The sequence below is a fragment of the Polyodon spathula genome, chromosome 15 (assembly GCF_017654505.1).
Source record: "Polyodon spathula isolate WHYD16114869_AA chromosome 15, ASM1765450v1, whole genome shotgun sequence".
NCBI classification, from domain to species: Eukaryota; Metazoa; Chordata; class Actinopteri; order Acipenseriformes; family Polyodontidae; genus Polyodon; species Polyodon spathula.
Window position 1 is genome coordinate 31,171,350 of NC_054548.1, and position 271,424 is coordinate 31,442,773.

General features: G+C 39.8%; 3 protein-coding genes across 4 annotated transcripts; 2 read left to right on the plus strand and 1 right to left on the minus strand.

The window, feature by feature from the left end:
* Positions 1-39,731: 39,731 nt before the first annotated feature.
* On the minus strand, positions 39,732-95,616 carry LOC121327704 (cholecystokinin receptor-like). Its single transcript, XM_041271852.1, has 5 exons — positions 95,126-95,616; positions 65,554-65,805; positions 58,881-59,142; positions 45,691-45,818; positions 39,732-41,814 (listed from the first exon to the last, which is right to left on the minus strand). The coding sequence occupies exons 1-5, from the start codon at positions 95,289-95,291 to the stop codon at positions 41,285-41,287; spliced, it is 1,338 nt and encodes a 445-aa protein (XP_041127786.1). The 5' UTR covers positions 95,292-95,616; the 3' UTR covers positions 39,732-41,284.
* Positions 95,617-129,421: 33,805 nt separating this feature from the next.
* On the plus strand, positions 129,422-198,335 carry LOC121327762 (1-acyl-sn-glycerol-3-phosphate acyltransferase gamma-like). 2 transcript variants are annotated; one of them, XM_041271949.1, is made up of 10 exons: positions 129,422-129,697; positions 146,084-146,213; positions 157,991-158,214; positions 163,358-163,527; positions 168,337-168,498; positions 169,007-169,160; positions 179,985-180,087; positions 188,691-188,766; positions 190,844-191,042; positions 191,531-198,335. In XM_041271949.1, exons 3-10 carry the CDS (start codon positions 158,037-158,039, stop codon positions 191,617-191,619), a joined length of 1,131 nt encoding a protein of 376 aa, XP_041127883.1. In that variant the 5' UTR covers positions 129,422-129,697; positions 146,084-146,213; positions 157,991-158,036; the 3' UTR covers positions 191,620-198,335. The 2 variants fall into 2 exon arrangements, with proteins under 2 accessions (XP_041127883.1, XP_041127882.1); XM_041271948.1 differs by lacking the exon at positions 146,084-146,213.
* A 6,820-nt stretch (positions 198,336-205,155) lies between these two features.
* LOC121327703 (radial spoke head 1 homolog) lies at positions 205,156-242,051 on the plus strand. The gene is made up of 8 exons (XM_041271850.1): positions 205,156-205,453; positions 206,116-206,229; positions 208,542-208,647; positions 223,527-223,617; positions 234,243-234,378; positions 238,797-238,868; positions 240,626-240,758; positions 241,624-242,051. The coding sequence occupies exons 1-8, from the start codon at positions 205,400-205,402 to the stop codon at positions 241,761-241,763; spliced, it is 846 nt and encodes a 281-aa protein (XP_041127784.1). The 5' UTR covers positions 205,156-205,399; the 3' UTR covers positions 241,764-242,051.
* The last annotated feature ends 29,373 nt before the right edge of the window (positions 242,052-271,424 follow it).

Consider the following 271,424-nt stretch of genomic DNA (forward strand, 5'->3'; position numbering starts at 1 on the left):
GCGGCAGGTAGTCTCGCTCTAGTAGTGGAGGCGGGAGCGGCATGTAGTCTCGCTAGCAGTGGAGGCGGGAACATCAGGTAGTTTCCCTCTAGCAGTGGAGGCGGGAACAGCAGGTAGTCTAGCTCTAGCAGTGGAGGTGGGAGTGGCAGGTAGTCTCGCTCTAGCAGTGGAGGTGGGAGCAGCAGGTAGTTTCCCTCTAGCAGTGGAGGCGGGAGCAGCAGGCAGTGTCGCTAGCAGTGGAGGCGGGAGTGGCAGGTAGTCTCACTAGCAGTGGAGGCAGGAGTGGCAGGTAGTCTCACTCTAGCAGTGGAGACGGAAGCGGCAGGTAGTCTCCCTTTAGCACTGGAGGCGGGAACGGCAGGTAGTTTCCCTCTAGCAGTGGAGGCAGGAGCGGCAGGTAGTCTCCCTTTAGCACTGGAGGCGGGAACGGCAGGTAGTTTCCCTCTAGCTGTGGAGGCGGGAGAGGCAGGTATACTCCCTCTAGGAGTGGAGACTGGTGTGGCTCTCCTTCAGTCACTGGAGACTGGTGCAGCTCTCCCTCGGTCACTGGAGACGCTGGCTTACCTCTTTTAGGCTGAGGACTCTCGGCCTCCCCCCTCTTGGGGGTTCCATTGATCCCCCTCCCAGTGATTGCAACCGCTTTTGATTGTATTGGAGTGGATATTGTGGGTCCTCTAGAGGTGATTGTGGATTATGGCACTATATATCCCAAGACAGTGCCTTTGTGTAACATTAACACAAGCACAGTGACCACAGAGTCGTTAAAGGCATTCTCCTGGGCAGGGTTACCCTGGGAAATCCTTACTGACCAGGAGACCAAATTTAAGTCCAAGCTGCTGAAAATTCACTCCATCAGTTTAACATCCACAGACTGAAGGGCTAATGGAGTGCTTTAACTAGACTCTCGAAAACATGCTGCATCATTTTGTAGAGAACGATTCTCATGACTGAGATAGCTGCTCCCCATCTCCCCTTTGCCATTCGAAAGGGTGCTTTAGTCTTCGACTGGGAAAAGCAGACATCAGGGTCCCAAAACTTTGTGCTGCATGTCATTCAGCTTCAAGAGTGACTGGAGCTGCTAGCCCGACTCACCCAGGAAAACCTGCAAACAGTACAACATCTTCAGGAGCAGTCCTATAATGTGAATGCTCGCCTTAGAGTATTCCAACCTGGAGACAGGAAGCAAATTGTTTACTAAGTGGCCAGGGCCTTTGAGGTGGTAAGAAGTGTTAAACCACTCAATTATGAGGTCTGACAACCTAGGCGCCGCAAAACTTTGCAAATGTATCATGTCAACTTCCTGAAGCCGTGGAAAGAATGAGAAGTCCATGTTTAAAGCCCTTGAGTTTTTTGGAGGTATTGATGGCGGAACAATTGACCCCAGTACAACAGAAACAGGTCTGGTTTTGTTAGAACAGTTGGAATGTGTATTCACGTGTGCCAGGTCTAACACACCTGATTGAGCATGACATCACTCCACAAGGTTGTGAGGTTAGAGAGTACCAGATCCCTGAAAGCAGAAGGAAATCGGTCCGAGTGGAAGTTAGAAGTATATACGAGCTGGGAGACATTGAAGGCAAGTCGGACTGCACCATGTGTTTTCTATAGATTTCAGAAAGGTCAATTCTGCATCCAAGTTCAATGCTTATAATATGCCTGGGTTGAATAATTCTTAGATCGGCTGGGAGAAGCATTTCTACCCTGGACCTGATGAAGAGATATTGGTAAATTCTCCTAACTTGCACCATCCAGGAGAAGACTGCCTTTGTCACTCCCAATGGTCTCTTCCTGTTCCACAACATACCGTTTGGGCTGCATATGGCCCTTGACACCTTTGAGCAACTGATAGAGAAGTTGTTCCACCCCCACAGAGAGTACGCAGAAGCCTATATCTATGATGTGGTCATCCACAGCACCAACAAGGCAAGACAGAGGGCAAAACTGCAAAGTGCATGATTGAAAAGGCAAAAATTAAGTACTTGGAGTTTGTCTTGTGGAATGGTTAAGTACACACCTTAGTTAGCAAAGTGCAAGCCTTGCTAAACTCGACAATTCTCAGAACAAAAAAGCAGGTAAGGTGGTTTTTGGGACATCACACCGTGTAATAATTTTTTTTTTTTTTTTTTTTTTTTTGGTTCCTGGGTAGTAAGTGTTATTTCCTAATTGCTTATGCCTCAAAAGTATAGAAAATGGCTATTATTCCCCACAGACTTTGCTTTTGTGACCAGGACAGTGATATTGAATATATTGAAATTTACCTATTTTCCAGAACATTCCAGATAGATTCAATGCTGAGTAAACTTGGAGTAACTTCTAGAACTTTCAAGAACTTTCCAGTAATATAAATAGTAGTATAAATACAGGGTCCTTAAGCCCACCAGTTCAGTTTAGTTCCATCTGCCTAAGTGGATACATATCTACATTTTTCTGAGATGGCATCAAGAGGCTGCAAGCATCCAGCAGACGCATTTTGCTGTGTCTGTGGCCAATTTATCAAGACAAGAGTGAAAAAGTACTCAGTGGAAGTATCTGCTAAGATGTGTGAGGCCTACAAGGCATATTTCGGCATGCCTGTTGGGGATCAAGACAAACCCTGAGCACCTAATTTCACCTGCGAGCACTGCAAAAAAACTCTGGAAGGTAAGATGGACAATTGTTGCTCGGAATTTTATGTTATAAAATTTGTAAAAAATTTTAAAATTGTAAAAGTTTTTAATTTTAAAATGTTTTACAATTTTCAATGTTATTGCAAAAATATATCATATCTGAAAAACGTTGCGAGAATAAGTATATTTTTGAAGGATGGTACAGAGGGGAAAAGAGAGCCATGAAGTTTGCTATCCCAAGAATTTGGCAGGAACCCACTGACCACTCAAGCAACTGCTACTTCTGCATGGTGGACCCTTCCAAATGTCGGACTGGAAAGAATGCACCTGCTATCATGTATCCAGACCTTCCTTCATCCATTGCCCTGGTGCCACACTGCCATGAGCTCCCCGTACCCACTCCTCCAGAGAGAGAGCAGCCGTCTTTAGAAGAGAGCAGCAAGTCAGAGAGCGAGGAAGACGTTGTAGATCCAGATGACAATTTCAGAGGTGGAGCTGAGGAGAGAAATCCATACTACCAAAAGTTAATGCTAGAACCACTGAGATTCTGGACCACATTCAACCGCCGCACCTGCAAAATGTGCAGCTCCATTTTAACCCTTTACGGACCTATGTCGGTCCAGGTCTGACATTCCGATTTTCCCTTTCCTGTCCTACATCATCAAAAAGATGTAAAGCACAGGTCTCTAGTCATTTTTTTTTCTCTGGAAAAAACAGATATTCAATTGCCGAGTGAGATTGATAGGAGCCAAATAAAGCTGATAAAGGGCCATGTGAGTGTTGGAAAACATGGATTGAGAATTGATTAGCAGTTTGCTACGCATGTGGACTGGCAGAGCTATACTGGTGTTCTTTTCTGAAAAGAGACTAATATTGCAGATAGCAGACTGTTTGGTTCAAATTGCATGTACTGCTTACAATTGATAGAGACCTTGTGTCTACAAGTTTCTTGCCCAACAATGACTGCAAGCTAAAGAGATCAATGCTGTGGACTAGCAGGGAACAGGCTGTAAAGACTTCAGAGAGATCAAAAGAGATAATCCCACTGGCATCAACGGGGGTCGCAAGGAGATAACAAAAGGCAGATGTATGGACCTTTTGTCTCCAGGAGTGTGAAGAATGCACTGAGTTCAGAGGTTGTCACACTAGACTACAAACACAGACACACACACATTAACACTCACACAATAAATTAAATTACCTTTGCAATTGGTTAAGTGTCAGAGAAAGGGGAGGTGGACCATCTATACAGAAGGGTATTTAATGTCATGCAAACATTGTAATGTTGAGTATTGTTTGTCCTGTACCTGGGACCAGACTCCCTGCATATTTCAATAAACCTGGCAACTGATTGAAGAAAAGGACTCTGTGCATTTTCTTGAATCTACTTACTCACCATCTATTTTTTTTAAGTTACTTCAGTGAGCAATAGAGCTAGCAGCTGCACCACAGAGATAATGATGGAAACAAACAAAGAGACAGCTGCTTCCGCATCCAGTGCTCAAAGAATATTACAGACATTTGCAGAGCTTTTTGAGATGTCATAGTAGTAAAATAATGACTTGGATCGCATTAATGAGGAGTTTGGTGATGGAAAACGAGTGACCAGGAGAGGATTTATTAGTATGCACGTCTACAAAGAGGTATGTGAAAAATACAGCAAACAAGGGGTGGGGCTTGGCTGGAGATGCAGTACTGATGTCGTTTTGCCACGCAATGCATTTTAAACCTGTTTTACTCTGGATTTTTTTTTTATACAGGTCATGTAAAATAAAAAGTGCATGTGAAAATAAATTGGACCTGACGTGCATGACAAGCTCTGAATGGACCGCTAAGGGTTAAAATGGCCTCGATATTAAAAAAAAAGAAATCAGATGCCATTTGATCCAGTATATCCACACCATGGATATGTGTTGTAAATGCAACAGTCTCTGGCTTTCGTTTAGCATCAGTCCCGCTGGTCACCGATCCGTGCAGAGCTTAGAATAAGCACATTTTTTTGTGCTTACACCTGTACAGACTCAGGGTGGCACAGTCATTCTGCCTGAGGAGTAATGGAGTGCAGGAGGGCTCGCACAGCTTGAGCTATTGGTGGTAACTCTATTCAGAGGACAGGCAGACAAGAAAATAATAACATAGCTATATCACACTGTATTGTGATTCAATATGTATATATTGTGACAACTGCTAATAAAATTAATATAATAATAGTGTAGAATGACTTTCTACGCATCATAGAAAGTTCTGAAACATGAAATGTGTTTCAGCACTCGAGTATATAATACTGTGGCAGGCTGGTGAGTGGAGAGAGGCCCAGAGACAGTCTGCAGTTCAAAAAAATAACAATTTTATTATAAATAAACACAAAAATAAAGTGCACAAGGGCAAAATAAGATACTCAAACACAAATAAAGCAAAAACAAAACTTCACTGGATTTATCAAAATTCAAAAATCACAAAACAACCACAAACACCAACCTGCTTCCTCAGCTCCCTCCTCCCAAATGAGAAGCAGAGGCCTCCTTTTGTCAGGTGACTGGGCGCTAATTGATAGTTAATTAACCTAATCAACCCCAGCAACCTGAACATAAACCCAGGCAGGTAGGGGAAATTAACCCCATCCCTGCCAATTTAAAAAGGGCAGAGCTTTGCTCTGCCACACACCTCCCCCCATGTACAACATACACCGGCCACAGTCAGCCAACTCCCCCCTTCCCCTTTGAGTCCAATTATGTCCCTTGAGTGGGCTGTTATGGTGGACGGGGTTGATGTCGGAGCCCCCAAGCCTTCTTTAGTTGAGGGGGTCCCGGATCTCCAAGGTAGTATGGCGACAGCGGACCGGCTTCCTCTGGTGACGGAGGCGGGGACGGAGGCCCGGCTTCCTCGGCAACCCTAGAAAACAAAAAGGAGACACCAGCAGTCCCAAGTGATGTGGAGCAGCAGGCAAACCCAGGAGATGCAGAGCAGCAGGCAGCAACCCCAGGTGATCCAAATGAGTCATCCCTGAGCGGAGCAGGCGTGGCATCCCTGGGCGGTGCAAGGCAGGCATACTTGGGCCATAGCTCCTCCCCTCTGGGCTCAGAGCAGCGGCTCCTCCCTCTCGGGCTTTCGGGATGGCGGCTCACCCCTCTCTGGCTCTGGGAGCGGCGGCCCACCCCTCTCTGGCTCTCAGGAAGGCAGCTCACCCCTCTTTATTGGAGTGACTGGGGCATCTCCCATGTCTACCACCAGGTAATTAACCACCATGAGGGCAACCTCTGGGAAGAACGCTGGGTGGTGTTGTTCCTCCCACTGTTCCCACCTCTCCCCATCTCGTCGCCACAGCATGTTGACAACTATGGGGAGATGTATGGGGAGGGTGCATCAACCAGTCCCGGATCTCCTGGGATGGTGGTGAAGCTGGTGGTGCTGGAGGTAGTGGGAGATGCCCCGGTCACTCCAATAAAGAGGGGTGAGCCGCCTTCCCCGAGAGCCAGAGAGGGGGGAGCCGCCTTCCCGAGAGCCAGAGAGGGGGGAGCCGCCTTCCCCGAGAGCCAGAGAGGGGGGAGCCGCCTTCCCCGAGAGCCAGAGAGGGGGGAGCCGCCTTCCCCGAGAGCCAGAGAGGGGGGAGCCGCCTTCCCCGAGAGCCAGAGGGTGAACACTGCACCTCTTCCTAGGCCTGGTTGTAGGGGCATCCTGCCCAGTTGTGGCCGTCCTCCTCACACCGGCCACACCAGTTTGCCGGTGGCACGTCTGGGCAGGACCGCCAACGATGGTCCTCCTTCCCGCACCAGGAACACCAGGGGAAGAGGCTGGCCGGGTCCTCCAGCAGTGGCTGCAGCAGCTTACATTTCTTCAGCTGCTGCTTTTCCTGCCTTTGCCGCTGTCTGCTCTTCTTTCCCATAATCCCCCCCATAAAATAATAATAGTTCTCCCAAAAATTCCAAAAAAATAAATAAAATACTGCTCTGAGCCTCTAGGCGGCACTATCCCAACCATGACACCAAATGTGGCAGGCTGGTGAGTGGATAGAGGCCCAGAGACAGTCTGCAGTTCAAAAAAATAACAATTTTACTATAAATAAACACAAAAATACAGTGCACAAGGGCAAAATAACAGATACTCAAACACAAATAAAGCAAAAACAAAACTCACAAAAATAAAGTTTCCAGGCTGGGCAATGTCTTCACTGGATTTATCAAAATTCAAAAATCACAAAACAACCATAAACACCAACCTGCTTCCTCAGCTCCCTCCTCCCAAATGAGAAGCAGAGGCCTCCTTTTATGTCAGGTGGCTGGGCGCTGATTGATCGTTAATTAACCTAATCAACTAATCAACCCCAGCCACCTGAACATAATAAACCCAGGCAGGTAGGGGAAATTAACCCCATCCCTGCCAATTTAAAAAGGGCAGAGCTTTGCTCTGCCACAAATACTTTATATATAATATAATTACTTTAATTTTATTGTTTGTTAAATTTTTATTTAGGAAATCCATACTGATCTGCACTCAACTCGTTTGCAAATGAGTCCTATTACAAAGCCCAGACAAAATTGTCAGCTATATTGTATTGATTTCAATATGCCGCATAAACTGTTTGTGTGGCGGTTGGAGAAGCAAGTGCTTATAACTTATTCATCTATAAGATTCTGCAGCTGAAACACCGTATGGGTATTTAATTCACATACGCAGAGATATTTAAAATTGAATTGCAAAAGCCATTCAAAAAGCATCTATGGTGGTGCTAGTGTTAAGTGGACCATTCAGTTCCAGAGGAGGTTCTATGCATAGGTCCAGACTTTATTAAGGAGTTTATATTGCAAACTGATGCCTCAGAGGTTGGTTTGGGTCCCAGGAGTAAGACAGTGAAGAAAATAAAATCATATATGTCACCAAAAAAATTGTTTCCAAGGGGCACCAGGTACTCTGTAATAGAAAAGAGTGCCTGGCACCAAAAGGACCATCAAATCCCTGAGGTACTGTTTCCTGGGGAGACCATTCACTCTTGTCATGGATCATCCCCCTCTGAAGAGGCTTCATTCCATGAAGGATGTTAATGCTAGGGTCACCCGCTGGTATCTTGCTCTCCAACCCTTTTCATTTAAGATGCAACATCCGGTGGGGAAACTGCACTTAAACACAGATTTTTTTTTTTTGCAAGGGGGAGCGGGCTCCACTCAGAGAAAAGGGATATGTGAGGGAAAAAGGTCAGCCACCTGGCATAGGAGTCACTGGATTTTGCTGCCTTTGGCCAGCAGCAGGAGTGCAGCTGTTTGGGATGACTTGATGTTTGTCTGTTTATGAATTGAAGAATCTGCATTATTTTGTTTAAAGGCTCTCTTGGGCAACCTTATTTTTTTGTTCTTGAGGTTTTTTTTCTCTTCCTGTTGTGCCGACCCTTAGTGGCCAGTTGATAAACTGCACTTTTGCCTGGGCTAAATGTATTTCTTGCTAATGGTATTTCCGGCTGCCTGGTCATCCACAGAGACCAATAGATCGTACAAGGGTGAAAAAGCTAAGTTTTTAACCAAGGTAGGGAGGAAGCATTTATGGTTCATCAAAATACTCAGTCCTTCTGCTCTATTTTTAAAATTTTTTAAATGGAGCCAAAAATGCACAGGAAAGATAATGTGGAAAGTGGGCACATTTCCCAGTGTGAACTTATTGTGTTCTTAGATTGTCACTCTCCTTTTAAGGAAAAACACACCAATCTCTGTGCAAGCTATTTTAACATACACATGACATTGTAATTGCTTGCCTAAGTGAAAATATTTAACTGTCATTTTAATTTCATAATCTTCACAACATGTTTTATATTGGTGGAATTATGGGAAGAAAATTAGTCCAGGGCTCCATTAAGTGAAACAATGATACAACTCTACAGAAACAGAACACAGGGAGACACTTAGTGAGCTTGTGAGTCATTTTCTTTATCATCAGCCTTTGTTTAAGTGCCTAATGCTTTCTCAATAAATATAAATCCATCTTTAATGGTTAAAAAATGTACCTTACTAATTTGCCTAGTGTTATCTTTTGAATACTGTTTGAAATCTGTTTTACAATCATTTTACATTTAATACTTGGTTTATGTTTCTCCCATTATATCTTTCTGTGCATTATACTTCACCTGAGACTGTCCGGCCTGACAGAAGGTATAGGTTTGAGGTAGTCTTAAGAGAAGTGGAGCTGAAGTCGACACGATTTATCCATGCTCTACCCCTCATTTGTACTTATTGTATTTCCTTGTCACGTTTCGAAGCATGCCCTATTCCAACTAAAAAGACAGACTGTCTTATTTGCCAGACTGGTCTAATCTCTGATGTATATTGAACATCCATTGTATACTTTATAATAATACTATTTGTTAATGCAGTCTCGGAGGGTTGTGGCCATTGACTTATAGGTCCAACGTCATATTTTTTATTGTGTTCAGTGGGCTAAAGCTTATAATTTACTTCTCCATAAAAATCTTTAGCCAAACAAACTACTTTCATTTGTTTATGAGCAGGCCTCTATGAGCTCTCTCTATCCCATTCATTGTAAACTGCATCAATAAAAGTTTTCTTTGTGAATAAATTGCCACTTTCATATAAAGTACAGTGTTCAGCTAAATTGTTACAGGATAATTTAATGCCAATAAGTAAAGTATGTTGAGTGCAATGCCCAAACAAAAGTTTTTTACTGACATATTGGGAATAATTTTGGAATCACTATGGATCCAGAACTATGTTTTGACACCCACATTAACTCAGTTATAAAGGTCTAATTTTATCATTTGAGGAACATTTGCCAAATTGAGATCCATTCTATCTGCTAAAGATGTTGATGTTGGTTCATGTCTATTTCTCGGCTAGATTATTGTAATGCTTTCCTTGTTGGCCTTCCTGATTCTAAACTGCTGCAGCTAGAGTGCTTGGTCGCCCTGGTTGTTCACAATATATTACCCCAGTTCTAAAATCACTGCATTGACTCTCTGTTAAGTTCAGGATTGTTTTTAAAATTCTCCTTATTACTTATAAGGCCCTTCATGCCTTCATATTTGTAGGAACTGTTTGTACCTTATGCCCTAAATCGTACCCTGAGATCAGCAAATGCTGGCCTTCTGGTTGCTCCTAGAAGTCAGCTGAAATTATGAGGGGCAAGGGCCTTTAGTAGCTATGGTCCCTGCCTTTGGAACTCTATTCCAAATTATATTAGGAATGCTGGCACAGTAGAAACATATACATTCATTTAAGAGACATCTGAGTGAGTTATAAAGACTGAGTAGGTGGGACTGGCAGAGTTGAAAGATAAAATGACATTTAAAACTACTAATGATTTAACTTAAAATGTGACCTAATATTATATTTTGGGTGGATAAAGCACTTTCTTGAGGTTTTATGTTATTGCAATGAATTGTCAAAAGTAAATGAATACTCAAATGAAGAGTATAGTGTAAAAAAAAGTAAAGCTGGTATATCCTTTCCATTAGTGAGCGTGTTACACCCAAATCAAGTTAAAGAGCAAGTAGCATAAAATTTACTTTTAACAGTTTTTTTTTTTATCAATATGTAGGTTATCTGACTAATACTTTATATGCATCAATTTAAATTAAATAATGTTATCAAATCACTGTTTATATCATCTGGTTTATTGTCCTGTCTCTGGAATTGCTGATATAATCTGATTTTTTGGGATTTTAAGAGCAACATCACTGAGACGTCGAGGGATGCTACTGGAAGTCATGGAATATTACCAGAGTGAGGAAGTGCATAAAAAATTACAAGTTCCTGTATCTATAAGGAGCTAGAATTTTTAAAACAGTTCAAAGTACATTCCAAGGTCATGTGAAAAAATACCAGTAAAACTTACCTGTAACAAACTACTGCATTTAAACAGATTACAAAATAAAAATTAAGGGAATCTAAAAAAAAGTGTTTATAAAATGTTACTTAAAGCTGCTTGCTCTTTTAAAATAAAGTTCCTGGTTTTCAGTGCAATTTTTTTTGTGTGATTAACAAACAAAAATTTGTTGTGTATTTTGTGAGCTATATTAATTGTTACAAAAAAGCACTGCTGTCCTAAATTAAGTAATGGTACATTAACCCATTGAGTAGTACGAACGTACCGGTACGTTCTGCAACTTTAAACTTGAATTACTGAGACTAAAAAAAAACCTGATCACATGATATTGTAACACTAGGTTTCTGTAACCCCTTTTATTGGTCCCTTGCACCCTCTGCCAGATATTGACTGAATTACATATAATAAACCCAGTCACAAAAATGTCAACAGTGTTTGTAAACCGGCGACAATCGCTCATGAGAAAGAAGAACTAGTAATAATACTGAATTCAGATTTAAATTCAAATACATAAAATTTTTCCACTGAATCAGGTGTCAAAGAGTATTTACCATCAACATCAAGTGACAGCGAAGAGGCAGCGCCAAGCTCTGTGTGTTGCTCCATGCTTCAGGGCGTATAATACAATAAATACACTATAATAATACAATATAATACACTCTCACTCCCTCCGCCCCCACAACCTGGTTACCTGGGTGTGATTTATTCATGTCTCTCTCTGTCTAGCTCTTTTTTATTAGGATGTGTTGTTGTGGTTGTTCCACCCTGTTGTTTGTTTATTGCCTACATGTTATTTTTTAGTCAAAACCTTATGACCCAAATAAAAAAATAAAAAAATATTGGTTTTATTTATTTACGGTAAATTTGTCTGTATTTTGTCAATATTCATTGCATACATACAAACATATATCTTTCAGCTGGTTGTACGCTGTACTCATAATAATCAAGCGCATGCAGTAGACAGAAAAAACAAAACTCACTCCCGTAGGACCGGCAGTGCATTTTAGAACTCAATACTCAAAGGGTTAAAAACAATTAACAATTGCTACATTTTACATTTAACAAAATGTAAATATTAACTGACTTAAAATACACATACTAATGTTAGGTTATTGTCATAACCCTGGTTCCCTGAAATAGAAATATAACCATTACCGAAAGGGATATATCTCTTATAGCCTGAATTACCTGAGCACTTATATCAAAGTTACTCCTTTAGGAGTATCGCCTGTATCAGGCATCGTCTCTGCCACCAGGAGGTATCAGCGACTGTCGCACAGGGATCAGTGCCATTTTCTCTTCAGGCCTGCTGCTTTGGAGTGAACACAGTGACCTTGAAGGGTAATGGTTATATTTCTATATCAGGGAAACAGGGTTATGATAGTAACCTAACTCTCCCTTTGAAGCACGAAATGTAACCATTACCGAATGGGATACAATACCCAAGCCTTTGTAAGTGATGGAATTGCAGCACCAGCAGATGTGCTAAAAGGAAGATAAACTGCCTTCAGCATTCCATGCTCCATGGTATATGGTCCACAGTACAGTCAGGGAGGGCCCTCATGTAGTTTAGACGCTACAAGGTTACACTGAGCAATAAATTGAAACACCAGAAGTCCATTTAATGTGTGTGGCTAACTACCACCAGGACTTAATGTGGAACACAATGAAAAGTGTGTTAAAGGGCAGAATGAGTGGCTGTCTGAACACTCAGGTCCCAAAACAAGGGTTCTGCTTATCTATGGCATTCAGTCAGTAGAATCTGGTAAAAGTATGAGGTCTGGCTCTGTGGCAAAGTGGTTGATTGTGTACAGGTGCAGGAGTGATGCAGTGCACAATAAACAAACAAGGAGAGTTATAATCCAGTTGGAAAGGTACTTTATTGTATCCAGGTCTGGCAACCAAATAGTAAGACCCTGGCAATACAGAACAATGTGTACTGCACGGCATAAATAATGGGTTGCAGTCCAAAATAATAAACACCAAGACACAAATATCTGCCTCACAATAAAACTAACACAGTCACCAGTCCTGGGTGCGTGCAGTAGTGCACGTGGCGGCCTGGTGGCCTTTGTTATAGCTTCCCCACATTGTCTAGATGAAGAAATTTCTGAGCCAACATAAACTCCTAGGTCTTTTTCATAGATTCCTTCAATTTCAATATCTCCCATATGATATTTATAATGCACATTTTTATTTCCTGCGTGCAGTATCTTACACTTTCTGCTATTAAATGTCATTTGCTATGTGTCTGCCCAGTTCTGAATTTGGCTAGTTCATTTTGAATGACCTTTGCTGCTGCAACAGTGTTTGACACTTCTCCTATTTTTGTGTCGTCTGCAAATTTAACAAGTTTGCTTACCATACCAGAATCTAAGTCATTAAATCAATGTAGATTAGGAATAGCAGATGACCTAATACTGCTCCCTGTGGTACACCACTAGTAACTTCGCTCCATTTTGAAGTTTCTCCTCTAATCAGTACTTTCTTTTTTCTACATGTTAACCACTCCCTAATCCATGTGCATGCATTTGCTTGAATCCCTACAGCATTCAGTTTATGTGGGACTTTGTCAAAAGCTTTCTAAATAAACCATGAAATATGCTATGCAATTATCCACTGTCGATGTTGCATCCTCAAAAAAATCAAGCAGGTTAGTTAGACACGATCTCCCTTTCTTAAAACCATGCTGACTGTCTCCCCAGGATAAGGTTACCATATAGGTAATTTTCCATTTTGGATCTTATTATAGTTTCCATAAGTTTGCATATAATAGAAGTCAGGCTTACTAGTCTGTAGTTACCTGGTTCAGTTTTGTTTCCCTTTTTGTGGATCAGTATTACGTTTGCAATTCTCCAGTCTGTCGGTAAAACCCCTGTGTCAAGAAACTGTTGCATGATCTTGGTTAGTGGTTTGTAAATAACTTCTTTCATTTCTTTGAGTACTATTGGGAGGATCTCATCCGGCCCAGGGGATTTGGTTATTTTAAGAGCTCCTAGTCCCTTTAACACTTCTGCCTCGGTTATGCTAAAGTTATTTAAAATTGGATAGGAACATCCAACATAGTTGACATGTGGGGCATGTTGTCTGTATCCTCCTGAAGCAGGAGGAGATCTGTGCTGACTCTGCTAGCGTGTTCACAGTACTGCAGGAAGAGGGCCGCAGTCGTCCAACAATCACCTGTGAGTCATGGCAGTGACACGGGGAGGTGGGAAAGTGGGAAAGTGGACTTTCCCCCTCTCTGAATGGCTGGTAGGCGAGTCCTGGGGAGATTGTTAGCCCTATAAGTTAACGCTCTGCTGCTTCCTCAGGGTTGCCCTTATAGACGAGCCGAGAGTGCGGAAGCGCTGGTCCAGGACCAGTCGGGAGAGAAAAAGAAACGAAACGTTTCACAGCGAGACAGTGAGGGCGGGGAATGCTTGGGCAGACCCCGGGAAAAAAATAACTAAGCAGGCTAGTTAGCCGGCCATGTAGGTCGGTGATCCGGGTCGCACGGATAAAGGCGGCCGGGATATAGCTGTCAAGTGCAGCACCTTTTCTTTGTAGTTTTGTTACTGTTTTATTTTCCCTGTTTCTCTGTGCCTTCTGTTTTGAATTATTGTTTCGAAGCACCTGCAAGTGCGCCGGTATTGTGTACCATCGTTTGGTATTCCCGTGGTTCTGTTTACCATCGTTGGTAAGCAGACCACGGATCAACAGCGCCCTCTGCGGGCTAAAAGAAAAAGAGCACCCCAAAATAAAACTGGGCACCTGTGCGGTGTTGCCAAATCCACCTGTCTGTCTCCTGTGTCAGTGAATTACCCATCATCCTTTCACACCTCCTTTGTAAAAACTTGTGAAATGTAATCATTTAATATATTTGCCATTTTTTTGTCTATGATTTTGCCTTTTGTATCTCTTAGACATTTAAAACCTTTGCAGTCCATTTATTCAGCACTTGTCAGGCGCATCGTGTCCAATTTGTTTTCACACGCGCTGTTTAAAATATATTTCTTTCAGAGTAAAACAGGTTTAAAAGGCATTGAATCGTAAAAGGACACTCAGTACTGTATCTACAGCCAAGCCCCACCCCTTGTTCGCTGTATTTTTCACATACCTCTTTATAGACATGCATACTGATAAATCACCCGTTTATCTCCAAACTCCTCAATAATGCGATCCAAGTCATTAATGTATTACTATAACATCTCCAAAAAGCTCTGCAAATGTCAGTGAGCTCTGAATGCAGAAGCAGCTAACTCCTTTGTTATGTCTGGGTTTTTTGGTTTTTTTTCGGTTCCATTCGGTCATTGAAGGGTTTTCTCTGCTTTTTCTGGAGAAAAAAAGACGAGACCTGTGCTTTACGTCTTTTTGATGTCGGACAGGGTCCGACATTGGATTGGAAAGGTTTAACCTCCTCTTTGAATGTTCTCTCGCTGTTATAGCATTGGAAAAACATTTTGAAATTGGTTTTAGCCCCCTTAGCAATGTTAATTTCTGTGTCTCTACTGGCCTTTCTAACTTCCTTTTTGACTTGCGTTTGCAGTTCCGAGTACTCTTTCTGTGTACTTTTTTTTGGTCCCTCTGTAAAGTGCCTTTTTTCGCTGGATATGTTTTTTAATTGATCTATTAAACCATTTTGGTAATTTTATTTTAGATTTAGATTTGTCTTGTAGTGAATTAGGTATACAATTTATTTATATATAAATTAGTCTCTAGGCACACTGTTTTAGAACGTCCAGATGTTAGTAACTGAGACATACCATAATAGTTTGGTGAGATCATGTAGAACTCGGATTCCCTTGAAAATAACCGGCATTCACACAACGTGTCAAATATAAAACAATCATTTGTTTAAGAATAAAAAGGGGTGCACAATTAATCTAATATTACAGAAAGGAAAAGTTATTGGTTAGAGATATGCGTGAATAGGATACAGTTCATTGATTCCATAGTCCAGGGGTGTCAGACTCAAGGTCCGCAGGTCGAATATGGCCCTTGGAGGTACTTTATGTGGCCCCAAGCAAAGTTCATTCATTACAGTGTTATTTAAGTCTATTGGGTTATTAGACGTAAAAACTCCAAATCCCATCAACCATCAGAAAAGTAACGGGAAGCTCAGAGCTAAAGAAACAGAAGACAGAGAGAGACAGCCAATCATATCTCGTGCTTGGTGCTTAAGGCATGTTTTCCGTTAGACACTGTAGCCTACTGGCAGTCAAAAACGATAATATAACTCTCAAAATGTCCAAGAAAAGAAAGATCAATAAGGAAGGCAGATTGTTTCAGGAAAGGTGGGAGTTTGAATATTTATTCGTAGAGCAGCAAGAAAACCCCATTTGCTTGGTATGTAAGGGAAGTACTGCAGTGATGAAATAATTCAATTTAAGGGGCACTGTGGAAGGGGTGTGGGTAATTCACTGACAAGGAGACAGACAGGTGTATTTGGAAAACACCACACAGGTGCCCAGTTTTATTTTAGGCCGGCTCTTTTTCTTTCCTTGTATTTTTTTTTTCTCTCCGGTAGAGGGCACTGTTGACCGTGGGCTGCCTATCAACGATGATAGACAGCACCACGGAAATACCACAGCTGGTACACGACCTGCAAATGCACTCGCAGGTGCTCAAAGAAATAATAATGAAAACAGAAGGCGAAAAGAACAAGGGAAAATAAAACAGTAATAAAACTACAAATAAAAGGTGCTGCACTCGGCAGCGTTATCCCGGTCGCCGCTACCCGCACGACCCGGATCACCGTCCTACTCTCTCGGCTATCTCGCCTGCTCTTTCACAATACGCCGGGGTCTGCCCAAGGGTTCCCCGCTCTCTCTCTCTGTCTCGCTGATTCCCGGTCCTGAATCAAAGGGTCCGCACCCTTAGCGCGTCTAAGTGGGCAGACCTGAGGAAACAACAGAGCGTTATTTTATAGGACCGACAATCACCCAAGACCCGCCTCTCGGCCATTCAGAGAGGGGGAAAGTCCACACTCACACTTTCCCACCTCCCCGTGTCACTGCCATGACTCACAGGCGGTTGTTGGGCGACTGCCGCCCTCTTCCTGCATCCCGTGAACACGCCAGCAGAGTCAGCACAGATCTCTCCCTGTTACATATCCTTCCCCTCAGAATGACACCACCGGTTCATTCGAAAATCTTACACCCCCATGCCTTCCCGAGAGAAAAAGTCTGCGTTTTGATGCAGCTTTCCTGCTCGGTGGACTACCCTGAAGGCATAGGGCTGCAAGGCCAAGTACCACCGTGTGATTCTGGCATTGCTATCTTTCATCCGGTGAAGCCATGCTAAGGGGGCATGATCTGTAACCAGGGTGAAGTGTCGCCCCAGGAGGTAGTACCGGAGTGACTCGACTGCCCATTTTACCGCGAGACACTCCTTCTCGATGGTGCTATAATTTTTCTCGCGGGGAAGGAGCTTCCTGCTGATATACAGGACTGGGTGCTCGCTTCCCCGAACCTCCTGCGACAACACTGCCCCGAGACCTGTCTCTGACGCATCCGTCTGCAGGGTGAACCTCTTACCAAAATCCGGGCTGCATAGTACTGGCTTACTACACAGCCTCCGCTTCAAGGCGAGAAAGGCCCTCTGGCACGACTCCGTCCACTGAACCGTATTTGGGGCAGCCTTCCGGGTGAGGTCTGTCAAGGGAGCAGCGAGCGTAGCGAAACTCGGGATGAACTTTCTATAATAGCCCGCTAGTCCCAAGAAAGAGCGCACCTGGGTTTTGGTTGTAGGAACCGGCCAGTCAGCCAAGGCTTTCACCTTAGCAACTAGCGGTCTGATCTGGCCGCCCCCTACTCGATACCCCAAATACTCCGACTCACTCTTCCCAATGGCACACTTCTTTGGGTTAGCAGTGAGCCCCGCCTCCCGCAAGGATTGCAGCACCGCCGCTACCTTACACAGATGACTCGGCCAATCCTCACTGTGGATAACCACGTCATCTATGTAAGCAGCGGCGTACTGCTGATGGGGCCGCAAGATGCGATCCATCATCCGCTGGAAAGTGGCGGGGGCTCCGTGCAACCCAAAGGGCATGGTCCTGAATTGGTACAACCCGAAGGGAGTCGAAAACGCCGTCCTCTCTCTAGATTCCGGAGTCAGGGGTATCTGCCAGTACCCCTTCGTTAAATCCAGTGTCGTCATAAAATGAGCCGTGCCTAGACGCTCCAGCAACTCATCTACTCGGGGCATCGGATAAGCGTCAAATTTCGATTTCTCATTGATTCGTCTGAAATCAATGCAAAATCGAGTTGACCCGTCTGGCTTATCGACTAAAACGATCGGACTGTTCCAGTCACTTTGGGACTCTTCTATTACCCCCAGTCTCAGCATTTCGTCAATTTCCGCTTTTATTACCTGTCTTTTACGCTCAGGTATACGGTACGGCCTCTGGCGAACTAGCGCCCCCGGCTCAATATCAATGTGATGATGGGCTACTCGAGTCTGCCCCGGGACTGAAGAGAACACGTCAGGAAACTCCGCCACCAGACCGTGAGCCTGACATTTCTGCGTTGGTGTCAGATTCTCAGCAATCTGTACCGATCCTTTTCTTGCCAACACAGAAAGATCAGGTCCCAGGTCCGTGACGTCATCTGCATGCGCCACTAACAACGCCTCTGGCTGTAACCAAGGCTTTAAAAGATTGATATGGTAAATGTGTTTCTCTGTCCGTCGCTCCGGCTGGCAGATCTCATAGTCCACCTTCCCAACCTGGCGTGTAACCTCAAAGGGTCCTTGCCACTTAGCCAAGAGTTTCGACTCAGAACTGGGTAATAAAAGAAGTACCTTATCCCCCGGCTGAAATGTGCGCAACCGGGCTCCTCGGTTATATTGTGTCTCCTGTCTGTGCTGCGCCTGCTGCAAATTGTCATGCGCCCATTTCCCCACAGACTCAAGACGTTTGCGCAGGTCCAACACATACCGGACTGTATTGGTCGAATTGTCCTGCTGCTCCTCCCACATCTCTCTGACCAGATCGAGCACGCCCCGGGGTCTCCGCCCATACAGCAGCTCGAATGGTGAAAACCCCGTAGAAGCCTGGGGAACCTCTCTGATCGCAAAGAGAAGGGGAGGAATCAGCTGGTCCCAGTAACGCACATCACTACGAATAAATCTGCGCAACATGTTCTTAAGGGTCTTATTAAAGCGTTCCACCAAACCGTCTGTCTGAGGATGAAACACAGAGGTCCTAATGGTCTTAATTCCCAAAAGCTTACATGTTCCGCGGATTAGCCGGGACATAAAATTGGTGCCTTGATCGGTTAGTATCTCTTTGGGAATCCCCACCCGGGAGAAAACCTTCACAAGCTCGTTGGCAACAGACTTAGCGGACATAGATCGGAGGGGAATTGCCTCTGGATAACGCGTAGCGTAATCCAGAATGACAAGTAGGTGGGTGTATCCTGCCGCACTCCTTTCTAGTGGCCCAACTATGTCCATCCCAATACGCTCAAACGGAGCTTCCACTAGGGGCAAAGGCACCAGAGGGGCTCGTGGAACGGCTCTAGGGCTGGCCTTCTGACATTCCCCACAACGCTCACAAAACCGCTTAACATCGCCATCCAGCCCCAGCCAGAAGAACCGTGACACAAGCCTTGCTTTAGTTTTATCCCTTCCCAAATGACCAGACAGGGGAATAGCGTGAGCCAGCTGCAACAAATCCTCCTTAAAGGGCTGAGGAATGAGCAACTGATGACGCACTTCACCGGTCTGGGGTAATTTATCAACACGGTACAGTAGGTCTCGATCAATTTCAAAGTGGGGGTACGTGGCGGCGCGTCTGGGCTCGACCACCCGACCATTAACCACCGCTGCTTGGTCAAAGAGCCTGCCCAGCACGTCGTCACGCCCTTGCTCGAGTCGGAAGTCACGGGAGCGAGCTAAGAAATCAGCTCCCATGGCTTCCAACTCGGGGTCAGGTCGGTCCCGAGCAGAGGCAGCCGAGCCAGACGCCTGCGCTGGCTCCGCGACCTCCCCCCCGGACTCTTCACCAACCGCCCCCACCTGGAACTTCTCCGACTCCCTCCATTGCCAGCCCTCATTCTTAGCGATCCGACGCTCCCGTTTAGTTTTACGGGGTTTAAATCTATGGCAAAACCATTCTGGATCGCGAAAGGGAAAAATCTCTCCAATTACTTCCTCTTTCTTAGCCAATAAAGAAGACGGGGCTGTCAGAGCAGCCAACCAATCTTTAAACTGCTCACAGTCCCGCCCCAGAACTACTGGTACCGGCAATCGAGGACATAATCCTACCTGCACCTGCGTCACCTGCTGGCCAATAGTCATACACACACTTATCTTGGGATAGGAGCGGACATCCCCATGAATACATTTAATATGCACCCGTCCCAATATACGTTTATGCCCCGGTGAGATTAGGCTCTCCTGTACCAGAGACTGACTACACCCTGAGTCCAGGAGAGCCTGGGTTTTTGTACCATCCACTGTCACAGGAATAACAAAACCCGTGTGCTGAAGTGACTGAGGTAATTGAACGTGCTTACCTGGTCGGCTGAGGTCACACTCCATCACGGGGCAGTCCCGGGAGAGGTGGCCCACCTCCCTGCACGTCCAACACCTCGGTGGGCTGGTTTCTCTCCCCGAAGTTTTGAAAAGAGGGGGAAACACAGGAGCCATAAAAGGGGCTCGCCGATAAGGCGTCCGCGCGAGACCCCGGTCCGACACTGCAGCAGCCCGTGGGTATCCCCACCCTGCCCCAGTACCCGGGCCGGGAGCTCCCGCCGACACCCCCCGACCAAATCCTAGACTACCCCTTCCCCCCAGTCCCTTCGCCCTTTCCGGGGCCAGTTGAGGGGACGATCCAGTAGCCGCACTCCTCCCGGGCAGTTTCGCGGGCGTTGGCTCCGCTGCCTGGTACTGCTCGGCAAGTTCGACCGCCCGGTCCAGCGTGTCTGGTGCCTGCCGCTGGACCCACAGCCGAGGTTCCGGGGCTAGACATTCCAGGAAGCGCTCCACCACGATCATCTCCACCACCCTGGCTTTGGTGTTCAGCTCCGGGTTCAACCAACCCAGTGCGTAATCCTTCAGACGGTGGGCGATGGCTCGTGGGTGCTCCCCTACCGCAAACTGCTCCTCTCGGAATTTCTTCCGATACCCCTCCGGTGTGGCCCCCACGCGATTAAGGATGACGGTTTTCAGCGTGGGGTAATCCATCATCCGATCCGGGGACAGCGTTCTCGCTGCTGCTTGCGCCTCCCCCGTGAGCTGAGGAAGCAGGTAACTAGCCCACTGGGCTGGATCCCACCCGGCCGAGGTCGCCATAGCTTCAAACACCTCCAAATAGGCGTCAGGTCGATCCTCGGCCGTCATTTTTGTGGGGCGTTGCAACTGGGGGTCTGGAGCTGCGGGTCTTGCCGCCCCCTGCACTGCTGCGGTGAGCGTCTGGCGCAGGAGGTCCATCATCGCCGCAAACTGCGTAGCATCCATGGCTCGTCTGCTCCTTCTATAGCTGCACTGCTTGGGGCAGTGCCAGTGAATCCCACTTCTGACACCACGTGTGGAAGGGGTGTGGGTAATTCACTGACACAGGAGACAGACAGGTGTATTTGAAAACACCACACAGGTGCCCAGTTTTATTTTAGGCCGGCTCTTTTTCTTTCCTTGTAATTTTTTTTTCTCTCCGGTAGAGGGCACTGTTGACCGTGGGCTGCCTATCAACGATGATAGACAGCACCACGGAAATACCACAGCTGGTACACGACCTGCAAATGCACTCGCAGGTGCTCAAAGAAATAATAATGAAAACAGAAGGCGAAAAGAACAAGGGAAAATAAAACAGTAATAAAACTACAAATAAAAGGTGCTGCACTCGGCAGCGTTATCCCGGTCGCCGCTACCCGCACGACCCGGATCACCGTCCTACTCTCTCGGCTATCTCGCCTGCTCTTTCACAATACGCCGGGGTCTGCCCAAGGGTTCCCCGCTCTCTCTCTCTGTCTGGCTGATTCCCGGTCCTGAATCAAAGGGTCCGCACCCTTAGCGCGTCTAAGTGGGCAGACCTGAGGAAACAACGGAGCGTTATTTTATAGGACCGACAATCACCCAAGACCCGCCTCTCGGCCATTCAGAGAGGGGGAAAGTCCACACTCACACTTTCCCACCTCCCCGTGTCACTGCCATGACTCACAGGCGGTTGTTGGGCGACTGCCGCCCTCTTCCTGCATCCCGTGAACACGCCAGCAGAGTCAGCACAGATCTCTCCCTGTTACAGGCACCTATGAACAAAACAAAGAATATGGTGAGTTTGAAGGAAAGCAAAGGCAAGAAAAGCTGGCCTAATTAAAAAGAACCCTTGATTTATAGCAGAACATGTTTAAAAAGACAAAACGTGAAAATGATATGTGTAAAGGCAAGTTACCTTGTGTCAGAGCTAATCGCAAAGTTGTCAAAGCACTTTTCTGAGGGTGCTTTTGTAAAAGACTGCATGCTTTAAAAAAAATGTGTTTTCCAATGTCAGTCTTTCAAGAAATACCATGGCTGAAAGAGTAGATGACCTGGCTACCAATCTTCAAGAGAGCTCACTGAAAAAGCAAGAGATTTCGTAGCTTTTTCTCTTGCTGTTAACGAGCTCACAGATATTACTGATACTGATAAGTGTGCGCGCAACATGAAATTACAGTGGGAGAAATTAGTTGGATTGACAACAGCAGATGGAGCGCCTCTCATGTGTGAAGGCTAAGTTTGACTTGGCTGAGCAGTTTTACCCGTTCCTTCCAGCCACATTCCCACCACTCCGCATTCAGGCTGCACGCGTCATGTCAATATTTGGCAGTACGTACTTCTGCGAACAGCTATTTTCACTGATGAAGATTAATAAATCTGTTCAAAGATCTCGCCTGAATGACAAGCATCTACTCTCCGTGCTAAAGATCATTTCAGCACAAAACATGAATCCCGATAATGACAAGCTTGTCTCACGAAAAAGGTGCCCGATTTCTTCAGTAAATGAGAACGCATAGGACAGCAACTAGGTAAGATAGATAACATGTGTTTTAAATGAACAAATCATATATAAAATACATGTGTATGTATTAAAAATTGTGAATATAAACATGCATTTTCTATATTAAAATGCATGTGTAAATGTAAAAGGTGTGCATTTTGTGGCCCGCAAATCAAATGTTAAATTAAGATATGGCCCTTGGTAAAATTAAGTTTGACACCCCTGATCTAGAAGCTTGTCGACCCGAGGCATGGGATAGGCATCAAACTTGGCAATAGCGTTTACCTTGCAGAAATCAATGCACAAGCGGTTGGTGCCATCCTTTTTGGCCACTATCACAATTTAACTGTACCACTCACTCCTGGAAGACTCAATCACCCCAAGTTCGAGCATATCCCATACCTCTTTGCGAACACCACCTCATAGACTTTCTGGGATCAGATAAGGTCTCTCTGTTGTACTGTGACACCTGGGGGAGAGACAATGCCATATTCAACAAGGTTAGTTCTACCAGGCACGTCAGAAAAAACATTGTTGAATTTCTCAATTAACATGCGTGGCTTATGTTACTGATCAGGAAGTAATTGTTCCCCCATCAAAATGTTCTTTGTGCTAGAGGTCTCTAGCTCTGGGTTATAAATAAGGCCTCCGTTGCCTGCCAGGGCTTTAATAAATTTACATGATAAATGTATTTTTCATTACGGCAATCGGGCTGTCTAATTTCATAATTCAACTTTATATATAGCCCAAATCACTTCATATGGCCCCTGCCATTTAGCACATTGTTTTGATTCTGCTAGGGAAGCAGCAGCATTACCTTGTCCCCAGGTCGAAAGATTCGAATTAATGCATTTTTATTGTAATGCTGCTGTTGCCGGTGCTGAGCCGATTTGAGATTGTAGGAATACATGCTGCAATACATTTTTGAATGAGCCTTTGTGCTCCTCCCACCTCTCACTCAACAGATCGAGGACGCCATGAGGCTGTCGGTCACACAATAGCTTGAAGGAGGAGAACCCTGTCAAACTCTGCGGCACCTCTCTCACTGCAAAAAGGCGGAAGGAAGATGCAATGCCCAATGTTTCTGATCTTGATTTACAAACTGTCTCAGCATCGCCTTCAAGGTCTGATTTAAAGTGTTCCACCAAACCGTCCATCTGTGGATGAGAAACAGATGTCCTGATGGGACGTATTTTTAGTATTTTGTTTATTTGCTGTAATGATCAGTCAAGTTATCCACTTGGGGATAATCTGCACTAGCTCTTTGGCTATAGCAGCGGCACTAGTGGACCTCAATGGAACTGCCTTCCGGTATTACGTTGCGTAATCTAGCACCACAAACATATGAATATACCCGGAGTCAGAAGGTAGCAAAGAGCCGACTATGTTCATTGCAATGTGTTCATAGGGAGTGGAAATAATCGCCAGTGGCACCAAATTGGCAGGGCACACTCGGCCCGGCGCTACTCGCTGGCAGTCTGGGCATGTAGCTACATATTTTGACACATCTTTATGAAGTCCTACCCAATAAAATCAAGCCAATATCCACTCCCTTGTCTTGTCAGCTCCTAGGTGTCCCACAAAAGAGATATCATGCACCAGCCTCATGACCTCCAGCCGACAAGACGGGGGAACCAATAATTGTGTTACAGGCTGTCCTGTGCCCGTGGCAAGGTTTACCGTATACAGTAATTGCTCCTTGATAATGAAATGTGGAAATACTAGCGCGCCAGCGCCTTCAACATCCTTACCTTCAATAGACCGGACCTGTCCCCAAGTGTGCACTAGTGATGGGTCGTTATTTTGGCCCCACACTACGTCCGGTATATTGAGAGGGGTGAGAGTAACCTCGCCCTCTCAGTCACACTGCATTCCGACCCCCTTTGACTGACGTTTGTCACCATTCTAGCAGGCTCCCACCAGCCCCCAGCCTTGTCTCATTAATGCTCCCTCCCATTTCCGCATCCTTCTTTCCCTTTGTTTTTCTTGGGAGGAACAGAGGAGAAAACATTTAAGTTTGAAAGGGAAAAATATTACCAAATCATTTCCCTTTCGGCTTTTTCTGCCACGTTTATGTGTGTGGTCGGGATTGCCATTAATTTCATCAATTCTTTATAGAATGGCCACTCTCAACTCAGAATAACTGGATGTGGTTGCCTTTCCACCACCCCAACTACCAGGTGACGTTTTATCGGACCGACCGATTTAAATATGCTTTGACTGTGGGGTATGTTGCCGTGTCTCCACGGATACAGGAAATAGCCATTCGACCTTGTGGCTGCCACAACAAAAGATGGCTTGCCCAAGAGAGAAGCTATAAGGTCTGTGTCCACTAATCCCTGGGTTCTAGAGAATTTTAGAGAAATTCTGAGTGGTCCAGTGGTTAAAGAAAAGGGCTTATAGCCAGGAGGTTCCCGGTTCAAATCCCAGCTGAGTCACTGACTGTGTGATACTGAGCAAGTCACTTGTGCTCCGACTTGTGCTCCGTCTTTCGGGTGAGATTTTGCTGTGAGTGACTCTGCAGCTGATGCATAGTTCACACACACCATAGTCTCTGTAAGTCGCTTTGGATAAAGGCATCTGCTATATAAACAAACAGTAATGAGCACAACAGCTACTGTCTTTAATTGCTCCTACTGCATGCTCCTTTCCCAGATAATAGATGCACCTGTTGTTGTTTATCATCTGCTGGAATGTTCCTCTTTCAAGCAGAACAAGGGTGAAACCCAGAAAGGATGCAAACCCATAAACAGTTCAGCCATGCACTATATGCATACAAAAAACAGACAGTAACGCTAACTGGAGTGCTGAGAACTTCTGTGCACACAGAGTGCGCAAGAATGGAGCACTGGTAATAATGGTCTTGGTGCTGAACCGAGCTGTTGATACCGTTGAACTGGGTCACTGGTACGATTATGGCATCAACCAGATGATTGGTACTGAACAAGGTGACTGTACCTACTCTGGTACTGATCAGCTCACATATGTTACACCCGAGTGGTGTTTAGTAATACAAATATATATATATATATATATATATATATATATATATACAGCTCTGGAAAAAATTAAGAGACCACTGCAAAATTATTAGTTTCTCTGGTTTTACTATTTATAGGTATGTGTTTGGGTAAAATGAACATTTTTGTTTTATTCTATAAACTACTGACAACATTTCTCCCAAATTCCAAATAAAAATATTGTCATTTAGAGCATTTATTTGCAGAAAATGACAACTGGTCAAAATAACAAAAAAGATGCAGTGTTGTCAGACCTCGAATAATGCAAAGAAAATAAGTTCATATTCATTTTTAAACAACACAATACTAATGTTTTAACTTAGGAAGAGTTCAGAAATCAATATTTGGTGGAATAACCCTGATTTTCAAGCACAGCTTTCATGCGTCTTGGCATGCTCTCCACCAGTCTTTCACATTGATGTTGGGTGACTTTATGCCACTCTTGGCGCAAAAATTCAAGCAGCTCGGCTTTGTTTGATGGCTTGTGACCATCCATCTTCCTCTTGATCACATTCCAGAGGTTTTCAATGGGGTTCAGGTCTGGAGATTGGGCTGGCCATGACAGGGTCTTGATCTGGTGGTCCTCCATCCACACCTTGATTGACCTGGCTGTGTGGCATGGAGCATTGTCCTGCTGGAAAAACCAATCCTCAGAGTTGGGGAACATTGTCAGAGCAGAAGGAAGCAAGTTTTCTTCCAGGACAACCTTGTACTTGGCTTGATTCATGCGTCCTTCACAAAGACAAATCTGCCCGATTCCAGCCTTGCTGAAGCACCCCCAGATGAGTCCAATTTTCAGCTTTGCCCAAAACCTGGTTGTCTAATGGTTAGACGGAGACCCGGAGAGGCCTACAAGCCACAGTGTCTCGCACCCACTGTGAAATGTGGTGGAGGATCTGTGATCTGGGGGTGCTTCAGCAAGGCTGGAATCGGGCAGATTTGTCTTTGTGAAGGACGCATGAATCAAGCCAAGTGAATAGATTCAATTCTTTTAGCCTGTCTGCATATGACATGCTTTTTAAAAGGGACTGTGAACGAATGAGGGGGAACCCGCATGGCTTGACCAGGGCGACTGGAGCTCAGGCTGGCGACCGGGAGCAAGCAGTGACAGGCAGAGAACTGCGGAACCGCACAGCGACGTTTGGAGCTTCCGGGGGAACAAAGTGAGGGAAAGGGGGAGCGCACGCAACATCTGACCCTCACATCATGACATCTGCAAGTCCAGGCGGAGCGGAGTAGGGGACCCCACATGCTGCCACCATATGTAACAGAGCAGCCACTCACTTTGGTTCATTTGCCCCTTTCAAGGCAGACCCAGACACTGAAATAAAGTTAAGAGCGCTTACGCACTATTTTTAATCAACAAACAAAACAAACACCTAGCTCTATTTTCGAGCACTAACTAACACACAAACAGGAACCTAAACTATTTTGCAGCACGGCTAAGCTGTTTACCTGAGAAATAAATAAGCACAACAAACCACACAGGTTGAACACAAATCGAAAAGGTTTTACACTACCTTTTTTTTTCTTTGTATACGCTTGAGCACACTATCAAGCGGGCTTCTATACACTCCAGCAGCCCTAAATAAACTAGCTGCTTTTCTTAAATACTCTGCACCTAATTTACAATGATAGCCAGGTGCAGGGGGATAATTAATACAACAATTAAAATAATTAAACAAACATAATGTGCATTTGCACGTTTTTTTTTTCTTCAGCAGGGAGGAATTAACCCTCTCCCTGCTCAGAAAATATATATATATATATATATATGAGCCAAGCAGCAAGGGCGAGAGCGTGAAACTTTTCCACAGAAAACAACACAGCACACAAGGCTGCGATGGGACTTAATCAGAACCTAGGCTAAGACAGAATGATATGCTTAATATTAAAGCGAAACTATTTCAGAATTGAAATGAGAGAAAAAGTGAAATATAAACTTATCTCCATAGTTTGACTGAAAAGTCAGAACTCACTCCTTCCTCAGGCAGGCTGAAAGAAAAATGGTGCTGATCCCTATCCCTGGGGGCAGAGATGACATCTGACACAGATGGAAGTCTAAAGGAGCAGCTTTTATATAAGTGCTCAGGTAATTAGGGCTATAAGATTCGGTAATGGTTACATTTTGTGCTTCAAAAGGGAACAAATGAACAATGCACCCTTGACCAATGTGAGACAAAGTTGTGATCCATGAAAAGTGGCTATCGATATACCAAAATAAAATGTTGACTTTAGTGAATAAGTGATAGAGTGGTGCCCCACCAAAAAACAAAGTACCAGAGCGATGTTCTGGTGCACTCATTCCCCACTGCATGTCTGCGGAGGTTAAAAGGCCCAGGGAATGTTATGCACTGCAGGCTAAAAGATAGTAAAGTTCAGACAATGTAGTTAATATCGCACACTGACTCTTTTATTATATCCATTACCAGGTGCTACCTTCGGGATCAGTTTCCCAAATATCCCAACATTGATCACAATTGATAGTGTGCTGCACCTCTAGTTTCATTAATAAATCTTAAAGTGCATTCTAAAACTAAAAAAAGGAAATTACTCAAAAGTTTCAAAAGATTGGCCTGAACAAAATCAATTAGTAACTCTCAATTTACAAAATGTCTTTAAAATGTGCGCATTTACATTTTCTGTACAATCAGACGGTAAATTGATTCACAAAAATAAAAAGTTAAGTATACATTGCCTAGTTTTGAAAATTGTAAAAACATTTTCTGAAATTAGTGAACCCCTTTCCAACTAGAATACCGGTAAATTATTTTGGGAATCCAATCGAGACAGCAGACCCCTTTCTTCAGTTTGTTTTTTGTTGATCTTCACACACATCCCAATGAAGCCAGAAAATGAAAGACATACATTAATTTTCCAATGAAGCCACAGAATGAGAGAGATACATTTATTTTGCATCAGTCTTACAACATTATACATATATGACTAAACATCTTGTCAAACATAATAAGTATTTCTAAAAGCAGTAACACGTTGTAAACAAACTGATATTACAAAGATTTAAAAAAGGAAAGGTACTGTACATAAACCAAGGCAAAAGTTTATCCACAGATCATTCCATGAGAAACATGCTGCAAATGCCCCACCTACATCCTAATAAAATAGCCCTGATTCAGATTGGATATAGATCTCAAGAGTCGTAAGCAAAGGCTGTACTGATTGATAGCGATATTTCAGAATCTCTTATCTCAGTGGACTGGGTTCAGCCATATATGTATTTGTATCCTAAAATTATTAACTGAAGCTGTAGCTAACCTTCTGCAGGCTAGGTATGTGGATGGGGAATTTACTCAAGTGTCTCAAACAATATACAGGGTGATTAGAAAGTAGGTTTACCACATCAACACATCATATCATAGAAAATATGAATATTTTCCTTATTCAGGTACCAGATACAGCTACACAAATCAAGGTTAAAAGTGCTTAAAAAGGCTGCTTACATTATTTGCAAGGCTTAAATACAATTAAAATGCACTAATGTGAAAACTGAACCATGCCACAACATTGTACAAACTTATAATAAATACCTTAATACAGTTATTATACAAATCTACACAGATAGCAATTGGCATAAAAAGTCAGCAGTGCACCATACATAAACTTCACTGAGTACAAATAAAACCACACAGAAAAAACAGCTATACATAAGAATGCAACACATTGACTTTGACTGTAACAGAGATACTGTCATGCAGGGCGGCTCGTTGAGACCAGCAAATTAAAAAGTCTTCATTAAGTCGAGATCACAAGATAGTTTCACTCAGATCTCGATATTGCCATTCCGTTATCTCGTGATTACGAGATCATTTATCCCAGGATCTTGAGAAAACAGAAATCACTTTGATGGCCTTAAAGAGCCGTCGTAGTCATATTCACGTATCGCTAACCACAAGTACTGTAATAAACAGCTGCTAGATGCTAGACTTCCCTCTGGGGATTAACCAACAGCCTACAGTGTGCACATAACCCTCCACAATGTGTCCATATAATTAATTAGAGTATGCAAACTCAAACTCACTTCATTTAAAGTCACTGAATTCCTTTAGCATTTTCATACAGAAACATCTTCTGACAAAAACATCACTTTTAATTTATATTACTTTTTATTGGGAATCATGTATTCTTTTTTTTTTTTTTTTTTTTTTTAACTACTAGCCTCTTGACTCATAACTGCTGAACTTCACATTTTCAACAAAGAATGCATGTCAAGTTCTTTGCATTCATTTTGTATTAACATTATCTGTACAATTTACCCTGTTACTTACAGAAATAGGCTTGGGCAGGGAATTGGCAGCTGTTCCTAGTCATTGCCATAACAACCAAACTGTTTATCTACTCAATGCTAAAATTCTAGGAGATGCAAAACCTTTGGCCATAGCTGTATATTGAAATACATACTTTGGCTCTCAAAAGTATTCACCCCCCCCTTGGACTTTTCCACATTTTATTGTGTTACAACATGGAATCAAAATGGATTTAATTAGGAGTTCTTGCCACTGATCAACACAAAAAAAGCCCACAATGTCAAAGTGAAAAATAAAATCTATAAATTGTTCTAAATCAATTACAAATACAAAACAGAAAATAATTGATTGCATAAGAATTCACCCCCTTGAGTCAATATTTGGTAGAGGCACCTTTGGCAGCATTACAACCATGAGTCTATTTAGATACGTCTCTACCAGCTTTGCACATCTGGACACTGCAATTTTTGCCCATTCTTCTTTGCAAAATTGCTCAAGCTCCATCAAGTTAGATGGGAACCTTTTGTGAACAGCAATTTTCAACTCTTTCCACATATTCTCAATTGGATTGAGGTCCGGGCTTTGACTGGGTCACTCCAGGACATTGACCTTTTTGTTTTTAAGTCACTCCAGTGTGGCTTTGGCTGTATGTTTGGGGTCATTTTCCTGCTGGAAGATACATTTTCTCCCAAGTCCCAGGTCTCTTGCAGACTTCAGCAGGTTTTCCTCCAGGATTTCTCTGTACTTTGCTGCATCCATTTTGCCCTCTATCTTCATGAGCTTTCCAGGCCCTGACGCAGAGAAGCATCCGCATAGCATGATGCTGCCACCACCATGCTTCATGGTAGACATGGTGTTCTCAGGATGATGTGCAGTGTTAGGCTTGTGCCAAACACTGTGTTTTGCGCTGAGGCCAAAAAGTGAACCTTCTTGCACTTGGTCTGAGTCTCCCACATGCCTTCTGGCAAACTAGTCGAGATTTGATGTGAGTTTTTTTCAACAATGGCTTTCTTTTTGCCACTCTCCCATAAAGGTCAGTTTTATGAAGCACCTGGGCTATTGTTGCTATATGCACAGTGTCTCCCAGCTCAGCTGTGGAAGACTATAACTCCTTTCGAGTTGCCATAGGCCTCTTGGTGGCATCCCTGACTAGCGTCCTTCTCGCCCGGATACTTTTTGAGGACGGCCTTTTCTAGACAGATTCACAATTGTGCCATATTCTGTCCATTTCTTAATAATAGACTTTACTGGGGATGTTGAATGCCTTGGAAATGTTCTTATATCCTACCCCTGATTGATGCTTTTGAAGAACCTTATTCCGGATTTGCTTTGAATGTTCCTTTGTCTTCATGATGTAGTTTTTGTTACGAAATGTAGTAACCAACTGTGAGACCTGCCAGAGAACAGTGTATTTAACCTGAAATCATGTGAAACACCTTAATTGCACACAGATGGACTCCATTCAACTAATTATGTGACTTCTAAAGACAATTGGTTGCACCAGACCTATTTAGGTGTGTCGTAGCAAGGGGTGAATACTTATGTTTTATATTTGTAATTAATTTAGAACAATTTGTAGATTTTATTTTTCACTTTGACATTATGGACTTTTTTTGTGTTGATCAGTGGCAAACACTCTTAACTAAATCCATTTTGATTCCATGTAGTAACACAATAAAATGTGGAAAAGTCCAAGGGGGGGGGGTGAATACTTTTGAGAGCCACTGTATTCGTCGTCAAACAGGATTGTTAGTTAGTTCAAGAAGTTGAAACTACAAATAAATTGCAAAAAATATATAGTATTTTCTAATCCAATTTTGCTATGAAACTGACTTGTATTGTATGACTGCTTTATATATTCATTTTAGTTTAAAAGAAGCTCGTTATATGGTAAGGTGTACTGTGTGAGAAACAGATTTCAGATGTTATTGTATGTATTGTATTTGAATGAATTGTGCAGGTATGTGCAAACTGAGGGAATACAGAAACAAATAAAATCATAAGTGATTTTTCTGTCATTTAACAATTAGTCCTATTTTAATATAACCATGCAGTACTGTCTCTCTGTGCAATTTGTCATTCAGACGAAAGTTTTAAACATAATATTATGAGAAAATTAACCGAGCTTGCTGACGGTCTTGTGCCTTCTATACTTTCTTGTGCGCTGCAAAGGAAACATGTGCTTACATGAAATGATCCTTTTTTAAACAACCAAAAGTAAAATATTGTGATGACCTGAGCTTTCAGCAGGATGGATGACACTGGAGGCAAGGTTTTCAGGGCTAAATGAAAAAAAAAGTAATGTATTCTGGAACAGAACTCAATACCTCCCACAGTCCATGTTTGGGCCAGGACCACGCCACCAAAACAACAAACTCCCCTGTAGCTAGATAATTTTCCCATTTCCCATTCTCTGCATGTTCCCCGACCATAACACAGGTTCCAAGCCTCTCTCATCTCAGTCACACCGCAGGTTAGGTAACTTCTGTTTCTCACTGTGGCAGAGCAGAGCTCTGCCCTTTATAAATTGGCAGTTATAGGGTTAAATTCCCCTACTTGCCTGGGATTATTGTGTTCAGGTGGCTGGGGTTGATTAAAGTAATTAATGATCAATCAGCACCCAGCCACCTGACAAAAAAGGAAGCCTCAGCTTCCCATTAGGGAGAGGAGGGAGCTTAGAAAGCAAGCTGGTGTTTGTGCTTGCTGTTTTTTTGGTTTACTGTTTTGTGGGTTTTTTTGTATCGCCCAGCCTGGAAACCTTTATTTTTGTAAGTCTTGTTTTGTGTCTTTCTATTTTGTGTCTAAATCCCTTTGTTTTGGCCCTTGTGCCCTTTTATTTTTGTGCTTATTTATAATAAAAGTATTATTTTTTTGAACTGCAGTCTGTCTCTGTGCCTCTATCCACTCGCCAGCCGGTCACACTCGTGCTATTGCTTTATGAGTCAATCTTACTATCTGTCTCTCGCACTGTCTCGCCCTCTCACTCCCGCAATCCCCAGATCTCTGGTACTTACACTGCCCTGCTGCTTCCGCCCCTTGTCCAGACACCGCTCATTTGTATACCTCTGACAATTGGTTACATAAACTATACATGATGGAAAATCACATCTAATGCCATTACCAGCCAGTAAAATAACCAGCCCGTAGTTTTATAAATCATGTTTTAAATACAAGTAATTTTCTTTACTGACTGGAAATTACCGCTATCTTTTATGAATATGGGCCATAGTATTTTATCACTAATTCAAACTATTTAAAATATGGTTCTACTTACTGTAGCCTAGAAACTCAAGAAGAAATTAGAAGCTTAATACACTTTATTAATGTGTCAGTGAGTCCCTAGCCAATGGTGCCATGCTATCCTCAATGAAAAAGGACTATTGTAAAAGTGTTGTCTCTCATTTCCCTGATTGTCATTCGACTCCCTTTATCTGCCATTCTTTCATTTCAGAACTAATCGATACATCTAGCTGCTGTAGTTTTCTTTCGGGAATTAGACTTATTACTGTAGACTTTAATAAGCATGCAGCAACAAAGATGGTTGATGTTAAGGAAAAAACTTTACAGCATCACTACAAAGCAGGAGGAATGCCTCAAACAGCATAGCAGCTAGACATTTACCATCAATGAAGATGCAAACATCATGGTAACTTCATAAATTAAGTTTAGACCAAGACATAACAAACAGGTCTCATTTTCACAAAATCATATCAATGTATCAACATATTAATGAACTCTATCTAGCATATGTTATACATAAATATTATAAAGTGATTTCTATAATTTTGAATTGTTCTATTGAAAAATACAAATTAGAGATTCAGCTTCATAATAAAACAACAAATTATTACATAACATGCATAAAATGAAAAATAACATGCAAAAAATATGTTCATACTTTGATAAAACTATTTGGGCACCCTTACATTAGAATTTTTTGTGCCCACCCTTTGCTTCCTTTACAGCTTGCAGTCTTTTTTTGTATTTTGAAACCTGTTCCTGGCATCTTCCAAAGTGATTTTTGCCCTTTCCTTTTGTAACAGCAGTCTTCAAGTCAATCCACAACACCTCGAAGGGATTCAAGGCTGGGGACTGAGATGGCCAATCTGTAACTGTAATCATCCTTCTTATCAGAATTTCCTACATAGACTTCGCAGCAGGCTTAGGGTTATTATCCTGCTGGAATACAAACTTTCATTCAATAAATCTTCTACACTGGGTAATAAATGAGAGTGCAAAATTTCTTGATATTTTGCAGCATTCATTGATTCTTTTACAAAGGTCACCAGTGCTCAAGAAAGAAAAACAAGCCCATACCATCACACAACCTTCACCAAGTTTAACACTGGGCATGATGAACTTTTCTGTAAATTCTTCTCTTTCAAACATATTGTTGCTTTCTTGGTGGAAAAATGTATATTTTGGATTTGTCTAACCATAAAATTTGGTTGAAGAAATCATCAGGCTTCTTCAAGTATTCAGTGGAAAAAAACAATAGCTTTCTTTTGTGTACTGCTTTTCGCAAAAGTTTGCACCTTGGTTTTCGCCCATGGACATTCATTTTTTTAAGGTATTGTTGAATTGTTTGACCATCTTCCCTCAGTTCTTTTGTCAAATATTTTGCAGTAATCTGAGGATTTTGCCGGGCTGCTCGAATGATTCTTCTTCCAGATTTTGCAGGTCTTCCACACAAGGAGCTAGTTGTAGTACTTCCTGTTCTCAATAATAGCCACACAGTGCTTTTTGGTAAACTGAGTCTTTCTGCTATTGTTCTGTAAGTTTCTCCTTTTTCATTTAGTTGTATCCCTGCCATTTTGAGTTTTCAATCATGATAATTGTCAATAATTAGCAACAAATGGGTTTGATACAAAATATGTTGATTGACCAAATACATTTGTCAGTATGAAATACATTTTTGCATGTTTTTTTTATTGTAAGCATGTTATGTAATACTTTCTTGTTTTATTATAAAGCTGAATCTCTACTTTATATCTTTCAATACAACAATTTGAAATTATAGAAATCACTTTATGGTTTTTCTAATTTTTTTAACTGTTGTCAAAGTGGTGAGTGGATACAGGTGAGTGCAGTGCAGATATAAATCACACAGACAATTACTTTCAGGTGCAAGGGGGTTTATTGATGGTAACTACAATGTCCAGAGCCTTATGGCAAACACCTGTAAATAACAAATGATGGAAGTGATACAGCAGCATGTATCACTTTGTTTTGTAAATCCCTCGGGTTTCACTGAAACCAAAATGTCCAGTCTTGCTTTCACCCACACAAAACACAGACACAGTTCCTACGGTGAGTGAATTAAGTGCTCGTGGTGAAAAGACAGTTCTCAGTGAAAAGTGAAGTCCTGGTGTCCGGGTTGATGCTGTCTTGCGCTATAGTTCCGGATCGTGTAACTGGCAATCTAGTTAAGACAGACAGTAAAACAAACACTAACAAACACAAAACGAACACTCATGGTTTTCAGCAATAACACTCTGTCCTTTTAGGTTTTATCTAACCATTTACAAAGGAACAGATTACTTTGCTACGACTCTATTTTATACCCTCGCTCATGACCCCTTGGTTAACGAGTGTATCCGCTTTTCCAATCCACGGATGCCTTGCCGTTTCCCGTCCGGGTCACTGAGTTTGGGTACCGTAGCTCCACCCCTTTTCTAGCCGGCCAACTTCCACCAACCCACGGGAATAAAGTGTCATGCCTTTTAGTCCAGGGTACTCTGTTCCCTTCACCTAGCATCCTCTCAGGTCGGGAGGGAGATCTATCTCTTGAGTCAATATTCGCTCCCTTGTCTTGTCAGCTCCGAGGAGCCCCGCAAAAGAGATATCATGCGCAAGCCTCATGACCTCCAGCCAACAAGATGAGGGAACCAAAAATTGTGTTACAGGCTATCCTGTGCCCGTGGCAAGGTTTACCCAATACAGTAATTGCCCCTTGATAATGAAATGTGGAAATACTAGTGCCCCAGCGCCTTCAACTTCCTTACCTTCAATAGACCAGACCTGCCCCCAAGCGTGTACTAATGAGGAGTCATTACTTTGGCCCCACACTATGTCCATGCTTGAGTGCCACAGGTCCGGTATACTGAGAGGGGCGGAAGTAACATCTGCCTTTGATGGCCCAGTAACCTCGCCCTCTCAGTCACACTGCATTCCACCCCTCTTTGACTGGTGTTTGCTACCATTCTAGCAGGCTCCCACCAGCCCCCAGCCTTGTCTTATTAATGCTCCCTCCCATTTCTGCATCCTTCTCTCTCTTTGTTTTTCTTGGGTGGAACAGAGGAGAAAACATTTAAGTTTGAAAGGAAATATACTATCAATCATTTCCATTTTGGCTTTTTCGTGACTGCCATTAATTTCACGAATTCTTTATAGTTTGGCCAGTCTCGATCGAGAATGACTCTGTGTGGTAGCATTCTGTCACCCCAACTATGGGGTACTTTGCCATGTCTCCATGGATACAGGAGATATCCATCTGACCTTTTGGCTGCCACAACACACCACCCACCAGAGACATTCTAATTAAGGTCTGACCAAACCCTGTGTCCACTAATGCATGGGTTTTCACATTTCCCAAAATCACATTAACAATACAAGGCCCTTCCCGACTATTTTTCCCTCGCTTACCCGCTTCTGATGCTAGATTGCATGCAGCCACGTCACACTCCATCGCAGACAGGCATGACTTGGCCTGATGACCTGGCTGGTGGCACCTAAAACAGGTATGGGGAAAGGAGGGTACACAGGTTAGATATTTGTCCAGCTGGGGGACAACCTTGATCTCCATGGAGGGGAGGCCAGGTTGCCCATCGGGGCATGCGGTCTAGGAGGTCATTGACCCGGTCCCGGTGGCGGGGGTGGCGGAGTAGAGAGAGGATGTGGTGCTCGGATGCTCTGCTGTGCTGGAGCGGTGAGTAGGCTGGTCTGGGCTGATACCAGGGAGTCCTCTAAGTCCTCAGCGAGTTTCACTGCCTGGTCCAGGGTGTCGGGGTTGTGGCGCTGTATACACACTTTGGTCTCAGCATCGACCACATGGCAAAACTGCTCGATCACTATGGCCTCGCCCATCTGGGTGCTCGTTTTCTGAACACGGTTGAGCCAGTGTACCATGTGATCAGAGTTTTTGCAAGACCACCCTGTGGGCATGTATTCAGGGACCTCCTGTACTCCCTGAGCCTCATCTAGGGAGTTTCCTCCATAATGTTGACACGGTGGAGAATGGCCAGCTATACCAGGTCGTATTGAGTGGCGTCATCATCAGCCATAGCCTTGTACGCTGTCTGTGCTTCACCAATCAGGCAGGGTCCCAATTGGCTTGCCCAGAACTCTCGGGGCCAGGACGCGGTGGTAAAAACGCCACCAATTATGCCTCTGGGTCATCCGCCACCGTCATTTTATGCGTCCTCGCCTTCGGGGCTGCCATGATGGGTACCGCTAATCCTGTGGACGGCATTGCCAGCCAGACCTTCTCGATCAGCGCCAAATACCTCCTCTCTCTGTTGTTCCTCAGCCTCCTGTCTGCTGTGCAGCTACTCCAGCAGCGCAGACAGTGCTGCGTAGTCCATCCCACAACTAACACCACGTGTGGCAAAGTAGTGTGTGGATACAGGTGAGTGCATTGAAGAGTGGATATAAATCACTGACAATTACTTTCAGGTGCAAGGGTGTTTACTGATAGTAATTATAATGTCCAGAGCCTTATGGCAAACACCTGTAAATAATAAATGATGGTAGTTATACAGCGGCGTGTATTACTTTGTTTTGTAAATCCCTTGGGTTTGACCCGAAACCAAAAAGCCCAGTCTTTCTTTTACCCACACAAAACACAAACACAGTTCCTAAGTGAGTGAATTAAGTGCTTGTGGTTAAAAGACAGTTCTCCGTGAAAAGTGAAGTGCTGGTGTCCGGGTTGAAGCTCATTTGCGCTACAGCTCCGGATTGTTGTCCAACTATTCTGTCTTTTGTCTGTCCATTGTTGTTTTGCTTTTTGACCAGCCAAAATCCTCCATTGTGTCGAGAAAATCTAACATATGATGTGGTAAATGTTTCCTTGTCTAATGAACGAGCGGGATAAAATATCTGAATCCTGGGGAACCAAATGTCACTCTCAAGGTGAAGAGGTTGATGCCTACGGTACCGGGGCAAAGACAGGCGACCAGTAACTCAAACCCATCCCATCGATACTTTTGTCCAGATCGGTCGTTGACATGGTATAGTCAAAGTCCACAATCAGGTCCCATTGATAATATATATATGGGAAGATGCAGCCCTCCCGCTAGTTTGGTGATTCGCAGTAAACTATAGACTGCCTGTTTCGGAAAACAGGACCAGACAAATAAGGCCCCCCGGAACATATATATATATAGTATATATATTATAATATATATATATATAATATAATATTGGACCCGCCCGCTATATAATTACATATACATGTAGTCAGTTTTCGGTAACCTATATATCGTGTACATTTACACTATGTAATATGTGATGGACTTTTAAAATAACATGGGTCAGTCCCTATATAGCAGTTAGCAGTTGGGCCCTGTATCTCCCAACATTTACTAAATAGTCATATTAATAATAAATCTGCTCTGGAATGACAAGGAAGGGGTGGAAGCAAGCTGTACCCAGTAGCAGCTAATCCCCCACACAGCAGGTTTTGATATAATTAAAATACAAATACGCAAACTTCTTGGTCATTCGGGCACCACTGTAAATGCAAACTCATTTTGGCACTTGTGCTAACACACCAGTTTTAGGGTAAACTGTTTGTTGGTAGCTAGGCACCTGACAGGCAAGGTCATTCAAGAAATGGGAGAACACACTGGGAGCACTAAAATGATTAAAATGAACAAATATATATATATATATATATATATATATATATATATATATATATATATATATATATATATATATATATAGACACACACACACACACACACACACACACACACTAGTGATGAACGATTATCACTTTTACAAGTCGATTCGATTATCAACTCGATATCTGAAAATAATCCTGATTACGATTATTGATCCCTCTTAGGGGCAAAAAGTCACAAAAAGATTCCTGATTAAATGTTTTTTTTTTTTTAATTTCTAATTAAAAACCACAATAAAACTTAAATAACTTTTTTTCAACAGCACTTACAAACCTACAAAATATACAGTATGCAGTATATTGAAGTCACTACTAAAGTGGCATAACCAATATAGAAACACCACCACTACAGAAACCCTTTTTAATTAAAGAAGAGAAGCACACACAATCTGACACTGCACACTCTTGCTCTCAACTGTCTGAAATTTTCCCTTATGCTCTTCTGAATCCCTTACACCCCAGGGAAAGAAAAACATTAACATTCAGTCTTTCTAAATTCCAACATTGAAATAAAGGAACACCAGCTCTTCCAGTTTGTCTTCCGAAAGAGAACGCCTCCGATCGGACAGGACAAGATTATACAGCGAGTTCCTGTACTCAGCATCAGCTGTATTTGTTACTGCATTTATGTATCTGAAAACCAGTGTTTTCAAATTAGGAAGACGGTCGATGACCAAAACAAGTCTATGTCAATTTCCCCTGGCGGTAGAGCACTCTGGATCGCATCGGCTGCCACCTTCACAGTGCACAAAGCAAAACAATGAAAACCTTTTACTCTCTCTTTTTCTGATACCAGGATATTTGCAATGTGGGACCTTTGTCGTGGCATTTTCTGGTTAAATCGACCAAGGTTCTCTTGATCCTCAGTGTAATCCAACACTTTTCCCTGTCCTTCTCTGTTATGACAATATTATTTCATATTACTATGCGTGGTGATACTTTTTATCTGTAAAATTACTCAGGTGCGTAATTGTAGTTCCCCGGGGTGTAAAACTCTCTGGCGTTCCTCTGGAGTTGATAATGCTGCATAACAAATAATAATAATAAAAATAATAATAATAATAATAATAAACAAAATATTTTAAAAATAATTGTTAGTAATTAATTATTACAATTATTTTAGAATCTTTTGTTAATGAAGTTAATGGGCTGTATACACTTGTTCCTTAACAAGATGATTTCTGCTTTAGATTGCTTCTCTCTATGTCGGGGTATCATGTGAGTACTGTACCAAACGTACTGCATTTTAAAAATGAATTTGTTGATTAACAATAAAACTACATTAAAAAAACCTTTGCTATTTAAATTCAAATGTTGCTCATCAATAAATGTCGGTATACGTTACATATATGAAAAACAACATTTTAATTCGGTCAGTAATTAGTGCAACATGATAACACATCTAAATGTAACCCTACTTTATCAAATAAATAGATGAAACTGTTTTGACCAAATTTTATACTAACGAGTAGTATGGCATTAATATGGATGGTTCAGTGGGTTAAAGTGGTGTGTATTCATGCAAGCCCAAGCAAGCGATCCATGAATAATGAAAAATATTTACTCCCAGTTAAGTTCTACAACACCACATGGTTTATAAAAACTGTTTTAAATGCATATTTCAGTTATACAGTAACTGTAAAATGTATCCCGCTCTTACAAGTTTGTAATAACTTTTTTATTATTACTTACATTTTTGGGAAATGCACTTTTACAATATTAGATGTTTCATTAATCTGTAGTTTAAAATTGTTATTTTTCTTATTTTAGATTGCAGGGTGGTGTAATTCTGAACAGTAATCTTTCATGTTATTGCTGTGCAGTTCAGGTAAAATGATCGCCGATCAGACCTCAGGGGAACAATCAATCTCGATTGCATCGTCTGTAAGTAATCTCAATACGATTCTATGTGGATAACTGGTATTAGAAAATTACAAAGCAGTGGCAATTTTTGAAAGTAGTCTTTTGTAAAATTTACAATTTCCTTTAGTTGTACCTTTTTCTTTTTTTTCTTAATCTTAATTTGTGGTGAGGATTAATGAGACAAAATAGATTTAAAGTGTCTGGTCCGTTTGGCGCACTTCCTAATGCTTTACATCAAAGCATTGATCCTTTAATTATCTGGGACTGACTTGCACCAAAGTGCAATGTCATAAAGGAATGAATAATTCTATCAACAACAATGCTTTAATAAATACTGTATACTACTCTTAGATGCTCCATTAAATAATACTCAAACAACATTTTAAAACAACTTTTGTTTGAAAATGATACTAGTACTATATAGGTTAGGCTGTATTGTTTAAAATTGTTATAGTGTTCTCATTAAGTGGAATAAGCCAGACTTATGTCTAAATAACAAGCTTAACGATATACTGGACAATACTGTACTGCTTGTAACCTAAAGTAAGAAGTTAAATAAATCAGATAATACAGTACTGGTGAAAGCAGAAGCAGCAGGTTTGTGGCTCCTGAAAACATTGCAGCAAGTATTCTCAACAAAGGAAACTTGCTATCTGACTTTTCAAATGCACCTGGCCTGGCTTCCATGATGAGCTACTTAAAGAAAACAATTCAAACAAAAAAAAATGAATATGATGATCATGAGATATGGAATAGAAAGGATGTCATACAGCCAACGCTGTCTTGTCCAGTGTCATACCATTGTCTATGTTTTTTCCTGTCTCTCAGCTCACAGGGGCTGGTCATGAGGGACCCAGTGTGCTGACAGTGGCGTAGCTGAATTTAGACAGTGAGGCCCCGGTACCGGCGACGTCATCTTTTGTCGCTTGAAACCGGCAGCAAGGCCTCCAGCAGCAGGCGAACGTAGCTAGAAATGTTTTGCGGAAACGCTTGTTCATGAAGCAGTAGATTATGGGGTTGACACAGGCAGATGTATAAGACATCAGGTGGATGAAAGAAATAGGAGCCCCAGAGAGGACCTTGTGTGCAGTGTGGTGGTCGAAGGCCCGCCAGGTGTTGACAGAATAGATGGGCATCCAGCAGACGAAAAACATGGCAACAATGACAATGAGCATGCGGATCACGCGCTTCTTGGCCAAGAGCTTGGCCTCGGAGGTGTTGCTACGAGCTCTGTCCATCTTGGTTCCACCACTAGGATTCAGAGTGGACATTTCCACCGTGTTCTGACACTTTGTCACTTGAATGTAGCAGCCATCTCCCTCGTCACTGCTGTTTGCCGGATTGCCCATTACATTGAGTCCATTTTTATGGGCTAAAAAAGACAGACATTTTTGTTAAAAAATAAACATAAATATACAGAATAATCTGAGCTATCAGTAATATAAAACTCTAGATCACCATCCACCTACAGCTATTGCCAAAAGTATAGCATAGCCTGGAATTTTAGGCTCTTCCCCATGGCTTGCTCTAAAATTACAAAATCTATGTTAAAATCATGCTTATATAGCTTAAATCTACATGTACCACTAACATTTGTGACCTTTTGATTACTTCTAATTGAGTCTTTTGTTAAGTATATGGTAAACTACAAAGTGGTGTGTAATTTCATATGTTAACGTAACATTATTCAGCATGTTTCATTTAACTTTGAAGCAAAATTAGATAATTCTAGGGTGATGCAAAACTTTTGGCAATATCTGTACATCCACTGCATGCACCTGTAAAAATGTAATGCCTTAAAAATAAATAAATAAGAGATGCCTTCATGTTCCCCATATTCATATACAGTTGTAGTCAACAGTTTACATACCTCAAATTTATAATTTCTGGAAATTTCTCAAAAACAATGAATTATAGGAAAAATCTTTTGTAGCAAAAGTTTTGCTTTTGTGGATGTGGAAAAAAGGTTACAAGAAATAGATGTCAGTGAACTTTTGGCATGATTCTTTAGTGATTTTTGACCATTTTTCAACGCAAAATTGTTCCAGTTCATTCAAATTCCAAGGACATGTCTTGTGCACAGCCTTCTTCAAGTCATACCAAAGATTCTCAATTGGATTTAGCTCGGGACTTTGACTAGGCCATTCCAGAACCTTAATTTTATTGTTCTTTAATGATTCTGAAGTAGATTTTGATGTGTGCTTTTGATCGTTGTCGTGTTTGAGCGTCCAGTTTTGCTTTAAAAAGTTTTGTAACAGAGAGTTTCAGATGATTGGCCAATATCTTTTGGTATGCTATGGAATCCATTTTACCATGTATTGGAACTAAATTTCCTGTGTCATTAAAAGGAAAAACAGCCCCATAGGGAAGGCTATTACCAACTCCATGCTCCAGACTTTCTCCAAACGTAACGACTATCAGCCTGACCAAATACCTCGATTTTTGTTTCATCACTCCAAAAACCTTTGACCAGAACTCATATCCATTATTCAAATGCCGTTTTGCAAACTTTAAGCGATTGTCCTTGTGATGTTTTCCTTGGCCTGAGGCCATTGAGACCGTCACCATGCAATACTCGACCGATGGTTGAAATGGAAACCCCAGTCCCACTTGCAGCCAGTTCACTTTGAATATCTTTCGCAGTCAATCCTGGATTGTTATTAATCTTCCTCACAATTCTTCTACTTGTTCTTGGTGAGAGAACCTTCTTCCAGACAGAGGGAGCATCGTGACAGTACCATGAGTCTTGTACTTCTTGATAATAGACACAATAGTTGAAATTGGGATACTCAAATGCTTGGAATAAACTTTCTTGAATGGGATTGGGATTGAGATTGGGGATTGGATTGGGCAACCCTAATCCTTCTACAGCTTTATGACAATAAATCATTTTCTTCAGATAGCACTTTACTTTTTCTCATATTGACTTATCGGTAATGACAGCAATAACCCTATGCCTAACTCTTTTATACGCTCTAAGAATGATCACCTACAATCTAGACTTTTCTTGTCGTTTTTGAGCTTACTTGATTTGAAAAACTTCATGAACAATACAAGCAACTTCTTACACTACTTGGTTTGATTATATGAGCAGTACACAACAAAATATGAAAGCTAATTAATTTTTAATGATAAAAAATATTGTAGCCTACTTCAAACGGAACATTAGCCTGTTATATTAAAAAAAAAAACAATAATAATAATAATAATAATAATAATAATAATAATAATAATAATAATAATCTGTTTCTCTCTTGCTTTTTCAATGAATATCATTTAATTAATAGAGAATATTAACATACTAAGATAACAACTACCTGGTCTAATAGTTTAAGTAATCATTTTTGTAATCTACCAGCGGCTTCTGTTGCATACACATCGCTGATATAACAGTGCAGACCGTGGGTCAAACCATAAGTCCTATGAATGCCTTTTAATTTTATTTTTATTTTTTTAAACCATTTAAATTCAAAACCATAACAAAACATGTACACAGGCTTTATAAAAAAAAATTATTACTTGTCCTGCGTTTGCCTTTAATTTATTTATTTATTTTTTTGCATGTACGACTACTTTGTATATGATTACTATTACTAATTACAATTGCTCAATTTCAATTTGCAATTTCAAATAAACGTGTTAGGATTTTGAATGTGTGGTTCTTTGGGACAGTATTATTGCCATTGCTTGTGCCTCGGCACCTCTTTCTTTACAAATTAAGCACTGACGAATGGAAATATATACCTGAATAAGATTACCGTTTGAAGCTTACACAGTTTACCGCTAGCCCTCTCCCCTCACAACAGAAACATCAAAATACAAAACCATTTACATTACCTTTACAAGAAAGGAGAGCTGCATCTTTGCCAACATAACCCACTATTTTCATTAATGACGTTTCAACCTGTGTCACCTGATCTAAGAGCTATGAGGAAAAATTACTGTGTTGAGTGACCTGAATCTCCCTGCAAAATAAAACCCACATTGATTTACACAGAAGTTCCCATATGGTTCAGCTTGTATTGACACATTACAATAACATAATTTAATTTACTAAAGCATGTTGTTCAACAATGTCTTGCACATCTGACAGTTGAAAATTTACAAAAAATATATATTTATGTGCACCGAATTTTTGTTTTTATTTTTTATAACACGTCTCAGACAAAGCAACAAAGCACAAACGTCTACAACAGTTTGCCGTTACTGCATATTACAGGTTTACTGCATAACTTCACTCCATGAAAAGTGTGCTGTGAATTGTTGTTGCATACGGGGGTATGTTTGCATTCATTAGCTGCGTGGTGTGTTTAGTGCATGCGCCACCAGCAATTGAGAGAGTAAAGAGCTGCAACACAGTTCATCAAACATGTTCTTGCTATTAAACACAAAAGTTGCGTTCAATACCGGATTTGTGTCTTTTATTTAAAGAGGAACTGCACACATTGGAGGCATGTATTAAAATGGATGTGCGCCTGGGCAGATAGGGTTCGGATCACCCAATCCTAAGTATTCAGCCGAATCCGAACCCTGCTCAAAAAGTAGGTATTTGGGCCAAATCCAAAACCGAATCCTGGTTTTGGTGCATCCCTAGTTGAGACCAAGATTTATCACCACTGAATAAGATCTTTTGTAGATATATTTACAAACTTAAGTCTGGCATTCAGACAGCCTCAATCCTCAGCAAGTTGCATCACAGGTTCTTGGCAACTTTCACCATAATTTGACATCCGGTATAATATAAATACTATATTTTACTGTAAGAGGGTCCTTCTCATTTTTTTTTTATGTATAAGTCAAATATCGAAATAAAGGGAGCATTGTAAAATTGGTATGTGTGAAAAATGTGAAAAAAATAGTAGCAAGTTTCATCAGTGGGTATCTCCACTAAATTCCTGTTGCCTAGGATGTGATAATAAAATGTTTAATTATGACAAGTCACAAATAGAACAATTGGATGCACTGGCTGCTATAGAGGATGGTGAAACTGGGATGCTTCTTTAAAAACTCTTTCCTCTCTTTATAGATCATTCTGTATATCACAGGATTCTGTTTTCAGACTTAAGTATTGAGTATTGAGTTCTCTCAACAGACTATACTTAATCATAATCAAAAGACAAACTCAAAATAACTTCCGGCTTAGTTATTTTAATTGTACAGCGTCTTCATGCATTTCTAACTATGCACCATGGTAACAAACGAATGAAACACATGAATGGGTTACACTTCGAGGTGGAGTCAAACTTACCAGAGATTTCTTTTTTCTGGTCCAGTTCAAACTGGATTCCTCTATACAGTTCCCGGGAAATTAGTCCATAGGCAATTATCATCACAATACCAGGGATAAAGAACAGAGTAATCAGCAGCATCAGGTACCTGCAAGAAACAAGACATTCTGCAGAATATATTGCAAGAAAAGAAAAATTCCTGAGAATACTGCTTGAACTTTCTCCAAAACAGCATTCTGGGCTGTCCCATGGTTTGTTTTTTCAAACTTTAAACAAGGGTGTTTCAAGATTTCTTATAGTTAAAACCGATCACGTGGTGTCATTCACCCTTTTAGTGAAATCAAATGGAGGAAAACCCAAACTATTACAACAAACAGATGGACAGAAGTACACACTGTTACTTTTTTTCTTATAATTATGCGAATAGTGCCCTAGAGATGTTGGCCCTGTGTGTAATTCTGCTCTATAAACTGACACATTAGCAATGCACTAGTGGCTATATTTCCATTGAAATGTTGAAGAAAATAAAAAGATAATGCTCATTATGGTTAGAAAGAAATAATAAAAAAAATTCACTAGGCCATTTCCATTGAATTTCTAAACTTTAAAACAAAAAAAATATTATTTGCATTTTTTGTGAATATCTAGCTAAACAGATTGACTGGTTTAACCCTTTGCGGTCCTATGTCAGACCAGGTCCAACATTACAATTTTCCTTTGCCAATCTGATGTCAAAAAGAATTAAAACACAGGTCTCCAGTCGTTTTTTTTCTCCAGAAAGCTGAGAAAACCTTTCAATGGCTGAGTGAGACCAATAGGAGCTGAATGAACACAAAAAAGGGTGTATCTGAGCAATACAAGTATCCCCATGCACCACAGAGATAACAGGGACACAAACAAAGGAGATAGCTGCTTCTGCATCCAGTGCTCAAAGAATATCACAGCTATTTGAGATGTTATAGTAATAAAATAATGACTTGGATCGCATTATTGAGGAGTTTGGTGATAAAACGAGTGATCAGGAAAGGATATATCAATATGCACGTCTATAAAGAGGTATGTGAAAAATACAGTGAACAAAAGGTGGGGCTTGGCTGGAGATGCAGTACTGATGTCCTTTTGTGATTCGGTGCCTTTTAAACCTATTTTACTCTGAAAAAAATATTTTAAACAGCACATGTAAAATAAAAAGCACATGTGAAAATAAATTGGACCTGACGTACCTGACAAGCGCTGAATAAATTGACTGCAAAGGGTTAATAAAGCTTTAGGTAGGTAAACACATTGGAGCCTTTGATAAAGAGAGAAAGAATCGATGCTGTAAATCTCCCTCCCGACCAGAAAGGGTTGGTAGTACACTTCCCTATCTGGAGGAAGTAAGCAATTGAGCATATTCGAAACGATTCCAATGCGATCAGCTGCGAACCAGGCAGCAATTGGTTACACTGGGGTGCTGAGCTGATCACAGGGAGGAGTTGGGCAGTACAAAGGGGACGCAGATGCGCGAGTATAGCCCTTTGCGCTGAAAACATAACAGATGGTCTGTATTGTTTGTTGTTTTGTTACGTGTGTTCTTTTGTGTTTTATAGAAGAGGAGTGAGCACCCAGGAGCTGTCGCTTCAGAGCCAGCAGTCAACCCTGAGCACTTCCTTTCATGGCACAACACACAAGGATTGTTTTGGGAGAAATTACTGTCTGGACTTTCACTTTGTTCCCCACACCACTTGCACCTGACGACACTTGGTGTTCAGAAGTTGGACGGAGGTGGACCCGACTGCATTGGCAGCGCTGTTGGAGGCGCAGGAACAGAGGCACCAGGAATCACTGGCGACAGTGATGGAGAGGATGCACAGCCTGTTCCTGGAGGCCAATCAGGTGAGGCAACCAGCGACTGAACTAGCAGTGCCCCTACTGAGGACGAGGGAAGTGAAGATGTCACTGTAGAACGATCTCAAGGCCTACCTGGTCGCATTTGAAAGACAGGCAACAGCAGCACAGTGACCTCTGCAGTGGTGGGCTACCCAGCTGGGCCCCGATTTGAACGGGGAGGCCCAGACAGCCTACCAAGCCCTAACACATGACCAAGCTCTGGTTTTTGATCAGGTGAAGCAGGCCATTCTCCAGCAGCTCGATATCACAGAGGAGACGCACTGTCACCAGTTCTGGGAATACCAGCGACCCTCAGGACTGTGACCCAACGTGGAGGTACAGCAGCTAGTAGATCATGTGACCCGGTGGCTCGCCCCGGCACTAACAACCCAGAAAAAGTGATTAATTGAGCAATTTGTGAAGGTGCTGGGGCCGAACACCCAGAACACCCCCCTCCTCCCTCCAACTGACTCTGAACGATGGGCCCAAGGACGGTACCCCCATAGCACTTCCCCCCATGGATCCACTTCTCATCAGCACTCCAACGGGCGGCCTACCTCCACAACAATGAAGAGCAAGGTTGACTCCCTGCAGGGTAAAAGCAGAGAACCCCTCCCCATTGCCAAACTGGCAATGGGACATACAAGCTCTGTGGGCACCTTTTCACGCCACCTGTTACTGGTGCCATGAGGTCGGCCACCTCTCCAGGAATTGTCCGCCGGCGATGGAATGTGGCACGGCCTTCCATTACCTAGTTAACACTACCCATTAAGTCCAGGAATAATGACTGGGAGGGGCCTTGCATTGTTGATGTATAGGTTGGTGATGTGAGCACCCATGCGTTAGTGGACTTAGGATGTGGGCAAACTTTCATTGAAGAATTTCTATTGGTGGGGGTACCTTAGTGGTCATGTGGGCTTGTGGTCATTTCCTGTATTCATGGGGATAACAAGGAATACCCCCTCACTAAATCAGATTTGACTATTGGATGTCATACTCGCCGAGTAATCGTGACAGTGGCTGCAAAGTTGCCATATCCAGTTATTTTAGGTTGAGACTGGATGTATTTTGAAACAATGATTAATAAAACAGTAAAGCCAGTCCATGGGAGCAGCGGGGGAAACTTTCCCACTGCATGCTGATTTGTTCCATTCCCAATTTTGCCCCAAAAAAACAAAGAGAGTGAAGGGTTGAAAAATGGGAAGGAATGTCAATGAAACAAGGCTGGGGTTTGTTGGGGAAAACTTTAAAGTCTGTCAAATGCAAGGGAAAGGGGATAGAGACTCACTGTGACCTGCGGAGACAGGTTAATGAGGCCCCAGTGCTGAAGCTACTTTAGCTCCACTTGATAACCCGAAGTTCTGGGACCGAGATGTGGACCTAGCATTGGAACAAAAAAATGATCCTTCGCTGGCTCATTTGGGGTCAGGTTCGGTCTACCGAGGGGAAGGATGTAGAGGATAACCAGCCGCTTACATATCCTCATCACATTATTGTCGGGCACTTACTTTATAGAGTCCCAAGCCACGAGCACAAGTCAGATTGTAACACAATTACTTGTTCCCCAGTCTTTTCAATGTGAGATCATGTGGTTGGCTCACAATGTCCCATGTTCGGGCCATTTAGGTAGCGACAAGACTTAGGAATGAATATTGGCTTGTTTTTATTGGATGGGAGTTTTTAGTGAGGTGACGAGATATGTAGCGGAGTGTCCGGAATGCCAGCAAGTAGCGCCGGGGCGGGTTCGCCCCACTGACCCTGATCTCAATTCCCTTTGAACGCATTGCTATGAATATAGTGGGTCCACTGAGCCAGTCTGACCGGACTACACACATTTTGGTAGTGGTGGACTATGCGACCAGATATCCAGAGGCAGTGCCATTGAGATCCACTAGTGCTGCAGCAATTGCTTGAGTACAGATTATAGCAAGAGTATGGATTCCAAAATAAATTCTAATGGAACACACTTTGTCACAATGTTTAAAGAAATTGTATAAATTGTTGCAAATTCGGTCCATTCGAACCTCCGTTTATCATCCGCAGACGGACAGTTTGGTGGAATGGTTTAATTAGACTTTGAAACAGATGCTAAAGCAGTTTGTCAACCAAGAACAGAAACATTGTGCTAAGCTCCTCCACCACCTGATGTTTGCAGTGAGAGAGGTGCCTCAGAGCTCGACTGGGTTCTCTCCCTTTGAGCTGCTGTATAGGAGGCAACCCTAAGGTATCCTTCAACTTGTGAAGGTAGGGTGGAAGGAGCAAACGAAAACTTCCAAAAACATAGTCAAGTACAAAATCATGTTAAGAGACCATCTGGAATTGGTCAGCCGTTTGGCTCACGAGAATCTAAAGCTAGCTCAGCATCGCCAGGAGCAGCAGTACAACAAACAAGCACGGATTCTGACTTTTCGGCCAGGTGATAAGGTACTGTTGCTACTTCCTACTTCTAAGTTGTATGCTACATGGCAAGGGCCATACTAGGCGATACAGAGAATTGGTAACGTGAACTATGAAATTAGACAACCCGATCGACGAAATAAGCAGAAATGTATAATATTATCTTGTTAAAACCCTAGAATGAAAGGGGGGCCCTATTCATAGCTTGTGACAGTTTATAAAATAATTTTGGTCCCACTGTCAGTCCACCAGCTACAACTAACATTCTGATGGGGGAACAGTTACTTCCAGATCAGAAACACAAGCTCTACCAGTTAGTGAAAGGTTTAATGATGTTTTTCTGACTTGCCCGGTAGAACTAATTCAACATGTCATTCAACATACTATTATTACTCCAGCAGGTGTCAAGGTTCGAGAGAGACTGTACCGGATCCCACAAAGCCGCAGGGGTCCCATTTGCAAGGAGGTGGAGGATATGCTCAGGCTTGGAGTCACTGAACCTTCCCAGAATGAGTGGGGCAGTCCTATCGTGATGGTGGGCAAGAAGGATGGCTCCACTCACTCCAGGAAGGATCAATGACTCCAAGGCTGAGTATATCCTCCACCTCCTTGCAAACCGGACCCCTCTGTGGATTATACAAAGGCTAATGTCATCTCCAAGTTCGATACATATTCAATGCCCTGAGTGGATGAGCTCCTCGACCGACTGGGTAAGGCGCAGTTAATCCCGATCTTGGATTTGAGGAAGATTCACTGGCAGATTCCACTCACTCAGAGCTTGAGAGAGAAAACCGTTTTCTCTACCCCAGATGGCTTGTTTCATTTCCGGACCATGCCCTTCAGGTTGCATAGAGCTCCTGCCATCTTTTAGAGACTGATGGACCAGATCTTCGCTCCCCACCATCAGTATGCAGCTGCATATATTAATAATGTGGTGATTTTTAGCTCCACCTGGAAGTAGTAAATTATTAGACTTTCAGCTGTACTACAGTGCCCTACAGTTTCTACGAGAGGCAGGTCTAACAGCCAAGCTGGGCATTTGGCAAGCAAGAGACCCATTATCTTGGCTACATTATGGGTAATGGTCAGATAAAGCCGATCGCCTCCAAAGTCCAGGTGCTGGTGGAGATGGCGATCACAAGAACCAAGTCACAGGTGAGATCACTACTGGGGTTAGCTGGCTATTATTACCGTTTTATCCCCGAGTATGCCACCAGTCAATCCAAAAATAGTTAAGTGGATAGTGCAATGTCAGGAGACATTTGATTTGATTAAGAAGCAACTCTGTCAAGCTCCCGCACTGATTTCACGAGATTTCAGCAAAGAGTTCATCCTTCAGACTGATGCCTCCCAGATTGGTCTGGTGGCAGTCCTGTTCCAACAAGTTGACAGGGTAGAACACTGTGAAAGCAATCGAACGATTATTGGTGTTAGATCTCCTTTCTGGCCTGCGAGGGCACTGTGTGAAGGGAACAGAGTACCCTGGACTGGATGGCACGACAGTTCATTCCCAGGGTTAGGTGGAAGTCGGCCATCTAGAAAGGGGGTGGAGCTACGGTACACGAAACCAATGACCCAGAGGGGAAACTGTGTTTCATCCGCAGATTGGAACGGATGCGCTCCTTAACCAAGGGGCCATGGGTGATGGTATAAAAAGGGGACTGTGGCAATTTGACCGGTGATTGTGAACAGGTGTAGAGGTGATGCGGTGCAAAAAGAATCGCAAACAATTGTAATCCGGTAGGAAAGTGGTTTTAATTACAATCCAGGTCTGGTGACCAACAAAAGAAAAATGCTCCGGCAAAACGCAACAATGTGTAATGCGTGGAGCCAAAACAAACAAGTTTACAGTCCCAAACAATAAACCTTATCCGCCCCACAATACTAAGACACGTTCACCAGTCCCGGGTGCGTGTAGCAGTGCTCATGGTGGGTGACAACAGGTTATTTGGTGACAGTTCGTGCAGTGCAGTTCTGGCTTGTGCTGGCCCAAAAGTGAGAGCTCCGGAATGTGTTTAGCCATCTAGTGATACAATAAACAAGACAATTACTAACACTCAAAACAAACAAACACTCACGAATATTCCTTGGCAATTTCTACTGTAGCTCTCAGTCCTTCCAGGTTTAAAGCGCAAACCCCAAGCGAAGGAAGAGATTAGCATTTCTCTGGCCCCTTTTATGCTACCCCACATGATCCCTTGGTAAATAATTTCAGATGCGTCTATACCTTGCAGCTGCTACCTTGTTTACCTTCCGGGTCAATACGTTCCTGCAACAGAGTCTCGCTTCCATCCAGGCTGACCGACTTCCCGACCTTGGAAACGAACTGTCAGGCCAGCCCGTCCAGATACTTTTCCTTTCTCTATTGAAAACCCTCACAGGTCGAGAAGGAGAATTATAACCAGAACTCATTGTATTTCTGTCACAGGGACGTAGTGATGTGATCTTTTCCTTTGTGAATGGTAAACGTGAGAACCAAAAGAAAACTGGCAAAATAAATCATGAGTGTTTTTGTTTTGTCTAAAAATACTGTTTGCTACTGTTTAGACAGCTAACACGATTTGGGGCTGTCAAGGAAGGACAGCACTAAACATCTCTACACATTGTTTTCACAAGAATGGTATTCATCATGAGCACTACAGTACGCACTGTGGACTGCTGTTTGTGTATGTGTTACGTGTGCGTAAAATATAACAGGACTATTATTATCATTTCGGGTTCCACACGCTGATTACAAATAAATGCAATACACTCCGCTGTATCATTGTTTCCGCTTGCATCATTGTTTATTATTGTTTACTGTCTTTTTGTCACCAGACCCCTTGGTTTGCAAAATAAACCTCCATTGCACCTGGATTAATTTTGTCAGTCTTGTTGTTGATCATCTGCACCTGCACACTGCTTACCACTTTGCCACAAACACCGTATCATTTATTTGAGCAAAAAAATGGCTCCTAGGGAGATTAACTATTCCGTCATTGAGAAGGAGTGTTTAGCCATCAAATGGGCTACTCATTCTCTTGGCTATTACTTGTTGGGGAGTTCTTTCTCTCTTGTCAATGATCATGCTCCTTTAAGGTGGCTACATACGATGAAGGACAATAACACCGGGATAACTCTGCTGTTTCTGGCGTTACAACCCTTCCACTATACTGTGAAACATAGTGCGGGTAAGAAGCATCAAAACGCTGATTTTTTCTCAAGGGAGGGGGGACCTTTGGCATCACTTCGAGGTGAGATAAGTGATAAAGAGAGAATCAATGCTATAAATCGCCCTGCCAACCAGAAAGGGCAATGTGTAAGGTTGGTAGTACACTTACCCATATGGAGGAAGCACGAAGTTGAGCATACTCAAAACAATTCCCATGCAATCAGCTGCGGGCCAGGCAGTGATTGGTTACACCAGGGTGCAGGGCTGACTGCAGGAACGAGTTGGGCAGTACAAAGGGGACGTAGCTACATGAGTATAGCCCCTTGAGCTGAAAACGTAACAGACGGCCAGAGTCTGTGTTGTTTAACGTTTTGTTACCTGTGTTCTTTTTGTGTTTTAGGGAAGAGGAGTGAGGACCCAAGATCTGTCACTTCAGAGCGAGCAGTCAACCCTGAACACTTCCTTTCATGGCACAACACACACGAGGATGCAGGATGGACAAAGTCCTTTTGTTATTACTATTTAGGGTTTGCAAGCCCGCTGCGTACCCCCCAATACCGTTGCTGGTAGTGGGGCAGATTCTTCTGCTTATTAAATAAAAACACGGATCATTTTGGGAGAAATTACTGTCTGGGCATTCACTTTATTCCCCACACCACTTGCGCCTGACAACAGAGCCCCGTACAGAATCCAACCTAATGTGTATTCAATTATACCTAGCATGTCCTTATACTACAGTAAATAAATGAATCAAACAAGTGGACATCCCTTTTCAGCATCTTGCTGTAATATGATTATTTTCTCTTGTTATCTATCAATGAAAAAATGCAAAACGTTTGACCATAGCTGTACACACACAACATTGAAATGTTTATATTTGGTGTGGCAACATGGCAGGCGGTCAAGGCTGGTCAACTGCAGAAATAGCAAACCCAGACACAGAACATGCAGTTTAAAAGCTTTCACACACTTTTAATACTTCAACAATACAAGATTTATACAAAACTCTTACCCAACACAAACTCGAACACAAATGAACAAAATGGCACCCAAGCTACTGCTATCCCAGTGCAGGGTAGGAATCACACCCTGCTGCTCTCAGCCCTTCTCTCTCCATGTGTTCCTAGGCCTTAGTCTCACTCTTTTTGTCCACAGGGTTTTTCCTTCCCTTTACTCAGGGGCCAAGTGTGCACAGGTGTCTCAATTAACTAATAATTACCCCCCAGGGTCCTAAAGCCCCAAATTAGAGTCAAGAACACTTACTATACCACATTGGTTTTAGTATTGTAATGTACATAGTTAGTTTTATCTTTCCATTTGTTTTAAATAAGCTCCTTTAAACTGCATGTTAATTAATTTTTTAACCTAATTTAACATAGCCTTTTAGTTTTATATATCCTGTTTTAGCAAGGCTTATCAACAGTGAGAGACAGCGTGGCTAGTGGGTTATAGTATGCAGGGCTCATTTAGTTAAGTATATTTATAGCTATACACATGTATTGCTTTCTTTTTTATATTAATGCACTTGGTTTAGTTTCCTTTTTTCTACTGAATATGTAGTCATCACGTGTGCTTGTGGCAAAGTGGTTAACAGTGTGCAGGTGCAGGTGATTAAAGAACAGACATACAATTGTAATCCAGGTGAAATGGTTTGTTTTAATTTATTTTCATGTTCAGTGCCGGAAGGCAAAACAAACACTAAATAATAATGCTGGTAAGTAATACAGGTGGTCCCGAAAAAAGTCCCAGTATTGTATCCCCACATTAAACACAAAACACATACACTAAGTCTGTTCGTGTGTGAATTAGTGATTGTGGTACAATAAAGTTTACAGTGACACAAGTGAATTGCTGTCCCAGGTTTGGCAACAGCTCCGGAACGTGTTAGCTATCTAGTGATATACAAACACAGACGATTACTAACAGACACAAACAAACAAAACACTCACGAATATTCTTAAAACAAAAAAATTCTTATTTCAGCAGTGGTTACTGTGTCTCTCATGGTCCTTCAGGTTCAAGTCCACAAACCAAGTGAAGGAACAGATTATGATTGTCCGCCCCCTTGTACGCTCTCACGCATGACCCTTGGTAAACGAATGCAGCTGCCTTTAGAATCTGCGGCTGCTTCATTGTTTCCTTTCCAGGTCAATACGTTCTTCTTCCAGACTGACCAACTTCCCAACCTGGGGAAAGAACTGTCAAGTCAGCCCATCCAAAGAACTCTGCCCTTGCTTAGCGCTCTCACAGGTCGGGAGGGAGATTTATTATGCGATTAATATTTTATGCTTATTTAGTGTGTATTTTTAAAAATCCTATTGACTTCTCCAACTAGGAACCCTGTATCAATTAGTCTGATATGCATCAATTGTCTATTTTTTATATACAGTCTACTTTGCAGTTGCCACATGAAATTCCTTTCGAATGCACCATGTTTTCTTTTTATGCTCGTTTCCATTACATTTATTCTCAGTTCAACTGAATTTATACTCATTTCCACTGAATTTATACTTGGTTTCCATTATATTTCTGCTCGATTTCATTGAAATTATACTTGTTTCCATTGAATTTATGCATTGAATTAATTTGCATGAACCACAAATATAATTTCTAAAATGTATTTTTTTTTTAAAAAAACAGCAAAGATGAGTACAATAGAACCCCAGAGTTATGAACACCAAACTTACAACAGGACCGAACCCCCACTTTCAACCGGAAGTATGCAATCGCTCAATCATATGTGCAATGCAACCTATATGGCGCTCCTAGATAAGCGGCGTGCTGGTCATGGAGAAGACAAAATTACTGTACCAACAAATTTATTAAAAAAGATGAGGCAGATTTCAAAGCAAGTATGTTCAATTTTACTGAGCATAGGTTTTTTTTCAAGCCAAAGGAGGCTAAATGACCGAGCAAGCTGCACAAATGCATTTTGTTTAAAAACAAGCACAATGTTATCCCAGGTTTTCCTGGACATGTAAATCTGTGATTTTGCTACAGTTGCAATTCCAATGGTAACGTCAATTGAGCCTTTTTTCCCATTTACAGTACTGTTTTAAAGACTTTAGAACCATAACAATATGAGTATTGCATTACTGTGCTATATCCTTGTATTATTCTTCAGATTGAGGGTGTAGATAGCAGGTGTACACATTTTAAAACCGCTGAAAACTCATTTTCAGAGTTACGGGCATTTCAGACTTCCGAACAACCTTCATTCCCAAGGGGTTCGTAACTCTGAGGTTGTACTGTACTTTACCTTAGACATCATTTGCAGATTGGTCAGATCTTCACTTCAAAGTGTAGATGTCCAGTTGTGCTGATCTCCACTTCAAAGTATAAATGTTAGTAGCGTTGATCCCCACTTAAAGTATAGATGTCCAGTGGCCAAAATTAAAAAAATAATAAAAATGGCTTGTTGATTGTGGCAAAGTGGTTGGAATGTGCAGTTGTAGGGGTGATGCAGTGCTCAAGACAATGACAGACAACAAAGTACTAGTGCAATAGAGGTTTATTTTTGTAATCCAACGTCTGATGACAAAACAGTAAACAATAATGATAACAAACAATACGTCTTGGGTTGTGTATAGCTCTGTTTAATTAATCCACGGGAAGGCCCCGAAATAGTAGTCCAGATACACACCCACACGATCACAAGTCCACAGTTAGTGCTACAGTGCTTGTGGTGCAAATGCAGTTAATTGTGACAAGTGTGCAATGTTGTCCAGGTTTGATTGCCTTTAGCGACAGCTCTGGATCACGTTAGCCGTCTAATAACAACAACAACAAGCAAACAGTTTTAGACATGTCAAAACACTCACGATTACAATACAGGTCTCCTTCCTGTTTAGTGTTAACCATAACAAAGGAACAAATCACCTTGCTAAATCCCCTTATATACTGTCAATCATGACGCCTTGGTTAACAATTACAACCACTCCTCCAATATGTAGCTGCCACATAGTTTCCCTTCCGGGTCTAAGATTTAGTGTACCGTAGCTCTGCCCCCTTTCTAGATGACCAACTTCCGCCTAACCCTGGGAATGAATTGTCTGACCCTCATAGGTCGGGAGGGAGATTTATCACCAAGAATCATTCTGTCTGTCACATTTGCTTCGCTCAGCATCCACAGAATTAGGGACAACATACAAATATCGCTTGGACAGTTTTGCAATGTTAGGAAAGCGTGGTTCTGCCGACCTCCAAAACGTCATCAGTGGAAGATAACGACTGCATTCCTTTGCATGAAACCGGAAGCCTTCTAATTCAACATTGCAGCTCCTGTTGAAACCAGGTATGGAATCCAAGGGACAGCATCCAAGTTCAAGGTAAGTGCTTGCAGGGGATCAAACACCCTTACTGCTTTAAGGAACTGGTGTGCTGGCTGGATGAAGCAGGGTTTTCTTTCACTGCAATCAGGGTCATAGGAGCTTGTAAGCTTATTAACAATTTCAGTAAATGTTTTAATACATTGGCTTTGAAACCCTGCGTCACCGCTGTGTTGCTCAACCTTAAGTGCTTGGTATGTATTAAGTAAGTTATAAACTTTATTGTAGGCTTAATGAACACGAATCTCATGGCTTTCAAACTATTTTCAAGTTTTTTTTGCCATACCTTGTGATTAAGTCGAGTTGCATCTGCAACATTTCCGAATGGTCCAGCAAACGTTTCAGCTGTTTTAACACTTCAGTGTTTACTGTCATTTCCATTTCATACTCCACAAAGCTTAAGTAAAATGGAAGGTACAGTGAATGATGAACCAAGTCAGGCAGTAGTCCCTTATACTCTTGATTGTAAACTTTTGACATGTAGGATGCATTGTCCTAGATAAATGCACCGACATCATCAAAATCAGCGTTAAAGTTATTCAAGCACTTTATAATAGCTTGTGAAGTGGTGTAATTAACAGCCTGTAGGTAAAGTGTAACTGCGAGCACAGCTTTCAGTTCTATGTCAGATACATGTTCACCATTTAGGCCTTGCAAGACAAACACAATGTGTAACACATACTGATCTTGGGCATCAGTTGACTCGTCAGTGACCACTGACAAGCAACCACACTGTTTTACCAATTCCATAATCTCCTGCTTGTGATACTTGGCAGCTAAGTATTCAAGTCACAGATGGGTTGATAAAAGAATCACTCCACCATTGGATACATTCAGTCTGATGAACTTACGTAACTTTTGGTTGTCCAATTTTTCAAGAGGGATATTTGTGTTTCATGCTTCACTGCTTTCACACTCACGGTACTGCTCTGGACTCGTCTTTATGTGATACTTGAACCAAAATGCCTGTCAACAGATGATTTTCAGTAGTGATCTACAGTAATGTTCCAGGAAGTACAGAAGAGCTTACCTCCATCACTGTATAAAACTCCTCCTGGATACTGCTTTATGTGATCTTCTTCAGACACATTTTTTGCTTTTTTAGAGACATCCATTTTCTTGTTTACAGTGCGTAGTATTTTAATTTCCTACCTAGATTGCATATAGTCACATGCCGAACATGACATAATCCCTGCACAGCACTACGTGCATGTCGAATAGTACACGCAGGCACATAACAACAGAGCTGTAGAGTTTAGTTTATGTGATTTTTTTTGTATGAAATACAAATTTGAACATTTATTTTTATTTAAGAATATTGAAGAAATCACAATTTACACAGGGCCTTAATCATGAGGAATATGAAAGCAATGTTATGACTGCGATAGCAATTTTCTTTCTTTTACTTAAGGTATATGTTACAATCCCTAAACTTTGAGGAGCAGTGTAATACTGCTGATCTTACCAGGCCTGCTGCACCTGATCATTGGGCCACATGAGACGGCAGTTGTGCCCAGTGGAGTTGTTGGCCTTCGGGAATGCCATCAGGGTGCTGAACACAGGGTATGGGATCATGACGATCAGAGACAGGATCCAGGTGGAGGCAATGACACGGTAGGCATGACAACGGGTCTGCCATGCCCGAGACTTGAGGGGGTTACAGATAGCACTGTAGCGCTCAATGGCTATAGCTACCAGGCTGAAGGTAGACACACTTACTGAGATTCCTGAAAAGACCAAAACAATAGATAACAGTAAACATATGAAAACATATGCATGGGCACTGTAGATAAAGACAAAATATAGAGATAGCACAGACAGATTCCACCTGAGGAACTACATGTAATTATACAATGTTCTCATATTAACACATCTACCATTAAATTGCACTTACTGTAATATAACTGTGGTTATAATGTAAATGGTAAAAATCCAGATAACTCTAAAAATGTACCATATATACAATTATTATTATTATTATTATTATTATTATTATTATTATTAATGAAGATTATTGTTGAGGTTCAGAAGGCAGAGCAACTTTGGAGCAATGCCCCACTCTGGAGATGATGTCACATCTCCCCAAACTTGGAGGCTCCATCGGGACTGGGGGGGTTCCCTAAGCCATTCTGCCTCCCATTATTCAGATATTATTAAGTACTTATTGAAAATATGAGTATTGTAAGTATGTCAGACCACAGAAAATAAAAGCTGGATCCACCTTTTTAATGTTGTATTTTAGTGTTCATAAATACAATGCTAATGAAAGATCAGGGGAAATGGTTCCAGTAGGTAAATGGAGAGCCCTGCTTCAAAAAAACTCAATCCTGATCTTAACACCTCTACTATAGAGTTCTGGGCCTTTATTAAAACAAAACCACTTTGTAAGTGAATGTCAGTCTTTTAAAAACCAACCCTCTGTCTGAAAGAAAATTAGAAGAGCCTGGCTATCGCAGGGTAATTACCAGTGCCAATCTGGGCACACAATGACTGAGCAAACAGTGCTTGTGCTAGGTACCATAGCACAAGAAACTTTAACCAGTTAAGAAGATTAATCGTAGGTTGATGTTTCCAAACAATTACATAGTTACAATGTAAAACAGTGATGGAATTACTATGCTGTATAGGTCTGAGGTAAGGGAACATTCAGGCAAAGTATTGGAATTGATTCTATAGGATGCATTTACAATGAAGTGACAAAACAACCCTGTGACAGGGCAGCAAAATGTCAGGCAGTCAAGGCAAGAACTACATAAACATATTTCATATAACAGCTATGCCCTTTTTGACAATTTAATTTCTAAACAGAAAATAAATAAAACAAAACTAGTTTTAATTAGTAATTACAATAAAATGATGTTGATGCTTCCAACAACTAGAAACCTGTTTGAGGGACTATTTTTATCCAAAAGTAAATATATTTTTTTCCGTTATAATACAGTAACTTTTATAATTGTCTCCATCACACACTCCAAGGCTTGCACGTTGTTGTATCATGTTATTGTACAGGCCTTTTTTCTGTTTTCATTTTATTATGACTCTCTCAGGTGGGGGTACAGGGTGGACTACATTTTTTGGAAAGGCATGCAGCTTAAAAAGATTGAAAACTCCTCTTCTAAAGTGCTTTGGTACAATGAATATCCTTTACTCAGTGATACACCAGCATCACTGTGACACATTTCTCAATATTTTCCCCAAAAGACAGCGAGTATTGTAGAGACACCAAGGTTGTATTTACAGCTTTACAGTTTTATTTTTTGTTCTTCAGAAACAAAACATCAGGTCAGTATATTAAAAAAAAACAAAAATAAGAAATGGTGGATGGTTCTGAATCAAATATATTGACCCCCTCACTGAAGAAAATATCCCCCTAAAATGCTGTGGGGGGGGTCCACATTGACCCTCAGTCTGTAAGTCGTGGAGCAAACAATGGATGGAAGGTGCAGGCCCCAGAGATATACCCTACTTGGCTTAATCCAGACGGTCGTCATGCTGATGCGCTGGGGAGACTGCACTATGGTTGATCCACTGAGCCAACATCGCAGCCATTGTGTGTGCTGATGCACTGGGGAGTCAAAATAAGCTGATCCCTGGAGACAGCATTACACTTCAGCCATCAACACCAGGCAGAAGGATATCTACATCATCAGATGGAAGAAAACTCAAAAAGCTCTACAAATGTCTGTGATATTCTTTGAGCGCTGGATGCGGAAGCAGCTATCTCCTTTGTTTGTGTCCATGTTATCTTTGTGGTGCATGAGAATATCTGTATTGCTCAGAAACTCCCTTTTTTCGGCTTCATTCGGCTCAGTCGGTCTAACTCGGCCATTGAATGGTTTTCTCAGCTTTTTCCAGAGAAAAAAATGACTAGAGACCTGTGCTTTATGTCCAAATCCAACTGGTGGGTGCCACTTTAGGAGCAAATTTGTTGCTACAACTTATGACACTAAAGAGATACTAAAACAGTAACTTTGTGGTACTCACATATTTACTCGCTTATTCGGCTGAATGGTTAATCTATGCAACTGATGAGTACAATGAAAACAGCATGTTTATATTTGATATGTTATGCAAGCACATTGTCATATATAAATATCTCCAGTCTGTGTGAATTGGACACCACCCTTCCACATACCCAAACACCAACTTAACAACGGTCCTATTTCTCTCTTCTCTTTTCACCCATTAATAAGTTAAACATTTGCATTACTTTAACCACAGATAGAATATAGAAACTTCTCTTAATAAAGTGCATTTATCACAGTTGTGTCTTCACATACATAAGAGCAAGAAAGTAGATAAAACAATTAACAGGGAGAAATCCATAACATTAAACACCAAGCTTACATGTAATATAAACATAGCAGCAATTTCCATTAAACATATAAAGATAATTTTTTATTACGCTAATAACTCTGTAGAAATGAAGACCAGTGTTTATAAAACACAGCAGTCTTGGACGATCCAGTAATTTAACAGTTAATCCCTGCATGTAATTCATTCAATGATCGCTTTTTTTGGCTTGAAACAAACAGATCAAAATTCCTCATTGAACCTCGTCAAAGGCAGAAATAGTATAATCCCAAGTGCGATTAGAAAGTTCAGCACAACCAACCTGTTAATTCCAAACAATATGTCGAATAATAAATGAGCAGTGTTCTTTCCAAACCCGTTTGCAGCTTTCTATAGTCTCTGTTTCCAGTTAACATTCTTCATTTCAGCTACAGCTTGCAACTCATCCACAGCAACCTCCAACGCGGCAAGGAAATCCATATACTCCCAAAAAAACCACTTGTGCAGTGCTTGCTTCAGGACTTACAGACAGAGGGTCTGTATGCTTCAAGTTCAAGTGTCTGCATATGACATGCCTTTAAACCAGGAATAATTCCGGTTGCTCTTCTTTGAACACTTTCTACAGCAGCAATATCCTTTTTGTAGCGAGGTGACCAGAACTGAACACAATATGCTAGATTAGGTCTTAATAATGCATTGTACAGTTTTAACATTAGTTCCCTTGATTTAAATTCAACACTTTTCACAATGTATCCAAACATCTTGTTGGCCTTTTTTTATAGCTTCCCCACATTGTCTAGATGAAGACATTTCTGAGTCACCATAAACTCCTAGGTCTTTTTCATAGATTCCTTCTTCAATTTCAGTATCTCCCATATGATATTTATAATGCAGTTTTATTTCCTGCATGCAGTACCTTACACTTTTTTCTATTAAATGTAATTTGCCATGTGTCTGCCCAGTTCTGAATCTTGTCTAGATCATTTTGAATGACCTTTGCTGCTGCAACAGTGTTTGCCACTCCTCCTACTTTTGTGTCGTCTGCAAATTTAACAAGTTTGCTTACTATACCAGAATCTAAATCAATAATGTAGATTAGGAATAGCAGAGGACCTAATACTGATCCCTGTGGTACTCCACTGGTTACCACACTCCATTCTGAGGTTTTTCCTCTATTCAGTACTTTCTGTTTTCTACATGTTAACCACTCCCTAAACCATGTGCATGCATTTGCTTGAATCCCTACTGCGTTCAATTTGAGAATGAATCTTTTATGTGGGACTTTTTTTGTCAAAAGCTTTCTGGAAATCTAAATAAACAATGTCATATGCTTTGCAATTATCCATTGTCGATGTTGCATCCTCAAAAAAATCAAGCAAGTTAGTTAGACACGAGCTCCTTTTCCTAAAACTATGCTGACTGTCTCCCAGGATACTGTTACCATATAGGGAATTTTCCATTTTGGATCTTATTATAATTTCTATAAGTTTACATATAATAGAATTCAGGCTTATTGGTCTGTAGTTACCTGGTTCAGTTTTGTTTCCCTTTTTGTGGATCAGTATTACGTTTGCAATTCTCCAGTCTGTCAGTACAACCCCTGTGTCAAGAGGCTGTTGCATGATCTTGGTTAGCGGTTTGTAAATAACTTCTTTAATTTCTTTGAGTACTATTGGGAGGATCTCACCCGGCCAAGGGGATTTGGTTATTTTAAGAGCTCGTAGTCCCTTTAACACTTCTGCCTTGGTTATGCTAAAGTTATTTAAAACTGGATAGGAACAGGTTGACATGTGGGGCATGTTGTCCACATCCTCCTTTGTAAAAACTTGTGAATATCTGCTTGTGGGTCTGGGGCTTCGTGCCTAATAATTGTTGACAGCTGCATTCAAACCTTTGACTAGCCATGTTATGTAATCTTCAATTTTGAACAATATCAGTTTTTTTTTTTTTTTTTAATTAAGTAAAAACTTTTTACTTTGTGTAAAGAGATAAGACAGTCGAAACAGTAAATGTATTGATAAGAAAAGTGGAACCTTAGTTAATTTTATTTGGAATTTAAACTTTCACAGACAAACTGTTACGAAAGACGTGATACTGTATTATCGCTGATTTAATTTCAAAAGTCATAAACTATGTTTCTTTGTTTTGGGGAAAACAGCCACACAAATGTAAAACTGTAGGACCAACAGCACTATGGAATACAGCCTGCTGTTTTGAGAATAGTGTTGAATCTTGTTTTCAGTACTTTATTCAGTTTATATTTTTTCCTTTTTTAACATTAAAAAAAACATGAATGCAATGAACAGATATGTATGTGCATACAAATAAAAAACACACAATGCTTCACTTTGAATTAGTTTACATTTAATGTACTTAAACAACATAGAACACCAGTACCACTGTCAGGTGTGCTTTCCAGAGTGACGTTATCTACAGTGAAAACTCAGGTTTGGGGCTGTCAAAAAAATACTCATTTTTAAATAAACCTTTAGAGTGCAATCTATATGTATGTGCATTGCTGTTTTAGTAAACATTTGAACGCTCATTAATACGTTAACTTCTAACTGTTAAATGATAGTGTGTTCCGGCACTTTTTGGGGGGGGGACTCGAGCACTGGATTAACCGATACCTTCAGCAACACCCCTGGAATAAAAATACTAAAGATTCTGAATTCCGTCACGCAAACAAACAACTAAATCTACAAGCTAAACATGCAGCTTGTCGTGACTGAAATTATGTAAATCATAAAAATCAGATTTCAAGAACAGCTCTGAAGAAACTGTATACGTCTAGAATCGAGCGAAAAAACACCTACTAACTTGCTCTTAAAGTGTGGTTCGAGTACAGTTTTTCTTTCATAGACAAGGAAATGAAAACACAGCTAATCTCTGTAAAAATAACTTTGTTGTACTTAGCACTGTCACTGGCCGTGAATATGTCACTCAAACATCAGCATTACAGACCAAAAATCAAGATGAAAATCGAAAGGTGCATGTCCAGGTCTTTTTCAGGTAGCTGGTGAAATTGTCTCATTTGAGGTTTGTCAGTAAATGTTTTTTTTTTCTTGTATTTTCATTTTCTTTCTCTTATAAAAACATTTGTTTAAATTCTTCTGTTACTGGTGTGAAGTTTGTTCTTTTTTTGAATTGAACTGATCTTTGTTTTGAATGTATCCTATTATTGTCTGCTTTACAGTGCTTGTACAGAAGGTGATGAAACAGGAAGCAGTGTAATATAAAAAATATTAATCATATTCATACATAAGAACGTAACTATACCAGAATTTATTTTTCCTGTTTAGGGATCTGTTGCCATGGTAAGATAGAATATATATTTTTCATTTACAGTATGTCTGAGACCCTAGCAGGAGCTTTGTGGTGGAGCATTATAACAGGGTTCCATTCCATTTGTAACCTTTTTGACTGCCATTCCCAGATTATATTTCTAATCTCTCATCTTTATTGATTTTTTGTATATTATGAAAATCACAGTGTACCATAAGTCAGACAGTATCAACAGTTAAACTGAGAGTCTGTAGTTTTATTTATTCAAACGATAACTCAGAAAATAATATACCATTTTTACACTTTTTAATTAGTTGTACTTAAGTTATTTTTTCAAACATCCTGTCAGGAGCACTTATTATTACTATTATTAATTATTATTATTATTATTATTATTTCAACATTATTTGCTTTTAAACCCTTTAAACACAGCTAAACCTAAACAGATCTTTTAGAAGAGTAGAGCATTTTCTCCAAGTTTCTTCATTCTAAAATCCATGCACATATCCCTATTTACATGGCATATAAAAAAGCAGGTCCCAGCTGCCAACAGCACTTACCCATAAAGTAGGCCACAATTTTGCACATGGCTTCCCCAAAGATGAAGTCCCCGAGCAGGTTGGGGATGAGGGTGAATGGCATGCAAAAAAGGGCCACCATCAGGTCACTTAGGGCCAGCGAGAGCAGGAAGGAGTTGGTGACAGTTTGCAATCGTTTGTTCAAGATCAGAACGATGATAATCAATGTGTTTCCAAAGACACTGAGCAGGAAAATCAGTGAGTACAGCAGAATTCTCACAGAATAATCAAAATCTGAAAGACAGTAATAAGAGGACAGCATTAGTGTTTCTTCATCTACAAGTATGACGTACCTACGGTAACCGTGTGTACCAAAACTGGTGACATGCAAGCTAGAAAATATTTGGTAATATACCATAACCCTTGTTCCTTGAAATAGAAATATTATCCATTACCAATTGGGATATACCTCTATGTAGCCCAATTTACTCGAGTCAAAGCTGCCATGTTATAAAACCTAACATTCCCTTTCAAGTATGAAATGTTATTCCATTACCGATTGGGATAGTATACCCAGCATTGTCCCAAGTGCAGGACTTGCACCAGCAGATGTGCTAAAAGGGGTCCACAGAACCTAAAAAAGTGTGGGGTGAACCTGCACCTCAGTGTGTATGCTGTAAAAGGTAGACTGAACAGCTACCCTTAGCAGCCTGGTATAAGAACCCAGGGTTTTGGAGGGAATCTATGACATCTAGTGTATATACACTAGAGATACAAGTGTAGGGTAAACCCACACAGTGGTGTATGTCTGTCAAAGAGTAGACTGAGTGGCTGCCCTTAGCACTCTGGTCCCAACATCATGGTTTTGGGGATCTAAGACATTCAGTCTAGAGAACCTTGTGAAAGTATGGGGCATCGCCCACAATGAAGCATTACGTATATCACAGATGCACCCTGGTTGCAAGCCTCTTGTGGAATGACCAGTGGCCTTCTATGATGAGGGCAGGTTGGATAGATCATACATAATCCAGACAGTGTTCACAATCCACTTTGACAGCTGTTGTATGGACAAAAGTTGCTCTGTTTGACGCCAACTCTGATACCAGTCAATTTTCATTTTTTTTAAATAGTGCTTTATATGTGGTAAGTTATGTTTAATTGTTCTTAAATACAGCGTTTCGGCTGTGCAGATGTTTGATATGATGTGCTTGAATAAAACTTTCGAGTTGTATCCGATAGTTTGTCTTTCATTTTAATACTGATGTTGTTTAAAATATAACTGTCATAATGACTGCTGGTGGCGGTTTTAGGTATGAGTAGAACTGCGGCGGTTCTAGTGTTAAACAAGCATTCTCTAGTGTAGAGCCAACACTCCAATTTTATACAAATATTTATTCATCTGAATAAAGGATGTAACTTAACTGAGACTGTGATTCTGTTTAATTTGAGGATGTAAAAAAAAAAGGCAGCTCCTTATTTTTTATTCAAACCGCCGCAAACAGCAAGTGAAGTTAAACCGATTTAATGAAATCAGGAGTCATTAAGATTTGAAATCTGGTTTGTGTTCGGTTTTAATTAAAAATAAGGAGCTGTCTTTTTTTTTTTTTTTTTTACATTATCAGTGAATCAGAATCATATTCACATTGACGTTGCAGGAGAAAAAACTAAAGAGATTTTGTTTTACAAAGCAACTCTTTTTCAAGAGTTTAATTAACAAACAGAGTTGGCTCAATAACTTTAAAGGGACATCAAGTTACCAAAATAAAAACTGAAAACAAAAGAGCCCTATCCATGCCAAACTCACTTGAATTGTTACATCAGCTTCTCTACTGAACGCCAAAAGAGCATCTGCTGACTGCTGAGGCGTGCTTTAAAGAGGCCAGTTTGTTTCTCCTCAAGTCTGATCCAGGAGGATATTCAGATGAAACTGTGTTGTGATTTGTTTCATAATGACGTTTGAGGTTGCTCAGTGTGTAAGCAGTTTGTTGCAGATGAGACCGAGGTTTGCCACTGTTTTCAGTGAAAACAAACCCTTCCTCCCACTCTGTCTTACACTTTCGTTTACGACTCGTGGAGGGTTTGCTCAAGCAAGCACTTAATTCAAAATTAGGAGATTCACTTTGAACTACACATCTGGCTTTCACTCGAGGTGATCGAAATATACATGCGCCAGCGCCAAGTGATGAAATGCCCTTGAACATGCAGAGAACATGCAGGCTCAAAGAAAAGAGACAAGGGGAGAGAAAAAAATAATAATAAACGCAAATGAATACAGAGAACATAAATAATAAACATGCTGTGTTTAGTTTTACTTTTTTTATTTTCATGTTTGTCTGTTATTCATTCGTGTGCATCACCCAGCATTATTACAGTGTTGCAGAGCTGTCCAGGTGCTGAAATGAAGTATGCAGAAATATAATGGAATAAAGAGCAATCTGTCTTTTATATTCGGGTGCTGGCTGAGAACCAGATGCAAATCGCCAAATGTCTGTGGAGGACAGGTTCGGAGGCTGATCACTACAGAACAGGGTTTCTCAGAACTAACTGGCTCAGAGATGCTCTGTACGGCCTCAGTACCGAGCTGTGGAGGCAGTTGGTGCAGAAAGGTGAATGTTCTGTAGATGCCTGGATCTGCCAGATAACTAGTTCCTTACTAGTAGCCTTCGCTAAAGTGACTGTGGTAGGGTGTGTGGGTGACTCACTGAGTGACTAGGGAGTCAGAAGATTTAGTTGAAATGCCACTCAGGTGCACTGATTTGTTTAGTCCACAAGGTGGCACTCTTGTGCCATGCTCCAATACCGGCAATGGTAAGACTTTATTTTAGAGTTTCTAGGGGTTTACCAACAATGGTAGTCGGGTGCACAAAGATGCAGGGACATACGGGTGCTTGAAAATAATAGTCAAAAACAAAAAAGTGAAAGCAAAAGAGAAAATAAAAACTTAATAAAACTACAAACAAAAGGTGCTGCTTCGCGCAGCATCGTGCAGCCTCCTTTGATCAGCGAGACCCGAGTTCCAAAAATGCTCTCCTACTCCCTCACTATCACTAATGGGGTTGCCCTAGCTAAAGTAAATAACGTCCCAGTTTGGGCAAGTAAAACAAAATGTAACAGCTGTCTTCCGTCGTTTCTGTGGTCTTTCTTTTTCCTTCTACGTGCTACATAAAGGAATAGAAGAGCGTATTTTTTATACGATCAACCATTCCCCCAGGACCCGCCCCTCAACCAATCAAAGGGTCCCCCGCCACACCCTTGCTCAACCTCTCTGTGTCATCACTATGATTGACGAGAGGGTCAAAACAGGGATTCCGATCTCCACCTGCAGGATCACGCATGCGCCAGATAGCCAGCTCAGATGTCAACTATCACATTGATGCCGACCAGCTGCTCACTAAAGCAGCACCACACTGGGGCTGGTCAACTCCAGTCAGCACAGCCACGCACTGTACCTATAAATATCCTTTAAAAGTCATGAAGCTGGTGCTCTGGAGCAATCTCCCTAGAATGAAAGAAAGGAAAATAAACATGTATTTATTTTTCCTAATGTTAATAATACAATATTACGCTCTCTCGCTTGCAGAAAACATGCAGAAGTATGATCTACACTAGAAGTGTGAATATTTTTCCACAAGTAAGTGGGACAGTAGTGCAGGCTCCTTCCCAGGCAAGGCTGAAGAAAAAATTGGTGCTGACCCCTTCTGCTTATGGCACTTTGTTCCCTCGGGGGCAGGGTCTTAGTGCCTGTTGCAGAGGGGTTTCTATCAAGCAGCTTTGACATGTAAATCAGGATATACAAAGGTATATTCCAGTCGACAATGGATAACATTTCATACTTGAAAGGGAACATGTAAGCAGGACTCCCTTATCACATTTATTTGAAAATAAAAATACCTGCTGTGACAAGTCCTCTATAAGCTGTGATAAATATGCAACTATGTTTAACCACAGAAAGTTGCCTCACCCACCCTTGTACCATGGTGAATACTGTAGGCCCTACATTTTGTTGTAAAGCTACCAATACCAGTGGCACTGGAACAGTTTTTATAGTATACAGTTTAAAAGTCGTTGAATAAAAACTGTTAATAAAACAAAGCCAGCATCAACAACTGTTTATCTATTTAAGTACAAAAATATTTAACCCCAGTCTTTACTACAATTTTTACAACATGCTTACCAAAAAACATGTAGTGTAAAGAAATCAGGACATTTGCAATAACCGTTCTACTGTATATAAGCTTCCTGCGTTCCAACATCTAACCAACCTCGCGATTAAAATATCCCTTCCTGTTGTGACAGTCAGCATAGATTGGCTGACTGATGCATCCCCAGCACACCTAGTTTCTGTGTAGGTTACATATGATTGTATGATATATGAATTAATGTTGTTAGTAACATTTTTATTTAAAATATTAAATGTGTAGTTTTTCATGTAAATAATTGTATATGTTTGTTTAATTATTTGCAAACTTTTATTATTATTATTATTATTATTATTATTATTATTATTATTATTATTAGGACATTTTATCTTTATAATAATGGTGAATTGCATTTTGCTTGAGTAGATTTTTAACCACAGTAGTACAGGGAAAAATAATTGCCATGATAATCCAAATCTTTACTGAATGCTAAATGAATAAACAAATAAAATAACAAATAATTTGTTAAATTTCCAGAATACCGTATTACTTCAATTTGGCGTCGCCCTTGAATTAAAGACACCCTCGTATTGACGCCCCAGTCATATATCAGCCTTATAATAGAGGCCATCCTCAAATAAAACGCAGCTATCAATAAAGAAATATTAAGGTATTTTTTTCTCCCCCTACTAAAAAAAACACACATACACAGTAAACAAATAAACACTCAACACTGACTATGTACATGCAACGCCTCCAAAGAGACGGGAGCCTCAGTCTAGCACGTAAATTACAAACTAATGTACACACACATAGTAAGCACATTTTATTTTATGGTAGGACAGTTCTGAAAGAAAATGCAAGATAAACTACATACAGAACAGAAGTCCTTCTGAAGTTCTTATAGGTGGTTTTGTTTTTGGTTCAATTGTAGTTCAATTGTCCAATCTTGTAGTCAAAGTAGGTTAGCCACACACGCTGCTACATACAGGTAGGCTACTGTATTACAGAAAATAAGCAACTGCGATACTTCTAAAATGTCATAAATCACGTAATAAAATATTGCAGCGTTTGAAAATCATAGTATTATTAATAAAGGTCGCCCTTGTATAAAGGCCGCCCTCTTTTCAGTGCCACAGTCATTTTTATCAATTTGAAATAAATGCTGCGGCTCCAATTTGAAGTAATACGGTACTTCATTTTCACAGCCCATTATTTACCTGGGACTGCTTTGAATGGAACATTTCTTGTTGTACGGTACAAACATATATTCATTTGTCATTGTCCAGCCCATGCAGTACCACAGAATATATTTTTAGAATATGAAGTTCCCTTTTTTCTGGCCTTGTGCTAAGTTTGAAATAGTGACTGGTCACTTTGTTTATCCCTTTAAAAATTTTGAAATCTTTGATCAACTCTCCCCTAACCCTTCAATTGTCCAATCTAAATAGGCTTAGTTCCCTCAAGCCATTATCATATATTGTAATGATCCTGTTTCGTATCAATTTTCTGTTTAGTTGGTAGGTGATAAATTAACTCTGAATTCTGAGCTTCAGGTGCGCTAGTTTTATAAACCCCCATGCATTCAAGCTTGGTAGAACCTGCATTAGGTAATGCAGGTCACTTTTTAAAGCTTTTAAGTTCCTCTTATACAGCACGCTTGGAGTGCAAAAAACAATAACACAACATTCTGGATAGATAATCCGCAATGTGAATGAACTGAATTTAGTTGAACAGACAAATTAATAACGACTGTTAAGATAAGAAATAAAAGAAGAAAGGAAAGAGAAGTCGCAGTCTTCTTCTTTTCGAGTCCAGATACTGCACTGCAAGTAAAGTTTATTGAAGATAATGTTTGAGTTGCAAAGTTACAACCAGACATCTTAAAGGTTACATGGTGACAAGAGTTTGCAGGTATCATCTTTCCAAGCACGGATCAGAGCAATACAAACAACATTTCAGTATTCTCAGTTTACATGCAGTCTCTCAATGACATCTTGATTTTTCCTTAAACCAATCAGGGGGAAAGACACAAATCTCTTATCACTTGCTTAATTGTCCATTTGTCTTAACCCTAGCTTCAAAGTATCTGGTTCAATCCAGTTTCTCTTTAAAGAAGCTAGTAAAAAAACATGTTTTATTTCTAGTTTGTAAAGATGTTTAACAATATGTTGGTACCTCTAACACAAAAACCATGATCCACCCTAAATGGCAAATGCCTTTCATGTTAGAACTGGACATCAAAGGAGAGGCCAACGCCTATTTAAAAATGTCTTGGAGGTCAGCCTTGTCCTAGCAAGGACAAAGTGACCAGAAAGATCTTCATCAACTTACTGTCTAAGTAGGAATTTAACCAGAATCTGACGTAATCTTCAACCCATTCTGTGAGTTGTAGTCTAAAAGACCAAAAATGAATTTACATCTAAATAAAATGTGCAAACAATGATAATTAACTTGGCCAGAGACCTTGTCCCTAGGCGCTCGACAGCTACCCACAATGCTAGCCAGCTAGCGCATACACGAACGATTTCATGTTAGCTAGTGCCGCAGATAGGAAGTGGTGTGTGGGCCATCACCCCCCAAAAGAAAGCCCTCAAACAATGACTGAATAATGAATATGATGAATGGTTACGCAAAACCCACAGTGGCACACTGCCACCTACCCCCAAAAGATAGGAAAGGATGAACGACTGGATAAAATGAAAATTATTAATCGTTAATGCAACAGTCTTACCCCTCTACACAACAGCCTTCTAGTTTTACTGTTAACATGAAGGTAATAAAACAGGCCTGGGATACAAAAATCAGATGTTCGTATTCGCTAGAAATGACAAAAAAATACCTTGCACTTATTTACTGCCTCACCAAAAGTTGCGTGACAGTTAAAAAAATGGCAAATGAGCAAGAAAAAAACTTGTCCCAAGGGACAAAATGCTAGAAAAAACTACTTGTCTTTCGCAAAAAAAAAAAAAGGGCTCATTAACCCTTACAAAAGTGTATAGTTTGTGGCAAGCTTGTAGCTAATGTCCCGCAAGTTTGCAGGAAACTAAAAACAGTTAACCACAAAATGTCACCAGAGGTATGCAGTCATTTGCCAGTAGTACTAACATTAAAGCAAACCTCTGGCAACCAACAGATTGTTTGCTGCAAATGGCAAACACTTTGTCTGAAGTTTGCCAGAAAAATTGATTGCCATTAGTGGCAAACACTTTGCCAAACAAAAGGTGGAGTAAAGCAAATTGTAACAATTAGAGCATGCCCATACTATTTATTACAAAAATTATAGGTATATTAAACCAATCATGCTGTAATCTTTTTGTTTGTTTGTTTTGTTTTTAACTGTATCATGTATTTAGAGATTCAACAGAGCAGTACAAAACCCACTAGAATCCATTACAATGCACAATTCTCAGATTAAACTGGATTACAAATTGAAAAGGCATAGGTGGTTTATTTTTGATTTATTTATTTATTTATGTGACCCCCTATAGGCTATTTGTCTCAGTAATATCATTTGCAACACTTGCTACTGCTGTAATTATTTGTATAATCACAACTGCTATTACTACTACTAATAAACACAACACTAAAAGATGCATTTCATGGAACAAAAATACATTTGACGCGACAGCTCTGAGTAACAGAAGGTTGCATGAATTAATGTGATTTATGGCACTCGGGAAGAGTGCCATTTACTTTATATATATGTAGCGATGATAGTGGATAGAAAAGCAAGTTTTGGACTCGTGATGACGAAGCCGTGATGACAGAAAGCTGGTCTGGGTGACCCCCGATTCCTGGAAAACATAAATAGTAGCCCATACTCAGAGTGAGAGTCGAGCGAGCGACTTGAATGCAGATAAATTTGAGCATCAATTCGAACAGATACTGCGACCTACGAGGTCTCGAGCAGAATGCACGAGCTGCAGGATTCAAGAAGAGCTTCTCAAGCTTGTGCATATTCCATTGGAAAGACACGAACCACACCAGTTTACAGGCGAATTTACACAGCTTTACATTTATAAAATATACAACAGTCAGCAACACACACCCTGGAGTATAATAAAATAGTTTCTATGTTTGCTGTTACTCTAGGATTAAAATGTGTAGTGAGAATGTTTAACATCTATTATAAGAATATTTAAGTAAAGCCATTAGGCAGTGAATATATTGTAAACATGTTATTGTTAGTTGATAGTTTTTTTTTCCAGTTGCAAATAACACTTGGAGCAAGTATATGCAACGTCTACCCTCCACAATCTCAGGCATTACTCCCAGTATTGCTATCTGGGGGCTCCTAGGGAGGACTGCTCCAAAAACCTTATTGATGGTCTGGAAAATAGATTCCCAAAACCTATCCAATTTGTGGCAGGTTGTCACAAATATGGCTGTAGTTGGTGACATCAGACCAGAAACAGGAACCAACACAGAACGCAGGTTTCTGAAATGGTGCTGCTTTCCGCTATATTCCACTTTCTGGATTTTAATAAAGTATTGCTCAATAAGTGAATGAGTTTTCATTACTTTCCCCTGTAGTGTCGGGGTGGGGGGGGGGGGGTCATCATAACATTCTGTGCATGAAAGTAACAGAATTGGAATATAGGGGGAGTCTTAAACCATTCTGTGTCTTCTTGGTTTCTAGTCTCCAACTCCCCCACTAACAAAGAATGCTTTTAAAAAGCGTCGTAAACTAAATACTGGACACATGGCTTATCTTCACCATCTATGAATGACTCATTCGGCGCCACAAACCAAACAATTTTAGGTGTCTTCACACTTAAGACAAGAACCAGTCTGTGTCATAAATCTACCCGACAGGGTAGAATAGCGGACCAATGGAGAACAAGGCGCAGCGTTGGTATGAGAACAACCAATGAAAAACACTTCACGTGGGCTCAGGCACTGCCCAAATTAACCCAACTATCCAGGGGGAGAAGGAGACCTACAAAAGTATGAGCGCGACATTGAAACAACGCTCCTGACACAAAATCCAAGCTCCAATACACAAACCAATCTTTGAACAGTGATAACCTGGAGATCCAGCTTGCGACCAGCTGGGACAGAGATACAGTTTTTGGACACTCTAATACGAGATAACTAGTGTTTGCCTTGGTGTGGGAGTCCACTGCGTGAGACGTCTAAAATCATAAAGTACTTGTCTAACTTAGCCCCGACTGATCACCGGAGAAAGAGTTGGATAAACAATTGAAGTCGACATAAATTGAATTATATTCAATTTATTGAGCTAGCAGTGCCGGAGTTTACGGTGGAATATCCCAGACATAACCGGACGAAGAGTGCACATCTTGTGGAGGAATTGCTGTTTCAGTGGAATATCTAAACAGTTAATGGCTCTTAGTTCTTTGCAAAGACATTTATTTCGTACCCTGAAGTGGAGACGAAATGCGAGGAAGGCAGACCCCGGAACCTAGCTGACCTTGACGGCGGGCAAGCTTAGAGCGCCTATATTGTTGAAGACACAGAACAGCTGAAGGAGGCAGCGCAAATCCGAGAATAAGCAGAACTTAAAGTAAAATTAATGTTTTGTTTTGAGTGGAATGTAAGAAAAGTATTATTGCTTTCAATTCATGCTTTGAGTTATGAATACTATAGTATTTGTTTGTATGTGATTTACACAAATTGATGTGAGTTTCATAAGGCAATTATCATTCTGCGTTTAGAAGCTAGAATCCAAATTTAGCTGTCTTGATAACAGATAATTCTTGATAGTCTGTCTGGACGCAAAGAGCGTCTTTACCTCGCAAGAGTGAGAATTGCCTTCTTAACTGGAACTATATATATATGAGACTGATTTATCGATGCTTTGATTATCAAATATTAACGAAAGTGAATATGTGTTACTAATGATACCTCTGTTAAGACTAACCTTCGTCTTAAATAGCTGTCAGGAATGCAGCTGTAACCTTAGTCTGCATCACCCCTAACAGACTGAAAGCCACTAGGGAGATAGAAGGTCAGAACAGCTGGGTTCAGGTAGGCAGAAGCAGGGAAAAAAAGAAACTTCGTCAAGCACATACAACCACCAGAAATCAAAACAACCAACAAATTTGAGTCACTTCAGAATTTTGATGAGTAGAAATAATAACAAGAGAACGAAAGGAACAACATCCAGGACCCCACTGACAGTGATAACCAGACAGCAAAAAGAAGAGAGGTCATGATTGTTGGGGACTCCATATTGAGAAACACAGCAAGTTCAATTCGCAGTTTGGACCTGTGATGAGTCAAAGGGGTTTCCTGTGATTAGCCTCCCGACAGTAGGTGGCATCAAACCAACTCGGGACTTCCCTTACCAAGATCTCGTGACCATGGCAAAAGTCATCTTTTGAGGGGCGGCACCTTGGTGAGGGGCGGAAGTACGAGTATGTAAATTCCAGCCACTGGAGTCAAGTGAAGGATAAGGACACGTGTCAGCATTGGTGTTCCACTGACTACAGAGGCGGGACATTACATACTAAAGGGAACGTACTACTGTGTTCGGGGTTGGTCCGAAAAGTGCAGCGGGTTTTTTTTGAAATACTAACATTTCTTTTGTCTTTTTTTTGTTTATGGTCACCACGAAGACAAATTAAAGACGAGTCATCATCAGTTTGTTTTGGATTTCACCCCTGCACTCCTTCCCTCACACCATTTTGTTTTTCCTTTTTGTGGTGTATAGAAAATAAAAATAAATCATTTTATTTCTGTACACATAAATTACTGTCTGGACATTCCATTTAATACACTCTCGCCTCACACCCCCCTCACACCCCCTTACTACAACAGTGTGCTGCCTTCCGGGAGCCTCGGTCAAGCACATCACTGAGAACGTGGACAGGCTCCTAGAATGAACAGGAGACGACCCGGTAGTAGTCGTCCACATCGGTACAAACAACATTGGAAGAGACAGACCAAAATCCCTGCAAAACAAATTCAGAGAGCTAGGAAGGAAATTAAAAGAGAAAAACAAAACTGTGGTATTTTCTGGTATACTACCGGCACCTTGCAAAGGACCATATGGACAGCTGGAAATAATTAATCAAAACGCATGGCTGAAGATGTGGTGCACACGGGAAGGCTTCACCTATCTTGATCATTGGACCACATTCTACAACGAGGATTATCTGTATAGATGGGATGGACTGCACTTAAATAACAAGGGAACCAGTCTACTTGGAGAAAAGATCCTCGAGCAGGTTCAGAAGCATTTAAACTAGAAAGGAAGGGGGGAGAAATCAACAAAAAAACAGAAGGGAGACCGCATCAAAACAAGAACAACAACTCAGGTAGGACAACCATTAAATGTATTTATCTAAATGCTAGAAGTATCAGAAACAAAATTCTAGAACTTGAAGCTACTGCACTAACAGGTAACTATGATGTGATAGGTGTTACAGAAATGTGGTTGTCTGAGAGTGATGGGGATAAATATAATATTTGTGGGTATACACTGTATAGGAAAGACAGGCAGGACAGAAGAGGAGGAGGGGTAGCGCTATACATAAGAAACAGTCTTGAAGCCCAGGTGTTAAACCTGGACAAAGAAAATAAAACCGAATCAATATGGGTCAGAATAACGGACAAAATTTCAAAGGGCATAATAATAGGAGCATGCTATAGACCGTCAGATTCAGACGGTGAGCAAAATAATCTGTTATACAATGACATTAGAAATGCATGTAGCAAAGGAGAAGCCATACTAATGGGGGATTTCAACTTCCCACAAATAAAATGGGAAAACCCGGTGGGTAGCACCAAGGATGAAATAGAAATGGTGGAAATGACAAATGACTGCTTCCTAACACAATTTGTCAAGGCACCGACTAGAGGGGAGGCATGCCTTGATTTAGTCTTTTCAAATAACGAAGATAGAATAACTAAAACAGAGGTCAGAGAACCACTGGCAAACTCAGACCACAACATGGTCTCATTTGAAGTGTTTTTTAAAACCCAAAAAGTAATGACTAAAGCTAAGGTTTACAATTTTAGAAAAGCAAACTATGAAGGTATGAAACAGAGACTAACAGAAGTAGATTGGAGTAAAATAGAGAAAACATCCATAGAAAAAGGATGGTTGTTCTTCAAAAATGTAGTACTAGAGGCGCAAAACAATTACATCCCTAAAGTACACAAATCTAAATGTAAAACTAAATTGCCAAAATGGTTTAATAGATCAATTTAAAAAAATATTCAGCGAAAAAAGGCACTTTACAGAGCATTAAAAAAGGACCAAAAAGAAAGTACGCAGAAAGAGTGCACAGAACTGCAAACGCAAGTCAAAAAGGAAGTTAGAAAGGCCAAGAGAGAAATAGAAATGAACATTGCTAAGGGAGCTAAAACCAATTCCAAAATGTTTTCCAATATTACAACAGCAAGCGAACATTCAAAGAGGAGATTAAATGTTTAAGAGATACAAATGGCAGAATAGTAGATGAAGAAAAAAAAAAATAGCAAATATATTAAATGATTACTTTTCACAAGTTTTTACAAAGGAAGATACTGACAACATGCCCCACATGTCATCCAGTTCCTATCCAGTTTTAAATAACTTTAGCATAACTGAGGCAGAAGTGTTAAAGGGACTAGGAGCTCTTAAAATAAACAAATCCCCTGGGCCGGATGAGATCCTCCCAGTAGTACTCAAAGAAATTAAAGAAGTAATTTACAAACCGCTAACCAAGATCATGCAGCAGTCTCTTGACACAGGGGTGGTAACAACAGACTGGAAAATTGCAAACGTAATACCGATCCACAAAAAGGGAAACAAAACTGAACCAGGTAACTACAGACCAGTAAGCCTGACTTCTATTATATGCAAACTTATGGAAACTATAATAAGATCCAAAATGGAAAATTACCTATATAGTAACAGGGTCCTGGGAGACAGTCAACATGATTTTAGGAAAGGGAGATTGCGTCTAACTAACTTGTTTGATTTTTTTGAGGATGCAACATCGATAATGGATAATTGCAAAGAATATGACACGGTTTATTTAGATTTCCAGAAAGCTTTTGACAAAGTCAAAATTCAAAGATTCAAAGAAACGCATGTACATGGATTAGGGAGTGGTTAACATGTAGAAAACAGAAAGTACTGATTAGAGAAAAAACCTCAGAATGAAGTGTGGTAACTAGTGGTGTACCACAGGGATCAGTATTAGATCCTCTGCTATTCCTAATCTACATTAATGATTTAGATTCTGGTATAGTAAGCAAACTTGTTAAATTTGCAGACGACACAAAAGTAGGAGGAGTGGCAAACACTGTTGCAGCAGCAAAGGGCATTCAAAATGATCTAGACAAGATTCAGAACTGGGCAGACACATGGCAAATGACATTTAATAGAGAAAAGTGTAAGGTACTGCACGCAGGAAATAAAAATGTACATTATAAATATCATATGGGAGATACTGAAATTGGAGAAGGAATCTATGAAAAAGACCTAGGAGTTTTTGTTGACTCCGAACTGTCTTCATCTAGACAATGTGGGGAAGCTATAAAAAAGGCTAACAAGATGCTCAGATACATTGTGAAAAGTGTTGAATTTAAATCAAGGGAAGTAATGTTAAAACTGTACAATGCACTAGTAAGACCTCATCTTGAATATTGTGTGCAGTTCTGGTCACCTCGCTATAAAAAAGATATTGCTGCTCTAGAAAGAGTGCAAAGAAGAGCGACCAGAATTATTCCGGGCTTAAAAGGCATGTCATATGCAGACAGGCTAAAAGAATTGAATCTGTTCAGTCTTGAACAAAGAAGACTGCGTGGCGACCTAATTCAAGCATTCAAAATTCTAAAAGGTATTGACAGTGTCGACCCAAGGGACTTTTTCAGCCTGAAAAAAGAAACAAGGACCAGGGGTCACAAATGGAGGTCTGGAATCAACTCCCCAGTAATGTTGTTGAAGCTGACACCCTGGGATCCTTCAAGAAGCTACTTGATGAGATTCTGGGATCAATACGCTACTAACAACCAAACAAGCAAGATGGGCCGAATGGCCTCCTCTCGTTTGTAAACTTTCTTATGTTCTTATGTTCTTAAGGGAATCTCCCATAGATTGCTTTGAATCGCTAATCGCTAATCAACCAGCTGTAGTGGGGGTGTTGTTGTTTGAACTTTATTTTCTGTACTGTTTAGTTTAGTTAATTATTCCTTTCTGTATTATCTTAGTTTAGTTGTTGCACCTTTAATTTTTCCTCTTTTTAGTTTTATTTCTAATAAAACTGTTACTTTGTATTCACTAGAAATGTGGTCTAGTCTGATCATTTCAATAAGGGTCAGGTTCTACACGATTTGAATTCAAAACAAGGTATTCAATTAATACAATTTAAACTAGTCAAAATACAAATATGCCTTGCACACTACACCCCAATCTTTATGTTTAAATAGATAGTGTCTATGTTGTATGTATCTAAAAAAATTAAAAAATCAGTCTGAGGAAGTTGAAAGTCTGTTCTTAATTGTTCAAAAGATTTTAACATTTTGCGGTCCTATGTTGGACCATGTCCGACATTACAATTTTCCCTTTCCAGTTCAATGTCAGACCCTATCAGACATCATCAAAAAGATGTCAAGCACAGGTCTCTAGTCTTCTTCTTTGGAAAAAGCAGAAAAAACCTTTCAATGACCGAGTGAGACTGATAGGAGCTGGAAAAGCAGGGCGCGTCTCTGAGCAATATACATAGCCCCTGCACCACAGTGATAACACGGACATAAACAAAGAAGATAGCTGCTTCGGCATCCAGTGTTCAACGAATATTTGAGATGTTATAGTAATAAAATAATGACTTGGATCTCATTACTGAGGAGTTTGGTGATAAATAGAGTGATCAGGAGAGGACTAGAGCAAACAAGGGGTGGGGCATGGCTGGAGATGCTGTACTGAGTGTTCTTTTGCTATTCAGTGTGCCTTTTAAACCTATTTTACTCTGAAAAAAAATGTATATATATAAACCCTCCTAGGTTTCGGGTCTATTTGACCCGACTCTAGTTTCCAATTAGCTTAAATGCTATTTTTCTTTTCATTTGCTGTATAGTATTTTATGACTTTTCCTAACTTGGGGTCATGAATTTATACACAGAAAACAGAACCTTTGAGATGTTTATTTTTTTTAGAACAGGTCATGTATACAAATAAGATGTTTCGGGTCACTGTGACCCGTGGCATTTATCTATGTAGATTTGTGTGCAGGAATAAAACAAACTTCTTAATAATATATTATTAATATTATTATTATTATTATTATTATTATTATTATTATTATTATCATCATCATCATCATCATCTCTGGAAATGGCTGCATCTGCCTGGAGATGTTTATAAACAAAAAAACAAACAATACATATCTACAAGGCACAGCCTAATTTTCTCTGTCAGTATTGCAACAGCAACTCACTGGTAAAGACATTCCAAAATGAGGAGCTCCCAGGTTGGCAGTCAAAGAAGTTTTATCACAGCTCCTGAGCTAAAAGAGCATACAACCTTTGCAAATAAAAACAGTTAATCAGTTTAAGGCTGGTTAAATTAGTTTGAAATTGCACCAGGTCAATATGACCCAAAACATAACAGATGTACCTAAATTCAGAACATAATAGGAGGGTTAAACACCGCGTGTAAAATAAACAGCACGTGTGAAAATAAATTAGACCCGACGCACCTGACAAGCGCTGAATAAATGGACTAACTGTGGGACATTAGAGACAGGTGTATTTAATCTGAAATCATGTGAACCACTCTTATTGCACACAGATGGACTCCATTTAACTTATTGTGTGAATTCTGAAGGCAATTGGTTGCACCTGAGCTTATTTAGGAGTGTCAGAGCAAAGGGGGTGAATACTTATCTAACGAAGACTTTTCAGGTTTTTATTTTTAATTGATTTGTTTTTTCACCCCCCATTTTTTCACACATTGAAAGTGTTGAGTAGGTTGTGTAAATCAAAGACAAAAAAAACCCCATTTAAATGCATCAAGATTTCAGGTTTTAACAACTGAAAACGTCCAAGGGGGGGGTGAATACTTCCTATAGGCACTGTATATAACAAGGCTATTTAAAAATTCTGCTTGTGTTGGAGAAACCATCGACCAACCTTAAACCGACATTCAAACACCTCACGAGCCCTCTTCCTCACGAGACTTTCTCAAGAGTAACCTCTTTCTCAGAGACTTTCTCAAGAGTAACCTCTTTCTAAAAGACTATCAAGTCTGACAGTGAGGTAAACGATTTTCTTCCCGAAAAAAAAAATTATAAAGGTTAACATTTTCTAAAACATATTTCAGTTTCAAGTCTTAATAATGAGCTCTTTTCTTGTGTACAATCCAGTTTGGCATTTGAAATAACTTTTTAAACCCTGTAAGTTATTTTCCTCACAATAATTGTAAACTATTTTAATGTCATGAAAATGTATTAAATTACGGTTTTAATAATCTGCATCCTTTTCTCCATACAGGAACCATCCATTTTTTTTGCTGTGGTAAGTTGTTATTCACTAAATGAAGAAGACTACAATAAGAATAAAACACGTAAACGCTATCATGCAGCAAAGTGTTATGTGTTTATTCTAATTTAAAAAACATAAAAGTCATATTCCAATATACCACCTTTTTGTATTACTCTCAGTTATTTATTCGCCAGTGCGAAATCGGAAGTAATAATAACGTAAGTAAAATAATTAATATCTGACAAAACAACAATAACACTATGTAACACAATTTTTGTTCCTGGGTAGTAAGCGTTATTTCCTAATTGCTTATGCCTCAAAAGTACAGAAAATGGCTATTATTCCCCAAAACTTTGCTTTTGTGACCAGGACAGTGATATTTTGAAATTTACCTATTTCCAATGAGAAAACGGGCGAATTTGTGTCTTTTCGTTCACATAAAGTCAGAAAAAAACAACATATGAATCCAAATTAACATGTATTTATACTAAAGTAATACAAAAATGACTACAAAAGATTTAGAAGTGAGTAGTTTTTCGAGATATACGATTATAATGTAAATCACTTTCATGAATCAGCCCCCAAATGTAGTCTCCCATCATATTTCTCGTTATACTGTCCTTGGTAGCGGCGTTCAAAGTCGAGTATATCCTGGTGGAAGCGCTCGCCTTGCTCCTCCGAGTATGCTCCCATGTTCTCCTTGAATTTATCAAGATGAGCATCAAGGATATGGACTTTGAGGGACATCCTACAGCCCATTGTGCGATAGTTCTTCACCAGAGTCTCAACCGGCTTGTCAGAGTGGGATAGCGCCACCTAGAGGCTCAGAGCAGTATTTTTGTTTTGTTTTGTGGAATTTTTGGGATAATTTTTGATTGGGAAAAGACAGGGAAAGAAGAGCATACAGTGGCAAAGGCAGGAAAAGCAGCAGCAGCTGAAGAAATGTAAGCTGCTGCAGCCACCGCTGGAGGACCCAGCCAGCCTCTTCCCCTGGTGTTCCTGGTGCGGGAAGGAGGACCATCGTTGGCGGTCCTGCCCAGACGTGCCACCGGCAAACTGGTGTGGCCGGTGTGAGGAGGACGGCCACAACTGGGCAGGATGCCCCTACAACCAGGCCCAGGAAGAGGTGCCGTGTTCACCCCGGGCATCAGGGGCCACCCCACTACCTCCAGCACCATCACCTTCACCACCGTCCCAGGAGATCTGGGACTGGTTGATGCACCCTGAGGCAGACCTCGTCCACGATCTCCCCATAGTTATCAACACACTGTTGCGTCGAGATGGGGAGAGGTGGGAACAGTGGGAGGAACAACACCACCCAGTGTCCTTCCCAGAGGTTGCCCTCATGGTGGTTAATTACCTGGCGGTAGACATGGGAGATGCCCCGGTCACTCCAATAAAGAGGGGTGAGCCGCCTTCCCGAGAGCCAGAGAGGGGTGAGCCGCCTTCCCGAGAGCCAGAGAGGGGTGAGGAGCTGCCGTCGCTCCCAGAGCCAGAGAGGGAGGAGGAGCTGCCGTCGCTCCCAGAGCCAGAGAGGGAGGAGGATCTGCCGCCACTCCCAGAGCCCGAGAGGGAGGAGCCGCCGCTCCCAGAGCCCGAGAGTGGAGGAGCTATGGCCCAAGGATGCCTGCCTTGCACCGCCCAGGGATGCCACACCCGCTCCGCTCAGGGATGACACATTTGGATCGCCTGGGGTTGCCTGCTGCTCCGCATCGCTTGGGACTGCTGGTGTCTCCTTTTTGTTTTCTAGGGTTGCCGAGGGTCCGTCGCCGCCACTGCCACTAGAGGGAGCCGGGTCGCCGTCGCCGTCTCCGCCACCAGAGGGAGCCGGGCCGCCGTCGCCGCCTCCGCCACCAGAGGGAGCCGGGCCGCCGTCGCCGCCTCCGCCACCAGAGGGAGCCGGGCCGCCGCCGCCTCCGCCACCAGAGGGAGCCGGGCCGCCGTCGCCGCCTCCGCCACCAGAGGGAGCCGGGCCGCCGTCGCCGCCTCCGCCACCAGAGGGAGCCGGGCCGCCGTCGCCGCCTCCGCCACCAGAGGGAGCCGGGCCGCTGTCGCCGCCTCCCCAACCAGAGGGAGCCGGGCCGCCTCCGCCACCAGAGGGAGCCGGGCCGCCTCCGCCACCAGAGGGAGCCGCCAGCCGCCTCCGCCACCAGAGGGAGCCAGGTCGCCGTACTACCTTGGAGATAAGGGGCCCCCTCAACCAAAGAAGACTTGGGGGCTCCGACATCAACCCCGCCCACCACCACCCACCATAACAGCCCACCCAAGGGACATAACTGGACTTTTGGGGGGTGGGGAGGGTGGGGGTAAGGGGGGAGTTGGCCGATTGCGGCCGGTGTACGTTGTACATGGGGGGAGGTGTGTGGCAGAGCAAAGCTCTGCCCCTTTTAAATTGGCAGGGATGGGGTTAACTTCCCCTACCTGCCTGGGTTTATTATGTTCAGGTGGCTGGGGTTGATTAGTTGATTAGGTTAATTAACGATAAATCAGCACCCGGCCACCTGACATAAAAGGAGGCCTCTGCTTCTCATTTGGGAGAAGGAGCCGAGGAAGCAGGTTGGTGGTTTTTTTGGTGTGTGATTTTTTTGAACTTTGATAAATCCAGTGAAGGCATTGCCCAGCCTGGACATTTATTATTTTTGTTAGTTTTGCTTTTAGTCTTTCTTTTTGTGTTTAAATTGCTTTGTTTTGGCCCTTGTGCCCTTTTTTTTGTGTATTTATAATAAAATAATAATTATTTTTTTGAACTACAGACTGTCTCTACACAGCTCCACATAGTTTTCGGCCTTGTGATTGCCCAGGAAGCCCCGAACTACTGCAACAAAGCTGTTCCAAGCCGCTTTCTCCTTACTAGTGAGCTTCTTGGGGAATTCATTGCACTCCAGGATCTTCTTTAGCTGTGGTCCGACGAAGACACCGGCTTTGACCTTTGCCTCAGACAGCTTAGGGAAGAAGTCTTGAAGGTACTTGAAGGCTGCCGACTCCTTATCTAGAGCTCTGACAAATTGTTTCATAAGGCCCAATTTGATGTGCAGTGGTGGCATCAGCACCTTCCGGGGGTCCACCAGTGGCTCCCACTTGACGTTGTTCCTCCCCACAGAGAACTCGGTCCGCTGTGGCCAGTCCCACCTGTGGTAGTGCGCCTTGGTGTCCCTGCTGTCCCAAAGGCAAAGATAGCAGGGAAACTTGGTAAAACCGCCTTGGAGACCCATCAGGAATGCCAACATTGCAGCCTCTTGATGCCATCTCAGAAAAATGCAGATATGTATCCACTTAGGCAGCTGGAACTAAACTGAACTGGTGGCCTTAAGGCCCCTGTATTTATACTACTATTTATATTACTGGAAAGTTCTAGAAGTTACTCCAAGTTTATTCAGCACTGAATCTATCTGGAATGATAGGTAAATTTCAAAATATCACTGTCCTGGTCACAAAAGCAAAGTTTGTGGGGAATAATTGCCATTTTCTATACTTCTGAGACATAAGCAATTAGGAAATAACACTTACTACCCAGGAACCAAAAAAAAAAAAAAAAAAAATTGTTACACGGTGTAATAAATGTCAATATAATTTAATACTTTTTCATTATGTGTTAAATTTTATGTCGGATCATGATTTCCAATTTGTGATTCCAAAGTCGCTGCCTGCATCGTATTAACAGTATAATAAATCTCTGGGGTGCCCATATAGCCGTAACAGAATCACATAAAACTAGAGTACGTGTTATGGCATGTAGCTGTTATGGTTTGTAGCTGTTATTACAGTATGTACTGTTGCAAATACAGTTAATGCTACGGTTTAAAGTGTACATACCCTATCACAAAAACACTGATTATACTTTATATCTAAAGGTATTTGTAAGTAACAAATATGTAGACAAAGAAAAAACAAATAACTCAATACACACTTTACAGCAATACTAACCTTCTCAGTTGAGTATCCTCCCGTTCAATTTGTGGTCTGAGGCAGTTGAAGTCAAAAGGTCAGTTTTGACATTCTGAAGTTATCCAGCCACTCCTCAGTAAAAACACTGTGTGTGATATTCTCCCATCACTCTGATGAACGCTCAAAAGCTAGGGAATTGTCAGAACAACTTTCCAATTTTTAATGTGAACAGTAACAATGCCGGCGCTTACATGCACAAGTGATGACAGTTTTCCTCACGACCTGTTTGCCGTACTTTTCAGAAAATGAGTTGCTATGCAGTTCTGATTTAGGAAAATGCAGATTACTCAATTTATAGTCATTTAGGGGAGGGGATATTTAAATGTCTGTCTGCTTACTAAGTAGGAAAAGAACAACTCTGAATATCATGAGGAGAGCTTAACAAGAGAAATGAATTAACGTGTTGCGCACATTCTGACTTTTGTCTGGTTACCTCTCCAACACACACAATAATTGATTTTGAGTTTAAGCGTTTTAAAAAAAAAAAATCAAACAGAACGAAATTTCAATGTACCATTTGTAATTCAGTAATGTGAGAGAATTGGTCAGGGGTCTGAATACTTTTGCAAGGCACTGACACACACACACACCCACACACACCCACACACACACGACCTGGCAGTCATCAATTCCTTCGTTTTGTACAAGGTAGGAGATTTCATCTTGAAGCTAGCCACAGCGCTTCAGCAGAAACAATTCAATCAGAAAACTGCAAAGCTACAGCTCAACCTGGATTCTGTGCTGCGAGTGTACACACAAGATAGATTGTGTTACTTTTGTTTTAGATTAAAAACTATTTTTGTTTTTACAGTTTTGTACGTGCACATACCTGTTAACAAACTAGTTTCTTTTGAAATGTTTCTTTTATTATAGTTACATTTTTTAAAGAAGTGCTTTATATGTGGTAAGTTAGAAAATATACCCTTTTATGTTTAATTGTTCATTTAAATACAGCGTTTCCGCTGTGCTGATGTTTGATATGATGTGCTTGAATAAGACTTTTGAGTTGTATCCGATAGTTTGTCTTTCATTTTAATACTGATGGTGTTTAAAATGTACCGGTGGTTGTAGGTACGAGCATAACTGCGGTGGTTCTAGTGTTGAAGTAGTTCAGAAATGTACATTGTGTGTGTGTGTGTCTCTCTGCTGGGGAGTGTATGTTTTTCTGCTGGAGATTACATGATATTAAGTCAGAAAAACTGAACCTTGACTACTGAATCCTCGTGAGCCACAAACACGATTCCTGCTCCGGTTTACATGGGTTTTTACAGACATTTTTAGACAGAAAATCGACAGAAAATCGACAGAAAATCGATTGACCCTGCCCTTAAAGTTGCACTGCCAAAAGGACATCCTTTTGCTGTTTCACAATGTAGTCTCATGACAACGTTACACAGTTATGACTGTAGAGTCAATTTTCAAGTGCATGTAAACCAAGACAATGAGAAATGCATATAACATATTGCTATTCACGCTGGTGAAGGTTTGTTTGTTTGGCCATAGGGCCATTTGTTTCTGCTTTAACAGTTTGTTATTATTTTTGTTTAATGAATAAACGTGAGCAAAACAGTTCATTACACTCCACAATCAGTTCTCCTGTGTGTTTAGTTCCTGGTCTGACGTCACCCACGTCAGCCATCTGTTCTAAAACCAACAAATTGAATCTATTTGTTACAAATCTTCTATATTACATTGGGAGAGGGAGAAGGAGAAGGAGAGGGAGGGGAGGAAATTAATGAAGTAGGCTAATGATGGGATTCATGTTGGCCCATGGTTGGTATACGGTCGGCCCAACGTCGTTCTGCCTTCTGGGACAGCACTTACATATCAGTCACTGTAACAGGGAGAGATCTGTGTTGACTCTGCTGGCGTGTTCACGGGCTGCAGGAAGAGGGCGGCAGTCGTCCAACAACCGCCTGTGAGTCATGGCAGTGACACGGGGAGGTGGGAAAGTGGGTGTGTGGACTTTCCCCCTCTCTGAATGGCTGAGAGGCACGTCTTGGGAGATTGTTAGCCCTATAAATTAACGCTCTGTTGTTTCCTCAGCTCTGCCCTGTTAAACGCGCCGAGAGTACGGAAGCGCTGGTCAACGACCGAGAACCAGTGGGAGAGAAAGAAACGGAGGTTCAGAGCGAGACATTGAGGGCGGGGAACCATTGGGCAGACCCCTGATTAGTATATCAGAGCAGGATAGTGAGCCGGTAGTGAGGACGGTGATCCGGGTCGCACGGGCAGCGGCGACCAGGATATCGCTGCAAAGTGCAGCACCTTTTCTTTGTAGTTTTTGTTACTGTTTTATTTTCCCTGTTTCTTTGTGCCTTCTGTTTTGAATTATTGTTTCAAAGCACCTGCAAGGGCGCCGGTATTGTGTACCATCGCTTGGTATGCCCGTGGTTCTGTTTACCATCGTTAGTAAATCAGACCACGGACCCACAGCGCCATCTACGGGACTAAAGAAAAAACAGCACCCTGAAATAAAACTGGGCACCTGTGCGGTGTTGCCAAATTCACCTGTCTGTCTCCTGTGTCAGTGAATTACCCACCACCCTTCCACAGTCACGTTTCACCGTCCTTGTATTGATAATAAAATCAATCCCCATTATCAGTGCCTATAGTAAGTACTCACACACACACACCCACCCCTTGGACGTTTTCACAGTTTGTTGTGTTACAACCTGAAATTTTGATGCATTTAAATGGGATTTTTTTTCCCTTTGATTTACATAACCTACTCAACACTTTCAATGTGTGAAAAAATGGGGAGTGAAAAAACAAGTCAATTAAAAATAAAAACCTGGTCTTCATTAGATAAGTATTCATCCCTTTGCTATGACACTCCTAAATAAGCTCAGGTGCAACCAATTGCCTTCAGAATTCACACAATAAGTTAAATGGAGTCCATCTGTGTGCAATAAAAGTGGTTCACATGATTTCAGATTAAATACACCTGTCTCTAAGGTCCCACAGTTGGGTAGTGCATTCAGAGCAAAGATATTCTGAAAGAACTACAGCATTCCATGACTGAAATGGGAGAAACTGTCCGTGTGTCAACAATCGCTGAGGCACTCCACAGATCTGACCCGTATGGAAGCGTGTCAAGAAGGGAGCCATTTCTGAAAAAAACCTGTGTAAAATCATGCTTGAAATTTGCAAAAAGGCATGTGGGAGACTGAAAAGATGTAGCAAAAGATTCTGTGGTCCGACAAAACAAAAATTGAACTATTTGGCATAAATGCAAAGCATTATGTCTGGCGCAAACCCAACACAGCACATCACCCAGGTAACACCATCCCTACTGTGAAGCATGGTGGTGGCAGCATCATGCTATAGGGATGCTTTTCATAGGCAGTGAAGCTTGTCAGGGTAGAGGGCAAAATGGATGGAGCTAAATACAGGCAAATCTTTGAAGAAAACCTGCTCCAGTTTGCAAAAAAGACTGAAAACTGGAACAGACATTCATCTTTCAGCAGGACAATGACCCCAAGCACACAGCCAAAGCGACACTGGAGTAGCTTAAAAACAAGAAAGTGAATGTCCTAGAGTGGCCCAGTCAAAGCACGGACTTGAATCCGACTGGAAAATCTGTGGCAAGACTTGAAGATTGCTGTCCACCAACGATCCCCTTCCAACTTGACAGAGCTTGAACAATTTTGATGTGCAAAGTTGGTAGAGACTTAACCTAACTGCTGCCAAAGGTGGTTCTACCAAGTATTCACTAAAGGGGGCGAATACTAATCTAACCAAGACATTTCAGTTTTTTTGTTTTTTTTTCCCATTAACTGTTGTTTCACAATAAAAAAGTGTTGAGTAGGTATATATAAACACACATACAGTATATATATATATATATATATATATATATATATATATATATAATATATATATATATATATATATATATACATACACAATATAATGCATTTTATATATATAACAAATAACCTTGTCCTTACCATGTGTATTTCTCTATACTCTGTCAACTAGTTTCTGTAAAGTGATAAAGGCCATCTCTTTCCAGAACAAATTAATGCACTTTCCTGTTACATGTGATTTCTGACTCTGTCACTAGTTTTCTGATAGAAAGGCCATCTCTTCAATGTTACAATTGACTTGTTTAACTGTTGCAGCCCACGCTTTTTTTCTGGCATGGCAAATCAGTCTGTATTTATTGGGCACTGCAGTTACATAGCGCTTCCTCCAGAAACAGCGAACAAGACAAGGCACAGCACTGTACAAGTTAATCATTAAACAGTTTTAGATACTGTGCTGCATTTTTATTTATTTTTTTATTTGTGAGCTCTAGTTGCTTTTGTGCTTTTTCTTTTGCAAGTGAACTGTGGCATTAGGGCCTTATCGAGCACTACAGTCTGCAATTTTAAAGTCGTCTTTTGACGTGATATTTTCAGAATCATATCGTTCTGAATTAAAGTACTACTTCTGTTGAAAATATAGTACTGTACCAACAAAACCAACTACAGTACATCTAAATGAAAGACTACTTTCAACTATGTATTTGACATTGTATCTTTTTGTGTTACCCAAAAAAACAGACAAGTTTTTGTCTTTTACTCCCCCAACTCGTGCACTAACAAGATTTTTGCACATGGCTGACAGCTAGGCCACTGACCTAGACTTAAGGGCTATTCACAACGGGAGCAAAGCAAACGACACAAATAGCATGAGTACATTAAAAGAAAACACAGCTGTAGCTAGTCATGAAAAGAAAATACTGTCTGCTTTTGCTCCTTTTGTGAAAACGAAAAATAAAATAAATAAAACAAAGAAATAGTCTGGGTACACCAAACAATGAAAAAAATGACATTAAACAGTTAATGTTTATATGTGATCTGGTTTGACATGTAAAATATTTAAAAAATATATACATCTATAATTCTTTGTAAATACTGAACAAATTAGTTTAACATACTTTTTGTATTGATTTTCAGTTTTAATAGAATCTTCAGTTAGTCTGGGAATGTGATTATTATTATTATTATTATTATTATTATTATTATTATTATTATTATTATTATGAAAAACATAATTACTATTATGATGAAACCGAATTTTCTGCAGCTCAACAGCGACAAGACTGAAGTGATGTTATTAGGAACCCCACATCAACTGCGGAAATCCAGTTGTCAAAACATGACCATTGAAGGGGTGCTAACAGAGTTTTGTTCTAAAATGAGAAACTTGGGGGTCATTTTTTACCCTAGCTTAACCTTTGAGCCGCATGTTAGGAATATTACCATCTAAACAACATTGCTAGGCTGCGCCCTGTCTTGTCGCTGTCTGCTGCAGAAAAGCTTGTTCATGCTTTTGTATCCTCCAGGCCTTACTTACTGGGGTGTTAAAGAATACCCTTCAAAAGCTCCAGTATGTTCAGAATTCTGCAGCTAGGGTGCTGACGAGGTCTCGCTCTGATGGTTAAATAACCCCCATACTGAAATCATTACACTGGTTACCAGTCAAATACTGCATTGATTACAAAGTACTGCAGCTGACTTTTAAAGCCAATAGAGGAACCTCTCCCTCTTACATTTCTGAGTTAGTTACCACCTACATTCCTAGTTGTCGTTTGCGGTCCTCCAATGCCGGCCTTATGGTTGTTCCCCTGACTAAACTGCGTACAGTGGGTGCCAGGGCTTTTTCCTCCTATACTCCCAAGCTGTGAAAGACACTTCCTTCTGAGATCCGTGATTCTGAGTTTCAAAACTAATTTATTTAAACTGGCATTCTTATGACTTTTACTGTCATTGCATTTGTAAATCCAACTGTTTTAATATATTTTGTATGTTTTATTTATTTATTTTTTCTCTGTTTTCACTTTTGTTAAGCGCTTTGCAATATTTATTTATGAAAGGTGCTATATAAAATATCTTTATGTTCTTAAGATTTAAGATATTATTATTTATTATTATTTATTTTATTATTATTATTATTATTATTATTATTATTAAGACAAAGTAGCCTCATTTTACAGAAATAAGAAAACAGTGTGTGGTGCTCCCCATCACTGACTAAAATTAAGGTGAAATAAAGAGATAGACATACCATAAATTTGCGTAGCAGCTACAGGAATGTAGAATGGTAATGTACACCTTTTCAGGGTACCCCCGCCCCTCCCCAAATAATCCACTTGGACAGTTGTATTGGATTTACAGCTGAATCAAGTATAAAGGGTTTTGCAGCCTCACAAACAATAACAGACTTATGCACAAACGTGAGAATCCACTGCACAGCCACAGGACTGTAAAAATTGTGAGAAACCACGAGTTTCACAGGTAGACCTTGAGACTTGACATGCATGTTAGGGGGAACAATGTACAATGAAGGGGTTTGTAAAATCTTTTTGTTCAGAGTATTTAATTCTTACATTATGAACTACCTAACTGGGAATTCCATAGAAAGTAGTTTTGAGCATTCTCTGTATGATAACAGGACAGAAAAGCATTTCATTCAACATGACAGGTTACCAGAAGGCAGCTAGGATAACAAAGGTCTCTGTAAAAGCTAAAACAAACCATCTAGATGTACTGGACTGTTTATTGTCACAAAGCAAAGAACAAGAGTAAATTGCCTTCGAATAGTGATTGTGACTATAAACTTCTGAATAAAACTAACCATTACAGTTGTATTTTATTAAGGCAGTAAATCATGAAAATATTATGAGAAACTGTTTAAACTTTTAGGTAGCTAAATGCAACACAACCTTTGGTATTGATGACTTTTGCTGTTTTTGTACACTTTTATACAGCTCATGTTGAGTATCAAATACTAAAGGAACATCCACACATCCAATAGACTACACAAAAACCTTATCTCCAGTAAACTATATTACAATAGTTTAAATGAATGTTCTTGGTAAATATTTTAAATAAATAAGTATACTTTAAATAGTCAGTTTAAAAAAATAAATAAATAAAACATAGTATTTATTAAAATATAAAGGTGAGCTTCACAGTCAGTGCCTATAAACAGCAGTGCACTCATTTGCAGTAAGTATATATCTATTTATTGATATCTCTCTCATATATGTGTGTGTGTACTTGTTGAATATACAGTTGTGTATCTGTGCATGTGTACTTGTGTAGACAGCACATATGTACTATATGGTGTATGCTATCTGTGTGTTCTGTTTACTATACGCTACAGTGTATGAGTATGTTACTGTGTTTGTTCATTTTTATGTATTTTTTTTTTAAACTACGCACTGCATGCCTATGAAAGCAACTGAACAAGAATAATCTCCACTAAATCCTATTTAAAAAAAAAAAACATCAGTTTTCATGTACAGACAGTTGGTGGTTTCCATGGCTGTGTTCAGATTTACAAACGTACTTATTTATTATGTTTTTTTGTATTTTGATATTTGGTTAATATCTATAGAAACCTTTACCTTATAAATAAAGGATAAAGTGCCTAGCTAATGCCATGTCCAGTGGCTATTTGGTATACTTTGCTTCCAGTTGCCAAACCACAATTATGCTTAAAAGGGGGATTAAAAGTGAAGAAAGGATTATGCACAGGGGTGTGTCTAGCGAATACAGCACAGTGAGATACCAATTTCAGCTTGCTAATAAAATTAAGATGTTGTCATTTTTTTGTTATTCTTGCACAGGTTACAGTTTATGAATTTGCTTTACTAACAATGTTCTACAATTCTTGTTTTCTAAAAATGTTCTACAATTCTTTTTAAAACGAATAAGAATATTTCTTTTGTAAACAGATATTTTAGCTGACCTGATGTTAAAGCCTTTTACTAAAAAGCAGTTTCCAGTTTTGATGTTAGATCACTTGCTAGTTTTCTATACCATACTTAAGTTTTATTTTATGCAGGAAGCAGTTGGTAAATATTCCAGATTTCAATGTCAGGATTGCATGCTTTGTTGTTGCTGGAGAAAATCTTATCTTGCCTCTTTGTTACATAACTGCCTTTCTATTAAAAAAAGCAGTTTAGCTTGCCAGCTCATTTTGAAATAACTGAGCTAGTTACAGCATATTCATCTTCAGTTACTTCTGTCAACAATGTGGCTCAGGTTAGTTATTTAAATGATAGCTTTTAGGGTCTTGACTCTTAAGAAATATTGGTGAAATCATATACATTTGTTATTGGATCTGTTAAATACAGCACAGAATATGAAAGCATTGTCGACTCCACTGAAACAACGTGACATGTTAAGATACTTGCATTACTCGATCAATCAAAAAAAAAAAAAAAACTGAGAACCTGCAGATTTTGATTAAATTGCATTCAACACCGTGTTATAACTGATAATGAAAACACTGCTTACATAAGCGGTGACAAAAATCCATTTTAAATGCTGTTGCCACTTACTATTCTGTATGACCACAGACTCATGCAGTATGTTAAAATTCATAGTTATTGCGTCAAAATGACCCGATGTATATGTAAACAGTTACAAATATAAAAAAGATCTGCATTCGCATAATACATTTGTTCAACTATTTTAGCGAGATCTATTGATTGATTTATATTTCGAACTACTTTTATTTGTTGTACATAATATCTAAAATAAGCAATTAAATACAGTAGGTACAATGAGCTACTAAAACATAATTTAACTGTTAGTTTAACTCCACAATTATTTTTTACAAATTATTAAGTCAAACAACCCTAGTGATGTGATTTTATATATTCCGAGATGACAGGAATGTTTTGGCAAAAATAAGAACCATGCACACATTTACATTTTATTTAGCAAACATTTATAATAGAACTATAAGTTCTTGTTTTTTTTTTTTTTTACGCCAGCAAAAAAAAAAAAGCAGCTGGTTGCAATTTTCCATCTGTACTGCAGTGTTCTGGAAGTCTGTTTTAGTAATACTCTGGTATAACTTTATATGTTTTAAAACGTTTGACTTCGAAAGACATATTAATAAAAACATTATATATTGAGCTGTATGCATCATGTTTTTAAACGTGTTGTTTGATATAGTATCAAGAGTGAACGAACGTACCAAACAAAACCGGGACAAAATACATTTGTCGATTTTATCATCAGTAGTATATAAACTAATCTAATGTATACATGTAACTGCGCTGAATCTGCTTTCGTTCTTACCTTTGGGACGTTGAGGTGGTATCGCCCTTGTCATAGAGCCGTTTCCACAGGTGCTGGTGTTGTAATACAAAGTCAAATTCGTTGTGTAATTAGAAGAAAAGTTGCTTTGTATCAACATGCACTCTATGACCGCTGTGGATATCCTGTCCAACGTCGGTAATTCCATTTCGCTTTTACTCTCCTTAAACCTGACAAGCTCAGCACTACAAACTGATCCAGTATTTTCTATAACTATTTACTTCTTGTTGTCTATTTTATAAGTTTTTTTGTTTGTTTTTGTTAAATAAAGTTTCTTAAAGTTCCATTCGTCTCTTTGACAAGCAACTTCAAACACTTAATTTGTGAGAAATGCACTATAAAAAGTAAGCATCGTCTGGCATGTGTATTCTTTCCTCTTGGCTCTAGCAGACTGCTTCCTGTCTTAGTGGTTCTGAGAGATGCGGCGTTCTCTTGATCTGGTGAGAATGATAACTCTAAAGGACTTCAACTGTTGATATCTGCTCTAAACCCAGACTCTTTTGAAGCCACTCACAGAGAAAGGCACTCAATCTATGATTTCATGTGGAATGGAATCGGCATGATGGTAGTCAAGACAACAGTACTCTCTGGTGGCGGTGATCGTAAATGCACTTACCTTTTGCTACGTAATTCATTAGCTCTGTTATATAAATGTGTTTCATTTCCGGTACATTCTGCGGTATTGCATATAGTACTGTTTTTGAAATTTCGAGTTTAATTTCAGTTTCTGAATGCTACTTTTACTTTTAAATTGCGTGCGACTTGAGTGGTCACCTGATTGTGCTGCTTTGGTAACTTGTGAAGAATGAATAACTATGTAAGTGTAAACAGTACATTTTACAGTAATTGAATGTAATTAGTGTACAGTTATGTGTTTACTATGTGTAAATACTGTATAGAAAAAAGAAAAAAAATGCTTTCCAATTAATGTTAACTGACTGCAGAATAGGTCCTGCTAGGTCCTCCAGCAGCCCAGTGACTCAGCAGAAACATCCCTGAACCTTGAATTCCCACTGTTTCAAGCTGAAGGATTTGCAGTGATTTATACATTTCTTAAAACCTGTCTGAAGCTTTATAAGTAACTTTATAATAACCCTGTACTGTATTGTATAAAAATTAAAATAAAAAAGTATATTATAGTATATATGGTCTCATTTGAAGTGCTTTTTAAAACCCCAAAAGTAATGACTAAAGCTAAGGTTTACAATTTTAGAAAAACAAACTATGAAGGTATGAAACAGAGACTAACAGAAGTAAATTGGAGTAAAATAGAGAAAACATCCACAGAAAAAGGATGGCTGTTCTTCAAAAATGTAGTACTAGAGGCGCAAAACAATTACATCCCTAAAGTAGACAAATCTAAATGTAAAACTAAATTGCCAAAATGTGTTTAATAGATCAATTAAAAAAAATATTCAGCGAAAAAAGGCACTTTACAGAGCGTTAAAAAGGGACCAAAAAGAAAGTACACAGAAAGAGTACACAGAACTGCAAACGCAAGTCAAAAAGGAAGTTAGAAAGGCCAAGAGAAATAGAAATGAACATTGCTAAGGGTGCTAAACCAATTCCAAAATGTTTTTCCAATATTACAACAGCAAGAGAACATTCAAAGAGGAGGTTAAATGTCTAAGAGATACAAATGGCAAAATCATAGATGAAGAAAAAAAAAAGCAAGTATATTAAATGATTACTTTTCACACGTTTTTACAAAGGAGGATACAGACAACATGCCCCACATGTCATCCAGTTCCTATCCAGTTTTAAATAACTTTAGCATAACTGAGGCAGAAGTGTTAAAGGGACTAGGAGCTCTTAAAATAAACAAATCCCCTGGGCCAGATGAGATCCTCCCAATAGTACTCAAAGAAATGAAAGAAGTTATTGACAAACCGCTAACCAAGATCATGCAACAGTCTCTTGACACAGGGGTGGAACCGACAGACTGGAAAATTGCAAACGTAATACCGATCCACAAAAAGGGAAACAAAACTGAATCAGATAACTACAGACCAGTAAGCCTGACTTCTATTATATGCAAACTTATGGAAACTATAATAAGATCCAAAATGGAAAATTACCTATATGGTAACAGTATCCTGGGAGACAGTCAACATGGTTTTAGAAAAGGGAGCTCGTGTCTGACTAACTTGCTTGATTTTTTTGAGGATGCAACATCGATAATGGATAATTGCAAAGCATATGACATGGTTTATTTAGATTTCCAGAAAGCTTTTGACAAAGTCCCGCACAAAATATTAATTCTCAAACTGAACACAGTAGGGATTCAAGGAAACACATGTACATGGATTAGGGAGTGGTTAACATGTAGAAAACAGAAAGTACTGATTAGAGGAAAAACCTCAGAATGGAGTGTGGTAACCAGCGGTGTACCACAGGGATCAATATTAGGTCCTCTGCTATTCCTAATCTACATTAATGATTTAGATTCTGGTATAGTAAGCAAACTTGTTAAATTTGCAGACGACACAAAAGTAGGAGGAGTGGCAAACACTGTTGCAGCAGCAAAGGTCATTCAAAATGATCTGGACAAGATTCAGAACTGGGCAGACACATGGCAAATGACATTTAATAGAGAAAAGTGTAAGGTACTGCATGCAAGAAATAAAAATGTGCATTATAAATATCATATGGGAGCTACTGAAATTGGAGAAGGAATCTATGAAAAAGACCTAGGAGTTTTTGTTGACTCATTACTGTCTTCATCTAGACAATGTGGGGAAGCTATACAAGATACATTGTGAAAAGTGTTGAATTTAAATCAAGGGAAGTAATGTTAAAACTGTACAATGCACTAGTAAGACCTCATCTTGAATATTGTGTGCAGTTCTGGTCACCTCGCTATAAAAAATATATTGCTGCTCTAGAAAGAGTGCAAAGAAGAGCGACCAGAATTATTCCAGGTTTAAAAGGCATGTCATATGCAGACAGGCTAAAAGAATTGAATCTGTTCAGTCTTGAACAAAGAAGACTACGCGGCGACCTAATTCAAGCATTCAAAATTCTAAAAGATATTGACAATGTCGACCCAAGGGACTTTTTCGACCTGAAAAAAGAAACAAGGACCAGGGGTCACAAATGGAGATTAGACAAAGGGGCATTCAGAACAGAAAATAGGAGGCACTTTTTTACACAGAGAATCATGAGGGTCTTGAATCAACTCCATAGTAATGTTGTTGAAGCTGACACCCTGGGATAATTCAAGGAGCTACTAACAACCAAACGAGCAAGATGGGCTGAATGGCCTCCTCTTGTTTGTAAACTTTCTTATGTTCTTATGTTCTTATATTATAAATATTTATAATGCACATTTGTATTGCCTTCATGCAGTACCTTACACTTTTCTCTATTAAATGTCATTTGCCATGTGTCTGCCCAATTCTAAATCTTGTCTAGATCATTTTGAATGACCTTTGCTGCTGCTGCTACAGTGTTTGCCACTCCCTATTTTTGTGTCATCTGCAAATTTAGCAAGTTTGCTTACTATACCATAATCTAAGTCATTAATGTAGATTTGGAATAGCAGAGGACCTAATACTGATCCATGTGGTACACCACTGGATACCTCGCTCCATTTTGAGGTTTTTCCTCTAATCAGTACTTTCTGTTTTCTACATGTTATCCACTCACTAATCCATGTACGTGGATTTCCTTGAACCCCTAATGGGTTCAGTTTGAGAATTAATCTTTTATGCAGGACTGTCAAAAGCTTTCTGGAAATCTAAATAAATTATCCATTGTCGATGTTGCATCCTCAAGAAAATCAGGCAGGTTAGTTAGACACGATCTCCCTTTCCTAAAACCATACTGATTGTCTCCCAGGATACTGTTACCATATAAATAATTTTCCATTTTGGATCTTATTATAGTTTCCATAAGTCTATAAGTTTTGTCTCCCTTTTTGTGGATCGGTATTATGTTTGCAATTCTCCAGTCTGTTGGTACAACCCCTGTATCAAGAGACTGTTGCATGATCTTGGTTAGTGGTTTGTAAATAACTTCTTTCATTTCTTTGAGTACTACTGGGAGGATCTCACCCAGCCTAGGGGAATGATTTTCTTTTTCTTTTTTTGAGAGTTCCCGGTCCCTTTGCCTCAGTTATGCTAAAGTTATTTAAAACTGGATAGGAACAGGTTGACATGTGGGGCATGTTATCCATATCCTCCTTTATAAAGACTTGTGAAAAGTAATCATTTAATATATTTGCTTTTTTTTTTTTATTTTGGGTGAGCACAGGGAATTGCATTTTAGTAATTCACGTGCAGTTGTACCGCGACTCCAATTGAGTGATTGATTATCATTCAGAGACCATGTTGACCATGTTGTGGTCTGAGTTTGCCAATGGTTCTCTGACCTCTGTTTTAGTTATTCTGTCTTTGTTATTTTAAAAGACTAAACCAAGGCATGCCTCAACTTTAGTTGGTGCCTTAAATGAAGTGAAAGTATGGTTTCCATGCAAATGAAGTGAAAGTACGGTTTCCAATGCAAATGAAATGAAAGTATGGTTTCCATGCAGATGAAGTGAAAGTATGGTTTCCATGCAAATGAAGTGAAAGTATGGTTTCCATGCAGATGAAGTGAAAGTATGGTTTCCATGCATAGAAAATTGTACATAAGGGAATCTGACATTTTTGCCAGGAAACCATGTCACATAATGCAGAACATTCAAACTAAATTTACATTTCAAACAAAAAATGTACTTCAACATTTTGCAATTCCTGTCAACTGAATAAAACAGAACATACTTTTCTGTTGAAATATAAAATTAAATAACATTTACTGTAACTTCTGAAAACTAGAAAAGTGAGTACAAACAAATGAACAAATGATGAGACTTAACTGGTGGAATTGTAATAGAATACAATGTGTAAGAAATGCCAGGTAGGCTTATTATTCATTGAGTTTAAGCCAAGTAATGCAAAAAATTTGACCACAGAGGTACAGAATGTAAGACTGCAAGTATGCTTTAAAAAAACAAAAACTAGGACACTTATAGGTCGCTTGCAGACTGCAAAATGTCTGCTTGACAGACCAAGTTAAGGTAGGATGTGACAGAAATGATTACAAAACCATCATGCAAATAACGCCTTTAGGTATATTCAGGACAAAAACCAACGATACAGAATAGAATTTTAAAGCTTTCATTTATAATAATGCAAATGTAAAGAATGTGAGGTATGTGAAGATTGACTGGAAAAACAATTTAGCATCAAACCTCCTTGGTTTGAGGGAGCGCTACCTGGCCATTTGGATGAGGAAGGAGACCCTCCATAGTGATTGTAATTAGGATAAATTCCTGATGGAGATGGGGTGGTGGAGGGATGTGAATAAATCAAACGCGAGAGATGGTGAGTTACATGGTTATTTATATATTTCAATACGTTACAATTAGATGACGTAATGCACAGGGTCCATCTCTCCTCCTGAACTTCAGTTTTATTAAACTTCATTTGTCTATATGCCCCACTTCCAATAATTAAAAACTGACAAAAAAAGGAAATCATTTAAGACTTGTCCCGTTGATTCTATCATTCTAACATTACAGATGGGGCATGCCATTTTGTAAAAACATTTCTTTCAAGAGGTCAAAGCATTCAACTTGTGCAGATCAATTACGGTAGCAGTACAATTCTGTCCTCTAGGTACCTTTGATCTATGGAAGAACACAAAAGGAAAGAGACCTCATGTGGATTATAGAATAAGCCCCCCCACACACACACACACTACCTCTCAATTCTGTGTGAGGCTCTGGAACAGCATTGTGTTTAAACAGATAAGAAGAAAAGTGTTTTGCGGTATTGTATGTCTCACAGATATGATATCTCAAGCCTTTAGAAATTGAAATTGCTCTTTGGGATGTGTGTTTGATTTGTAAGAGTTTCACTCCTACTGTAGGGGGGGTAATGAATCCTGTTGCCCTCCAGTACAAAGACATGCAGTACAGAAATAGTTCTGTTTAATGCCATTTAAGAAAGTAAATGCTAATATTAATTGTCTGTAAGCAGCAAATATTGGTAGAAACTTGTTTGCCATTTCCAATACCACATTTGGGATTTTGAACCCTTTTCCTTTGTATGGTACCAGTGCATTATTTTAAAGGTCTTTATAGATGGCATAGCAGATAAATGAGAAGGTTTTTCAGGTCTAGCTTTTAATCACATGTGAACTGAGGAGTGTGCATGCCACTGGCTCTGTTATATGATCTATGAAGTTAGTTTGGGAACAAAGAAAAAACTCACTGCCCGCCTTGCTCTCGACACAATGGGTTGTACTCTCCTTCTAAAGGCATAACCACATGGTGAGCCGGATGATTTTATTTTAATTAACAGTAGACATTTTATTTAAGCAGGGACTAATAAGTGCAAATTCACATATTTCTGTAACTCAACAGAAATACATGTGAATCCCCTTTAAAATAGCATGTAAATAATTATATTAAATTATATGTACTGTAGACCAGTTTAAATGTATAAAAAAGTCTGGTTTTGACAAAAGTTTTATGCCCTTATGTCTCTGTACATGTATTATTTAGACTCTACCTTTCATGAATCATCCTATTTAAAATGTTTCTATGCTGGTACTTCTCCACTGATAAACCTCAAGTGACTTGAGTAGAGATAAAAGAACAAGATAGAGGTACCCTTTATACAGGCTAATAACACTTTCTGTAGTCATCACAGGTAATTTCTGGGGCAAAGTCATGAGATTAGAGGGCATGTTTTAACAACATAGATGAAAGTATTCTTGTTCTTCAGTGGTGTTTGTATTGTAGACAGAGGTGAGAGCCACAGCTTTGATCTCCAAATTAAAAGTAACATTTGTACAGAGAGTTATATTTCCAGAAAACCCAAAAAGCATTATTTCTCCACATGGGCTTTTCAGTCTTCAGTATGTAATTATTATAGATTTTATATTCTATGTTGCCATGGAAATATAATGTTATATCAAACAAAATTATTATATTCTTGCAATCTCCATATTCTGCCTTAGAAAGTGCTGATAATAACTGTTTGTACATAAACCACTGCCATTTTGTAACCCTTCAAACAAAGAAAAGGGGACACATTTTAAGCTTCTTATGAAATAGGAGCGGCTCGAGAGTTGTGGTTTCCACTTCGTATCTATGTTAAACTCAGATTTTCAATCATTAATATCTCGACAAAAGTAGGGGGTAGAGTGACGTCCTTTGGAACATAAACCCTTTGTGATGTTGTCTCAATTTTTTAACAGTATTTCAATAGTATTAGTATTTTAAAAGATAAATAGGGGGGTGAAAAATGTACAATTTCCCAGGTGTACAATGCAAATTATAATTAGGGCTTCTAGTTTTTGGGTTTTATTTTTGATCACATGATGTCCCTTTAAACACATTTTAAGCCAATTCGCTTTCTTAATCAAGCACTAATTACTAAAGGAAGTTGTTTCTTTTTACCCTCATATCTTGATTGATTTAACAAACGACGTGCATTGATCGCACCTGATTCTATTTGAACCTGCTTTTCGTTCTGGCTCTAATTGTCAAATTCAGCTTATTCATTTCCACTGCGTTAGTTTCTAGTAGTGCATTTAAACAACCTGGTATTCAGTTAAGGCTTAACAACTATTAATTAAGGTTTAAAGGAAGGGAGAGAGATGGAAAATAAAAACCGAAACTAGAAGTACAAATTACAATGTCATTTTCCAGCAGTGGTATCTGTCGCTGCAGACTGCGGTTCGAATTTGATTGGATTTTTAGTTTTAAAGTTATTTTATGTTAATGTTGGTTTTCATCACTTGTACATTCATGTGTTTGATAAGTGGTGGTTTTCCATTAGGTCTGCTTAGAAAGACACATGCCCATAACTCAAGATGCTGTGTGAGAATGCTGCTCTCTCAGCAGGTAATATCAGCTTTCTGAGGCCTACCTCCCAGACTTCCATCCCAATACAGTGACTCAATCAATCAGTCTCTCTCTCTGCCATTCCCAGTAAGTTGTCAGTTCACTGCCACACAGAAACAAAGACGAGCCGTATACATCATTTAATTTACATTTAAACATTATCTTCACTTGTTCCACTGTTGCCTTTACCTATGAAGAGAAAAAAATAGCAAATATATTAAATGATTACTTTTCACAAGTTTTTACAAAGGAGGATACATATGGACAGCATGCCCCACATGTCATCCAGTTCCTATCACGTTTTAAATAACTTTAGCATAACAGAGTGTCACAGAGACGGCCAAGTGGGCGGTGTCAGAACCAGGAAGGAATGAAATATACAAAGACAGATGATGTGAAATGATGATGGCGGTTGCTTGCGCCGGTTTATTGTAAATAAAAGGTTTTAAACAAATAGAAAACAACAGGACACAACACACTATGCCAAAATAAAAAGACAAACAAAAACGGACTAATACTAAACAAAAATACGGTGAGCAGATACTTTACGTTGTTATTATTATTATTATTATACTACTTATTTCCTCCGTCTCCAATCCCGTTCTCCACTCACCGAACACCCAACCGGGAGTATGTGAAAACGTGCCTCTATATATACTGTTGTGCTGGGATTCAATTACCAATTAATTATTCACTTGAATCCCAGCACGTTAATTAATAAAGTGCAATTCCCTGTGCTCACATATTACTACATTTTACTTGCACGTGAAGTGCTGTGCAATCCTCGTGCCTAAATACACATACACATTTTTAAACACTCGTTACACAGACCCGTTTATATCCCGTGTACCAATGTCTATACACCAACATTTAAATACACCACACGCAACACAACAGATAATATACACAGGAGAGGGCACTTTGTCACACTGAGGCAGAAGTGTTACAGGGACTAGGAACTCTTAAAATAAACAAATCCCCTTGGCCGGGTGAGATCCTCCCAATAGTACTCAAAGAAATGAAAGAAGTTATTTACAAACCGCTAACCAAGATCATGCAGCAGTCTCTTGACACAGGGGTGGTACCGACAGACTGAAAAATTGCAAACATAATACCGATCAACAAAAATGGAGACAACCAAACCAGGAAACTATAGACCAATAAGACTATTATATGTAAACTTATGGAAACTATAATAAGATCCAAAATTGAAAATTACCTATATGGTAACAGTATCCTGGGTGACAGTCAGCATGGTTTTAGGAAAGGGAGATCGTGTCTAATCAACCTGCTTGATTTTTTTGAGGATGCAACATCGACAATCATTGCAAACCATATGACATGGTTTATTTAGATTTTCCAGAAAGCTTTTGACAAAGTCTCACATAACCGATTAATTCTGAAACTGAGCGCAGTAGGGATTCAAGGAAATGCATGCACATAGATAAGGGAGATAGATAAGGGAGTGGTTAACAAGTAGAAAACAGAAGAGGAGATTAGAGGAGAAACCTCAAAATGGAGTTAGGTAAGCAGTGGAGTACCACATGGATCAGTATTAGGTCCTCTGCTATTCGTAATCTACATTAATGACTTAGACTCTAGTATAGCAAGCAAACTTGTTAAATTTGCAAACAACACAAAAACAGGTGGAGTGATAAACACAATTGCAGCAGCAAAGGTCATTCAAAATGATCTAGACAGCATTCAGAACTGAGCAGACACATGGCGAATGACATTTAATAGAGAAGTATAAGGTACTGGACACAGGCAATACAAATGTGGATTATAAATACCATATGGGAAATTTTGAAATTGAAGAAAGAATCTATGAAAAAGATCTAGGAGTTTATGTTGACTCAGAAATGTCTTCATCTAGACAGTGTGGGGAAGCTATAAAAAAAGGCCAAAAAATAGCTTGGTGCTGCAACTAAACAAAACAAAACCTAGCAAGTCCTCAATCTCACTTCCAATGGAGTTCATATACTGAGCATCGGATACGTATTCCATTGACTAAATATTCTTATTCTCACAGCTATCAAAGAAAGGAAATGGATTTTCATTTTACAGACTGAATATTCACAAAGGAGCCATTTTCTCTCTCGTTCTTCTTAAGAAGCTTTATAAAGTATTCAGTTACAAACAATTGGACTAATTAATCAATTACAACAAGAGTTTCTTACACACATTCACATGTGCTTTAAAAACATCAATATAAAATAATCAAAGTGCAATAGAAAAAATCTATAAATTATAAATACACAATAAAGTGCAATGCTTAACCCTGTACACATGCTATTTTCACTGGTTAAATAAGCAAATTGCCGCTTCAACCTATAATTACACTATGTAACACAATTTTTGTTCCTGGGTAGTAAGTGTTATTTCCTAATTGCTTATGCCTCAAAAGTATAGAAAATAGCTATTATTCCCCACAAACTTTGCTTTTGTGACCAGGACAGTGATATTTAAAAATATCACTATTTCCAATGAGAAAACGGGAGAATTTGTGTCTTTTCTTTCACATAAAGTCAGAAAAAAACAACATATGAATCCAAATTAACATGTATTTATACATGTAAATTTACAGTATAATCGTAAATCTCGAAAAACTACTCAGTTCTAAATCTTTTGTAGTCATTTTTGTATTACTTTAGTATAAATACATGTTAATTTGGATTTGTATGTTGTTTTTTTCTGACTTTATGTGAACGAAAAAACACAAATTCGCCCGTTTTCTCATTGGAAATAGTGATATTTTTAAATATCACTGTCCTGGTCACAAAAGCAAAGTTTGTGGGGAATAATAGCTATTTTCTATACTTTTGAGGCATAAGCAATTAGGAAATAACACTTACTACCCAGGAACAAAAAAAATAATAATAATTTGTTACACGGTGTTATCAGTGTATATTATGTGTTAGATTACACACTTGAGTTTTCTGATCCTGTTTACACTCTATTGCTGCCCTTCATCTTAGTTTTTTGTTTTTTTTCAATAAATAATGACATCAATATTAAAATACTAACATTAATTAATTCACGTAAACATATTTGTGCAGTGTTGTGACAGAGAAAGAATGAATCTTGGATATAATCTGCCTCCTAACCTGTGAGGGCACTGTGTAAAGGGAACATAGTGTCCCGGACTGGATGGTCTGACAATTCATTCTAAGGAAAAGGTGGAAGTCAGCCATCTAGAAAGGGGGAGATGTCACAGTACACCATGTCATCACCCCAGAAGGGAAGCAATGTGGCAACCGCAACTGGAGGAGAAATGGTTTCAGTTGCAACTAAGGGGGCATGATTGACAATACAAAAGGGGACGTGGCTAGGCGATCTGTTTTGTAATCACATCACCTCTACACCTACACACTGCAAACCACTTTGCCACAAGTATGCATTCAGGTGTTTGAGAGAATAAATACAAATTACCTGCCCCACAGTAATACTGGACACGGTCACAAGTCCTGGGTGCGTGCAGTCATGCTCATGGTGGGTGATAATCAGTGTTATTTTTGTGACTATTGGTGCGGCGCTGATCCGGCTTGTGCTGGCCCAAGGTGACAGCTCCGGATTCGTGTTAGCCGTCTGGTGGTTTAACAAACACAGACAGTTACTAACAGATAATACAAATAAACACAACATTCATGAATATTCTTTTCAGCGAACTCTTTATTTCTCACACAGTAACTACTGTGGCTCTCACAGTCCTTCCAGGTCAATACACAAACCCAAGCGAAGGAAAAGATTAACGATTCTCTGGCCATTTTATGCTGTCACGCATGACCCCTTGGTAAACGATTGCAGCTGCCATTATTACTTGCAGGTGCTACCTCGTTTACCTTCAAGGTCAATACGTTCCTGCAACAGAGTCTCACCTTCTTCCAGGCTGACTGACTTCCCGTCCCTGGAAATGAACTGTCAGGCCAGCCCATCCAAAGACTTTCCCTTTCGCTACTTCGTGCCCTCACAGGTTGGGAGGGAAATTTCCAAACAGAACTCATTATATTTTCATCACACTGACACACTGACCATATGGTACACCGGGCAAGTTCCTTCGGCTCCACTCTGAGCGGTGGGACATGTGACAGAAAGATAATGAGTTCTGGTGATAAATCTCCCTCCTGACTCCCTCCTGACCGCTAAAGAACGGGAGGAGAAGTATCTGGAAGGACTGGCCTGACAGTTCTTTTCCGGGACCGGGAAGTCGGTCAGCCTGGAAAGAAGCGAGACTCTGTTGTAAGACCGTATTGACCTGAAAGGTAAACGAGGGGCAGCTGCAAGTAATAAGGCAGCTGCAACTGTTTACCTAGAGATCATGCCGGATTACATATAGGGGCCAGGGTAACGATGATCTTTTCCTTCGTTTGGGTAAACGTTTGGAGAAGGAGCGAGAGAGGAACTTTATAAAAAAAGGAAAATACATGTTGTGTTTGTTTTGTTAACTGTCTGTATTTTTTCACTTTAGACAGTTAAAAGCACATCTCCGGAGCTGTCGAAAAAGGGTCAGCACTATTCGGAGCATCACTGCACCCCACTACCTGTGTTTGCACTGACCACCCACACGACTACACTCACCCAGGAATGGTGACCGTGTGTTTGTTATTGTTCGGGACTGTGCCCTGCATTGTTATCCCCGCGCTTTACACATTGTTGTGTTTTGCCAGGGATTTAATTATTTTTCGGTCACCAGACCTGGATTATTATTAAAGCACTTTTTCACTGGATTACCGTTGTCTGCCTGTCACTCCTGCATCGCATCACAGCTACACCTGTTCCCCTTTAACAGCCACTTTGCCACAGTCTCCCACATGCCTTCTGGCAAACTCTAGCTGAGATTTGATGTGAGTTTTTTTCAACAAAGGCTTTCTTTTTACCACTCTCCCATAAAGGCCAGTTTTGTGAAGCACCCGAGCTATTGTTGCTGTATGAAGAGTGTCTCCCAGCTCAGCCGTGGAAGACTGTAACTCCTTTAGGTTGCCATAGGCCTCTTGGTGGCCTCCCTGACTAGTGCCCTTCTCTCCCGGATAGTCAGTTTGTGAGGACGGCCTGTGCTCTGGGAGGTATTCAATGCCTTTGAAATGTTCTTATATCCTACCCCTGATTGGTGCTTTTGAAGAACCTTATTCCAGATTTGCTTTGAAAGTTCCTTCGTCTTCATGATGTAGTTTTTGTTAGGAAATGTACTAACCAACTGTGGGACCTCCCAGAGACAGGTGTATTTAACCTGAAATCATGTGAAACACCTTAATTGCACACAGGTGGACTCCATTCAACTAATTATGTGACTTCTAAAGACACTTGGTTGCACCAGAGCTTATTTAGGTGTGTCATAGCAAAGGGGGTGAATACTTCTGCAATCTTATTTTATGTTTTATATTTGTAATTAATTTAGAACAATTTGTAGATTTTATTTTTCACTTTGACATTATGGACTTTTTTTGTGTTCATCAGTGTCAAAAACTCTTACTAAATCCATTTTGATTCCATGTTGTAACACAATAAAATGTGGAAAGTCCATGGCGGTGAATACTTTTGAGAGCCACTGTAGAAAGACTTTTGAGAGCCACTGTATATATATATATATATATATATATATATATATATATATATATATATTTCTAATATATATATATATATATATATAGTGAGCCACTACAGTCCACGTGCAAACTGTCTGTTTTGGTGCAGAAGGACGTGAGAGACCAAGGTCGAAAGCAATACTTGTTTTATTTTTGTTTTTCAAATAAAAATAACAACGCACAGAAGTTCTTGACTGTAAAAATAATAATCACAATTATAATAATACAGTCCAGGACTTGCTCCCCATTTCTAATTCTAATCAAGGTGGAACCTTATCTTCTTGCTTCAGGTAAGTTGTTGTTGATTGCAGCCACCCCCCCACCCCCTTTTTTACCGGTTGTGGCCAGCTTCCATTAGATGGCACTGTGGGGTTAGGTTCATCAGGTAAGTCACGGATATAGATATAGTTTGTTCATACAAAAATAAAATGTAAAATAAAGATAAAAGTTGTGTGTTTTTCTTTATTGAATTTGACTATCTAGTACACAAGAGTCTAAAGGGTTAATAATAAGGGTTAATAAATGTATCGACTGATTTTATTAATAGATTTCTTTTGAAAATGCTGCTAAAAGCTGTCATTACTATACCACAAGTTCTATGCAATAACACTGGATTTTGAAAATCCCCCCATAGCTACAAAAGACACACAAACATTTTTTCAGAAGATTACAAGACACTGACAACCTCCATATAGCATACCCGAAATAAGGAATGTGTTCTTATCAGCAACTTTCTACAAGCTTGCCTTTACAATGAGTTGAAGAAAATACACAGACAACATCTAAAAAAGAAAAAAAAAAACCCACACATGCCCTGACGGAATACTGGCTCTCTGTGGTTGACCTCCTGCAAACCATTTCAGGCTCTGATGTTCACAACAAAGGGACCGCATATAAAAAAACAAAACTGAAGACCAAGGTTCAGATTTTTAAGAACGTGGTATAAGACCGATATATTTTCAGACAGAGTGTCTATTGTAACAGCGGGGCAGTACAGACAGAGCACTGTGACAGTTTGGACTTTATGATGGACCCTGGGGAGGGATGGGAATACACTTGTAAACTGGAAATAGTGCCATTGTAAAACACTGTAATTCAAATGTTGTGAGAATGTGAGCATGACAGAGACAGAATAGCAAGTTGTATGTGTACCTTTCTCTTTTTTCCTTGATCAGCCCACTCTGAGGAGCTGTGTATAGTGTTATCATTGGATGAGTGGGCCATTCAAGAGTGAGTGGGGGCTATACATGAGCGCATGAATGGGTTATTGGTGTGTGTTCCAAGTTCCTGACTAGAGCTAAAATCTTTTCGAAGAGCTTCCATTTTCTACAGAGAATCCATAATAAACAAACAGCAATTATCATTGCTATTCACCAAAAATCCTGTTGCAGTGTCTTTATTACTCCACTGCTGAGAACCGCCGTAGCTACACAGAAGGTTCTGTTCTGGATGCAACCATCGAAGCCAGGAAATGGTTACAGTCTGGCTCAGGGTGAGCATTTCACCCCCCCTCCCCCCTCAGTCACCCCCACCCTGAGCTTGAGTACCAGCCCCAAGATCAGCATACACACTCCTGCCACAGAAAGCCAACCTGGAACTCTGTGACTGCAGGACCAGTGCTGCTGCTCCTGGCTGTGGCAGCAACACCATCTCCTGACCTGACCACAGTGCCGCAACCCAGCAAAAAAACAGTTTACAACCAGCATCCCGCTGGAAGAGCATCTGGCTAAGTTCCAGCTTTCACCCGCTTCTGCCAACAACCAGACAGTGCCGTCATCATCAACACCCACCGGACCTGGATCAAAGTTTTCCTGCTTCTCCAGCCCAGCTTCCCTGGAAACCTTCCTGACTCAATTTGGTCTTGCAGCCTCTGAGCATGACCGGAGCTCCACCGTCACTAACCCAGCAGCATCATCAATCCCAGATGCAGTGCCACTGGTCTCAAAGATGGCCCCATCTATTGAAATCCTCGCTAGTATGACGAGAGGGCGGGGGGGAAGCAGTCCCTGGTGAAGACGAGGGCCAGTTGACAGCCCGCTGTGCAAGTGTGTGTGTGTGTGTGTGTGTGTGTGTGTGTGTGAGGGGGGGGGGGGGGGGGGGTGGAGACATAAGGCATAGGAGTGAAGGGGAAGAAATCCAGTGGTGAGAGGTGGATGATGAAGTCACCTAATAGAACAATGGAGGAGGAGGGAGAGGGGAGGGAGGAAAGGAGGAAGTCAGGCTCATCAAGAAAGTGAGTAAGAGGTCCAGGAGGGCAGTAGAGAAGAAGGAGGGGACAGAAAAGAGCAATAATAGCTGCAGATACCTTAATACATGATACTAGTTGATAATTTTGGACGACCCCTTATATCAACAAAAATATTACCTGTATCAATTTATTTATTTTGTTCATTCAAAGTTTGAACTGAAACTCAGGAAGGATTTTTTTTATAAAAAGTGAAAGAAAGGAAATAGTGGAGCTGCTCTGGAGCACCCTGATGACCCAGCTCCAGCATCCCCAGCAGCTCTGCTCCGGCTCCGGAGCTGAGCTCAGAAAACTGGCAGCCGGAGATGGACAACCCTATAATCGAAGATATTTATCTGTGTAATAAAATGAACTGAAACCACTGACCAACTATTACCTGTAAGAACTTCAGTGAGTGACCCCGACCCCCCAGCCATTTAAAAAAAAATGTTTTTAATAAAAGGACATACCTGGTACGCCCGGCAGTACTGAGCGAGCATTTTTGAGGATGTACCAGGTACAGTCAAGTGGTTACTAAGTGTCAAATTATTATATATAGGAAAGGATGCACTTTTTTAATACCATTTAAGTATTTTAAGAACATTGCAAGGTATTGAATGTTACTACAGTTGGGTGCTCTGACCAGCGGGAAAATAAAGCCCTTGTCTTCAGTATGTTGCTGATAATTGTTATAGAAATCAACAGTGATTTTTCAGATAAGACTTCACAGCTACAGTAAAAATTCAAAGGAAAAATTTACTTTTATTCCAAAGTGACATTTTCAGAATATAGGAAGAGGAATGGCTTTGAAATGACCAAGGCTATTAGCGACTTTTTTTACAAGGTGAGGCAAAGTAATAATGTTAATTAGAATTAATTATGTATCAGACTAATAAAGAATAATAAATCCCCTTGGCAGTCCGCAGTTTAGCGAACCCAGGTTATTAATATTCCAATTCTACACCAATTAGTGCAGTTTAGTGAACCCAGGTTATTAATATTCAAATTTTGTAAATGATAGTTTAGCTGACAGAGTTTATGTGCATTTTTGCAGTTCTGTAGAATAGTTTAGAGGACCCAATATGTAAATATTACTTCATTTTAGTTTGGGGGCTCGCCTCCGATAGACACTTACTGTACGTTTTATAATATACATGTCAGGCCTTCTGCCACAGCTGGGTCCTGAGACCCAAATATTGGGCTCCTTGAATAGGCCAATTACACGATGGAAATTGTGTGTATAAATGTTAGTTTCGTGTTGAGTCAAGCAGTGTACAAATCGACACTGTAACGCTTAAAGTGTGTGTATTTACTTATGTTGACTGATTGATGTGTCTGTCTATTTTAATATCGGTATTTAAAATACTGTATATCTATAGTTTTTTTTCTTTCATTTTCTGACAAATGTACCTGGCTTTAAATATGTTTTTTGCAGACTCTGTTTTTCCAAGTTAAACGACCCGATTGACTAAGACTTCTTTCTACTCGAACGAATAACGTGCAGAATGCTCTGCATTTTTAGTACTGTAGCGAACCGTATTCTCAAACTACAGTGCTGAGAGCAGACGCGAGTCTGAGCTACAGATTTACTAGATGAGGTATGACACAGGCCCGGTTTTTTGGGATGGAACCGCAAAACAGTCTCGCGTTTTGATTGGTCCATGTCTGTCACATGAATATGTTCTCACGTGACTGGAAAAGCTCGTAGGCATTTTTAACATTGCGATCAGAGAGAAAGAGAGTGAGAGATCTGTTTTCCACAACCTTTCAATTAAAATATAACATGGTATTTTGCTGTACTAACATAACAAACTATGGGTTATTACTTTATATGAATTATCATGTTATGCACGAATGTAAGAATTGTTTTTCTGCAGTGGTGTACTTTTTTCTTTCAAATAGCATATATCTATAATTGATTGCATGATGTATTTTAATATCAAATATATACATGATTGCAGTTTTGTTACAGGGTACATTATCTCTAATGTAATCACAGTTTTAAATATAGACTGCCCCTGTTTTCATTTACGTCTCAAATTATGGGCTGCTTTGCTTTTCAGATAAAGTCACAAATTCTGGGCCGCTCTGATTTTTAGATTTTTTAATTCAGACCAGAGTTTTTTTTACTCGCCCCAGAAAACATTATTTTTTTATGAAAAAACTGAAATAAAATGTAAATGTTAAAAAAAAAATATATTTTATTATGACAATGAAGAAACTACATTGCACTGAAATAGATACATGCAAATTAATTAAAGCAGTCGTTTCCCTTTATTAAAGGATAATATTAAAACATATTTTTGAGAACGAACATGGTATTCCAAAAAAGAACATCTCATTTGCTTATGTAATGTCCATCAATATATTGTAGCATTTCGGGTGCTTTTTGGGACAGAAAGGAGACTGCAACCATGAGTAGATGAAGGCTATTTTGACAATAATTAAATAATCACAAAATAAAATCATAAAGTGAGAAACGGGGACTGGGAGTCGAAAGTGAATGTAAATTATTGTAGTAGTTTTTCTTTTACCCTACCTTTCCCAGTCTTTCCCCTACACCCCATTATATGCCCTCGCCTCCAGGCCCCCTCTTTTGCGCCAAACCTGCACTCCCCCCCAAACACATCAACACGCAACACCTCTACGCACACACCCACCATACAAACCCTGCACACACACGCCACCATGCAACCCCCTGCACGCACACACCACCATGCAACCCCTGCATGGACACACCACCATGCAACCCCTGCACGCACACACCACCATGCAACCCTTGCATGCATACACCCACCATGCAACTCCTGCACTCACACACCACCATGCAACCCCAGCATGCACAAACCACCATGCAGCCCTTGCACAATACACACCACTAAGCAACCCCTGCTCGCACACATCTAGCTATACATTCCTTGAACAAAACTGATCACTTTACTTAGATGTAGACACTACACTACACACTGATTTAGATTCTGGTATAGTAAGATTAATGATTTAGATTCTGGTATAGTAAGCAAACTTGTTAAATTTGCAGACGACACAAAAGTAGGAGGAGTGGCAAACACTGTTGCAGCAGCAAAGGTCATTCAAAATGATCTAGACAAGATTCAGAACTGGGCAGATACATGGCAAATGACATTTAATAGAGAAAAGTGTAAGGTACTGCACGCAGGAAATAAAAATGTACATTATAAATATCATATGGGAGATATTGAAATTGGAGAAGGAATCTATGAAAAAGACCTAGGAGTTTTTGTTGACTCAGAAATGTCTTCATCTAGGCAATGTGGGGAAGCTATAAAAAAGGCTAACAAGATACTCGGATACATTGGGAAAAGTGTTGAATTTAAATCAAGGGAAGTAATGTTAAAACTGTACAATGCACTTGTAAGACCTCATCTTGAATATTGTGTGCAGTTCTGGTCACCTCGCTATAAAAAAGATATTGCTGCTCTAGAAAGAGTGCAAAGAAGAGCGACCAGAATTATTCCGGGCTTAAAAGGCATGTCATATGCAGACAGGCTAAAAGAATTGAATCTGTTCAGTCTTGAACAAAGAAGACTACGTGGCGACCTAATTCAAGCATTCAAAATTCTAAAAGGTATTGACAGTGTCGACGCAAGGGACTTTTTCAGCCTGAAAAAAGAAACAAGGACCAGGGGTCACAAATGGAGTTTAGAAAAAGGGGCATTCAGAACAGAAAATAGGAGACACTTTTTTACACAGAGAATTGTGAGGGTCTGGAATCAACTCCCCAGTAATGTTGTTGAAGCTGACACCCTGGGATCCTTCAAGAAGCTGCTTGATGAGATTTTGGGATCAATAAGCTACTAACAACCAAACGAGCAAGATGGGCCGAATGGCCTCCTCTCGTTTGTAAACTTTCTTATGTTCTTATGTTCACTGCTTGTATTATAAAATACTCTTATTCTGCCTGGAGAAGCACATAACAAATGTAGAATTAGCAAGAAACAATAGGGAGATTCATTGGGTGTTTTAATTAAAAAGCGTGCAATATAAATCTGGTGCTATGGAACAATGAATCTGCTAGCAGGGGTCTCCAAACCTGGTCATGGAGGGCCGGTGTCCCTCCTGATTTTTGTTTCAACTATACCCTAAATTACTTAAATAACAAATGCATGCGTTACACTGAAAATTGCTACAGAGCACCTGTGGTACATGCAGATAATGAATCCAGAAGCACCTGTCCTTAGATGGCACAAATCATACTATTGCCTTATGCTTAAAGCCATCACACTTAGTGCATATTTCTGGAACAGAAGCACCTAGAACCATGATTCAAATGGTTCTAGACTCAGGGAACCAGCCTGAATCTAACATGTCCAGTTTTGTAGCAATTCTTTGCACAAAAAAAATTTCAGGGTCCTGGCACCTAGAACCATGGTGACTCCTTCTGCGGGGTCCCCATGGGGCCCTGTCGCAAAGAAAATCAAGTTCCTAATCTCCACAAAACCCAAGATACGCCCTGTCAAAAATGTCCAAAAACTACCCTTCTCAGGTTCATGTCTGAATGACCCCAGGGCCTAGAACCCAGGTTGAACTTCCTAGGGTCATGTCTGGGGCCCCTCTTTCACAAAAAGCCATCTATTTTCAAATGCTACATTTTCAACAAATTTTCACATTTTCAGCATGATGGCATGTTGGATTTCCAATAGCTTTTGAGCTCCAGGTTAGCAAAAAAAAAAGTCTAAATTGGGGTCCTTTCCACCTGGGGACACATCGCTTGAAGGAATCGACAGGAATGTACACATTTTGCAGCACTGATTAAGTCCATTCAAAATATTTTGTGATCACAATCTTGAGGTTTTATCTTGAGGTAAACATTTTAAATGTCAAAAAATTATGCGACGATGGAAAGTAAATGTTAAAGTGGAAAAAAAAACATTTACAGTGCACATTATTTTGTATTATTTATACTAACTTTGCTGAATAAAAAGCGAATACGATCCAAAGAGATTACCAAATACGTCTTTTTAATTCTGTGCATCCAAATACTTGTAATTAAAAGTTTTAAGAATTAAGGCTACTGTTTGTTATTCTGTCCTAAACCAGCAGTTTGTCACCCAAACTGTTGTGACATTAAATTATTTATTAAATAAACTGAAGGGGGTGCAGGTGTTCATCAGATTATTCTCTATTTTATTGCAACTGAGGTACCGTTCATTTGAGTGAAAATTGTAAAAGAGTACTTGAGCTGAAACCTCCGGGTAGAAGGGGTACGGTTTAAAAAGAAGATTGAAAACCCCTGGCCTACAGTATAAATAATCAGGAATAAATAAGGAAAATGTTGACTAATACAATACAATAAGATTTATTTGAAGTTGTTGAAGGGCACTGGTCTCTTAAACCCAGAAGGTCTGCATATACACATGATTGTATATTGATGGACATTACATAAGCAAATACTTTTTTATTTTGGAATACCATGTTCCTTCTCAAAAGTGTTTTAATATTAGCCTTTAATATGACTCCTTTAATTAATGTTCATATATGTATTTCAAGTTTCTTCATTGTAATAAGAAATACATTTTTTTTTTACATTTACATTTTATTTCTGTTTCTTCATAACAAAAATGTTTTGTTGGAAGAGTAAAAAATACTTTAACTTTGATTCATGTACTAAAGGTTACTCTCAAATTAATTCATGATCCAGTTTATGGTAAAATACAGAAACTCGGCTGTCAGCTAAGCAGAATATCCCAAAAACTGGTCTGAATTCGAAAAAGCAAAATTTGGGACACTATCTAAAAACCAGAGCAGCCCAGAACTTGGGACGTTATCAGAGCTGTCCAGAATTTGGGATGTTATCTGAAAATTATAGTGGCCCAGAATTTGGGACATTATCTAAAAACCAAAGTGGCCCAGAATTTGTGACATAAATGAAAACAGGGCAGTTAAAACTGTGATTACATTAGAGATAAACTAATGTATCCTGTAATGAAGCTGCTTGATGAGATTCTGGGATCAATAAGCTACTAACAACCAAACGAGCAAGATGGGCCGAATGGCCTCCTCTCGTTTGTAAACTTTCTTATGTTCCTATGTTCTTATATATTTGATATTAAAATACATTGCACAAACAATTATAGATATATGCTATTTGAAAGAAAACAGTACACCACTACAGAAAAAAAAACAATTCTTACATTCGTGCATAACATGATAATTCATATAACGTAATAACCCACAGTTTGTTATATTAGTACAGCAAAATGCCATGTTTTAATTTATTTTAATTGAAAGGTTGTGGAAAGCAGATCTCTCGCCAGGGGCGTAGCTCGGAATGGAAATTTGGGTGTGCCCCGACTTCGGGTGGATGGGCAAGTACCAAAGGTCTGAAGTCACAAGAATAGTTTGCATTACAAACATGATTTAAATCAATTAAAACTCTGAATACATCAAATATCTCACAGGGGTTTGAGCAGAGCAAAGTAGCCAAGACTGAAAATGTATGGTGCCGAGTGAAGCAAGGTGAACATTTTTTGTAGCTTATGACAGTTGTTGCACGTATACACTACAAATACAAAGCACATATGAATACAACCTACAGAAACAAGCACAGTGACAATTTGAGTGACAAATTCAGCAACATTTTCAAGTTCTATAAACCTTTTAAATTGATGTTGACATGCTAATGACAAAGAACATGCAAATTCCATTTTTGACACCTTAAAATAAATCTTATACACAGGAGAAATATGGGGTGACGTGTTAATATTTGAACATGTCTGTTTTTTTTAAATGTTGTGAAAATAAAGATTTTTTTTTTAAAGTGTACATTCAGATATAATTTATACAAGATTTAACATTTAGCTAAATATATAACTACATCTTAAATCTCTTAACAAGATTTAACATTTAACTAAATCTTAAATCTCTTTTCAAGATTTAATATTTAGCTAAATATTTAACTGGCCAGCAAAATCTGGAGTTTGTATGCAAATGAGCCCCGCCAGCTTTGTGCTTTCATGCGATTTGCTTGGCTCTTGTAATGAGGGGAATGTGGACATTTACAAGAGCTAATCAAAACAAAGAGATTTAAGATTTAGTTAAATATTTAGCTAAAGGCCCTCCCGTGGCTATGCTACTGTCTCTTGCTCTCTTTCTCTCTCTGATGGCAATGTCAAAAATGCCTGCAAGCTTTTCCACTCATGTGACGACATATTCATGTGACAGACATGGACCAATCAAAACGCAAGACTGTTATGCGGTTCTATCTCAAAAACAGGGCCTGTGTCATACCTCCACCAGATTGAGGGATTGAGTACGGGTATGTGCCCAGTAGTGTGCGAGCTGCCACCACCTTTAATAATTAGGAAAGTCTGGTGAAGCCAGGTTGTATAAAACAGGTTGACCAGAGTGGGTAGAAGAAATTAGACTCCAGAAAGTCATATTAAAAATAATAAAGCCAGTCTATTTTAATGATTAAATACAGAAATACATGCAGCCGATGGAGGGTGTGTGAGGAAAAGCATGACAGAAACACCCAGCACAGATCAAGAGTGTCCCCCACCAATGTGCAACACAAACTAACTGAACACCACAAATAAAACACTACAAATAAAACTCTTATTAAAGTGCCTGTGGAAGGGTGTGGGTAATTCACTGACCAGGAGACAGACAGGTGTACTTGAAAACACCACACAGGTGCCCAGTTTTATTTTTAAGGGTGTCTGTTTTCTTTTTAGCCCGCTAGGGCGCTGTTGGTCCATGGTCTGCTTACCAACTATGGTAAACAGAACCACGGGAATACAAAATGATGGTAAGACAGTTCAGGGTGCAAGCGCACTGGCAGGTGCTTCAAACAATAATTAAAAAATAGAAGGCACAAAGAAAAATGGAATATAAAACAGTAACAAAACTATAAAGAAAAGGTGCTGCACTTTGCAGCGATATCCTGATAACTAATTCTTCTATTAATAACAAACTATAACCTAAATTAAATAAAATTAGAAATAGTCCCATACCAACAGCAACACAAGTGTTGTTGTACGACGTTCAGAGCGCCATGGAAAACTTCCAATAAGACTGGACTTGCAATTATGTCCTTAGGACTAGACTTATAAAAGAGCACAGTTATTCTTTTGTTAAAAAAAAAAAAGAAAAACGCTACAGGCCATACAATGGATACGTTTATTTGTATTTAAATGGCATTAAGCTTAAAGAGTGTTGTAACTGTTTATTTGGTCCCTGTAAACAATCTGTACCTTGAGTAGCACCATTTCCTAGTCTTTTTTTATAATACCTCATCAGCATACACCTGAGGAGGATAGAAAATGGCGCTGGTACACTGTAACTGCACTAACGTAGTTGAGAGTTGTTTGTTTAAAATACTTAAAAGATTCACCCGTTGCTTCCTTCCCAAGTTACCACATATATCTGAAGATGAGGATAAACTTTTGTTTGGTTTTTCTGAAAACAACAGTTAAAAAGAAAGACAAAATCTGAATCTTGCACAGTGCAAGAGGAGGACAGTTCCAATACTATGTTTAACATGAGTGAACATGATGTAGAGCCAGTGTATGCCAATGTTAAGGTTAACAATAACAAGTTTAAAATGGAGCTTGATACAGGAGCCTCAGCATCTGTCATAAGTGAGCACACTTACAGTGAAACCTGGAGTTCCAGTCAGGCACCTTTATTGCTGTGTACATACACTAGGCAAACAATCAGACTGTTAGGAGCACTGGATATGGACATGAAATACAAAAATCAACGAGCTAGATTACCACTTCTAGTAGTTAAAGGTGAAGGCTCAAGCCTCCTGGGACGCAACTGGCTACAGAAAATACAGCTTGACTGGGGGGAAATAAAGTACATTGAGGCAGCCAAGTACCAAGATGTTCTACAAAGTTATCAAGACATGTTCAAAGATGAGCTGGGCACACTTCAGAGAGACTGTTCGGTTGTTTGTGGACTCTCAAGTTCCACCCCACTTCTTTAAACCCAGGCCAGTACTATATGCAATGAAGAGCAAGGTTGAAGAAGAGCTGGACAGATTGCAGCATGCAGGGATCAGTGAACCTGTATAGTTTTCACACTGGGCAGCTCCAGTTGTGCCAGTACTCAAAAGTGATGGGACTGTAAGTATTTGCGGAGATTATAAACTGACCATATACGAAGGCATCAAAGTTGGATGCTTATCCTTTGCTAAGCGTGGAGGATCTTTTTACCACACTAGCCGGAGGATTATTCACGAAGCTTGACATGAGCCATGTGTACCAACAGATGTTGTTGGATGAGTCAAAGCAGTATGTCACCGTCAACATGCACTGTGGACTGTTCAAGTACAAGTGAGATTAAAACTCAACAAGTGCACCTTCCAAGCACCGAGTGTGACTTATTTAGGGCACGAGATCACTGCCCAAGGTCGATGCCCCATGGAAGAGAAAGTGAGAGCGATCAAAGAAGCTCCACCTCCAAGAAATGTGTCAGAACTGAAGTCATTTCTTGGTATGGTCAGTTACTATGGAAAGTACTAGCACCACTGTACCAGCTGTTACATAAACACATTCCATGGCACTGGAGGACAGCTCAAGACAATCCTTCATTGAAGTCAAAGAACTGCTATAGTCAGCATGCTTACGTGTCCATTTTGACCCAAAGAAGGAGCTTATTCTGTCCTGTGATGCCTCTCCATATTGGGTGGGAACCGTACTGTCTCATCTGATGGAAACCCTATGGGGTTTTGTGGCAAAATGGCTGGTGATTGTGAACAGGTGTAGAGGTGATGCAGTGCATGATTTCCATTACATTATTGAACTTCATGCTGATTTGAACACGGCTCTCACCAAGATAAGCACCAACTAAGACATAGCTTTGCAGTAAACTGATGTGATCCATCTGCATCTCCATCCATTTGCATTGTTTTCCATTTGATGATGTAGATATCCTTCTGTCTGGTGTTGATTGCTGAAGTGTAATGCTGGCTCCAGGGATCAGCTCATTTTGCCTCCCCAGCACATCAGCACACACAACAGCGGCGAAACTGGCTCCGGGGATCATAAGAACATAAGAACATAAGAAAGTTTACAAACGAGAGGAGGCCATTCGGCCCATCTTGCTCGTTTGGTTGTTAGTAGCTTATTGATCCCAAAATCTCATCAAGCAGCTTCTTGAAGGATCCCAGGGTGTCGGCTTCAACAACATTACTGGGGAGTTGATTCCAGACCCTCACAATTCTCTGTGTAAAAAAGTGTCTCCTATTTTCTGTTCTGAATGCCCCTTTTTCTAAACTCCATTTGTGACCCCTGGTCCTTGTTTCTTTTTTCAGGCAGAAAAAGTCCCTTGCGTCGACACTGTCAATACCTTTTAGAATTTTGAATGCTTGAATTAGGTCGCCACGTAGTCTTCTTTGTTCAAGACTGAACAGATTCAATTCTTTTAGCCTGTCTGCATATGACATGCCTTTTAAGCCCGGAATAATTCTGGTCGCTCTTCTTTACACTCTTTCTAGAGCAGCAATATCTTTTTTATAGCGAGGTGACCAGAACTGAACACAATATTCAAGATGAGGTCTTACAAGTGCATTGTAGAGTTTTAACATTACTTCCCTTGATTTAAATTCAACACTTTTCACAATGTATCCGAGTATCTTGTTAGCCTTTTTTATAGCTTCCCCACATTGCCTAGATGAAGACATTTCTGAGTCAACAAAAACTCCTAGGTCTTTTTCATAGATTCCTTCTCCAATTTCAATATCTCCCATATGATATTTATAATGTACATTTTTATTTCCTGCGTGCAGTACCTTACACTTTTCTCTATTAAATGTCATTTGCCATGTGTCTGCCCAGTTCTGAATCTTGTCTAGATCATTTTGAATGACCTTTGCTGCTGCAACAGTGTTTGCCACTCCTCCTACTTTTGTGTCGTCTGCAAATTTAACAAGTTTGCTTACTATACCAGAATCTAAATCATTAATGTAGATTAGGAATAGCAGAGGACCTAATACTGATCCCTGTGGTACACCGCTGGTTACCACACTCCATTCTGAGGTTTTTCCTCTAATAAGTACTTTCTGTTTTCTACATGTTAACCACTCCCTAATCCATGTACATGTGTTTCCTTGAATCCCAACTGCGTTCAGTTTGAGAATTAATCTTTTGTGCGGGACTTTGTCAAAAGCTTTCTGGAAATCTAAATAAACCATGTCATATGCTTTGCAATTATCCATTATCGATGTTGCATCCTCAAAAAAATCAAGCAAGTTAGTTAGGCACGATCTCCCTTTCCTAAAACCATGTTGACTGTCTCCCAGTACCCTGTTACCATATAGGTAATTTTCCATTTTGGATCTTATTATAGTTTCCATAAGTTTGCATATAATAGAAGTCAGGCTTATTGGTCTGTAGTTACCTGGTTCAGTTTTGTTTCCCTTTTTGTGGATCGGTATTACGTTTGCAATTTTCCAGTCTGTCGGTACCACCCCTGTGTCAAGAGACTGCTGCATGATCTTGGTTAGCGGTTTGTAAATTACTTCTTTCATTTCTTTGAGTACTACTGGGAGGATCTCATCCGGCCCAGGGGATTTGTTTATTTTAAGAGCTCCTAGTCCCTTTAACACTTCTGCCTCAGTTATGCTAAAGTTATTTAAAACTGGATAGGAACTGGATGACATGTGGGGCATGTTGTCAGTATCTTCCTTTGTAAAAACTTGTGAAAAGTAATCATTTAACATATTTGCTATTTTTTTTTCTTCCTCTACGATTTTGCCATTTGTATCTCTTAAACATTTAATCTCCTCTTTGAATGTTCTCTTGCTGTTGTAATATTGGAAAAACATTTTGGAATTGGTTTTAGCTCCCTTAGCAATGTTCATTTCTATTTCTCTCTTGGCCTTTCTAACTTCCTTTTTGACTTGCATTTGCAGTTCTGTGTACTCTTTCTGTGTACTTTCTTTTTGGTCCTTTTTTAATGCTCTGTAAAGTGCCTTTTTTTCGCTGAATATTTTTTTTAATTGATCTATTAAACCATTTTGGCAATTTAGTTTTACATTTAGATTTGTCTACTTTAGGGATATAATTGTTTTGCGCCTCTAGTACTACGTTTTTGAAGAACAACCATCCTTCTTCTGTGGGTGTTTTCTCTATTTTACTCCAATCTACTTCTGTTAGTCTCTGTTTCATGCCTTCATAGTTTGCTTTTCTAAAATTGTAAACCTTAGCTTTAGTCTTTACTTTTGAGGTTTTAAAAAACACTTCAAATGAGACCATGTTGTGGTCTGAGTTTGCCAGTGGTTCTCTGACCTCTGTTTTAGTTATTCTATCTTCGTTATTTGAAAAGACTAAATCAAGGCATGCCTCCCCTCTAGTGGGTGCCTTCACAAATTGTGTTAGGAAGCAGTCATTTGTCATTTCCACCATTTCTATTTCATCCTTCGCGCTACCCACCGGGTTTTCCCATTTTATTTGGGGGAAGTTGAAATCCCCCATTAGTATGGCTTCTCCTTTGCTACACACATTTCTAATGTCATTGTATAACAGATTATTGTGCTCACCGTCTGAATCTGGCGGTCTATAGCATGCTCCTATTATTATGCCTTTTGAATTTTTGTCTGTTATTCTGACCCATATTGATTCGGTTTTATTTTCTTTGTCCAGGTTTAACACCTGGGCTTCAAGACTGTTTCTTATGTATAGCGCTACCCCTCCTCCTCGTCTGTCCTGCCTGTCTTTCCTATACAGTGTATACCCACAAATATTATATTCGTCCCCATCACTCTCAGATAACAAGGTTTCTGTAACACCTATCACATCATAGTTACCTGTTAGTGCAGTAGCTTCAAGTTCTAGAATTTTGTTTCTGATACTTCTAGCATTTAGATAAATACATTTAATGGTTGTCTTACCTGAGTTGTTGTTCTTGTTTTGATGCGGTCTCCCTTCTGTTATTTTGTTGATTTCTCCCCCCTTCCTTTCTAGTTTAAATGCTTCCGAACCTGCATCAACCCAGTGCGGTCTCCCCAGTGCATCAGCATGACTACCATCTGGATTGAGCTAGTAGGTGTGGTAAAGTGCTCGCCCGTGTGTATTTTGTGTTATTTATGTTGTGTGTTAATGTTGGTGTATAGTCATTGGTACACGGGATATAAACGGGTCTGTATTTAGACATGAGGATTGCACAGCATTTCACGTGAAAGTAAAATGTAATAATATGTGAGCACGGGGAATTGCACTTTATTAATTCACGTGCAGTTGTACCACGACTCCAATTGAATGATTGATTAGCAATAGAGTCTCGGTACAGCTGCATAAAAGCTACATGTTTTCACCCACTCTGTGTTGTGTGTTTGGTGAGTGGAGAATGGGATTGGAGACGAAGGTAATTGTAAAAATAAGAGTTAAAATAGAAGCTCACCGTGTTTTGTTTAGTGATAGTTCGTTTTGTTTGTCCCTTTTGTTTTGGTGAATGTGCCATGTCCTGTGTTTTTGTTTGTTACAACTATTTATTTTCTGTCTGTTCTGTTCACTCATTAAATGCTGAGCGAAACCATAAGCTCAGCTCCACCAAACTCCACCTCTCTTTTTGTTTATTTCCTGTTTCTGGTCTGAAGTCACCCACTCCGGCCGTCTTTGTGACTGTAGGGAACATCTCTGGGGTCTTCAAGTGGGCACCTTCCATCCTCTGTGTTTCGTGGACTAGCCCACGACACCTTAAGAGGGCTCAACAGTGATTCTGGCGTCCCACATCACCCACCTCCATTCTCCACTCAGCTCAGCCCAGCTTACTTACCCGTACATCAGCATTGCTTTCTTTCTATTGTGCTTGAGATCCCCATAAAGAATCTTTCCGTCTCAACCACAGCCAGTTGCTGATCTTTTCTGCTGCTTCAGATAAGTTCTTCACTGTGAGACGCAACTCTTGGCCACTGAACACGACGTCTCTGAGAAACCAGGTTGTAGAGTGTGCCACAAATCCACAACAACCCACCTCCACTGGGTAAACTCGGACTTTCCATCCTCACTGTTCCGCATCAGCAGCTAGTTGAGCATACCAAAGTTTCTTCCTCTCATACGCCTCATCCACAGCGTCTTCCCATTGCACTGTTAACTCTACCAGATGAACAAGGCATGCTGATCCAGACCACAAGACAATGTCTGGTCAAAGGTTAGTGGTGGCAATCTCAGTTGGAAAAATAAGCCAATCTCTACCAGCTTCCAGTTGTCCTGGGCGAGGACTGGTTTTAATACCTTTTCTTGGTGGTTGCTCTCCTGGATGGAGAAATATTGTCTTTTGTGTGTAATGCTTTGATTGAACTGTTGGCAACTTATTGGTCAGGTTACATTTGTCTTCCAATGCTAAGGCCAATCTTCATCCTCACCCACCCAGAGGTTTAGGTTCTGTGGTGATGGGAGAACATCATATGTTGATCTGATGAGGAAACTGATCAGGCTCTGTTCCATTGTCCATAGGTCTTGCCAGACAATCTTGCGTTGTTCCACACTCTCCCATCTCATCTATTCTCCCTGCTTGGCCTTGGAAATGGCCTTTACACACCTGATCCTCTCCTCCTGCTTTTGCACCTCATTGACTCTGCTGAGGCAATGTGGAATTCCCAACCATTTCTTGACGTATGAACTGATTAAAGCTTCCAGCTTCTCAACTGTTGTAAGGAAACCTTGTACACAGTCAGTGGCCACAGCAGTCTTGGCAGTAGACCAAACTAAAAGCACCAGAGTTTCAGTTTGCCTGGTAAAGCACTGCTGTCTATGCTCTTCAACCCTTCCACTGCTTGTTGTCTAAATCCCCGTCGTACCATCTGCCTAGACTTTTCACTGGCTTCTCGGACACTGTTGGTATTGCCTCACTGTTAATGTAGAACCTTTTATCTAATACTTTACCTTTAATTATAGAGATGCTCCTTGATTTTGTGGGCTTGAATTGCATTCGTGCCCATTCAATGTTATTGGTTAATTTGCCCAATAACTGATTAGTGCAGGCTATTGTTGTAGTCATTGTTGTCATGTCAATTGGTTGATGCTATAAAAATTACTTCCATTGCCATGGTAAAAGCCAGTGGAGAAATGATACATCCTGCCATTATTCGAACTTCTAGGCATTGCCATGTAGTGCTGAATTCTGAAGTTGAAAAACTAAATTGCAAATCTTCAAAGTAGGCTTTCACTAAATTTGTTATTGTCATCTGTACGCTGAAAATATCAAATGCTGCCCAAAGAATTTCATGTGGCACTGAACCGTATGCATTAGCCAATTCCAGGAATGTCACATGAAGCTCCTTCCTCTCCTTTTTTGCTTATTGGATTTGTTGCCTGATTATGCTGATGTGTTCTAAGCATCCTGAGAAACCTGGAATGCCTGCTCTTTGTACTGAAGTGTCAATGAAGCAGTTCTTTAATAGGTAGGTTGACAAAACTGACTGATGCTTGTAGAGTCCTTTTCTTTTGGAATAAAGACTCCACCTGCTCGGCGCAATGCTCTTGGTACAATCTGTTTTTCCCATGCCACTTTCATCAATTTCCACAGGATTTGTAGAACTCCATAAGTCCTCTTGTACGCTCTGTATAGAACTCCATTAGGCCCTGGAGATGATGATGCCCTTGCTTTTTTCATAGCTTGCTCTACTTCTTTCCACTTAGGTGCACAGTCTTCCATTTAGCATTCAGGTGGATTGATAGGTGGGATATCTGAAGTAATTGACATAGACTCCTGCCTTTTTGAATCTGTAGAAGATATCACAAACAATTGTAATCTGGTAGGGAAGTGGTTTTAATTATAGTCCGGGCTGGTGACCAAATAATAAATCCCGGCAATACACATCGATGTGTATTGCATGGAGATGACAACAGGTTTACAGTACAAACAATAATCACAGACGTATCTGCCCCATAATAATATGACACATGGTCACCAGTCCTGGGTGCATGCAGTTGTGCTCGTGGTGGGTGATAAACAATGTTATTTTGTGACTATTGGTGCAGTGATGATCTGGCTTGTATTGGCCCAAGGCGACAGTTCCGGATGCATGTTAGCTGTCTGGTGGTTCAATAAACACAGACAGTTACTAACAGACAATACAAACTAGCACAACACTCACAAATATTCTTTTACGTTCTCTTTATTTCTCCGGCAGTCACTACTGCAGATCTCTCAGACCAGGACATGATATCACCACCAGGAATGGAGTTGTCCAGGAGTTCACCACCCACACCCCTGCCTCCTCTGGTGACCCCAAAGTGTTGGTGTACGACGTTCAGAGTGCTGTGGCAAAACTCCAATAAGACTGGACTTGTAATTATGTCCTTAGGACTAGACTTATAAAATAGCAGTTATTCTTTTGTTAAAAAAAGAAAGAAAAACACTACAGGCCATACAATGGATATGTTTATTTGTATTTAAATGGCATCAAGGTTAAAGAGTGTTGTAACTGTTTATTGGTCCCTGTAAACAATCCGTACCTTGAGTAGCACAACCCCCTACCCTTTGTTATAATACCTCATCAGCATACTCCTGAGGAGAATAAAAAATGGCGCTGCTACACTTTTACTGTAAGAGTGTACTAACGTAGTCGAGGGTTGTTTGTTCAAATAAAATACTTAAACGATTCACCCTTTGCTTCCTTCCCAAGTTACCACAAACTTAGACCGTAGAGTTCCAGAAGCGTGTATCAGCAGCCACTGCCACACGTGGTTTTAGACACGGGATGGATCGCAACGCATTAGTGGAGCTGCTGGAGGCACTGGAGTGCAGACGGGACACACAGGAGAGAATGAGAGAGGAGCACTACAGTGCACGCATTGAACAGGGAGGGCTGGCGTTTTCCACAGCGTCAGCCCCTACCGCAGCACCAGCAATGTCGGCACCAAAGGCTTGGGTGATGAAGATGTTGGTGGAGGACGACCCTGAGGCATACTTGGTGGTGTTTGAGCGGCTGGCTACCACTGAGGTTTGGCCAGCTGGGACTCTGCCTGATTGGGGAAGCTCAGGCAGTCTACCAGGCGATAAGCGACCTCAACGCTGCCAGCTACGACATGTTCAAACAGGCCATTCTCTCGCGCCTCAACTTAACAGCAGAAATCCATCAGGTTCGGTTTAGGGAGTACCGAAGATCCCCGGAGACATGCCCCAGAGTGGTTGCAGAACGGTTGTGTGATGACATGGTGCACTGGCTGACCCCCGAGAATAAAACCAATGTGCAAATGGGGGAAGCAATAGTGGTGGACAAGTTCTGCCACGTGGTCGGTGCCGATACCTAGGTTTTGCGTGTGTTTTTTGGAAATTGTGGCTTTCCGGACAAGATCATCACTAAAGCAAAATCCTGCATTTCAAATATAAATAGAAAAAAATGTGTTATATAATAACAATATAGAACACACAGGTGATAAAATCCCTCTGGTCCTCACTTACCACCCTACCAACAGAAAGATACAGACAACCTACCAACAGAAAGATACAGACAATTAATGCAAAGAAACTTTACAATTTGACAACTAGAACCCTTCTACAGCACCTATTTTCAAGACCCCCCCCCCCCCCCCCCCCCCCCCCCCCCCCGATGTCATATAGAAGAGACAAAAATATAAGAGAATATGTGGTATACAGTGCTATTTGTCCTTCTGGGGAACCTTTGAAAGGCATATATCCATGTAATAGACCACTATTAATACCTGTAAATACATTCATTCTGAAACAGATTAAATCTGAACGCAGCAAGGATTCAAGGAAACACATGTTCATGGATTAGGGAGTGGTTAACATGTAGGAAACAGAAAGTACTGATTAGAGGAGAAACCTCAGAATGGAGTGTGGTAACCAGCGGTGTACCACAGGGATCAGTATTAGGTCCTCTGCTATTCCTAATCTTTAATGATTTAGATTCTGGTATAGTAAGCAAACTTGATAAATTTGCAGATGACACAAAAATAGGAGTAGTACATCTAAAGAAATAGTCTACTGCATTATCTGCAAAAAATGCAACACATTGTAAATTGGTGAAACTAAAAGGCGTTTAGCAGATTGGTTTGTAGAACACATAAGAAGCATTCGCATTAACACCACTGCATTTCCAGAAGCCCGTCACTTCAACAATGATGATCACACTGCTGAAGACATCAGTCTGTGTGATCAATCAGTGCTATGGAACAAATGTTGCTCGGAAACAAAAGGAACTAGTTTATCTTAAATCGAAAGTCAATGAATATTCCATTCTAAAAATCATGACACCATCCACAGAATTTTTGTATAATTACAATTCTTGAACAACAAATTTACTGCACTGTGTTTACTTTTCTTTTTAAACAGCTGAAGAAATGTTTTTGCCCGAAACGTTCAGACAATAATAATAAAAAAATATTTAAAACTTTTTTGTGTACATTTTTAAAAAACCTTTTCTCATATATATATATATATATATATATATATATATATATATATATATATATTCGTTTAGTGAAAATACATTTTGCGGGACAGAAGTTATTCTGTAGCCATTTCACATATCTCCGCCCCCTGCGTATTATGTGTTGTTGACCTTGCCTTTCCCTTTGTCCTACTAATACCCATCCCACGGCTTTCACAGAGTTATGTCGATGGGAGGATCTTTGTTATGGGGCTGCAGTGGGAACTAATCTGTTTTCTCGCCGTTGTTTCTTTGTCGAATTGTTTTCAAAGACCGACCGGAAACAGTGTGCTGCCGCTGTTTGCTGTGAAGGATGGAAGATTAGTGGATTAAGAATACCTAGCCATTTCCAAAGTAGTAAAACCACAATAACTACTCTTAAGTATATACAAATCGCAAACCCGGAATACAATCAGTGTAACACAATCTTTGACACCCCGGACATCCACGGCACGAAAGAAAGCAGGTATAATTTGTGTTGTTTCTTTAGGTGCACAATTTTTTCAGTGTTAAAATATTTTATAAGCTGTTAGGTAAAAGTAAATAAATACAACAATTACGAATATTATAAATACCTTAGCTTTAAATATTCACGTTAAAAACAGGAAAGCAGTTACAGTACATAATCATATTTTTATACAGTACTGTTTTTATAATACCCCGTGTTTTTGGCCGTGTTCGGTCGTTATCTTGTGACAGTATGGTAAGCAGAGAATTTAATGGTATTGAAGAAAATTCTTTATTTGTAATAATATAATAATATTGTATATGATCTTCAGTCCAATGCATTGTCACGTTGACACGTGCACTCGGACGTGACTCCTGTGTCCCAGCACGTGTACCCGGTAATTGCATTTCCTTTTGTGTGTGTGACTTTGCCAACCTGCTGATAATGTTGATGTGACTGCAGTCATTTCCAAGAAATGCAAATGATGTTACCACCGACAGTAACAATAATAAGGTTTTTGCGATGAGAATAACCACATGTGTGTGGCCTCAACATTTTAAATCTATGATCCCAAGAAGTGAAAAGCTGAGCTAAATGTTTTTGAGTTAAAAAAAAAAAAAAGTCTGTGGTATTCTTTGCAAAAATAGCTATATGTGCTACAGGTAACTAAAGCAAGAGTTTTTTGTTAGTTTTTTAAAAAAAGCTTTTCACATAATTTGTTAGACATCTGTTAAATAACCCTGTGTAGCAGCATACCCTCTAAGGCTAAAATGCGTGCATTTTTCGCAATAACTGACAACAACCTTTCGTACTTCACAAGTTATCATAAATATCAACCTCAATTGAGACGCCAACATCTCGAGAAAACCTCGTTTTGAGAGCATTCTTGTAAAGCATTAACATAAGCATATTTGCGTCTGTCTGCTGCTGATTCTCTTATTTCCCTCGGTAAAAATTAGGGGTGCGCGATAATACCGATATTTCTGGTTAAACTGATTCAGGGAAACGGCTACTGGAAAATGTCGAGTATTATCTCATGAGATAATTGCTTCCAACGAGAACTATTAGTGCTAACAGAAAATATGGCACAAGCACACAGAGATTTTGAGTTGCTTAAATTGTGCAAAGCAAAGTCCCTCGTGGATTCATTTCCTAATAAAAAAATATTGTAAAAATGATGGCTGTATAGCATCTAACATTGCGGTATGTTGTTTGTATGTTGTTTTTGAGGATGCAACATCGATAATGGATAATTGCAAAGCATATGACATTGTTTATTTAGATTTCCAGAAAGCTTTTGACAAAGTCCTGCATAAAAGATTAATTCCACTGTGTAACAATTTTTATTTTTTTTTGGTTCCTGGGTAGTAAGTGTTATTTCCTAATTGCTTATGCCTCAAAAGTATAGAAAATGGCTGTTATTCCCAACAAACTTTACTTTTGTGACCAGGACAGTGATATTTTGAAATTTACCTATTTTCCAGAACATTCCAGATAGATTCAGTGCTGAGTAAACTTGGAGTAACTTCTAGAACTTTCCAGTAATATAAATAGTAGTATAAATACAGGGGCCTTAAGCCCATCAGTTCAGTTTAGTTCCAGCTGCCTAAGTGGATACATATCTGCATTTTTCTGAGATGGCATCAAGAGGCTGCAATGGTGGCATTCCTGATGGGTCTCCAAGGCAGTTTTACCAAGTTTCCCTGCTATCTTTGCCTTTGGGACAGCAGGGACACCAAGGCGCACTAACACAGGCGGGACTGGCCACAGCGGACCGAGTCTCTCTGTGGGGAGGAACAACGTCAAGTGGGAGCCACTGGTGGTCCCCCGGAAGGTGCTGATGCCACCACAGCACATCAAATTGGGCCTTATGAAACAATTTGTCAGAGCTCTAGATAAGGCGTTGGCAGCCTTCAAGTACCTTCAAGACTTCTTCCCTAAGCTGTCTGAGGCAAAGGTCAAAACCGGTGTCTTCGTCGGACCACAGCTAAAGAAGACCCTGGAGTGCAATGAATTCCCCAAGAAGCTCACTAGTAAGGAGAAAGCGGCTTGGAACAGCTTTGTCGCAGTGGTTCGGGGCTTCCTGGGCAATCACAAGGCCGAAAACTATGTGGAGCTGGTTGAGACTCTGATGAAGAACTACGGCATAATGGGCTGTAGGATGTCCCTCAAAGTCCATATCCTTGATGCTCATCTTGATAAATTCAAGGAGAACATGGGAGCACTTCCACCAGGATATACTGGACTTTGAATGCCGCTACCAAGGACAGTATAATGAGAACATGATGGGGGACTACATTTAGGGGCTGATTCGTGAAAGTGATTTACAGTATAATCGTAAGTCTCGAAAAACTACTCACTTCTAAATCTTTTGTACTCATTTTTGTATTACTTTAGTATAAATACATGTTAATTTGGATTCATATGTTGTTTTTTTCTGACTTTATGTGAACGAAAAGAAACAAATTCGCCCGTTTTCTCATTGGAAATAGGTAAATTTCAAAATATCACTGTCCTGGTCACAAAAGCAAAGTTTGTGGGGAATAATAACCATTTTCTATACTTTTGAGGCATAAGCAATTAGGAAATAACACTTACTACCCAGGAACAAAAATTGTGTTACATAGTGTTCTCAAACTGAATGCAGTAGGGATTAAAGGAAACACATGTACATGGATTAGGGAGTGGTTAACATGTAGGAAACAGAAAGTACTGATTAGAGGAGAAACCTCAGAATGGAGTGTGGTAACCAGTGGTGTACCACAGGGATCAGTATTAGGTCCTCTGCTATTCCTAATCTTTAATGATTTAGATTCTGGTATAGTAAGCAAACTTGATAAATTTGCAGATGACACAAAAATAGGAGTAGTGGCAAACACTGTTGCAGCAGCAAAGGTCATTCAAAATGATCTAGACAAAATTCAGAACTGGGCAGACACATGGCAAATGACATTTAATAGAGAAAAGTGTAAGGTGCTGCACGCAGGAAATAAAAATGTACATTATAAATATCATATGGGAGATACTGAAATTGGAGAAGGACTGAAAAAGACCATCTAGACAATGTGGGGAAGCTATAAAAAAGTCCAACAAGAGGCTTGGATATATTGTGAAAAGTGTTGAATCTAAATCAAGGGAAGTAATGTTAAAACTGTACAATGCACTAGTAAGACCTCATCTTGAATACTGTGTTCAGTTCTGGTCACCTCGCTATTAAAAAGATATTGCTGCTCTAGAAAGAGTGCAAAGAAGAGCGACCAGAATTATTCTAGGTTTAAAAGGCATGTTATATGCAGACAGGCTAAAAGAATTGAATCTATTCAGTCTTGAACAAAGAAGACTACGTGGCGACCTAATTCAAGCATTCAAAATTCTAAAAGGTATTGACAATGTCGACCCAAGGGTCTTTTTCAACCTGAAAAAAGAAACAAAAAGCACCAGGTGTCACAAATGGAGATTAGACAAAGGGGCATTCGGAACAGAAAATAGGAGGCACTTTTATACACAGAGAATCATGAGGGTCTGGAATCAACTCCCCAGTAATGTTGTTGAAGCTAACTTTCTGGGACCCTTTAAGAAGCTGCTTGATGAGATTCTGGGATCAATAAGCTACTAACAACCAAACGAGCAAGCTGGGCCGAATGGCCTCCTCTCATTTATAAACTTTCTTATGTTATTAAGTAAAATATGCTGGCGGTACCATGAAACTTGCATACAGCGGTGTAGTCCTACATCTTAACAGTATTGGAATACCAATTACAATATAGATTTTTCTAAAAAAAATGATACAGATCCAGGTTTTATTTGTACATTGAACTTGAGGTAACATTTAATAGATAATGCATGCGACTTTAGGCTACTCCCCCTTGATCAATGCTGCCAGATTGGCGGTTTTCCAGCCAAATTTGGCTTGCTTTGAAAGGATCTAGCAAGTAAATGTTATCTTCGGTAGTCTGGTTATTTAACTTTTTATCAGGCATGTTTTTTTTCTTTTCTTTTCGATTTATCAGGTTATCTCCAGCTAACGTCACCACTATGCCCTGTATAGTAAATTCCAGTGTTGCCAGATTTTTGCTGTGTTTATAGCCAAAAGTTACTTCAAAAATAGCCAAAACGTAGTCCAATTATGTGTTTTATCAAAACATTATATATATAAAAAGAATAGATACCTAGTATAAATTTGATAAAAACTACAAGCCCCAGTACAGCTCATCCACACGTCACTATCAACAAATTCTTACAGAAGCTCTGAAGGGACAAATCAACATTCATACCAGACCAGCAACCAAATTAACAGCTTGATCCCTTTACTGAAATGCTAATGCTGGCACTGTATCCCAAACAGTATTGAAAACATGAAAACAGTTTCAAGTTATACCACTTATCTAATTACATTATCAACCCGCCACTCCTTAATATTTCCTGTGGCTCTGTTTAAGTAGCCCAATTCTGCGGGAAAACCGTGGAGCTGGCAACTCTTTCTTTTTTCTGGAGCTCTGCACCCAATACAATTATGAATCACACAAACGCTCAGTTATTTTTTTTATTCTTCACCAATTTAAGAGCTGTATTAGTGCAGTTTTTAATTTTATTTTTTTTTTTACATTTAGTCGTCACCAATTATTATTATTTATTATTTTCTCCCCAATTGTGCACCACCCCCTAGGAACTCCTGGTCATGGTTGACAGTGACACAGCTTGGATTTGAACATGTGATCTTCAGGCTATGGGGCACATCCACGCGGAGCACCTTTACTAATTTTACACTATATTCTGAACATCTTTTACATAAATAAATTGTTACAAACCTTACTTGCCAGTGTTTTTTTTTTTTTTTAAATAAACATGTAGCACTTATTTATGCATTTGTAATATATATATATATATATATATATATATATATATATATATATATATATATATATATATATATATATAAATTAAATCTTAAAAGCAAGGTCAGTCGTTTATTCCAAATCCCGGGTCTCTGCACTGACTGATATATAAAGCAGCTTTAAACCTGTGTTTATGGCCACAGTCCTAGGATTCAGTTTTGAAAAACATTTTTAATATGAAATGAAAATAGATATTTTTTATAATAAAAATTTAAAAAGTACATTTTTTAAACTAGCACTGTTTTTCTATTTTTCAAATTGGGAGCACATGCACATACTTCAGAGGATCCAACAAAAATTAGTTAGTGGGCATTTCGCATGAGAGTTTAATTTGTCATGTTACATTCTAATACTTTAAACTCCTTAAAAAGCACTATTTATATATGTAGATTTATTTTGGTAGCAAAATATCAACATCAGTATCATTAGGCGTTGAATTCCAATATTTATCGATATATATGTCGCAATATTGTCTTCAGTATTGCAATATAGATCCTCAGTCCCAACACCCACCCCTGGTAAAAATGCATGTCGCATTCGTGCAGGTCGCTCAGGCACCAGCGAATCTACTGGTACAGGGTGGGCGAAGCAGGCGTCTGGCGTTTCTGCCTCTATAGAGGGTGCTACTCATGAACTTTGCTGTTTTGAACTCGTTGTATAATTGAATACTAATCAGTGAAGCACAATCTTTCTGCATTATTTACGTTTATAAATACTCCAGTAAACATAAATAAAAATCACAATACTCCTGCTTTGGCAGTTTTTGTTTTACTTCCCTTTTAAAAAACGACCAGATCAGAAATATCATTTCAAGCGTTTTGAAACTGGTAAAAATGTAATCAGTATATTAGTCAAACACACATTTACTATGTCCCCTTAGACTTTCATTTAGTTGGCCTCTGAGGCTAAAGTAACATAACATTTTTTTAGCCACACTGGAAAAACTTTCTACACTTAACAGTACTATAAACAGTACTGTATAACAGTACTATAACTATAAAGTTATAAATATACTGTTTCAACAAGGCAAAAAGACGTGTATTTTATCTGAAAACACGTAGATATTTAAATGCCAGACCCTACCATTTACAATACACATACATATTATAAGTAATTTGCACTATAAGTCTGATTCCCATTTAATAAATGCAAAAGTTAGTCCCACGTGAAAAAAAGTCATTACAGATTTCCTAAATTTTGAATAGGTTTGCAGTGATATTCATGTACTGCATAATACTTTGCCTTATTTTGACTGTAACGTGGTTTTCTTTCCACTACAGAACGATAAAGCAAAATTACACAAGATTGTACTAATGTGATGAATAATATTGGTAGGATTGTACAGTCACTACTGTGTTTTTTTTTTTTTTTTTTTTACTGTGTTCTTTCACCTGTGACTACTGACAGTAATATTGCACTGATACTGATGTTAAAACTCCATATATCATAGTGAGACAAATCCTTTTTAAAATAAGTGTATTTTTTAATTAAATTATTCCTCTTTCGAATCCACTCTTACTATTTCCAAAATATATTTCAACACATTTTAAAGAGATAGCAAACAACAGAAAAAAAACAAAACAAAACATAGCTGTGATCTTGAAGCTGCGTGTTTCTGGCTTGCAGTCTGTGGAAATGTTCTTCTGGGACCAGAGGGTTTGAAATCATGACTGCTTCACCTCCCTGTGACTAGTATCATGGTTATATTTTAGTTGTACATGGGTGACTGGTATTACTTGAGCTTCATCTTTCGGAACATGATTCTGGTAATTGGTCTTATAATTATAATTTTTTTTTTCTGTTTGGATGCCATGTGGTTTTTTTTGTTTGTATGTTTATTTACAAGCAGCTCAGCCTGCTGATTGTTTCTATCAGAGCCTCTGTCCTCCCGTTTGTGGCATGCATATGTTACATGATCATGCTAAAGAGCTTTCATTGGGCAAAATAAAATCAAACTAAACAGTCTGTATTGACTCCTCTACCAGCACACTTCGAATGTGCTGGCAGTCTTACACAGGTACATTTTTCAAAGCCTTCTCCACCGTGGCGAACTTCAGGTAAAATAGTTGAGCCGCAAGGGAAAACGTTCCGTTTGTGGCGAGCGGCTAGCAGGAATGTATATTTAAGTGTATAGTAATTTAAGACATACCATGTGCATTTTTTTTTTTTTTTTGCAAGTTGCAACATAGCAGCTGCACCAACAAAAAAGTGCAGTGTTTCAGTAAAAGACAGTAGAGCTAAAAAAAAAAAAAAAAAAAAGTAACTCTGGTTCCGTGAAAGAGAATGACAACCATTACTGAATGGGAAGAGCCCTCTCTGACCGCCAATCACTGAGCATATATAAAAAAAGCTGCCCTATCAGGGCCCTGCTGTGAGAAGGAGGTCCCTCCCATCTCCTGCGGAAGAGGGACGTCCTCACAGTAGCATATCGCCATTTTCTTTCGAAATCAGAGGTCAGCTGGGGACATGACCTCGAAGGGTAATGGTTGTCATTCTTTTTCAGGGAGTCAGGGTTATGGTAGTGGAAGAGAGTAATAGCCACTTGCCAGTCTCGCAAGAGGGGTCAAAACCAGCTCTAGTCAGTAAACTGACAGGAGAATCAGGCAGGAGCACTCTCAATAACGCTCGAAAGCATGATTTTACCGTGAAATAATTTTTTTAATTTGAAGGTAGAACCAACAAATCAGCCAAATTCGGACAAAGAAAGCACGCGGCAATCTGTGACCTGTCTCAGTGATGTGAGAGAGAAAATGGCGATATGTTACTGTGAGGATGTCCTGCTTCAGCAGGAGGTGGGAGGGACCTCCTCCTCACAGCAGGGCCCTGATAGGGCAGCTTTTTTATATATGCTCAGTGATTGGCGGTCAGTGAGGGCTCTTTCCATTGGTAATGGTTTTCATTCCATTGGAAGGGAAAATCTGATTATCTATATGAGGATTGTGGGATATTATTCTTAAAGCTTTTCTGTCATTCCGTGGATCATGTATGAGTCCATACCATTAAATCTCATAATGCCAGTCATAACCACATAGAGAACAAGAAAGCAAAAAAGACATCAGCAGTGGCAAAGCACTAAATAGATCTAAGGTACTTGTACTGGGCTCAAGGCAGGGCTTTCCCAAAGTAAGTGAGCCAAATTACTTGTGTGTTTTAATTATGCATTTGAGCCCGAGGAGTGGGCTTAATCATGTAGTAATGCCCGCCTCGTGCAATTACGTTAACTTAATAAGCTTTGTAGATACTGAGAAACTTGCCATTTTGACTGAGAGGGTAAATTATGAGTGGGAAACCTTCAGCCACGCATTAACCCTTTTAATATATTTTGTTGCAATATACAATTTTAAAACAATATTCTAACACAAGTATCTCAACAGTTTTACAATTTACTTTAAATTTGAACAAGATATTGATTGTGACTCTGCCTCTGATTTAGCATCATCCTCTGATCGTATGCAGCCCTGTCAGTTGTTATCATAGATAGACTGCATGCTTAACTAGTGGCCTGCATAAAATTCCTTTAGACTACTGAATAAAACACTGCGCTGCCTTCAGTTGTAACCATCTTCAGGGCTACTAATTGTTCTATTGTTGGGAATACCAAATTCTGTTTTTCAAAAATGGCCAGTTCATTTGTTCCCACTTTTTATCAACATCATAATTAAATACGGCATTTCAACATAAATATTACCTTGGTAGTTAAAATAAGTAAACTTAATAGATATTACAAATTTTTTTTTCCCCCAATAAGATTTGTTGCTGTAATAGTAAGTACAGCACCTGAAGACACTTCAAACCTGTGGTAATGTTTATAGACATCACTTGGCTCATTGCTGGCATTAAAATAAGCAGGAAAACCTAAGCTATATTGCAACAGTTCAGAAAACCAAATGTCCAGCACAGTTGTGAGAATCATATTTACAGTCTTCCACTAACACATTAGTTCAGTCTACAAGTAAAGGTGTTTTGAAAAGACATGCTTAGCTTATTGCTCTCATTTACAATAACAATCAAAAATATGAAACAGTTTAGTAACAGTCCAGCAATGTCATGTGAGAGTAATCCTATGTACAGTACTGCGCAAATTAAGTTTAGCGTTTTACTGGCACTATAATAATATAGTTATTGACATCTCAGACAGAAAAGGTAAATATACACTTCATAAATTTATATATATATATATATATATATATATATATATATATATATATATATATATATATATATATATACTAAAGTAATGTTTGGACAAAATATCTGCATAGTAATGTTGGGACAAATATCTGCATATTTTAATGAATATTTTTGACATGTATTCAGATACAAAAATCATTTGTTTGTATTCACTAGAAATTACAAAAATGCCTTGCACTTATTTAATGCCTCACCTGAAGTTGCGCAACGGTTTAAAAAATGGCAAATGAAAAAGAGCTGCATGTGATGTGAGATTTTATATATATATACACTACCGATCAAAAGTTTTAGAACACCTCCATTTTTCCAGTTTTATTGAAATTTACGCAGTTTAATGTCTCAATGTACTCTGAAATTAAAGCATAGAATAAATAAACAATTGGAGATAAAAAAGAAATCATGGAATCGTTTTGTTTAACAAAATTTAATCTAAATGTTTGACACAAAGTAGCCACCTTTTGCAGATATAACAGCAGAACACACTCGTGGCATTCTTTCTACAATGGAAATCAAATCTTGTTCGGCAAGTTCTTCCCAACGCTGTTGCAGAAGTTCCCACAAATGTGTTGCACTTGTAGGTTGCTTTGCTTTCACCCTTCTGTCCAGTTCATCCCAAACCAGCTTGATGGGGTTTAAGTCTAGAGACTGTGTTGGCCATTTCATGATTTGAAGCCTACCGTCTTGTTCTTTTCTTCTAAGGTAGTTCTGACATAGCCTGGAGGTATGTTTTGGGTCATTATCTTGCTGTAGGATGAACCCCTGACCAACTAGGCGTATACCAGAGGTTATTGCATGGCACTGCAAAATGCTGTGGTAGCCGAAAACCCTGCATGATGAACCGAAGATTTAAAATTTTGATTCATCGGTCCATAAGACCTTCTTCCAGTCTTCAGTATTCTACCGGCGGTGCTTCATGGCCCAGGCAAGCCTCTTTTTCTTATTTTGCCATCTTAGCAATGGCTTTCTTACTGACACTCGACCAGTCAAACCTGCAGCTCGAAGTCTTCTCTTCACAGTTGAAACTGAGACTTGCTTACTTCAACCAGTGTTAAGCTGTGCTTGAAGCTGTTGTCCTGTGAGCCGCCTATCATGCAAGCTGTTGACTCTCAGAAACTTGTCTTCTGATTCTGTTGTGGCTTTGGGTCTGCCAGACCTCTTCCTGTCAGAGTTTCCTCCAGTTTCCAAGTGCCTTTTGATGGTGTAGGAAACTGTACTCGCTGAAACCTTGGCTTTCTTTGCAATTTCTCTAAAGACCTACACTTTTAAGGGTTATAATGGTCTGTCTGTCTTCCTTTGTTAATTGCCTTTTTCTTGCCATTATGATAGCAATATACTACTTCCTGCAGTACAATACTGTCCAAATAATGCTTAAGAGGGTGTAGTAACACAGTCTGTTCCAACACTGCTTTTATACAGACAGAGGGTTTGTAAGTAATCAACAAAAGTTGGGACACCTGTAGGAATTGTTAGCATCAACTTTCAAGGCTTAATTTACTTCCATTGCTGCAGAACAGCTGTAAGTTGTTAACCCATTACTTGTTCCCTGAAAAAAGCTTTTTTGTATAACTCTGAAATGTACATTATTTTTCAGTTTTTGGTAACCTAAACTTTATTTATTTTTTTTAACCTCTGGCAGTTTACCGCTTACCTTTGTACCATTTCAGGTTTTTCACTGGACTTGAACTGCTTAAATTTCAATAAAAACAGGAATAATGGGGGTGTTATAAAACTTTTGACTGGTAGTGTGTGTAAATAAAAAAAAAAATAAAAAAAATATATATATATATATATATATATATATATATATAAAACCACAGGATCAGAACAGCAGCTCCAGATTATTTACACATTTTAGACAACAAAAAGTAAACGAACCAGATTATGCACACACACACACACATACTGATCTCTATGGAAGTCCATCTGGATCATAAAAGCGTTGTGCTGCTTTAGAGCGAGTCAGAATATTATGGGACAGAAAAAAGGCAAGTATGCCATTCTGAAATGCCTCATTTAAACAGTGCCCACCTTGCTGGAAATGTTGTGAGGTCATTTTTTTTCCCCCCATTTGTTTTCTAATGCCATTTCCACGTTTGTTTTATTTGAAGTGTTTAAAGTTAAATTTAAGTTTTTGTTTGCTTGTTCAGCTAAAAAAAGCCACAAGTAAACCTCATGATCTTACTTTATGAAAACGTGTCGATGGCCACTGTTTACTGTGAAGAAACAGCAATGGCAAGGTATGAAAAAAAAAAAAAAAGTAAAAAAATAAATAATGCCGCTTCAACTTTATGTAATATTTATTTTAGGAATAAACAAAACAATGTTTAACTTGAACTGCTATTTGGCATCCTTTGTTTTGTGTTTAATTCACTGCAGTAAAATAAGACCTACACAACATATTCTTTATATACACACACACACACACACACACATATATTTTTCTACTTTAACATTTTACATAGTGTGACGTATTGCTGTAAAATAAAGGCACCGACACAGGGGCCAGAAGACATTCCATATCTTTTGAAACAAAATAACGTATGAATTAGACAAACAATGAGTAATTAAGATTCAGGGTATGTAAAAAAGTAAGTGATCCTCAAAACGGATGTGAGAGACTGACCAACAGTCACAGGAAACGCTTAGTTGAAGTCATTGCTGCTCAAGGGGGTGCCACCAGTTACTGAATCTAAAGGTTCACAATCTTTTTCACAATTGGATATTGAATCATTTGTGGATAAATAAATGTTGAAAAGGTATCATGTTTTTTGTGTCATTTGTTTAATCACGTTATCTTTATTATTATGACTTAGAAATTAAGATCTAATAACATTTTAGGTTTGACGTTGTGAAATATGTGAAAGTCCTAAAGGGTTCACACATTTTTTTTAGCATCAGAACATTGTGACAAAAGAGGAAAGTACTTGTTTGACAGGCAAAGTATAACAGTGAAACAAAAATCTTGTCCCGGGCATTGTGCGATATGAATTGCACACACCTCCAACTTAAGATGTTTGTTTAAGAAAACTCAGTTGAACTCTCCAGAACACAAATCCATGAATATTCTGTATATGTGGCAGTTTTTCAGTAGTTGTCAAAAAAAGTATCGCTTCAAACAGAAATCCTTATTTTAAAAAGAAAAAAAATAATAATAAAGTGCAATTTTAATGTTGGGAACTGTGTTATTCTACTTTAGTTACATACTTTCAGTTGTTTTTGTTTTAAATTTATCATCTCAACATGCTCCGGGGTGAGTCTTGTGCGCAAACGATTGACTGCAAGTCCAGCAGCAATAAAAACACATTCTGAAGGCACAGATGAAATGTACTTGCACACTCTTCATAGCGTTTCTCCATGCATGCGGTTGATGTTTGCCTCAAAAGGTACCTGGTATTCTGGCTAGAATGAACTGTGAGACTTATTTATGTAGTTGTTTTTAATCTAATCTACATTAAACTATATATATATATATATATATATATATATATATATATATATATATATATATATAATAGTAAAAAACGTTTAAGAAAGCTACAGTTTAAACAAGTACATTTTTAAACTATTACATCTCTAATGTCAACCAGTCTGTGGAACAGGAGGCTTTTCATTCAACTCCTGTTAAGTCTGATACTCCTTTACAGTCTGACAGGGAGCGACAGCTCCATATACTCTGCCCAATGTGGGCCCTAGTGTATAAGGTTGACAGGACAAAAAGTTGGAGGCAGTCCAAACTATTTTTTGTTTGCTATGGGGCTCATGATTCAAGACAGGAACATGGCCACTTCGTAGGCTTTATTCCTAGGGAGCATCTGTCTAAGACATTTGCAATGCAGCGGTGTAGGGATGAAATAATTTTTTGGTACGATATACTGTGACAGGGCTCACAAAATCGCTAGCCCGAAGTTCCGGGACAACCAAAAAAATCTGTCTGACAATGTTTTTTTTTGACTGCTTGCCCAACGGGCAATCCAATTTTTTTACTATAACAAGATAACGTTCTGCTCTTTAATTAAACAGCCATTTCTCAATCATGATTCCGCTCGCAGATCATCCCGGAAAACATGTTTAGAGGGATCGATGTTTTTCATTAGTAACGCTTGAGTGATTTCCGGGGTGACTTACAAGTAAACAAGTAATTGTACTTTTATTCACAGTCTCATTGCTATTATTATTATTATTATTATTATTGTTAGGGCTAGTGATGACAAATACTGTAGTAATAAAGAAAATCAAAGAATACAACACCACTAATATTAATAATTTAGCTAATGCCTTTATCCAAGGTGATTTCCTTAACTTACTGCCGCAGCTTATATTGTTCGTTTTGGATTGTCCTTTTACTATAGCAAACAAAGGGCTTTGGACCCAAACAGGGTTGTTATAGCGAGGGTGTACTGTATTTAGTATTTGACTTATATGCTTAATGCACAACACTTGCACATTTTAATATATAATGTTTGCACATTTGTTATTTATTACCATCCATAGTGTTCAGCATTTAACAGAGGGTATAAATAAGTTTGGATCAGAATCCAATATCATCCCTTACAAATAAGTAACATACTGCAAGTATGCTTGTACCAGAATTGTCTGGTTTTAGTATACTATTGGTACCATTATTCTATCCTATTTTGGCACAAGTATACTTGCAGTATACAACTTTGTATATTCTTTTTGTAAATAATGCAATGTAGTTCTCAAATATTGGACATTTCTTAGATTGTATCTTACTTCTCTTTTGCATACCTGCATTATCACTTGCTGAATATGCGCCTCCAGATTCTGACAAATACTTTTAGAAAATCAGGAGCAACTTCTGCTCTATGTGGATAACCATCAGAAAACTAGTAGAAACTTAAAACACAAGTCTGGGAAAAACAAATGGAAATCTGGAAAAAAAGTATGGAATTTTGATGTTGAAAAAGTGTATGAACCCTGTTTATACCCTTAGGTAACTGTGACAGTTGGTTGACCAGGTGAAATTTTACAGCAAACCCAACCCCAGCTTTTCCCTGCCCGCTCCAAAAGAAGGTGTAACCTGTTCCAATTTCTGCAATCTGACACAATTCAGCCAGACGGGTCTCGCTCAGGGCTGCAATGTCAACATTGTATCTTACAAGTTCCCTGCCCACAAGGGCAGTGTGTCTCTCTGGTCTGTTTGGTCCAGCATTGTCCATTAGTTTGCGCATATTACAAGCTCCTAAAGTGAGTGATGTCACTTTGGTTTTCTTTCTTTGCTTTGTTCGACCGCTGTGGTAGGCTGGCCAGGGTAATGCGAAGCAGACAATGTCTAGGGCACCTTTTCTAGCCCCTTCCTCATACCAAGGAGGTGAGCAGTGCAATCTTAAATAGGGCTGCTCAGACGCACAGGGGACTGCAGAATTCCACTGCTGCTTCAATCCAGTGAAAAACGACCATATAGCCTTAGCTGCCTGTGTGAGGGTCCACGGCTACAGCTCCCAGCGTATCCACACCTGCTACTTTGTTGTTCGCCTATAGCTACAGGACTTTGAACGGTCAGAATCTTAATGATGGTGGTAGTGGTGTTATGACTCGTGCTTTGAATTATGATTGTCGCTGAATTAACACCCTGGGATCCTTCAAGAAGCTGCTTGATGAGATTTTTGGATCAATAAGCTACTAACAACCAAACGAGCAAGATGGGCCGAATGGCCTCCTCTCGTTTGTAAACTTTCTTATGTTCTTATGTTCTTAAGTGGGGGAAAGTTGTGCAGCGTCGACCTCACACGCTCGTCCAGAGGCAAGACGTAGTCAAGACGGCTGGAGATGGTACTGGATGCAGTGGTTGGCCTGAAAGGCCTTTTAATGGTATTTCCCCCACCAAGGGTTCCACAGCCCCAAACTCAGATACCGAGTTTACCGGGTTAAATAACCGCCGCCCAGGATTCGGCGTTGGCAGCTGCTGGCTTTACCGACTCACCAGGTGGCTTACACCTAGTGTGCACCTACGGTAGCAGCTAGAAAGATTGCACAACTAGCTGGCCAGACACAGGTGGTACAGTATTAACAAGATGCAATGTATAATGCTGCAGCTGTCGCTGAATAAAAAAAAATGTGTGTCTAGTTTATATAGCTTACATTCCAAAGTACAGTAATCTGTTTGGAATAAATATTTTAATAACACTCCTGTAGTATGTTAAACTTGCTAGGCTTGTTGCGAATGGTGTGGGTTTTTTTTTTGTTTTTTTTCTCGACGCTACCAAGGCGTAATTACACCTCACTTTCAATTGTTATGCACAAGCTTTTACTGAACTGCAATGATATTAAAATAATAACGTCACAGGGAGGGGAATGTACCGAAAATGTATGGTGCAATCATTGGTATTTACTAGAGCGATTATATTTTGTGTGCCCAATTTAATCAACTGTTGTTTTGAGGCTTAACTGACAGCCCTAGTGTGTACTTTCACTACAAAAAATATATAGTGATGAAATACAGTACCATAGGATGTACATCCAATCTGCAGAATGTGGCAAAAGCACAACAGCGAAAGCAGGAGCAACTTCAAACATGCCCTTCCGTAACAAGCAAGGACACTTTAATAACTTTTTATTCCCCAGTGCGGCGCCCTCCTTATACTGTCCTCCGTTCCACCCTCAATTTTCAGTATATAATTTCAATACGCATTAAAATGTACACGTTATAGGCTATTATGCCACCAGAAAAGCAGGCTACCTCGGGTAAAGTTGATAACCGAATTGAGATTTGTTTTCTTAAATTATAAATGAAATAACGATAAAAAAAGGAATATGCATAAAGAACATCATGCCCATACTGTTCTATTCCATACTTACAGGTTATATAGTGCAAAATAATTAATTTATTTTGCAGGCTATTTTGTGTAAAGCAAGTATTTAAAATAAATTGAAATAAATACAGATGCTTCATATTTTGTAATTATGTAGTTTCTAAGTACATTTAAATAAATAAAATGTGTAAGTAAAGCAGGAGGAGGAAAAAGCTTGCAGTCCCATTTTGACAGATTTTTTGCAACTATTGATGGTAATAGAAGGACAATTTCTTTCTTTAAGTATTTTTCTTCCACTTGTGTGCTAGTAAGTTTTTTTCATTCTTGCTAGAATCTTGCTCTTTTTTTAAAAAGTCTGTAGCTTCCTTGTGTTGCAGACCATATCCCACAGAGATAAAGACATTGCTTGTTGTTTTTTTTCTTTTTATTCAGTTAAAAAAGTAATTGAAAAATAACCGCTACTATCTTGATAATCAGTGTATCGTGAAAGAGTGGGCTCTCGACTGTTCGTATCGTGGAAATTTACTATCGTTTCATCCCTACAGCGGAGTGGGCTGCTCCCCGTACCTTTACTAGATTCTACAGACTGAATGTCGTAGATCTTCAAAACCCAGTCTTTGGAACTAGAGTGTTAAGGGCGGCTTCTCAGTCGACCCCTACAACACAGGCGTAGAGGTGAGTTCTCCCTTAATTTTTTTAACTCTAGCTACTTGTTACTGGGGTTACATTTTTATATTATTAATTAGTCATTTAACAGGCGTAGCCTTGTAGCATTCCAGTCGTTATGCATTATTCCCTTGCAACGGCTTTGGTGCACTTACCCATGTGGTAATGATTACCTTTTGTGCTTGAAAGGGAACGTTGGGTTATTATCATAACCCTGCTTCCCTGAAATAGAAATGTAACCATTAACCTTTAAGGTCACTGCGTTCATGATTGCAGCAGGCTTGAAGGAAAAATCACGCTCTGTGCGCACAGTCTTATGTCCTTGGTGCCGGGCCATGGGACCGTAAAACTACACTACACAGAAGAATCTAATTTAAAGCAGCTTCCAGATATTTGCCTGCAGTATCCCGTCTGCTTTTTATAGATTTTGCCCAGTTTACTGCTTTTCCAGTTTCACAGTGGTTTGGGATCTCAAGTAACATTTTATTTTCTTTCAGTACTTTTGCATTTGGCTGTTTTGGTCAGTTTAGCATCATTATTCATGTTTTTATTCAGTCTATACAGAGTAATTTAACCGATGCGACAGGCTCATATTTTCTTTTAACTCAAAAACCTGATGGTGGTGCCCTGTTTCTGTGTGCGCTCTTTTCTCCTGAGAATTACGTCTTAGTTTTCCATTCCTTAACACTTGTGCATGTCACAGTGGCAAAAAACAAAACAATCCTTTACAGGATGTGTTTCCCTACAAGCTCTGTCCAATCCATCTCTCCCTTCGACTGAAGAGGGTGCAGATCATGTCGTGTGTGTGTGTGTGTGTGTGTGTGTGTTTGTGTTGTGCCTTTGACCCATCCTTGAGCTTTGACGACTATATATTCCTGCTCATAGATGTAGGCCATATTGGGACACTAAGTCCTCTGACCCCCTTCCCTCCCCATATCTCAGCCAACCCACAGCTATACTGGGTAAAGCTGCAGTATCACAGCTGTTGTGTACCCAGGAGCTATGTGATCAAAATGCAATGTGACTGATCCAGGGTGCCAGTAGCAGGCTAATACATAATAAGCTGATTTAAGTATTAGAACAAGGATGGTATGTTAGATACTGCTGCAGTTTTTTATTTATAAATGATGTAAAATGCTGTACACTAGCTTTTCTTTATGTATGACAAGATAACTTTAAAATAGCCAGAGAATTCAATCGTCGGTGCCAAGAAAGTGGATGTTTGTTAATGGCTCCTGGGAGTTTAGGTTTGGTGTGTCGTTGCATAGGTGTTATAATTTACTCTTTGCTGAGGAAGCAGTTTTCAGACCTCTTTGATTTGCTCTGTTCTGCTTCTGTCATCATAATCTTCTCCTTGGATTTGCATGGCTTTCCAACTTGGTGAAGACTAATTTATTTTTGTTCTCTTGCAAACTGAGGTGGTGGTGGTGGTGGGGGAACGGCCAAAGATGTTGGCAAACCAGACCAGTGTTTTCATTTTTTCTGGAATTTGTGCTATGCTGCTGATGCTGGCAGTGGTGTACTACACGTATTGGTAAGAAGGTAGTATTGTAATCATTCTCTTGTATAGGTGAAGCGACCTGGAGACACTAGCTAAATGATGGTAAAAGGTGGTTTATTTACCATTCCTGTATTGATGTGTGTGTACAGTTTTTTAAATATACTCCTGAAAATGACATCTAAGAAAAATTACAAGAAATAAACAAAAACAGTTAACAGTTGTGTTGCTTACCATCTCTAGCGACAGAGCAAATTTATCAAACACTATTTATTACACCATAAACTGTCAAATTTAAAAAGGGCTTTTAGTTGGGAAAGCAGGCAGACAATAGGCCCCTGATGAAGAGCCTTTCCAAAATTGTATAGTAACTTGACTTCTTTACCTCTCATCTAAATTGCAATGAAAATGGGTGTTTCTTAGCACAAATTCTTGAGGGTGTCTAAATGTAGGTAATGATTACCCACTTTTGCATAGGACCTGTTCTACCATTGATTTGTGGAACCATGGGTGAAAGTTTTCTGCCTGTAGATGAAATTTGTGGTTTATTTTGAACAATACTAATTGTCAGTGCATAATTTGTAAAGAAAGAGGTGACGGGGCACAAGCAATGACAATAATAATACCGTTCTTATGAAGCGCACATTCAAAATCATAACACATTTATTTGAAAGAGTATTGTACATACTCTAGTCTTAGATTTTATAATCACATATTCTACATCATATATGAAAAGCAGTAGTATGTGCAGAAAAAAAAAAAATTAAAGGCAAATGCAGGACAAAAAAAAAAAAAAAAAGAGAGAAAAGTATGCCTGTATACATAGGCACGTAACCCATAGGGCAGAGAGGGCAGTGTCACCTGCTTTTTGGTGGGGGAAACGGGACGGGACGACAACTATGTATTTTGCCAGTCCACTTTTCTTCCTCTGTGCATTATTCTCCTATGTTTTGTTATGGTTTGGCATTTAAACGGTTTAAAATTAAATATAAAGTGGGAAAGCATTCAAATGACTCCAGAATGCCAACATTGATTTAAAGAAAAAAAACACACGCACCCTACACAAACATTGGTTTCGACCCCTGGTCCACGCTGTAGTAATATCTAGCTATATCAAACATTTTCAGCGCAGTGAATGTAATAGAATCTGCAGTTTGTGAAGATTGCAAAAAAAATAAATAAAATACATCTCTGTTTAGGCTGGGTAGTTGCTGGCTTGGTTTGTTTTTATTCTCTATTCATTAAATTCTATTTTTAAGTTCAACACTGACGCTAAATAAAATGTAGTACAGTACAACATTGTGTATCTGACCCCCTGTAGACTGGGGTATAGGCAGATATGTGAAAAAGACGAATATGCAAATATCTATAGAAAAAGCATTTACATAAACAGGTTAGTGAACAAAAACAACATGACATTGGTAAGCAAGATTAATTAGGCTACAAATAGTGTTGCTATGCGGTTTGCTAGAAGCCATCTTCACGCAAAGCTGTTAAAAAAAAGCAAAACAAACTGTAAATGTACAGTAACCTGCAACTAATGGCTTCTTTCTTAACTCTAGAAGTCCCTGCCTCCCTGGTTCTACTTTCTTAATGTCTCTGTACGTTGCGCTTTTTCTTGATTTTGCCAACAGCCGATAAGCAGCTCGGTTTGAATATTGCTTCGGCTATTAAACAAACGGCCGGTAAGCATTGCATTTATGAAGCTTGCTTTGTTTAATTCAAATGCATTTAAAAGCGATAACAATACGCTGTCAATATCTGAAAGCATGCGCTCCATCATATAAATACATTGCACAAAAAAAGCTTTCTCGACTGGTGTATTGAAACGTCACTGCTACACACAGCTGACTGACACACGCACACAGTCCGCCTTACGTAAAGGGGAACGCATCAAAAGGCTGATTGCTATAACGCTTTCTTTCTGTTTCCATCGCGGAAGCTGCATTTGCTGCCAATGCCATTACTCGTAGCCTATTTTTTATATTTATTTATTTATTTATTTAGTGAGGAGGTTAATTGATCAGATTGGTTATATGACGGTCAGATATGCGACGTTCCACTGTATAGTCGCAAGCAGTGTTGTAACACTAAAAAAAAAATAACAAGCCAGTTTTCACTTTAATGGAGTAGGCACAATATTTGTTTTCATTTGTTTTATAAATAAAACATGTCATATGCTTTGCAATTATCCATTACCAAAGATGCATCCTCAAAAAAATCAAGCAAGTTAGTTGGACACGATCTCCCTTTCCTAAAACCATGTTGACTGTCTCCCAGGACCCTGTTACCATATAGGTAATTTTCCATTTTGGATCTTATTATAGTTTCCATAAGTTTGCATATAATAGAAGTCAGGCTTAATAGTCTGTAGTTACCTGGTTCAGTTTTGATTCCCTTTTCGTGGATCGGTATTACATTTGCAATTTTCCAGTCTGTCGGTACCACCCCTGTGTCAAGAGACTGCTGCATGATCTTGGTTAGCGGTTTGTAAATTACTTCTTTCATTTCTTTGAGTACTACTGGGAGGATCTCATCCGGCCCAGGGGATTTGTTTATTTTAAGAGCTCCTAGTCCCTTTAACACTTCTGCCTCAGTTATGCTAAAGTTATTTAAAACTGGATAGGAACTGGATGACATGTGGGGCATGTTGTCAGTATCTTCCTTTGTAAAAACTTGTGAAAAGTAATCATTTAATATATTTGCTGTTTTTTTTCTTCATCTACAATTTTGCCATTTGTATCTCTTAAACATTTAATCTCCTCTTTGAATGTTCTCTTGCTGTTGTAATATTGGAAAAACATTTTGGCATTGGTTTTAGCTCCCTTAGCAATGTTCATTTCTATTTCTGTCTTGGCCTTTCTAACTTCCTTTTTGACTTGCGTTTGCAGTTCTGTGTACTCTTTCTGCGTACTTTCTTTTTGGTCCTTTTTTAATGCTCTGTAAAGTGCCTTTTTTCGCTGAATATTTTTTTTAATTGATCTATTAAACCATTTTGGCAATTTAGTTTTACATTTAGATTTGTGTACTTTAGGGATGTAATTGTTTTGCGCCTCTAGTACTACATTTTTGAAGAACAGCCATCCTTCTTCTGTGGGTGTTTTCTCTATTTTACTCCAATCTACTTCTGTTAGTCTCTGTTTCATACCTTCATAGTTTGCTTTTCTAAAATTGTAAACCTTATTTAGTCATTACTTTTGGGGTTTTAAAAAACACTTCAAATGAGACCATGTTGTGGTCTGAGTTTGCCAGTGGTTCTCTGACCTCTGTTTTAGTTATTCTATCTTCGTTATTTGAAAAGACTAAATCAAGGCATGCCTCCCCTCTAGTGGGTGCCTTCACAAATTGTGTTAGGAAGCAGTCATTTGTCATTTCCACCATTTCTATTTCATCCTTGGTGCTACCCACCGGGTTTTCCCATTTTATTTGTGGGAAGTTGAAATCCCCCATTAGTATGGCTTCTCCTTTGCTACACGCATTTCTAATGTCATTGTATAACAGATTATTTTGCTCACCGTCTGAATCTGGCAGTCTATAGCATGCTCCTATTATTATGCCTTTTGAATTTTTGTCCGTTATTCTGACCCATATTGATTCGGTTTTATTTTCTTTGTCCAGGTTTAACACCTGGGCTTCAAGACTGTTTCTTATGTATAGCGCTACCCCTCCTCCTCTTCTGTCCTGCCTGTCTTTCCTATACAGTGTATACCCACAAATATTATATTCGTCCCCATCACTCTCAGACAACCAAGTTTCTGTAACACCTATCACATCATAGTTACCTGTTAGTGCAGTAGCTTCAAGTTCTAGAATTTTGTTTCTGATACTTCTAGCATTTAGATAAATACATTTAATGGTTGTCTTACCTGAGTTGTTGTTCTTGTTTTGATGCGGTCTCCCTTCTGTTATTTTGTTGATTTCTCCCCCCTTCCTTTCTAGTTTAAATGCTTCTGAACCTGCTCGAGGATCTTTTCTCCAAGTAGACTGGTTCCCTTGTTATTTAAGTGCAGTCCATCCCGTCTATACAGATAGTCCTCGTTGTAGAATGTGGTCCAATGATCAAGATAGGTGAAGCCTTCCCGTGTGCACCACATCTTCAGCCATGCGTTTTGATTAATTATTTCCAGCTGTTCATATGGTCCTTTGCAAGGTGCCGGTAGTATACCAGAAAATACCACAGTTTTGGTTTTCTCTTAATTTCCTTCCTAGCTCTCTGAATTTGTTTTGCAGGGATTTTGGTCTGTCTCTTCCAATGTTGTTTGTACCGATGTGGACGACTACTACCGGATCGTCTCCTGTTCGTTCTAGGAGCCTGTCCACGTTCTCAGTGATGTGCTTGACCGAGGCTCCCGGAAGGCAGCACACTGTTGTAGTAAGGGGGTCCAAACTGCGAATTGAACTTGCTGTGTTTCTCAATATGGTGTCCCCAACAATCATGACCTCCCTTCTTTTTGCTGTCTGGTCACCACCGTCAATGGGGTCCTGGATGTCGTTCCTTTCATTCTCTTTGGTTCTGCTCATCAAAATTCTGAAATGACTCAAATTTGTTGGTTGTTTTGATTTCTGGTGGTTGTGTTTGACGAAGTTTCTTTTTTTCCCTGCTTCTGCCTACCTGAACCCAGCTATTCTGACCTTCTATCTCCCTGGTGGCTTTCAGTCTGTTAGGGGTGATGCAGACTTCCATGAATTGTGGGTGTGCCAGTTCCTCAAGATCCTGTTGCTGTCTCACTTCTTCCAGCTCCATTTCTAGCATACTTACTAGTTCATGCAAATCCTGGATCGCGCCGCACTTTACGCACACTTGGTTTAGCTCCGCTGGGTTTTCTCAGATTTCCCACATCAAGCAGGTGTCACAGATTACTGGCTTGAAGACCATGTTGAGGGTTTTTTTTTTGAGGTTTAGTTTCTTATGTAGCTGTCAGCCTGCTTTCCAACTGCTTCTAAACTGCTCTGTACTTTTCCACGCCTGTACTTCTCCCACTCGCTGTCGCTTCCACTTGCTGTCGCTGGGAAGACTGCCTCGTTTAACTGCGTTGTTCTGCTGCGCTGTTGGCTCCTCCCCTCGCCCGTGTCTCAGAACGGCGCTGAATTTGAATCGGCTGCTCCGAGTTTCAGCTTGTTTGTTATCAGAAAAACACACGCGGCTGTTTGAGTAGTAGACGTACTACTACTACTACTACTACTACAAAAAAAATGATATTACAAATATCAGAAACTGGAACTCAGGCCTCAGACTGAGGACAGTGTCAGAAACTTTTTCAGTTCCCCTTCCCTTTTCTGGGGAACTCACAGCACTGTTAAAGCATGCCACCGCAGCGCAACAAATGCCCTGGCCTGAGCAGAGCGAGCCTATGAGGTCGATATTTGATCGACCCTTGGCTCCGGCTATGTAGACCTATGGTCTGCCTGTCCACCCGGACTTTATGCATGAGGTCCAGTCTTCGTGGGGTCACCCCGCAACATCCTCGGCTGTTCCGTGGTCGGCTGACCTATTGTACAAGGTACACGAGGTGGAGAAGCTGGGTCTCTGCCACTTCCCCCCAGTGGAGCCATCGATTGCTGCTTTAATTCAGGCTCAGGACATGTCCTGCATGAATAAGCAATGCAAGGTCACTGAGACCATGCTCAAAAAGGCTTATTTGGCAGAGGCCCTCGTCATACACATGGGTAGCACCCTTGTGGTGTACAGGGCTATACTGCTGCTGGTGCTGTCGGTGAACCACAGATCCTCCCAGCACACACTGGAGGAGCTGCGCCTAGTGACAGATCACCTCCTGCAACTGTCCAGATTTAATGGACAGGCACTGGACAGAGGCCTCGCAGCGTTGATTGCCGCTCGAAGGCAGTTGTGGCTCTCCCAGGCACGGGTTCCAGACAGAGACGAAGCTTCCCTTTTTGATAGTCCTGTCACTCCAGGCCATACTTTTGGCCCGGCAATGGACAAGCTCTTTAAGAGGTTGAAGCACGTCAGAGAGTCCACCAAGGAGTGTAAGCTCCATGTGCTTTGCCCTGTAAGGGTATTAATGTATTATGCTGACAGAACAAAAAGTTGGAGGCAATCTGAAGAGCTGTTCATTTGCAATGAAGCTAAGGCCCACGGTAAAGCCCTGTCTAAGCAGAGGCTGTCTGATTGGATTGCAGAGACTGATTGCTATAAACAAGCCAACTTGTCCCCTCCTGTGAAGGTCACCGGTCACTCCACAAAAGTATGTCTACCTCTTGGGCGTGGTTCCAGGGTGCATCTGTCAGTGACATTTGCAATGCCCCATACTTGCATGAGGTTTTACAAACTAAATGTGCTGGATTCTCAAAACCCTGGCTTTGGGACCAGCGTGCTAGCGGCAGCTTCTATGTCGAGACCCGAAGCACCGGCAGAGAATTGATTCCTGCTGTGTAAAAAATAATAATTAATAAATAAATAAATAATATATATTGTGGCAGCCTTACCATCTGACTCTCTTTTGTCATTCTACAAGTAATGCACTTTGCGACAAGAATATAAGAAAGTTTACAAACGAGAGGAGGCCATTCGACCCATCTTGCCCGTTTGATTGTTAGTAGCTTATTGATCCTAAAATCTCATCAAGCAGCTTCTTGAAGGATCCCAGTGTGTCGGCTTCAGCAACATTACTGGAGAGTTGGTTCCAGACCCTCACAATTCTCTGTGTAAAAAAAGTGCCTCCTATTTTCTGTTCTGAAAAAGTCCCTTGGGTCGACATTGTCAATACCTTTTAGAATTTTGAATGCTTGAGTCAGGTTGCCGCGTAGTCTTCTTTGTTTAAGACTGAATAGATACAATTATTTTAGCCTGCCTGCATATGACGTGCCTTTTAAACCCGGAATAATTTTGCACTCTTTCTAGAGCAGCAATATCCTTTTATCATAATCCTGGTTCCCTGAAATAGAAATGTATCTCTTACAATCTTCGGTCTCTGTGTACATTACACACAGCAGACTGAAGGAAAAAAAATGGACTGGCCCTGTTCAGCTGTCATCTTGGAGCCTAGTGCCTTCCAGGAGGGGTGGAGACTGGCGTGATGATGTTGCCAGTTACTGTGTGACAGCTTTGGTAAGTTCACCCGTTATGTAATGGATACATTTCATTTTCAGGGTTATGTTGATAACCTAACAACCTCATTACCCTATTGCCTACATACATGATATTGTAGGGTAGTAGAATGTGATAATTCTTAATTAATACAATAAAATGCTGTGAAATTCAATTTTTGATACAACGCTGATAACTTTCTTTATTAAATTGTTAGTCTTCAATGGTTTAATTAGGCTATTATTTATTTATTTGTCTTATAATGGCGTAATATACCTAATCCAAACTTTCCCACCACACGTCATATTTGTTAGACAGTCAGAATCTGAGACGATTATACTGTATTTACAGTATAATCGTAAATCTCGAAAAACTACTCACTTCTAAATCTTTTGTAATCATTTTTGTATTACTTTAGTATAAATACATGTTAATTTAGATTCATATGTTGTTTTTTTTCTGACTTTATGTGAACGAAAAGACACATTTGCCCGTTTTCCCATTGGAAATAGTGATATTTTGAAATATCACTGTCCTGGTCACAAAAGCAAAGTTTGTGGGGAATAATAGCCATTTTCTATACTTTTGAGGCATAAGCAATTAGGAAATAACACTTACTACCCAGGAACAACAAAAAAAAAATTGTTACACGGTGTTATTGTTTTAATAGTGTTTATTATTAGAATTATTATAATAATAAAATTTTAGCGTGCAGACCATATGGTAACAGCCCGATTGCAGTTTTGCTTATGAAAAAATGTGTATAATTTGTACAAATATTTTCAAATCTTGAGTACAGTATTTTTATTTTCTGATATGCACACCGATGTATGCATGTTAAATTGATGAAATAATCCAATAGCACATATTGGAAGGCTTTGCTTAGCCACTTTTTTTTTTCCTTTTAAAACGTGGCCTCTCTTTGGTTACCAAACACATTGGAAACTTTTGACATTTTATTTCCTGGTCTACCCAGGAAGTTATGGACACATTAGGTGCAGCCTGGCTAAAGCCAAAATAAAGAAAATTTAAAAAATCATTGCTCAACCTGTATTCTCATAGCACACAAGTTGTGACAAATGTGCATAACATGTACACTATGACTTAGATTTTCTACACCCTGATTATATAGTATGATTTGTGCCATCTAGACTGTTGTGTTTGATTATAGCTGGACTTCAGTTATTTTTTAATTTATTTTTCCCCAATTTTGAAATGTCAGCCAATTTCAATAATTACTAGCCAACAGTCACGCATTCTCACCAAACAATAATACATAATACAAAATCAAACATATATGCACAGGGGCTGGGAGTACCCTGTTACATTGGCCAATTAAGTACTTTAAGGTAGGACTTTAAGGTAGAAAAAGGACACCAATTTCAAGATGGTGAATTTTTTATTGGAATAGAGTCAATACAGCCAAGGGAGCATCCCACTGAAAAACACTGGATTCTTAAAGGGTTAAGTCCACAGTGCTCCCTGCTGTTTTGTTACTGCATTTTCCACTTTCTTTTGCCACCTGGTGGCAGGACTAATTAAGTGCAGCTGATTCCATTGTAGTTGGGGGTGGGTGTGGGGTGGAGTTGTATTTTGTCTTTTATTACTACTGCTCAAACAAGGAAGCCATTACTTGGATCATGGTAACGTTATCCTGCTCCTTGTATTATTATTATTATTTTTTTTTATAGTCAGAATATTAATAAAGTAATAATTATCTACCTATTATGTGTTAATTTTTAGCGTGGGTGAAACCAAGGTTAACCTATAACAAAACCGGAGCCACTGTTCTCCATGACAAATTTAAATTAGCATTTTATACACAGTGAATAAACTTAATAACCTGTTAGATCATTGCCTTTTATCTTATAAAATTGTAATGTTTTTAACAGATATTTAATTTTACTTTTGTTCTATAAAATAAACTTAATACCTTGAAATTGCATCCATGTTGTTCTGGTTCTGTAGGTATTTGTACTCCACTGTCCAATATGATTTGTATTGTGAACCTTGTGCTTATCTACATGGGACGATACAAACCTTCATCATCTACAAATCGGGAAGCTTTTAACAATGGTTTCCCGCTTTAGGAAAGATACTAATAATTTATGAGTTTTTAAAAAAAAGTAGGAGGCTCCTTAGTGGCGCATCCAGTAAAGGCGCTCCACATGGAGTGCAGCATGCGCCCTTTATTCTGGATGTTGCCAGTTCGAGTCCAGGCTATTCCTTTGCCAGCCGAGGACGGGATCTCCCAGGGGGCAGCGCTCAATTGGCCGAGTGCTGGCCGGGGGAGGGAGGACTTAGGTCGGCCAGGGTGTACCTGCGCACCAGCGACTCCAGTGGTTTGTCCAGGCACCTGCTGGCTTGCCTGTAAGCTGCCCAGGGCTGCGTTGTCCTCTGACACTATACCTCTGCGTGGCTGCATGGTGAGTCTGCTGTGTGTAAAGAAGCAGGCAGCTGACGGCACATGCTTCGGAGGACAGAACGTGTTCCTCTTCGCCCCTGCTGAGTCAGTGCAGGGGTGGTACTGGTGGGTTGAGACTAAAAAATAATTTGACATTGGGGAGAAAACAATAAAAATAATTGTCGACTACTAAATTAAAAACGCTAAGTGTGGCAGGCTGGCGAGTGGATAGAGGCCCAGAGACAGACTGCAGTTCAAAAAAATATATACTTTTATTATAAATCAACACAAAATAAAAGGGCACAAGGGCCAAAACAAAGGGATTTAAACACAAAAAGAAAGACACAAAAAGCAAAACTTACAAAATAAAGGTTTCCAGGCTGGGCAAGGTGTTCACTGGATGAGAAAAACCACAACAACCCCAGCAAACCAAAAACACCAACTTGCTTCCTCAGCTCCCTCCTCTCTAATGGGATGCAGAGGCCTCCTTTTATGTCAGGTGGCTGGGCGCTGATTGATCGTTAATTATGCTAATCAACTAATCAACCCCAGCCAGCTGAGCATAATAAACCCAGGCAGGTAGGGGAATTTAACCCCATCTCTGCCAATTTCTAAAAAATACTACCAAATATGTTAACTTCAAGCCTTGAAAATTGTTATCTTTTTTACTGTCAGCTGTCTATGAATCTGACTGTTGTTTCCATGAGATTTTCTTGTTGTTAGTACATATCTAGGGTCTGTTGATGGATTACAGTCTATGGGAAAGAAGATGGGTCCATATTACAACCAGATGGTGGTTTTGTTTTAATACAAATTGTGTTTTTTGTTTCTTTTAGGTCTGTTGTTCTAAGTGAGGGGCCGTGCAAACGCTTCTGATCTATCATGGGTTTATTTGCGTACCTGAAGACTCAGTTTATTCTGCACCTGCTTATCAGCTTTGTGTTCATAGTGAGTGGACTAATTATAAACTTCATTCAGCTATGCACACTGCTTCTCTGGCCAATAAACAAACAGCTGTACCGCAGGATCAACTGCCGCCTTTCCTACTCATTGTGGAGCCGTAAGTGACCATTTCAATGATATTTAACAATTAAGCTGAAATTTTTGAAAGTGTACTAAACAATTCTGGTACTATATATGGAAAAATGTCTTTTACATTTTGCTTTAAGTGTAATTTTGGCAAAATATTAGTATGATACTTCAGCTTAGTTTTCTTTAAAATAATTATAAAAATGTGCCCTACATTATATTGACCCTCTTGTTGAGAGTGTACAGTTGTCAAAGGTTATTGTAATGTGATCAAGGCCATAGTAGTGTTGTCTTGTGAGCTAATATTACAATGTTCACCTCAATGTTTGTGTCCTACATGTCAATGGATGTTATCTGATTTTAATCACCCAAACACCTTGGTATGTAACAAAGTAATAATTTATATTTTTCTGTTCTTCAAAGTGACAATATAAAATGCATTTCTCAAAACTTTTCAGCATTAAATAATTGATTTGGCACTTTAATGACATTTGTAAATGTTTAAAGAGTAAGTAGCACGCTGTTGCTACAATGCACCTGAAACCTTTCTTTTCATTGTTAACATCCTGACAACTTTTTACACTTAACCTTAAAGTTTGTTTCAAAGCTGTTTTCAAAATGTCAGATCTAGTGCATTGACAGTATAAGGATTATCGCCCACATTGTCAAACAGGTAACACAACAATAACGATCCATGATGTGGTACGAAACAGAAAAGCCTGAGCACATGTTATGTGTTTATACAGTGTGTGGAGATTAAGAAATTAAGAGACCACTGCAAAATTAAAAAAAATGTTCATTTTACCCAAACACATACCTATACATAGTAAAACCAGAGAAACTGATAATTTTGCAGTGGTCTCTTAATTTTTTCTATATATATATATATATACACACACACACACACACACACACACACACACACACACATGGCACGGAACGTTTTCATAAGTCTGGAAGGTGGGTAAAACACTTTGCACACAGTGCCTTGCAAAAGTATTCAGACCCTTCCTATGGTGTCCCATTTTGTGAAATTACAAAATAATGCATAGACATTTTTTTAAACTTAATTTTTTATTCAAAACTTGAATGCTCAAACTGAAGACTTCTAAGAGTAAGATAAGTTACAGCAAATGTCAGCAAAAAACTAAAGAGAAAAAACTGAAATATTCTGATTGCATAAGTATTCAGACCCGTCAACTCAATATTTGGTGGAAGCACCTTTGGCAGCCGCAAGTCTTTTTGGCTAAGTCTCTACCAACTTTGCACACCGGCTTGGTGCAATTTGTGTCCAATCTTATTGGCAGATTTGCTCAAATGCTCTCAAGTTGCTTGGGGAATGCTTATGAACAGCAGTTTTCAAGTCTTTCCACAGATTCTCAATAGGAATCAAGTCAGGGCTTTGATTGGGCCACTCAAGGACACTCGCTATGTTTTTGTGAGGAAGGTGAATTTTTGCTCCAGTTTTAAGTCTTTAGCAGACAAACAGGTTTTCCTCTAGTGTTTTCCTGTACTTTGCTCCATCCATTTTTCCTTCAATCTTAACAGGCTTTCCAGTTGGGATGGGTCGGTATAACGGTTTTTTGGTTTACTGCGGTTTAGGTACATTACGGTATTAATACCATTGCTTTTATTCTAAACCGCAATTATCGTAATTCGGTTATACACCGGTTAACACATTTTTCAACTGCAAACACACTTCTTCTAAATCAAGCCATGGTACTTGCAGCATTGGCAAAGTGTCTTAGGAAGATCTTTTTGTGAACTGATACTGTATTTTGATAATGGTTTTGAAGGAAACTGTCATCGACACAGAATACACGTTTCAATTGCTGTGTTCTGTTACCCAGAGCTTGCTGCACCAGGTGCTCTTGGCTGCTGTCTTTCTGACATCACACGCAGCTTTTAAGAAACGCCTTCTCCAAACCTTGCAACGCAGCACACATTTTCAACGTGCTATAATTACATTTGTCTGGATTATGGTCAGTTTAACGTAATAGATTAAAATTAACTTTATTGTATAATTATACATCACTTGTCACGGATTGAGTACATTATGTTTGTTTAAATAATTGATTTATTTATTTAATATAGCGTTGACAAGGCTGTTCACGGCTTCATTGTATAATGATAAAATGTCGTTCGCCTCCGCTAACAAGGTGACAGCAGCAGTTTTAGTGGTTATTTGCATTACGATTAGCAGGTCATCTTTGCATCGTCCCTTTAGTTCACAGCCGCAGCCAGCCTCCCGCAATAACATTTCAAAGCTGCGCTGGGCTATGCAGAATCTGCACAGAGTTCTGTGGGTGTTAGTGACATCTACAGCGCATCTCCAAGATTCTGTACAGCACTGTGCAGAACTGCAGAAATCTGCACCATAAGAACACGACCAATGTCTCAAATAAAACTAGTACAGACCCGCGACTGCAGTAGGAGAGCCTACTTATTACAAGTGTAGTGTGTAACAATTTTTTTTTTTTTTTTTGTTCCTGGGTAGTAAGTGTCAGAAGTCAGAAAAAAACAACATATGAATCCAAATTAACATGTATTTATACTAAAGTAATGCAAAAATGAGTACAAAAGATTTAGAAGTGAGTTGTTTTTTGAGATTTACAATTATACTGTATTTACAGTATAATCGTAAATCTCGAAAAACTACTATTGTTGACTTTCTCCCATCTCAGCCATTGAACTCTGTAGGTCTTTCAAAGTTGTCGTTGGCCTCACAGTGGCATCTCTCACCAGTTTCCTCCTTGCCCGGCTGCTCAGTTTGGAGGGATGGCATGATCTAGGCTGGTACAATGCACCTTCCATTTCTTGATGATTGAGTAGCTCACAGGGATATTCAAAGACTTCAATATATTTTTGTACCCTTCTCCTGATCTGTGATTTTCAATGACTTTATCCCTGACTTGCTTTGAGAGCTTCTTGGTCTTCATGGTTGAGTATTTGCTTGAAATTCACTGCCTGACCAAGGGACCTCACAGAGACAGGTGTTTTTATTCTGAAATCATGAGAACCACTAATATTGCACAGAGACAGAGGCCATTCAACTAATTGTGTGGCTCGTTAAGGTCATTTTGTGCATCTGAATTAATTTAGGTTTGCTGCAGCAAAAGGTTTGAATACTTATGCAATCATGACTTTTCCATTTTTATTTCATATTAATTATCTATTTACTTCTTTCTTTTTGTTTTTGCTTTGAATGTGTGGAGTAGGTTGTGTATATAACACACATTAATTCCTACTTCAAAGTGTCATGACTAAACTTTAAAAAAACAAAATGTGAAAACAGTGAGAGGGTCTGAATACTTTTGCAAGGCACTATGTGTATACTGTGTGTGTGTGTGTGTGTGTGTGTGTGTGTATATATGGTTTGATATATATATATATATATATATATATATATATATATATATATATATATATATATATATATATATATATATCCTTCAAAATCACACACCAAGTTAAGTGACCTCCACCTGTGTTAAATTGTAGTGATTCACATGATTTCAGGATAAATTCAGCAGATCCTGTTCCAGTTCCTCTCCTGGGTAGTGCATTTCAAAGGAAAGACTCAACCATGAGCACCAAGACGCTTTCAAAAGAACTCGGAGACAAAATTGTTGAAAGGCACTGATCAGGGGATGTGTATTAAAAAATAAGGCCTTGAATATCCTTGGAGCATCCTCAAGACAATTATTAAGAAGTGTAAGGTGTATGGCACCACCAAGACCCTGGCTAGATCAGGCCGTCCCTCCAAACTGGATGACCGAGCAAGAAGGAGACTGATCATAGAGGCTACCAAGAGGCTAATGGCAACTTTGCAAGAGCTGCAGGCTTTTATGGCCAAGACTGGTCAAAGTGTGCATGTGACAGCAATATCACAAGCACACCACAAATCTGGCTTGTATGGTAGGATGGCAAGAAGGAATCCATTACTCAAGAAAGCCCACACTCAGGAGATTCTGTAGCCATGTGCCAAAAAGTTTTGTGGTCTGACAAAACAAAAATGGAACTTTTTGGCCTAAATACAAAGCGTTATGTTTGGTGCAAACCCAACAAAGCGCATTACCCAAAGAACACCATCCCTACTGTGAAGCATAGTGGTAGCAGCATCATGTTATGGGGATGTTTCTCATCGGCAGGGACTGGGGCACTTGACATGATAGAAGGGAAAATGAATGGAGCAAAGTACAGAGGTCGTTGAGGAAAACCTGCTGCCCTCTACAAGAAAGCTGAAACTGGGATGGTGCATGACAACAACCCAAAGCACACAGCCAAAGCTACACTGGAGTGGCTAAGGAACAAAAAGTTAAACGTCCTTGAGTGGCCCAGTCAGTGCCCCAACCCAAATCCTTTCGAAAATTTGTGGCATGACTTGAAGATTGCTGTCCATCAACGCTCCCCAAGGAATTTGACAGAGCATGAACAGTTTTGTAAAGAAGAATGGTCAAATATTGCCAAATCTAGGTGTGCAAAGTTGGTAGAGACCTATCCCTACAGACTCACAGCTGTAATTGCTGCCAAAGGTGCTTTCACCAAGTAATAACTCGGGGGTGGAGACTTATCGAATTATGAGCTTTCAGTTTTGTATTTTTAATATATAATTTTTTTCTCAAAAACTTGTGCTCCTTAACAATATGGAGTATGGAGTGTAGATAAGAGGGAAAAAAATCCTCATTTAAAGGCCTGAAACTCTGAGGCACTGACACAACAAAATGTGAAAAAAAGTTCAAGGGGGTGTAGACTTTCTATAGGCACTGTGTGTGTGTGTGTGTGTGTGTGTGTGTGTGTGTGTGTGTGTGTGTATATGTGTATGTATATCTATCAGCAGTGATTTAGAGGACAGATCTCAAACCCCAGTGCACTGGAGCATCCATTTTGGAGAGAGCTTTTGAAACAGACTTTAAAGTTACCTGTTTGACAATGTAGGCAATAATCCTTATACTGTCAATGCACTAGATCTGACATTTTGAAAACAGCTTTGAAACAAACTTTAAGGTTAACTATAAAAAGTTGTCAGGATGTTAACAATGAAAAGAAAAGGTATAGGTACATTATTTTAACAGTTGTAGCAACACGTGGGGACATGTAATGCTATATTTTTCGTAACCCTGCTACTTACTCTATGTGATTTTGCAACAAATCTTGTCTTGTTCCTTTTATAGAGCTTGTGATGTTGCTAGAGTGGTGGGCGGGTACAGAATGCACTCTATTTACAGACAAGGCCACTGTGGACAAGTTAGGGAAAGAACATGTCATCGTCATCCTAAATCACAATTATGAACTAGATTTCCTCTGTGGATGGACCATTTGTGAGCGGTTTGGAGTTTTGGGGGTTAGTCTTTTTTATTTCTTTCTTTAGTTAACTTCTGTTTAAATATTGTTATTAAGACCACTCTAAGTCGATTCTTGGTTTTAATGTGATGCCTGCCATGAAATTATCCTATTTAAAACACTACTACCCTAATGAATATGGAAAAAAACAAAGACATCTTCTATTACAAATCAGTTGTATGTAATATTAGTTACAATTGTATCTGGTTACATAATTCAGATACCATTGGGTAATGACCAGTAGCATTAGTAGCTGAAAGCAATGCACATATCAGTAAGTTTGTGTTTACTAAATCCATTTAGTAACATCTCACTATAGCACATTACACATAAATAACACAACTTAAACTGTACCCTGGATCAGAAACCAACACTCTGTTCCTCCTCTGTCAGACACGTTGAAAATGGCTAATGGGAGAAACACCATGATCAGACAGCAGAGGCAGAAGCAGCCTCAGATAACCGTCAGCAATCCCTTTTATAGAGTTCCCACAAATCCTGATTACTTGCAAGTATGAAATACATTTCATTACAAAATGGGTTAACCTATTACGTCCAATTCAACTGAACACCTCTAACAAAACTGTGTCTTATGCCTGCGACGTCAGCATACAAGCCTGTCTCAGCCCCCACAGGAGACAAAACTGCATGCAGGACGGCGCTCAGCGCCATTTTCTATTTCTGTCTCTTCAGCTACACAGAGTGCTTCAGCATTCGAGAGAGTGAAAATAAGCTAGCTTCGACCAGAGCAGTCAGATAAGCCTGTCTTATTTTATTTCTGCTTGTTTTTTTCCTCCTTGGGATAAACCATTGAAGCAAAAAATTGTTTAAATAGTTTAATTGTGTTTTTTACTGTGAGTCGTTTTCACGGACTTCTGGCCAGCGGCAGCGGTGAACTTACCTGCTCCTGCACTCCGCAGATTGGTGACATAGTATTATTAATGTTATTTATTATCTCTCTTCTACCTTAACTCAGGCTGGAGTTTTATTAGTCTTATTTTTAACAAGCATTTTGTGAATTTAAACATTTAAATATATACAGTGCCGAGAAAGTTTGTGAACGCCAAAGATAATTATGGAAATTCCATAGTTTTACCATGAAATCAGGGTTGGTTTATATTAACCAATTCCATGCCTTTTGAAGCAAAATTATGTATGAATTAGACAAACAATGAGTAATTAAGATTCAGGCATATGAAAAAGTAAGTGAACCCCTGGTTTTATCAGCTCAGTTAAGGGGATAATTAGAATCAGGTATTTAAATAATTAGGCAGAGCTTCAGGGGTGAGTTTGTGAGGCCCCACCCTATATAAATAAATAAAGATCAGAAACTTTGTGAGTTTGGTCTTCACCATACAGGTGTGTGGAAACACGTCATGCCACAATCAAAAGACATCTCTGAGGACCTCAGAAAAACAGTTATTGATGCTCATAAGTCTAGAAAGGGTTACAAAACCATTTCTAAGGATTTGGGGCTCTACCAATCCACTGTCATCCTACCAAAATCTCTCCAAGAACAATCTGGAAAATCATTAACTATGTCACAAAGTACCCCAGAGTAACATCCAATGATCTGCAGGCCACTCTCGCCTTGGCTAATGTGAGCATTCATGTCTCAACTATCAGAAAAAGACTGAACAAGAATGGTGTTCTTGGAAGGATAGCCAGGAAGAAACCACTGCTCTCTAAAAAGAACATTGCTGCCCGTCTGAAGTTGCTTTGCTGCCTCAGGACCTGGACGACTTGCCATCATTGACACAATCATGAATTCTGCATTGTATCAGAAGATTCTAGAGGAGAATGTCAGGCCATCCGTCCGTGAGCTGAAGCTGAACCGGAAGTGGGTCATGCAGCAAGACAATGATCCTAAACATACAAGCAAATTTAGAAAAGAATGGCTGCAGAAGAAGAAATTCCGCGTTTTAGAATGGCCTAGTCAAAATCCAGACCTAAACCCCATCGAAATGTTGTGGCAGGACCTGAAGCGAGCTGTCCATGCAAGGAAGCCCTCAAATGTCACCAAGTTCTGTAAGGAGGAATGGGCCAAAATTCATCAAAACAGATGTGAGAGACTGACTTACAGTTACAGGAAACGCTTAGTTAAAGTCATTGCTGCTGGGGGTGCCACCAGTTACTGAATCTAAAGGTTCACATACTTTTTTTCAGACATGTATATTGAATGTTGAACCATTTGTGGATAAATACATGTTGAAAAAGTGTCATTTGTTTAATCAGGTTATCTTTATCTATTGTTAGGACTTAGATTAAGATCTAACAACATTTTAGGTTTGAAATATGCGAAAATCCTAAGGCGTTCACAAACATTTTCTCTGCACTGTATTGTGGTTGAAACTTCTGTATTTGGGTTTCTGCCTTTTTTTTATTATTATTCCAGGTGCTGTGCGTGTGGCTTACTACTTCAGCAGTCACAGCAATCTGGGGTCAGACTTGCTTGCATGTCAGTACTCATGGAAGAGCACTGTGTTAGCTCTCAGGCTGCATAGACTAACTTGCGGGCAGTAGCCCAACAGTTAGAGAGCTTTGCTCTGCTGGCCATGCCACAAAAGCTGGAAGCTTCAGCACAGCTTTGTAAAGTCTTGTCAGTGGGAGAGAGCTGTAAGCAGGTGCTCTCAGGTTGCATCCCTGTGTTGCTGCCTTGGTCACACGCAGTTTGCTTAGACCTTGGCAGTACCAGTCGTTCACCGTACCATGCCTCCTTGCACCGTACCGCACTGTGCATGGTAATACACTGTGCACTGCAACATACCGTACCGTGCATACCGTACCATGCTCCTGCCAGAGTTGCACGTAGTGCTTCGGCCTCCTTTTGAAGGACAAACTTCCTCAGTGGCGGCTAAATGTGGTGCTACATGCACTCACAAAACTACCCTTTGAACCACTGCATTCTACAGAGCTTAAATACCTGTCTCTGAAGGCAGCATTTTTACTTGCCATCACCTCCTCGAGACGCGTGCGTGAGATACAACAATTTTTAGTAGCAAAAGCTTGATTGGTTTTTTTACGGAGTCTAGGACTAAGGTTGTGCTCTGTATGAATCCGGCCTTTGTGCCCAAATGCCTATCGACCTTCCATGTCAATCAGTCTGTGGAATTGGAGGCTTTTCATCCTCCATCATTCCAGTCAGCCGAGAAGCGCTGGCTCCGTACGCTTTGTCCAGTTAGGGCATTAGCGTATTACATTGACAGTACAAAAAGTTGGTGGCAGCCCAAGCAAAATTTATGTGCTTTGGAGCTAAGAACCAAGGTCAAGCCCTGTCAAAGCAGAGGATGTCCAATTGGATCATTGAAACAGTCAAGATTGCTTACGAGCAAGCCAACTTGCCCCCTCCAGAGGAGGTCACTGGTCATTCTACTAGGGGTCTTGCTACCTCTTGAGCGTTGTTTCAGGGTGCATCGGTCATTTGCGATGCAACGGTGTGGGCCACTCCTCACACCTTCACAAGATTTTACAGGCTTAATTTCCTGGATCCTCAGAACCCTTGGAACCAGAGTGCTGACAGCGGTGTCTCAGCTGGACTCAGAAGCACATGCATGAGGTAATTACTGTGCCTTATAAGTATGGCAAGCCTTCGATTTCATCAAATTGGCTGTTCTCTAAGTCACGTCCTTGTGACGGCTTGGGTATACTTACCCATTGTGTAATGGAATACATTTCGTACTTGAAAGGCAACGTTAGGTTATTATCATAACCCTGTTTCCCTGAAATAGAAATGTATCCATTACAATTCTGTGGTCGCTGCATACATTATATGCAGTAGGCTGAAGCTTTTGACAAAGTTCCGCACAAAAGATTAATTCTGAAACTGAACGCAGTAGGGATTAAAGGAAACACATGTACATGGATTAGGGAGTGGTTAACATGTAGAAAACAGAAACTACTGATTAAAGGAGAAACCTCAGAATGGAGTGTGGTAACCAGTGGAGAACCACAGGGATCAGTATTAGGTCCTCTGCTATTCCTAATCTACATTAATGATTTAGATTCTGGTATAGTAAGCAAACTTGTTAAATTTGCAGACAATACAAAAATAGGAGGAGTGGAAAACACTGTTGCAGCAGCAAAGGTCATTCAAAATGATCTGGACAAGATTCAGAACTGGGCAGACACATGGCAAATGACATTTAATAGAGAAAAGTGTAAGGTACTGCACGCAGGAAATAAAAATGTACATTATAAATATCATATGGGAGATACTGAAATTGGAGACGGAATCTGTGAAAAAGACCTAGGAGTTTTTGTTGATTCAGAAATGTCTTCATCTAGACAGTGTGAGGAAGGTATAAAAAAGGCCGACAAGATGCTCGGATACATTGTGAAAAGTGTTGAATTTAAATCAAGGGAAGTAATGTTAAAACTGTATAATGCATTAATAAGACCTCATCTTGTGTTCAGTTCTGGTCACCTCGCTATAAAAAAGATATTGCTGCTCTAGAAAGAGTGCAAAGAAGAGCGGCATAAGACGCAGCTTTGTTAGAGGTGTTCAGTTGAATCAGGTGTAATAGGTTAACCCATTGTGTAATGAATACATTTGTATTTCAGGGAACCAGGGTTATGAAATAACCTAACGTTCTGTTTTTAACTGTAATTTCTCATACATACATGCACACATACATCATCTAAACAAGGAATCTCAACCATAGAAAGTAATTACAAATAATGTTATCAAAGTTACAATATTAAATAACTGATAAAAAGCTTTTGAAATAAATGTAATTGTATTCAGAATGGACAAGCTGTTGGGTAAATATCCCTATTCATCTTTATTATGTTTTCTTGATCTTGTTGGTAGAGTTCGAAAGTCCTTGCAAAGCATGAGTTGTTGAAAGTGCCACTAATTGGGTGGACCTGGTACTTCTTGGAAATTGTTTTCTGTAAAAGGAGATGGGAAGAAGACAAAGACACTGTCATTCAGGGACTCAAAAACCTCTCAGACTATCCCGAGTGCATGTGGGTAAGTGCTGGGCATGCAATGAACTCACAAGAATATACACAAAACTGTAGTAAATCTTGCAGCCTGCAGCTCCTTTTAACAGTGTGCTATTCAATCCATTTTACACTGCAGTTGAACAAAAAGCAATACGAATGGGTTAGGTTGTGCAAAATCCTAACATTCACTGTACATACTGTAGAGGCTTCGATTACGAGCATGTCAGAAGTGAAATAGTAATTGAAATAGCAATAATTTTCTGTAACTTAAAATCAGGTGAAAATATGAGATTTATTTTAATATACTTTAGCACTCATTGTTTTTCCTCCTTTTTTTTTTTTTTTTTTTACTTGTTACCGAGCGGTCAAAATGCTCGTGTTGTCCACTAGTACTTACACTTGAAGATCCAGTACTTTATAGATTGGTTTTAGCGTTATTAAAACAGACATTGAATTTTAGTGCGGCATCTGTTACTATACGCTAATACTGAAATGTTAATGGAAATCGTGATGTACACAGAAAATTTTTACAGTTCCTCTTGTATTGTGAAGGGACACGCTTTACAGAGAAAAAACACCAGATCAGTATGCAGGTCGCTGAATCAAAGGGCCTTCCCAAGCTGAAGTATCACTTACTGCCCAGAACAAAAGGATTTACCACAACCATGCAGTGTCTTAAAGGAACAGGTGAGAGATCTAAATAGCTGGGTGCTACCATACCTTCTGTGAACTTGCATTGTTAATGAACACTAAACTGTACTTACCCGAGCTCCTGTTTTAACCCAAAATATTATATTTGGACCATGCAGAAAAAAATTATGATGGTTTATCATTTTCCAAGTATGTAACGACAATTGTTTATCCATTTCGGATATTGATTGTTGTAAGGGGTTGTGACAAAGATTCCTCCAAACAGTGGAATAATATAATTATTTACAGATCTGTTGTACTTTCTTAAATACTGAAACAAGATTGATTTGGCGAGTTTGGGTGAATTGGGAAAACTGGTTTAGATTTGTTGACATTCATGGGAAGGGGTGGTTAGATGACCGTTTTAATATTACTACAAGTATAGTATTAATAATAATAAATAAGATGTAATTTTAATCTCAAAGAACATCTTTGAATATAAATAAATAGCAATCGTGGGCCCAGAGTGGCTCATCCAGTTAAAGCGCTGCCACAGTGAGCGTAGGAGTCATACAGCTTGGACGGCACCGGTTCGCATTCAGGCTGTTCAAAGAGTAGGAGTCCAAAGGGAGAGTCACATTGGCTCTAATGCTCCCAGGGATGGAGATTAGAAACAGGCAGGGACTTATTCTCCTAATAACAGCGAACCCTACTGGCCAGACACCTAAGCATATTCAGAGTGGATAAGAAGCAGGGCTAATCTCTGTCTTCCAGGATCGGTAGCCTGGTCCTCTGCTCTGGATTGCTTGCGTAAAAGTGATTCTGACCTTAGGATTGTGAGATTGGAGGATGCTCATATGCCCTCAGAACGTCCATGCTGTGTGAGGACTCACTGCGGTGAGGAGAAAAAAACATAATTGGACATTTCAAATTTGGGGAAAATAAATAAAAATAATAATAATAATTGGTCACTCTAAATTTTATAAAAAAAAAAAAAAAGTAATAATAAAAATAAAAAACACAACAATCGTTGCAGAAAATGTACTAGAAGATACATAATGGAACAAAATGCATAAAGTATTCCTTTAAAATAGCGTGGGTCATTTATGCAGTTGGTTCAACCACAAAATGTGTGGTGGAATAAGTACATTCCATACATGTGGATACAGCAGTAAAGCCACAACTGGTTTTGAAATTGGCAAATGAGTCCCAGAATGAGTGAATTTCAAAACTTCTCACTAATGTCTCGGTATTTCTCGGTTCTGTCACCAAACTCCCTTTTCTGAAAAAAGGCAGGGTGAGGTCTCAGTAATACATGTGTAGGTGTTCTTAAAGTATAATCTTCTAGTTTATTTTCTTTATATCTATGGGTTGTTTCCAATAATCGGTCTTCTTAGTGTTCTTCACTAATTTTCAGAGGGGGGCCCACTTTTGCCTTTTTCACATTTGTGTATTGTCGGGGGCTGCACATCAGGGGCCACACTAAAGTCCACCAGGGGCCGTCAGTGGCCTGCGGGCCTTGCACTGAAGAACACTGGTCTAAATTGGTCCACTTAAACTAATGAACTGGATCTTTTGATTTTAAAACACAAAAATTGGAAATAATTTAGTTTAGTAAATAAACTTTATTTTGAATGTGCCGTTAAAAGCAGTCATCTCAAAGCACTTCACAATTAATAGTACAGCAATAAATAAACAGATTATGCATTAAAAAAACACAAGAAAATAAAACAATCATAAAAACACCTTTCTAAAAAAGTAAGTCTTTAAATTAAATTTAAAAACACTCAAAGAAGCTGAGTCCCTGATCTCTAGTGGAATAGAGTTCCATAATTTGGGGGCATAGCAACAGAAGGCCCTGTCACCCATAGAACGCAGGCGAGCTGGCAGGTCACGCAGCAGACTGAAATCACCAGAGCGGAGGTTAGGAGTGAGAGTGTAAAAAGATCTAAAAAAAAGATCTAACAGATAAGTCGGAGCTAGCACATGAAGAGCCTTATGTCAGCATTAAAATTTTAAAATTCTAAACCTGATAGGCAGCCGGTGCAAGGCCTCCAAGACGGGAGTGATGTGATCTCTTGAGCAGGACCGAGACAAAATTCTGGCTGCAGAGTTTTGAACAAATTTAATTTTAGTGAGGGTGCTGTTAGACAAACCAGCGAGCAGGGCGTTACAGTAATTGATCCTGGAGAAAACAAAAGCAGGAACCAGTTTTTCACCTGCAGGTAGAGAAAGCACGGGACGCAGTCTGACAATATTTCTAAGGTGAAAAAAGGAACCCTTGACAGTATTCAGCACATGCAATTCAAAAGTTAACCCAGGATCGAAAATCGCACCCAAATTTTTCAACTTAGATTGGAACTCAGGCATGGTTCCATCAACTGACAGAGTTAAAGCATTGTTTTACCTAGCTGGCGGAGAGTCCCTAGCATCATTACCTCAGTCTTGTCACAATTAAGGTGTAAAAAAAATTGTGACATCCAGTTTTTTTATATCAGGTACAGGCAGTTAGGCAGAGGCAGCAACATTGATATCATGTTTAGAATTAATATAGATTTGAGTATTGTCTGCGTAAAAATGATAGTGTATGACATGAGACCTTAAAAACATAAATACTGAATAACAGGGGGCTGAGGATAGAGCCTTGCAGGACACCAAAAATTACTGGCCCAACCTCAGAACTAAACCCTCCCAAGGTGATAAATTGTTGACGTCCTGTTAGATATGATCAGAGCCAGTTAAGGGGAGTTCCAGAGATGCCAAATAAACTCTTTAATCTATCAAGTAGGATCTCGTGATTTACAGTGTCAAGTGCCGCACTAAGATCCAAGAGGATTAAAATTGATAAAGCACCTGAGTCAGCAGCCATTAACAGATCATTAGTGACTTTGACCAGGGCAGTCTCAGTGCTATGAAGATGCCAGAAGCCAGATTGAAAGGGTTCAAAAAGATTGTTAGCAATGAGATGCCAGTTTAATTGCCTAGTGACAGCTCGTTCTAGAAGTTTAGCTAGAAAGGGCAACTTTGAAATGGGGTGAAAATTATTAAGATTGTCCAAGGCCATATGAGTTTTTTTTAGGCACAGGCATGACTGCAGCAGTTTTAAAAGCAACTGGAACCACACCAGAACTCAGGGACTCATTTATAATAATTAACACCAAGGGGCAGAGCAGCTCAAAACAGGACTGAAAAAGAACAGAGGGGATAGGATCCAACAGACAATAGGTGGCTTTCATACGAAGGGCCAGGTCTGTAAGAGAATTAAGAGCGAGAGGTGTAAAACAGGATAGAGAGGACGCCGCAAAGCCAGACAGACCGAGAGACTATGCAGGAGTCTGAGAAGAGATACTAATGTGTAGACGGATACTGTCAATCTTAGACTTAAAAAAACTCTACGAAACTATTATATAGCTGATGTGAAGCCGGCAGTGTGGAGGGACAGTTAGGCTTTAATAATCTATCAATAGCAGAGAACAAGTGTCTAGGATTGTCTTGATTATTAGAAATAATATTTGAAAAATAGCTCAAAATGGCAGTTGCCAAAGCAGCCCTGTATTCAACCAGAGATTCCTTCCAGGGGTGTAAGAGATGTACCTAGATTTGACTGGAGCCAGGGATTCTAAGTATTAACTAAGGAAAGACTGCACTTTCTAATCCAGTGTATTAGGAATAGGAAACAGAGAGGGAAGAAAGCACAGATTCAGAGAACTTAACATGATCAACAGAGAGCCAGTTTCGAAAGTTGACTGTACGCTTTGGAGTTGAAAGAGACAGTAAATTCTAATTCAAATAAAATGGCCAGATGATCAAATATTCCTAAATCTAAGTTACTCGTGAGAGAAGCCGAAGTGATAATTAAATCCAGTATGTGGCCTTTGTTGTGAGTTGGAGCATGGACAGTCTGCTTAAGGCTAAAACAGTCCAAGAGGGCTAGAAAATCCCCTGCTAGGTTACAGTGACCAGAGTCACCTAGAATTACAGTGTAGGCATTGTGTGTCCAATCTGTCAGGTCTGAAGGAAATATTCCAGACCGAATGAGCCCACATTTCACCAACAAGATGTAACATACAGGTTAAGAGTTATCAGAAACGTAAAAAAGTTGTAATAAAAGCAAAATGAGGACATACAAAATACTAAAGCAGGGGTGCCAGTACTTTTGTCATGAATGAATACTTTAAATAAGTTTAGTTTGTTTTTTGCTAGATTTGTTAAAGTGCAAGACATTTTCCTTTTTGTTTTGCTAAATACCTTTTGTCTGCAACTTTTTTATTATTTTTTAGATGGGGGGTATCAGACCCATATATAGAAAATCCTGTGCCATCTGATATTAGCTGTTCAATCTTTTTAGTAAACACACAAAATGTGAGAGGTAATTTAGTAAGGCTGGGGCAATGACTAATTTTTCACTGTCGATATAGCGTTCTCCAAAAAAGCTGATGCTTCGATTCAACGACATTAAGAAAGGCAAAAAAAAACCCCAAAAAACAGTAATACATGTTGAGCTGTGGATTACTGTAACATTGCTAGTAATGCTTTAAAAATTGTTCCCTTTCAATGGAATGACAACTGTTACCGAAAGGGAAAGAGCCCTCTCTTTTTATATTGCTATATAAAAAAGCTGCCCTATCAGGGCCCTGCTGTGAGGGGGAAGTCCCTCCCACTTCCTGCTGAAGAGGGACGTCCTCACATTAGCGTATCGCCATTTTCTCTCTCACTTCACTGAGACAGGTCACAGATTGCTTTGTGCTTTCTTTGTCTGAAATTGGCTGATTTGTCAGTTTAATACCGTCAAATTTAATTTATCCACGGTAGAATCACTCTCAAGCATTATTGAGAGTGCTCCTACCTAATTCTCGTGTCAGTTTACTGACTGGTTTCAACCCCTCTTGTTGAGATTGGTAAGCGGCCATTACTCACTTTCACTACACAAGGCCTTGTGTAGTTTGCCATACCATGTTGTGAGCTGTTGTGGTGTTATAAGGAGACCCCGCAGGCTTGCGGCGTCGTCCTCTATGCCGATTTTTCGGCCACAGCGAACCAAAAAAAAAAAAAAAAAGAAATAGCTCGGGCCTTGCGCCCCTCTCAAGCCTCTGGCTTTCCTGGCGCAGCTGTACTTGCCCTCAGCACCCACGCCGACTGAATCGGCTACAGAGCCCGGCATCAACCGCGCTTCTACTGCTGACTTCAGGCTTGAAAATAGTGCCTACCCAGCCCGATTGACTCGGCACCGGCGTGAGTATCTTCGGTGCCGTCAACAGCCCGGCAACGACTGCACTCTTCATCGGCACCGATTGATTCGGCACCGACCGACCCAACCGACGGACGTTCCCTGGCCAGCAGAACAGGAGGAAAAGGGGAAGCGCTTCCTGCAGAAAAAAGGGTACCCACAGCATGCCCTCCCCTTGTGCCAGGATTTCCTCGAGCTGGTTCGCTCGTCCTGGAGTAACCCAGCCTCCGCCCCCTCAGCCTCTAAAACAGCAGAGGCCCTGCTACATACTGCAGGAGCCCAAGAAGCGGACTTAGGCATGTTCCCCACCATCGGGGACGTGGTCACAGTGCTGGTGCAGGGATCTACCTTCACCACAGGGGAGTTACTGGCGGTAACAAGAGCGATGACCGATCTAATGGGGGAGTTAGGATAGGCATCAGGCAGGTCTCTAGCACGCTGGTAGCCACACGCAGACACCTCTGGCTAACACAGGCCAAGGTCGTTGAGACCGGGAAAGTAGCACTATTAGATGCCCCCATTACACCGGGGCAGACGTTCGGAGCGACCGTTGATGTGAGCCTTGAAAGGTCCCACAAGGCCACAGAGATCACTTCAAAGTTCTCTCGCCTTCCTGCCTACCGCCAGCGCCCAAGTTGGCCTTCAGCCTGCATGGGCAACAGGGCCTGAACGCCATCCGCCACCCAAAAACAGACAAGCAGGCAGAGGCAGAGCCGGTGGCAAGGGACCACTGCCGACTAGGGGTAACCGGTTCTCCGGCTGGAGACCGAGGCTGGGACATCAGAAAGACCCGCCCCCTCCCAAGCCCAAGGGAGACCACCCCTGCGGGGCCCCGGCTGCCACCAACCCCCCTCACAACTGGACTGACCAAAGGCAACGACCCATAGCAAGGCTGCACCCAGGACTCCTTGGTGCTGTCAACAATGAGACACAGATACGTTCTACAATTCCGCTTAGGTTCGCCACCCTTCAAGGGTGTGCTCCTCACCACCAGCGAGCGTGATGCCCTCAGCGGCTTTTACTCCAGGTACTTCCTGGTGCCCAAGAGGGATGGTGGTTTCAGACCTATTCTGGACCTCAGGATCCTCAATTTGTTCCTCAAACAGAGGAAGTTCAACATGTTGACAGTACAGTATATCCTCCAGTCCATCCAGCCGGGCGACTGGTTCACATCGATTGACCTGCAAGACGCCTACTTCCATGTCCCAATCCGTCCTGCGCACAGAAAGTATCTGCGCTTTGCTTTTCAAGGCAACGCGTACAAATTCTGCGTGCTGCCATTTGGCCTCTCGCTGGCTTTCTGCACATTTTCAGAGTGAATGGATGCAGCACTAGCTCCACTCAGGCTGTGGGGTATTTGTATCCTGAACTATCTGGATGATTGGCTAGTTTGCGCGCATTCCAAAAGACATTCAGAGGCGCACACAAAACCGGTCATAGATCATGTGACGAAGTTAAGGCTTTCAATACAACAACAGAAGAGCAACTTCGTACCGTCTCAGTGCACAGTGTTCCTGGGGATCAAACTGAACTCTGCGAGCATGCTTGCTTCACTGTCAGAAGACAGATTCGTTGGAAGCCACACACTCCCTGTTCAGAGAGGACGCTCTCCTACAGGTCAAAATATATCAGAGGTTGTTGGGGCTGATGGCAGCCGCCTCGATAATCCTTCCACTAGGGCTGCTGCGAATGCGCTTGCTTCAAGCCTGGGTAAATACGCTCAAGGTGCACCCGGTCCGAGATTGGTAAACTGGCTGGTGTGAGTGTCCAGACAATGTCGGAAGACACTGGAGTGGTGGCTCCATCCTGGCAATCTGCGCCTCGGATCCCCTCACAGAAGGGAAGTGGTCACTACAGACACTTCCAGTCTGGGCTGGGGAGCGGTCTGGAGTTGGAGTTATCTTATTTTTGCCAGCACTTAGCGCACAAACATGTGCTACAGTGGTAGCCTACATAAACCACCAAGGCGGCCTGCTCTCGCCGGGCCTTCACCACGCAGCGTACAGACTCCTGTCCTGGACGCACAGAAACTTGCATTCCATCAGGCCGGTTCACCTCCCCAGTTTGGACAACAAGGCAGCAGACCTCCTGTCTAGAAGAGCTCCAGACAGCTCGGAATGGAGACTGGTGAAACAGATTTGGTAGAAGTTTTGTGCTGCCCAAGTTGACCTCTTTGCCACAGCCGAGTCCACTCACTGCCCCCTATGGTTGGGAGGGGCTATTATGGCACCCAAACCCAGCCCAGCTCCAACTCTGGGTCTGGCCATTGAACGGAGCCTTCTATTCAGACATGGTTTGTCAGATGCAGTAGTAGAAACACTGCAGTCTTCTAGGGCGCCAAGCACTAGAGCCCAGTACTCATACAAATGGAAAGTTTTCCAAGACTGGTGCATTGCCGAAGGTCACGGTCCTGTGACCTACACTATTGAGACCATATTAACCTTCTTACAACACCTGTTTGACGCAGTAAAATCAGCATCCACTTTGAAGGTATACCTGGCAGCAATATCAGTTTGCCACGACAAAATTGATTCTGTGTCCCCTGGGGCACATTTCTTGGCAGTGCAGTTTGTTAAAGGGGCTTGGAGGCTTCGTCCTACCATGAAAAGTATGGTCCCCAAGTGGGATCTCGAACTGGTACTGCGGGTCCTTATGGGTCCCCCATTCGAACCCATGGCGTCAGCAGAACTGCGCCCTGTTTCCTTGAAGGTGGCATTTTTAATAGCCATTACATCTGCCTGGCGAGTAAGTGAGCTTCATGCACTGTCCTTTTCCACATTTTATTGTGTTACAACATGGAATCAAAATGGATTTAATTAGGAGTTTTTGCCACAGATCAACACAAAAAAAGTCAATGTCAAAGTGAAAAATAAAATCTACAAATTGTTCTAAATTAATTACAAATACAAAACAGAAAATAACTGATTGCATACGTATTCACCCCCTTTGCTATGACACACCTAAATAAGCTCTGGTGCAACCAGCTGTCTTTAGAAGTCACTTAATTAGTTGAATGGAGTCCATCTGTGTGCAATTAAGGTGTTTCACATGATTTCAGGTTAAATACAGTCTCTGGGAGGTCCCACGTTTGGTTAGTACATTTCCTAACAAAAACTACATCATGAAGACGATGATTAAGAAATGGAGAGAATATGGCACAAATGTTAATCTGTCTAGAACAGGCCATCCTTAAAAACGGAGTATCCGGGCGAGAAGGGCACTAGTCAGGGAGGCCACCAAGAGGCCTATGGCAACTCTAAAGGAGCTACAATCTTCCACGGCTGAGCTGGGAGACACTGTGCATACGAAAACAATAGCCCGGGTGCTTCACAAAACTGGCCATTTATGGGAGAGTGGCAAAAAAAAAGCCATTTTTGAAAAAAAGTCACATCAAGTCTCGGCTAGAGTTTGCCAGAAGGCATGTGGGAGCCTCTGAGACCAAGTGGAAGAAGATTCTATGGTCTGATGAGACCAAAATAGAGCTTTTTGGCCTCAACGCTAAGCACTATGTTTAATGCAAGCCTAACAACGCACATCGTTCTGAGAACACCATCCCTACCAGTGGTGGCAGCATCATGCTATGGGGATGCTTGTCTGTGTCAGGGCCTGGAAAGCTTGTGAAGATAGAGGGCAAAATGGATGCAGCAAAGTACAGAGAAATCCTGGAGGAAAACCTGCTGAAGTCTGCAAGAGACCTGGGACTTGGGAGAAGATTCATCTTCCAGCTGGACAATGACCGCAAACATACAGCCAAAGCCACACTGGTGTGGCTTAAAAACAAAAAGGTCAATGTCCTGGAGTGGCTCAGTTAAAGCCTGGACCTCAGTCTAATTGAGAATATGTGGAAAGAGTTGAAAATTGCTGTTCACCAAAGGTCCCCATCCAACTTGACGGAGCTTGAGCAATTTTGCAAAGAAGAATGGGCAACAATTGCAGTATACAGATGTGCAAAGCTGGTAGAGACTTAACCAAATAGACTCATGGCTGTAATTGCAGCAAAAGGTGCCTCTACCAAATATTGACTAAAGGGGGTGAATACTTATGCAATCAATTATTTTCTGTTTTGTATTTGTAATTAATTTAGAACAATTTGTAAATTTTATTTTTCACTTTGACATGGACTTTTTTGTGTTAATCAGTGGCAAAAACTCCTAATGAAATCTTTTTGGATTCCTTGTTGTAACACAATAAAATGTGGAAAAGTCCAAGGGGAGTGAATACTGTTGAGAACCACTGTGTGTGTGTGTGTGTGTGTGTGTGTCTATATATATATATATATATATATATATATATATATATATATATATATATATATATATATAATAATATTTATTTATTCATTTATTTTACCTTATTCGTGTTGATTTGTACTAGTTGGGGATCAAAGCAAAATCTAAAAAAAAAAAAAAAATGTTTTAAAGTTATCACTGTCCACAGCAGTTAGAGTGACGTTCATGGCTTATATTTTAATAATGTTAAGGAACATGATAGTTCCACATTTTGTTTGAATTTAAGCAATGACTGGCACTTGCTTACAATCTGCCCAGCATTACTGAATACCAGCTCACTAGGGACTGCATTTGCTGGGATGCTTAATACTTCTGACCAAAAATAAAAGTTTTGGAACAATCTTGTTTTTTCTTCATTTTTACTCGGGGTTAGTTCAGATGAATAAATGCAGATTTGAAGTTCTGTAAGGTTCTGTCTCATTAAATGGTCACGCAAATTAGTTGTTACTGGAGTATCCCAAACATTACTTTCTGCCATCTTACTTTAGAAAATGATTGCCAAACATCGGAAGGCATTGTAGTTCGGTCGATACAGTAATTGTAGTTCTAGCACAACGCTCTTAATTTGCTCTGTTACTTTGAAGACTCCTGCACAAATATAATCCCATCAGTAAACACTTACATGGGGCAGGGCAGGGGGGAGAAGGTGAGCTCAATCGCATGCAGATTCGTGAGTGCTGAATTTTGGTACTGCTACAGATAAAGCCAAAGGGAACACCATGCTGTAATAAAAAGTGCCTATTAGCCATTGTAGTAATGCATTTGTGCATATCACATTGTGAATTATCTACGAAATTCAGAATTGCCCACAACTACAAGATAGTTAGCACTGTGATGCACATTTCATATCTCATTTTGCCCTTGAAAAAAAAAAATTGTAAATCTGAAGGTTGTGTGGGTCTAGCTTTTGGCAATGTATAATTAATCTTGACATAAGTGGCATGACTTCAAGTAACAACTGTGTTGAATTGTCAAATTTCAATTGGGGAATCGACTTATGAACAAAGCTACTCTGAGGAACACAGACTAAATTGCCTCCAGTGTCTCGGCATGTTGCAATTCACACGCTGGGGTCTAACAAAAAATAACAATGGCTTCTTAATTTAAGTGTTTGTGTAATGCTTCAAAACACATTGCCCTTGTGTATTTAATGGACTCTGTTGGTCATGCATTCTAATTTAGAAGGCACTCTCTAGGACTATTTTGCTGTCATCTCAGTTGATCCTGTTAAAATTAGCTTCAGTTTAATACTACCAAAGACACTGTTAATTTGGAAGGGGTGTTTACAAACAGGCTTTTTAATTGTGGTCTTTTGGTTGCAAAATGTTCTTTAACAGTGTTTTTTGGTTTTGTTTTGAACTTCAGTTTCAGCTGTTTATGATGTAACCCTGAATTTCAAAGACAAGAGGAATCCCACCCTACTAGGCATTCTACATGGAAAGAAGTACGAGGCAGACATGTCTGTCCGGTAGGAACTGCATTTGTCAAATTAGATATTAGCTTCCATATCCGTGTTCTGTGCAGTCTAAAGATACATAATGGGTGGTTCAAATATACAGATAACACTACAAGGATCTTTAAACTGCTGACTGTTTTTGTTTTTTTAAGATTGTTGTACTGTACATAAACATATTATATAACGTGCTGCTCAATGGAAGACCCAGTGATATTGTAAGCGCTTCATTTCAGAAAGACTATGCTTCCATAAACTGATCCAGTGGTACTGTGTTTGTATAATTTGCTTAATTTCTTCTGCACAGGTGTTGGCAAGTCGCACAGAGTCTATTACAAATAATACAAAGTTACCTTTTTCTAGATGGAGGCTTTGTTTCACACTGGGCTATGCTTGCTTTAAGGACATTGTCCAGTTTTTATTGTAACACCTGCATTTTAAATATACTCTTATTTTGCCACTAGAATCCATGTACTTAGTTTTGATGTACTTAGTTTTGGTGTTCAGAAGACATTCAGTTATACAGTTACATCACTAATGAACACAGGTTTAAACAAAATATCTATACGCACATGCACACACATAGAGTTGTAGTCAAAAGTTTACATACCCCAATGGAAATTTTATAATTCTAGACATTTCTCAAAAACAAAGAATTTTAGGAAAAAGCTTTTGTAGCAAAAGTTTTGCTTTTGAGGATGAGGAAAAAGTTACAAGAAATAGATGTCTACAATTTTATTTATTTCAACAATTTTTTTGCAAAACCCCAAAAATGCTAATTCAAAAGTATTCATACCATGACAAGAAAATTGATATTAAAGGGGATCCCAAACAGAAAAAAAATCTAATACAAAAATACTAATAATTAAGTCTTGTGTTTCCATATTCAAAGATAAAATAAATAAATATACATTCCCATCCCAAAAAAAACCTTTAAAAGTGGTATTTTTGCCCCAAGCAAAAAGTCCTGTGACCTTGACCAGCGACATCGTAGAGTGAACACCTTTTAGTGTTGGACTTGGCCGCTGCAATAGAGACTACAACTGCAGCTCTGATTCAGATTTGGTGCCTTTATATTCAGAAACAATGTACAATAATAAAAGCCTTATGGAGCGACTATGTTCAGATAGCTTGATAGAACCCTATTGTTTCGAGCCGTATGAGAGTGAAACAGATGAAAAGGAAAATAGCAGCGATCAAACAATCTCTGTGATTATTGTTTAAACAACACGAACTGGTAAGGGTTTTGCTGGGTGCCGTATCTTTGTAAAAAAAAAAAAAAAATGCGAGTTAGCTAATAATAAAAAAAAAAAAAAAAAAAAAAAACACTAAAACTCACCTGTTGAGAAACGTTTCTTCAAAATACACTAGACAGAGCCAAAACCACAACAATCTCCATGCACAGATTCCCGATTACAAATGAAAATAAAGGCCTAATTCCACTGGTATGTATTTTACGTTCCTTATCTCAGGTGCTCCTGTGGTAACTGCCAAGCAATGGGTACACAAAGGGAGAGCATTTCTGGTCAGCAAATTGACAGAACTCGGGAGACCTGTAAAAATAATGATCCTCTGGTTACATGTGTAATCTGTCACCCAGACTTCAACCCACTACATCTCAACCGCGGGGTGCTGGAAACAGCCTATTACCAGTACCAACAACAGTACAACATAGACGATTCAACCCACTAGGTCTCAACCATGGGGTGCTGGAAACAGCCTATTACCAATACCAACAACAGTACAACATAGATGATTCAACCCACTACATCTCAACCACGGGGTGCTGGAAACAGCCTATTACCAGTACCAACAACAGTACAACATAGACGATTCAACCCACTAGGTCTCAACCATGGGGTGCTGGAAACAGCCTATTACCAGTACCAACAACAGTACAACATAGACGATTCCAAGAAATGCCCGGATGAGTATGGAAGTTATATTTTCCACTTTTGTAAAGTTTTTTTATTATATTGTTAACATTTACTATCGTGAAAACAAGTTAAAATGTTAAATAAAATCACAGGTTATGTTATTTTTTTCAAATTGTGCAAAATAATGTGCTCAAAATTTAATTTCTGTCTTTGAAAAAAATGCACTGTTCAATTTGCGATGTGGTTATTTTAGTCGCTTATTGACCGAATTCTGATTTCAAGTGTAATATATTGTTTATAAACCTAGACGTTTCCATATCAATTAGCAAAACACACAAATAATTTGAAAACCACAACCTGTGCACATTGTAGACCGCATTTTGTCCTTGTCACATTTGTCACAGCCAGGAAATAGGTAGCTAGCTATAGCTTATGTGACTGTCACACTGTCAGAAATCTCAGCATTTATGACACAGGAAGTTGTTGATCAACTTTAGGTCAGATTTGACAACGGAAAAATAAAATTGCAGTAACCTTATTAGATCCCTGTCACAAAAACGGCTGGAGTGGGGGATGTCAGACCAGAAACAGGAACCAGGAAATAAACAAAGAGAGGTGGAGTTTGGTGAAGCTGAGCGAGTGGTCTCGCTCAGCATTTAATAATGAACAGACGGACAGAAAATAAAAGGTTGCAAGACAAACAAAAACACAGGACATGGCACATTCGCCAAATTAAAGAGACAAACAAAACGGACTAAAACTAAACAAACATGGTGAGCTGATATTTAACTACTATTATTATTATTATTATTATTATTATTATTGCCTCCGTCTCCAATTCCGTTCTCTATTCACCAAACACATAACCCCAAGTGAGTGAAAACATTCTGCTTTTATGCAGCTATACCGAGACTCGATTGCTAGTCGCGGTACAACTGCACGTCAGTTAATAAAGTGCAATTCCCCGTGCTCACATATTATTACATTTTACTTGCATGTGAAGTGCTGTGCAATCCTCGTGCCTAAATACAAATATACATTTTAAACACTTGCAGTGTTTTAAATATACATTTTAAACACTTTTTAAAGACCCGTTTATATCCTGTGTACCAATGACTACACACCAACATTAACACACAACACAAAATACACACAGGGGCGGGCACTTTGCCACACATCTGGGGGGGGGGGGGGGGGGAACGCTGTATTGACCTTATATATATATATATATATATATATATAATTTTTTTTTTTTTTTTTTTTTTTTTACCTCCTGACGTCCAGGTAGAGCCTTATGGGGGAGCAGGTCGCTGCGCGAGTCACGCAGATCGTTGGAGGGTGGATGGAGACCAAAGACTTGCTTTATTAAGCGGCGGAAAATAAGGCACTGACTCAGTCAGTTTAACTGAAACCAATAGTACCATTTATAACACAAATGTAACAACTTCAGAGACAGAGGAGGGAGTGCTTGGTGGTTTCAATACATAAAACACAACCTATACATTCAGTCAACAGTACAAACACAGGAGATATTCACAATTGTGAGACCCCCTAGTATATTAACAGTGTGTGTGTGTGTGAGTGTCTATATATATATATATATATATATATATATATATATATATATATATATATATATATATATATATATATATATATATATATATATAATGAGCTATATTTTATGCTCAAAAATATGGGAAAACTATATTCTTTTATACTAATAGAATTGCTCACAGAAAACGTTTATTTTTAACAAGTGATAATTTTTTTTTTTTCTCAAAGATAGCTGTCAAAATTATTGGAACCCCTAAAGATTCTTGTCTTACATCTTAGTCTTAAGGAACTGTATTGTGGCCTTCCATGGCTTCCTGTTTCACTGGGGTATAAAAATGAGGTAACATGTAAAATCCATTTGTCATCCATCACCATGGGGAAAGGCAAAGAACTCACAAATGAAAAGAGACAAATGGTTGTTGATCTTCATAAATCGGGCAATGGGTACAAAAAAATAGTTAAAAACCTAAATATACTACTTACCACTATTAGGGCAATAATTAAGAAGTTCAAAACCAGTGGAACAGTGGTAAATCTGCCTGGTAGAGGACACAAGTGCAAATGTAATCACTTGGAGTTTGCTAAACGGCATTGGCACTTGGATCGGAACCGGGTGCTATGGTCAGATGAGACGAAAATAGAGCTCTTTGGCCACACACACCAGCGGTGGGTTTGGCATTGAAAGAAGGATGCGTATGCAGAAAAGAACCTCATACCTACTGTAAAATATGGTGGTGGAACTTTCATGTTATGGGGCTGTTTTGCTTCCACTGGTCCTGGGGCCCTTGTTAAGGTCAACGGCATGAACTCTACCAAGTACCAGGACATTTTAGCCAAAAACCTAGTTGCCTCTGCCAGGAAGCTGAAACTTGACTGCAAGTGGATCTTCTAGCAAGACAATGACCCCAAGCACACATCAAAATCCCCAATGAAATGGTTAATTGACCACAAAATCAACATTTTGCAATGGCCATCTCAGTCTCCGGACTTATCCCATTGAAAACCTGTGGTTTGAATTGAAGAGGGCAGTCCATAAGCGCAGACCAAAGGATATCAAGGATCTGGAAAGATTGTGTATAGAGGAATGGTCTAAGATCCCTTCCAATGTGTTCTCCAATCTCTAATTTTTTTTGGAAATTAATTTATAATTTGAGAAATGTGTAATTTTGCTTGATTCCTTGAATAATTAATAAAGTACAATATATTCCACTTGTTGGAAAATTAAAATGTAGGTCATTACCTGCAGTGTTTATTTTATACAGCCTTTTTTGTTCATCATTGCTTATCAAGGGTGCTAATAATTTTGGAGGGGTGTGTGTGTTTGTATATGTATATATATAGACACACACTACTGTGCAAAAGTCTTAGACATGTTGCATTTTCTACTGTGATGCATTACAATTTACTCAAAGCCTTCACTAATGTTTTCTACTATTATAATAACCTTGACTTGCATAAAGGAAAAACATTGAGTGAAATAGCTCGCCTTTGATACTGTTGATCAACCCATTTTAAAGGATTGCCTTAAAAACTGGGTAGGGTTGTATGGAACTGTTAAACTGGTTTAAGTTATATGTTACTAATCGACATAATGTTTTCTTGGGAGATTCAGCATCCAGATTATCTAAAATTTCCAGTCCAGGATTCCATTCTTTGTCCTCTTATTTTCTTTATACATGCTACTGGATGCAATCGGATACATTGTGAAAAGTGTCGAATTTAAATCAAGGGAATTAATGTTAAAACTGTACAATGCACTAGTAAGACCTCATCTTGAATATTGTGTGCAGTTCTGGTCACCTCGCTATAAAAAAGATATTGCTGCTCTAGAAAGAGTGCAAAGAAGAGCGACCAGAATTATTCCGGGCTTGAAAGGCATGTCATGTGCAGACAGGCTAAAAGAATTGAATCTGTTCAGTCTTGAACAAAGAAGTCTACGCGGTGACCTAATTCAAGCATTCAAAATTCTAAAAGGTATTGACAGTGTCGACCCAAGGGACTTTTTCAGCCTGAAAAAAGAAACAAGGACCAGGGGTCACAAATGGAGATTAGACAAAGGGGCATTCAGAACAGAAAATAGGAGACACTTTTTTACACAGAGAATTGTGAGGGTCTGGAATCAACTCCCCAGTAATGTTGTTAAAGCTGACACCCTGGGATCCTTCAAGAAGCTGCTTGATGAGATTCTGGGATCAATAAGTTACTAACAACCAAACGAGCAAGATGGGCCAAATGGCCTCCTTTCGTTTGTAAACTTTCTTATGTTCTTACTGCTGGGGAGATATTTTGCGGTCTCTGATTTAATTGAGTGTTTGAATGGTGTAAAAATCTGGATGTCTCAGTTTTTTTGCAGTTAGACTCAGATGACAGAAGTTTTGATTTTGGGTTCTCTGCAACAACTGCCAATTCTCTAAAAACATTTTAGTTCAGTAATTTAACTTCAAACCCCAAATCAGAAGCCAGAAATGTGGTATTCAGATTTGATTCCGATTTCATATTTTTAGGCTCATATCCGCAATGTCACCAGTGTGTCTTTTTAACATCAATGAAATATTGCTGATTAGGTTACAGCTTGTTCAAAATGCAGAGTGCAGGTACTTAGTTTAAAAAAAAAAAAAAAAAAAAACCTCTTGTCCTGGCTTCTCTACTGTGGCTTATAGTACGATTTTTGTAAAAGATCCTACTTTTTGACCTACAAACACTTAGCGTGGCCTCTGAGTATTTAAACAAGCTGGATTTAAACAGCCGTATTTTTGCGGCCAGCTGATTCCGGTCTTCTGCCCCTCCCAAAGATTAAGACAAAAAGGAAAGGAGAAAGAGCTTTGTTACATTGCTCCCAGATTGTGAATGTCACCTGATATTAGAGACTCTGAGTCACTAATATTTTTAAATCAAGATTAAAACTTTTTTAGACTAGCATTTTATACACATTTTTAAATGTGTTGTTTCTTCTCTTTTTATTTCTTTACCAAGATTGATGTTTAATTGTTTTAAAGGTGCTAAAAAAAGTATACTTGCTATTACTGTTCAATGGCAAATAAATTTCTGGTTTGAATTATTTTTCTTTATATATGAAAGTAGACATTTCATGCTATTCATAAACGGTAAGTCTGAAAAAAATTGGTTAATATGACTAAATCCAATAATCTAACCTTAAAGAGTAAGTAGCGGATTTCCAAAAAATACAGCGTCGCACGCCCCACGTGCTGCTACAACTGTTTAAATACAGCGTTGCACGCCCCACGTGCTGCTACAACTGTTTAAATACAACGTCGCACAGCCCCACGTGCTGCTACAACTGTTTAAATACAGCGTTACACATCCCCACGTGCTGCTACAACTGTTTAAATACAGCGTCGCACGCCCCACGTGCTGCTACAACTGTTTAAATACAGCGTCGCACGCCCCACGTGCTGCTACAACTGTTTAAATACAGCGTCGCACGCCCCACGTGCTGCTACAACTGTTTAAATACAGCGTCGCACGCCCCACGTGCTGCTACAACTGTTTAAATACAGCGTCGCACGCCCCACGTGCTGCTACAACTGTTTAAATACAGCGTCGCACGCCCCACGTGCTGCTACAACTGTTTAAATACAGCGTCGCACGCCCCACGTGCTGCTACAACTGTTTAAATACAGCGTCGCACGCCCCACGTGCTGCTACAACTGTTTAAATACAGTGTTGCACGCCCCACGTGCTGCTACAACTGTTTAAATACAGCGTCGCACGCCCCACGTGCTGCTACAACTGTATAAAAACTGTAATTTTTCTTTTCATTGTTAACATCCTGACAACTTTTTACACTTAGAATTGTAAAGTTTGTTTCAAGTAGAAATTCAAAATGTCTGCTCTAGTGCACTGGGGTTTGAGATCTGTCTTCTAATCACTGCAGGAAGAGCGATTTAAAAAAAAAAAAAAAAAAAAAAAAAAAAAAACTTTTGCTGTGTTATCTGTTTGACAGTGTGGGCACTAATCCTTACACTATCAGTGCACTAGAGTGGACAATTTGAAAAGAGCTTTGAAACAGACTTTAAAGTTATAAGTGTACAGGTGTGTTATTTAAACAGTTGTAGCAACATGTGAGCTGTGTTTTCAGAGCCCCACTAATTACTCTTTAAACATAGCATTTATAAAAGCATTGTCTTTCATCAATTGACTAAAAAGCAAACTTATTCAACAGACTAAATTGAGTCTATAGAGACAGATCAGTATATAGAACCCGAACTAAATGTAACTCCTCTTTTCTAGTTAGAGACTACAAAAGAGTCCAGTCTTAATGTCTTGATCTTACAGGCTCTTACACTGAACAGTCCAGCAGTTTTTTTGTTTTTTTTTGTGTGTGTTTTTTTATATTAGGTTGTCCATTAGAATTCTGACCTAGAATAACTACTGTCTCTGCAGACACAACAACTTTGGAACCTTTAGTGTTGCCAAATTCACACTTATGAAAAGAATAGGGTCGGTTTCTGGTTCTTGGTCAATCTGTCCAAGCTTGTTTTGCCAACAGAGAGGGTGAGGTATTTCTCTGTTGAACCCCTAAAACAACTAGATATCAGCAGGACAATCACTGTCCTACACTACTATTGTAAAAGTAAAAATCTGCTCCATGGGCTTACTAATCAAAATAAGCAATATTAGTCCAATCAGTTTTATACCAACAACTGTTTAATTACCTGTATGCATAAATGTTCGTCAAAAGACAAGTGTTTCAAAACTAGCTTGTAGGTCATACAGAAACGTTTAAAATGGACTGATCTAGTGGCATGTGGAAGAAAAACATTACACAGCCTTGAGATTTTATTTCCTTCTGGTGGCAGTCAATACATTTTAGATATTTACAATAAAAATGATACAGCTTTAACAAGGTTAGGATTAATCTGTAATGGAATGTTTTCATATTGTTCAATAAATATATAAAAATAAATGTCCAAATGGTATGTGTTACATCTGTATCCTAATTTTGTTTTTAGTTGTATTTTAGTACAATTATTAAGGCTGTCTGGTGACTAGTCACTTTCTAGTGATTGTAAAAGACAATTCCTATTGATGATTACAAAAAATGAATTACATGAAACAAATGTAGATCCTGGTTGAAACAAAACTGGATATGAAAACCACTGTGACTCTTTAAATCTGTTACTCCTGACCTCGATTCACAACCTATGTGCTGTCTTTATTTAGGAGGTTTCCAGTAGAGGACATTCCCGAAGATGAGAAAGAGTGTGCAAACTGGCTTCACAAACTCTATCAGGAGAAGGTACTGTATGTTGTTTCCTACTAGGGTTAGGAAAGAGAGAATAATTTAGCAAAATTATAGAAGAAAAAACAATACGATAAATTGCCTCTTTTTTCTGTATATTGATTACCCATTCCAACCTTTCCCCTTGAGCTATCACACTAAAAATGAAAGTGCCTAGAGTTCCAATCCTTCGTACCCACATACAAGTGCACATTACATTTAATCAAGTCGTCTGAGTTATTGTATGCCAAAAGGTCGGAGATGTTGTTAACCTACATCTTGTACATATTTCTTCTGACTTACTATTGAAGTAGTCGACGATCATCTTGTTACTAGCTACTTGAAATATGACAAGTCAAATTAATTTGTAAATGTCTCTTTAAATATTTTAAGATATCTAAAAATCATTTCCAGATATCTAAATATTTAAAGATATCTCTAATACATTTAGAGATATCTCAAAATGATTTGTATGTCTCTTAAATGGAGCTTAAATGAAATATCTAAAATGCATGTTCAGATATCTTTAAATCATTTTGAGACATCTCTAAATGGACAGGAAGTAAAAAAATAGTAAAAAAAATAGAGCATTTTCACAGCGATATCTCACATTTATTTAAATTAGAGGTATACCACATTTATCTTGAAATTACTTCCTGATCATTTAAAGATATCTCACATTTATTTAAAGATATATGTAAATCAATTAGAGATATGTTTCATTGTTAGATATCTCAAAATGAAATTAAAATATCTTCAAAAGGATTTATTTACAGAAATCTCATATTAATTTAAAGATACCTGCAAATGATTTACAGATATCTCTAAATATTTCAATATATCTTAAAATGCAATCTCTAAGTGATAATTTGGCTTGTCATAGAAATAAGAACATGGCCTGGATAGCTGCAGAAAGCCACAGGATAACTAAGGAAATGTATGTGAAACCAAACTTAAGAAGCACACTACTCTGAACCAAAAGGTTACAAAACTGTGGGACTAACCTGAGCATTTTTCTTTAACAAATAAAACAGCCTACAGATTACACAGATTGCAATGTCTTGTCTGATTTTGAGGATGGTAAATATTATGCAGGAGTTAATACTAAAATAATAAACAACAGGGTTTTAAATTTAAAAAATAATAAAAAAAATCTGATTGTCCCAAAGCAGCGCACCAGATAAAATGCGTGAAGGGTATTTTATGCATTGAAAAAATATGTATTCTTACCTCGTATGATGAACTCCACACACTGAACTCCCAGTCAGAACTTACCTGGTTTCTGGAACCGACTCCCAGAACTCACAAGCAGAGAGCTTGGACTTGGAGAATTGTAAATACAGTATAATCGTAAATCTCAAAAAACTACTCACTTCTAAATCTTTTGTAGTCATTTTTGTATTACTTTAGTATAAATACATGTTAATTTGGATTCATATGTTGTTTTTTTCTGACTTTATGTGAACGAAAAGACACACATTTGCCCGTTTTCCCATTGGAAATAGCACTGTCCTGGTCACAAAAGCAAAGTTTGTGGGGAATAATCGCCATTTTCTATACTTTTGAGGCATAAGCAATTAGGAAATAACACTTACAACCCAGGAACAAAAAAAAAAAATTGTTACACGGTGTAATCTGTGATAATGACAGTGAAACATTGATTACATGTTATGGTATTTTATTAATAATCGCCTCTGATTCCAGGTGCATCCCTAGTTGTAACTGGTTTGCATTGTACATCGTTCACGTGAACAAAAACAACAAAACATGTACAGTAAATAGTTTTATCATGTCACTTGACAGCGTGTAAAACATGCTGAACTATTACAGTTCCCACAGTGACGAAATAACTGTTTAGATTTACAGTCTTCTGCAGGATGCACATCTACATCTCATAGTACTGTGTGATTGCTAAGACTACTGGTGTATTGCAATGTATAATGCAGAAGGGACGTTCGCTGCTTCCAGTGTCTCTGATCTCAGATGACATAAGCTCAGATAAACCCCTTCTAGTCTAGTCCACATCGCAAAAAAATGATTCTGCACTAATAGTAAATGATTGCTGCTTGGTCTAAACCACTCGTGTCTTTTCCAGGATGCTTTGCAGGAACATTATGAGAAGGATGGCTCTTTCCCTGGCCCACAGTTCAAACCCCCAAGGAGACCATGGACTCTACTAAATTTTTTCTTCTGGGCCACAGTTTTGCTTTCCCCACTTATCCGCTTTGTTTTTGGTGTATTTGTAAGCGGCTCCCCCCTCCTTATCATCGGGTTTCTCCTCTTTATTGGAATAGGTAATTGTTTTTATTTTTATTTTCTGTTTGTTGAAAAGGTTTATTTATAGTTGGGTACCTGAGGCTGACATCAAGATTAGATATTAGATATAAAAATATTTCTATTAAACAGATTATCACATAACTATACCGCTACCTGGTCCATTTAAATAAACAAAAAGGCTTGCAGGCTATAAATATTCATAACTAACAGCATTCAGCTTTTGAAGTAGGTAAAGCTAGGCCCTAGAAGTTCTAAGTCATCCATGTTACATCCAGATGTGGTTCTGAAATAGAAAATCATCTAACCTTTTTAGACTTGCATCTCCCTTTTATGTGGCTACTTGGTGTTTGAAGACAAGTCTCCTACCCTCTGTCCTGTCTATCTCTACTTCATTTCCAACTGTGTCCTCTGTTCCTGGTTTCTGGAACTGCGCTTAAGGTATTGGTTCGGGTTAACTATATACTTAATTAATATTAACTTTTTTGTCTTTGTCAATTTTTTTCAGCATGCTTTGCTGTCAGGCGGCTAATAGGAGTGACTGAAATTGGAAAGGGCTCCAGTTACGGGAACCAGGAATTCAAGAAAAAGGATTAAGTTCTCTGCCTCTAGTTAAAACAAAATTTTCAGTGACCTTCACTAGAGGGGGCAAAAAAAAAAGACAACATCAACACCAGAAATACCGTCCGAAGAAACCAACTGAGGAGTGTAAACAGGTTGGAACGCCTGACAGTCAGTTTGAGTTCAGGTCAAAAGAAAACAGCACCAACAAAAAAAGAGGCTTTTTTAAACCCATTTAGTCTAATTTGTATTCGAAATCTAAACTTAAATACTGGATGTAGGGTGCTGTCTTAATTGTTATAACCGAATAATATAAAACGTTCTCAGTTTATTTATTTATTTTTAATCACCCAGAGTGACTCTTTCTGTGGAAAATGAAAGGCTTCTATCCTTTTAAAGTGTGGTGTAAAAATGGATTTGGTCAAGTACAGGGGCATAGTAAAGGTATTGTTAAATACTCAGACAGGTTAGCATTAAGAGTGAGAGAAAATGTGTGTATGTTACGGTTCTGTTTACTGCATTGATACTTAGGAACACATAGGTTTACTTTTTCATTTTCAAGAACAAGTATCTTCTGTCTTTTTTTAACTAAATTAACCTGTTTTTGTCTGTGACTTGAGAGTCATTAAAAAGAGATATCTTTGTTGTCATTAAACCAAACCTAAGCCAAACATACTCTGGTTGTCTTGGGATTACTTTTCGCGCTAAGATTTCAATCTATGGCAAAGACAAATATATCTGTTGTTTTGCATTAAAATGGTTAAATTGTAGATACAGATGTAGGGTTGCTTTTAACATTCAACCTGGCTGCATGCCAGAATTGGAGATAAGCATTGGTTTGCTTGTGGATTCTTTAATATAGTTGGCAGTAAGTCTCTCTCCTGCTAGCCGTATGGCTGTAATAATCATTGATTCAAACCCAAGTTTGGCTAGCCTTTTCCCAGTGTCTTGTATTAAACTTGCATGCCCATGACATTGCATGACAACCCCTGCCAGGTATAGAACTTCATGGCCTCCCTGTGTGACCATGGTCGCTTATACATTTGGGTGGTATTCCTCCAGTGCTCAGAAATCCAAATAAAACATTCACAAAGCCCCCAGTTTATCATTTAGCCATTTGCATCTATATTTGACATAGAGGCCTTTCATTTGTGCACAGAATGGTCTTGTTTGTGTGAAGATTTACATTAGCATAGGAATGTTACAACTCTTTTAACATTAAAAACTCATTGGGCTTGATTTTTCCAGATTTGAGGCATTTTTATAAATTTGCCCACAGTTGAAAATATAGCCCAGGCCCTTGTATCCAAAACAGAGTCTTCAGATTTAAATTTGTGCATGAAATAAAAATGTTTTCAAGTCTGTTGGTAAACAGGAACTACTCTTGCTGACTGCTAACATGATAAATGTGAAATAGAAATCTGCTAAAATGGTGTTAACTCCAAAGCCAGACTGTGAATGTGGTGTGTATCCCCAGTAGTGTACAATATTGTAGCTAAATACATGTCAGTAATAAAATCAAAATTGAAAATAGTGGTGAAACCCTCTTCCTTGAAGGAAAACTTTTACTGTTCTAGATTATAAGGGTAACCAGTTTGGCACCCCAAAGCCCAATTTACTTTATGGCATATATACAAAAAATTAGTGTTCATATTAAATTTAACAGAATCTCGAAACTAGTAATGCAAACATGAATACACACCAAACTTATTTGAAAATTAGTTTTGTGTACTTTTATTAATGAACATTATTTCCCATCATGCACAGAAGACCATTTATATTATTAACATTGTAACTATGTACCATCCTATGACTTCACTCTTCAAACATTACTGGCTAATATCAATATGTACAGGGAGAGACATGTAGCTTGGCAGCATCTCTGTCATTGCTTGTTACAGATCAAGCTGACTTTACCACTACAGCAGATACCTTAGTTTATCCTCTCCATTCCATCAGTCCCACAGCCAGCAGCATCACCATCTGCTAACTTGTTTACAAACTCAGGGAAGAGTTAGTCTGAAAGTTGTGGCACTAGCGAGTCAACACAGTCAGGTAGATGTGCCTTAGTACAGCATGTTGCGCACAGACAGTTTTAACAATCAGGCCGTTTTATTATTTGCATGTGATGTGCTGATTGTGATTTGCATATATTGCATGCAAAACAATTCCTGACGCATCCAGAATGGTGTGTCGTCCCAGCTAATGTTGGCCAGGCATATTTCTTTTTAGGCCACTATTACATCTACTATTTAGTCTTTTTCATTAGTATGATCAACTTGGAGTTAACAGTGAAAGCATGCCAGGTAGGGGAGCCAGGCTCACTAACCATCAACAGAGAGATCCTTCATTCAGCTGACCTTGTAAAGTGTGTGCCTATTTACAATAGGTCATTTTATCGCTACACACACCCTCAAAAACTTGGAACTCTGTACCTTGCAGATAGTTTGAACCATGTTAAAGCAATTTCTCTAATAATCTCCAAGGTCTCAACCATTCAGGACCTGTTAGTTGGGACTTCCTTAAGAACTTTTTGAGATGATTAACATCAGTGTTGAGTATGCTACCAGCAGAGCACCATAATACTTGTCTTTTTGACTTAGTGCTGTGATTTCTTCAGAACGATTGTTGAGAACAAGTTCATTAAAAAAGGGCTCATGGCAGCAATTAGGAAGTTTTTATTTATTTTATTATTATGTGAACATTTTTTATTAGTTCAAGATATTGCCCTGTTAACAAATATAACATATTTAGGTTATATGTGAAGTGTCCATACATGAAAAGTTGCGGGGGGGGTGCACACAAAATGTCCATACTTAAATGGAAGCCACTTTGATATCTGCTGCATTGTCAGTACTATGTGATACAAGATAGGTCAGTTCCCAAATGTTTATTTTTGAACTATTATTTTGAATTGATGAAAAAAATATAAACACATTGCCTGATTTTGTCTAGATATTTATTTTTTGGCATGAACATAAAATTGTACTCATAACTGGACCAAAATATTTTAAAACAAACATACAATACAGATGTGCTTACAAAATTAAATAACATTCAAAAGCTGACCACCATGAAATATGCCCACAATATGAAAAATGTGTAATGTACAAAAGGACAGTCCCTTTCATATATACCCAGATACTCTCGAAAACATAAGAAGCACTTTTAAATCTATTGGACCACATAATTTGACTAGCAATATTCTTAAGCTAGAAAGTATGAAAAATGTATGTACTTGAAGACAGACGGACATCTCCAAAACTGCAGATTTTGATGCTCTCAAATGCTTGTGCTAGAATGTCCTCTTCTTAACTGATTAAGAGGTTTTATAGATGGATGTAAATCTATAAAGTGCTGCATCAGTGCATACGAAGCAGGGAATAATAAATACTATTATTAACGATGGCGTGTTAAAAAGAAAGAAAACAACACTCCTGTTTAGTGCTGTTGTATAGTGCCTTAGTACCAAACAGGGACAGATACAGCTGTAGAACAGAATGAATATACATGGGAATGCACATGCACCAACTCCGATCCAGAACTTACTATACATTATGTCTGAGGTTTCTACTTTTCATAGAACAAGCATCACATTAAAACTTGCAAGATGATTGATTGGCTTAAGAACAGTTAATAAAAACAATAATATGTTTAGAGACTGATAAACACCTATGGTACAGGCATTATTGCTTTATTGTTCTGGCTACCAACTAATGTGAAATGCACTGTATATGTTTCCTCGTGAAATGAGTGAAAATAATTAAGTAGAATAGTTTGATTGTAGCTTTTCAATTTTTTTTTTCTCTGATTTCAGGGAGGGGCAACATGGAGAGGTATGTGTGCCCTTCAACCTCCTCAGTTTTGTAGTATGGTGCACCATGTAGGAAATGGCCTCTGGCCAGACACAAACACATGTATTTAGGGGGGACGACGACAATGACTATAACTCACTCCTGTGAATGTGTACATATGTATAAACTGCTCCTATGGTTTGAAAAAATGATATTCCATTGTGGGATACCAAGGTCACATTACCACTTAAAATACTATACTGCTATAAAATAAAAATAATTGTCTAATGATGGCCTGTAGTAACAACACATTATTTATTAAGAGAAACATTGCATTTTATTTGTAACCTTACAAGCTCTAGTTTGTAAATTAAAATATAAATGAATCATGAAACACATATACCATATCCTGCACACTACTGCTTTCAGTGAAGGCTGGGCAGCTGTGACTGTTTTCCATTTATTGTCTATGAGGTGTTTGAAGCTTCAATTCTGATATCAAAAAGGCTGCACAAAACCTATAAATTGTGTAATTTTAGCAGTTACATTTGTTCTAAGAAAGCCACTAAGAATATGGGAAATGTTTTGTTTGTTAATAATACAAACTATGGATAATAAAGTTGCATTTGTAAGATTTCAACTAAAAAAAACTAATTTCACTTGATTCTGTTACCTTTTGTAAAAAGGAAAAAAAAAATTAAACCTAGGGCCACAGAAACTGGAGGACAACAGTTTGTTCACCATAAACGTCTTCAGTAATCCGTGCTACAGAGTGAACTTGCACAGTTCCAAATTGTGCTGTGTTAAGCAAATGCAGAGCTGATAAAGGAAAGAAATAATTCTCCAAATTCAGCTCTTTTAATTCAGGTTTAAGCATGCATTCATTTCTAATACATTGTACTCATAAACAAGAGTAGTGCATGAACTTACATGGAGTGCTGTGTTTATCGTGGGGATAGCCATAAACAATCCACTCTTACCATTTATCTGAACAGCAATAATTTAAAAACAGCCTCACTTTAAAACAACACCTACTATACGGTGTTTCCTTTGTGGGTCAGTTTGGAAAAGTTCCTGTTATTAGATATTGGACCCTACTGTTGATGGGGGTGGTTTTCCTTAGATTTCTGTGGACCTACAATAACAATCACCAATACAAAGTTCTATTTTTGTCAAAAGGCAAGTAAAGCTAGAGTTAAGTTAGAGAGAGGGGCAACAGTTGTAAAATAGTTCATAATTCTAATGCTGGAGGTTTCTAATAAAAGCTTGCTTTATTGTAGATTGTAAAATATTAGACTAAAACATAAATACAAATATTTACAGAAATTTAAAACAAAAAAAGTAAGCAGATCTTTCTGTTTTAGAAATTGACTTGATAAACTCTTCATTGTTTTGCTCAGCTTTCCCCTGGGGCATGTTTTTAAATAATCCGGCTGTATTTTATCATTAAAATTGAATGTGTGGACGGTCACAACCTTTTTTAAGAACAACTTGGTATGGGTATGAAATATCTGAGCTGTCAGAACTATGTGTAGAATTCTTGCGGTATTGATATTTCTTACAGCCACTAGAAGCGGAGGACCAGGTAATTTGTTACAGTCTCCTATACCAGATGCAATTGGAGGTTAGACATGATTCTGAAAGATCTATTGATCTCTAGGGGTGCTTTGAACTTTTATCAGCATGTAATGAATGAAACAAAAAATTATACAAAAAATAATGCATTGGTTAAATTAACTATTCATTCCCATACCAACTTGCTTTCTATACATACTGATATCAATCCTGATAGTTGACAACTCAGAGACCTCAGTTTGAAAACATGAATTTCAATTAGGTTCATACATTTAACCTATTAGAAAAAAAATTCTGTCAAAATAAAAATAATAATTCAGTACACTAAGTAGGCAGTAAGACAAGAATCCCTGCCTCCGGCAAGGTGAATTAAAGACAGAAGACAGTAAAGGGGTGCTTCAAAAACAGACCTGCACGTGGGTGAGTCGAGTGGTGTTGCATTCAAATCTGCAGATGAATGCCCCCGGCTGAATTACAGCCATCGCCTGCATTACTTACAGTTTATAAATATATCTTCCTTCATGTCTCACTATGCAGAAAGGCTCCAAAATTTAATGTATTGAAAAGCCTTAGCTCACAAAGCCCTGGAGAGAGAATGAAGTGACCTGTCATTTCAGACTCCTTATTAAAATCAATTAAATGAAGAGTTATAATGCACCAACTATGTCAAAATCAGCTTTTGATCGAAGCCAAGCAAGACCAACTGCAAGCACAAGTTTAATACAGTCTTGACACATTCTATTTATATAAAGATTATTAAAAGCTCTGTAAATTAGTCATTAATGTAAAATGTACATATAATTCATTATTGGCACAAGGACTGTATTCCTCTCATTCCACACAATTCACCATGTGAATGAAATTGTGCTGGAATCATTTTTGTCATAATCACATGCCCCATTTATAAATGCTTGTGTATAAACTCACTGATGTAATGTGTTGAGGAGGTGAAAGCTGAAACCAGAATGGTTTGCTTACTTTTAAAAATGTTCTGTCCCGTTTACACTCAGAACAGATGGAGTATTTATGTATTTATGATGCCAATCCACTGTTTTGTTGTGAAAAGGGATTTTGCATCTTGATAGAAATATGTAAAATCTCTACATACAGTATATGGCAAGATTTTTTTTTTGTTTGTTTTAGCGATTACTCAATGAATCTGTAAATTAATATCTTTGTTCTCTACCTAAAGAAAATGAATGCCTACTTTTGCAGTTGTAACCAATTAATGAACAAGGCCTAGTTGTCTGGACTCTTATTGTTTTTCCGCATGATATTATGCAGTTTTTATGAAGTCAACTTGAAGACTTTCAGGGATTCATTTCTATGTGGATGCACATTGGTTCACCTGGCCTGTGGAACATTGCATTTGAATCTCAATAAACAACCTCTTGAATAGTTGAATATGGCTATGTCTTTTTATCGGTTTCTAATGGTATATCAGTCTATAAATAAATTAGGATCAGATCAAAGTCGTCAAATCAGCAAACCGTGGGTTCATTTGCTATAGTACGATATGGGCGGGGGCGGGGGCGGGGGCGGGGGCGGGGGGGGGGGGGGGGGGGGGGGGGGGGGGGGGGGGGGGGGGGGGCAATGGGGTCCCATTCCCCCAGATCTCGAGAACAGTTTGCCCTCCGACAATCTACATGAAATTATGTCTTCCACTTTTTAACCCCACTGAGACACATAAGATGGCACGAAGACACGAATATAGCTTACTTCAGTGAACTATAGTTCCCTTTTAATTGAATGACAACCATCACCGAATGGGAAGAGCCCTCTCTGACCGCCAATCACTGAGCATATATAAAAAAGCTGCCATATCAGGGCCCTGCTGTGAGGGGACAGTCCCTCCCTCCTCCTGTTGAAGAGGGACTTCCTCACAGTAACACATCGCCGTTTTCTTTCTCACTCCACTGAGACAGGTCACAGATTGCTTTGTGCTTTATTTGTCCGAATTTGGCTGATTTGTTGGTTTTTTACAGTCAAATTTTATTAATCCACAGTAGAATCGTGTTTTCAAGAGTGCCACTGCCTGATTCTCACGTCAGTTTACTTACTAGATCCGGTTTCAATCCCTCTCGGGAGATTGGTAAGTGGCCATTACTCTCTTTTCACTGCACGAGGCCTCATGTAGTGTTCATATACCGTGTGGGGAGCTGTTCTGGTGCTGTAAGGAGACCCCGCAGGCTCGCGTTGTCGTCCTCCACGCTGATTTTATCGGCTACAGCGACCACAAAAAAAAAAAGCTTGGGCCTAGCGCCCCTCTCAAGCCTCGGACTCTCCTTGCGCGGCTGTGCTTGCCCTCGGCAACCACGCCAACTGAATCGGCTACACACCCCGGCATCGACAGTGGTTTTCCCACGGACTTTGAGGCTGAGAAAAACAGCGCCTACCCGGCCCCGATTGACTCAGCACTGGTGTAAACATTTTCGGCACCACCTACAGCCCGGCACCGACTGTGCCTACCATCGACACCGACCTTGGAACAGGTTGACTCGGTGCCTGCGTGCAGTACCTTATACATTTCTCTATTAAATGTCATTTGCCATGTGTCTGCCCAGTTCTGAATCTTGTTTAGATCATTTTGAATGACCTTTGCTGCTGCAACAGTATTTGCCACTCCTCCTATTTTTCTGTCGTCTGCAAATTTAACAAGTTTGCTTACTATACCAGAATCTAAATCATTAATGCAGATTAGAAATAGCAGAGGACCTAATATTGATCCCTGTGGTATTCCACTGGTTACCTCACTTCATTCTGAGGTTTCTCCTGTAATCAGTACTTTCTGTTTTCTACATGTCAACCACTCCCTAATCCATGTACATGCATTTCCTTGAATCCCAACTGCATACAGTTTGAGAATTCATCTTTAATGCGGGACTTTGTCAAAAGCTTTCTGGAAATCTAAATAAACCATGTCATATGCTTTGCAATTATCCATTATCAATGTTGCATCCTCAAAAAAATAGAGCAGGTTAGTCAGACACGATCGCCCTTTTCCTAAAACCATGTTGACTGTCTACCAGGATACTGTTACCATATAGGTAATTTTCCATTTTGCATTTTATTATAGTTTCCATAAGCTTGCATATTATAGAAGTCAGGCTTATTGGTCTGTAGTTACCTGGTTCAGTTTTGTTTACCTTTTTGTGGATCGGTATTACGTTTGCAATTTTCCAGTCTGTCGGTACCACCCCTGTGTCAAGAGACTGTTGCATGATCTTGGTTAGTGGTTTGTAAATAACTTCTTTCATTTCTTTGAGTACTATTGGGAGGATCTCATCTGACCCAGGGGATTTGTTTATTTTAAGTGCACCTAGTCCCTTTTAAAGGGTTATTATGGCACCGGAACCCAGCCCGGCTCCAACTCTGGCTCTGGCTGTTGAACGGAGCAGTCTATTCAGATGAGGTTTGCTAGTGGCAGTAGTAGAAACACTACAGTCTGCTAGGGCGCTGAGCACTAGAGCCCAGTACTCATAAATGGAAAGTTTTTTGACCTTCACCAAGACTGATGCCTTGCTGAAGGTCACCATCCTGTGACCTGCCCTATTGAGACGATATTAACCTTCTTACAACACCTGTTTGACGCAGGAAAATCACCATCCACTTTGAAGCTATACCTGACAGGAATATCAGTGTGCCACGACAAAATTGACTCGGTGTCCCCTGGAGCACATTTCCTGGCAGTTCAATTTGTTAAAGGGGCTCGGAGGCTTTGTCCTCCCGTGAAACGTATGGTCTCCAAGTGGGATCATGAACTGGTACTGCAGGTCCTTATCTGTCCCCCATTCGAGCCCATGGCATCAGCAGAACTGCACCCTGTTTCATTGAAGGTGGCGCTTTTAATAGCCGTTACATCTGCCAGACGAGGAAGTGAGCTTCATGCTCTGTCCATTGATGATACATAAGATGAATAGCTTCGGGGCCATTTACAGCCCGGGAATGACCGCACTACACATCGGCACCAACCTCGGCGATGATTGACTCTGCACCGACCACTCGGCACCAACAGCGCTCTGGTGCCCAGGCAGGACGAGCACCGAGCACGAGCAGCCCTGTCCCCACAGAGTCTCTCTCCCCAGAGGTCCGTGGTCCAAGGGCCTCCACAGAGATCCTCAAGGACACCCCCTGCTACAGTGACCAAAGAGTTCTCCCGCACACCTGGGTCACCCTCCCCTTCCCCACCACGGGTACAGAGGCACAGGGAGGCGAGATGGTCACCTCCATGGCATACCACTTGAGGGTACGCTCACCAAGGGCAGGCAGCACTCCCCTTCACCATGCAGGAGTAGATGATCCCCGTCAGAGTAGCCCAAGCTCGGCCGAGCGGCGCTTTGCGAAACTAGCGGAGACTGTAAGGGCTCAGCAGACCATACTAGAGACCCTACTAAAATCTCAGGGCAGCTTGCCCCATACCACCAGGCTGCCCAGACCACCCCAGTCCCGAACTCCATCTTCGGCACACAGACCTTGTCAGTTACACAGGCCAAAGCGAGGGGCTCTGTACAGCCCCTTCCGCATGTATCACAGAGGGAGGAGTTCTGGGCCTTGATGCAGCATGCAGCTGCTGCCACGAACATTCCCTGGCCAGTTGAGCAGGAGGAAAAGGGGAACCATTTCATAAAACAGAAGGAGCATCCACAGCATTCGTAACTCAGCCTCCGCTCCCTCAGCCTCTAGAACAGCAGAGGCCCTGCTACACATCGCAGGACCCCATGAAGCAGGTCTAGGCACGTTCCCCACCATCAGGGACAGAGTCATAGTACTGGTGCAGGGGTCCGCCCTTACCAAAGAGGACAAAGACACTACCTGCCCTTTCAAGCCATGCAGAACAAAAGAAGCCATGCTGAAAAAGACAATCTGTGCCTCGGATCCCCTCACAGAAGGGAAGTGATCATTATAGATGTCTCCAGGCTGGGCTGGGGGGCGGTCTGGATTGGGAGAGGAATAAGAGGTCAGTGGAAGGGACATAAGAACATAAGAAAGTTTACAAATGAGAGGAGACCATTCGGCCCATCTTGCTCGTTTAGTTGTTAGTAGCTTATTGATCCCAGAATCTCATCAAGCAGCTTCTTGAAGGATCCCAGGGTGTCAGCTTCAACAACATTACTGGGGAGTTGATTCCAGACCCTCACAATTCTCTGTGTAAAAAAGTGCCTCCTATTTTCTGTTCTGAATGCCCCTTTGTCTAATCTCCATTTGTGACCCCTGGTCCTTGTTTCTTTTTTCAGGCTGAAAAAGTCCCTTGGGTCGACACTGTCAATACCTTTTAGAATTTTGAATGCTTGAATTAGTTCGCTACGTAGTCTTCTTTGTTCAAGACAGAACAGATTAAATTATTTTAGCCTGTCTGCATATGACATGCCTTTTAAGCCCGGAATAATTCTGGTCGCTCTTCTTTGCACTCTTTCTAGAGCAGCAATATCTTTTTTGGTTTTCATGGGGAATGACTCGCGGGTAACATTACGAACAAATCCAGCCTTTTTGCCAAAGGTGGTATCTTCATTCCATATCAACCAGCCGGTGGTTTGGAACTTTCAAACCTCTCCCGCACGAGTCAGAGGAGGACCGTGGACAGCACACGCTATGTCCAGTTCGGGCTCTGCATTGCTACCTGGCTAGGATGGCGTCTTGGAGACAGTACAACCATCTGTTTGTCTGCTATGGATCCCGCTCTAGAGGTCAGGCCCTATCAAAGCAACATCTAGCACACTGGGTGACAGATACGATACGCTTGGCGTATGAACAGACGGACTCCCCGTTACCAGGAGACATTACGACCCATTCTACTAGGGGCCAGGCAACTACATGGGCTTTCCTTCACTGCTTCTCCTTAGATGAGTTATGCAATGCTGCTACATGGACAGGTAATCAGACATTTGCACGATTTTACTGCCTTAATGTTGCAAACCGAGCGAGACCCTTTCTGGGCTCTAGGGTGTTGCAGGCGGCATGCCCTTAGGTGTCATGTGGGCTCTGAGGCTATCGCCGTGGGGCTGTAATGTCGGTAATCTGGAGTCACGACAGCTTTGGTACAGCTTCCCATTCGGTAATGGTTGTCATTCAATTGAAAGGGAATGTTAGATAATTACCATAACCCTGGCTCCCTGAAAAAGAATGACAACCATTACCCTTCGAGGTTGTGTCTTTTGCAGGAGGTGGGAGGGACTTTCCCTTAAAACAGCAGGGCCCTTATAGGGCAGCTTTTTTATATATGCTCAGTTATTGGCAGTCAGAGGGGGCTCTTCCCATTCGGTAATGGTTGTCATTCTTTTTTAGGGAATCAGGGTTATGGAGAAAACAGAAAGTAGTGATTAGAGGAAAAACCTAAGAATGGAGTGTGGTAACCAGTGCAGTACCACAGGGATCAATATTAGGTCCTCTGCTATTCCTAATTTTTAATGATTTAGATTCTGGTATAGTAAGCAAACTTGTTAAATTTGCAGACAACTCGAAAGTAGGAGGAGTGGCAAACACGGTTGTAGCAGCAAAGGTCATTCAAAATGATCTAGACAAGATTCAGAACTGGGCAGACACATGGCAAATGACATTTAATAGAGAAAAGTGTAAGGTACTGCACACAGGAAATAAAAATGTACATTATAAATATCATATGGGAGATATTGAAATTGGAGAAGGAATCTATGAAAAATACCTTTTTCAAAAAATAGTTTTTGTTGACTCAGAAATGTCTTCATCTAGACAATGTAGAAGATGCTCAGATACATTGTGAAAAGTGTTGAATTTAAATCAAGGGAAGTAATGTTAAAACTGTACAATGCACTAGTAAGACCTCATCTTGAATATTGTGTTCAGTTCTGGTCACCTCGCTATAAAAAAGATATTGCTGCTCTAGAAAAAGTGCAAAGAAGAGCGACCAGAATTATTCCAGGCTTAAAAGGCATGTCATATGAAGACAGGCTAAAAGAATTGAATCTGTTCAGTCTTGACAAAGAAGACTACATGGCGACCTAATTCAAGCATTCAAAATTCTAAAAGATATTGACAGTGTCGACCCAAGGGACTTTTTCAGCCTGAAAAAAGAAACAAGGACCAGGAGTCACAAATGGAGATTAGACAAAGGGGCATTCAGAACAGAAAATAGGAGGCACTTTTTTACACAGAGAATTGTGAGGGTCTGGAATCAACTCCCCAGTAATGTTGTTGAAGCTGACACCCTGGGATCCTTCAAGAAGCTGCTTGATGAGATTCTGGGATCAATAAGCTACTAACAACCAAACGAGCAAGATGGGCCGAATGGCCTCCTCTCGTTTATAAACTTTCTTATGTTCTTATGTTCTTAATAACCTAACGTATTTACTGTTGTTTGTCTCTGGGTACTATAGTAGGTATTATAATATTATAAGTACTATAGATTTCTGTGGCATTCTATAGATTTTTTTCATGTGGGGTATATGTCCAATTAACACCGGTATTATAATTATTCGAATGCGCTTTGAAAGTATTCGAATGCGCTTTGAAAGTGTCGATTAAATGCTCACCATCAGGTAGTTGCCATTGGTATTCTACTTGTCACACAGCGAGTTGTCACACAGCGTACCATAAATGGTACTATATTTATATATATATATAATATATATTATATATATATATATTAGATCGCACAAAATATATGAATGGCCCTACTTTTAGTTATCAACGATTGTATAACTTAACCGGGATGAAAATGTTCATAGTTGCATTACATATTGTAGGTTGAAATATTATTGCTGGTACCCTGTTATGTCAGAGAGGCATTCTGCAAGTTAAATCGAACAGGACATATCACGCAACACGTTCCTATCATTGACGTCAGAACAAAGAACTACTGTGATTTGATTCTTTCCTATTTGCAGTCAGTCATGACAAGGGACTGTTGCTGCCTGTTTTTCTGGTTGGCAGGGTCTGTGTTTGCTAACTCAGGTTATTAATAAGAATGTTATAAATTTGTTTAAAGTTTATTTGGACGCCCTGACTGCATAATTTATGTGTGTGTGTGTGTGTGTGTGTGTGTGTGTGTGTGTGTGTGGTGTGTGTGTGTGTGTGTGTGTGTGTGTGTGTGTGTGTGTGTGTGTGTGTGTGTGTGTGTGTGTGTGTGTGTGTTTAAACAAACATTTCCTTTATTTGTGATCGTGAAATGTATTTGCACTGGTCAAAATTTTGCACCAGAATTATATTCCAGTCCAGGTTTTCGAACCTGTCCTTTGCAAATCAGTTTCAGTTTGCATTGCCTGAATTTGTTTGATTTTAAATAGCCTGACTCTCAGTAATAAATGACTTCCCTCAGTGTCATAGCAAATTTAATAACGAGGACCATCCCAATCTACTTTTGTGGTTTCCGGTGGTTTCTATGGAAATAGCAAACACACTCCAGCGGTTGCTTGGTAACCAAGGAGGCCTGAGACTGAACGGCGTAGTTCGGTTTAGCAGAGAAACTCAACGCAATGTCAGACGTAGGATCCGAAGAATTTGAAGAGGAGCAGGGACCTTATTTAGGGGTTTGTAATAATGTATTTATTTATCCATAGGTATTCAAAGACCATAACCGTTTTGTCGATTTTATTTTATTTACGATCAATAATAATATTAATAACAATAATATTTATACATTTTATTGAACCAACTTAGAAAATATACGCTTTAACAAGCACATTATATCCTTCATCAAGTGCCGGTAAAAGTGGATATACATTTTGATTGGTCTGAAAGTAGTTGATAGTTTTATAGTGTGAAAGCGAGTAACCTCGGATGTCCATGTATTGCTGCCACTGTACGAGTAGGTGTTTTCATAATCTTGAATACTAGTTGCGTGTGTAAAAGTACAGTTAATTACAATTTGCAAATTAAATGGGACACGTGAAAGTATTTCTTGATTTCATTTTGAGTGGTTTTGTGACGCGGTTTTAAAAGACTAACGGAACTTTTAAGAAGGTCTTATCCATTCTTCAGATTGTTATCAGTTAAAATGTGTAATTTCCGAAAAATATGTAAATGTATTTAAATGAAAGACCAATAAAGTCAATGTGTCCCGTGAGTATATTTGATTAACATATGATGAATGCACACCAGATTCACTGCATTCTGATGCAGTGGCACCTTTAAAGCATGGTAGTTTGTTAAACAATGTTGCTGTGTCTTCTTTTTGAAATACAATCTTTAGGAGTATGAAGGGGAACGCAATGAAGCTGGTGAGAGACATGGACATGGAAAGGCAGTGCTGCCTAATGGCGATACGTACGAGGGACAGTATGAAAATGGCAAAAGGAATGGACAGGTAAAATAGAGCCTCTGGATAATATAAGGCCATTGACCCATCTAAGATAATCCGGTTCCTAGTAGCTGATTGATCACAGAACCTTGTAATGCTTTGTCCAACTGATTACATAACTAGGCAACCCATTCCATACCCTGACCACTCTGTGTGAAGAAGTGTCTCTTTCCCGCTGTCCTGCCTCCACTTCATTTCCAAATGTGTCCTCTGGTTCTGGTTTCTGTGCTGTGCGCAAAGTATTGGTTTCAGGTTAACTTATGGCGCAGTTTCCATGGAAAAAGAAAAATAAGTTTTTCTCATGGTATTTTGGTAGTACCTATCTGGTAGTGTAGGTTTCCATGTAGGTTTCTTTACCCAGCGAAGTTCTCCTTCCAAATACAAATAACATAATTAGTATTAAAATACGGGCGGGTATGTTTAAATATTTCTGGCTGAGTTCCAGTTTGGCCTGATATCGTACAGCTTTCTTAAACTGGGTTTCCACAAAGTTCTTATGTTGTGTTGAAGCACCGTAAGTGCAGCCAGCTTCATTTGGAAAGAAACACCTTCCACAAGAAAGCACTGTGCAGTATTACTTGCAAACATTTTGATTACATATATATTTATTATTAACCTGTTATACACGTACATATATATAACATTGTAGCGATCTCGACAGTTAGTGCAGGCATGCACACACAGGCAGAGGTCACTCTCGCAGTAAAGCATAGCGCTGATACCTCTGTACTAAAGAGCCGGCTCCCTTGCAAGGCGTCTACCAACCCTGCTGCTGCCTTCCCCGTGCACGCTACAATATATATATAGAACCGTAGCTTCAGCAAATCTGATCCTTATAGTCTACAAACGGAGCTAAAATACCAACACTTTAGGTTAATTATATAAAAATGATCCAGTCAAAGTGTTTAGTACAGTACATTTTTCTAAAATATTGGTAGTAAGTCTACAATAGGCTGCCCCAATCACCATCTTCTCCTATTACAATAATAATAATAATAATAATAATAATAATAATAATAATAATAATAATAATAATAATGTAATAAATACCAGAATCCGAATTTCGTAGTGACAGTGCAAGGCTCTCGCCAGTAGAACTTTGTTATTTAGGGTTAATTAACTTTGTTATTTTCTCAGTAGATGCTGTAATCCAGGAGGATTTGCTGGAACTTCATTTTGTAAATCTTGCAGCAAGCTGATGTTAAGCCCTGTATTTGTCTTTTCTTTTTTTAATAGCAAAACCTTGGAACTAACAGTTTTGTTTCTTTTTTGTGTTTTTTAATACTTTTAAAACAAATCTTGCTCTATTTAATAAGGTTTAAGATTTTACTTCAACTCTAGTTGATGCTTAAGGCTAGTGTACAGTGAATTGCATCTTGTTGCTTAGGGTCAGTAAATTTTAGGCTTAAAGCAATTAGCTAGTCCAATGACCAATTCCACAGATAACAAAAGTGTAAAAGATGAAAAAATATATTTCTGTGCCTTGCAAAGGGCTTATTTATTTATTGTAAACAGTATTTTTTTATTTGTAAGCTTCAGTATTTTTTATAAACTTGCTTATAAAGCAATTTAACTATAAAGCACTTTTTTATGAGTCAAATGGCCAGAATTTGAAATGTTGAATAAATGGTGTCACATTAACAAAAAAAAATAAAAAACACATTGAAGAGGTCTATAAACCCTTCATACTGTATGCTTATTTTTTCCTTTTTTGTCAAAGAAGTTTGTCAGGGCTACTTCCAGCAGATCTCAGATAGTAAGGGATTGCATGGTACGGTGTTTAGTTATAGTAAAGTTAAGTATACTCTGCACAAGCTTTATTTTCACTGCTGGTGTCTTGTAAGCATAAGGTACGGTCAAAGTTTTTGGTCAATTGTACGGCTTTTTAGCATGAGAAGACGATTTACCCCCTATTTAAATTCATACAATGCTTTAGATGTGCACTTCTAATAGTGCAAGGAATGTGAGTAGCATGTGCGTGCTATGTCACATAAGTTATGACTGTGGAGAGAGAGAGAGTTTGGGCTTTCTAAACTGCGTGGAAACCCGGCCTATGTCAACTCCAACTCCTTTGTTCTAGGCTAAATAGATTGTAGCTCAGTTCTTTAAGCCATAGGATTAGACTGGTTGCTCTTCTCTGGACTCTCTCTGTGGGGCCACAATGTCTCTTTATTGTTGTGTTGACCAGAATTTGACACATTATTCTAAGTATGTAACAGCCTGGTGTAGTCAGCCTAATCTATATGTAATAGTCTAATGTATTCTCTCCATTCTATCTATATATGCTAAAATGTTTAATTGTGCTGATTATCTTCCAGGGGACATACAGATTTAAAAATGGAGCCTGTTACATTGGAGAGTACTACATGAACAAGAAACATGGTCAAGGCACATTCTACTACCCAGATGGATCCAAATATGAAGGCAAGTCTTTCCTCCATATTATTTAAAATGTGTATATAGCAGGGCGAAGGCTTGGCATCAAATATCATCCACCCCCATCCCAGAGCTTCATCTCACTGGCAGGGGCAATGGCTTACATAACATTACCTGCTACATCAGCATTAAAAAGTGGCTTAACACCTCATTGCAAATATTTTTGTGTTTGTTCACTGTTTTCACTCAATATTAAGCATGGATAATCACTGCACATTGTGTTGCTTTAAATTTGCAATGGGCTATTCTGGTTTAACGAAAATGATGAATACACCTGCATCTGGAAAAAAAAAAACCCAGCTAAATATGCTTATAAAATGCACTAGCTTTCTAACGATAAATGTCTCTTCTTCAGATTAAATCAAAATGGAATGTTGTCTTACAGTTTAGTCGCATAACATTTAATTTGAATAGAAAAAAAAAATTGAATGTTATTTTGCTGCTGAGGTAACTTGTCAATATTATATTCTAGCTTGTTTTTGCACCAGTGATTTTACAGTTTTGCCATGGTGTGGAAATATATTAAGTTCATTTAGCAGTTTAAGAATTATACAAGTACAGTGTATTCTAATGAATTGCATACATGATAACCGCATAAAAGGCTAGTCACACTACAGTGTTTATTTGCTGTGTTTTTTACGCCAGCCGATTTGCAGTGATTTTTGTATTTACACATAAGCGTTTTTCTCTTCTTCAAATGTCCATTGGAACGTCTGGTTCTAGCAGTGCATTGTTCTTTATAAGCAGCACAATACATGTCTCGATATGCAATACAAACAAAAAATAAGGGAGACTGCGAGGAAATCGAAATTACAGTTAACACTACGTTGAATTTTAAAATAAATAAATGGTTTTTGTACCTGAATGCATTGTATTATGAAATGCAAACAGTGGTTACAGAGGAGCAGTTTGCGTAGCGGTAAAAAGCAAGAATATGATAGCCAGTGTTGTGGACATCAGCAGCCTGGACATCAGAGATGTACTTCAGCGGGGGTGGCGAAAACCAGCAGAATGGGAGGTGAGGTGGCAGGTTCCCTGAAGACGGCGGTGCTCCAAGAGGTTCGTGACACTTTGGAGTCGGTAAAACACTAAGGCGACTCCAACAAGCTTTCTACTGCCGGCACTCCGAGTGTGTAGCAAGGGACTCCCTGGGCCGGTCGCATGCCCTATTACAGCAGTTTCCAGTAGGGTACCCTATGGAGCATGTGGGGGATGACATCGTAGGCCCCTTCCCTTGCTCTGACTGGGGGAACCAATTCATCATTGTGGCCACAAAGTGGCCTGAAACACTCTGCTGGAGGGGTTCTTCTGCGAATTCAGGGTTCCCCAACAGCTACACTCAGACCAGGCCCACAACCTTGAATTATGGGTCTTCGATGACATGTCGACGACTAAGGGTCCATAAGACACACACCATGCCACTGCACCCCTAGATTGGTGGGCTGGAACCGGACCCTCTCTGTCCAGTTCACCATTGCCACCACTGCCCATCAGAAGGACTGGGACGTCCAGCTGCCACTGATCCTGTTGGCTTGCCATACCGCTGTCCAGGAATCTACCAGCTGTACCACTTCCACTTTGTGAATCAGAACAACACAAAAAACATCAGTATTTATAGAGAAATAAAAAGAGAAGAGAAGAAAGAAGACATTTAAAAATATGCATAAAAAGCTAGTCTAACTAAAAGAGCTTTTATTCCTGATTTATGACTCAGCGGCTCTAATATCAGATGATAGTTTATTCACAATCTGGGAGCATTGTAACTAAAAGCTCTTTCTCCTTTTCTTTTTGTCTTAATCTTTGGGAGGGACAGAAGACCGGAATCAGCCAACCTTAAAGCACCTCTAGGTACATACAGAGACACAAGGTGTTTTAGATAATCAGGTGCCAGGCCATTTGTAAGTCAAAACTATGATCTTATAATAAACTTATTATCTTATAAACAATCTTCAGAGTATGAAAACATCACAGTTAACAGAATAGCTGTCAATCACTATGAATTTCCTTATTCCCACCCTCACGGGCCACCTTTACTCAGATCATCGACACAGTTGCCTCGCTTACAACCAGAACAGTGAAGAAACTTTACAACTATCCATGGCTGCCACAAGTCTGAGAGCAAATGGAGGTCATCTTTCAGAAGAAGATTGACACCATTCTATGCTCTCCTGCCATAAACCCAATATAGTACGTGACCACCTTGACTTCCCTCCGATTGCTCCTCCTTTCCTCTCTCCATTGTTGAAATCAAATACTGCCACATGCCCCTTGGACCACTGGCCAACAAATCTTGTCCGTCTCTGTGCTTCTGACCTTGCTCATTCCATTATGCACACTCTCAACCTGTCCCTGGTTTCAGGCCTGATTCCTGCTGCCCTCAAGACTGCCCGACTAATGCTAGTGCACAATCTCCCCCCCATCACCCCACCACCCTGTCTTGACCCAGCTATCTTATCTAACTTCCGTCCAATATCAAATCTTCTTCTCTCCAAAACTCTTGAAAGGGCTGGTTAAACATCTCACAGATGACAATCTGCTTGAATCTCTGCAGTCTGGCTTCAGGTCGCATCACAGTACTGAAACTGCTCTGCTCTGGATTGTAAATAACCTTCTGCTTTTGATACCATAGATCATAGCATTCTTTTTGACAGCCTTGACCGTATACTGGGATCTCTGGAACCTGTCTCTCCTGGTTGTCCTCTTACCTATCTGGATGCATGCAGTCTGCTTTCTATGATGGAAGCAGTGCTGACGCAAACCCGGTCACTTGCGGTGTCCCTCAAAGGGTCTGTTTTTGGGCCTGTTCTCTTCAACATCTACATGTTTCGCTTGGGTCAACTCATCCACCAGCAAAGCCTCATATTTCAGTCCTATGCAGATGACACCCAGCTCTACTTAACATTAGACCCTGGATGTCCCTCTGCCATAGTCTGGCTCTCAGCTTGCATCCAAGACATCGAGGCCTGGATGTTTGCCAGTTTTCTTCAGCTCAACATTAACAAATGAACTACTTCTAGTAAGATCAAAAACTCAACTCAAGAATCTCAATATTGCTTCCTTGAACCTTAGAAACTGTCTGCTGCTGCCTTCTCTCACTGTGTAAAGCCTTACTGTACTTCTGCATAGTAACCTCTCCTTTGATTCTCAAATCTTCTCTAGTCAAATCCTCCTTCTGCCACCTCTGAAACATCTCAAAGGTCCGTCCCTACCTTTCCCTCCCGGATGCTATAATGCAAGTGTCTTTGAGCTGAATAACGTTGGATAGTCAGGCAAAAAAGGTTTGAAATTGTGCGCTGTTCAATTTGCAGAAATGCATGGCAGTTGCAATGCTGAAAAAACATAAGAAAATAAGAATACAAGAGAGTTTACAAACGGGAGGAGGCCATTCGGCCCATCTTGCTCGTTTGGTTGTTAGTACCTTATTGATCCCAGAATCTCATCAAGCAACTTCTTGAAGGTTCCCAGGGTGTCAGCTTCAACAACATTACTGGGGAGTTGGTTACAGACCCTCACAATTCTCTGTGTAAAAAAAGTGCCTCCTATTTTTTGTTTTGAAAAAGTCCCTTGGGTCGACATTGTCAATACCTTTTAGAATTTTGAATGTTTGAATCAGGTCGCCACGTAGTCTTATTTGTTCAAGACTGAATAGATTCAATTCGTTTAGCCTGTCTGCATGTGACATGTCTTTTAAACCCAGAATAATTCTGGCTACTTTTCTTTGCAGTCTTTTTAGAGCAACAGTGTCCTTTTTGTAGCAAGGTAACCAGAACTGAACACAATATTCTAGATGAGGTCTTACTAGTGCATTGTACAGTTTTAACATTACTAACTTTGATTTATATTCAACACTTTTCACAATACTGTATATCCGAGCATCTTGTTGGCCTTTTCTATAGCTTTCCCACATTGTCTGGATGAAGACATTTCTGAGTCAACATAAACTAGGTCTTTTTCATAGACTCCTTCTTCAATTTCAGTATCTCCCATATGATATTTATAATGCATATTTGTATTGCCTGCTTGCAGTACCTTACACTTTTCTTTATTAAATGTCACTTGCCATGTGTCTGCCCAGTTCTGAATCTTGTCTAGATCATTTTGAATTACCTTTGTTGCTGTAACAGTGTTTGCCGCCACTCCTATTTTTGTGTCTTCTGCAAATTTAACAAGTTTGCTACTATTACCAGAATCTAAGTCATTAATGTAGATTAGGAATAGCAAAGGACCTAATACTGATCCCTGTGGTACACCACTGGTTACCTCACTCTATTTTGAGGTTTCTCCTATCAATACTTTATTTTTTGTTAGTCACCCCCTATTCCATGTGCATGCATTTCACTGAATCCCTACTGCGTTCAGTTTGAGAATTAATCTTTTGTGTGGGACTTTGTCAAAAGCTTTCTGGAAATCTAAATAAACCATGTCATATGCTTTGCAATTATCCAATGCTGATGTTGCACCCTCAAAAAAATAGGTTAAGTTAGTTAGTTAGACACAATTCCCCTTTTCTAAAACCATGCTGATTGTTTCCCAGGATACTGTTACCATATAGGTAATTTTCCATTTTGGATCTTATTATAATTTCCATAAGTTTACATACAGTGCCTTGAAAAATTATTCAGCCCCCATTCTTTTTTTCACATTTAAGAGTCTCAGATTCAGAATTTGAAATAGATTAAATTAGGATATTTTCCCAGCAGCAGAGACTGGCAATATTGTCAGGATTGATGGGAGAAAGAATGGTGCACAATACAGAGAAATCCTGGATAAAAACCTACTCCCCTCTGCCAAAAAAATCAAACTGCGGAAGAAGTTTGTCTTTCAACAGGACAATGATCCAAAGAATGCTGCCAGAGCAACACTGGAGTGGCTTAAAATGAAGAAAATAGATGTCCTTGAGTGGCCCAGTCAGAGTCCTGACCTTAATCCCATTGAAAATCTGTGGCAAGACCTCAAAATCACAGTCACCATTCCCCAACTAGCTTGACACAGCTTGAGCAATTTTGCAAGGAGGAATGGGCAAATACTGCTCCATCACGATGTTCAAAGTTAATAGAGACTTATCCAAAAAGACTACTGGCTGTAATAGCTGCCAGAGGTGGTTCAACCAAAAGTATTGACCCAGGGGGATGAATGCTTAAAAAAATAATGACATTTCAGTTTTTTAATTTTTATTATTTTATTGTTACTATTTTCTTTCTTTTTGGGGGGACTCTGCGAAGAAGAATGTGTGATTCACAAATAAAAATTCCCAATCTAATGCATCAAAATCCCAGACTGTGAGACTCATAAATGTGAAAAAAGGGATAAGGACTGAATACTTTTTCAAGGCACTGTATATTAGAAGTCAGACTTATTGGTTGTAGTTACCTGGTTCGGTTTTGTTTCTCTTTTTGTGGATCGGTATTATATTTGCAATTCTCCAGTCTGTTGGTACAACCCCTGTGTCAAGAGACTGCTGCATGATCTTGGTTAGTGGTTTGTATTAAATAACTTTTTTCATTTCTTTGAGTACTATTGGGAGGATCTCATCCGGCCCAGGGGATTTGTTTATTTTAAGAGCTCCTAGTCCCTTTAACACTTCTGACTCGGTTAGGCTAAAGTTATTTAAAACTGGACAGGAACAGGTTGACATGTGGGGCATGTTGTCCTTAACCTCCTTTGTAAAAACTTGTGAAAAGTAATCATTTAATATATTTGCTATTTTTATTTTTGTCTAAGATTTTGCCATTTGTATCTCTTAGACATTTAACCTCATCTTTGAGTGTTCTCTTGCTGTTACAATTTTTTGGGATTGGTTTTAGCCCTCTTAGAAATTTTCATTTCTCTCTATGTCTTGGCCCTTCTTACTCCCATTTTGACTTGTGTTTGCAGTTCCAAGTAGTCTTTTTGTGTACTTTGTTCTTGGTCCCTTTAAAACGCTCTGTAAAGTGCCTTTTTCACTAGATATATATTTTTAAATTGATCTATTTAACCATGTTGGCAATTTTGGGATGTAATTTTTTTCGCCTCTGGTACTACCTTTTTAAAAAACAGCCATCCTTTTTCGAAGGATGTTTTCTCTATTTTGCTCCAATCTACTTCTGTTAGTCTCTGTTTCATACCTTCATAGTTTGCCTAAAATTGTAAAGCTTTAGTCATTACTTTTTGGGTTTTAAAAGTCACTTCAAATGAGACCATGCTGTGGTCTGTTTGCCAATGGTTCTCTGACCTCTGTTTTAGTTATTCTATCTTTGTTATTTGCAAAGACTAAATCAAGGCATGCCTACCCTCTAGTCAGTGTCTTGACAGATTGCGTTAGGAAGCAGTCATTTGTCATTTCCACCATTTCAATTTTCTCCGTCGTGCTCCCCACTGGGTTTTCCCATTTTATTCGGGGAAAGTTGAAATCCCCCATTAGTATGACTTCTCCTTTGCTACATGCGTTTCTAATGTCATTGTATAACAGATTATTTTGCTCACCGTCTGAATTTGGCGGTCTATAGCATACTCCTATTATTATGCCCGTAACAGGGCGAGCAGCCATGTTCAGTTTTTGTTTTAGAACAGGGTTTCCCCCTCTGCCCCTTACTGTATTTTGTGTTTGTATTATGATTTATTTATTGTATCTGAATATATGATGGCGAAGTGTCATTTGTTATTGTTTTTATATTGTTTTGCAGCATGGATGGGAAGCCCCATCCACATTAAAAAAAACCTTGTGTTAATGTGTGGCTGTCGGCTAGTGCATTGTTAAACTAGCCGACAGTCACACAAATTAATGAACTCATGCAGATTGTGGCCGAGGGGTAATAGAATAATTACAAACTAGTTAAGCCCCTTGGCCACAGTATTTAAGCCTGCAGCTTTCCCTGCTCTGGGTGGCTGTACGGAGGAGAGCGAGAGAACGAAGTATAGGATCAGTGAAGGCAATTGCCCAGCCTGACCTTTGTTTTTGTGTTTGTGATTTTGTTTCTGTTTAAATATTTTTTTTTGTGCTCTGTGAGCAAGTTTTTATTTCTGTTTAACTATTTTATTTATTTTTGTGTTATTGAAAATAAACGGTGCATGCGCCATTGCACCGTACCTACCTGTGTGCTTCCTCATTGTGGTCTGACATCACCGCAGTGCCATTTCCTGCCACAATGCCCTTTGAATTTTTGTCTGACCAATATTGCTTTGGCGTGGTTTTCTTCATCCAGATTTAACTGTTTGTTATGTACAGCGCTACACCTCCACCTCTTCTGTCCTGTCTGGCTTTACTATACAGTGTATACCCACTAATATTTTATTCATCTCCATCACTCTCAGATAACCACGTTTCTGTAACACCTATCACATCATAGTTACTTGTTAGTGCAGTAGCTTCAAGTTCTAACATTTTGTTTCTGATACTTCTAACATTTAGATAAATACATTTAATGGCTTTCTTACCTGAGTTGTTGCCCTTGTTTTGATGTGGTCTCCCTTCTGTTTTTTTGTTGATTTCTCCCCCCTTCCTCTCTAATTTAAATGCTTCTGAACCTCCTCAAGGAACTTTTCTCTGAGGGGATTGGTTCCCTTTTTATTTAAGTGCAGTCCCTTCCGCCTATGTAGATAGTCCTTGTTGTAGAATGCAGTCCAATGTTCAAGGAAGGTGAAGCCTTCCTGTGTGCACCACGTTTTCAGCCATACATTTAGATTAATTATTTCCAGCTGTCCGTATGCTCCTTTGCAAGGTGCTGGCAGTATCGCAGAAAATACCACAGTTTTGGTCTTGTCTTCTAATTTCCTTCTTAGCTCTCTGAATTTGTTTTGCAGGGATTTTGGTCTGTCTCTTTTAATGTTGTTTGTACCGATGTGGACAACTACTACCGGGTTATCTCCTGTTCATTCTAGGAGCCTGTCCACGTTCTCAGTGATGTGTGTGACAAAGGCACCCGGAAGGCAGCACATTGTTGTTGTAAGGGGGTCCAGACTGCGAACTGAACTTGCTGTTTTTCTCAATATGAAGTCCCCAACAATCAACCTTATTTTTGCTGTCTGGCCACCACTGTTAATAGGGTCCTGGATGTTGTTCCTTATATTCTCTTGATGTTGGTTTTGATCATCTAAATTTTGAAGTGGCTCAAGTTTGTTGGATATTTTGATTTCTGGTGGTTGTGTTGACGAAGTTTCTTTTTATCCCTACTTCTGCGTACCTGAACCCAGTCAGGCTTTCAGTCTGTTAGGGGTGCAGACTTCCATGAATTAAGGGTGTGCCAGCTCCTCAAGATCCTTTTGCTGTCTCATTTCTTGCAGCTCCATTTCTAGTATACTTACTAGTTTAAGCAAGTCCTGGATCATGCAGCACTTTACACACACTTGGTTTAACTCTGCTGGGTTTTTTCAGATTTCCCACATCATACAAGTGTCACTGATTATTGGCTTGAAGATCATGTTAATTTCTTTTTAAAGTTTAGTTTAGCTCCTGCAGCTGTCAACCTGCTTTCAAACTGCTTCTAACAAAGACAAACTTAAATATGGTGAAAGAAAATTGAGGTGATAGGAGGAAAGTGTTTATGGACTGATGTAGAGAACCTTTTGTTTGAATGGAGTACTTTTAATGACTTTAATATATACTTTTACTTGTTCTACATGTGGGTGTAACTCAGTGGTGCACTTGTAAAGTATGTGTACGGCTGTGGTTCTGATTAACAAAACAAAATGGAAGTATTTGCAAAACTAAGATTTTTTGTTTACTGGCTATTAGATGGTGCACTGTTTAGTTTATTGTTATTTTGCTTTTTTAATTGATGCAAGCAGCACTGTTTAATAATTTTCATTTAAATTTGAATTAATACACCAAATTTGTAAAAGTCAATGCAGCTGGAACTACATTGTCTAAGTATGGTTTTGGAAAGAAATGTTCAGTAAAGCAAAGGCAAGGCATGAAGTTAACCGGAAAGGCACTCGATTCAGGAAAAACAAAGCTATGCTGTTTTAAACATTCATATTCTAACCCTTTCGTGAAAGCACACATTTTACTAGTTAAAAAGCAGGACTACCTAAGGTAGTGAGAAGGTATTACACAAAAATAAATAAAAACAGAAATTGATCCACTTCTTTATATCGTGTTTTGTTCACTATTATATAATCTCTCCTACTTGTTTCATAACGAGAGGAGCTGCTACCTGAACCATGTCATACATAGCTACTTGCTGAGGTTTTTTTTTGGTTTTTTTATTTTTGGTGTAAGGATTTGAGCAAAACTAATAATTATCAACCTATTGTGTGTTCATTTTTAGCATGATGTTTTGGGGGGAATAACACAGAATTGCAAAACTGCAACGGTCACTGAAATGACTATAAATTAGCAATGTGTCTGTTAAGACACTGAAGGAGTCAGAATGTGTATTTTATTGTTGTATTTTAAAGTATTTGAATTTTAAGCATAGAATCAGATCTCCTTATACCATATATTATCATAGAATATGTGATTATGTGAAATGTGGTTTACGTTATATGTGTAGGTCAACATTATTTGAAGACACAGTGTGGCAGGCTGGCGAGTGGATAGAGGCCTAGAGACAGTCTGAAGTTCAAACAAATATACTTTTATTATAAATAAACACAAAAATAAAGTGCACAAGGGCAAAATAAAGATCTTTAAACACAAATAGAAAGATAACAAAACAAAACTTACAAAAATAAGGTTTCCAGGCTGGGCAATGCCTTCACTGGATTTATCAAAATTAAAAAATCACAAAACAACCACAAACACCAACCTGCTTCCTCAGCTCCCTCCTCCCAAATGAGAAGCAGAGGCCTCCTTTTATGTCAGGTGGCTGGGCGCTGATTAATCATTAATTAAACTAATCATCTAATCAACCCCAGCCACCTGAACACAATGAACCCATGCAGGTAGGGGAATTTAACCCCATCCCTGCCAATTTCTAAAGGGCAGAGGTGTGCTCTGCCACACACAGGTTTACATTGTTTGAAGGATGTTCACATGTATGTGAAACAGCTGACAGCGAAGCATCGAAAACAAATTAAATTGCAGCTACAAAGAAATGGCCTGAAAACTCTCTGTTGTTTGATTTTTTTTGTGAAATGCCTAAATGATCCAAACACAGTGGAATGCAAACTGAAAAAGTGGCTCTTAACATATGAAGGCACAACCAATTTCTGCAGTACTTCATGTAAGTTCACATTATTATTATTATTATTATTATTATTATTATTATTATTGTTGGGGACGAATTGTTGTGCACCCATTTCTTACCTGAACATTAGGCAAATCCTAAAACACTTTGTTGCCACTTTAGACACCTCTTCTTCCTTCTTTCTTTTTAAACATTTTTGAGTTGGCATGGAGCACACAAATGGAAAAATCACATAGTGACAATTCCTGGAAGCATGGTCATACTGAGCTCAGTCTAACAGCATCCCTCCCTCTGTTTGCCCGTCATTAACCAATGGTATAGTACGTCGTTCTCGTGGCTTAGTGCCGGGAGGTGCTTGGTAAAAAGAATGGCAACAGTAATACATTATTGCAGGACAAGGTTAGACAGAATTCAGTTGAACTGTAACAGATCGGGCCAGCTGATGCTGAGCAAAGATCAGATGTGCTGTTGTTGGCGGACACCGGCAGCAATGACGGACTAACGTATCGGCAACCTTTGCCATAAGTTTTTTTTTAATTTTTTTTTATCTGAGAGGCATTATGGCAAGTGGCTTGGGCACTGTGGCAATTGCCGCCGGTGCCACTGGTTATTTCGCGACCTGCAATGATGTTATAGTCTTGAAGTGTTTGGATACTTGATAAGCTCAAATAAAATAGGTTAATACAGAGGTGATGTAGGATGTATAACTTGATTTGTATCAAAATCAACTGTGAAAAAAGTATTTTAAAAACAAAAAGCTGTTTTCTTAAAATTGAAGTCTCAAAAAGGGGGGAGCGACCTATACAATAATTGTTATGGCAATTGAAGTAACTTAAAAAATAGATGGTAAGTAAGTAGATTCAAGAAAATGCACAGAGTCCTTTTCTTCAATCAGTTGCCAGGTTTATTGAAATATGCAGGGAGTCTGGTCCCAGGTACAGGACAAAATACTCAACATTACAATGTTTGCATGACATTAAATTCTGTATAGGTGGTCCACCTCCCCTTTCTCTGACACTTAACCAATTGCAAAGGTAATTTAATTTATTGTGTGAGTGTTAATGTGTGTGTGTCTGTGTGTGTAGTCTAGTGTGACAACCTCTGAACTCAGTGCATTCTTCACACTCCTGGAGACAAAAGGTCCATACATCTGCCTTTTGTTATCTCCTTGCGACCCCCTTTGATGCCAGTGGCATTATCTCTTTCGATCTCTCTGAAGTCCTCAGAACCTGTTCCCTTCTAGTCCACAGCATTGTTATCTCATTAGCTTGCAGTCATTGTTGGGCAGTTTGTAGACGCATCGTCTCTATCAGTGGTTAGCAGTACATGCAATTTGAACCAAACAGTCTGCTATCTGCAATATTAGTCTCTTTTCAGAAAAGAACACCAGTATAGCTCTGCTAGTCCACATGCGTAGCAAACCCCTAATCAATTCTCGATCCATGTTTTCCAACAGTAATCTTTGGTGACATTACGGATATGAGCCTCAAATCATAAATCAGAGTCAAATGTGAATCCCAAATTTCTGGTCTCTGATTTTGAGTTTGAAGTTAAATTACTCAACTCTGTTTTTAGATCATTGGCAAAGTCCAGTTGTTGCAGAGAACCCAAAGTCAAGCCTCGTCCAGGGCAACTGGAAGCTGCTAGAGACTGGAAAATGCTGGCAGTTGGTCAACAGCTTATTTTTGGTTGGTCAGTGTTGGTCAACGGCTTATTTTTCCACCTGAGATTGCCACCACTAACCTTTGACCAGATATTGTCTTATGGTCTGGTTCAGCACAACATCTTGTAGAGTTAACAGTGCCATGGGAGGATGCTGTGGATGAGGCGTATGAGAGGAAGAAACTTTGGTATGTCCAACTAGCTTCTGAAGCGGAACAGTGAGGAAATGGAGAGTCCGAGTTTACCCAGTGGAGGTGGGTTGTCGTGGGTTTGTGGCACACTCTACAACCCGGTTTCTCCGAGATGTCGGGCCAAGAGTTGCATTTCACACGGTGAAGAACTTATCTGAAGCAGCAGAAAGGAGCAGCAACTGGCTGTGATTGAGACGGAAATATTCTGGATGGGGATCTCAAGCACAATAGAAAGAAAGCAACGCTGATGTACGGTTAAGTAAGCTGAGCTGAGTAGAGTTATAATTGTGGGGGGATGGAGGGGGGTGATGCTGGGATGCCAGAATCGCTGTTGAGTCATCTTGTGGTGTCGTGGGCTAGTCGACGAAACACAGAGGATGGAAGGTTCCCACTTGAAGACCCCAGAGGTGTATCCTACTTAGCTCAGTCCAGATGGTTGTCATGCTGATGCGCTGGGGAGACCACGCTGTGGTTGATCCCCGGTGCCAGCATCGCAGCCGTTGTATGTACTGATGTGCTGGGGAGGCAAAAAAAGCTGATCCCTGGAGCCAGCATTACACTTCAGCCATCAACACCAGGCAGAAGGATATCTACATCATCAGATGGAAAGAAAAGCAAATAGATAGAGATGCAGATGGATCACATTAGTTTACTATAAAGCTACGTTTTAGGTGCTTATCTTTGCGAGAGCTGAGTTCAAATCAGCATGAAGTTTTAACATCTACTATCATGTAATGGAAGTCACAATCTTGAAGTCCTTCATCAGCCTTCAAGTTTACAACCTTCTCTTTTATTTTGCCATTTGTCAACTGTTACCAAAGGTGATAAAAGACAATTATAACTGTCAACTAACCTATCAAGTGAAAGAGACTGAGAGCAGTAGTGAGTAGTGATAGCCTCAGTTGATGAATTTATTTTACAAGTTTTAATGTAACTCACTGCACTGTTAGTCTGTAAAGGCAACTTAATCTCAAAAAGAATAGCCAAATTATTAGATATAGTAGGATTTAATGACTAATCTTCACGTGAAATGACCCTACTGTGTTTAGCAGAAAGCATGGACAGGAAATTGGCAAATTCTGACAGATAAGATTAAATAAATATAGGCGGACGGTATGTGACTACAATCAGAACAGGTAATTGCATGTGCATGTTTAACATTAGTGTCAACGATTCAAATGAAGAATAATATTCATTCCCCCCCCCCCCCCCCCCACCAAAGCATGCCTTCAGCAAAAAAAAATATAATTTGGAGAAGAAGCTTCTATCAAGGAAATACTATCGTCAGCACTGAGACAGATTTTCAGTTAAACATAAAATGTCAAGGTTGTGGTCTGTAATAAAATATTTAATTAGATGTAACATTTAATATTGCTGAATGTAGATTAGTACTTTCAGCTGGTTATGTAGGAGCAGGGTACATACCGGATTCTGCTGAGTCAACGCCCAGCTTTGAACAATCACCCCTGTGATGTCATGTGTTTGTATATTTTTTAATGTAGTTACTTTTGTTTTACCGTTTTTCACCTACAGATGTTTTCATGATGTAGTTTTGCACTGGACACTGCAGCTTTAAAGTTTAATGTTTGTTTTGTGAAAAGATTTGAAATGACAAAACAGTGAACATACTGCATACCCCCCCCCCCCCCCCCCCCCCAAAAAAAAAAAAAACATATGAAACCACAGCATGAAATTTATTTAGGCTACTTAACATCAAGGCTATAGTCCCCCAACCCCGCTCCCCCAAACATTTTGCACGAGCATAGCAATTTAATTCCCAAACATAAGTGATATCTATCTATCTATCTATCTATATATATATATATATATATATATATATATATATATATATATATATATATATATATATATATATATATATATTTTTTTTTTTTTTTTTTTTTTTTTACTGTAGTAAGCTTACATTTATATATGCTTGCGTATATGGCTCTGTCACTGGCTTCTCCATGCATACGTGCCACTGCAGGAACAGCTCAGATGCTGAACGGGAGACGCGCGGTCAGTCAGGGTTTGGCTGAGCGGGATTCCCTGATTGGCAAAGGGACGTGCCCTATCCATTTAAAAAGAGGCTGCACTCCACACCTGGGTTCTTCTGTGTTCAGCCGAAAGGTGAACGTCTGCTCGAGAGAGAGGAAAGCAACCGAATGAAAAGCAACCAAGAAAACCTTTACGCTCAGGAGAGCCAAACTACAAAATAGTAAACTGTGCAAAGAAAGAGTCACTGTGTAGCTGTGGGGACTTGTCCTTGCTTTGGGTTAGGGTTAGTTTACAGGATCAGGGAACATTCCCCAACCAATATAGTGAGGTTGTGTAGCACAGCATACTCTGTTAATGGGACTCTCCTTTTAATGGAGGTAGTGCTCGGCCACTGTTTTGGCCAGCTTTATTTTTCTTGCTGTGTTTTCACTGTGTTTTATTTTTGCATTGTTCTGTTGCTGTTTATCCCTGTACCTAGTTTACACTCCTGTTTGTGTATATGTGCCCTTGGTCTTACCATTGTTAGTATGGTCACGTAGCTCCCAGCTCTGTCCACCCTGTATCATTATTGGTACCCTAGTGGCGGCACCTGGTATTCACCACAAAACGATCTATGCCTTTAATAAACCATCTGGTGTCCTGTCAGGGTATTTTTTTAAAGTTCAAAAGACAAATGCGCCACCTGGCGGCTCTTCTGGAATTTTTCACAAATGTAGTTTCTGACTATTAACCCATGGAGCTTTGCAGCACCAATTACCACGTCTATGCGGTACCGGAGAGATTTTCCATAGGACACACTATGTTGTTTCTCCACAAAAAAACCTTGAATGAAACAATCTCTATGATTGGTATGTTTCAGTTGTACTTTAGGAATAACATTTCATTTGCTGCTCTTTTTTGTCTTGAACAGGTGGCTGGGTAGATGATCAGAGGTTCGGACATGGAGTTTACACTTATATAAATAACGACATGTATGACGGGGAATGGATGAACCATCAAAGGTACTTTTCTCATAGAAAACATCATCTTGTTATCTATGTACATATAACTACCAAAGCTGAAATGCAGCTTAACTTATGAGCTTATTATGAGCAACAGTAACTACAACAGTTACCCTATTTGTTACAGCTGACTAGACGATAATATGGCAAAAAGGGATTATGATCTGTAGTGTCACACAATTATTTGTTCTATAACCGCTGGGATGTTAACCCTTCAATCTCCTTTTTTTTATGTAGTTGTCTGTCTTAAACAAGACACATACAGTGTGATTAATCTGCATCTGTATTTTGAACCAAATATTTTGAACAGATTGTTAAAGATGATTAGCTCCATTTAACCCAGAAGGAAAGGTAGGACAGAACCTCACTGATTTTAGTGCCTGGACACAGTTGTTATTAGTCTGGTTGCTTCAGATGGACTCTTCCCAAAACTACGTCTTTTTTTAATGCAGGGACCAGAATTCAACACAGTCTCACCAATGCATTATAATATCTCTTTAGGTTTGTACTGTACACTTTTAACTAGGTACATGTGATTTAAAACCACTGGGTATTTGTTGTTGCCTCAGAGATTCTAAGTAAGCATGTACTATTTCAGGGCCATAGGAACCGGTATTTAAAGTATTATTGATTTTCTAGTTACTGGATCTTGTAAAGCGCTTTGTGATGGTGGTCCACTATGAAAGGCGCTATATAAAGATTGATTGATTAATTGATTGATTGATACGGCCATGGCTGTGCCACTTTTTGTCCAATTGTTAAAATTATTTTCTGTATTTTTTTTCTGCATTACTTATTGCTCTTAAAACGTGACATTCATTATCGTTGAGAACTAAAGTTCACAGAGTGGGTTCAGGTTTTGACTAAGTTGATACTTCTGATACAAATGCAGTCAGCGAACGGTCTTTCAGTGCATTGAGAATAATTAAACATTATCTCCATACAGCCATGAGCCAGGCCCATCTGAATCACCTGATGCTTCTTCACATCCACTAAGACAGATAATTGGGACCTAGTGGTACTAGAAGGCTCAGTGCACCACCTTCACGACTTCAGCAAATTCACTGTAAAGATTTAAAATAAAGAATGACACGGTATATACCAAGGACAGGACACACGAATTGGTAAAGTGCATTTGGGGCACGTATTAACTTCTTGTAAATCACACAAATGAAGATTGTACTGAGGAATAGCTGTAAAACAACAAATATTGTTGTAAAATATAACTTTTACAAAATAAAAGGTTGTGGAATGGTTCAGTCCAAAATCAGCGACCACAGTCCTGTAATAATCTGTGTAGGCTGTGCTGTGTTGTCATGAGACAATTTATTAAAACAAAAGTGCAGCGAGAGAAACATGTTCTTAACTATTTTGGTAGTATATTATCAGGAAAAACTAGTGTCAGGTTCATCCAAATTTAAAGAAAGGTTTAATAGGAAGTTTTTTCTCCATCATTTATTGTGATCACATTTTTATTGTTTTTATACAAACCAAAAACAGCACATCTACTTACATTGTTGAACATATTTTCCATCCCCCGGCTGCCCCCCTCATCCCTCCCTGGATCTCATGAGAGTAATTTGACTCAGAAAATAGGTAACAGAACCCCGTCAATCCCCACATTTCCTAACCGTCCCAATGGCAATTAGGCAGCAGTCAATAGTTTGGCTATCTCAGCCTTTGCAAGTCTCCACGTTGGCAGTTTTTGCCATATTTATCTTCTCAGTAGATAGTTATAACATTACTGTGTCATTCAAATATGACAACCGTTGCCATATAGGAAGTCTATGGAGAGGGAGCCAGCGCTGCACTCAGTTGCTTTGCTGCTGTCAGTCCAGCAAGCTAAATATATCAAGTCTCGAATCATCATTAAGTAGTAGTACAACTTAATCTAATGGCAGGTTTCTCCCAATTATGTTAGACAGTATAGATGTCACTTGGCCCCAAAAAGTACTAACCTTTGTACATTCCCAGAGCATGTGCATTAAAATGTGAGGTGTTTTACGAGAACAAAGGTTACAAAGTGGGTCTGAGGTGATTCCCACACGGTATCTCTTAAGAGGCATTCATTATGTCCTGTGGCACATTTTGAAATGAATTAGCTGATGATTAGGATTTTTTGATGCATTAAATGTATTATTCCAAATCTTATTCCAATCGATTGGCCCACCCTCTGAAGTTAGATCTTTTTCCCATATTTTGGTAATAGCCAGCACCTCATATTAAGCTTTTAGCAGATGTGAGTATATTGCAGACCAGCCTCCTTGAGGCAGTGGATAAGACCCAGTCTATTATAGGATGCAGTTTCTGTTCTGACCTCCAGGGAACCCCATAAGCACGCAAAGCAGAGAAAGAAAAAATATAACAAAAAAGATGATCCTGGTAAATTGAAAAGTGTGGCCAAATCCTGGAAATTAATAAGCCCATTCTTATTGTATATGTCACTAATGTGAATGTGTGTTAATGCCTTTTTTAGACCGTGGTTCGAAAACAGAGTAATTACTTGACATGAGCGCTCTATTATGCCAGATAGGCGAGTGTTGGTGCCATTTGATTTTTTGCCCCTTATGCTTTTCTGTCATCCTCCAGTTTGCTATTGTATTTGCAATGATGTGTGTCAAAGTGTAGTGTTGTGGCCAAAGTGTAGTGTACGTTTTTTGTTTGTGAGACTGTAACAGGACGAGGAGCCCTGTACATGCATTTGTTTATTTATTTTTAGAAAGAGGTACCTCTCCGACCCCTGTGCAGTTTATTATTTTGTATTTGTTTTGTTGTGTTGTTGTTTTTGTTGTTGTTATTATGATTTATTGTATTTAAATATGATGGCATAGCCATTGTTTTGTTATTGTTTTATTTTTGACAGAGGTTCTGCTAGTGTATAATAAAAAAAAAAAAACTGTGCAGAAGGTGGCCATCTCCCAAATTAATTAAGTGATTCATTTGTTGCTAATCGGGAGATGATCGTCTGCATATAAACCTGCAGCGCTCTCAGTTTGGGGTGGAGAGTACGGGAGAGCGAGAGGAGAAAAGAAACAACACACTGTGTAACTTTTTTTTTTTTTTTTGGTTCCTGGGTAGTAAGTGTTATTTCCTAATTGCTTATGCCTCAAAAGTATAGCAAATGGCTATTATTCCCCACAAACTTTGCTTTTGTGACCAGGTCAGTGATATTTGGAAATTTACCTATTTTCCAGAACATTCCAGATAGATTCAGTGCTGAGTAAACTTGGAGTAACTTCTAGAACTTTCTAGAACTTTCCAGTAATATAAATAGTAGTATAAATACTGGGCCCACCAGTTCAGTTTAGTTCCAGCTGCCTAACTGCCTAAAAGTACAGAGCAGTTGGAAAAGTACAGAGCAGTTGGAAAAGTACAGAGCAGTTTCGAAGCAGAAAGGAGAAATTTCATCTTGAATTGCTTTAATCAGAAAACAGAGGACATTGGGGAAACACAGCAGCAGCTCAAAGTCAAACAGCCGCGTATGTTTTTCTGATAACAAACAAGCTGAAACTCGGAGCAGCTGATTCAAATTCAGCGCCGTTTTGAGACACGGGCAAGGGGAGGAGCCAACAGCACAGCAGAACAACGCAGTTAAACGAGGCAGTCTTCCCAGCGACAGCGAGTGGGAGAAGTACAGGCGTGGAAAAGTACAGAGCAGTTTCGAAGCAGTTGGAAAGCAGGTTGACGGCTGCAGAAGAAACTAAACTTAAAAAAAAAAAAAAAACCTCAACATGGTCTTCAAGCCAGTAATCTGCGACACCTGCTTGATGTGGGAAATCCGAGAAAACCCAGCGGAGCTAAACCAAGTGTGCGTAAAGTGCCGCGCGATCCAGGACTTGCATAAACTAGTAAGTATGCTAGAAATGGAGCTGGAAGAAGTGAGACAGCAACAGGATCTTGAGGAACTGGCACACCCACAATTCATGGACGTCTGCATCACCCCTAACAGACTGAAAGCCACCAGGGAGATAGAAGGTCAGAACAGCTGGGTTCAGGTAGGCAGAAGCAGGGGAAAAAAGAAACTTCGTCAAACACAACCACCAGAAATCAAAACAACCAACAGATTTGAGTCACTTCAGAATTTTGATGAGCAGAACCAACAACAAGAGAATGAAAGGAACAACATCCAGGACCCTATTGACAGTGGTGACCAGACAGCAAAAAGAAGGGAGGTCATGATTGTTGGGGACTCCATATTGAGAAACACAGCAAGTTCAATTCGCAGTTTGGACCCCCTTACTACAACAGTGTGCTGCCTTCCGGGAGCCTCGGTCAAGCACATCACTGAGAACGTGGACAGGCTCCTAGAACGAACAGGAGACGACCCGGTAGTAGTCGTCCACATTGGTACAAACAACATTGGAAGAGACAGACCAAAATCCCTGCAAAACAAATTCAGAGAGCTAGGAAGGAAATTAAAAGAGAAAACCAAAACTGTGGTATTTTCTGGTATACTACCCGCACCTTGCAAAGGACCATATGGACAGCTGGAAATAATTAATCAAAACGCATGGCTGAAGACGTGGTGCACACGGGAAGGCTTCACCTATCTTGATCATTGGACCACATTCTACAACGAGGACTATCTGTATAGACGGGATGGACTGCATTTAAATAACAAGGGAACTAGTCTACTCGGAGAAAAGATCCTCGAGCAGGTTCGGAAGCATTTAAACTAGAAAGGAAGGGGGGAGAAATCAACAAAAAAACAGAAGGGAGACCGCATCAAAACAAGAACAACCATTAAATGTATTTATCTAAATGCTAGAAGTATCAGAAACAAAATTCTAGAACTTGAAGCTACTGCACTAACAGGTAACTATGATGTGATAGGTGTTACAGAAACGTGGTTGTCTGAGAGTGATGGGGACGAATATAATATTTGTGGGTATACACTGTATAGGAAAGACAGGCAGGACAGAAGAGGAGGAGGGGTAGCGCTATACATAAGAAACAGTCTTGAAGCCCAGGTGTTAAACCTGGACAAAGAAAATAAAACCGAATCAATATGGGTCAGAATAACGGACAAAAATTCAAAGGGCATAATAATAGGAGCATGCTATAGACCGCCAGATTCAGACGGTGAGCACAATAATCTGTTATACAATGACATTAGAAATGTGTGTAGCAAAGGAGAAGCCATACTAATGGGGGATTTCAACTTCCCCCAAATAAAATGGGAAAACCCGGTGGGTAGTGCGAAGGATGAAATAGAAATGGTGGAAATGACAAATGACTGCTTCCTAACACAATTTGTCAAGGCACCAACTAGAGGGGAGGCATGCCTTGATTTAGTCTTTTCAAATAACGAAGATAGAATAACTAAAACAGAGGTCAGAGAACCACTGGCAAACTCAGACCACAACATGGTCTCATTTGAAGTGTTTTTTAAATCCCCAAAAGAAATGACTAAAGCTAAGGTTTACAATTTTAGAAAAGCAAACTATGAAGGTATGAAACAGAGACTAACAGAAGTAGATTGGAGTAAAATAGAGAAAACACCCACAGAAGAAGGATGGTTGTTCTTCAAAAATGTAGTACTAGAGGCACAAAACAATTACATCCCTAAAGTAGACAAATCTAAATGTAAAACTAAATTGCCAAAATGGTTTAATAGATCAATTAAAAAAATATTCAGCGAAAAAAGGCACTTTACAGAGCATTAAAAAAGGACCAAAAAGAAAGTACGCAGAAAGAGTACACAGAACTGCAAACGCAAGTCAAAAAGGAAGTTAGAAAGGCCAAGAGAGAAATAGAAATGAACATTGCTAAGGGAGCTAAAACCAATTCCAAAATGTTTTTTTCCAATATTACAACAGCAAGAGAACATTCAAAGAGGAGATTAAATGTTTAAGAGATACAAATGGCAAAATCGTAGATGAAGAAAAAAAAATAGCAAATATATTAAATGATTACTTTTCACAAGTTTTTACAAAGATACTGACAACATGCCCCACATGTCATCCAGTTCCTGTCCAGTTTTAAATAACTTTAGCATAACTGAAGCAGAAGTGTTAAAGGGACTAGGAGCTCTTAAAATAAACAAATCCCCTGGGCCGGATGAGATCCTCCCAGTAGTACTCAAAGAAATGAAAGAAGTAATTTACAAACCGCTAACCAAGATCATGCAGCAGTCTCTTGACACAGGGGTGGTACCGACAGACTGGAAAATTGCAAACGTAATACCGATCCACAAAAAGGGAAACAAAACTGAACCAGGTAACTACAGACCAGTAAGCCTGACTTCTATTATATGCAAACTTATGGAAACTATAATAAGATCCAAAATGGAAAATTACCTATATGGTAACAGGGTACTGGGAGACAGTCAACATGGTTTTAGGAAAGGGAGATCATGCCTAACTAACCTTGCTTGATTTTTTTGAGGATGCAACATCGATAATGGATAATTGCAAAGCATATGACATGGTTTATTTAGATTTCCAGAAAGCTTTTGACAAAGTCCCGCATAAAAGATTAATTCTCAAACTGAACGCAGTAGGGATTCAAGGAAACACATGTACATGGATTAGGGAGTGGTTAACATGTAGAAAACAGAAAGTACTGATTAGAGGAAAAACCTCAGAATGGAGTGTGGTAACCAGCGGTGTACCACAGGGATCAGTATTAGGTCCTCTGCTATTCCTAATCTACATTAATGATTTAGATTCTGGTATAGTAAGCAAACTTGTTAAATTTGCAGACGACACAAAAGTAGGAGGAGTGGCAAACACTGTTGCAGCAGCAAAGGTCATTCAAAATGATCTAGACAAGATTCAGAACTGGGCAGACACATGGCAAATGACATTTAATAGAGAAAAGTGTAAGGTACTGCACGCAGGAAATAAAAATGTACATTATAAATATCATATGGGAGATATTGAAATTGGAGAAGGAATCTATGAAAAAGACCTAGGAGTTTTTGTTGACTCAGAAATGTCCTCATCTAGACAATGTGGGGAAGCTATAAAAAAGGCTAACAAGATGCTCGGATACATTGTGAAAAGTGTTGAATTTAAATCAAGGGAAGTAATGTTAAAACTGTACAATGCACTAGTAAGACCTCATCTTGAATATTGTGTTCAGTTCTGGTCACCTCGCTATAAAAAAAGATATTGCTGCTCTAGAAAGAGTGCAAAGAAGAGCGACCAGAATTATTCCGGGCTTAAAAGGCATGTCATATGCAGACAGGCTAAAAGAATTGAATCTGTTCAGTCTTGAACAAAGAAGACTATGTGGCGACCTAATTCAAGCATTCAAAATTCTAAAAGGTATTGACAGTGTCGACCCAAGGGACTTTTTCAGCCTGAAAAAAGAAACAAGGACCAGGGGTCACAAATGGAGTTTAGAAAAAGGGGCATTCAGAACAGAAAATAGGAGACACTTTTTTACACAGAGAATTGTGAGGGTCTGGAATCAACTCCCCAGTAATGTTGTTGAAGCTGACACCCTGGGATCCTTCAAGAAGCTGCTTGATGAGATTTTGGGATCAATAAGCTACTAACAACCAAACGAGCAAGATGGGCCGAATGGCCTCCTCTCGTTTGTAAACTTTCTTATGTTCTTATGTTCTTATATCTGCATTTTTCTGAGGTGGCATCAAGAGGCTGCAATGGTGGCATTCCTGATGGGTCTCCAAGGCGGTTTTACCAAGTTTCCCTGCTATCTTTGCCTTTGGGACAGCAGGGACACCAAGGCGCACTACCACAGGCGGGACTGGCCACAGCGGACCGAGTTCTCTGTGGGGAGGAACAACGTCAAGTGGGAGCCACTGGTGGACCCCGGAAGGTGCTGATGCCACCACTGCACATCAAATTGGGCCTTATGAAACAATTTGTCAGAGCTCTAGATAAGGAGTCGGCAGCCTTCAAGTACCTTCAAGACTTCTTCCCTAAGCTGTCTGAGGCAAAGGTCAAAGCCGGTGTCTTCGTCGGACCACAGATAAAGAAGATCCTGGAGTGCAATGAATTCCCCAAGAAGCTCACTAGTAAGGAGAAAGCGGCTTGGAACAGCTTTGTCGCAGTGGTTCGGGGCTTCCTGGGCAATCACAAGGCCGAAAACTATGTGGAGCTGGTTGAGACTCTGGTGAAGAACTACGGCACAATGGGCTGTAGGATGTCCCTCAAAGTCCATATCCTTGATGCTCATCTTGATAAATTCAAGGAGAACATGGGAGCGTACTCGGAGGAGCAAGGCGAGCGCTTCCACCAGGATATACTGGACTTTGAACGCCGCTACCAAGGACAGTATAACGAGAACATGATGGGAGACTACATTTAGGGGCTGATTCGTGAAAGTGATTTACAGTATAATCGTAAATCTCGAAAAATTACTCACTTCTAAATCTTTTGTAGTCATTTTTGTATTACTTTAGTATAAATACATGTTAATTTGGATTCATATGTTGTTTTTTTCTGACTTTATGTGAACGAAAAGACACAAATTTGCCCGTTTTCTCATTGGAAATAGGTAAATTTGAAAATATCACTGTCCTGGTCACAAAAGCAAAGTTTGTGGGGAATAATAGCCTGTGATGAGTCAAAGGGATTTCGGTCTGTGATTCAGCCTCACGACAGTAGATGGCATCAAACCAACTGGGACTTCCCTTACCAAGATCTCGTGACCATGGCAAAAGCCATCTCTTTGAGGGGCGGCACCTTGGTGAGGGGCGGAAGTACGAGTATGTAAATTCCAGCCACTTGAGTCAAGTGAATGATAAGGACACTTGTCAGTTGGGGATTGGTGTTCCACTGACTACAGAGGCGGGACATTACATACTAAAGGGAACGACCTACTGTGGTCGGGGTTGGTCCGAAAGTAAAATAGGCGGAGTAACGGGTGGAGGGAGAGACTAGTTTGGTGCAGCGGGATTTTTGAAAACACTAACATTTCTTTTGTCTTTTTTTTGTTTGTGTATGGTTCGCCACGAAGACGATTAAAGACGAGTTCTCACGATCTGTTTTGGATTTCACCCCTCCACTCCCTCCCTCATGCCGTTTTGTTTTCTTTTGTTATTTAATTATTTTGTTGTGTATAGATAATAAAAATAAATTGTTTTATTTCTGTACACATAAATTACTGTCTGGACATTCCATTTAATACACTCTCGCCTCACACATGGTGTTAGGGTGGGATAACACTGTATAAACCTACAGTATATGTAAAAACACTTCTTGGATAGTGATCTTAAAAGCTGTGACATCCAATGGTCTATATCCTACAAAAAAAGAAATGTTAGTGTTTTCAAAAATCCCGCTGCACCAAACTAGTCTCTCCCTCCACCCGTTACTCCGCCTATTTTACTTTCGGACCAACCCCGACCACAGTAGGTCGTTCCCTTTAGTATGTAATGTCCCGCCTCTGTAGTCAGTGGAACACCAATCCCCAACTGACAAGTGTCCTTATCATTCACTTGACTCAAGTGGCTGGAATTTACATACTCGTACTTCCGCCCCTCACCAAGGTGCCGCCCCTCAAAAAGATGACTTTTGCCATGGTCACGAGATCTTGGTAAGGGAAGTCCCGAGTTGGTTTGATGCCATCTACTGTCGGGAGGCTGAATCACAGACCGAAATCCCTTTGACTCATCACATAGCCATTTTCTATACTTTTGAGGCATAAGCAATTTGGAAATAACACTTACTACCCAGGAACAAAAATTGTGTTACATAGTGAAATTAAACAAAAAGAATACAAACATTGACAGCAATCTGCCCAGCCTGACCTTTTCAGTTTTGTGTTTGTGGTTTTTATTTAAAACTTTTGTTTTGCTCTGTGTGCAGAGTGTTTTTGTGTTTAAATATTTTCTTGCTGCTTTGTGTTTTCTTCCTGCATCTGGCCTGACGTCACCGCCCGGCTACCCTGTCACAGAGACTACAGATAAAATATCTTGTAGTCTAATAGGAGAAACTAATACTATCTCGATTTCTCTCCAGGGAACTGCAGACAGTGGATTTATCCATATTTTTAGTGAACGTAATTGAAAAACCCAGGGGTACAGCTTAAAGTGTGGGACTGCTAGGCCACCTTCCATTTTTGTGTGCTGTAGTGTATTCTGTTTAATTTGTGGGTGTTTGCCATTCCACAGAGATTTCCGAATTAAGGAATCAATCTTAGCCCGGAAGCCCATGGTAGGGGGGATCATAGCACTAATAAAATTCATTCAGGGCAGGACATGCATTTTAATTGTATCGATTTGGGTTTGTAGCAAGGCGGGCATCACTGTCCCCCTCTCCATGTGTCTCTCCACCTCTTTTAGTATTTTAAGATATTTATGGTTGACAGTGGATTGAAGGGAGGGTTGCATGTCAGTCACCAGATAGGTAAATTGTTTTCTGACTGGAAATTATGTAAGGTAGGATGACCCTACCCGCTGCTTCATTGAGAGGCATCAAGGCAGAGTTTGTCCAGTTGTTTGTCTCCATCATTAATCTTTAAAATAGGTTCTGCTGAGGTTTAAAATCAATTAACTGACACATTTCTCTCATTGGGTATAATTTGCTTGTGTAGAGAAATACTAGTGCATTTAATGACATCGTCACTATTGAGTCACGATATGGCTATGTCTCTTTCAAAATACTTCCTATGAGCCTATACTATTGATTGCTTTTGCTGCTCTCTTCCAGGCATGGACAAGGTGTGTACACATATGCCAAAACAGGCTCTACATACGTGGGCAGCTGGAGACAAGGGAAACAGGAGGCAGCTGGAGAACTGATCCACGCCAACCACAGATTCCAAGGAAACTTTCTTAACAACAATGTAAGTTTCATGTACAAAGAGAAGGATATACACAAAATATACACTGCACCAGCTTGCAGCTCCTTTTGGATAACAATATAATTAATTTTACTATTGCCTTCAGACTTGAAATAAAAAATGGATGCATTTATTCATCATACCTGGTTCATTTTAAATGAGTTAGTTAATTCTGGAATGAACTGATTTTAGTTTTTATTTTTATTAAAGTTTTACAGTAAAATATAATTGTATGCACAAATGCATGCATAAAAGAACAACTATATTTTCAAATTAGATGCTTATTATATAAATAATATATTGGGGACATCATCTACGCATATGGAAGCGAGAGGTTTTGAGTTGAAAAAGGGAAGGAAAAAGTACAAACTATTCCTGGAAAGTCTGGACGGCAGCAGGCGATTGAACGCTTAGTTAGAGAAAGGATGCAGCTGAGGAAGCAATGGAGAAGAGCAGAACAAAGTCAGAAGGAGGGACTCAATCTGTTACAAAGAGTCATAAAAGATAAGCTTGCAACATTGCGCAGAGCTGAGCGCCTACGTAAACGCTACAAAAAGAAAGAGCGTGCAGGAATTAACTTTTATAAAAATCCATTCAAATTTGTAAAGAAGATATTCACCACTGAGAAAAATGGCACACTAAAATCATCTAAGTTTGAGCTGGATATTTGGAGGAAACGCATACATATTAAAAAAGGCAGGAGCATACAGTATGTCAGTTCCTTCAGACATCCCACCTATCAATCCACCTGAATACCAAATGGAGGACTGTGCACCTAAGTGGAAAGAAGTAGAGCAAGCTGTGAAAAAAGCTCATCATCTCTAGCGCCTAATGGAGTTCCGTGCAGAGTATACAAGAGTGCTTCTGGAGTTTTACGAATCCTGTGGAAATTGATGAAAGTGGCATGGGAAAAACAGGTTGTACCAAGAACATGGCACCGAGCAGGTGGAGTCTTTATACCAAAAGAAAAAAATTCTAGAAGCATCAGTCAGTTTCATCCTATTTCCCTATTAAACATAGAAGGCAAGATTTTCTTCCGCATTATTGCTCAGAGATTGTCAACCTACCTATTAAAGAACTGCTTCATTGACACTTCAGTAAAAAAAATGCAGGCATCCAGGTTTCCAAGGATGCTTAGAACACATCAGTGTAATCTGGCAACAAATTCAATCAGCAAAAAAGGAGAGGAAGGAGCTCCATGTGACATTCCTGGAATTGGCTTATGCATATGGTTCAGTGCCACATGAAATTCTTTGGGGAGCATTTGATTTTTTCAGCGTATCGATGACAATAGCAAATTTAGTGAAAGCCTACTTTGGAGATTTGTAATTTAGTTTTTCAACTTCAGAATTCAGCACTACATGGCAGTGTCTAGAAGTTGAATTAATGGCAGGAAGTACCATTTCTCCACTGGCTTTTACCATGGCAATGGAAGTAATTATTAGGGCATCAAAATGGGTAGTGGGAGGAAAGCACTTAGCTTCTGGAATGCGACTACCACCAGTTGGAGCATACATGAATGACATGACAACAATGACTACAACAGTAGCTTGCACTAATCGGTTATTGGGCAAATCAACCAATAATATTGAATGGACACAAGTGCAATTCAAGCCCACAAAATCAAGGAGCATCTTTATAATTAAAGGTAAAGTAGTAGATACAAGGTTCTACATTAATGGTGTGGCAATACCAACAATGTCCAAGAAGCCAGTGAAAAGTTTTGGGAGATGGTACGACAGGGATCTAAAGGATACAGTTTGTGTGGGAGAAGTTAGACAACAAGCAGTGGGTTGAAGAGCATAGACAGCAGTGCTTTACTGGGCAAACTGAAACTCTGGTGCTTTCAGTTTGGTCTACTGCCAAGACTGCTGTGGCCACTGACTGTGTAGGAGGTTTTCTTGACAACAGTTGAGAAGCTGGAACCTTTAATCAGTTCATACTTAAGGAAATGGTTGGGAGTTCCACGCTGTCTCAGCAGAGTGGAACTTTATGGTAAAGGAATACTGCAGGTACCAATCTCTGCTCTAACCGAGGAATTTAAGTGCACCAAAGTTCGACTGGAAATGACATTAGTAGATTCACTCGACAAATGCTTAAGGGAGGCAGCACCTGTGTTGAAAACTGGAAGAAAGTGGGCGGCAAAGAAAGCTGTGGAAGATGCTAAGGCTGCCCTTGAAATCAGTGATAGTATGGGGCAAGTTCAGCATGGAAGAGGGGGTCTTGGTCTCAGTTCAGCTCCTCCTAAATGGCACAGGACAGCCCCAGCTCAAAGGAGGAAGCTGGTAGTCAACAAGGTGCAAAAGCAAGGAGAGGATGAGATGTGTAAAGGCCGTTTCCCAGCCAAGCAGGGAGAATGGATATAGGAGAGTGTGGAACAACGCAAGATTGGTTGGCAAGACCTATGGACAATGGAACAAAGCAGGATCAGTTTCCTTATCAGATCAACATATGATGTTCTCCCATCACCACAGAACCTAAATCTCTGGATGGGTGAGGATCCCTCATGTCTTTTATGTTAATCACATGCAACATTAAGGCACATTTTGACAGGATGTAAGGTGGGTCTTAGCCAAGGACGGTTTACTTGGCGCCATGACCAGATGCTGTGTTGTTAAAACCAATCCTCGCCCAGGACAACTGGAAGCTGCTAGAGACTGGAAAATGCTGGCAGATGTTTGTAAACGGCTTATTTTTCCACCTGAGATTGCCACCACTGGTCTGGATCAGCACACCTTGTTCATATGGTGGAGTTAACAGTGCCATGAGAGGATGCTGTGGATGAGGCATATGAGAGGAAGAAACTTTGGTATGCTCAACTAGCTGCTAAAGCACAATAGAAAGAAAGCAACGCTGATGTACAGGTAAGTAAGCTGGGCTGAGCTGAGTGGGGGATAGATGGGGGTGATGTGGGACGCCAGAATCACTGTTGAGCCCTCTTGAGGTGTCGTGGGCTAGTCAACGAAACACAGAGGATAGAAAGTGCCCACTTGAAGAACCCAGAGATGTACCCTACCTAGCTCAATCCAGCCAGTTGTCATGTTGATGCATTGAGGAGACTACACTGGGGTTGATCCCCGGAGCCAGCATCACAGCCGTTGTGTGTGCTGATGTGCTGGGGAAGCAAAATGAACTACTCCCTGGAGCCAGCATTACACCAGGCAGAACACCAGGCAGAAGGATATCTGCATCATCAGATGGAAAGAAACGCATGTGGATGGAGAGGCAGATGGATCACATTGGTTTAATGTAAAGCCACGTCTTAGTTTATCTGAGCCTAGTTCAAATCAGCATTAAGTTTTAACATCTACTCTCATGTAATGGAAATCTAGATATATACATGCCATGTCCTATCTGAAAATCTCAGATTTATTTTACAAGCCTTATAAAAAGCCTTATAAATAGTTATATAGTATAGAGTTACTTACATATTTACTGTTATATTTTCATGTCATACTATATAACCTATATTACATAATAAAGGTTTAAATTAAGAATGTCACCTTTTATTAAAATAATGAATTAGTGTTTTCCACATTTTGGTTATAATTATTAACATGTATTGCACCTCCAGTAGGAAAGTAAACTTATATCAAAATTCTAAATGTTGGATGGCTTTTTGTGGGAGAGGACTTTAAGGTAGCTCTAAACCCATTATTAGACAAGTCAAGGGTAATGCAAATTATAAAGATGTTTATAATAGCAGAATGGAAGTTCTAAATATAATAGATTCTCATGACCTAAACCAACTGATTGTGATTATACATATTTTCACCAGCACATCTGATACACTCTAGACTAGATTATATTTTTGTAAAAAAAATGTTTTTTTCACATTTGTGTTTATATCCTGTTTATATTTGGGGTCAGGGGACAATTTCTACACAAATTGCTGCTGGTAGAATTAAGCAGTTCAGAATTAGGATTTCAAGCTGTGAATTTGTTATAAGCTTTTTCAATATAGTTAAGGATTAGTAAGAAACTGTTGTAAAATTCCAATTGTTTTGCATTATTTTTAAACATGTTGGGATTTTTCTAAATTAAAAACTTTTGTTAAAATTATGCAATCCAAATATATAATACAAAAAATGTACTTTATTGTACTAAACATACTAATTATTACTAAGCATGACTGGAAATGAACCTAAATTTATCAACATTTTATTATTGCTACTTATATTCAATGACTAAATCTATGTAAGATTCTGAACAAATCACCTAAATTGTTATTACTTTGATGTTAATTAATTACAATGTTAAGAAATTGTGTTAACTGTTTTAAGAAGCTTTTTTTTCTTATCCATCTGACTAAATGTAAGCTCTGTTCTGTAACGTGAATCTGAAATACCAGTCTGTATGGGGGGTGTTTAAATAGTATAAAAGACTGCTTAACCTGCTAGGAATATTTGTTTTCTTTGTAGCCTTTGGGGCCTGGAAAATATGTTTTTGACATCGGCTGTGAACAGCATGGGAAGTATGTACATACAGAGCAGGTAAGCACGTCTGGAGATACAGCACAAATGCATATCAGTGCTGTAATGTAGTGGACCCTTGCTGAGATTTTGATTCAGAAGTAACAATTTACCTTGTAACCATGTTACCTTGCTATGCCCAGTGCTGCCTGTATCACAGCATTATATTTTTAAATTTTTAAGCACACATTATGGACATAAATCAACTGTGCAATACATTTCTCAACATTTACTCGGAAGCGTTTGCCAGGAGAAAAATAATTCTTGAGGATATGAATGTATTGTATCCAGCTCACGCTCCCTCTTGCAACCATACTTGTTTTCTTTTCCCACATTAGGCCACTCATTTCAATCAAAGTGCAAACATTGTTGCAGGAAGGAACTTAAACTGGGTACACTGCGATGCTTAGAAGAATAGTTATCTTTCTGTTGACAAACTGTGTTATAGTTTGAAAAAAGTAATTCCTTAGTTGATTTACCTATGATGTGTGAAAAAAAAATCTATTAAAAACTATCGGTATATATTGAAAATAAAAATGCTGCGATATGAACAAGTGGACTACAGCAAAAGTAAAGCAATGTGTTTTTTGCAAACATTGCATTGATCTGCAACATTATAATGTCAATTATTTTCCTTATTTATTGTACACAACTCAGAAGAGAAAAACAACAAGTGTGTATGACGCAACCATTTAGAGTGTAAAATTTCCAGGGGTGAATTTTTAAACATTTTTAATCAGTTTCAGCTAAATATTATGTTAGGAAAGTGTGCTTAACTTTTCAAAAATTAGGCAGCTTTTTTCTTTTGTTGGCAAAAGGCTAATATACTTTTATTGGTAGTTTGAGGCGAACTTGAACATACCCCTGATGTTGTGCATTGTGATGTCACTATGGATTTAATTCTGTTAGATTAATAATGTAGTCAAACATAACAGTTTTTACTTTTTTTTTGTAAAAAGAAAATAAATCTGTAAATGTTATGGAACTAGTAATCAACTTTACCACTTTACATTCCTAAATTAACCATCAAAATTACTAGTAATATTAAGTTTTTTGTTTGTTTTGTTTTTTACAAAAGTTGCATTTTGGTTTAAGCACCCTGATAACTGTGGACTCATGTTTCTTTTTGATAGTTCTCATTGCACACCCTAATCCAATGTCTTATTTTGCTTTTGTGATTGATATGTGAGTGCTGAAAATATTTAGTCTGATACCAATGAAAACAGACATTTGACTAATCCATCCATTTTGAATGTAGCCAGTTCTAAGCAAGATCCGTTAAAAAGATGAGAAGCTGCTGAACCCCGTCTTATCTTATACTGTCCCTTATACCACTGAAGGCTTTCCATGGAGGCAGATGAAGTAGAGGTGCACTACATACAGGCTTTGTTGAAGTGTGTTTTGTGGAAGAAACTGAGTATGTTCCTGGTCATAAGCTTTCTAGATAGAAACAGCATGTCAAATACATTTCTTCATCAGTGCATGCTGTATGAGTTTAATGTTTGTGGGTCTCTTTTAAATGCATAGTAATATATACAGTGCATACCCCTTATATGTGTCCTGGAGGTGTTGTTTTTTTAGCATTGGTCTTACTGGAAATGGCACCCATTGTGACCGGAAGTTCCTCAATTACCTTGCTGACAAATGCGCATCTTGCAGTATTTTAGTAGTTCAGGAAAACCCCAAAAATAGATATCCTATGTTAAATCACTACAGATTTATAACTTTATTTGCATTTGAATCTTTGAGTATGAACAACTCTTCTTAACCCATCACAGGACAAGGCAGAAGGTGAGGAAGAGGAGCCACTTGTTGTCCCTGTGCTCAAGTGGAAAGCAGAGAAAGTTACAGAAGTGACACTCTGGGCCCCAGTTACCAAACAGGACAAGAAAGAGGATCTGCTAGTTAAAGGTGAGCATCAGCATTAAGGCTGAGCAGAAGTGGTCAATCCTATAATGGAGCAGATATGAGTTCCAATAGATTTGAGTATGCCAATCCTGTTTGCAAATACACGTGAAATGGCATAATACGCCTTTGTTTTTCAAACACCAACCATCTTAGCAGTAGGTTATTTAAATTTGAAGGGAATGAAGCCCAGGAAATCAATATATAGAAATGTGGTCAAATACAGAAATGTAGTGCTGCAAAGACAACAATTCTATTTACAGGAAATAATCAAGTCTGTTTCTGGGTACTTTGCTATTTAACCAATATGTGCAGTATTACACTATTTGTGAAATAATAGACTGAACTACTGATTACAGAAAAGTACATACTGTCCATTTCATCTCTGCTTTTTTACAAAGTTTACTGTCTGTATGTGCAGTATCGTTACAGAGATATCTGTTAATAATATTATCATTAGAAATAAATGTCAGGTGTCACATATGTCATTGCCTGCAATGTCATTTTGACCTCTCACAGAAATGTTTGAAGATCTTGTTTTCTTCTAAAATCACTTTTCATATTTCAGAAACTTGACCAGACCAAATGATAAAAAAAAAAAAAAATGCAATTTGAAACAAACCAGACACAGAATAGAAATGCTCTAAAATATTACCTGTTTTATAACATTTTCATGTACAGTATATTCCACAATTTACTGAAATACATCTGAAGATGTTCATATGCACAAAAAAATAAACTGTCCTGCAGCTTTTCTTTTTAAATTGCTTGATTTCAATAGAGAATATCTAAATGAGTTGAAAACAAAATTTTGACAAAATTGACACATCACTAGCATTTTGAATACTAACCATTTTTTCAATGATTCTAGAACTATCTGTAGAAGTACAGGAAAAAGAGGCTGTGCTCCCTGTGAACAAGGACGCTGCAGATGTGAATGAGGTGGATGCAGAGGTGAATGAGGTGGATGCAGAGGTGAAAAGGGAGGCGGTGGAAGAAAAGGAGGAATAACTGCAGACACGGCTATCTATTTCTGTTATATTTTTTTTTTACAGTGAGCATCCTAACCCTAACCCTTAACAAGAGTGTATTTGCTGATGTAGAATTCTGTAAATAAATTTAAAACATACAATACAGGAAAACCATTACATTCTCTGACCAAGTTTGTATATTTATTTATAGCATTCTCTTCTACTGTAGGTACCACATACATTTACAATGAAGAAAAGGGTTGCAATACCTGAAGAGAAAAACATGCACAGTTAACAATCAGTATTATTTGAAAGTCACACTCTCCATAAAATAAAAAAGGACTTAAAAACTTCAAGAGAATATAAAGTAGCCTGTGACTGTAAAGGGGTTAAAACGTGAGCAAACTGTTTGGATTTGACGATTAAATCTGTTCACACTACACAAAACCTGTATTAGTGGTCACCTGAATAAAGTGTTACACAAAACTGCAGCACAGGAAGTTAATCGCTGGCGTGATGGCAGGATACATTTTTGTCGACAAAGTGAAATGAAAGTCTGAAAAAACTACAACAGCAAAATGATAAGGCACGTGTGAGAAATGCTGATGAATGTGATTTTTTTTTTTTTTAAGCCTTGGTTATCTACCTCTTTTTGCCTAATACATACATTGTAATGGTATCATACAGAGATGCACTCAGACTTGGTACATTCAAGCTATGACTTAGTCCTGGAGGTTCAAGTTGAGGTCAGCATATATTTTACAATACCTGCAAGGGCTGGGCTTAGGCCTAATGTATATTTGACCAGTATTTGGACTAAAAGCATCATGAACTGCTAGACACACATTGATATCCATGCAGTAACAAATAACAAGATTAATCCACTCAGTTGCAATATTTCACAAGATGATAAATTCTTCTACCACATGAAGAAAAAGGCTACAGCATGTTGAATTTGTAGACTACAGTGGAGGTATCTGTTTTCAAATAGCATTTGGATAGTGTATTCGTTTCATTTATGTTTTTACATTGATTTCAACTGAAACCCAAAACACAATGGGAATTTTGTCACAAGTATCTTAAATAAATTTATAAGGCAATACAATGCAATTAGTATATTTTTTAGCTGGGATAAAAATAAATCCTGTCTGATTTGTGATGCACTTTCATGTTTCTGCATCAAGTTGTTTACCATAACACAGAAAATGCATGTTCTCTTTCCAGTACAAAATTGAACTATTACCGAATGGGATATACAGTGCCTATAGAAAGCCTACACCCCCTTGAACTTTTTTCACATTTTGTGTCAGTGCCTCAGTTTCATGCATTTAATTGAGGATTTTTTTCCACTTATCTACACATCATACTCTACACTGTTAAGGGAAAAAAAAGTTTTTATTGAGAAAAAAATTAAATATTAAAAATACAAAACTGAAAGATCGTAATTGGATAAGTCTCCACCCCCCTGAGTTAATACTTGGTGGAAGCATCTTTAGCAGCAATTACAGCTGTGATTCTGTTGGGATAGGCTGAAGGCAGCTGTTGTGTGTCTTGTGCTAATTTCTCTAAAAGGACATTGGAAAGCCGACTAGCCTGCTGTTCAAGGGACCGCTGCCTCTCTGACACCAGCACAGCATCCAGACCAGAGAATGTGAGCGGAGTGGTGACATAATTCCGCTCATACAGTGTCCATATTAGGATATCTTCGTACATCAGACAAAAAGGAATCATTTTGTGCACCCTCCCTCCACCCTCCATCATGCTCCATGCTCCTTCCTGCCTCCCACATCATTTTTGCTGGTCTGAAGAGATCAGTCAATAAAGAACTGTTTCCAACTTTTACGCATTTTCATTGGTTAGACTAAATGCCAATCATATTACCCTGGAGACCAGCTACGTAATTGAATGTGAGTGTAGCTAACTAAACACTAAAAAAAGTAATAATAATAATAATAGCTGAATAATTTTCACATTTTGTGTGTCAGTGCCTCAGAGTTTCATGCATTTAAATGAGGATTTTTTTCCCTACTTATCTATGCACCATACTCCACACTATTAAGGGGAAAAAAGTTATATATTAAATTCAAAACTGAGAGATCATAATTGGATAAGAATCCACCCCCTGAGTTAATACTTGGAGGAAGCACCTTTGGCAGCAATTACAGCGGTGAGTCTGTTGGGATAGGTCTCTACCAACTTTGCACACCTAGATTTGGCAATATTTGACCATTCTTCTTTACAAAACTGTTCAAGATCTGTGGGAGCGTTGATGGACAGCAATCTTCAAGTCATGCCACAAATTTTCGATTGGATTTAGGTCAGGGCTGGGCCACTCAAGGACATTTACCTTTTTGTTCTTTAGCTACTCCAGTGTAGCTATGGCTGTGTTTTGGGTCGTTGTCCTGCTGAAAGGTGAACTTCTGTCTCAATTTCAGCTTTCTTGCAAGGGCAGCAGGTTTTCCTCAAGGACTTTTCTGTACTTTGCTCCATTCATTTTCCCCTCTATCCTGACATGAGAAACATCCCCATTGCATGATCCTGCCACCACCATGCTTCACAGTAGGGATGGAGTTCTATGGGTGATATGCTGTGTTGGGTTTGCGCCAAACATAACGCTTTGCATTTAGACCAAAAAGTTCCATTTTAGTTTCATCAGACCACATGGCTACAGAAGTTTTTTGCATACTTCAAACGGGATTCAAGGTGGGCTTTCTTCTTGCTACCCTACCATACAGGCCAGATTTGTGGAGTTCTTGGAATATTGTTGTCACATGTACACTGACCAGTCTTGGCCATAAAAGCCTGTAGCTCTTGTAAAGTTGCCATTGGCCTTTTGGTAGCCTCTCTGATCAGTCTCCTTCTTGCTTGGTCATCCAGTTTGGAGGGACAGTCTAATCTAAGCAGGGTCTTGGTGGTGCCATACACCTTCCACTTCTTAATAATCGTCTTGACTATGGTCCAAAGGATATTCAAGGCCTCTGATATTCTTTTTATACCCATTTCCTTATCTGTGTCGACAACTTTGTCCTGGAGTTCTTTTGAAAGCGCCTTGGTGCTCATGGTCGAGTCTTTGCTTTGAAATGCACTACCCTCAGGAACTGCTGAATTTATCCTGAAATCATGTGAATCACTACAATTTAACACAGGTGGAGGCCATTTAACTTGATGTGAGATTTTGAAGGAGATTGGTTACACCTGAGCTAATTTAGGATTGCTATTACAAGGGGGGTGGGCACTTATCCAACCGAGCTATTTCAGTTTTTATTTTTAATTAATTTTCTACAAATTTCTAGAATATTTTTTTCACCTGGAAGTTGTGGGGTAGGATGTGTAGACAAATGAAAAAAATAAAAAATAATGCATTTCAATTCCAGGCCATAAGTCAACAAAAGTTAAAATATTTGAAAAGGGGTGTAGACTTTCTATAGGCATTGTATATGTAGTAGCGTGCACTGGGGGAGGCAGCAGCAGGCCTGGTAGGTGACATAATCACACATGTACCAGCTCTTTTGTACAGCAGTATCGCGCTATGCTTTAAAAATTCAGAGGGTATAATAATAGCAGCATGCTACAGACCAGCAAATTCAGACGCTGAGCAAAATAATCTGTTATACAATGACATTAGAAATGTGTGTAGCAAAGGAGAAGCCATACTAATGGGGGATTTCAACTTCCTGCAAATAAAATGGGAAAACCCGATGGGGAGCACGACGGACAAAATTGAAATGGTGGAAATGACAAATGACTGATTCCTAATGCAATTTGTGAAGGCACTGACTAGAGGGGAGGCATGCTTAATTTCGTCTTTTCAAATAACAAAGACAGAATGACTAAAAGAGGTTAGAGAACCATTGGCAAACTCAGACCACAACAAGTCTTCATTTGAAGTGATTTTTAAAACCCAAAAAGTAATGACTAAAGCTAAGGTTTACAATTTTAGAAAGGCAAACTATGAAGGTATGAAACAGAGACTAACAGAAGTAGATCGGTGTAAAATAGAGAAAACATCCACAGCAAAAAGAATGGCTGTTTTTTAAAAATAAGAGACGCAAAACAATTACATTCCAAAAGTAGACAAATCTAAATCTAAAACAAAATTGCCCAAATGGCTTAATAGATCATTAAAAAAAAATATTCAGCGACAAAAGACACTTTACCGAGTGTTTAAAAGGGAGAACTCAGAAAGAGTACTTGGAACTGCAAATGTAAGTCAAAAGGAAGTTAGAAAGGCCAAGACAGAGATAGAAATGAACATTGCGAAGGGGGCTTGTGACAGGGCGAGGAGCCCTGTACATCATTTGTTTGTTTATTTTTAGAACGTGGTAGTAGCTCGTCCTCTGCCGGGAATGCTAAAAACCTTACGCAGAAGGTGGCCATCTCCCGAATTAAATGATTCATTTGTTGCTAAATCGGGAGATGGTCACCTGTATATAAACCTGCAGCTCTCTGCACTCGGGGTGGGTGTTTGGAGGAGGAACGGGAGAGCAAGAGGAGAGAGATATTTAAAAGCAAGTATGTATAAGGATCAGTGAAGGAGGTTGCTCAGCCTGACCTTAGAGTTCTTTTGTGTTTCCAGATTTTTTTTTTTTTTACCATTTATTTAGCTGTGTGAGCAGTGTTTTTGTTAAATATTTTATTTTATTTTTGTCTTTATAAATGACGCCGCAAGCGTCTTTTGCCTGCTGTATCAGTCAGTGTTGCAAGAACACGTCTAAAATAAAAACAAAACAATAGCAAACCAAATGCCGTCATAACTACAATAAATAAATCATAATACAAACAAATACAACACAATAAAATAGCACAGGGGCGGAGGGGGAGACCCCATTCTAAAAATGAATAAACAACACTGTGCAGGGCTAAAACCAATTCCAACATGTTTTTCCAATATTATCACAGCAAGAGAACATTCAAAGAGGATGTTAAATATCTATGAGATACAAATGGCAAACTCATAGACGAAGAAAAAAATATCAAATATATTAAATGATTACTTTTCACAAGTTTTTACAAAGGAGGCTATGGACAACATGCCCCACATGTCAACCTGTTCCTATCCAGTTTTAAATAACTTTAGCACAACCGAGGTAGAAGTGTTAAAGGGACTAGGAGCTCTTAAAATAAACAAATCCCCTGTGCCAGATGAGATCCTCCCAATAGTACTCAAAGAAATGAAAAGTTATTTACAAACCACTAACCAAGATCATGCAACAGTCTCTTGACACAGGGGTGGTACCGACAGACTGGAGAATTGCAAACATAATACCGATCTACAAAAAGGGAAACAAAACCGAACCAGGTAACTACAGACCAGTAAGCCTGACTTCTATTATATGTAAACTTATGGAGACTATAATAAGATTCAAAATGGAAAATTACCTATATGGTAAGAGTATCCTGGGAGACAATCAGCATGGTTTTAGGAAAGGGAGATCGTTTCTAACTAACCTGCTTGATTTTATTGAGGATGCAACATTGACAATGGATAATTGCAAAGCATACAACTTTTCCAGAACGCTATTGACAAAGTCTTGCGTAAAAGATTAATTTTCAAACTGAACGCAGTAGGGATTCAATGAAATGCATGCACATGGATTAGGAAGTGATTAACATGTAGAAAACAGAAAGTACTGATTACAGGAGAAACCTCAAAATGGACCGAGGTATCCAGTGGTGTACCACAGGGATCAGTATTAGGTCCTCTGCTATCCCTAATCTACATTATTGACTTAGATTCTGGTACAGTAAGAAAACTTGTTAAATTTGCAGATGACACAAAAACAGGAGGAGTGGCAAACACTGTTGCAGACAAGATTCATAACTGGGCAGACAAATGGCAAATGACATTTAATAAAGTGTAGGGTACTATACGCAGGTAGCAAAAATGTGTATTACAAATATCATATGGGACGGCAGAAATTGAAGAAGAAAAAAGTTTATGTTGATGCAGAAATGTCTTCATCCAGACCAGGGGTGGTCAACCTTTCACAGAGCCAAGGAAATAAAATGTACAGTGAAAAGAGCCACAAACTTTAAAAAGTGCTTAATTTAGCATTTAACTGATGTGTTTTACTACAACCACTGTCACACACACACACACTATTAAATGCAGCTGACCTTTATTTTTTCCAGTACATACATAATATTGATATCCAAACAAATACATTTTCACTATAGATAAAAGCATAGTTTTGTTTTTGTTTCTTATTTGGGTGAGTAGCTAACTATTTATTTTCTTATACCACATACAGACAGGATCTGTACTCAGTGTGACTTTTGGCATTCTTTACTACGCACATTGTTGGAGTTCTGAATGCAGCTGTAGTTCAATGTCACTATTTAGATCTGAGATGGATACGTTCTACTGTGTGAGAGCTGAAATTTGCTTTTGCAGTTGATTGTTGTTTGGACACAGGATAGCAATAACATCCCTAAGGCAAGTTTTCACAAACTCACCTTTGGAGTAGGGTTTTTTTTTTTTTTTTTTTTTTGCACCAGCAATGTTCCAGGCCACCTGTTAGGAGTAGGCCAGAGTCGTGGTCTCAGATTGTTTGGCAAAATTGGTCAATATTTGCTTCTGTTTATCCTTTTGCCTTTTACCGTCAGCAGTCATTGACGGGTACATTCTAATCAGCTCCGACATGAAAATGAAACACAGACTTTCAGATAAAACTCAAAAGATGTATTCATGAACATAATATCTAACATTTGCATAGAAGAAACACAATATTTAAATGGAAATTAGCACATATAACGCATGACTATCGTGGCGGGTATAGCATTAACTTTTAAAGACAGAAGTTCAGAATCTTTTGGAAATAATTTTGTCAATGCGGGTATGGTTTGTAGTGAATTAACGCTGCAGATTTGAACTGAGACATAAAGGCAAGTGCCCGGTTGCATAACACCTTAAGTGAAATTCCCCCCAAATGTTCTACGTACTTAGTTAACAGTTGCACAGAACGACTTTAGGAGATAACTAGGTGAAAATACTTAAATGTTCTATTGAGACCCCTTCAATCGAAAGAAACGGGATGGCAGCGTTTTTGGAAAATGAAGAGTACAAAGCCATACGTAGCAGAAGGATTTGCAGAGAGAAAATCCTTTGGATATAATGGGTGACAAGCAATTAATAACAAACTGTTGATTTTACCGAAATACTGTCTTTTAAATGTCTGTATAATGCTGGAAGCAGATTAACAACCCCAAACAAGCAGAAATCACTTATTGCTCCCTTTTTTTCAAATACAGCCGCAGCACTTAGCTTTTTCGCAACTGGTGGCTTATTATTACTATAAAAATGTATACTTAAAACACACACACACACACACACTTGGCCTGCTGCATAGTGAAATTAAAGATTAATTCTGCTAAATAAAAGATACTGCTCTCACTTTTGTTGTGAACACAGCCATACACATTGTTTAAACAAATATGTTTAGTGCACATTTTTTTAAATCTGTATATATATATATATGTGTGTGTGTGTGTGTGTGTGTGTGTGTGTGTGTGTGTGTGTGTGTGTGTGTGTGTATCATGAATGCTGCAATTTACCGTTAAATTTCTTGCATTCACACATTCAGTTATTTCTGCCAATTTCTTCTGCTTCATGGCAGTTGTCATATTCGGACATAGTTTGCCTGTTATTATTTGCTTTCTTTTATTATATTCCTCCATAAGTATTATGTTTTTCCTCCTCCGTTTCCCCAAATGTTCTTACTGTAGTTTTCCTTAACTGCCCAAATGTTGCCATGGGGACAGGATTTACAGAGTAGAGTAATCTACTCTTCTATAGATTGAAATCTTATATAGTCCTTAAGTGTTTTCCCTTAGCTAAGGACAGCGGTTAAGATGTTTTGTGCAACACCCTTAAGTTTTTCTCTTACTAGCTAAATAAAAAATACATTTAAGTGAAATACTTAATACAGTGTTTTATGCAACCGGGCACTGGCAAATAATGCACAGGAGTTTTCCACTGCGTTCAAAAAAATACATTACTCTCCCACTCTGGTAAGAAGGTTCGATATACTTCAGATTTTATTTTTCGCTATGTTTTCTTCCATTATGAACAAAGCAGAAGTCGGTCCTGTTCAAAGTAAAGTTAAAGGTTTCCAAGCTTCTGTTACTGGAGTCCCGAATGCACAGTAAAGTAAGGGTGGATATGATTTGCTAGTTAGTTGCTATGTGACAAAAAAAAAGGATTGCTGCCACGCTGCTGATTGGCTAAGGTCAGAAATGGATCGGCTTGTGATGAAAAAAAACTAAAAAACTCTGAGACATATTGTAAAAATAATACACATAAAAAATAACACAAATAAATAAGTAAATAAATAACTTATGCATTGTGTAATGAAATATATGGGAAGTTCGAAGAGCCGCATTTTGACCACAAAAGAGCGAATGCACAAAGAAGACTACGTGGTGACCTGATTCAAGCATTCAAAATAGTAAAAGGTATATCTACCCAAGGGACTTTTTCGACCTGAAAAAAGAAACAAGGACCAAGGATCACAAATGGGGATTAGACAAAGGGGCAATCAGAACAGAAAATAAGAGGCACTTTTCTACACAGAATTGTGGGAGTCTGGAACCAACTCCCCAGTAATGTTGTTGAAGCTGACACCCTGGGATCCTTCAAGAAGCTGCTTGATGAGATTTTGGGATCAATAAGATACTAACAACCAAACAAGCAAGATGGGCCGAATGGCTTCCTCTCGTTTGTAAACTTTCTTATGTTCTTATAGTAGTTTGTAAGGTGTTGTTCTTACCTTTAGACGTGGAGGGAGGAAATTATAATATGTGCCATTAAATTTGAATTAAGTACCCTGTGCGTGTAGAAATGTGCTGGTCCGAGCCTGTCCGTTTTTTTTCTCTTGGTCCGGCAGCATGTTTGCTAATTAAGATAAACATGCAAATTTATATAATGATGGTTCCTGATATGTAAGCTTGTGAACAGGCTGGCTGTAGACATCAGGTCAGAAAGGAACACACAGATAGGCAGTACTGGCGGGTGCAACTGAGACGCTGCGGCACACGGCACTTTGGGCCAAAATAAACAAACAAACAAAAACAGACTAACACTAAACCAACTGGAAGAACAGACAAACAAGTACGGTGCTGGTGCTTCCAGCATGTTCTTTTGCTTTTTATTCTCCTCTCCACACCCGTTCTCCACTCATGAACACACAACCCCAAGTGCGTAAAACATCCATCTATATATATAGTGTTGTGCCAGGATTCAATTACTGATTAATTATTCACTTGAATCCCAGCACATGAACTAATTTGTGCAGTCCTGTGCTCACATACAGATACCCCTTTTAATCTGCACATGAAGTGATGTGCAATTCCTGTACCTAAATACAACTATATATTTTAAATCACTTGTGCTACACCTACCCGTTTATATCCCGTACACCAATACATATACACCAACATTAACACACCACATGCAACATATAACACAAAATATACACAGGAGCAGGGCACATTGCCACAAAGCTATAGTGCCTAATTGATTTATTAATAATTGTAATATTCAGTCAATTGTATAGGCTGTACAGTATAGGCTGTATAAAAAGTAGGTTGTCTGCTTGCACATTTAATAATGAAAATGGTATTACATGTAAAATATAGAAAAGGATGTTGTGTAGGTGTGATAGAGAGAGAAAGGATCAATGCTGTAAATCTCCCTCCTGATTAGAAAGGGCGCTGTGTAAGGGGAAAGGTAAGCTGCCTCCTAGGGCTGCCACCTCTGTGGTAGGTGGAAACCGGAAGGTGACCATATTAGGAGGGGCGCGTAGCTACAAGTACTCGGGACGATTCCATTGCAGTCAGCTGTGGGGCAGCCCTCTATTAGGGAAACCATGGCAACGCGGTGACTGCGGGGAGGAGTTTGCTGGGTACAAAGGGGAGCAGCTACGTCAAAACCTCCCCTTACATAAGAACATAAGAACATAAGAAAGTTTACAAACGAGAGGAGGCCATTCGGCCCATCTTGCTCGTTTGGTTGTTAGTAGCTTATTGATCCCAAAATCTCATCAAGCAGCTTCTTGAAGGATCCCAGGGTGTCAGCTTCAACAACATTACTGGGGAGTTGATTCCAGACCCTCACAATTCTCTGTGTAAAAAAGTGTCTCCTATTTTCTGTTCTGAATGCCCCTTTTTCTAAACTCCATTTGTGACCCCTGGTCCTTGTTTCTTTTTTCAGGCTGAAAAAGTCCCTTGCGTCCACACTGTCAATACCTTTTAGAATTTTGAATGCTTGAATTAGGTCGCCACGTAGTCTTCTTTGTTCAAGACTGAACAGATTCAATTCTTTTAGCCTGTCTGCATATGACATGCCTTTTAAGCCCGGAATAATTCTGGTCGCTCTTCTTTGCACTCTTTCTAGAGCAGCAATATCATTTTTATAGCGAGGTGACCAGAACTGCACACAATATTCAAGATGAGGTCTTACAAGTGCATTGTACAGTTTTAACATTACTTCCCTTGATTTAAATTCAACACTTTTCACAATGTATCCGAGTATCTTGTTAGCCTTTTTTATAGCTTCCCCACATTGCCTAGATGAAGACATTTCTGAGTCAACAAAAACTCCTAGGTCTTTTTCATAGATTCCTTCTCCAATTTCAATATCTCCCATATGATATTTATAATGTACATTTTTATTTCCTGCGTGCAGTACCTTACACTTTTCTCTATTAAATGTCATTTGCCATGTGTCTGCCCAGTTCTGAATCTTGTCTAGATCATTTTGAATGACCTTTGCTGCTGCAACAGTGTTTGCCACTCCTCCTACTTTTGTGTCGTCTGCAAATTTAACAAGTTTGCTTACTATACCAGAATCTAAATCATTAATGTAGATTAGGAATAGCAGAGGACCTAATACTGATCCCTGTGGTACACCGCTGGTTACCACACTCCATTCTGAGGTTTTTCCTCTAATCAGTACTTTCTGTTTTCTACATGTTAACCACTCCCTAATCCATGTACATGTGTTTCCTTGAATCCCAACTGCGTTCAGTTTGAGAATTAATCTTTTGTGCGGGACTTTGTCAAAAGCTTTCTGGAAATCTAAATAAACCATGTCATATGCTTTGCAATTATCCATTATCGATGTTGCATCCTCAAAAAAATCAAGCAAGTTAGTTAGGCACGATCTCCCTTTCCTAAAACCATGTTGACTGTCTCCCAGTACTCTGTTACCATATAGGTAATTTTCCATTTTGGATCTTATTATAGTTTCCATAAGTTTGCATATAATAGAAGTCAGGCTTACTGGTCTGTAGTTACCTGGTTCAGTTTTGTTTCCCTTTTTGTGGATCGGTATTACGTTTGCAATTTTCCAGTCTGTCGGTACCACCCCTGTGTCAAGAGACTGCTGCATGATCTTGGTTAGCGGTTTGTAAATTACTTCTTTCATTTCTTTGAGTACTACTGGGAGGATCTCATCCGGCCCAGGGGATTTGTTTATTTTAAGAGCTCCTAGTCCCTTTAACACTTCTGCCTCAGTTATGCTAAAGTTATTTAAAACTGGATAGGAACTGGATGACATGTGGGGCATGTTGTCAGTATCTTCCTTTGTAAAAACTTGTGAAAAGTAATCATTTAACATATTTGCTATTTTTTTTTTTCTTCCTCTACGATTTTGCCATTTGTATCTCTTAAACATTTAATCTCCTCTTTGAATGTTCTCTTGCTGTTGTAATATTGGAAAAACATTTTGGAATTGGTTTTAGCTCCCTTAGCAATGTTCATTTCTATTTCTCTCTTGGCCTTTCTAACTTCCTTTTTGACTTGCATTTGCAGTTCTGTGTACTCTTTCTGTGTACTTTCTTTTTGGTCCTTTTTTAATGCTCTGTAAAGTGCCTTTTTTCGCTGAATATTTTTTTTTTAAATTGATCTATTAAACCATTTTGGCAATTTAGTTTTACATTTAGATTTGTCTACTTTAGGGATATAATTGTTTTGCGCCTCTAGTACTACGTTTTTGAAGAACAACCATCCTTCTTCTGTGGGTGTTTTCTCTATTTTACTCCAATCTACTTCTGTTAGTCTCTGTTTCATTGCCTTCATAGTTTGCTTTTCTAAAATTGTAAACCTTAGCTTTAGTCTTTACTTTTGGGGATTTAAAAAACACTTCAAATGAGACCATGTTGTGGTCTGAGTTTGCCAGTGGTTCTCTGACCTCTGTTTTAGTTATTCTATCTTCGTTATTTGAAAAGACTAAATCAAGGCATGCCTCCCCTCTAGTGGGTGCCTTGACAAATTGTGTTAGGAAGCAGTCATTTGTCATTTCCACCATTTCTATTTCATCCTTCGTGCTACCCACCGGGTTTTCCCATTTTATTTGGGGGAAGTTGAAATCCCCCATTAGTATGGCTTCTCCTTTGCTACACACATTTCTAATGTCATTGTATAACAGATTATTGTGCTCACCGTCTGAATCTGGCGGTCTATAGCATGCTCCTATTATTATGCCTTTTGAATTTTTGTCTGTTATTCTGACCCATATTGATTCGGTTTTATTTTCTTTGTCCAGGTTTAACACCTGGGCTTCAAGACTGTTTCTTATGTATAGCGCTACCCCTCCTCCTCGTCTGTCCTGCCTGTCTTTCCTATACAGTGTATACCCACAAATATTATATTCGTCCCCATCACTCTCAGATAACCACGTTTCTGTAACACCTATCACATCATAGTTACCTGTTAGTGCAGTAGCTTCAAGTTCTAGAATTTTGTTTCTGATACTTCTAGCATTTAGATAAATACATTTAATGGTTGTCTTACCTGAGTTGTTGTTCTTGTTTTGATGCGGTCTCCCTTCTGTTTTTTTGTTGATTTCTCCCCCCTTCCTTTCTAGTTTAAATGCTTCTGAACCTGCTCGAGGATCTTTTCTCCAAGTAGACTGGTTCCCTTGTTATTTAAATGCAGTCCATCCCGTCTATACAGATAGTCCTCGTTGTAGAAAGTGGTCCAATGATCAAGATAGGTGAAGCCTTCCCGTGTGCACCACGTCTTCAACCATTGGTTTTGATTTATTATTTCCAGCTGTCCATATGGTCCTTTGCAAGGTGCCGGTAGTATACCAGAAAATACCACAGTTTTGGTTTTCTCTTTTAATTTCCTTCCTAGCTCTCTGAATTTGTTTTGCAGGGATTTTGGTCTGTCTCTTCCAATGTTGTTTGTACCGATGTGGACGACTACTACCGGGTCGTCTCCTGTTCGTTCTAGGAGCCTGTCCACGTTCTCAGTGATGTGCTTGACCGAGGCTCCCGGAAGGCAGCACACTGTTGTAGTAAGGGGGTCCAAACTGCGAACTGAACTTGCTGTGTTTCTCAATATGGAGTCCCCAACAATCATGACCTCCCTTCTTTTTGCTGTCTGGTCACCACTGTCAATAGGGTCCTGGATGTTGTTCCTTTCATTCTCTTGTTGTTGGTTCTGCTCATCACAATTCTGAAGTGACTCAAATCTGTTGGTTGTTTTGATTTCTGGTGGTTGTGTTTGACGAAGTTTCTTTTTTTCCCTGCTTCTGCCTACCTGAACCCAGCTGTTCTGACCTTCTATCTCCCTGGTGGCTTTCAGTCTGTTAGGGGTGATGCAGACTTCCATGAATTGTGGGTGTGCCAGTTCCTCAAGATCTTGTTGCTGTCTCACTTCTTCCAGCTCCATTTCTAGCATACTTACTAGTTTATGCAAATCCTGGATCGCGCTGCACTTTACGCACACTTGGTTTAGCTCTGCTGGGTTTTCTCGGATTTCCCACATCAAGCAGGTGTCACAGATTACTGGCTTGAAGACCATGTTGAGGTTTTTTTTTTTTTTTGAAGTTTAGTTTCTTCTGCAGCCGTCAACCTGCTTTCAAACTGCTTCGAAACTGCTCTGTACTTTTCCACGCTGTACTTCTCCCACTCGCTGTCGCTGGGAAGACTGCCTCGTTTAACTGCGTTGTTCTGCTGTGCTGTCGGCTCCTCCCCTCGCCCGTGTCTCAAAACGGCGCTGAATTTGAATCAGCTGCTCCGAGTTTCAGCTTGTTTGTTATCAGAAAAACACACGCGGCTGCTGTGTTTCCCCAATGTCCTCTGTTTTCTGATTAAAGCAATTCAAGATGCAATTTCTCCTTTCTGCTTCGAAACTGCTCTGTACTTTTCCACGCCTGTACTTCTCCCACTCGCTGTCGCTTCCACTCGCTGTCGCTGGGAAGACTGCCTCGTTTAACTGCGTTGTTCTGCTGTGCTGTCGGCTCCTCCCCTCGCCCGTGTCTCAAAACGGCGCTGAATTTGAATCAGCTGCTCCGAGTTTCAGCTTGTTTGTTATCAGAAAAACACACGCGGCTGTGTTTCCCCAATGTCCTCTGTTTTCTGATTAAAGCAATTCAAGATGCAATTTCTCCTTTCTGCTTCTAAACTGCTCTGTACTTTTCCACGCTGTACTTCTCCCACTCGCTGTCGCTTCCACTCGCTGTCGCTGGGAAGACTGCCTCGTTTAACTGCGTTGTTCTGCTGTGCTGTCGGCTCCTCCCCTCGCCCGTGTCTCAAAACGGCGCTGAATTTGAATCAGCTGCTCCGAGTTTCAGCTTGTTTGTTATCAGAAAAAAACACACGCGGCTGTGTTTCCCCAATGTCCTCTGTTTTCTGATTAAAGCAATTCAAGATGCAATTTCTCCTTTCTGCTTCGAAACTGCTCTGTACTTTTCCACGCTGTACTTCTCCCACTCGCTGTCGCTTTCACTCGCTGTCGCTGGGAAGACTGCCTCGTTTAACTGCGTTGTTCTGCTGTGCTGTCGGCTCCTCCCCTCGCCCGTGTCTCAAAACGGCGCTGAATTTGAATCAGCTGCTCCGAGTTTCAGCTTGTTTGTTATCAGAAAAACACACGCGGCTGTGTTTCCCCAATGTCCTCTGTTTTCTGATTAAAGCAATTCAAGATGCAATTTCTCCTTTCTGCTTCGAAACTGCTCTGTACTTTTCCACGCTGTACTTCTCCCACTCGCTGTCGCTTCCACTCGCTGTCGCTGGGAAGACTGCCTCGTTTAACTGCGTTGTTCTGCTGTGCTGTCGGCTCCTCCCCTCGCCCGTGTCTCAAAACGGCGCTGAATTTGAATCAGCTGCTCCGAGTTTCAGCTTGTTTGTTATCAGAAAAACACACGCGGCTGTGTTTCCCCAATGTCCTCTGTTTTCTGATTAAAGCAATTCAAGATGCAATTTCTCCTTTCTGCTTCGAAACTGCTCTGTACTTTTCCACGCTGTACTTCTCCCACTCGCTGTCGCTTCCACTCGCTGTCGCTGGGAAGACTGCCTCGTTTAACTGCCGCTGATAATGAAAATAGACGGCCAGAGCCTGTATTGCTTTGTTTTTAGGATTACGTGTGTTTTGTGTTGTAGAGGAGGAGCGATCCGCGGACTGGTAAAACACAGAGCACGTCCCTGCACTGCACTGCACAGCACCGCACCGCACCATTCACGGCACCACGCTTCTCGGCACCAAGAGCACTGTGTGCACGGAGAACGTGGGGACGGACAAAGTCCCGTTTTTGTTTATTTTTTATTTTCAACTAAGAAGAGTTGCTGAGTACCCCCCAATACCATTGCTGGTAAAGGGGTTGACTTATTTGTGTTGTTGTTTTGTTATCATTAAAACATGCACTGTTTTGGGAGAAAGATTGTGTGGACCTGCTTCATTCACTGCACCTGACCACAGTAGGCTACAGACAAATATAGTAATATACAATATTAATACTGTACAATGGGCCAAAAACGGAACTTTAGAAGGCTAAGCAACTATTAAAATACAAGAACTATAAATTCAGCAGTGAAATAAGACTTGAAATATTGTAACACACAAAAAAAAAAAAAAAATGTTTAACCAATATTGCAAAAAATTCCACTAATACCATTCCATGTTTATTGAATTTCTTATTAAAGTACCCTGGTTAAATGGGGGATATACAATATAAGGTCAGGTAAATTGGTAAATGTAAAAATATAAGAATGAATACATACAAGGAACAAAATAAATGCAAGTATATGTACACAACCCTCTGCAGAAATTACACAAAATATAGGGGTAAGCATTGAAAGTGTTATAGATTCTTTTAAAAAAAAACAAAAAAAAAACAGTTCCTTATAAATATTTTCATATTTTAGTGCCTCTGTTAATAAATCTGCATATTATTTCTTTTTGACTGAATTAATGGGCACTTCACAAACCATGAAGTGCTTAAGGGCTGAGAGTAGGTTTCTTATGTATTTTGAATACAGTTAATAACAGTTTGGCTAACAATGTTGTACATTTAACAAAATAGCCTTAAAAAAGGTGTCTAACAACACAAACATCTGAAAATAGCTTAAGTATTCATGAATAGGGTCCTGCCACAAAATTATACATCTTTGCCTTTTTAGACTAAGGAACACAATATAAATTGAAATGCTATAGACCATTTACACAGAAAACATGTTTTTTTTTTTACAACGTAGATGATAACTAATCAAACAATATGTTACATTGGCACAGAATATGTTAAAAATTAAATAAATGATAATGTTCTGTTCATTCATTAAATGCTGAGCAAAACCAATTGCTCAGCTCCACCCAACTCCACCTCTCTGTTGTTTATTTCCTAGTTCCTGTTTCTGGTCTGACATCACCCACTACAGCCGTCTTTGTGACAGTACAGTAATACACAAAGATCAAAGTTATTGTATCCCTGGAAGATCTATTTTTGATAACCTGTTTTTAATTAGGGATTTTTTAGCTTTGAGCGATACGTGTCATTTTATAATGTGGGATTGGTCTCCCTTGATCAAGAGAAGGCTTGTGATAGGGTTAACTACGCCTACCTTGTGAAAGTCCTGAGAGCCTATGGGTTTGGCCCTTTTTTTATTTCTCACATAGAGCTTTTATACTCTGATGTTTTTAGTGTTTTAAAGATTAATAATGGGTTGAGCAAACCTTTCTCGGTGAGCAGGGGCATTAAGACAGGGCTGCTCTCTGTCTGGCATGCTGTACTCGTTGTCTATAGAGCCACTGTTGCATCTTCTGAGGGGCAGGTTGTCTGGCTGGGCAGTGCCTGCCTCACCCGTCCTTGTCTCTGTGAAGGCTAAGCCTATGCTGATGACGTGAACGTGCTTGTATGCAGTGATGGGAACATCCAGGCCCTGAAGGAGAGCTTGGCAGTGTTTCAGAGAGCATCGTCAGCACGGATAAACTGGGCAAAATGCAACAAACTGGGCAAAATGCAACACCTTCCTGGTTGGGGGGGGGGGGGGGGGGGGGGGCACGCTGCCTTAGGCCCTGCAGTGGGACAGGACTGGGATTAAGGTGCTGGGGGTGTTCTTTGGGACAGAGCTGTTCATGTAGAGGAACTGGGAGGGCCTGGTGGATAAGGTGAGGGGACGGCTGCACAGCTGGCAGGGGCTGCTAATTTGGTGGCCTCCATGTTATGGCACAAGCTGGCATGTCTGGACCCTCCACAGGGAATGGTAGAGGAGATTCAGAAAATATTGCTGGATTTCTTCTGGAGCAGGAGACACTGGCTGAGGCCGACAGTTCTGTACCTCCCCACTGATGAAGGAGGGAAAGGCCTGGTCAGCAGGGTAGCAGCCTTCAGACTGCAGGCAGTGAAAAGGCTCCTGTACGCTGCGGAAGATGCTCACTGGAGAGAGAGTAGGAGGAATCCCCTCTTTTTATGTTAATATTTTTAAGACAGTAAGAGTGGAGAGGGAGGAGGTGTCCGTGACAGGGCAGTCTTTATTAGAGGAGGCTCTCTTCTTTAATCCCCTTTTTTCCCATTCAGTTTTTTCAGTCGGGGGTGCTGTGTGTCAGTTTTGTTAAGGCCGGTGTAACCCGACTGGTTCATTTGATAGAGTCAAGCCACCCCTTTTGGATCTCAGTGGCTCAGCTGGCCAGGCGGCTGGGCTGGTGCTCGGAGAAAGAATGATAAATAAGCTGAAGAACTCTCTCTCCCTGAAGCTCAAGGAGGCTTTGGGTGAGGGGCTAGCCGGGGGGGTCGGATCAGGGAGTGGAGCCCTTTTTCTCTACAGTTGTTTTATCCCCAGGTTTAGGTGAGGAAGAGGGCAGGGATGGAGCAAGAATAGAGAAAGTGGAGAGAGTTAAAAATATAAATCTCCACACAGCAGAGGGGAAAAAGCTGTATGAGCTGCACAATAAAACAGTCCAGTCCAAACAGCTAAAAGGGACTGTAGACACAAAATGGAGAAGCCATTTTCAGGTAACGGAAGAGAGTGAGCCAGTATGGAGGGTGTTGTACTAGCAGCCCCTCACCAAGAGAGCAGGGGATCTGCAGTGGAGGATCCTGCACTGTGCTGTGTCTACAGACATGTTCCTCTACAGTGGACCCCAGCATCAGTACTGAGTGCTGTTTCTGTGGGAGGAGGAGACAGTGTTCCACACGTTCAGTGACTGTGTCAGGCTGGGGTCATTCTTTCACCTCCTGCAGGGGCTCCTGCAAGCTCTTGGGTGACTTTCAGCAAGGATATTTTTATTTTTGGGTTCCTATAGTTTTAAAATGTTTTAATTAACTTTATTTTAGGGCAGGCAAAATCTTCCATTTTAAAATCCAGGAAAAATAAGATTTTAGAGGCAGGACTAACAGATTTCAGACCTTTTCGTATTTTAGTAGTTAGCCAGGTAATGGTGGATTTGAATTATTTTAAAATGGTCAGTAACCTGGAAGGTTTTCAGGAGAGGTTGTATGTGGGAGATGCCTTGTGCTCATTGAGTGAGGAGGGAAAGCTGCTGTCTAACTTCTATTTTTAATTTAATTTGGTTTTATTGTTTTACAGAGTTTTTTACTTATCTGTTTTTCAGGAAAAGCACTGTTTAGATTTTTTTAATATAGGGTTTTTGTTTTTATTTACATTTTATGATCCTTTTATTTGGTTAAAATCTGTTTTTAAAACAAGTGCCAGCAAGTATCTTAATTGTGTTGTGTTTTATCTTATTGTTATTGAATGGATTTTAATTGCAATGATTTAATAAAGGATCTTAAAAGTCAAAGAGCCCTCTCTGACCACCAATCACTGAGCATATATGAAAAAGCTGCCCTGTTAGGGCCCTGCTGTGAGGGGAAAGTCCCTCCCACCTCCTGATAAAGAGGGACGTCCTCACAGTAGCACATCGCCATTTTCCTTTTCGAAAACAGAGGTCAGCTGGGGACATGACCTCGAAGGGTAATGGTTGCCATTCTATTTCAGGGAACCAGGGTTATGGTAATAACCTAACACTCCCTTTCAATTGAATGACAACCATTACTGAATGGGAAGCTGTACCAAAGCTGTCGTGGCTCCAGATTACTGACAGTACAGACTCACGGCAATAGCCTCAGAGCCCACCTGACGCCTAAAGGCATGCCGCCTGCAACACCCTAGAGCCCAGAAAGGGTCTCGCTCAGTTTGCAACATCAAGGCAGTAAAAATGCGCAAATGTCTGACTACCTGTCCATGTAGCAGCAGTAGCGGTAATGGGGAGTCCGTCTGTTCATGAAACTGTTTATGAAGCTCACTTACTCGTCTGGCAGACGTAATGGCTATTAAAAATTCCATTTTCAATGAAACAGGGCGGAGTTCTGCTGACACCATGGGCTCAAATGGGGGACCCATAAGGGCCCGCAGTACCGGTTCTAGATCCCACTTGGGGACCATACTTTTCATGGGAGGACGAAGCCCCTTTAAGAAATTGCACTGCCAGGAAATGTGCCCCAGGGGACACAGAATCAATTTTGTTGTGGCACACTGATATTGCTGCCAGGTATACCTTCAAAGTGGATGCTGATTTTCCTGTGTCAAACAAGTGTTGTAAGAAGGTTATTATCGTCTCAATCGGGCAAGTCACAGGATCGTGACCTTCAGAAAGGCACCAGTCTTGGAAAACTTTCCATTTATATGAGTACTGGGCTCTAGTTCTCAACACCCTAGCAGACTGTAGTGTCTCTGCTATTGCATCTGGCAAACCTTGTCTAAATAGACAGCTCTGTTCAAAGGCCAGACCCAGAGTTGGAGCTGGGCTGGGTTTGGGTGCCATAATAGCCCCTCCACTTGGCTCAGGAGGTCCTTGTGCAGCGGGAGCTCCCATGGCTGATCCGACAACATGTCGGAAAGGAGAGCAAACCAGGAGCGTCTCGGCCACCTGGCAGCCACCAGAAAACCCTGTGCTCTCTCCACCCTGATCCTCTCTAGTGTCATGGGTAATAATAGTAGTGGAGGGAACGCATACAATAGCCCCTGTGGCCAGTGGTGAGCTAGTGCGTCTACTCCCAGGGGGCCCCCATCTCTCTCCATGGAGAACCATAGGGGGCAATGAGTGGACTCGGCTGTGGCAAAGAGGTTGACTCATGCCGGTCGAAACCTCTCCCAAATTTGTTTCACCACTTGAGGATGCAGCCTCCACTCTCAGCTGTCTGGAAGCTGTGCTGCCTTGTTGTCCACACTGGGGAGGTGAACTGCCCTGATGGAATGCAAGTTTCTGTGCGTCCAGGACAGGAGTCTGTGCACTGTGTGGTGAAGGCCTGGTGAGCGCAGGCCGCCTTGGTGGTTTATGTAGGCTACCACTGTAGTATTGTCCGTCCAGACCAGCACATGTTTGTGCACTAACTACTGGCGAAAATTAGATAATGCCAGGTTCACTGCTCTTGGGCATTTATGTGCGCTTGCTGCCAATGTCCCTTCCACTCCAAGGCTGGAGGCGTCTGTAGTGACCACTTCCCTTCTGTGAGGGGATCCGAGGGGAGAACCGAGGCGTAGATTGCCAGGACGGAGCCACCACTCCCGTGTCTTCCAGCATTGTCTGGACACTCGCACCAACCAAGGTACCGATCTCAGACCGGGTGCACCTTGAGCGTATTTACCCAGGCTTGAAGCGGGCACATTCTCAGCAGCCCTAGTTGAAGGATTCTTGAGGTGGTTGCTATCAGCCCCAACAACCTTTGATATACTCTGACCTGTAGGAGAGTGTCCTCTCTGAATAGGGAGAGTGTGGCCTCCAGTGACCGAATCCTGTCTTCTGACAGTGAGGCAAGCATGCTTACAGAGTTCAGTTTGATCCTCAGAAACACTGTGGACTGAGCCGGTAAGAAGTTGCTCTTCTGTTGATGTATTGAGAGCCTTAACTTCGTCACATGACCTATTACCTATTTTGTGTGCGCCTCTGCACGTCTTTTGGAATGCGCGCAAACTAGCCAATTGTCCAGATAGTTCAGGATCCAGCAGTCTGAGAGGAGCCAGTGCTTTATCCAGGCACTTTGAAATTGTGTGGAGCATCAGTCAACGAGAGGCCAAATGGTAGCATGCAAAATTCGTACGCGTTGCCTTGAAAGGCAAATCGCAGATAGATAAGAACATAAGAACATAAGAACATAAGAACATAAGAAAGTTTACAAACGAGAGGAGGCCATTCGGCCCATCTTGCTCGTTTGGTTGTTAGTAGCTTATTGATCCCAAAATCTCATCAAGCAGCTTCTTGAAGGATCCCAGGGTGTCAACTTCAACAACATTACTGGGGAGTTGATTCCAGACCCTCACAATTCTCTGTGTAAAAAAGTGTCTCCTATTTTCTGTTCTGAATGCCCCTTTTTCTAAACTCCATTTGTGACCCCTGGTCCTTGTTTCTTTTTTCAGGCTGAAAAAGTCCCTTGCGTCGACACTGTCAATACCTTTTAGAATTTTGAATGCTTGAATTAGGTCGCCACGTAGTCTTCTTTGTTCAAGACTGAACAGATTCAATTCTTTTAGCCTGTCTGCATATGACATGCCTTTTAAGCCCGGAATAATTCTGGTCGCTCTTCTTTGCACTCTTTCTAGAGCAGCAATATCTTTTTTATAGCGAGGTGACCAGAACTGCACACAATATTCAAGATGAGGTCTTACAAGTGCATTGTACAGTTTTAACATTACTTCCCTTGATTTAAATTCAACACTTTTCACAATGTATCCGAGTATCTTGTTAGCCTTTTTTATAGCTTCCCCACATTGCCTAGATGAAGACATTTCTGAGTCAACAAAAACTCCTAGGTCTTTTTCATAGATTCCTTCTCCAATTTCAATATCTCCCATATGATATTTATAATGTACATTTTTATTTCCTGCGTGCAGTACCTTACACTTTTCTCTATTAAATGTCATTTGCCATGTGTCTGCCCAGTTCTGAATCTTGTCTAGATCATTTTGAATGACCTTTGCTGCTGCAACAGTGTTTGCCACTCCTCCTACTTTTGTGTCGTCTGCAAATTTAACAAGTTTGCTTACTATACCAGAATCTAAATCATTAATGTAGATTAGGAATAGCAGAGGACCTAATACTGATCCCTGTGGTACACCGCTGGTTACCACACTCCATTCTGAGGTTTTTCCTCTAATCAGTACTTTCTGTTTTCTACATGTTAACCACTCCCTAATCCATGTACATGTGTTTCCTTGAATCCCAACTGCGTTCAGTTTGAGAATTAATCTTTTGTGCGGGACTTTGTCAAAAGCTTTCTGGAAATCTAAATAAACCATGTCATATGCTTTGCAATTATCCATTATCGATGTTGCATCCTCAAAAAAATCAAGCAAGTTAGTTAGGCACGATCTCCCTTTCCTAAAACCATGTTGACTGTCTCCCAGTACCCTGTTACCATATAGGTAATTTTCCATTTTGGATCTTATTATAGTTTCCATAAGTTTGCATATAATAGAAGTCAGGCTTACTGGTCTGTAGTTACCTGGTTCAGTTTTGTTTCCCTTTTTGTGGATCGGTATTACGTTTGCAATTTTCCAGTCTGTCGGTACCACCCCTGTGTCAAGAGACTGCTGCATGATCTTGGTTAGCGGTTTGTAAATTACTTCTTTCATTTCTTTGAGTACTACTGGGAGGATCTCATCCGGCCCAGGGGATTTGTTTATTTTAAGAGCTCCTAGTCCCTTTAACACTTCTGCCTCAGTTATGCTAAAGTTATTTAAAACTGGATAGGAACTGGATGACATGTGGGGCATGTTGTCAGTATCTTCCTTTGTAAAAACTTGTGAAAAGTAATCATTTAACATATTTGCTATTTTTTTTTCTTCCTCTATGATTTTGCCATTTGTATCTCTTAAACATTTAATCTCCTCTTTGAATGTTCTCTTGCTGTTGTAATATTGGAAAAACATTTTGGAATTGGTTTTAGCTCCCTTAGCAATGTTCATTTCTATTTCTCTCTTGGCCTTTCTAACTTCCTTTTTGACTTGCATTTGCAGTTCTGTGTACTCTTTCTGTGTACTTTCTTTTTGGTCCTTTTTTAATGCTCTGTAAAGTGTCTTTTTTCGCTGAATATTTTTTTTAATTGATCTATTAAACCATTTTGGCAATTTAGTTTTACATTTAGATTTGTCTACTTTAGGGATATAATTGTTTTGCGCCTCTAGTACTACGTTTTTGAAGAACAACCATCCTTCTTCTGTGGGTGTTTTCTCTATTTTACTCCAATCTACTTCTGTTAGTCTCTGTTTCATGCCTTCATAGTTTGCTTTTCTAAAATTGTAAACCTTAGCTTTAGTCTTTACTTTTGAGGATTTAAAAAACACTTCAAATGAGACCATGTTGTGGTCTGAGTTTGCCAGTGGTTCTCTGACCTCTGTTTTAGTTATTCTATCTTCGTTATTTGAAAAGACTAAATCAAGGCATGCCTCCCCTCTAGTCGGTGCCTTGACAAATTGTGTTAGGAAGCAGTCATTTGTCATTTCCACCATTTCTATTTCATCCTTCGCGCTACCCACCGGGTTTTCCCATTTTATTTGGGGGAAGTTGAAATCCCCCATTAGTATGGCTTCTCCTTTGCTACACACATTTCTAATGTCATTGTATAACAGATTATTGTGCTCACCGTCTGAATCTGGCGGTCTATAGCATGCTCCTATTATTATGCCTTTTGAATTTTTGTCTGTTATTCTGACCCATATTGATTCGGTTTTATTTTCTTTGTCCAGGTTTAACACCTGGGCTTCAAGACTGTTTCTTATGTATAGCGCTACCCCTCCTCCTCGTCTGTCCTGCCTGTCTTTCCTATACAGTGTATACCCACAAATATTATATTCGTCCCCATCACTCTCAGATAACCACGTTTCTGTAACACCTATCACATCATAGTTACCTGTTAGTGCAGTAGCTTCAAGTTCTAGAATTTTGTTTCTGATACTTCTAGCATTTAGATAAATACATTTAATGGTTGTCTTACCTGAGTTGTTGTTCTTGTTTTGATCAGAATAGATGTGAGTGGAACGGATCGGGACATAGAAGTAGGCATATTGCAGGTCAATCAATGTAAACCAGTTGTCTGGTTGGACAGACTGGAGGATATGCTGTGCTGTCAACATGTTGAACTTCCTCTGTTTGAGGAACAAATTGAGGACCCTGAGATCCAGAATAGGTCTGAAACCACCGTTCCTCTTGGGCACCAGGAAGTACCTGGAGTAAAAGCCGCTGAGGGCATTGCTTGGATCTACCAAGCGTACAGTGTTCTTCTGTTGAAGGAGTATCACGCTCGCTAGTTCGATGGTGGTGAGGAGCACACCCATGAAGGGTGGCGAACCTAAGCAGAATTATAGAGTGTATCCGTGTCTCATTGTCGATAGCGCTCAGGAGTCCTGGGTGCAGTCTTGGCATGGATCATTGTCATTGGTCAGTCCGGTTGTGAGGGGGGTTGGTGGCAGCCGGGACCCCTCAGGGGTGGTCTCCCTTGGGCTTAGGAGGGGGCGGGTCTTTCTTATGCCCCAGCCTCGGTCTCCACCCGGAGAACCGGTTACCCCTGGCCGGCAGTTGTCCCTTGCCACAGGCTCTGCCTCTGCCTGCCTGTCTGTTTTGGGGTGGCGGGCGGTGTTCAGGCCCTATCGCCCCAGCAGACTGTGAATATCATCTTGGGCACTGGTGGTAGGCAGGAAGGCGCCAGAACTTGGAAGCGACCTCCGTGGCTTTGTGGAACCTTTCAAGGCTCACATCAATGGTCGTTCCGAACATCTGTCCCGGTGTAATAGGGGCATCTAGTAGTGCTGCCTTCTCAGTCTTGATGACCTTGGCCTTTGTTAGCCAGAGGTGTCTGCGCGCGGCAACCAGCGCCGTTAGAGACCTGCCTGATGCCTGACCTAACTCTCCATTAGGTTGGTCATCGTTCTTGTTACCGCCAGTAACTCCCCTGTGTCTGCCTAAGCCCGCTTCTTGGGCTCTTGCAGTGTGTAGCAGGGCCTCTGCTTTTGTTACTCCAGCACGAGAAAACTAGCTCGAGGAAATCCTGGCACAAGGGGAGGGCATGCTGTGGGTACCCTTTCTTCTGTAAGAAGCGGTTCCCCTTTTCCTCCTGTTCTGCCAGCCAGGGGAAGTCCATGGCTGCAGCTGAACGCTGCATGAGTGCCCGGAACTCTTCCTTTTGCGACATATGCACCAAGTAAGGTAAGGAGCCCCCCGCTGTGGCTTGCCTGATGGATGTGGCTAGTTCAGATGGCGAGCATCTGCGCCTGCGTGGGGAAGGAGAGCGGTGTGCTGTGACCACGCTGTGTAGGCGCTGTGACCACCTGTCCCCTGGTGAATGTCCCCTTGAGTGGTACTGCCTCAGCAGTGACTATCTCGCTTCCCCTGAGAAGCGCCTTCGCACCTGCACTGGTGGTGGAAAAGGGGAGTGTGACCCAGGTCTGCAGGGGAGCTCCCTGGTCACTGTTGGCTCGCCTGGTGCACCCCGCCCCCCCCCCCGCTCCCTGTAGAGGAAAAGACCTTGGAACCTGGTACCTCATTAAAAAGGTACCAATGTGGTCACGGCTCAGTTACCCCGACCCATCCTGTTACAAAAACCTCAGTCTCAGACGAAGATCTGCGGGAAAACCGTGGTCGATGCCGGGGTATGCAGCCGATTCAGTCGGCGTGGTCGCCGAGGGCAAGCGCAGTTGTGCTAGGTGAACCAGAGGCTTGAGAGGGATGCTAGGTGATCTTGTTCAGCCAATCACAGCACTTAATGTTTTACGTTGTATACGTTTCTGTAAATACTTGAAAATGAAAACACATGTTACAACATGTTGGAAAACATGGATTGAGAATTGATTAGCAGTTTGCTAAGCATGTGGACTGGCAGAGTTATAATGGTGTTTTTTTCTGAAAAGAGACTAACATTGCAGATAGCAGACTGTTTGGTTCAAATTGCATGTACTGCTTACAATTGATAGAGACATTGCGTCTACAAGTTTCTTGCACAGCATTGACTGCAAGCTAAAAAGATAACAATGCTGTGGACCAGAAGGGGCCAGGCTCTAAGACTTTGGAATGCAAAGCATAAAAGGGCTAAAAGGCTCCCAGGGACTGGCATTGGACCCAGAGGTTCTCAGAGAGATGAAAAGAGATAATGCCACTGGGATCAAAGGGGCAGATTTATGGACCTTTTTTCTCCAGGAGTGTGAAGAATGCACTGAGTTCAGAGGTTGTCACACAAGACTACACACACACACACACACACACACACACACACACTAAATTAACAGAATAATGTGTTGTACCTTTGCAATTGGTTAAGTGTCAGAGAAAGGGGAGGTGGACCATCTATACAGAAGGGTATTTAATGTCATGCAAACATTGTAATGTTGAGTATTGCTTGTCCTGTACCTGGGACCAGACTCCCTGCATATCTCAATAAACCTGGCAACTGACTGAAGAAAAGGACTCTGTGCATTTTCTTGAATCTACTTACTCACCATCTATTTTTTGTAAGTTACTTCACAACATACAAAACAAAACATAAGGAGTATCAAAGCAATGTTCAAGAAAATTGAAAATTGTCTCTAAATCTTGGATTCCTCAAAATAGCCACCCTTTGCCTTAATAACAGCCTCACAAACACAAGGCATTCGGTTAAGTTTCAGCAGGAAATCACCCGACATGTCTTCCCAGCTTTTCTGCAGCAATTCCCAGTGATGTAGGGCACTTGTGTTTTGCTTTGACTCTTCTGTCCCGTTCATCCCATAAAAGTTTTATGGGATTGAGGTCTAGAGACTGGGCAGGGCAGGTCATTAGATTGAGTTGTCCTTCACTCGCCTTCTTTGCCAGATAGTTCTTGCACAACTTTGAGGTGTGTTTCGGGTCATTATCTTGCTGAACAATGAAGGACTGCCCAACTAGCCGTAATCCTGATGGAAAGGCATGTCTCTGAAATATGCTATGATACCCATGCTGGTTGAGCTTGCCATTGACTTGGTAAAGATCACCAACTCTGTCACCAGCAAAGCAACCCCAGACCATGACACTGCCTCCTCCATGCTTGTCAGTGGGAACCACACATGCAGAACTCATGTGCTCACCCTCTCTGCGTCTTACAAATACTTGGCGGTTGGACCTAAATATTTCAAATTTTGACTCGACTTTTGACTTGACTTTTGTCCATAAGACCGACTTCCACTCCTCAAACGTCCAGTTTCTGTGTTTCTTGGCCAGGGCAAGTGTCTTCCTCTTATACCCTTCATGGTTTCTTTGCAGCAATTCTTCCAGTCAGGCCAGCTTCATGCAATCTCCTCTGAACAGTTGATCTTGATGCATCTGTACTTCTAGTAGCATTTAGCTGAGCTTGTATTTCAGGGGCAGTTAATCGCCGGTTTTGCAGACTTGTGACTCGAATGAACTTGTTCTCTGATTCTGAGGTCACCCTTGGCCTGCCTGACCTTGTTCGGTCCTCATGAATGCCAGTTTCTTCAAATCGTTTTATGGTCTTGGCCACAGCAGTTGCAAAGTTCTTGCGATTTGTCTTAAAGATTGACCTTCATTTCTTAAAGTAATTACAGACATTTTTTCTGAGTGTGTTTTGCCATTTTCTGATCCCTTACATTCAGGAATGACAAACTTGTGCCTATGCTGCCTATATTTATAGTAATCATGGACCCTCACCTGTTAACAATAATTGGTGACAAAAGGTGAATTAGGTAACATGCTAGTTACATGCACAAACATGCTAGTCAGAGAACATCTAACAAAGGCACTTTTATACTTAGGCCAATGTTATAACACCATGTTATACACATTTCAGACTTTTAACTGAGTTGGGCTTCAGACTAAAATCCCCTTGTTTTGGATGACCATTTCATTGAAATTGACAAGATTTACATTTTCATTTAAAAATAAAATTATATAAGTACATGTATCATATAATGAAATATATATATATATATATATATATATATATATATATATATATATATATATATATATATATATATATATATATATATATATATAATACAGTATTAGAACATAAGAAAGTTTACAATCGAGAGGAAGCCATTCGGCCCATCTTGCTCGTTTGGTTGTTAGTAGCTTATTGATCCCAGAATCTCATCAAGCAGCTTCTTGAAGGATCCCAGGGTGTCAGCTTCAACAACATTACTGGGGAGTTGATTCCAGACCCTCACAATTCTCTGTGTAAAAAAAGTGCCTCCTATTTTCTGTTCTGAATACCCCTTTGTCTAAACTCCATTTGTGACCCCTGGTCCTTGTTTCTTTTTTCAGGCTGAAAAAGTCCCTTGGGTCGACATTGTCAATACCTTTTAGAATTTTGAATGCTTGAATTAGGTCGCCACGTAGTCTTCTTTGTTCAAGACTGAATAGATTCAATTATTTTAGCCTGTCTGCATATGACATGCCTTTTAAACCCGGAATAATTCTGGTCACTCTTCTTTGCACTCTTTCTAGAGCAGCAATATCCTTTTTGTAGCGAGGTGACCAGACCTGAACACAATATTCAATATTCTTACTAATGCATTGTACAGTTTTACATTACTTCCCTTTATTTAAATTCAACACTTTTCACAATATATCCGAGCAGCTTGTTGGCCTTTTATATAGCTTCCCCACATTGTCTAGATGAAGACATTTCTGAGTCAACAAAAACTCCTAGGTCTTTTTCAAGGATTCCTTCTTCAATTTCAGTATCTCCCCTATGATATTTATAATGCACATTTTTATTTCCTGCATGCAAGTTTGCTTACTATACCAGAATCTAAATCATTAATGTAGATTAGGAATAGCAGAGGACCTAATACTGATCCCTGTGGTACTCCACTGGTTACCACACTCCATTCTGAGTTTTCTCCTCTAATCAGTACTTTCTGTTTTCTTCATGTTAACCACTCCCTAATCCATGTACATGTGTTTCCTTGAATCCTAGTCCTAGTCCCTTTAACATTTTATTATAGGTCTGTTCAAGCAATTTAAGTTATGTATGTCGGAGAGAACCACATGCGGGATTAGTGATCGTGGTAGCGCCACCTAGAAAAGGGTGTGAATAACACAGAAAAAGAGCTTGCATAAATTACAACTATTGTATTGTGAATAACAAATACCGGTACAATCATGCTTTTGCGTTTAATAATCACATGAGACTAGTAAAATTATGGACAATATTCCATGCCAAAATTAAAAATAAATAAATACAGGAATACATAAATAAATGTCCATGTATTTACTTATTTCAACATTTATGTATTTATTTCTATTGATTTATTAATGTATTTATTCATTTATTTATTCATTTCAACATTTCATTTATTTATCCCTGTATGTATTTATGTATTCATAATTTTGGCATGGAATATCCTCTATATAAAACTGATGTACATAACTTAATTGCTTAAACAGATTCATAATAAAAGATGGTCTTGGAGTTACTGAATTAAGTCTTTGCATAATTTATTTACCAGTCTAG

Excerpts from the sequence above, each read along its gene's own strand:
- LOC121327762 (XM_041271949.1), top strand. The coding sequence starts at position 158,037 with ATGGGTTTATTTGCGTACCTGAAGACTCAGTTTATTCTGCACCTGCTT. Across the intron at positions 163,528-168,336 it reads AGCGGTTTGGAGTTTTGGGG|AGTTCGAAAGTCCTTGCAAA; the intron begins GTTAGTCTTTTT and ends TCTTGTTGGTAG. Across the intron at positions 180,088-188,690 it reads GAGGCAGACATGTCTGTCCG|GAGGTTTCCAGTAGAGGACA; the intron begins GTAGGAACTGCA and ends GTCTTTATTTAG.
- LOC121327704 (XM_041271852.1), bottom strand. The coding sequence starts at position 95,291 with ATGGAATTACCGACGTTGGACAGGATATCCACAGCGGTCATAGAGTGC. Across the intron at positions 65,806-95,125 it reads ACCACCTCAACGTCCCAAAG|ATTTTGATTATTCTGTGAGA; the intron begins GTAAGAACGAAA and ends ACTGTCTTTCAG. Across the intron at positions 59,143-65,553 it reads AATTGTGGCCTACTTTATGG|GAATCTCAGTAAGTGTGTCT; the intron begins GTAAGTGCTGTT and ends TGGTCTTTTCAG.
- LOC121327703 (XM_041271850.1), top strand. The coding sequence starts at position 205,400 with ATGTCAGACGTAGGATCCGAAGAATTTGAAGAGGAGCAGGGACCTTAT. Across the intron at positions 206,230-208,541 it reads ATGGCAAAAGGAATGGACAG|GGGACATACAGATTTAAAAA; the intron begins GTAAAATAGAGC and ends ATTATCTTCCAG. Across the intron at positions 223,618-234,242 it reads GAATGGATGAACCATCAAAG|GCATGGACAAGGTGTGTACA; the intron begins GTACTTTTCTCA and ends GCTCTCTTCCAG.